Below are 288358 nucleotides of genomic sequence, written 5' to 3'. Positions count from 1 at the left end.
ACAAGTGAAACAAGATAACATATTGCTGCTTTCTAGTAGGTGATGGTACATGTTAAATAGGCTGACTTTCATAGAATCACAGAATAGTTTGGGTTGGAAGGGACCTTCAAAGGTCATCTAGTCCAACCTCCCTGCAATGAGCAGGGACATCTTCAACTAGATCAGGTTGCTCAGAGCCATGTCCAACCTGACCTTGAATGTTTCCAGGGATGAGGCATCTACCACCTCTCCGGGCAACACGTTCCAGTGTTTCACCAGCCTTGTGGTAAAAAATTTCTTCCTTCTATCTAGTCTAAATCTTCCCTCTTTTAGTTTAAAGCCGTTACCCCTTGTCCTATCGCAACAGGCCCTGCTAAAAAGTTTGTCCCCATCTTTCCTGTAGGCCCCTTTTAAGTACTGAAAGGCCATGATAAGGTCTTTGTGGAGCCTCCTCTTCTCCAGGCTGAACAACCCCAACTCTCTCAGCCTGTCCTTGCAGGAGAGGTGCTCCAGCCTTCTGATCATTTTTGTGGCCCTCCTCTGGACCCGCTCTACCAGGTCCGTGTCTTTTCTGTGCTGAGGGCTTCAGAGCTGGATGCAATACTCCAGGTGGGGTCTCACGAGAGCAGAGTAGAGGAGCAGAATCACCTCCCTCAACCTGCTGGCCACGCTGCCTTTCCATCTCACATGTAGATGCCTTCCTCAGTACAGGCAGGTGAAATGCCTTTATACTTACCTGGGATCTAACTGACCCACACAACAAAGCCAGCATCCAACACAGCACAAGTGATAATCCAGAGATTTTACAATCTCTCTCTTGGGAGATTGTAAAAAAAAGAATATTATGTCTTTCCTAATGTAGCTTAGCACACTTGAGTAAGCTTAGACTGCTCCCAAATTCTAAGCTATTACACTAACACTAGAATGATAAAATCGTGTGTGTGTGTGTACGTGTCTTTCTCCGTCATGCAGAAATAAATCATATTTGCCTGTAAGCAACATATCTTTTTTCTCTTTTTAAAGTTCACTGTCATTTACTGACTCAGGATGTACAGTGTCAGAGATTTTGTAACGTAGCATAATGCAATATTACCGTGTGTTAGAAGGAAGTCTCTAGGGTGTTAGACTAATTGACTTTATTAAGATCATCTATACTTTAAGAGTGTTCTCACATGGTCAGATCAATAGCACATGATTAGAGCATTATCATGCTTTTTACTACTCAGAAATCCTCACAGGGTGCCACTTCACACTTTCATAGAAGAGTATATTTCAATGTTTTTCATCCCTCAGACAAAAAAAAAAGTGAACAACAGAAACTTAACTGAACTAGCCTTATTTCTGAGAAATTTACAGAAGCCTCAGAGCTAATCTTAAGACCTAATTGTGCATATTTTTGATCCCATGCATCGTTTTTGTTGGTGGAAACCTGACCATTTATGTAAATAAATATTCACATATCTAAGCTGCAGGAATATGACTTGGCGGTCTATCTCATTCCATTCCCTTGATGAGGATAACAGTGCCCCCTGCACTGGCACAGGCTCAGGTTCACTGGTTCTTCCACAGTCCTCTTGTGGCAGTTCAGAAATTTTCAGCTTTCTCTTATCACTGACTTGAACTTAAGATGAACGCCTACCAGCAAGAGAAACGTGTATATGCCACAGAAACATCAGAGAGTCTTCCTGGAGTGATTTAAGTGATATAATGACAACATGTTGATCTATGCTGCTAAGGCAATGATCAAAAAAATAGAGCTGTCAGACACGGCACCCAGACTCCTTCATACAGCTGATGCAGACCTGAGGCTTTAAGAAACTGTGTGCATTTTTTGTGTGTGGTATCTTTGTGAAAATGTGGGAGACTTGAAAGTAGAATGTCAATTCATTGTGCCTATGTATCAATACTATCAAAACAAAGAATCAAAGCATCATAAATTATAAAGCTGATCTATAAGACTTGTTTTCAATTATTTCATAAAGTCTGGGCCCCTAGAAAATAAGTAACAACTATGGATCTTTTAAGCATGCAATAAATGGAAACAATTTCTTTCATAAAGTTCTCTGACTGTAATGTGGGTCCTGTAGCCTTATTACCAGAAAACGTTACTACAGAGGAATTGCTAAGGGAAGAGGAGCAGTTGTGAGCTTACAAATAATTTTTCTACATTACTCTTCATTAAATAAAATAAGGCAATATTATTTCCATTGGTAATCGACAGAGAAAAAACAGGGATAAGTTTTGTTTGGATTTTCGCTCTTGTTTCCTTGTTCTCCCACACAGAGCCCTGGCTGCTGCTTTCCAGAGATGAATGCAGTGCCTGGTACTAAGTATATACAGAGAAAACATGCAAGCTGGCAGGAAGAATGATGGCGTTACTCTTGCAGGAATAATCCTTAAATTGTATATTTGTATTCCGTTGAATGATTCCTTTGTCTTTTAAGCTATATTTTAGTACCTTCTTTCTCCACCAGTGTCTTATAGATGAGGTGGCAGAGTTAGCTCCCAGTAGGAACAGGAATCAGAAGGATGACATTCCAAGAAAAGGAGTAAAGCACAGATGGATGGAATCAAGTTTTTTTCCCCTTAATTTTTAATGTTCTGGTGATGCTGAGAGACATCGGGTTGGGCATAGGCAATATGGAGTCACTCTTCCCAGAGGCACGCAGCAGAACCACAACGGGTAACAGTCACAAGTTGCAACAGGAAATTTTGCCTAGCTGTAAAGAAATTACTTTTCCCATGAAGACAGTGAAGAACTGGAATGGGTTGCCCAAGTTGTGGAATCTCCAGCCCTGGTAGCAGTCAAAGCTCAGCTGTCCAAGATAAATTACTGCCCTACAATCTAAATTATTCCATGATACTATGAATTCAAAACTGTTTACAACGTGGCACCCAATGTTTTGATGTAGCAAGTAATCTGCCTCTTTCCTGCGTCCAGCTCTGGAGTCCCCAGCATAAGAAGGACATAGACCTGCTGGAGTGTGTCCAGAGGAGAGCCACAAGGATGATCCGAGGGCTGGAGCACCTCTCCTATGAGGAGAGGCTGAAAGAGTTGGGGCTGTTCAGCCTGGAGAAGAGAAGGCTCTGGGGAGATCTTATTGTGGCATTCCAGTACTTAAAGGGGGCCTACAGGAAATCTGGGGAAGGACTTTTTACTCGGGCATGTAGCGATAGGACGAAGGGGAATGGCTTTAAACTGGAAGAGGGCAGGTTTAACCTAAAACATTAGGAAGAAATTTTTCACTTTGATGGTGGTAAGGCACTGGAACAGGTTGTCCAGAGAGGTTGTTGAGGCCCCATCCCTGGAGGTGTTCAAGGCCAGGCTGGATGGAGCTTTGAGCAACCTGGTCTAGTGGGAGGTGTCCCTGCCTATGGCAGAGGGGTTGGAACTTGATGATCTTCAGGGTCCTTTCCAACCTAAACTATTCTATGATTCTATGATTCTTCTCCTTCCACTAAGATCATTCTGTGTCCCTATAACCATTAGATCCCAAACGCTTATTTGGCTAACTACACTTGATTTCCATGGAGGTTGCCCAGCCCCGGTTAGAACTGTCATCCAGCTCCTGCAGGTCAATAAGACTCCAGTACTTATTATTCCAGTGCAGTTACCTTTGTATAACCTTAATCGACTAAGGACAAGCTCTGAAAGTATTACAAAAATTAGAGATGCTGCTAATGGTCTGCAATTTTATAAGTAAAATTATAAAGTAAAATAGAAATATTATTGTAGCGTGGCAAGAGATGCATATGTAAAAAAGCATGCCTAGCAAAAGTCAAGATTAATTTCTCATATTATACCTATACATTTTTTATTCCTACTCTGCTTCTAGCAGACCTCAGAAAAAAATAAGACAATATTATTCCTAATGGTAAACCGGAGAAAAACATAGCAGTAAATTAATTAACACTTTGCACGATAACTTCTCTAAAAGCTATGGGGTGAAGTGTCCTGGCAGAACACAGCAAAAACAAATATTATTCTTGTTTTCATAGTTTATCTTTAGGTGCGTACTGGTAAGTCACCTTCTCAAACGATGCAATTGGGTCCCCTGAGCCTCCCCCACATAAATCTCAAGATATGCTGATAAATCTCTGGGGGTACTTAAAAGCTTTGCTCGCTAACAGCATAAGAAAAGAGGCCACCTGCAGCATATATGGACTTGGCAGGCCTTTCAGAAAAAGTTTTATTTGGGGAGAGGGACTATTTGCAAGGATTCAGCAACAAAACCACTTGCTTGTGTCTCCTCCACAGCCTGGAACTCCATTTTTGTCTAGCGTATCTAGTGAAGGGATGCAACGGATAAGCTGTTCTCTCATCTTTAAGCCATGTTTTTTCAGCTGAATCTTTAGATACCACTCTGCAACCATAGAAACAGGTTGACCAATTGGAATGCACACTGGATTTTTATCTCTCAAGTAATCACTTTTCCTTATCATGGAAATAACTTGAAGCCAGCAGCGTGTGAAGTTAGTTCAGATTCAAGTTGTCTTCCACTTGAAACAAACCGTTGATCAAGACTGCACAAATGCAACATATCTGTGTCTAGTGCCCAATGTAGAAAGGACATAGCAGTTGAAAATCCATCATGACACATTCTTCAACCTGACTTTTGAATCTGTTTGACTGCTGTTTTCCTCCCTCATTCAGGAAGGCGAAGGAGGTGCTATCATTTCATCACGGACAAAACATTATTTTAGCAAAGGCCTTTTGTATTGTTAAAAAAATAAAAAAAGAGGGAAATTGTCACAAAGGCTGAGTTAAATTCAAGACAAAGGAGCAGTAGCAGATCAAAACCCCTATGTAGTTTATATTAATATTATTTTCTGCATTTTGACTTTAACTACATTTAGATTTTCATCTTTCATTTTCAGAAGTACCTAGCAGCTAAGACAGAGGGAGAAGTTCATATTTCTCGAAAGTATTATTTTAGATTGCAGCAAACTCAAGGGGATTTGAGTAGTATGGTTTGCACTCAGTTCAAGCTTTTGTTCTTGGCTGAGAACTAATTACACATTTCTGGCAAAATTAAATGTTATATACTAAAGCACGATGTTGTAGCAAGGGGTGAATTCTGTAACAAGTTCCACAGCAGCAGAATTACAGAAAACACAAAATTTTGAGGATAAAAATGCAACAAGGGTTTCCTATACTGCTCTGTCAGTAAAACTGTTTTTTCCTTAGGGTATCTCTGAAACATTGCAGTTTCACCATTTGCTGAAGGCTACAGAATTATGTATGTCGTGGAGCCTATACGTCACAAACAGGTACTTATGTTATTTGTTCAAAGAACAGACTTGTTTTTAGTAGTATCTTCTCAGCTTTTAATTACAGCTATGTGTCTATAATAAAATTAAAATAATTTTTATTCAGAATTTATAAAATAGTAATTTCTTTCAAAAGGGTTAAGAAACCATGATTAAATGTCAACCTATTAAGAGAGTCACAAAAAATGGCTCCATTTCTCAAATGGCTACATTAATGAGAACTTTGCAATATAAAAAAAAGAGTTTAATATTGAAGTATTGCATGTACAGAAGTGAGCTGATAGAATTTATCTTTGTTAAGGGAGGGCAACTGTGAATTCATTCCCACACAGGAAATCTTTAACTGGTGACAGCTAATTGAGAAAGGCAGAACACAGTATGAAATTTATTCCCACTTTCTTCCTCTGTGGCGAAGCAAAGCCAATAGAGTGACATTATTTCTTCCTAAAGACATCTTCAGTAGCCTGCTTTGCTTTGATTCATTGCTATTCAATGCAGTTAATTTCTATTTATTCCAGTTTCACTGTAGCTTTAGGTAGACAGTAAATCAGCCTCACTCATTGTACGCAGTTAATTGCCTATCTATGAAACAGGCCTAGAAACTTGACAGATGATACTCACCAACAAAGTAGCGAGGGGAGTGGGAGGACTGGAATTAGGTAAGGCTGGGAATGGTAGTAACTAGGATGGGACAAACTTTTTCAGATCAACCAAAGATAGATAAATAAATAAATAAATAAATAAATAATTTCTCCCTTATTTAGCAAAGCAAGGGATATATTTGGTGTCTGAACAAAATATTTTGCATTCAGTTTGAGCCGTTCTTAGAAATATATGTCATCTCATACCACCATGCCAAAATATTTTATTACAATGTAAAAACTAGGTTTTGGAATATGCTTTTCCCATCCCAAGTCAAATAAGTTGGGGATAATGTATTTCAAAAATTCAGAGGCATTTTGGTACCTCTGCATGTTCAGCTTTTTGCCCCTAAATTATATGCAAAAACCATACCCAATTTTAATAACTTGTTTCCCCCAGCAGACATGGCTGATAATAGAAGCAAGCTGAATATACAGTGGCTCTAACCAAAGGATAGCCACTGATGCCGACAATTGTGAAGACTCTTTCTCCTTCTCAGTTTTAAATATACCAGTTTTGATTTGTTTTCTGCCACATTTGTGAATTAAAGTGGTTCATAGAGTGGTCTACCAATTGCCTAAGTTAGCAAAAAGAGAGATGGGCTGCAGTTGGCTGTAGCGCTGGAAACAGAGGTAGGAGTGGTAAGGAACCAGGAAGGCTTCCTTCCCTCCCTGAGCAGCAGTGAGCCTTTCCTGCTGCCGCCGTGCTGCAGCCCCTACCACTTCCCCACCTCAGCCCCACCAAGAGGGACTTGAGCTCTGCTACGCTTGCTGCTCATGAAGGAAATTAATGGTGTAGAGGAATTATGCAACTAAAATGAGATCCATAGTTTCCAGCTTTTGGAGGGCACAGAGACAGCTAAACTAGACTCCCATCTAACATTCAATTTATGCTTCATAGAATCATAGAATTGCTGAGGTTGGAAGGGACCTTTAAGATCATCAAGTCCAACCTTTAACCTACCCTGACAAAAACCACTTCTAAACTATGTCCCTAAGTACCACATCTACCCTTTTTTTAAACACCTCCAGGGATGGTGAATCCACCACCTCCCTGGGCAGCCTATTCCAATGTTTAATAACCCTTTCAGTGAAAAAGTGTTTCCTAATATCCAATCTAAACCTCCCCTGGCATAACTTGAACCCATTTCCTCTCGTCCTATCCCTTGTCACCAGGGAGAAGAGGTCAGCCCCCATCTCTCTACAACCTCCTCTCAGGTACTTCTGGAGGGTGATAAAGTCTCCCCCTCCTCTTCTCCAGGCTAAACAACCCCAGTTCCCTCAGTCGTTCCTCATATGATTTGTCCTCCAGACCCCTCACCAGCTTTGTAGCCCCTCTCTGGACACACTCCCACACCTCAATGTCCTTCTTGTAGTGAGGGGCCCAAAACTGAACGCAGTACTCGAGGTGGGGCCTCACCAGCGCCGAGTACAGGAGGATGATTACTTCCCTAGTCCTGCTAGCCACACTATTCCTGATACAGGCTAGGATGCTGTTGGCCTTCTTGGCCACCTGAGCACACTGCTGGCTCATATTCAGCTGGCTGTCCACCAACACCCCCAGGTCCTTCTCTGCCAGGCAGCTGTCGAGCCACTCTGCCCCAATCCTGTAGTACTGCATGGGGTTGCTGTGACCCAAATGCAGGACCCAGCACTTGGCCTTGTTGAACCTCATACCATTGGCCTCAGCCCATCAGTCCAGCCTGTCCAGATCCCTCTGCAGAGCCATCCTACCCTCAAGCAGACCAACACACCCGCCTAGCTTAGTGTCATCTGCGAACTTACTGAGGGTGCATTTGATCCCCTCATCCAGGTCATTCATAAAGATATTAAAGAGAACAGGCCCCAGCACCGAGCCCTGGGGGACACCACTTGTGACCGGACACTAACTGGATTTAACTCCATTTACCACCACTCTCTGGGCACGGCCATCCAGCCAGTTTTTTACCCAGCAAAGAATACACCTGTCCAGGCCATGAGCAGCCAGTTTCTCCAGGAGAATGCTGTGGGAAATGGTGTCAAAAGCTTTGCAAAAATCCAGGTAGATAACATCCACAACTTTTCCCTTATCCACTAAGCGGGTCACCTTATCATAGAAGGAGATCAGGTTTGTCAGGCATGACCTGCCTTTCACAAACCCATGCTGACTGGGCCTGATCACCCTGTTCTCCTGCATGTGCTGTGTAATGGCACTGAGGATGATCTGTTCCATGACCTTCCCAAGCACCTTGCTTCACCCTAAGGGTGATGCAGATCCCCATCCCCACTTTAAGAGGAGAGACCTAACCATCAAGCCTGTGGCATCCTTTAGGCTACAATGCTGTGCTGCAAACCAGAGACCAAGACAGAAGGCAATCAAGTGTGACATGCATGCAATGTACAACTCCCAACAGACCTGTCCATACAGCAGCTCGATGCAATTCTGGCTATCCAGGCTTACAGCGCTCTGCCCCTACTTCATACCCACCATGTGGCCTGGGTAGAGTCAAGATGTCTTGAGTCACAGACCACTGTGTTGATTTTCCTGGGAACAAAACCCTGTGCAATTAGTAATGGGGCATACTTTAGTTCAGAGAAAATGCTCCAAAGACTCCACCTTTATCTCTTTTTCCCTCTGCCAACACAGGCAATTATAACCAGCTCTGGACTCCCAGCTGCAGCCAAGTTGCCAGCACCGTTGTCCTTTCTGCAGAGCCTTGACCTCTCTCACATAAGCAGAGCTCCCAGCTGCAACTTTACACTCAGGCTTCCAGTTACAGCAACCCCTAGCAGGAGTGAGTCTAGCTTTCATCAGCATTATTCGCAGCTCATCAGTAGTGGGATCCCTTATTCCCTGGGTGAACCCAGCTCACAGGTGTGGCTGGCGCTGGGGACTATTTCAAAGGTAGGGATTCCTCCAGCCATACCATCACCTCCCTCAGCTTTCCAAAAAGTAGTGGCCTGAGAGCCTCAGTCCTACAAGACACCATGTGTTTTCCATTCCTGTCCAAGAAGTCCTTATAGGAGATGATTATGGGGTCCATCCTGCCCCCAGTTGCCTCTCTCCTGGATAATACAGCAATGGTACTCCCTTCAGGAGGCCAAAACATCTCAAAGACAGAGCTTCAACAGTGGAAGTAACACACATTAAGGGGATCTTGCAAAACAGCCAGAGAAGAACCATCTTGGCAGATTTATTTTTTAAATTCTCTTTCTGGCAGTGAACAAATCAAACCCTGCTCCACACCACAGAGGTGCAGGAGCTCCTGCAGTGTGCTCCCTCCAGCATCCTACAGGAGATGTGCTGGTGTTACCTAACACTGCTGTCACCTCGTGTAAATCTAAGCCTCTGTTTCAGACCAAGAAAACTAATGCTAAGTCTCTAAGAGAAATTAATCCATGTTTTTTGTTGGGTTTTTTTTTTTTTTCAGCAGAAAACACTTAGCTCTGACAACAACACAGCAGTACCTAAACCATGAAAGGTTACAGAATTCATTAGACTCATCGATTGCTGGAAACGGCAAGCACCAACACAGTGTTTTGATTGTTAACAGCACGTCAGTCAGCATACAGCTTCCACAGTCTCAAGTGCCAAAATCTGTGTGTACCTGAAGCTCACCTGCACTGGTCAGGCCTCCCCTGCTGTCAATTCAACACTGGTGCCACCTGGTTATAGACCAGAAAACCCCTGTTTAGAAAGGGGCTGCAGAACAGAGCTGTGAAATGTGAAGCTTCATGGAATCTCAAACACGAAGGCACGATGCTTATATGAAACAAGGTGAGACAGACGTCTTTTTAAACTTTTGCCTTTTGATCCTGTTTTATGACTATTTGAAGTTTGACTCAATTTTTCAATACAGAAATAAGATATCCCAGTTTGTAAGTTTAGTACACACCTCTGGCATATAAGCATCATTTTCTTTTCTCCTTGAGTAAAAAGAGGTAGCTTAAAAGACAAGTTTCGCACACCAGAAGGCTACAGAAAGATCGCTTTTTGTACTGAAGTTCCCTCTGACTAACCTGCACAGAAAGCAGAGATAAAACTCCTGCCTTACAGCCCCAGTCTTGCTGTCTTGGCATCACACTACAAGAACCTAGCTACGATTAATACATGGCGAGACATCACAAGATTACTTAGTTTCACATATAGCAAAAGAGCAGCTTTTGAAGATGTATGAAAAGCTACATCCCTTTTGAAAATCTGTCCTATTCATAAGTTCAGCCGAACAAAACATGTGCTCAGTTCTCTCATCTTTACCTCAGCAGATGTGCTACTCCTAGAAGGCAAGAGAGCTCTGCAGAAATAAAACAGGTGGTTGATACTGAAAGGGCAGAATACAACCGACATTTGCATGTGAACCAGTAAAGAGCAAAGAGTACAGCTGCATAAAGTTTCCATAGCAGAGAAGACTGGCTGGAGAAGGCTGGGAACAGACTTCACAACAGAACAAGGCTAGAGGAATGGGACTGTGTCCCAGAAAACATGGGTAAGTGAGCTACTAGACCACCTCCCCGCCCCCCCAAGACACATTTTTTTTTAAAAAAAATTCAAGCCAGGAATTCCAGAATACCTGCTGGAATTCCCCAGAGGAAATTTAATTTTACGTCTCACGAGGAATGTAACCCTCATTTCCAAATGGGGATCAGCCTGCCCTGTGTACTCAGTCTGTCTCAGTGCCCGAGGTGGCCCTGGGCTTTATTCAGTGACATTTGGAAAACAGGTGTAATAATGCCACATACACAGAAGTTTGTAAACTGTGTGTCATTTACACTAGAAATGAAACAACTCCCTTAGAGAATCACAAAGCTTATACCTGCTACACTTTTTACATTCATTCAGCAAGAACAAAGCAGTTTGAGTGAAGCAGATTGTTCCCTACCAAATGCAATGATTCTATATGGTGGCCAAAAGCATCTAAGCTAAATTTGGTGCACCACATACACGGCAATGAAACATGAAAAATTGTCCACATAAGAGTCCCAGAAAACTGAATTGCTTGAAGAGTACCTTTTCCTTAAGCTGAGAGCCAAACAGCTATGGGAAAGGGCTATAGACATATGTAAGTTAAAACTGTAAAAAACATACTACTATTCTTCTGATTAGAAATTGCATCAAAATCAGAAACTGGTAAGCAGGCAAGAAAACTGATGAATAAAGAGTCCCCTGAAATAGGAAGAAAGGAAATAAACAGCTCTAGGTGCAACCATGAGAACAGTCTTCTCCCAGACAGCAACTCTAAAGGCACCATTATCTTCAACCACATACTCACTAACACAGCTTAAGCACACACCTGCCAAGGACCTTGCAGTTGGCTGTGGCCGGTAACCAACACAGGACAAAATGGTAGCATTGATGGTGCTTGATCAGGGATGGGCTTTCCCACCAGAGCTAAGAGATAAAGATCCATGCTCCTGGAACTTCTTGTAAAGTAAAATAGTTCATGTCTGAAGAGACAGTGAAAGCTAAACATTCAGACTATGGCTAAATTGGATAGATAAAGGTACAGATTTTACCACGTCTCATACCGTCAGCAATGCCTTCATAATGCTGGTTTGACATTGCCCAGCAGGTGGGGCAGGTGACCAGCAGAAGAACCTGCATGTCAACGGCAAACTGCATTGCATCTAGTTTTCCTGAAGTGAATGAATGCACTGTGCCCGAGAAGTTCCCTGCTCCAGAGGAGCCTTCTGGGTCACCAGGAGTTCACCTGCTTCCAGGGAGATGGATCCCTGGCCTACCTCTGTGCTGTGGGACATGCCTGCTTCCTCACTGTGGGCAATAAGTTCTGAGGACAAGATCCTGCCTCCAGAGAAACCGGGGGTAGCTCTGCAATCATCTCATTCATGGGAAGGATTTTGTCCTGACGGTATGGCTGGAACACTGAACACAATGAGCACCAAACTTCCCAAAGCATGTGTCCCTTGAAGAGTGTACGCAAAGCAGTAGTACACCATAAAGCCTGTACGGACAGGGTACTGTCATGATGTAGATACTTCACAAGACAGTTCACAAAGGCAGACAAAAGAAGCCAAAATACAAACCAAATTAGTCAAGGGGCGTGGTTAAGCTGTTGTCTGCTGCTGATTGCAAAGAGAGGTTTAAATCAACTCCAATACCTAATTAAAGATTCATTTTTAAGGAAGGAAATCACAGCATCTCCAATAGCAACAACAGTATCTGTACCAAATACATTCCACAGTGGTTTTCTAAATATTACCTTAAATATCACATTAGGATGAACAGTACTTAAAAAAATAAAGTATTTCTGTTATAACATTCTACAGAACAGAACATTTTGTGGAAAACAAAATATCTTAATGTGGTATGTAACTCAGATGCATTAGTTTGAGAGTGCAGCTCTGTCCCCATTACATTACAGGAAGAATGTCAAGCCTATCCCCAGTTCAAATTTTTATACAATGCAATTATGTGTCGTTTCCACTAAGGTACAGCATTACCTACTTCAGAAATGAATCAAGGAAAACCTTGAATACACTGTGGCGAGCGGTACTGCAAATACCTTGTTTCCATCTCAGAGAAGTGGAAAGTATTATCCTGCTGTGAAATAGCAAAGTTGATGATCTTCTTTGTAAGATATTTACCAGAGTCTGAAATCTAACACCTGGCAGAAAAGTTCTTAAAAAGAAAGTTACATTGTAGGCATGGTACTGACTTCCATCCTCTTAATAAATCCAACTTCTTTGGGGACGGGCACTAGGAATATTAGCACTGCATAAAATTAACATTTTGGGTTTGTTTTTTGGTTGTGGGTTGTTTTTTTTTATAAAGGCAATCATCATGCATTTTTAAATAAAAATTCTGATTATTCCCCCTCCAAACCCTAGTTTATCGGAAAACATGAACCAGCTTTCACAACAGTACTAATCATCAGTGCAAAACTTCTTCTTTACATACACAGACCTGAATAGTGACAGTATCAGGAAGGTTACAATACAGTCACCTCCTCACAGTTTGCAACGTCCTTTTCTAACAATTGGAAACGATACTGTTCATACAGTCTCGTAGCACATGGACAACTTACTATCAATGAACATGATCTGATCTAAGCCCACATTTGGATAAGGCAGACAAGGCCTCCATGAGGAAAAACTGCTATTGTAACAGGACAGGCTGACATTGACAGAAGACCTACTAGTGGGTCCAATTAGTAGATCCAATTGCATTTGATAGCTACCTATTAATTATAATATAAACCATTATTTTTCCTACAGGTGCCAGAGACTGCTGCAAGACACTAATGCTAGAAGATCATCACTCTTTACTAATTCACTGACTGACAGACAGTACCTGGGGAGGTACAGATATTTAAGCTAAATCAGAATAGAGTGGAAGAGGGGCTACGCATCAGCCATTACTGTTCCAGCATCAGAAAGAGGCCTTCTTGCTATTCACCTTTTTATTTCGACACAGCTGAGTTTCCCAAATCTTCTTGTAGTTAACCTTCTTTACAAAGTATAAATACTATTCCATTTTTACACAAAAGAAAAACAGATGTTTGTATATACACACACACCCCTTGACAGCAAGTCCTTGAAAGAACACTGCGGCATGATACTACAGAGCTAATACACACAGAGCACTAATTTAGATGAAGGCCAGGAAGTGTCTGCTAAGAAAGGCAATCTATTAAGTTAAAGTTCTAGTCAGAACTTACGTGTTTTAACTGAGCCCATGACATATGAATGGAATAATCAGAATCATGTGACATGCTGAACTTATTAGTTATAGACTGGTTACAAACTGTATCCTGTAATTGCTGCTTTTAACTGATGCCATCCAATACAGAATGGTATCACTTGCGTACATCCTACTGGTATAAGGAAGCAGCCTTGTTGGATGACACGTTACCTACTCTTTTCAGACACTGAATATACTCAAGTAAAATTAAGACACAAGTAAGACCACACAAGGTTTTGGTAATTATTTTTATGTTGGTTTTATAGCTTTTTTGGTTTCTTTAGGAAATTCCTGCACAGCAAAAGGAATGAAGAATTCCAGAAGAGAGTTGACCTCCTTCAGTTCCAGACTGTATTCCACTGCTATTTTCTCTGCAGTCCATATTTGAGGATTAAGTTTATGATTATTAAGAAGCGTCAGAGCCTCCACAATGGAGATTTTGCCTTTGGGAACTTTCTTAACATCTAGATCTCCCAAGTGGCCTAGTTTTGTAAGTCTCTTTTCCTCCTGTTTACACGGAAGATGTTCACCACCTCCATCTTTTACCTAATTGTGGGAAGGAAAACAAAAAGAGCTTAACAGCAGTTCTGTTTACTATTCATACAGTAGCAGCCAAGCTGTCTTCCTGTTAGCTTTCCCCATTTTCACAGCATTAAAAAAAAAATAAAATTGCTTAGCCAGCCTTGCTTCCTGACAACACAAAAATTGTCAGTTGTTCCACAGGCACTCTACATATGTCAACCCCCCACCCAAATTCTGAAAAATTGCCATCCATTGAACTCTAAGTGTATGTCAGTACAACAAGTCAAACTACAAATTCTGGTAGCCAAATGTAAATGCAGATAAACTAATATTTGGTACCGATTCATGGCACGGGAGAAAATAAAAAGAAAAACAAAAATCGCACACTACATTTCCCTTCATTTTCAGATTCTAGTTGTGCAACTAGAAGATATGCCTTCTTCTTCTCTGTCTAGAAAACAAGCTTCACTGGACAAAAAGTAACTATTTTGCAGCATCATATGAAGCTTAATTCCCATGAGCACTGCAGTGCTCAGACATGTGAAGTCTCTTCTCCCAAGTCCCTTCATATTTTCAAGTAATTTCCAAACCAGCTCTGCTTTCCCCATATTGCCTTTTATTAAGATTTAACCAGTGAATGACACTGCAAAAGAGACACAATGAAAACCTTTCTTAAGTATAAGAAAAAATAGTTTTAAAGTTATGAGAGTCCACAGACACCGATTTGCCCACAGACACTCTGTATTAACTTATAAGCTGAGAAAACTGATGTGGATTCTACAACATCTATAACTCTGTGACTGCTTCTGAACTACAGAGAATGTTTGATGATCCTACCAGGTTTTATTTTCTTCCTTTTATTTTGTGCTAAAACTGTGGTCAGATAATGAACAATTTTTCAAGTCTTAATAAAATGAGCTGTCTCTGGGTATCTGCCACTTCAGAATTTGGTGCTTTTCCACTTACCAAAGACAGACATGCCAAATATACATATAGGTATGTATACACATGAATGCACAAAGCATTCAGAATAACATCAGGAAAGAAAGGAAGCTTTTGGATGAAGCTTTGCCCACAAGCCTCCATGCTAACACATTAATCCTGCTCTTCCTAACAACTGCAAGTAGACACACCACAAGAGCAAGTCTTAATGGCAGCTGCCTCAGAGTAGGCACAGAATCGAGCAGTAAGATGTGTTCTGCTTTTGGCTTTTCCTCAAATCAATCTTGACAGGATTACAAATTGAGGTGTTTAAAGATATCTAAATTGGACCTTCAGCACTTCAAGATTAGAGTCCTAACCTCCCTTATGAAAATTAAGGATAGAGAATACTTGGAAACTTTAGGGAGAGACCGCAGAAAACTGTTTGCATTTTGAGATATTTTTGATCTTGAATAGAAAGTACTATGAAAGTGGCAAATTACAGGAATTAGGAATTTTATTGCTAGATGATTACAAAACCTTTATTACTGAATGAAACAGATAGAATAAAATTATCCAATAATGCAAAAGTTAAAAAAGCACAAACCATAACGTAACAAGGTGGAAAAGAGAAGACTGAACCCCAGTCTGCATATTACTGGAAGGGGTACACCTTGCTTTCCAAGTCAAAGAAAATGACAAGTCATTGGCATTGAGGAAACTGATCACCAGACAATCCAGAAGGTTATGCAGAAAAACAACTACGGCACTTCCTCAGCTGCATAAAAAGTCTCTGCATAGGATGACATTAACACCAGTAGTTAAAGACTCCACTAAAATGTTAATGCCTTTGTCCTCTACCACATCCATGCTCCCATAGTAGTCCCAATTTCTTTTGTTCTAACAACTCTACAAGAGATCTCTGGCAAACTGCTGCACCTTTGCAAAAGGCTGGCCAACCGTCCTTCTGCCTTTGAGGAAGCAGCAGTGGGAATTTAGGTGAAAAACAAGATCAACATATGTTAAAAAGGAAGACTGTGTGTTTAAAAGGTTGTATAACCACAATCTGTCACACATTCAAGACCCAGGGTCAAACACAGTCAGTGCTACTGATATATAAGAGAGTAATGAAAATACCACTTTTTATCTATAAAAATGGTAGCTTTTAAGCACTAAAGAGAGCATTTTGCTTTATAAAGAACTTGTGCTGAGTTTGAAAACCACAAAGCTGATGCTGGTATGCCTCCTACAGAGAAGCATACTCACCTGCACAGGTGGATCTCTGGACTCAACATACACATCTTTTAACAGGGTGAGGAGCCTGTCGTCCTTTCTGTAAATTTCTTCTTGTATCTCAGGGTGGTCTAAATACAGTGGGGAGAAGAAGGGAAGAAAAAAAAATAAGGAAAGACAGATCTGAGTCAAACTGGTTTCCTTTTAGTTCATTCTGCCACTTTAATGGCTTCCCCAGAGGAACGGCACAACTCCCAACAAGCACAGTGCTTCTGGGGAAAGTTCCATTTCTCCCCCAGCTCCAGCGCTAACGCCGCTTCACACGGCGCCGCCACCGCCGCACCCGGTAACGCCAACGGTGGAAAGCACCCGCTTGCGGCCCGCTCCCTCCCTGCTCCCCAGCGGCCCGCGGAGCAAACCGGCTACTGCCGCCTCTGGGGGCGGGGACCGACTGCGACTCGGCCTCAGGAGCCCGTCAGCCCCTCGCTCGCCCTCAGGCGGCGCGGGCCCTGCCGTCCCTAGCAACAGCCCCTAGCAACGACCGCCGCCGCTGACTACGGCTCCCAGCATGCCCCGCGCGCCCAACCGCCCCGCGCTCAATGTCACCGGCCTCGCGCCGCCCCAGGGGACGCCACCGCCGCCCCGCGCCCCCCAGCACCTCGCCCACGCAGCCCCGCCACCAGCAACCCGCGCTCCCCCTCCCGTGGCTCGCCCCCCCCACAACTCCGGGCCCACAGCCACCGAGCCCTCTCCGGCGTCGCCCCGCGGCCTAGTGAGGCCAGGGCACTCACTGGCCAGCTCGTCCAGCCGAGAGGTGGGGTGCCGCGGCGCGGGGGTGGGCTTCTCCTTGCTGATCACGCGGCGGGCCCGGCTCTCCACGTTGAAAGTCTGGAACACGCGGGTCAACCGCCCGCCCATCGCCGCCGCCGCCGCCACTGCCTCCGCCACCACCCACGCCGCGCCGGCGCCGAGCGGCGGCGCATGCGCAGAGGACTGACTGCGGGCAAAGGGGCGGGGCCGGCTCCGGCGGCCGCAGCGGGAAAAAACAAACCACCAAAAAAAAAAAAAACCCGGAACTAACAAACAAACGAACGAAAACCGAGAATTGGGATGGGACCGGCGCCTGCCCTCCGCGGCGCAGGGCTGCGCCTCGGCCTGCAACCGCGCGGCGGAGGCCGGTAGCCAGAGTGAGGGGCGTCTCGGTGTGTGTGGTGTCTCACCTGCTTTATTTATAAATCTCGCCAAGTTTTTACATGGATGATGGTGACATGGCAGCGTTTAGGGATTCTATGCCTCTTAGCCTGTCACTGATGCGTATAGCATTTCCCTATAGGCACCTCACGGGTTTATTCAGTGGCAGAAAATCAATTTTATAAGCAGATAACATCTCGAAGGCATACTGGGCATGGAAATCTGGACAATTCCCCAGTATTGTGCATAATCTGGGGGGCTACACCATGTTATCGGGGTGCAGCCCCTCTCTTTTCAGCCCAACCGACTAACCTTCCTTCCAACTTGCACAAAAATTGCTAAACTGCGAGAAAGAGTTGTGAGAAAATACTGAGTCTTGAGCTATGCAAGATAAGAAAGGTAAAATCGTTGAGATGGAATTAGCAGTTTCAAGAAGAAAAATGTAAGCATGAAAAGAGATAAAATGCTCTGAGAGAAAGGAAGGCAGAAAGAGCAACGCTAAGGACTGTTAGCCTGTTGCAAGAAGCAGTAGAGCCTGGTGGTCCTCCACATGATTGCAGCCTCAACCAAGACTCATCTAGAGTGTCTTATCAAAGGATTAGTGGCTCATTAATTCCAGCTGATGTGCAAATTAGCCAATAAGTAATTGCTTTAAGTTTTTAAGCTCTGTATATGATGTTTGCAGACTCTTTTAATGCATGGTAATAGTTGCCTGAAGTGACTTGGAGCAGGAGTGTTAATGAAGGACAGAGATAAGAACCAACTTCTTGCTGTGTCCTTTTTTTTTCTGCCCTTGCATCTACCTAGCCGTGCCATCTGTCTAGCGTGGCCATGCAAAACTTGGGTTTTCAGAACTTGATCTTCTAGTAGCATTATTTAGTTATAACAATCATGATGTGATAGTAAGGCTACAGTGTGCTTCAATACGGCATAATGAATTACAGTGTTTTCCTTAGAGGGAAGTCAAAAGACAAGTGGGTGGATGAGGAAAGCCAAATAGACTTAAAAAGGCAATGCAGACAAGGTAGCATAAGCATGGTCCGTGCTGGATCTCAGCTCTCTTGGAGATTCCTGAAGGTGCAGTTTCTCCACATCTTCATTTTAAAGGCTCTCACTGTCTGTGGGAGAAGGATGGAAACATATCTTTAATTTATGTTATCTAGTAATAAACTTAACTGACCTTATCTTACTTTAGGCACTGTATGTGTAGCGATATTAAAAAGTGATAGTAGTGGTAATAGGAACATGAACGCTGTCAAAAGCTGCTGGACTCAGACTGGTGGCACATTTAATTAAATACTGGTGGCCAGTTACTTGCTAACTTAACCTATGTTCTTGAGTACAGGATTTGATATTTTTGTAAGTGGTTAGCCTATCTGGTGCAGCTGTAACGGTAAAACTCACATGGATCCCTTTGGTGGTTGTAGACCTTTGATGTGTACTTTAGCATTTCTCTGAGACATATTCTTATTAATCTGTCTGTGGATGCAAACCATTGTCCCAAATGTAAAAATAAATATTCTCCCTTCAAAAGCTAAGAACTTCCAGCTTCTGGGATAAAACTCAGCACAGGGCTTCTGCCTCTGTAAAGCCTGAATGTGACTTAACACTGCTGTAATATTTACTGACAGCAAAATAAATTCACTAGAAGTCAGTCAGTTAAAAATAAAGAGTGATGTCATGCTCTGCCTGTCACTTCTATCACTGAGGATGGCACAAGGCTGTTCTTTTTATGTATAAGGAAGCATCAGCAGTACAAGATTTTCATTCGGAAGAATCTTTTTTAGACTATAGCAAGCAGAAGAACTGAGATTAAAAAACTTTTTTTTTTTAATAGTTTGGTATTTTACCAATGTGCCCATGTTGATATTAAATACCAGTAAGCAAGAGCTTGAATTTTTTTTCCATAGAAAGTATCTGCAAGTGTGATTATTAAAAAACGTATGTGTCGTTCCTCAAAGCATAAAAACTGTATGTATCCAGCTTATACAGTGTTACAAATGGGATGCACTTTGCTTGAAACAAGCCTGAATTTTTCCAGGGAATTTAAAAATAACAAAAGAAATACATCAGTTCTCAAGTAGCTCTTTAAAAAAAAAACAGCCCATGAGAAGAACACTGACTGTCCAACTGAATTCATGCATACCAGCAGTCTGTTCTCAACAGCGGACAGCATCAAACACATCAGAGAAAAATACTGTAACTCGCACAATATATGTGTGCCATAGGCTGCCATAATAGATCTCCATTTAATCCTTTCAAATGTCTAAGAGGGAAATCTCTAAAACTACTGTGCACCTGGAAAATAAAAAATACATTTGTGACCATCCTTTGAATCATTTGTTTCTGTTTTTCATTCCAGTGTTGATTTTATGTTGTTAGTTCTTCATTTTTCATTCTCAGCTAGTTCTGTAGCTGAATGGAAAAACAAAAATCAATTTTGGTAGTTAACAAGCATCAAAAGTCTGATTGATCTATTGAAAATTCTCTCTAGAGAAGGGAGAATAGGAATGTCGGGTGTTAACTTGTTTTGCTGTGAGGTACTACTAAGGTTTCTCTGCTGTCTTTACTCTTCAGAAAAGCAGGAATTGGAGTATTGGTCCAGATGGGAAGGTAATCTCAGTGAAATAAGACTCTTTTTTAGTAATGGATGCCCAACTTGAGAATTTTTGAGAGGAGTCAGGTGAGGTTTTCTACATGATTTACAGTCTGGGAATGACCCAGAGACTGACAGCAGGGGAAAATTAGAAGTGCCCTTATACAGCAGCGGCATATAGGGTTTTGTTTGATTCTGTCCACATTTTGTAACACTGAAACTGTTTTCCACTTCTCATATTTTTGTGGCTGTTCATAATTTATGGCAGTCTAAAAGGATACTCTAGCAAATTAATGTATAATTAGGATTCAGGGAACTGAGTCCTCTGTCCTGATTACTGGTTTCCCAGTAAATACAATGAGAGCATTGATCCATTTGTTCCTTATCTCATCAGTGTTAGGCAGAACCAGAGAACATAGCATTAGCAAGAATTGATTATGAGCCAAGCAAAAATGACTGTCCTGCGACTTTGTAAAGACAAACTCAAGATGGACATTTAGATCACTGTTGCTTTTCAGTGATTTCTGGCTGTTCTGTTACTTAATTCAATTTGTTTCTGTGTTATTGGTTTCAACTGATCAGTCTTCTACTGGCTCCTGAAGTATCTACAAACACATGGAAGGCTTTTGCTTAATTCCAGGCTGTGATCAGAGTGTTGCTGAACACTTGCATCTTTTCAAGGCTAGGTGGCTGCAGTGCTTTATTTAAAGGAGTTTTTGTCGAGTCCTTACACAGATGAAGTTTACGGAGAATGCAGCAAGCTCACGTTTACAGGCTCATACACCAGCCCAGACAGGGCACTAACTGCTTGTCAGATAACATTAATTTCAAAGACATTACATTTAAATTCTCCTGATTGACTGTGGCTTGGTATACCTGATGTCATCTTCCATAATTTTCCTATCTGATTGTTATATCTCAATTAGCAGGTTACTTTGACTTGGAAATGCACAGTAGGAGCCAGCATATTTGAGATTGGGGCAGCCTGGTAGTGGAATGAATTCATTACAGCAATTACATGTGCATTTTTACTTCAGTTTTGCTCATAGGGTTCTGTTCCTTGTGCTTGGTGGCAATACTACTTGAGAGAACTGACACCCTCATTCTTTCCCTTAACCCTGGCTTCAGTTCATCCTTCTTGCCAGAGCAAGGTGTAGGAACTCTTCAGAGCAAACAACGTCAGAGAGCTGGTCTGATTTAATAAAGAAAAGAAGTCCTGTACTTTTTCTACTGACCATCATTTACTGATGGTTTAACTGGTCCCACAAAAGCTACCAGAAACACAGAGAGGAGAAACAAAAGGCAGATGATAGGAGGAGTATGAATACCTTGCACTGTTATCAATGCCAGGTTGGTTGGTTGGTTGGTTAGTTGGTTTGTGAGAGGTTGCACTTTGCACCCAGATTGTTTCACTCCAGCAGTCACAGAAACGACTGTACCGGCTCCAAGGAGGAGCGTGTGAACCAGCAGTCAGAAGAAACTGAGTGGAATGGAGAGGTGGCTCATCTTGGGCTGGCTTTGCTGACGCACTGGAATCACCCAAGACAAACACCATCCCTTTGGGCCTGAAAAAATGTGAATATTTATTCACTTGAAAAGTAAGAATTATGTGAGCTATATTAGAGGGTCTGTATTTTGATGATAAATTGTCACAGACAGCATTGTACATATAAATTGATGTAACTTTAGACCTTTTTACCTGTTCATTGGTGTCCTTGTTATTCAACTTGCTGAACGAGCCCAGATAATCCCCTATTCTCCAGTAAGGTTTTCCAAACCCAGCAGACACCTCCCATGAAGAATTGCTCTCAAAGAGAACAGTTATTTTCTTTAGATGCTTTGATATAATAAAATTTACTCTGCTTAGTTTGGGTTTTTTTGCTTGAGGCATCACATCCACATGGTGAGTTGATTTGGCTTTATAGTATATCAAATAATACTGTCTTCTTTTTGCATTTGTGTCTGCCGTAAATCAGTAACTACAAAAAAATCAGTGAATACTGACTATGGTTTTAAAAGTGTTGATTGAATTTGAAGGATTAATTTATTCTTACAAATACAAATAAAGATATCCAAAGACCAAAGTATTTCTTTGTAAACAGCAGGTTTAGAACAACTTCCACCAGTTCCATGGAATTTATCATCTGGGGAGGTGACCAAAGCATGTACTGATGGGACTGAGGTAAATTATGTGACTGAATGACCAGAAAGACTGATCTAAGGGACCGAGATGACTGAAGTACATTGGGTGACCCACCGATCCAAGATGACTAAGACGTCTTCTTTACAGTGTAGAAAAAAAGAGATGCATGCGGAAATCCTGCTTTCTACGGTGTTTGTTATTTGATGATCTGAATTTTTTCTTACATGCTGCCTGGCAAATAAAAGTGCACATTCTGACACCTGAAAAACATGAAATCTGGGATTTCTGAATCGCAGCACCACCTGAGTGTAGATTGGAGATATGTATTCTTAGTCTGATTTGTATGAAGCAGACTGACAAAGCTTTTTAAATTATCTCTCTCTCATATTTTTTATAAAAAAAAAAAAAGACTGATTAGGAGGTCTGATGTGGGCACAATGTGTATAAAAGGCACGAGGAGGGAAAGAGGAACTTTTATTTTTAACCTATGATTATTCCAGAAAACTGGACAAACTATAGACCAAAGCAGGCTGTGAAGTAACTTAGTTGTTCAACTCAGGTCTGATCAGATCTGGGCTGATTTTGCCCTGAGAAGGACTACACTTCCTTACCTAATCAGTAAAGGTTTCTCTAAAGAAGCTGCTTTAAAGTGACAAGAGTTCAGTTTCACTGTGTTTGGGAATTTTATTTAGCATTATCTGTTATTTTGAAATTTGCCAATTTAAATCATGTCATGCTGAAATCTCTTTCATGTCTGACTGAATGCTTCCGTGAAAATAGGGAAGAAGGAATCCAGTCAATCCTTCTGTACTGGGAGCCTCAATTTAAGATAGTGACCCATGTCCACCTGCATATTGAAGCGTACTATTTTCTATTTCATTTATTCCAACACTGCCATCCACAATGCTAAAAGCAACACACAAAAATAGAATCCCTCGACCTATTGCTCCTAACAGGGATTTCTCAAACAAACTTTTGTCTATAGTCTAATTTCAAGTTAAAAATTGGTAGCCTATTTGGGTTCAGGGAGGGGTGGAGAATTCAGAAAGAAAAAGATGATAGCACATACAGCCTTACATCACAAAACCTTGCTCTTCTCCAGGCTAAACAGACCCAGGTCTCTCAGCCTTTCCTCATAAGAGAGGTGCTCCATTCCCTTGATCATCTTTGTAGCCCTCTGCTGGACTCTGTCCAGTAGTTCCTTTTCTTTCTTGCACTGGTGCACCCAGAACTGGACACAGTACTCCAGATGTGGCCTCACCAGGGCAGAGTAGAGGGGGAGGATGACCTTCCTTGACCTGATGGCCTTGCTCTCTTTAATGCATCCCAGGAAACCATTGGCCTTTTTGGCCACAAGGGCACACTGCTGTCTCATGGTCATCTTGTTGTCCACCAGGACTCCCAGGTCTCTTTCTACAGAGCTGCTTTCCAGCAGGTCAGCCCCTAACCTGTACTGGTGCATGGGGTTATTCCTTCCTAGGTGCAGGACCCTACACTTGCCCTTGTTGAATTTTATCAGGTTCCACTCCGTCCAGCTCTCCAGCCTGTCCAGGTCTCGCTGAATGGCAGCACAGCCTCCTGGTGTGTCAGCCAGTCACTGACACACTGGCTGTGTGTCAGACACAGTTTTGTGTCATCAGCAAACTTGCTGAGGGTACACTCTCTCCCCTCATCCAAGTTGTTGATGAATATGTTGAACAAGACTGGACCCAGTACTTGACCCCTGGAGAACACTGCCATTTTCTTTCATGGAATATAAACCTATATGTGCTGGTAAGATGCTATTCTACTATAATGTAACATTTTTCCCTCCCACAAGGATATATACATATATATATATGTTTTTAATTTGTGATTGTGCATAAATATGGGCATGATGCATTTTGTATGCAGAACTTTCTAACTTAGTTCTATTATATGTGAGTTGATGTATCATGGGACTGAATTTCCATGCTTCTATAAGTAATTGCAGAACCAGTGTTATTTATTCCATGTACACTTTAATTGCAGCCTTCTATAATTTGCAAACTGTGTATTTGCGAGCACAGTTTACATGAAAAATTGAAGTCTGTTTTATTTACCTACAGGAAGCCAAATTTTGTGGAGAATAGGAAAGCCAAAATAACATCAGTGAACACTTCTAAACCCATTTTGTATATATGAGTAAGATAAGTCTTAAGAAGCTGGAGAAGTTATAGTGCAGTGCAATAGCTCAGTGGCTTAATCACTGTTATGCTGGTTAAGTAGCATTTGAGTCCCTGCCCTATACCTCTATTTTTCTAGATCTACAGTAGCTGCAAATCTACCTGGCACACAAAAAGGATGTTTTGCAAATCTTCAAGGAATACTGTACTGAGATGACATCTGGCTGCTTCCACGAGCCATTTTTACCAATTTTGAGTCCTCCCCTTTTCAAGAAGCAAATGCATCTACACTAATGGTAGAAGAGTCTTCTATTAGGAGAAGCTCCAGACTGCAGAACAATGAAAATGTCACCATAGGGTTACAACCTACAACTTTTAAGTAAAAGCCTTGAAGTAAAGCAGAATGTGTAACATTGTATTACCAAAAGATAAACTACAAAGCATGATTTGAGAAATACGTCATATTAATTGAGCATTTAGTCCAAGAAACAAATGACAAACCATCATCTAATTTTTCTAAGATATACAGTCACCAATAGAGTTACAACAGTCAAGTCTTGCTGATTGAAACCCAAACTTTCCTTATATTTGTGATTACATTCATTTTTTCCCCCGTGTTTTAAATAGTAACTGTTTAGGGGCTGACCTTAAAAACATATCAAACATATAAAGTCCCATTGCCTTCAGTAACATTTATACATAACAGGACAAATAGGAATGAAAATAATAGGAAAGAACCCAAGGCTCTAGACAAAAATCTACATTTGAAATGGATCAAAAATTCTCAGTCTTGAGGTGTGATCCAGTGAGGGTCAGGAAGGAAATTTCTGAGTGAAGATTTTCATAACTATCTACTGTTATCTACTACATGGGTTTTGTTTGTTTGTTTGTTTGTTCTACATCTTAGTCTGAAATATCTTGTGGAAGCCATTATTGGAGACACAGGTTTAGACAACATGTATTCATATTGCTGATCAGGCGAAACCAGACTTATTCTCTACTTGTTTCATTTACCATAAAAGACGATGTTCTATTTGATGTAGGAATAAACCAGTATGGATTATTGCAACATATTGCAGAAAAGTGCCTTTTGTAACAGGGATAGTGTCCACTGCAAAGGCTTTGGTCTACGCCTAGTGCAGTAGGACCCATTAATGTATGTAAAGAATGTCCAGGGTTGAATTAGTTCACAGAGGAGGATATAGTTAAGACAAATAATGCTGTATTGTTTTATTTAATTTTGCATTACTCCTAAATAGTACACTCTATTTACCGTAATACAGAAAATTAATTACACCCCTAATACGGGTCTTCTGAGCCTTTTCATTTTCATTTGTAGGTATCAACATTTACCTGAGAGCTTACATATACAAATTGTGTTGGTAGAGAATGCATTAGAGAAACAAGAAAAGGTTTCAATGATACCAACAAGTGACTACCAGTATTAGAGTTCAACTGGAAATTATTACTGAAGTTTGAGAGCCCTTTTGTGTGTCTCTTCTTTCCATGGCACCAAAAATCTGGGGGCAGCATGTGGGACACAGATGAATTTTGGACAATCACATTTACTAATTATATATAGAGATACAGTATCTAAATATGTAAGTGTCAGGTTGCTCTGGGGGCTACTAAAATAGACCATTAAAGAGGTCCCAAAATATTTAAAGAAGTACTACTTCTGTGTACTCAAATTTCATTTTATATTGTGTAATAAGGGCATGATTAAGCTTCACAGCTCCAGTGTAATAACTCAGACTTATTGAGACTCCTTGAAGGCAGAGTTCTTTCTTTATGTAAGATGTCTTCAGGATCAAGGTGAAGCTACCACACTTTCCCAGATACATAATATAATGCAAAAATGGTATTCTCAAGCATCAGTGCAGGAACTCTATAGGGATTAACACACTTTTTGGCTAGAAAATTAATGCTGCAAATAGTCAAGATTTCTTCAGTTGATAAACAGTTTGTCAGCAGGATGACTCATGTTTTTCTAAAATGGATTAAGGAATTTAATTCTCCACAGAAGGCTATAAAGATGAGTGATAACAAACGGTAAATTTCACATGCACAGCACTGGTAAAACCTTTTTCCAGTAAGTTACTGACAAAAAGTTACTGGGCACTTTTCTGTGGGACCAGGCCTCAGCATCTAAGAGCTGCCTTGAGGTGAGGTTCTATGCTGTGCCTACAAGTAGCAGGACTCTCAGCCTGTGGATGATGGAGACTCTAAATAACGCCATACACTGAGTTACTTCAGAGGAAATGTCTGTTGATGGCCTGTCTGAACTACGGCAGCCAAGATTCCCTTGCCAGAAGTACTGCCAGACTCTCTTCAACAGTTTGTGACATGGGCCAGCTTCGCCCTGGCATGAAATCTCTCATAAGACTGTTGAAATGATCCCTGCAGGGCATCTCTCTTTGCTGCACGAGGAATTTCACCTCTCGCCCCACCAAGAACTGAGTTTTTTAGATTTCTGCAAGCTGCTCCTGCACTCTTTTACCCTCTATTCAGACATTGGAAGGAGCATGAGAAGTTACTTGTTCTTTAATAACTTAATCCATTTGGAAAATGTGAGTGATCATGTAATGGTTAATTGCTACGATGATGTACTGTTTTCTTCTTTTTCTTACAGCCCTGTGGATGTACCATATGCCATCTTTGGGCACAGGGCAGAGAAGCAGAGCTACAGCCTGTTCACAGGGTAGACAGAAGAACATCAATCTCAGAATCTTTTCTCTCCCTCTTCCAGTGCTGAAACGAGGTGTACCAGTGCTCTCCGCTAGCTGACTGCAGCATACTTTGCATGGATATTCTCATAAAATGAACTTTTTACAGTTTGGTTTGTTGCAGATACCAGTAAGGAAGCAAGATATATTTTTCTCTTTTTAATGAATGGATGATGTTGACAATTGCCTTTTTTTTTTTCCTATTGTTTCACATGTGTTTCGGGCTCTTCCATCATTTGCTAATAGAGGTTAGAAAATAGAGTGGAAAGTAACACTGCAATTTTTAAAACGCTAGTTACACCTTTTGCTAAAATTAAATCTTATTTTTCAGATGTGTTTTTTCTTCCTAAGGCATAAATGAATAAGGTGCTTTTTTTGTAGTGCAGTGTATAAACTGGAAATACAGAGTAAAAGACTAAAGTGTAGTAAGTAAATGTATAACTAAAAGCTACTATGAAGAATATGAAAAACTATGAAAGTGTGTTCCTTGTTTCCTAATAATAAACTCTGAAAGGTTTAAATGTTAATACTTTTTACAACTTAGCATTTTATAATGAATTACTTGTGTTTGCCAGAGAGCATAATACTTATCTTTTCTTTATTGCTCCTGTAGACTGGGAATTGAATGGCAACAATATTTGTTTTAATGCTACAGTTCTAGCCAGTGTTTCTGATTTTGCAGGTTGTTTCCACTGGGAGAATCAGATGATGGCTTCAGTGACTTTTCTGGAGGAATTTTGCTCATTTCTGGAGGAATTTTGCTCATTTGAATCCTGTTCCTTGCAAGCAATATACATAAATACCCTTTTATTTTTTTTTTTTTTTTCTGAACACAGCAGGAAACAGGAGATAGTTTCCATGCTCAGAGTTTCAGGCCCCCAACAGACAACATTCACACACACACACTATCGTATGCTTTTGTTGCTTTTATGGACGGGAGGGCCTGTTGTCATCTATAGCCCCTGCTGTCACAAGCCAAATGTTTCATTTAATAACTTCCATAAACTGTCTCCCTCCCTGCTGTTTTTTGTCTCTTCCTCTCAGCTGCACAGAGCTACTCCCCAGACAACTCCCAACCCGCCTGGCTTCAGACCAGGTTGTTCAACTTCCACTCCAGGCTTGTCATTCTGGTGAATGATTTGGGCAATGGCTTCTATGGTTTCAAGTGAAAAAAAAAAAAAAAAAAGGTATTTGACTGAAGCTGGAGTGGAAATAGGTTATCACTCCTACTAACCTTAAATAGGATTTAGACTTTTTTATAAATCAAAGATAACATCTCTTGAAAGTTAGATGCAGTCTGCCTTTTAGCGCCACTTGTGCTGTTATGACTTGCTGTCTATCTGAGCAGACAATGGGCAAAAGGTGCCTGGTTCCCAGACTGGAATCCATCGTCCTGACATTACTTTCAAGCATCTTTTTGTGTGCTTAACAGGAGCAATTTAAGGCTGCAGTCTAATAGGGCATTGTCTCTAAAGGAGAATCCTTCTTCTGCTAGTAGCCACCTCTCAACTCCCTTGCAAGAAGGGCTCCTCTGAGTGCATGGTAAGCCAGCTCAACTCACTGCCTGTGCAGAAAAACATTCACTTTTTTTTTTTTTTTTAGTAAGAGTTTTCTACCTGAAAACACAAATCAACTTATAAATTGGTTATCTATACTACCAAATAAAATAGGTCAAGGAGTATTCTTTGGCCCTCAGGTCAGGTAGCACACAAAGTCCACATCAATACGTATAAATCTTTATTACCCATTTCTGTCCATAGTGTCACATACTGTCCCACAGCTGATAGTTACTGCAGTCACGTTCAGATGATGTTAGTACCTGTGTAAGCACTCCTCTGTTTCAATCTGGTCAGGTTATCCTAAAAACTGCTGAAGATATAACAGCATAGCTATATGCTGTAATACTATCTTTGCCATTTATCAGTACTCAGCAAAACAAAGTGTGCTGATAAAGTAGCTTTTATTTTTTTTTTTGCCTCGAGTATAATTGCAATTTCAGTACCATTTTTTTTGTAACAGCTATGCTAAATTATTATAATTGTGGGGTTTTTTGCAATCCTGACCAAGATATTTATGTCAGCAAAAGATTTTAAATTTAAATCAGGACTCAGACTTGTCTGCATCCTAGTCAAGTCATATTTTCAATTCATTTTTAATAACATAAAGGCACGAACCTTAAAAAGTGGAATCACAAGAGTAGAACCTATATTTTCCACTTGGGGTTACTCAAAAGCCATACTGCCTTTCTACTTCTTTGACACTTAGGTGACTCTGCTAGTATAGTCCTTGCAATTTGTTCAATTTCATAGAAGCCTAGAGGTATGAGGGTACTTTTATGCACTTTTTACATGGTGACAAATACAGGCACAGCTGTGAAATTCCAAGAACCATCTATAACAAAGGATTTAGGGGCCTAAATGGGACTTAGGGGAAATGTAGGTAAGTCCAGAATCGTGACCCTGAAAGCCACCACTCAACTGCTACTTAATATTTAATTCTATTCTTTTTCACATACCCCTCCTTTAAGAGGGTGAGTAAGTAGCATAGCACATATGTCATCCTCAATTACAATCATAATCCAGATAGTGGCTGAGGGGTTTCAAGACTTTAGTATCTAAGGTAGAGATGTTATGTCTCCTATTTGATCAATGAAGAGAGGAGGACTTCAAAGTGATGTAATAAGGATCTTCCTCTTACTGACTATATGAAATGTCTACATTAAACAGACTGAACAATTTCTTATATCTTAGCTTTGGGGACTAAGACTGCCTTCCTCTAGTGTGCATGATGCATCAGAAATTCCAGATTCCTCTTTTTTATGTTTAGGTGACTGTTCTTCATCATGCCGTTGTCATTCATCATTTATTTGCCAACCTACTGGGGTTTCCATGTCCTCTGATCCCTCTAGAATAAGCCATGTTTAGGTCTTTCAGATGTGTGCTCAGAGGGCAGATCCAGAACCTGAATCCTAAAAAATTTATTTATTCACTTTTCGGAAGAGAAAGTCCTGAACTGGGGATCTTAAGTACAGGAAGTGTGCTAACTCCAAAATGGGAAGTATTTTCTATAAGTTCTTGTAGTCAGTATTCTCTATTGGAAAACTCTAGGTTGATTTTCTGCAACCTAGATGGGTAGCGGAAGGACTGTGTCTCCAAAGCTTTGTCCACTCTTCTTGACTACGTTCGACTAGCTGACACAAGATACTGCTTCTCCATTTGCCAGTATTTGTTGACTTAAAGAGAATTCATTAGGAGTGTTCTGATTTTGAGGTTTAAGTGCCATGTGTATAGGTGTCTTTGTCCAAAATGAGCTCAACAGACTTTATCTGAACTCCAGATAGATGTCAGATGTCACTCTGTGAATCCATCAAATATTTCATTAAAGGCTTGGTTTGTTGTTGTTGTGGGTTTGGTTTTTTGTTTTGTTTTGGGGTTTTTGTTGTTTTGTTTTTTGTTGTTTTTTTTTGTTGTTATAGCATCTCTGATTTTTTGTAGTGATGAAAAGATGCATATTGTGTTCAGGACTACTGTGCCTCTTAAAAATCCTTGAATTATGGACTGAACTGTATATAGTGGAAATTCAGCTCCAAATACATACCTATTCCCACACATACCTTATGGAGTAACATTTAGTATACTTAAATCTTATCTCAAGTCTTATGCCATATGGAGTAAGCAGTCTATCTAGTATTTGGTGCATAGAGCACTGTTTCTTGCCTTTCATCATGATCCAAATGGCAGAAGATATTATGGACCACCATGCATTTAACCTAACCAGTCCAACAAATTGTCGAGGAAGCTAACATGGACCCTTCGGAGAACTGTGCCTGAATTTCTCATTTGTGGGGCAACTATGCAGAGATATGCTAGAGTGGCTTTTGCAGTATTCAGATACTTCCATGGATGTATTTAAAAGCCATCTAGATAAGGTGCTCAGGGACATGGTTTAGAAGTGGGCCCGGTAGTTAGATAACGGTTGGACTTGATGATCTTAAAGGTCTTTTCCAGCCATAACGATTCTATGATTCTACGGCTAGGTGATGACGAGAATGAAAATAGACAAAACGTATGTACCGACAAACTTGCACAAAAGTATATGTATTACAGCCAGTATGCTCCTTATTCCTACTGGCATTTACACAACAACATGCAAAATAAGCTAATTCACATACATGTGGTACTTGGATTCAACTTCTATCACCAGTTTCCTGATTCAAGATTACATCCTATTAGAAGAGCAGATTTCTGTTAGGAAACTAACTACTCCAGATTTCTACTGTTCCTTAACTAAAGAGTTAAATATTGGAAACACAACCTGTGAGGGTTCAGGCATGCTGTGTGAAGTGAATCTTTGGCCTGACCTAGTACAGCCATGATTCTGCCACCAGTATGATTACGAAAGCTCTTCCCCCATTGATTTAACAGCACCAGTCATGCACACAGAAATAGTCGGCTCTACAAGACTAAGGGTTCCAAACTCCAAACTCCAGTTCTCACCCGCTCAAACAGGTCCATGTCCTTCTTATGTTGGGGGCCCCAGAGCTGGATGCAATATTCCAGGTGTGGTCATGAGTAGAGGGGCAGAATCACCTCCTTCAACCTGCTGGCCACACTTCTTTTGATGGAGCCCAGGATATGGTTGGCCTTCTGGGGTGCGAGCGCATGTTGCCGGGTCATGTTGAGTTTCCCATCAGCCAACACCCCCAAGTCCTTCTCCTCAGGACTGCTCTCAATCCATTCTTCACCCAGCCTGTATTTGTGCATGGGATTGCACCAGGAAATCTTGGTGTACATAGTGATTTTGTTCTCAATGAACATTCTGGACTGTGGCAAAATTTCTGCTGAATTAGGTATTCAGCTTCAGGTCATTTGGATGCCATTTTAGGCTCCAGAGCTTGATTGCAGTAAGGTCCTTTGTGTAGCTGCTGCTTTTTTCCTCATGAAAGGGAGCCAGTAGCAAGGGGCTCAGACAAAACTTTATGTTACTCATCATTCAGGCTTTTGAAGGCAGCACAGTGAGGTCAGCTCTGCCAGCTTTAATCATGGAAGGGATGAGGACCCTCTAATAGAAAGTCCTTTGGTTCTGCAGACAGACTAAGCTCAGCGAGTTACTTATATGAGCTCTTTTCTTCCTCAGTTTCTAACACCTGCATCCTCCCTCTTGTTGTTAACAGGGAGAGGATTGGTTGTCTAATTGTCCCAGAATTAAAAGTACGGCAAACGTTCAGTCATTCTTTGAGATCTTCACTATCTCCATGCTAATTTCCATTGTAGGAATGTAAGAAAAAGCTGAAGGAACAGTAATCTGAAGAGGCTTTGGTTCCCAAGGTACACTGGTTTTGAAAACAAAGGCATGTAAAAAGGTCTACACTGAGGCCTACGCTTTGGTTAGCAAAGTGGCAGTGCCAAGGCTTGCACCATGCTCAGTAAAGCACTATATATACAAGCTTATCTGTCACAATGGAAAAAGCATTGCACGAGTGCATGGTCTCTCTCCATCTTCCTGACCATTTTCCCCAAGGCTCTACCCCTGCTCTTTCTTTGCCAGCCATTCTGTGATCCCTTCCCACTGGTCATGGAACTTCTCGTACATCAGAGCCTCCAGCCCCTCTTGCAGCAGCCACATGCTAAATGGAGCAACTATGTTTTCAGAGTGCTGGCAGTAAAATATGTTTGGTTGGTGTTAGAAATACACCTCCTACTTCACAGAAATAAAAGCTGTGGATTGTCACATCTAACGTGCCAGACTATTTTGATTTCAACAGTTCAGAAGTGGAGAATGATTTTGTTTAAAGCAGACTCAGGCTGAGCCATGCTTAACTGTTCTTTGGGAGCAGGGGAGATCTAGAAAAGGGAGATGAATAAAAAAATTGTTAACTTTCAGGGGCCAGCAATGTACCTGCCAACAGCACTATACAGGTTGCTTAGAGAACTGTTTTATTTCTTGTCTAATCTCAACTTCCTTTTTTCCTTTCTGTAATGTTAAGTGCTGCATCCAGACCTGTATTCAGAACAACATGCATGGCAGAGGAAGAATTGCAAGGTTCAAAACAGGACCTTACGCACCCTGCTACCCATTGGGAAGCTTCCTTCCTCCTGTAGGGAATGTCACCTCATCTGACTAAACCTGTTCCAAATGAAAGAACCAGGTCAAAGCAGTAACCTAGACAACTCCAATGTTATAGCTAACACTACTATTTATATATCGACTTCTGAGAAGGGAATAGTTACTCCCTTACCTGTTTTAATTTTCTTTTGCCCACTGGGCTTCTTCTAAGCTGTCATGCAATTGGTGTTTGTCAGCTCCACCAATAAGCAGAAAACCTCAGGCACTTAAGGGTTTTTTTCTAGCTCCAGTTGCAAGGTTAGAGAATAGGATTGCAGATATTATATTTTCTTCCCTTTTTTTAAATGTTGGCCCATTATTCTGTTTGTTTGCTTTAGATGCTTGTGGTACTGCCATGTGATCTGGAAAATGCTCAGCTGAGCACACGGCTCAGAACTTAGTGTGGTGTTTGACATTTTTACGGTTTTAATCAAAATAGTGGTGCTTGGTATACTTTCAAATGTAACCAGGATTTGGCTGTGCTTATCCAGCTAATTTTCAGAATGTTGAGATAACACGCACCCGTACAGCAGGCTTACATTCAGCTTTGCAAATCAAGAAGAGCACTCTAAGAGGAAATGATGGGTTAAGTACGGATGAGTTGTCAGGTGACTCTGAGAACAGAAGGTTTAGAGAATCATTGATTGCACACAGAGATTGCTATAACTTGTGGTTATGTGGGAAACTCACCATAAGTCACCATAAGATTCAGAATCTTGCAAATCCATGCTGGGATCTGAACTGAAGAAGTTTTCAGTGTGGATAGCTGAGTGATACACAATCCTGAGACAGTAGTCACTGGTTACCACTTCAGATGTTATCAAAAAACACTTCCTAGCATGGCTGGAACCACTGGGCACCATAGTGTTCTTAGAGGTTCCGGTGACAGGAAATTTGAATATACTTTTCCTTTACGGTGTCAGAAGGAGTAAAATAAAATTCTGTATCTATGTTTGAAAACAGTCTCAGTTTTAAGTTCAACCCAGCTGTACCCCGAGGCTGAAACATGGCCATGTTTTGGCAGCAGGGAAGACTGCCATATGTTGCAGTGATAAAGAAATTACACTGATGCCAATCTCTGAAGTCAGACTTACAAAAAATATTTAAGGGAGTATATTTGTAGCAATATAAGCTTTAATATATATAGAATAAAAGAACCTGACAAGTCTATATTTAAGGATAATTTTTCTGTCTCTTTAACAGTCATGCACTTTGTAAATGCCACAAGCCACAATTCCCTATTGTTCTTGAGAGAAGTTGTATATAATACATAAATCCATTGCATTTCCCTGTTACACAGAATTGCCTGCTGTCTAGCTCCCAGCTTCCAATAGCCATAGGACAATTTCATTCTTTGAATAAGTTCTTACTTATTGACTGGCTTTTAGTGAGCACATACTGGAAATCAATAAGAAGATTCTTTTTTTAGCAGTCATTCAGTCAGGCCTCTCAATGACAGCACGGATGTGGAGACCCTGAATGTGGCTGGCAGCAATGTGACATACCCTTTCTTTTTTTAAGGTCAGTGTAGGCCGTTGGTTTGTAGCTGTCATGGGTGACTTCCAATGCTTTTAAATTCATCAATTAGTTTGGTTTAGTGTATGCCAAAGATCTTTGAACAAAAAAGACTTTGTATCTTGAGATGCATAAAATAAAATCTATTGTAGGATCTATTCATGCAATGTGGCAGCCCCAAACCACATCTACTGCCACTTAATGCAGAACAAAATATCCAATACAAAATACTGATCTCAATCATAAACCTTCTGTTTTCTATTGTAAACACTGAACCTGCTCTTCCTCATTGCTGAAGGAGGACTGCTACTGATCCATAAAGCTAACTATTTGAGCAGTTTTAAATTCACTCCATTTACCAGTATACTGAGACACATTTGTGAGATTGCTAGTAAGTTGCTGAGGACAATGGATTCCACCAGCATCTTCTTGTTTTCACCATTTATGCCCTTGAGCTTTTGAAAGAAATTGTCCAGAGATGCAATAAATTTGTTTTGAAGCAGAAGTTTTACTGCTGACTAGGTCCATAGTTTCCAGGTAAACTTTTTCTTGCCCAGCAGTGATGGTGGTCTTCAAGCTTCAATTTTTTGACAGTGTACCAGCTAAGTTCTTCTGTATCTCTTGTGCCAACAGGTGCCAACTGGCTTTGCAGTGAGGACACTAATTCATTTGCGTTCTTTGTAAATACAAGCCTTGCCATTTCCAATTCTTCTCTAAAATTCTCACAGTATTTTGCAGCTGAGAAAAAACACTGTCTGTTTCTTCCTGTAATTTTTTCAGAGTGAGAGAGAGATCTCCTAAGAAGATATTAACTCCTTTTTATGGCCCTCCATCGCATCAGATGCAGAACATTTCCTTGGGTTATTCTGAAGCTGACAGTTCCAGGACTGTTTAGTTCCAGGACAATTTCCACCATTTCCATCAAGATATTTAATGCTTTTCCTAATCCACATATATGCTCCTTGGTCAACCTCAACAGCTCAGCTTTACTAGCAAACGGCAGAGTCTTATTTTGTCATACTTTTTCAGACATAAAAGAAAGTTCAGTGGTCAGCAATTCTTTTAACAGAGGCAAAAGACAATGTTACAGATAATACAAATACATTAGCTGCTGAACAACTGGTAGATAGGAGGCCACCTATAAAATATGCATAAGATGTCAACATCTGTTGCTGCTTCAGACTGTTCTCACTAACCGAATCTGGTGTTTTATTGAACAGAACATTCATTTCTCCTGCAAATGTATTTGGATAATAGCATTCTGTTGATCAACAGCCTTCTTATGATCCGGTTTTGCATAGATACATCTTTTGTATTTACAGTACTAACCAAATGGCTAGGTGTGCCATGAAGTTTTTATTTGGTGTTTTCCAAAACTGAAAATACATATTCTTTCTCAGCCAGAGGAACCTTGGTTTCTAGCAGATCTGTCTGTGTTTCTTTCAGTTCTTTTTCCTTGATGTGCAGATCTGCTTTTGTTGTTCAGCTTCACTTTTATTAATTGTGAATGGTTTAGTGATTGTTTTCACTCCTCCTGTGATGCTGATTATATCAATCTGCAACTTGTTCTTCCTGAACTGTCAGCTTTCCTTTAAGGGCTTCATGAATTTTCAATCAAAATATAGACTCCATTTTACTCTCCTGCAGCAGCAAGGTCTCCTTTTAGATGCTCAGTCTCTTCAGTATCTTCCTTAATAATAGCTCCTTTTGGCAGCTGCTGGTTAACTTCAGGCTTCATTATGTTCTTTGCTCTGTGAGCATACTTCAGCATACTCAGTGTTTCCTCAAGATTTATAGATGTGTGAGAAACTGTGATAGGTATTGATGTTCTTGGTTGTTCTCCAAGAGAGTCTTGAAGGATTCTTGTAAGTTAAGGTTCTCTGTGTCTCCTTCCACATGAGCAGTAATAACTCTCCAGTCAGAACAGACTACTTTGTATGTGCAGCTTCACAAGCTCTTTTATCAACTGCCCCAAATCAAAGTGTTTCCACTTCCTGCAAGAGCAACCAAGTTTATCTTCCCAGTTTTAACAAGCTTCTGTCCATCTGTTCTGGTTTCTTTCATATGGATGGTAATTGAAAACACAGACTAGGATCAACTGGAATATACGTTTGTGTAAGTAGCTGCAGTCATTCTTTTTGCTGCACCACTTTCCAAGATTTGGTCTGCTTCATTTTTGTCATGTAAAGGTATTTCTTCCAAGCCTTTCACATTTAACACCTGTCTTGTTTATGGGATCATCAAACATTTGCAATCTTTCTCCAGCATTGGGAATAGGATTCAGAAGGTCAAAAAGCTCTCCATTATAGGTTTCCAGAAGAGAGACTTTTGTAAAAAGATTCAGTATCAATCACTGTGATTTTTTCTAATATTTGATACAACGTATTATACCTGGTAGCAAATCCTCTTCCCAAGTATGTTCTTCACTTGGGCTCCCCTTAAATTTTGAAGGTCTTTCCAGTACCAGTTTGGCCATAAATGATTACTGTACGGTTTTACCCCTAATAACATAATCCAAAATGTGACGCACAACACTCCTGTATGTATCAGTTGTCTGTCTCCAGTGCAGACCGGAACTTCTTTTCTTGCTTGATCACAGTCTATAAAAGCGTAGGCACTTGCTTTACATCCTGAGGCATGAAAAGGCCTCCACCACACCATCACCTGGATGTTCTTGCCCTTTGCGTTCTTCATGTAGCCGCTTCCCTGGAAGCTCAAGGAAGCCATGCTGGGCCTCAGGGCCAATCTGCCAGGGAAAGAGGCAAAGCACTGACTGTCCTCTCAATGCTTTTGCAGCCCCTCGAGCTCCAGCCAACTGCCCACTGCTCACATGCTGCTCACCTCAGCCACCAGCACTGCGCCTCCTACAACTCCGCACTCCGATTCCTGCCAAGTTTCTACTTACAGTGGCTCACAAGTGCGTAAGTACAGGGAGACTCTGCTCATCACTTACCTTTTCATATCTACGCTGTGCAGTGCAGCAAGGTTTAAGCTAACACGATTAAGCTAACACTGATCAAAATAGCCCTGGAATAAAAGGCACTGTAGCAACAATGGTTTTGTGTTGGACATGAGTTAACGGGCGCTGATATGAAGCAGTGGCCCTGTCTTTGTGACTCGTTTTTGAAACAGAAATGGGCCTCTGCCTAGTATTGCACTGCATCGGTACCAACCTGCTTGAAACTTGACTTGGAGAAGCTTTGCATGACTACACAAAAGGCACCATATACCACATCTGGTGCTGTGCACTCTCTGAAGTGCTGTGCACTCTGACTTTCCAGTTTTTATGGTCTGCTCTGCAGATGCGAAATTGTGATATTTCTAGATGCCTTTCCTGGACGCCTTAAAGCAGAGCAACTCATCTGTCAGTAGGCTTAACTAAAGACCCACACTCTGAAAAGTGTTTTAGGGGATCGTCATCTGAAAAAGGCTTGAACTCCTCTGACGTGACATGTATGTAAAATTTAATATGGATGTATATTGGAGATGGAGGCAGAGATTTTTGGGATCTACTGTTGTTGTATTAACTGTACAGATCAGAAAACAGGAACTGACTCCTAAGAAAGTCCAGTGGCAAGATGTGGACTCTGCTCAAAACTAGAGCTGCTCCAAGCAACTCTTAAAATAGTATTTCTTCCTATGTATTAAAGCACTGTCTGGTCTTGCTAAATTACGTAAGTGGCTCACTAATCATTAGATTTCTTTTTTACTTCTGAACGTTCTTCACAATCATGGGATCAGTTAGAGGGTGGGGGAAGAAAAGCTCCCACCACCTCACAGTTCCACGAGGGGAGGCTGAAAGGAAAGCACCGGTACCAAGCCTCATTGCAAAGCTGAGTACTGTGTTCCCGCAAAGACAGCATCTGGAAAAAGATAGGACTACAGCATGCCTGTGTGTAGCAGCTTTATCTCGGAGAGGTGTCCCTCCTCACTCTAAGGTTCTTAAAAAGCCACATCAAAATCCTTAATAGGATAATATCGGACTGATGCTTTAATATCCTAGATCTAGCGCTCAGGCCCTGACCCTGCAGTGGGCCTGCCCTTCTGGAGATCTCTCCCTTTCCAGCCGTATTTCTTGTCCTAAAAGACTCCTTCCCAACTCCCTCCGGCTGACAACCCTCCCGACCCCGCAGTCCCTGTGCTGATCCCGCCTCTCAGGTGGTCTGCCCACAAACTTAGCGCTACTTCAAGGGCTTGGCCAGGCCTTCTCCCTCCAGCCCTCCCGCAGGGCCGCGGCGGGCGGGAAGCCCGTGGGACCCCGCGGGCAGCCGCCGCCGCCTCCCGGGGAGCAGGGTGGACGCTGCCGCCCCTGCAACGCCTCGGGGAGCGCCCCGAGAACCGGCGACAGGACCCCGCAGCGCAACGCGGACCAGGCCCGGCCCCTCCTCCGGCAGGTGCGGCCCTGCCGCGCCGGGCCGGGCCGCCGCTGCGCACTGGGCGGGGCGGGGAGGGGAAGGGAAGCTCCTCCTGCTTCAGGCACCGGAGCCGCACAGCCGGGACGGCGGGGTTTGCGACGCGGGAGCTTCGTCCCCCGCTGCCGTGGGAGCGGGGCGGAAAGGCGGCGCCGCTGACACCACCACCACCTGCCCCGAGGTGAGCGAGCGGCTGGGCCTGAGGCGGCGCTCGCCGCCGCCGTTACCTAACCGGGACCGGGCGGCGGGGCGAGGGCGGAGGGGTGGTCGGCGGCGGCCGCCCCCGCCCTCACCCAGCCGCCTCAGCACCGCTCGTTGCCGGGGAGACGGTTCAAACGGCGGCTCCGACCGTTGGGGCGTCCCTGGGTAACGGCTGGCGCCCTCCTCAACGGTCCCACCGGCCCTCGGCTCGGTGTAACTCCGGCGTAGGAGGCGGCGGGGGCGGGGGGGGAAGGACGAACCGGGGCCCGGGGGAGGTGACTGCGGGGCGCGGCGGGTTCCGCTGCCTCCGGGGTTGTGTGGGGACGTGCTCCAGGTACTGGGTTTGTGGCGGCGTCTTAAAACATGGCTCTGCCGCCTCGAAGCGGGCGCCGAAATGCAGCTCCTGACTTAGTAGGGGCGGTTTTCTCCCTGTTACCCTGACTCGAAGCTACTCGTTTGAGTGACAGAAGCAAGCTTTTGCTCCTCTCCGCTGCTTAAACATGCCGGAGCTTCCAGAGGGAAAGGAGCTAGGCACCTTGATTGCTGGAAAATTAGATTTGCAGCCCTAGGAATTTAAGAGGTGCCGCTCAGGTGGTTGCATACCTAGCTCAGTTGGTTGTCTGCACTAGATTTGCTATTTGGTCAATCTGGGGCAATTCTGCCCAAAACCCCCACAGGTTCCTGCGATGCTGCAGGTTGCTGACGACTCCTCGCTGCCAGTCTGCCTTGGATATTGATGGAGGGGGAATTCGGGCTGCAGAGCGAAGGCGGCTTGTTTGTACGGTCCCTGGCAGAGTCCGACTGACAGTTGATATACATAACTGTCACACGCAAACATTGGGAAACAGTGTACTTGGCACCGTATGCTATAATAAAATGTGAAAGAAACGGAGCTTGCAGTTTAAAACTTAGCATGGTGAGATAAACTGCAGGGGTTGATCTTAGCAAATAGTGGGAATACATTATTTTTCTTTAAGCTTGTTATAAATTTGTCTTGTGTTGTAGGGGTAGGAGGGTATCTTACAAATGTTTCGGAAGCAAGGTGGGGTTAGTCTTGCTTGTTAATGGCAGCATTCGTTCAGTCATGGAAAGATCAGGAGTAGACCCAGAGGCCACAGTCCTGTTAACTGTAGTGCTTAGGGCAAAGAATTATTGCAGCCTTGCCAATTCCTGTTGATTCTGGGATCTGCCTGCATGAAGCAGTTGGCAGGGGTAAGGCCTCTGTGGGGGGGTTCAGCAATTGTTTAGAGTTTTTATCAAAAACCCAAGTTTACTATTTAACCAGAATCTACAGAAATTCAGTGATGTGCTAAACAAATAATATAGTTACCACAGATGCTTAAAAATCTACCAATGTGTAGCTACTCAGTGAGTTCTCTTTGTTCTGTTCAAGTTTACAAATGATTAGAGAGAAATTTCTACTTAACTTTTAAAGCATTCCAGAAAAAGTCCTTTCATCTTTTGTCTGCCTTTTAGATTGTGAATAATTTGACAGTATCTGTAAAGTACTTTGCAGTTATAATGTATGAAGTACTAAGCTGGGTATGGGTACTCTGAGAAACTGTTCGGGAATAATAAGCTCTTGCTTTAGTAGGACACTAAAAATAATTCAGTCATACCAATTAATGACTCTTAAAGCATAAGAACTTTTCTTGGGTGCTTGCAGTGTTTATAAAATATATCATTACGATTGTGATTTATTGAGCATATGAGTGACAAAAGTCCCCATTTCTTCCTGTATAAGCATGTGTGGAGAAAATGAGCATTTGGGCAGCTGTTGAGTTGGCAGATGTGGGGAAAATAGTACTTCCAATATTTAAAGGGGGGAAGAAGTTGCATCAGGGTGTCTTCAAAAACGATCCAGTTCAGATTTGCAGGTGTATCATGCATTGAAGTCCAAGTGAGAGCAAGTGCTTTTAGGGAAAGGAATTTTAATATGGAAAATGAGGTGTTGTTTAATTAACACTTTATAGATCAGTGTGTTACATGAACCACAGAATATAAGATTAATCATTGTCTTTACTGTTAGAAAACCATGTGATATTCTAAAAGTAAAGATGACTATGCAGAAATTAAATTTCTGGAGATATTTTTTTGAAAGCAAGTTTGGAAGTGACTGAACTTCAAATTGGCCCTGAACAGTTAGTGTAGAATCTTGCCTTGGACAACAAACTCAAGATTTCCTCGGATCTTCTAGTTGAGCTGTAATCTTACTTGAGTCTATCTTCTCAGTAAAAAGGACATGAACAGCTGTGGTTGAGATGGCAACTCCAGTTAAAAAGTCTGTCTATTGCTAAATGCATAAGTGAATTTGGCTCAGGGTTTGAATTTGAACACGCAAAGAAATTTGAGTATCATCAGGGAAGGTGATTTTGTTTTGGTTTTTTTCCTCTCTGATCATTCCCTTTGTATTAAGTGGAGCAATAAATTTGCAGTTTACAGTAAGGAGAAGTACGGTTGAAACACCGGTGGCAGATGGAAATTTAGGTTTGTGTGGGCCTGTTCTTCAGTGGGTACTTGCAAAGTAAAATGAGGGGGTTTGACCACAGAAAACACAGTGTTCATTTAAAAAAAAATTATGGTTTTTGTTATCTCCGTTTTTGATTCAGAATGTGTTGCTTCTGCCTGAAAAATCAGAGATTGATGTAATGTAGCTTCTGACGCTGATGATCAGCTTCTACAACACAGCAAAAAGGAATGTATTCAATATGAAATTCATGGTGCTGCTGTGGCGTTTTTGATCGACTTTGCTGAATAGAATATGATTGACTTAATGGCCAAGAATGACAGTAATTTAATGCCACGCTAGTATGGGGAAGTGGTGATTATAAATTGGACTAGAAATGGGAATTGGATGAAGTGAAAAATGAAATTAATTTAAACACTTGGGCGAGAATGTTTGACAGTGTTATCAGCAGAAACTGGGCAAACATAAATGTCATCCACTGTAATTATGCTCACCTACAGTAACCACATAGTTGTATCATTTTAATTCTTTTTTGTGTAAGAAATTATCCTTCATATTTCTCATCCATCTAGGACTTCCATATGGCACTTGTCAGTGTGCTGTGTGCTCTGAGGCTTCCATTACGCCAGAACTGATTGGGAAAGAAAAATAAAAAAAACTCTCATGTTTGAATTTTTGTACCTCACTTCTTTGGACATTGTTAGAGAATCAGTGCCAAAAGGCTGAAAATTACAGAGGTTTTCCTAACATATTTTTAGAAGACTGTTAAAAATCTGTTTCTTTATTTCCCACAAAAATTACAAGCTGGTTGTGGTGGTGTATCCCCCGTATTTCTTGAATTATCTGAGAACTATACTTAATAGCCAAAGATCCTTGAAAAAGCAATTTCTAAATCTTCACCTCTTTGTGTTCTGACTTTGGCCTTTTGACAACTTATGAGATCAAATGAGGTCTGATGTTACTTTTGTCACTCCATACCTTTACCCATTTGAAAGGGTATGTGATTGTAGCTGGGATGCTTTTATATTACAGGCTTTTACTAACTTAATTTTAGAGGGATTTTTGAAGTTTTACTATCAAATTCTGATCTCTGAAGAAGAGTAAAGAATGGATACTTTTCACAGTTTTCGTTTTTTTTTTTTTTTTTTTTTTTTTTTAAACACTTATTTTTTTGTATGTTGGCTGATGGGTGGGATTTGCATCTGATTCAATTGCAGGCTTTAAACAGTTAGAGTCTTGAATTTGAGAAGAGACATGCTTAGCAGATAATTTGTTGAGAAGTTCCTGCTGAGTCCGTGAAGAAATTCCAGGGACAAGAGACAACCTGGGAGGTAGTTTCAAGACAAGAAAATGAAGCAATGATGGTAGAGCATGGCAGTTTAAAATGGGAGACCAGGAGAGCTTTGAAACTCCTGGTTCTGGGTGTTACCACATAGACCGTTTACACTAAATCTGCCTGGCCTTTATAAGAAGGGAAATATCTAATGTAGGCCAGTAAGGAGCTGCAGCATGTTCCAGGCAGGTGCTGGTCTGTGACCTATGCCACAGTCTTTGTGATTTCCAGCATGTATGGAGGAACTTTGCGCTATTGACTGCCAAGTTACCTGGCCAAGAGTGGAACTGGAAAAACGTTTTGTCAAGATTTTATCAGATTTGTATTTTAGTTGCCCTTTTATCTATGGAAAAACTGGACATAGCTAAGCTTTGACACTGACTTACCAGACTTCCTGTGGACCAGCAATGTTTGGCTTCCTTTCTTTGGAAGAAATTTTGCACACATGGGGTGGCTGTACTAGAATACCTTTTGTGCTCCATGCTGTCAGTGGACAGCTAAGTCCCTCAAAGGGCAGATACTGTGTGGGAACCAGGGTAGTATTGATGGGTCTTTATACACCTACATACATTGCTAACTTCAAAATATGTCTCCCAGTTAGCTTGATAAATGAAAGGTGTCACTTCAAAAAAAAGTCCCAGTAGTGAATGCCATGCCAATTCCATTCACATTCATGCCAATGTGAAGCTGTTGACTTTCATATCAGCAGTCAGAGATTTCTCTGTGATAAGAAAGCAACAAAATAGGTAAATGTTTATACGTAAAATAAATCAGAGGCTTCAGAACATCAATAATACTTGAAAATGTATGATTTTCCTCTAAGGGAGGTGACTACTCGGAACAATTATGTAAATTGAGAATGTGTTCTGCCAAAATTTCTGTAGCAATATGTTGCAGTAATTTAGAAGAACTTTAATTGTAGAGAATGAGCTTTGTAGGGGGATAAATAGCGTAAATATTTTGATTCATCAGTACTTAAAGGTTATGGTTGTTCTGAAGAGTGTCTTTTTCTGCAACCATCTGTCTTTATTTTTCCTGACAGGAATGATATGTATAGTGGTTGGTTTTGACAGTATAGACGATGTGATGTTGCAGCCTAATTTACTGTGTTGTTTTTCCTGAATGCTGTGATTACTTAGGATGTATCTTAAAAATGTGCGTGTGTATTTTTTCCCCTGGTAGTCTAAACAGTAACATCTTCAAATTTTCTAATCCCTTGTGTCTCCTGAATAGACTTTTGTTCCACTCTTCAGTAAGAATATGCTTGAAAAAAATTCTTGGCATCACTAATTTGGGTAACAGGGGGCTTTTGTTTTGAAGTCATCATATCTAAGAGTGGCTGATGTCCATTTCTGCAGTGTTGATAAGACTTGATTTCTGTCCTGTTTTTTCTTTTTTTTTTTTTTTTTAATGATTGCTTAGGTGAAAATAACATTGCTTAGATTAATAACAAATCTTGAAGTGGACATCAGCAAGCTCATGGCCTTATTATGTCTGAAACATTTTCCATCATGTTTCATTTCAGGTTAAATAAAATAAAAGGGCTACTGCCTTTTGTTAGCTAAACTGGGACTCTACCTGGCTTATCAAGACAGAACAGATGAAAACCTGTGGTTGAAGAAATGTCATCAGGATATGTAGAATGCATTCTTTCTGGGTTATTTTTGAAATTCTTTAAAATTGGTATTAACATTTTTTCTAATAGCTAAATTTATAAGTAGGGAGTAGCTTTGAATAATATTTTTTCCTGATCTCATAGATTTTAAAATGATGTCTTTAAAGCAATGATAGACCATGAAAAGGTTCTCCCTTTGAGGGGATACATCTTTCACGTGTTTTCTCTTTTTTGTATTATACTTAGTTTTGGAAATCCCATTTCAGTCAGTGACCTTTATTGTAGTTGCAGGAAAAAAAAAAGAACTGAGGTGATGTTTTCAGAACATAACTGGGACTTTGACTGCAGTGAACTGTGGAATCAAAATAGACATCTCAAGAGGTAAAGGCTGAACTGAAGTGTGGAACTTCTTTAGTGGGGATAACTATCTGTTTTGTGGATTTGGTATATTCCTTAGCTGAACTTCCTTTCTTTTTCTTTTTTTTTTTTTCTTTTCATTTTCTCCTTTAGTAGAAAACCCAGGCAAACAAACAGGAAGGGAACAGAACTCCTTTCTGGCAGGGTCTTAGTGCATCAGAACTGCAGAATGTGCTGTACTCCTGCTGCGCTGAGCTTCACATCCTCGGTGAGGTTACATTAAAATACACTCCGCATCTCTTGTGGTCTGTGGTGACTTGTGCATACAAATGCAACTGCTGTATTTGTTTGTTGGGGAAGTGGTTAGGAAATTGAATGATGCAATATGACCATGAAATCTCATGCATTTATTTTTCATGTATGTATGTGCTCCATCCTCCAAATAGAATCACAGAAGGGCAAAAACATAGGAGCTGCTGTAATGTAAATAAGAGGACTGGATGTGCTTTGCTTGCTTGCTTAGGGAGGATAACTATGAATGGAGGTGGAACAGAAAGGAATTCAGCTTTACAGAAAGCAAGTCAAACTCCAAAATGTTTCTGTAGCCGGGGCTGGTCTTCTAATACATGAAAGTCTCTTGTACCAGTGTGCCTGGACCCTCACTCAGTTTGAAGCATGCCATTTGATTTTTTTTTTTTTTTTTAATTTTATTAGGGTTGTTCAGTTTCTTTAAGACCTTTTAATCAAGTGCATCATGTTAAACACTTTATGGAGTCAGGTTTCATGCTTTAGATCTTTGGATGCAAGTGACAGAAGAGACTTACTGAAGATGAGAACAAATCATGCACAAAACTAGTGTAGGTTATAGTTCTTGTAGCTGTTCACATTTCCACAGGATTCTAAATCTGGCATAGTGCAACTCTAAAGTACCTGAAAGGGAGGAAAGCTGCTGGACAAGCTATTTAAATTCACTGTCTTTACTAATTAGAAGTAACTCTTGCGCTACAGACTTGCATTGATTTTTTTTTTTCTTTTTTTTTATTTTAATTTTTTTTTTTTTATTGGTGGTGCTGCTGGATAAGTGAAGAGAATTAAGGCTCTAGCAGCTGAGTCTTGTCAATTGTAATTTGTGGCAGTTTAAGACATAAATGCGTCCAGCTTTCCACCTGCCTCTGCTCAAGTAGCAGAGTTGGTGGAGTAAAGCATGTGCCTGCATTTTGGCTCCTTGTAGGCACTGTCATGGGGTGTCAGCATGGGTTTGCACCATAATGTCAATGGGATGGTGGCAACATAAGTGTTGCCTGTACTCTGGGGCAATAATTTGTGGCAGAGCATGGGGCATACAGGGGAAAGGGAGTGGAAGTGTCTTCTATGGCATAGATTGCTTCAGTGAATTATGTTTCTGCATTTTGTCCTGTCACTGGTCTGTGTTCTGTGAATATTAAAAATTGTTGTTGGAAAGCCATGGAATGAGTTTTTATCAGCTGCATCTTTAGTTTTTGAGTTATTTATTCCTTCATCCAGTTAGTGAGAGAGATTACTGTGTGATTACCGTGTAATTGTCAAGTAGCCCAGAGCAAACCAGACCGAGTCCTGAACACCTAAAAGGAGGAGAAAAAAAAAAAGTGGTAGTAGAGCTATGGTGATATAAAGATGTAAGAGAGGTGAAGAGTGGGATTTTGTTGTTTGTTTGTTTGGGTTTTTTTGTTGTTTTGTTTTTTTTATGAGCCAGTTGATATAGTTTGTGGGAGGGAGGAAAAAAAGGACAAGGCTTCCGAACAAAAGTGATTTTTTTTGCTTAGACCTGAAGAAGGCACAGAAGTCTAAACACTTGTTTGTTTCTTTTCTAATTCTATTTCCAATGCTAATTAAAGTTCAGAGATTAAAAATTATTTAAGATCCTTTTTTTAGGTGTTCTTCCTTGAAACAGAGGCTTTTCTCTGAATAAGCAAAAGCTATGTCTCAGACTAAGGAGGGTGGGGAAAAGTTGAAGAAAATCTTGAGCTGTAAATTCAGAACCTTTTGTTTGAAGGAAAAAAAAAAAAACCAACCCAAACCCAATCCTCTATCTGTTCTCAGTTAAGATTATTTTCCATCTGTTTATCTGTGCAATACACACATTGGAAAACTGTTAGAAGAAACAGACCTTATCAAAACATCCAATCTAATGGGTTTACAATCCCTTATGCACCTTTTCTAGATAGATGGATGACAACGGAGTAGAAGATGTGGATCAGTCTCTCCTTGCCTTTTGATACATGATGTTCTGCAGCAATACTGGCCTGGGGTACTCATGATCCCTCCACCCTCCTGCTGCAGCTTGTTGCTCTTGTGTTTTGCTGGCATCACTATTTGCGGAGGTATACTGTGGACTGGATCACCAGCGTGCCTCTTAAAGCTTTAAGGCAAACAAAACAAAACCCTCTAAAAATTAAAATCAATCCCACAGAAGTGTCTGTGCACTCTTAAGCCAGGTCAGGCAAGAGAAGGAAGTACAGAAGCTAGTGTTGCTGCTGAACTTGTATCCATTCTGTCTTGAAAGAAGGGCAACCAGTTGCTTTGCCCTGTAAGGAATATATGCAGACTAGAGAAAGACATGTTGACTGTGCTTAATATTCTTTCATATAGTAGGGGGTAAAAGGTGTTAAATTAGTGTTTTTATTTACCAGATTCTTTCACTGAATTGGAGTAAGCAAATGTTTTTACTGCAGCTTGCCATAAATAAACAGAAGGGTGTTTGGAAATCCTGACCAGCTTTTGTGTAGGAGAGAGCAATCATAACAAACTGGTTCTGTGAGAAACTGAAAACAAATAAAACATGAGCTGTTATTTGTGGTTTACAAAAGCAGAAGAGATTGTGCACAAAAGCAGCAAGTTATTTTCAAATACTGAAAACCATTGTTTGCAAACCTGGGACAAATTTCAGTAATGTTTCATGTTCTTCTGTTTTCAGTCTTTAGATGAGCTGAGCAAGTCAAACTGAGGAAGCTAAAGGCAATGATTTTAACCAACTCGGGCCTTAGAGAAGGGTGAAAATTTTCTCCAACTACTGCATTCAGTACTGCTAGAAGTCTTTTGAATCTCCCCGAGGTATTTTCAAGAACTTTTCCTACCTGTTTCCGAGTGTTACAATCTTGCAGTCACTTACAATGTTGCAGTTAGCTAAAGCAAAGAATCCTTTCCACTAACAAAACTTTTCATATAAGGAAAACTCTTCCTTTAGCACTTAAATGAATGAGATTATTTCCTAATACGTTGAAATAATTTTCCTTATTGTTTTGTGTTCTTGGCATTTTTCAGTCTACCATTACTGTACAAAGTGATAGGTAGGCAATACTCAGATGAGCAGAGTATTTGCGGTTGTGCAGCTGAAGGATGGATGGGTTTGTGATTTTTTTTTTTTTTTTTTTTTCTAAGTAGGAGATGTTAAATGACAGCAAATCCCCAAATCAATATTCCATTTTTACTTTATACTGATACTTAGTTTTTGTGACTGAGTGATATCCGAGTATCTTAACAGCTGATAACTCACATGGACTGTTTTCATGCAATCATATCTGTGCCCCAAAGAAAGTCTCTAGCCTTAAAAGATATGGGTAGACTCGAACTAGAAATGAAGCTGATGAAGTGGAAATAAGTCATGCCTGAAGTTGCATCTTTTTCTTAGGTTTCTGCTCCATGTAGGGAATAATTATCTTAAGCGATCTTCACAGAGAATCTCTTGGTTGTATGGTTCCACTGGAACCAAGTAGGCTGTAAAATTTGAACTGTAGACCAAATGCTTTTGTGACTGTGATGGTAGGAAAAAGAAATTTAATCTGTTTTACAGGAAAGATGAAACCTTCCATATAAACATATCATTAGGACATACAAGTTGACTATGCTGTGTAGAAATGCCCACTTAACTATGAACAAAGTAGCAAAACCTATAGGAGCAGTAAGGTTAGTACAGTGTTTGGCATGGGTAATGCTGAGAAAATACTCGGATGTCTCTGCAAGCCTGTGCATTGGGCTGTGTTGAGTGTGGGTGAGGTGATGATACTTTAGGAATTGCAGATTGGTGACTTCCACCCAGATTCAAAAATTTTATTGTCTGCCTGTGAAAAATGGACTTCAAAGACCACACTTACATAATGATAAATTGGGAAAATACTCTGGCCTGAGCAGTATTGCTGTGTCAGATTTCAAGTCATCTCTGGGAAGGATTGTATTGCCAGTAGTGCTTACTGAAGGAATTTCATAAATGCTTATGATCAAATAGCTTTAAGTTTTTGTTAATCTGTAGTTTGTGTTCTTTCTCTCCTGGAAGCAGGGGGGAAGAGCCTTTGCTTGGTTATCTCAGAATCTGTATAAATACAGAGGTAAAAGCTTGCATTTGTTTTTCAAGTATAGCAAAGTTGCATGAGAGCATGCTGCAAGGCTAGTCATAGCAGTGATGCAACAGCTTCTGTCTGCTCGCTGTCGAGCAACATTGTCGGATCTAAGAGTTAAAGGGCTGCAAGGTAGAAAGGGATCTTTCAAACCTATTTTTGCATTATTTATGTATTTATTAGAGAACAGGTGTCTCCTGATTGGGTAGGGGTGACTGTAGTGTTGTCAGGTAAATGAATGAACCTGGCCGAAGCTCGAAGTGAACCCTTTGTTTGGTTATAGTGACTCAGGTCATCTGGATGCAGTCCTGCACTTCTTAGCTGCCTTCATTATGTTACTGTCCAAAGATGGAAAATAAGCAGTGAGTCTGTGCTTAGTGCTGGATCATGTACAATACAACTATTCAGTTCATTGGCAAGATGAGGAGCAGTCTGTCCCCTGCAAATCCTCTGATTCAAATCCAGGGTTTTGTGTGTGCCATTTGGTAAAGTGAGAAATCAAACACCATTTAATTATCCTCTTAGTCCTTGGATCTATCTACAGTATCCTTGGGCTTAATTATTGTAGGGGATGGGTGGGCGCTTCAGGCCTTTTTTAAGCCAGTCATCACCTCTTGGGCCAGTGTGTCCCTGTTCCCAGCTCAAGACATTGATGAATAGCTTCCATTTGTCATCCCATTCAATGGCTCTTAATTTTAGCATTGCCAGCCTCAAGCATTCAAACACTGAAAGTCAGTTCCCAGACATCAGTAATTAAATAAATTCAGACACTTTTCATTAGAAGTTGTAAGTCTGGTGTTAGATTATGTTTTCGAGCTTCTCTTAGTAATCATCAAACCTATAAACTTTATTCTTTGTTTGAAATGAAAGCTTCAGGTGCAGTTTGATTCCAGGAGATACATTTGGTGACAGGGAAGGAAGCCACCATGACTGCTTTGTCTTTTCCTTACCTTGAATTGTGTTTATTTTCTGACCACTGCTTACCTTTGATTGCAACAAAACTTTTCTCTAGTGCTAGAGACTGAGTTAGCATTTTCCTTCTTAATTAAATCTCTGTGAAATTTTGATCTAGAAAGTCAATTGCTTTTAGTGGTGATGCTGTCCCATTGATTCTTCTAAAGCTGTACTAGCACTGATATGTTTAAATTTTATTATTTGCTGTGGACCAAATGTAGAGGCAATATAGCTTCCATGTGAGTTAGAGGCTGAGAAACTAAACTAATGAAAAAGTAATTGAAATAAAAGAAAATCTTAAAGTGGTGTGATCCAGTATAGAAGTCAGAATAATATAGTAAAATACACTAATTCAGACTGTTCCCAAGCAAGTTAAGTTTATTAAAGCTTATGAAGTTTCTAGCATATTAAAAAAGCAATGTAAAATAGTATTGCTTTGTTGGGCATATGGAGTTTAATCTGGTCATTATTCCTTTATGAAGTGGGTTGTCCCTTGTGTCAGTAAACATTGCTTTTGCTCATTTAAAAGTTCGCAGCAGCTGGAATCAAATGATTTACACTCAAACAAGAATCATTATTAAAACGGTAATCTCTGATCATGCTGATACCAGCAATATTTAATGAGTTTTAAATAATTAAAAATGCTAATGTGAGCTGTTGTAGATAAAGTGCACAGTTAAGGCAATTAACAGCATAAGATCTAGTCAAATGAGGATTTTGATGTAAATTCTTTTCCACTACCAAAAAAAAAAAACAAATCCAACCAACACCTAAATGAAAAAAATCTGTGTAAGGCAAGTCTGCAAACCCTATGCTATGAATTGCTAAAAAGTTTGCGTGTCTTTCAAACTTCAGAGCTTTGACATCTCCAAGGATTTCAATAACATTTTTAGGGATGAAGGAACTGTTTTGTCCTTAAATGTGTCCACAGAGAAAAGATTTGGGGGAAGAAATCTCTTCAGGGCTCTCTTGTAGAGTTTTGGTGTCACCATACCCAGGAAAATCTTCACTGTTTTTTTGGATATGATAATAACAGTAATGGGCCACTGTTGTTGTAATTCATGGTTTCTTTTGTTTTTTAATTATTTCTCTGCCTGGCAGTGTGGTTTTGATAGAGGTGTCCACCATGGGCTCTAGGAATTACGTCTTGAAGCATGCCCACAGGAAGGTGCAACTGCTGGCTAAATTGTCTTTACGTTCAACACTGCTGATTTGGTGTTGAGTGATGTGCATCTTTCCCGTTTTGCCCAGCTGTGGCTTGCTTGTTGCCTCACTGCTTTTTCCAGATCTTCCTATCCAAACCCAAAGGCCTGTTCCATGCTGAAATCCTAGGTATAGAATCATAGAATCATAGAATGGTTTAGGTTGGAAAGGACCCTGAAGATCATCGAGTTCCAACCCCCCTGCCATAGGCAGGGACACCTCCCACTAGACCAGGTTGCCCAAGGCCATGTCCAGCCTGGCCTTGAACACCTCCAGGGATGGGGCCTCAACAACCTCTCTGGACAACCTGTTCCAGTGCCTTATCACCCTTAAAGTGAAAAACTTCTTCCTAATGTTCAATCTGAACCTACCCTCTTCCAGTTTAAAGCCATTCCCCCTTGTCCTATCGCTACATGCCCTAGGAAAAAGTCCTTCCCCAGCTCTCCTTGTAGGCCCCCTTTAGGTACTGGAAGGCCGCAATAAGATTTCCCTGGAGCCTTCTCTTCTCCAGGCTGAACAGCCCCAACTCTTTCAGCCTCTCCTCATAGGAGAGGTGCTCCAGCCCTCGGATCATCTTTGTGGCCCTCCCCTGGACCCGCTGCAAGAGGTCCATGTCCTTCTTATGTTGGGGACTCCAGAGCTGGACGCAGGAAAGAGGCAGATTACTCACGAGAGTGGATTAGAGGGGCAGAATCACCTCCTTTGACCTGCTGGCCACACTTCTTCTGATGCAGCCCAGGCTATGGTTGGCCTTCTGGGCTGTGATCGCACACTGCCGGCTCATGTTGAGCTTCTCATCAATCAGCACCCCCAGGTCCTTTTCCTCAGGGCTGCTCTCCAGCCATTCCCCACCGAGCCTGTATTTGTGCTTGGGATTGCCCCAACTCAGATGTAAGACCTTGCACTTGGTCTTGTTGAACTGCATGAGGTTGGCTTGGGCCCATCTCTCCAGCCTGTCCAGGTCCCGCTGGATGGCATCCCTCCCCTCCAGCATGTCTACCTCACCAAACGGCTTGGTATCATCAGCAAACTTGCTGAGGGTGCACTCGACCCCACTGTCCATGTCGCCGACAAAGATGTTGAACAGTACAGGTCCCAGTACCAACCCCTGAGGAACGCCACTCATCGCTGCTCTCCACTTGGACATCGAGACATTGACTGCAACTCTTTGAGTGCGACCATCCAGCCAGTTCTTTATCCACCGAGTTGTCCATTTGTCAAATCCACATCTCTTCAATTTAGAGACCAGGATATCGTGTGGGACAGTATCAAACGCTTTGCCCAAATCCAAGCAGATGACATCAGTTGGTCTTCCCTTGTCCACTGCCACTGTAACCCCTTCGTAGAAGGCCACCAAATTTGTCAGGCATGACTTGCCTTTGGTGAAGCCATGCTGGCTGTCACCAATCACCTCCTTGTTTTCTATGTACCTCAGCAGAGTTTCCAGGAGGATCTGCTCTATGATCTTGCCAGGCACGGAGGTGAGACTGACTGGCCTGTAGTTCCCTGGGTCTTCCTTGTTTCCCTTTTTGAGAATAGGGGTTATTTTTCCCCCTTTCCAGTTGGCAGGAACCTCGCCAAACTTCTCAAATATGATGGCTGGTGGCTTAGCGACCACATCTGCTAGCTCCCTCAGGACCCGCGGATGTATCGCATCGGGTCCCATGGACTTGTACGCCTTCAGATTCCTCAGGTGGTCTCGCACTTGATCTTCACCTACATTGGGTGGTTCTCCATTTTCCTAATCCTCGTCTTTGCATTCTGCATCATGGGCAGTGCAGCTGCAGTCCTTGCCAGTGAAGACTAAGGCAAAAATGACATTGAGTACCTCAGCTCTGTCTCTGTCCCAGGTAACCAGTTCTTGCATTTACTTCCGGAGAGGGCCCTCATTTTGCTTAGTCTTTCTTTTCTCGCTGACATACTTAAAGAAGGATTTTTTGTTTGTCTTAATGTCGCTGGACGGATTTAGTTCTGTCTGGGCTCTAGCTTGTCTAACCTGATCCCTGGCTGCTCAAACTATTCCTCTGTATACCTCCCAGGCTACCCGCCCCTGTTTCTACTCCCTATAGGCCTCCTTTTTCCTTTCGGTCATGTCCAGGAGCTCCTTGTTCATCCATGCAGGCCTCCTGGCTTTTCTGCCTGCCTTCTTCTTTGTAGAGATGCATTGCTCCTGAGCTTGGAGGAGGTGGTCCTTGAATATTAACCAACTTTCTTGGGCCCCTCTTCCCTCCAGCGCTTCATCCCATGACACCGCACCAAGCAGATTCTTCAAGAGGCCAAAGTCAGCTCTCCCAAAGTCCAGGGTGGCCAGCCTGCTGCACACCTTCCTCACTGCCTCGAGGATCTCGAACTTGATCATTTCATGGTTACTACAGCCAAGGCTACCCTTGAGTTTGACCCTGTCTACCAGCCCCTCCTTGTTGGCAAGAAGAAGATCCAGCATAGCTCCTCTCCTCGTTGGCTCCTCAACCACTTGGAGAAGGAAGTTGTCATCAATGCAATCCAAGAACCTCCTGGATTGCCTATGCCTGGCTGTATTACTCTTCCAACAGATGGGATGGTTGAAGTCACCCATGAGAACCAGGGTCTGTGAACGTGATGCCACCCCTATCTCTCTATAAAGGGCTTCATCCACCCGGTCTTCTTGGTTGGGTGGCCTGTAGCAGACCCCCACTGTAATGTCCCCTGCTCTTGATTTCCCTTTAGTCCTGACCCATAGGCTCTCAGTTGGCTCTTTATCCACCCTTAAGCTGAGATCCATGTGTTCCAGCTGTTCCTTGACATATAAGGCAACACCGCCTCCTCCTTTCTCTTGCCTGTCTCTCCTGAAGAGCCTGTAGCCTTCCATGGCAACACTCCAGTCACAGGAGTCATCCCACCATATTTCTATGATGCCAATGAGATCGTAGCCTTGGAGGCGTGCACACATCTCTAGCTCCTCCTGTTTGTTCCCCATGCTCCGTATCAGGGAGAAGTTTAATAAGTTACCTCCTACTGTGTAAGGAACTCCACTCCTTTTATTGAAAGATCATTAAAATATGAGCAGTTGATTATTTCAACATGTAATTTCTTCTTTCTTCACTAGTGGGAATGCTTTACGCTTCCGTACCCTTGGAAAACTGCTTGTCAATAGCTAGGCATTTCATAATTTGCCTAGCTGCATCTGTAGGATTGATCTAGCATTCATATTTCACTATTTTTTTTTCAAATATGCAGCAGCATTTCTACTAGCAAGCTATGAAACATTACAATAAAAAGATTCATAGAAACATAGGCTGTTAAACTATGAATTTAGTCTAATTCTTATTGAAGACCTTGACCAAATTATTGATGAATTTGAAAACAGCAACATTTGACATGAAATAAATAGCAGGATATGATATATTTTGTGGAAGTTAAAGGATACTCAGATTTTTTAATTCAGAATACTCAGTATTTGTTGTGGCTTTTGCAGACATCATACTTAGCAGAATTCTCTTTTGAGAAGGCTTTTTCCTGTGGCTTAATTCTGAAATATTCTGCTTTGTTCCTTTTACTTTTGACCCTTGGCAGCATTGTACTTTAAAGCAAAAATCTTTGTGATTGTTGGGCATTTATGCAAGGTGCTTTTATGGGTTTGGAGTTCCTTTAAGTGATGAACATCTATCAGAGAACTTCTTGAAAATATCCTGAATGAAACATAAGGTACATAATATAATTTCTTTTTCTTCTTGTCTGGAGTCATTCAGGGCTCAATTTACTTACCTAAACATGGATGTCTAGTGCCATTTGAGATACTAATCCAGGAGAGGCTGGATGACCTCTGTGTCCTATGTTATATCTCTCATCTCCCCAGGGAGATGTCTTCGTTATGGCAGGGGATCTTAAATGACAGTAAATGTCTGTATGTTATCAGTGAGATTTGTCTTAATTGAGCTTAATTGCTAAAAATAAAAAATAGTCTGTGCATGCATTGCTTACAAAGTATTATTTTTGTTTACCAAGGGAAATAATCATCAAACTTCATATGAATGGCAATTGCACCAGAATTGCTACTGAATTTTCCTGTCCTTAAAAAAAAAATAATCTTGCTTATCATAAAATACTTTTTTTTAGTGTTACAGTACATTTGCTTTGGATTGGTATTAATTCTAGCCAGGAGATCAAAGGATTCTTAGGTTGTTGTAATAAATGGAAAGACTGCAACTCATAAATGTGCTGTACCAGGACACTTGAAGAGTGTTTTGCCCCTCCTGTTTCTTTTTAAGAGATAAAATCTATTCAAGATGATTGGAATGTGGAATAAATAGGACATATGGGGCTAATACGCTCTTGCATGCATACAGTATGTTTATAATCTCTGCTGTACCATAGAGAATCACACAAAGCACAGTCTCATCTAGGTTGGAAGGGACCTCTTGAGATCATTTAGTCCGATCCCCCTATTCAAGCAGGGTCAGCTAGAGCAGGTTGTCCAGGACTGTGTCCAGAGGTGTTCTGAATATCTCCAAGAACAGAGAGCCCACAACCTCTCTGGGCAATCTGTTCTGGTGTTCAACCATCCTTAGAGTAAAAAGTGTTTTCTTGTGTTCCGGTGGAATTTCATGTGTGTTAATTTGTGCCCGTTCAGTTACAGAAGAAGTGATGTTTTAAGTTGAATTATGAGTAGCTATTTGCAGCATTTAGTGATTATTTTTTTTAAATGTGTAATTATTGCCCTTATAATTTTAAAAAATATATGTTATTTCAGAAACAAGTGCTCTTAGAGCTTTTAAATGATTTTTTTTTTTTTTTTTTTTTTTATATTGTCACATCTACAGGTGTTGTGTTGGCAAAAGCTGAGCTCTGGTTGCGTACAAGGAATTATGCTTGGCAGTGTTTAGCTTTCCCAAATGTAGTGGTCTTCTAGTGCCTGGCATGCAATTCACAAACTTCAGTTAGGCATTTAGGACTGCCTCCACAAATCATCTTAGGTTTAGTTCTAGGAGTGGTGTATTCACAAACCCTAGAGACTTGTTGAGGTTCACAGTTTAATGTCTGGGTAGTGATTGATGCTATAGAACAAGGATTCTCAACAAGCCACAAGCTGTTTGCATGTATATGAAAAGAAGAACAGGATGTCAGTTTAGCTGATGCAAAAAATCAGAGGTGTACGTGTTTAAAATTCCTCATTCTTTTGGAAGTAAGCACTCAGCTGTAGTCTTACAAAGCCTTTTATAGGTGCCTACATTAACAGCGCCCTTATGAATTTATGCAGCAAGTTGTTTCACAGAAGAAGTGTTTTACTTCTTTCTTTTGATATTAGCTTGTCTTGATTTTTATTAAAATAATCTGAGAACTGTTGATGCAGCACTCGCCCAATAGTGGATCTGAGTTCAGTTGTCCTTGCTGTGATGGGCATTCAAAACTGTTCCTCTCATTTATGAAGAGTAAAACAACTGTCAGACTAGAGGCAGAACTAGATACGCATCGATTCTCGATTCTCTCCTGCTTTTGTGGTTTACTCTCACACTAAGAATGCTCACTTTGGGTCAGAAGGAGAGTGAGTGAGAATAGGTATCTGTAATCCAGTGGTGAAGGTGATGTCTGGCGTATAAGGAGACCTGGTTCTGTGCTGGGAGCTGGGACCAGAATGTTGAATTTGTATTTTGAAAACAGGGCTGTAATACAAGTTTAATGTACAGGCTGGTGCACAAGCATTAAGGAAATGGGAGATTTGAGTGTACTTTTTTTTGTTTGGTCAGCTCAAAAGCAGAGCAGATCCAAAATATAATTGTTCTGGCTTCTCCAGTTGGAGTATTTCTGCACTCGCTGAATACTTTGCACATTTCTGTTACTGAGAGGAGGTTATTGCTGAGAAGTGAGAGCAGATGATGCAGTTTCTAGTCTGTCTTTTGACTACTAAACGTATCAACAGCTAATGCTAGTCAGATCTGACTTGTGAATTTATACAAGTTTTTTTTAAAAAAAAAAAATCCATTGAACCATCCAGTCTGTCTTGAAATCTATATGTACCCAAAGGATTTTAAGTATTAATTCTGTGATTGTCTCTGAAAAAGAGTAGAGCACATTGAAATTTGATGTTTTCAAACAAGAACTCAAATGTGTCTCTAGTAACCTAATTGATAGAGCTTAATTAGAGTGATCTTTTACTTTAGTACAAGGTATTATCTTAATGTGAGTTTCTTAAAGCATGTTGTCAGACATGACTCACGCTATAAAATGCATCATGTGCATTCTCAAAATTAGTTTTTTTAGACTGTATTTCCTGTCACCTCCCCTCCCTACCTGTTATGTCCTTTCTGTTCTGAGAGGAATTTTTATTTGCTGGATTGAGACTGGGTATTAACGACAGTGGTCAGTATCAGAACGTTTTCTAGGTAGCTGGTCTGGAACACCGAAATAAAGTCTGTGTTAGAAATGGAATGTATGTTGAGCAGAGGACAAGAGAAAACAAGCAATCTTTTGTTTCAATAAAATATACTAGTATGAAGTCTGGATGTCTTGTGCAAAGCCTAAATAAAAGCTGTGGATGAATCCCTGGAGGAAAAGAATGCACTACCTCTACCATCAACTGGGACAGGGCATTCAACTGTTTTCCTACATAAGAGGTGAGGTGTCCTGATGCTTTCTTTTGTGTTCCCAGCAGATCTGGGAACCACAGCTTCCTCTGGCAGGAGGTGAGAAATGTACTATTCCCAACCATCTTAACGCTTCAGAAGCTCACACCATAGCAGGTTGTATTCACAGGGAGTAAGGAGAAGGCCACAGTTAGTTCCCCTAATAAGTTAGTCCCTTGGTACCACTTGAGTTAGAGAGCAATTTTCATTCTGTTGGTACGGTAAGAGTTTTCTGTCTTGGTTAAATCTGTTTTGCTTCCTTTTTCCAGTTACAACTTTGTACAGACCTGTGTATATAGTGAAGCTCCTGCAGATTTTTGGCTGTGGGGTGCAAAATATCGCTCTGACTTCTTCCATGCTACTTTCCCCATCCCAGATCAGGCTTATCTGTGTTCTTTTCTAGCTTAACTAGTTAAGGTTATAGAGGTAGCAGTGCCAGTGCAAACATGTTACAGGCAGTGAATGAAAGAAATAGCAGTCTACAGTAATGAAATAGTGTACATTCTATTTTTTTCTAAACAATAAATGCTTTTTTACTCTGCAGAAGGCAGTGTAAAACAGGGTGAAGGGCTGGAAGACACTATCCGTCATGGCAATAGGAAGTAAGGGATTGTAGTACGGAAGCCAGTGTCCTTCCAGAATGACATACGCTTAATGCTGTGTTAATCTGTAACCATGGTGCTTACAGTGCTTCTGAATGAAACTTTTGGGTGGTTTAATGAAAGCTTGGAATAAAAAGAATATAGTTCAGATATGCTGAGAGCCTTAAAGAAAGGGCGCCGAAAGAAGTTACAGCTTCAGATGTAGCAGTGCAAGTTCTAAAGTTCAGATTTTGCTTGCCCCAGATCACAATTTTGTGAGACAGTGACAGCTATGCAGCAGCACTACCGAAGATGACATATATACCTCTTTTATCTTGTCTTCCTTCTGATAAGACCTTAAAGCTTTCTTCTTAAAGACAAGCATAGAATTACAACATACAGGAACATCTTTAGAGTTGCTGCTGCATGTTTAACTGTGACAGTGCCAATATGTTTATGTATGTATAACTCCTACTGGAATAGTCCTCTACAAAATCTCACAGCTGCGTCTTTCTCCTAGAAAGAAACTAAGTCAGATGTTGGTTTGTCCTGGATGTCCTGTCAGATATGTCTTTCTGAAATATATTGTATTTCAAAAATATAGCAGTAGTAAGTAGTAGAAATTGGTATAATCTCTTACAAGGTAGAGGAGAAAAACTTTTGGAGGGAAACTCTTTCTGCCACTTGCTGTTGGAGGCTCACTAAATAACTTTCCGTCACAGAAGAGACAGTATGTGATTAGTGTGTGTGGCAGATGGAAGGTGGCAGAAGCAATCAACCCAACTCTTCCATGTTGATAATCCTGGAAGGAGAACTTCCACCTGGAAGATGGGTCTGGCAGGAAAGGAGAAGTGCAGCAAGGAGCTGTGAACTTGCGGTGCAGGGGACAAGGCTGAAAGAGACCACTGTGAGGAGTAGGGAGCAGATGCCTGTCAGGATCTATGTGAATGAAAGAGGATATTCCCCAAAAGTGGAGATGAATGTGCAGACTTTACTGCTTATGGCTTTCTTGATTGCAGTGTGTCACAAAACTTGGAGATGTGCAGCTCTCTCCATTCTCTCCCCCTACTTCTCACCCACAATGGCCAGAAATACATTTGTCTGCAACTGTCATTTATTCTGGACATCTAATTAGTTTGGATTTTCTCTTTCAAACCAGATTTCTTTAATGTTTTAATAAAATCTGGCTTTTCAGTATAGAAATGTTTTAATCACTGAGTTCATTGTAAGGAAAAGGTCTAAATTAGGTGGATCTACTTCAAAGCTCTAGCTAACTTCAGGTCCTGTCAACCCTACTTAAACTTCTAAGTCAATTAGAAGTGAATAGTATGAAAAGCTACATGTGAAAATTCCTTTTACGCTTAAAGTAGCTTGCAGCTCAACAGTAATACAGGCATCACTGTAATACAAGACTTTATGCTGGAATGCCGTTAACCAGGCTTATAGAAGTTTTGATATAATTTAAGTGTAGAAAAAGGGCCCTAGGGAAGTGTGTATGTGTCTTCCTAATATTGTTATCCCTTATTGACTTTATTTTTAACACAAACGTAAATCATGAGGATTTCAAATTTCACTTGCTTTTTTTTTTTTTTTAAATCAAACATTCATTTGTTAGGAAGTGTTGGAATTAGAAATACCTATACCTTTTCTTGTAGTAAGATGATCATAGGTAACTTCAATTTGGGCATTGGAGCACTTAGCTGCTTTCCTTTTCTAGCATTCTTAGCTTCATGGGACTGTAACTTTTCAGCACTTTTAAAATAGTAAACTAAAGGCAAAAAATCTGGAAGATCTGTACTGACAGCATGGAACAGCAGCTTAATTGGAACCATTAGCACTGAGCTCTGATGCTTGAGTAAACTGTCAGATATTATTCATTATAGTCCAGCACAGTCAGTAGAGAAAGTGAAGGCAAGTGTTCTGCAGATACTTCTCTGCAAAAAAGATGCAAAATTTGGTGACCTTGATTTCTATTCTAAAATCTAAATGGAATGGGCTTCAACAAACTTTGATTCTGTTGGTTGCTTTCTTCCAAATCTGTTGTTTTTGTGTCACATGCAGGTTTTAGTCCAGGGTTTTCCATGCCCTTGGCTCTTTGTCTGTCTTCTCTGTCTTCCCAGTCTTCATTCCTGAAATGAGCATTCAGCCTTCTTGCCCAGCAATTGGAATTATTCCCAGCTGACTTCTGGCTTCTCTTCCTGTGATCATGCTGTAGAAAAATCCATCCTTTCTCCTTATTTCATCTGATTTTAGTATTGTGCATTATTCTGCTGTTTGCCCTCCCCCTTTGCAAAAGAGGAAACGAAGAAACAGTTGCAGCCATCTCACCTGGTCTTCATCACCAGCTTGGTCCTTATTGTCTTCTGTTTCCTCTTCCATCTTCTTTCCCTCTCTTCATCGTCCTTTTGGCCTCATCCAAATCTATTTCATCATCAAGATGAATGACTCCCTGCCCAATTTGTTTAAAGCTGCTAGAAATCTTTTGATGTCCTCTTCTCTCTGCAGAAAGGTATTTGTAAATATCTTTGTTTTCTTCCAGAATACTGAAGACTGGTTAGTTGGTGAGCCAGTTATGTTGCAACAGGCTAGAAGGCAACTCCTGTTTCTCCAGAGCAGAATCCTCTACTTCAGTATTTGATTTAAATGGCAGATTATTTTTTTCTGCCCCCCCCCCCCCCCCAAGAAAAAAGTAAAGAATCCAGAAGCTCTGTTATAAAAGAGGATTCTGAATGCCCTCTTCTTTCCTTGATTTGACTGGAATTTTTAATTTTGTACAAAGCATATTTTAAATTAGCAGTGTATACATTAACAAATGATCTCCAATTACACATTCACAATTTTTATGGGTTTCTTTAATGTTCATTAATAGCTGATTCACATCTCTTCCACCCCGCCCCCCATTTCCATGTATTTATGAAAGACAAACGTAATAAATAGATAAAAACGCTTTTATAAAACTACCTAAGGTGTTTCCTATGTTAGGAGTTTGCTAGAACTTAGAATGTTCTTGCACAACACTTATGTTTGGTGCAGGGATTTAAAAGCCTTGTTTGTGCTAGTAACACCGCATGGCCCATTCCAGGCTAGAGCTTGAAACTCAAACATACTTATCAGTAGACCATTACAACAGTCTCCGTCTGGGTCTTAACATGAGCCATCTAGTGCTCTCCCAAAACATTTCCAGGCATGGTTTGGGAGTTAGTCGGTGACTTTTCTCATCAGTTGTTTGGATGCAGCCACCTTATTTTGGAGGCCACAAGAGGCCAGATGTGGCCTAGCTGGCTGTATGGGCAATGGAACCAGCATTGGCACCGTTACATTTGCTAATATTGATGAAACGCTCCCTCCCTTCTGAGGATGCACATAAGGGAAATTATCTACTAATGGACTAGTGTCAAGGGTTTCCTTTGGCCTGTTAATGTATATGAAAAATTTCGTGCTAATTTAATGATACAAGGTAAAATTGATACTGATTTTTGTGATCAGTTCCTGTATGACATGAATAAATGGTAAAAATAGAAACATGGACGCCTGTTAATAATCTGTTGCAATACTCTGATGTTCAGAGAACAGTCAGTTGGTTGTACTGTTATGTACAGGCTTTTTTTTTCTTTTCCCCTTGATTCCTGGTGTTGAAAGCACCCACAAAACACACAGAAAGTACTTTATGCTATTGTAATTATGCTGTGGGGGCAAAAAAGACTCCTTGAAATAGTCTGGTCATTGTCCTGGAGGTATAGATTGTCTTGAAGTATAGTTCTGCCACCCTGTGGCTAATGAAGGTCATTCTTAGAAGGGGCGTTTATTTAGCTACTGGTACTCGCAGCCTTTTTATTTTAAGCTTCATAAATGCTTTTTTGTGGAGGAAGTTTTTAGAATTATAGAATGGTTTAGGTTGGAAGGGACCTTAAAGATCACCTAGTTCCAAACCCCCTACCATGAGCAAGGACACCTTCCACTAGACCAGGTTGCTCAAAGTCCTATCCAACCTGGCCTTGAACACTGCCCCTTGTGGATGGGGCATCTGCAACTTCTCTGGGCAACCTGTTCCAGTGCCTCACCACCCTCATAGTGGAAAAATTTCTCCCAATATCTAATCTAAATCTACCCTCTTTTAGTTTGAAGCCATTACCCATAATCTTATCACTACAGTCCCTGATAAACAGTCCCTCTCCACCTTTTCTGTAGGCCTCCTTTAGGTACTGGAAAGCTGCTATAAGGTCTCCCAGGAGCCTTCTCTTCTCCAGGCTGAACAACCTCTCGCGTCCTGTCTTCCTAGGAGACGTGCTCCAGCCCTCTGATCATCTTTGTGGCCCTCCCCTGGACCCACTCCAACAGGTCCATGTCTTTCTTATGTTGGGGTCCCCAGAGCTGGACGCAGTACTCCAGGTGTGGTCTCACAAGAACAGAGTAGAGGGGCAAAATCACCTCCCTTGACCTGCTGGCCATGCTTCTTTTGATGCAGCCCAGGATATGGTTGGCCTTCTGGGGTGCGAGCGCATGTTGCTGGGTCATGTTGAGCTTCTCATCCACCAACTGCCCCAAGTCTTTCTCCTCAGGGCTGCTCTGAATCCATTCTCTGCCCAGGCTGTATTTGTGCTTGGGATTGCCCTGACCCACATGCAGGACCTTGCACTTTGCCTTGTTGAACTTCATAATATTTGCACAGGCCTACCTCTCCAGCCTGCCCAGGTCCCTCTGGATGGCATCCCTTCCACCCAGTGTGTTGACCACACCACTCAGCTTGGTGTTGTCAACAAACTTGCTGAGGGTGCACTCAATCCCAACATCCATGTTGCCGACAAAGATGTTAAACAGCACTGGTCCCATTACCAACTCCTGAAGAACACCACTTGTTACTGTTTGCCACTTGGAGGTGGAGCCATTGACCGCAGGTTTAAAGAACAGGGTGTTTTTGTTGGTTTTTTATCAATGAAAATGCACATGAAATTCCAAATGAAAGCTCAGTTACAAACTACTTAAGTCATCCTGTCTTGTCTTTTCTTGGAGCTCTGCAGGAAAAATCTTGAAAGCATACTTTGGCAAAGTAACTGAAGAGTTAGGTTCATGCCAGCAGCATTATGCCTTAAAACTAAAATGCCAGAGAGCTTTCACCCTGTTCCTTTATAATGACTGTAGACTCAATGTATGGTTCAGATTCTTCACTTTGAGAGTGCTTTGAATATTTGTTGCCCAAATTTCAGAACGATGACAAAATAAGTTGTAATATTGTTCTCCCAACCATTTCTTAACAATGACACATGGATCATGTGTAAGAAATGGCCTTCTCCTTTTGCCAGGTGGGTAATTAGTATCATAGCTTAAATGATAGCAACAGTGAATGGCTCTGAAAAGCTAAGCTGATAATGCACAGCGGTATGTTATTATAGTTGTAGAAAACTGATCTTTTTTTTCAAATGAAAAATGTTAAACAGTACACATGCATCCTGGAAACAAATGTGTTCTTGAAAGTCATCAAACTCTAAATGCATGGTTTCCACAAAAACTTCAGTCTTTTTCCTTTCATGGGTAGTATGCTATGCTGAGTTGTGTGATTGCATTCTACAGATAAAACCATATACAACAACCTCTTAAGTGGTAGTGTAGCTCAAATATGCTTTAAGTTACACAGGTGACCATAAACCTTTTTTTTAACTGGATGCCTCTTCAGGAAAAAATGTTCTGAATACTGATATATTTAGACATATGGAAGATATAAAGCCATAGAGAGGATATAAAGACATAAAAACGTGGTTCTGCTCATACATCCTTTACCCCTGTGGTTTCATTTTATATATCTGTGATTTAAGGTCTTAGTGATTTGTGAAGTCAGATGGTGATTTGGTAGTGATAGACAGTAAACTTCATGATTCTAATTGACTGTAGTTGATGGCCTGAAGATAACAATGACCTTTCCAATCTCACAAAAAATAGTTTGTAACTAATCAGAAGAGTGTAACAGGTAACAGTTTGATTTTTCTTACTGTTTTGCTTTATTATTGTTTTTGCTGAATGTTTTCTTGCATTGTTTTGACTGTCTCCTATTTTTCCAAACAAGTCCAGGTTTTCAATTTTTTACTCCCTTGGTATTATAATTTTCATTAAATCTAAGGTTGTTTTTTTTTTTTTTTTTTTTTTTTGTACTAGGCTTTCTCTTGAAAGTCATTATTCAGACACTAAATTAGATGAGAAACTTGTTTTTGAGCTCAGTTATGTTTTCACTGACAAGGTTGGGCAGTGGCAGTGTTTTCATCACAGTTGTGATGTTCTTGAACATTTTTGTATGGAATGAGAAAAACCTTTCAATTCTCAAAGATCTTCATGAAAAAGGGAAAAAGTAGTGTTTCCCAGGCAAGTGGGAGAAGTGTGTTAATATACTCGGAAGAGCAAGTTTGCAGTCAAAATTTTTTTTCCAGCTGTTTCCAAGTGTTTCGACAAATTAATTTGGCAGAGCTCTGATAAAAATAGAAGATAATGCTTTATTTTCTGTGAATAGTGAGCTCATATAGTCTTATTTCTGAAGAGACTCTTATTCTGAGAGAAGGTGAAGTACAGCTTGAAAGGATGATTTATTCTGACTTACTAAAACCAGAGTACTTTAAAGACAAAACCAGAAACTCCTACGAATAAGGATCTAAACTAGGACAGAAAATTGCCATGGGTAAATCTTAATGGTCTTATTCTGCGTCCATGGCAGCTTTCTTCAAGATGTGCTATGAAGTAATTGTGGAAGTAAATGGATGTAGTGAACTGATGGTTTTGAAATATTGCTGCTTTTTTTTTTTCTAATAAAGATCAAATTTAAACCAGATATTTGAAGTAGTAAAAGGGAAAATAGCATTTCACAGAGTCCAAATGCTTTATCTTCATGGCATATTTAGTAGGTTCAAAATTTTGCTTCTCTACAGGAAAGAGTAATATGATGCTTATGATCCCTTTGGTTCATTTTACACCTGGTGTATGTTATTTCTTTTAACTTAGAGTGAAGAAGTGTGGTTTTAAGTTAAATTGTTTTTCAATACTTAAAATACACATTTTGAAAAGGAGTGACTTGAGGGGAAAAAAGATAATTAATTGAATATAACTACTTGAAAATGCAAAATCTCTTTTGAATTCTTTATATATAGAGTATTTCTAGTCTTAACTAATTTTCGTGTATGTGAATTTCCACATGTGATGGAAATGTGAACACACATAATGTGTGTGTTTTCGTGTATGTGATTCACCATTTTCTAACATAACTTCAGAGTCAGAATTAAGAATATTAATAAATATATCTAAATGAAATGTTGCTAACTGGAAAGATACATTATCTCAGAAATTATACTCAGAAAAAAATCAAATCTAGTGGGAAGTTTTACAAATCAATGGGTTTTAATGGTTGCTGATAAGTGAGACAACATCTGTTTAGGAAAATAACTAACGGCTGCATGCATGAAATGACATTAAAAACATTACTTAAATCCTCAGATTTTGGCTAGCTGATTTGAATCAGTGTCCAAAAATGATTGTTTAAAATAGAATTTTGATAAGCAGTATTGTTCTAGATAATGTGGAAATAGACAATGAGTGGCTTTCCCAATTCAAAGTAAAAAATTAAAGGAGAAATTAGGGGGCTTTTCACACACTAGAGGATTTTACAGGCAGAGTAATTCTTAAATAATGCAGTGCCTTCTGTGGAGTTTAGCGGTAAACAAAATATCAGCAACCTTATTTTTTGATTAATTGGGTGGAAGCCTTCTTAAGTGGTAGTGGTGTAAAGGACTCCCTAGTTCCCAAACTTTCTTTTTGCATCCTGTATTAGGAGATGAATAACATAGATCTTCCCAGAAAGGCAAGCTAGTCTTTCTGTCACTCTGTGAGTGGGTCTGAAGCAGGAGGGGCTGTTGTGGGGACCGAAGCAGTAGCTGCGTCATTCCACTTGAAGACATCCCCAAGAGATCTCAGCAGCCTGTTCTCCTACCTCACTCCAAATGCTGTTTGTCAAAGGAGCAGGGATGTTGCATCTGGTTGCAGTGAAGATTTATGTATAATAGCTTTGTGGATCTTAGTGAGCTGTTAGAAAGATACTTGCTCAAATTTTATGTTGCCGCCTTTCACAGTTATACTCTTTTCTTTGCGGGACGGGGGGAAGGCATCAGTTTCTGTGTAATTTTCTGACCTGTCTTTTAAAGGAGTTCTGATACTGTCTGTGAGGATCTCTTCTGTCTACAAAAGTATCTTTCAGTATCTCTTGAATATTGTATTAAGCTGAACTCTGTGAAGTGGTAGCCGCCTGTGCTTCCTTTTGATTTTTCTCAAATTACAATTTGTCAATCTTGCCAAATTTCTGGGAAGGGCTCCCACAGCAGCACAGTGTTACCTAGAACTGTGGAGGCAGCTGAGAGGGCAGCAGATGGATGGAAAGAGCAGCCCAGCCCAGGTGGAAGAGGATCCTCCTCTGTAAACTGCTAAAGCCAATGACCAATGATTAAGTAATGTGTACATCTCCATGGAAAGGAGCTTTCTGACTTTTAGATAGGTAATAGACCCTTTGCTTTCCCCTAAACCCAGTCTGGGGCTTAGGGGATGGGAGAGGAATGAGCATCTTGTGGGAAGGGGGATAATTCAGTAACTGCTGCCTAATTACCTTAGTAAAGAAGAGAGAGCTCGTTTCTTGTCAAACACTGTTTTATTTTTGTAATAAGAACACATGCAAAAATCAGGATTTTCAAATCACCTCATTTCTGACTTATTAACAAAATAATGCTTATGTTACATTCTGTGAGTGAGTTCACATTGAGGTTGATTGTAACTCAGTTCTTATTTACATAAAGCAAATATGAAAATTATTGATTAAACTGCCAAATTGATATTTATTTTATATAAGCTTGGATTACGTAGAAAAGTTGCATGTTTTCAGGCATTATTAATAGGCTGTAGTTTCCATTATGAATATATATTTTTACTAGTTTGCAAGACAAAGTAAGCATGATTAGAAGGGAAAAAATGTTTCTTAGGCATCAAATCTAAAATTCAGAGCCTGCTTATGCACAGAATTATTTCTGTGATGGTCTGGGCTATGGCTAAAGTCCCTCTGTAAAACTGGATATGTGAAATGGAAAACAAACCTATTACTTGGGGAGGGACATAGTGAATTTTGTGGTATTCAAGTTATTTTCAGTCGTAACCTATGCTAAATGTGAGTTTTGTTTTTATTTCCAACCTCCCCCCCCCCCCCCCCCCATCTAATCCATATTCTGTTGGCATGTATTTTCAAGAACTAAACAAAAATACTTTCTTTCTTGCAATTATTTTCTGAATAATGCAATGAATTCTCAGAATTCTCAGAATTATGAGAAAAGGTGTAACTGAAGTTCTGTCGGTGCCTCAGATGCATTCTGTGTAAACCTTGAATGTGGTATTGGTTCCTCAAGATTAAACTAACTTAAATGAATGGGAGCTTTTTCTGAAAAATGACACGTGCATGCTGCCAGTAAATACTTCTTGGCAATAAACTGCTTTGTCTAGTATTTCTAAAACAATATTACCAACTAAATTAAAGGAAGAAATACTGGTTGCTTAAATCCTATTTTTTTAATAATCTTTGAACAAATAATTTTTGAACTACAGTGCGAATTTAGATTAGCGAAGACGTATAGCCTGACAATATGTGATGGATGCAGCAGAGTGGCCCACTGCTCCAAGATTTCCTGAGAGAGTAAAAAAAACCCTACTTTTTATTCTGCTGCATCATAAGACTAAGACAAAAAAAAAAAATGTATAGAAAGACTGATATTTTGTGAGGCTGCCACAAAACAGGCACTGTTTTGATATATTAGTTGGACGTAATCATTTGCATGGACAGTGTGATTTCTTTCGAATTGTGTCTATTTGAAATCCCTAGATATACTGTGTTTTTGTGGAAAACTACTGGTCTCCCCCATTACCCACCAAATTATTATTCTATTCTTTCAGCGCTAACTGAATCATTACTAGGTTTTTTTGTTTGTACTTTTCTAGGATGTGAACAAACAAATGAAGCAATAAGAAAATAAGTGTTAGTTGTAAAATTTAATGAGGTCAGTGGTTAATTGTCTTCATCATAAACTTGTAAGAAGAAATAGTATGCAAAAATGTTTTATGCCAAATTTAGCATGTATCTCAAACCTAAGAGCTAGTGAATGTTTTCTGTTTGGCCTGTATTTTTCCTGTTACTCTCCAGCATAATGGAGTATTTCACTAGAACAGAAGGACTTAGGTGGAATTAAAGTTTTCCCATTTAAACCAAAAGTTTTATCCTTAAATTTATAAATTAATCTTTTAAACCAATTTAATTACTTAAAGTAGTTAAACAGAAAGACAATAATATGTCTTAACCATTCTAATGCAAAGACTTCCCTTATGTACCAATGAAAGTTAGTTTACATAAAGAAGGTGGATCCAGCTATGTGAAACAGAAAGAAGCTCTTGATACAGAAGATTTCGGAACTGTTCTGGCACAGCACATCCCAGCAACATGTGGAAGTGCCTTTTTTTTTTTTTTTTTTTTTTTAAGAATAAATACATACATCAATTTCCAAGTATTGTAAAATTTGAGATGTGTTAAGTAACTCTATATTGCTAAGCAAAATCAGTCTAGTATTGATTAAATCATTTGTACGTTGTTACAGTATTCTTGTATATGTGATGTAGATATAAAAATAAAAAGTGAGGCATGCTACACTGGCACTTGGGAGAAGAAAGGATATAGTATAGCAAAGTATAGCAAAATTTAGGAAAGAGCAATTTGTCAGGGCAAAACAGTGAACTCATTATGGGGATGCTTGGATATTTTGTTAATTCTTTGAAGCATATGCCTGAATTATTTTGGAAGGAACACTTTTCTCTCCAGGTCTTGGCCCTTCTCCTGTTGGCTTTCACTGCTGCTTGTTTTTTTTTTTTGTGGGCCAGAGAGTCTGGACCCCTTAAAAAGGTCAGAGACAGTTTGAATTTCTTGCTTACCAAGCAAGGTAGGCTGGTGTAGGATTTCCAAGCTGCAGCCAGCGATACCAGGACTGTTGGACATTTCTTGACTTAAAAAAAATTGGCAGATTGGAAACGATGAGGGGAAAAAAAATTATTAAAGTTTCCTACTCATGTTTATAAAAATGTGAATTGGGCTTTGCTTGTTTCAGGGGAGTTTATTATTGCAAGAATACTTCTTTCTACTGTGCTGTAATGAGTAGGCAGGAGGGTGGCCTCCTGAAATTCAGGGTGATTTGATCGAGAAGCTTAACAGTTTATTGACCTGTATTTCCGGTAGTGCTCTCTCTGGATCATGAGAGGGACAGAAAAAGAGAAAGTCCTTAGTAGCCTGTGTGCACTCAAGGGCCAGATTAGGCCCATGTTTTGTGGTGCCTCTGGATCTGATTCCGGAGTGGCATGAAAACAAGTCCAGCAATGTGGAAAAAACAAAGCAGTGTATTCTAGACATCTTTTGCAAACCTTGATGAAAACACCCTTGAAAATGCTGTCAAGCTGTTTGATTTTTCCTATGCTGAAACTTGAGTTCCTAGAAGAAGAATGGCTTTTTTCTTAGAATCATAGAATGCTTTAGATTGGAAGGGACCTTAAGGATCATTTAGTTCCAACCCCCTTGCCATGGACAGGGACACCTCCCACTAGACCAGGTTGCTCAAAGCCCCATCCAGCCTGGCCTTGAATACTTACAGGGATGGGGCATCCCCATCTTCCCTGGGCAACCTGTTCCAGTGCCTCACCACCCTCATAGTAAAAAATTTCTTCCTAATATCTATTCTAAATCTACCCGCTTTTAGTTTGAAGCCATTACTCCTCATCTTATCGCTACACTACCTGATAAAGAGTCCCCCACAGTGTCAAGTGCTTTGCATGAGTCCAGGTAGATGATTTCAGTTGCCAAGTTTTCACCTTCATTCTACAGAAAGTGTTAAGTTCTGATTCCCCGAGACTGAAAAAAGTAACTTTGTTCAGATGTGACATCAAGGTGGATTACTTTAGACTTGGATGGTGGCGAGAAAACTAATAATCTATGTTCTTGATTTTTTTTTTTTTTTTGCAGGTGTTCTGTATACATATATTTATATATATATACACACTATATTTTATATGTTACATATATATTTCATCAGAGTGTCTAATAAGTATATCTGCATAGACTTGATTATTGTAAAAGTTCTCATTTGTTTTTAGCTGAATGCTCAGGCACCTCCTTAAGCACTATTCCTGTTTTCTGTTTGTAATACATTGGTTTATGATACAAGGAATTCTGTGTGTCTGAGGTGCTGGCTGCTGTCTCTCCAAACAGCAGAGTTCAAACCTTTTATTTGGATGTCCATATTCACAACTGTGGTGGAGTAAGGATTTTTTTCTCTAGAATTCTTTATGCCAGTATGTGTAATGCTGGGATTTATGCGGATGTTGTAGTGGTGTATTAGTTATGGATATTAGTTCTGTAGTAGCAGTTCTGGCATAGGATTTAGGCCATTTAGGGACCTAGTTAAAACTTTTGTGTATACCAGTCAAGTTAACTGTTGAGTCTCTCCTTTTGGTACTAATGAATGCAAAGTTTGAACTTAGAAGCCTGTTCCAACCGCTGAAATGTTGCATAGCTCACTTATGGATGTATACAATAGCAGGTACATTGATCGGGAAATGTGTTTGCTTCGTTAGTTGCCAGCATCTGGCCCACTAACTTAGTATGCTGTGTTTTTCTATGTCTTGAAGGATAAAATGAGCTGTCTTAATATAACTACAAACCGAGTTGATGGTGAGAGTGAAATGTTCTGCAATCATCATTGGCAAGCACTGCATAGCCATTTGCTGAGCATCCAGCTGAATCATCGGCATAAGTTCTCAATGACCTCAGCCACTTGCTCAGCATTATAACCTTTTTGGAAAAGGGAGAAAAATATGAAAACATTTCAATTCTTCAAATTTTGCTGAATTGTAATACTTCATTGTCACTGAGTTGCATTAAGCCATCCACATATGGTTTAAATAAGCAGCCAAAGTAGTGTACAAACACACAATTGTATCTGAACTCAGTGGCTGTTACTCAGTCTGTGGTTTGGGGTAAGGACTTGCGATCTACAAGAAATTCTCAAGCGTGTTCCTTCTATTGTAACAATTCTAAAATCCAGCTAAACAAAGTTATCAGCCTCCAAAATTCAGAACTCTTGTATGGTTCTACTTGGTCCTTCCATTGCTGTGGTGCAGATGATAGCAGCTGCAGAAAGGTAGGTGTCACTGTGCCTGTTTGGCAAGTAGGAACTGTAATTTTGTCTGTAGTGTGGAGAATTGTAATTCAGGAGAATAAGAAAAGGATTAATTGGCCTTTCTCACAGGTTGCTTGCATGTTTGTTATCTGGGGAATGACTAAGGGGTTAATTCTGCCTTCACATATCCATTGCAATCTCCCTGAAATTATCTTAGTGGCTTTCAAAGTAAAGCTACCAGTTGGTGTAAGATTAAGGGACAAAATTAAGAACAAATAAATATAAACAAAGAACTGGATTATTTGCACTTCTGTTTGTTTAATTATTAACACTGCAAAAGGGTGTTTGTGGTGTTTCAGTATGGATCTCAGAAGCCTCTGATAGCACCTGGAATGGGACATCATTTTAATTGGATAGCAGAAAAAACGCTGCTTTTATTAAAGATGACTGTTTTTACTAGGCCACACTGGCAACCAGCAGAGATGGAAAAGTTCTGTCACCTTACTCAGTTACTGGGAGATCAGTGCGAGATCTGCAATGTTTTGATAGCTTTTGGGGAATAATTATCTGTTACATCCTTTATCCTTTTTGTTACAAAAGCAACTTTCAGTAGTCATTAAGTAGTTTAGGTTAATTTATATGGTCACTTTAATATTTTGCCTTTTAAAAAAGCTATACAGTTTATAAATCTGATCATACTGCTTGTACATACTATACTGTTTGTATTTGCCAGAATATTTGTTTATATCCAGGTTGACAGTGGTACTCCGTCATAGCACTGATTAATTGTCAATCAAGAATGTTGCTCTGGGTGAAGTAGCAGCTGCCTTTTGGAGTAGAAAGTAAACCTCTCCCCTATCCCCCACCAGGTTGTGTCTTCAGGAAAAATTAATATAGTCAAAGCATGAGTTTAGGTGTATGGCAAACCTCTTAGAACCTGGACAAGCTTGTGAGATTACACTGTGAAAGATGTAAGTTTTTTACAGCTCTATGTTATTCAAGGAAGTAAGGAAACACCAATAGGTGCTGCTGGCCTACTCTTCAAATTGGGGATTTTTAGGAAGGTATTTCCCTCATCACTGTTCTACCCTGTTGAAATAATGTGTTCCTGAGTTAGCAGAGAGAAGACATGCCTCAAGGGCAGTAAATGCAGGAAGTTCAGATGACAGGATGTGAATTTCTAGAAAAGACTAGGGGAAAGGCCCCTTTCAGGCTATACTCAATCTAGCCAATAAAAGTTCATGTGTGCTTAATCTATATGGTATGTCTTTCTGCAGTAGAAGAATTGAAGAAAGTTGCTTTTGAATTACACATCCTGAAAGTATTGATCTTTAAGGCTAAGGCTGTGTGTGCTTTGAATTTTAATGTTCCTCTCCTTTCTCTCTTTCCAGCTGGAATGCATGCTGCTTTCTCTACAGGACTATAAGCTTTGATATTCAGAAGAGCAAAACTGAAAGATGCCATCTGAGAGGTGCCTGAGGTATAGTACTTGGTAGCACGTATGAAGTCATTCCTGTTTAGGATGATGTTTACCAAAGCATCAGTCAACAGATGGTAGAAAAGACAAATTAATATTTTTGTTCATTATTTATTAATATTATTTAATAAACATCCATGTTATAATCTGAAAAATGTTGCTTTCTTGTTGCCACTTATCATAGAATCATAGAATTGTTTAGCTTGGAAAAGACCTTTAAGATCATCGAGTACAACTGTTAAACTAGCACTGCCAAGCCCACCACTGAACCGTGCCCCTAAGCACCACATTTACCCGTCTTAAATACTTGCAGGGATGTTGACTTAACTGCTTCCCTGGGCAGCATGTGCTAATGCTTGATAGCACTTTCTGTGAAGAAATTTTTCCTAATATCCAATCTTAACCTCCCCTGGTACAACCTGAGGCCATTTCCTCTTGTCCTGTTGCTTGTTACTTGTGAGAAGAGATCAACCCCCACCTCACTACAACCTCCTTTTAGGTAGTTCTAGAGAGCTCCCCCGAGCCTCCTTTTCTCCAGGCTAAACAACCCCAGTTCCCTCAGCCACTCCCTATAAGACTTCTTCTCTAGACCCTTCTCCAGCTTTGTTGCCTTTCTCTGGATACTCTCCAACACCTTGATGTCTTTCTTGCAGTGAGGGGCCCAAAACTGAACTCAGTATTTGAGGTGGGGCTTCACCAGTGCCGAGTACAGTGGGACAATCACTTTCCTAGTCCTGCTGGCCACAATATTTCTGATACAAGCCAGGATGCTATTAGCTTTCTTGGCCATCTGGGCACACTGCTGGCTCATAGTCAGCTGGCTGTTGACCAACATGCCCGGGTACTTTCCTGCCATGCAGCTTTCCAGCCACTCTTCCCCAAGCCTGTAGTGTTGCATGGGGTTGTTGTGACTCAAGTGCAGGACTGCTGGTAAATGATGAAAAATGGCTTGGAGAGCACTTCCGCCAGCTCCCTCAGTACCATGAGGATGCTAGTGAAGAGAAGCATGCCTGGGATTGATTTGGGTTCCACAGTCTTTTCATATGTTCCCTTTTTTATGCCTTTGTCTATACTTGAAACTTCTGATTGTGGAAGCAACTGGCATTTTACAGGCATGCCTCTGAATTGGTGGCTTGTGACCATGTTTGGTGTGTGTAGTGTTCCACTATTCAGGACATATATTACCCAGTTCTCTGAAATGGCTTCAAAGCAGTCTCTCCAAATGCAAGAGCATTCTCTCTCTCTCTTCCTGCCTTCCAGAATCTCCCATTCTGTCTCTTTCCCTTGTGTAGTCTTAATGCTCTATATATACTTGCCAGTCTAGCCTTTCTCATTTGTATTACCCATTGTCTCATCAGAGAATTAGATATTTATAATTTAATTAGCTTCTGGGAGCACTTTGAGGCAGAACACTCAGAATTTATTAACCTAGCTGCTTTCTGCAGAACCTTACACTAGTCTGGTAGTAGTTGTTCTGTTTTACAGAGTAGTTAACACTCATGGGCTGATCTGATAGCTCAGAGATCTACCTGATATTCCTGGGGCATCATATCATTCCAGTTCTGTTCCCCTTTCCCTGCCATGCTTCTGCAACAGAAGAGAATCAGCAATTCCTTGCATTTTATAGTTGTTGAGTATATTAACTGACAGTATCACTACAAAGCGGCCACATTATGTTTAATGAATCAGTGCTTTTTCATTCATCAATTCCAGTTAAATTGCCTTGCATGTGTATAGATTCTTCATATATTGTTAATGCAAGGGTTACAGGCAATTGATTTTTCACTTTGGTCATTGAATTGAAAAAAGGATTATGCCTGAGCTCAATTTAAAACCACAGGTGCCTTATTTTATGTATATATATATATATAAAAATAAAAATGAAAAAAAATTCCCCACAAAAATTACCCTTGTGTCTTGTCCCTCCAATCTGTTTTCTGTTGAGTGTAAGAGTCCTTTTCCTGTGGAAAATCACCTCTGGATGATTGTGAGGAAAAGCAAGAGGAATGAAGGGCTTGGTTCACAACATTGGGAGGGAGGCTAATAAAAACAGAAATCAGAACAGTCGAGGCTTTTAAATTTGAGTATATAACCAGGTTTCATAATACTTTGTTATACTGAGGATTTTTTGTGTTATCGATACCATATAAAGATTTTTGCCTGACAGGGTTCATGATTTATTTTTTTTTTTTTTTCTTTCCAAGAATTATCAATCTTGTCTTAGAAAAAGTTCTTTTATATTTCTGACAAAATCTGCTTGTTTCCTACATTTTTTGGACAAAATCTTTCCCCTTTCCCCTCTCAGTGTTCAGGAAATGCTGACAGGTCAGAGGCTTTGTCAGTCCAGCTCCCATAACGATGCTGTCCTGGCAGCCTTGAACCAACAAAGAAGTGATGGCATACTTTGTGATATCACCCTTATTGCTGAAGAGCAGAAATTCCATGCACATAAAGCAGTCCTGGCAGCGTGCAGTGACTACTTCCGAGTAAGTCCAAAGATTTTTTTTATTTTCTTATAATAATATTAAAAGTTATGGGGGGGTGGGGGATGGTTATAGATATACTGAACAAGCTTTAAATTTCAGCCTATAGAAAATTCATGATTATTGCACATTCAGTAGAGTATGCAACACTAAATATCCACATACATGTCATAGGAAAGAAATGTTAAGAATGCAATTAATTTTTTATCATTATTTATGATTAGTTTTCACCTCCTCCCCAATAGAGATAGGCAGTACACCTCTTTTTATGACTTTTATGCCCCAGTAAAGTCAGAAAGTGGAAGATTTTTCTTGTAGAACCCAGACATTTGAGACAGTTGTGATTAGAGCACGGAAGGATGGGGAGAAGGAATTTAAATATTAATAAATGCAATTTAAGTCATCTTGAGAGGTTTTTTTTATAGGGTTATAAATGGTTACTCTCAAAGGGGAGGCCGTAGTAATTTTTAAAGTATAATAAAACTTATTTTCAGAAACAAGTGTTTCTGAAATGTAAAGATTAAAATATTCTCTGGGAAATCTAATTCAAATACTCAGTATGGAAAATTGAACTCAGGTGCTAAAATTGGAGTAACTGAAAAATTGAGTTTTCTAACAGGAAGAGCATTCTTATATGAAGCAATTCTACTAACCTTCATTATAATTTACCTGTTCAAAATGTTGGATTGTTTGTAGGTCTCTAGTTGACTGGTATTTTTAAGTGTGAGTCATCCTGTTGTTATTCAGAGACTAAAGCTGAAATTAATATAAAGGTCAGTTTTCTCTAACAAAGGAAGTTAATTTAATATTTTACCTATGCCATAATTGTAGTGCTACAAACTTCTTTATGCTGACCTTTTTGTTTTGTTACAGTAGTAATACAGTGAATGACAACTGTTCTTAATTACCTGAGTAGAATTTTTATCTTCCTGTCAACTGTCTCTCTCTCTTTTGATTGGCATTGAGACTTAATTTATTCTATGTATTTAAGAAATATTATTAACCTTGACGTTACTTGCACTGTGATGATGTTGAGCCAATTGATGGCTCTTTTTTTGAGCTTGTCTGCATGCCTATGTGTTCTGCTACTGCAGACTTTGTACTGCCATAGCTGCTAATGTTGCTTTGTCACGGTGCCCTGGCCTGCTGTAACACAGATTGCTTGCCACTTTTTTCCTTTTACCCCAGTGCATAGAGAGGGATCTCTAGCTCTAGCAAGTGCTATATATACTTGTTGATGATAGATATACTGCAGGGCTGCCGTTCTTGTTTGATTGAAATATTTTAATAAGGGTGCCATATCATTCCTCTGCACCTGTGACATACGTTCCTTCCAGCTCATTGTACCCTGTATAGAAACATCATTGAGTGGGCAGCTGTACCCAGTGTTCAAGCAGTGTGGTAGGAACAGCTTCTACCTTGGTCACTTATTGACTGACCTTGAGATTTGGGGCACTGTGACTCACCCTGTTATTTCCAATTGAGTTGCTTGGTATTTGCTGGACAGTTATTGCAAATTAAAATCTTAATGCCCAACGGAAAAGAAAAAAGCAGTTTTACAATAGCTCAAATTGCTAATTGCCATGTAAATATTTTCTATTAAAAACCACTGAGACGATCTATGCAGCATTTAGTAACTTTATCTACCTCAAAATTTTTATAATTTGGTAGGACATGTACTTCAGACTTTAAGTATCTGCTATAAATGTGGAACTCGTGCTTTCTGAAATCAGCCAAACAGTTTCTATTATTAATGGACAAACATGCTATAAAATTATGAAATGAGATTTATGTTTTGTAGGAAGATGGCAAAAAAATTACTATACACTATGTTCCCAATTCTAAAAATTTAGAAAAAGAAAGAGTTGATTAAAAAGTAATAATGTTTTGTATTTAAACTGGGATTATTAATGTTTTTATATCTAGGGGGATTTTGCCTAATTTGAGCTACCCAAGTATGTATTTTCTAAGACTTAGGAGAATGACATCAAGCTTCATCCAGAGTCGGTGAAGAGAAATGGGCATTTCCAGAGGATGATAAAGGAGGATAGAAGATTTATTTAGAATGAAATGAATGGCCATCTGGAAGTGCCAGATCTCTTTCCACTGGTCATAAAGATGAGACTCATGTGCTTCAAACTTAACTGTTAATATTACATAAGATGATTTCTACCCTTAGTTTTTCCTGGATTTTCTTGAAGGAATTCTTGGACAAACCTTGCAGGTCTTCTAACCCTGAAGTCATCTATGAAGAAGTCATTGCTATGGGAAACTTACCTTTCACTAGTTTTTGTGACATGTAAGCGCAGGACTGCAGTGAACTGGATTCTGGGAACATCAGATGTTGGAGTTGCCTTGAATAAAACTGAGGTGACAACACTATACATCAGTGTGACACAAAGAACTCGCCTACCGTAGCTTCTGGTTTCTATGGCTCATAGGTTTGATTAATATACCAGCCTACCTTCAGCTCTATCTAGAGAGGCTGTCATCCAATTCTTACGATCTCACAGATTACTCCAGAAATTTGTTCGATTCTACACAGGGCTCTTTCAGAATGAATCAGCATGATTTTTTTTTGCTTTGTTTTCTCTGTTTTGTTACTCTTGTAAAATGGCTTGTACAAGCGTCTGCGTATTTGCTTTCTACAGAGCCCTTTTACAGTTTTCTACATATTCTGTGTCTGCTTTGATTTAGATGGAGCTAGTTGTGAAATTGTGGTGTTTCCATGATGAGAATAACAAGTCAGCTGAGCAGCATAGTTTTTTCAAATTGCTACTTATTTCTTTTACTGCAAAGAAAAGTTTATTATCACTTTAGAAGGATAACTAAATGTGTGTCATGTTACAGACTGAGCGAATTGGAGCTGTTGTATGTGGAAGAGTGGAGAAGGTCAAACAGAGTTTGCCTTATCAATTTTTCTTTGAGGCTGTAGTCTGGAGTAAAATCTTCATTTGTTTTTCTAAGACAAGCCAGAGATCTGAGCTTCAGCAAATCAATAAGGGCCAGCCTTCTAGGGTAACAGCCTGCCATCCCTTCTTCCAGTTGGTATAGTTAGTCTTGTAGTTCCAGCTGTGCTGAAAGATTGGAATTGAAATGCTAAGTGTAGCACCTGATTTGGGAATTTGTTAAATTTGTACACCAAAATGTTGTGGGTTTTTTTCTTTAAGAAAAAAATCCCTTAGGAAACAGCTTAGAAAGACTGCATTAAAAATACAGACTTAAATTGCAAGATTAGGCACTTGAAAATTAGGGTTTTCAATTTGTTTTCTGTTCAGTGTCTCCTGAAGGACCTCTTCTTTCAAAATGAGCTAGGGAATACAGTAGTCTGCTCCATTCCCTAAAAGACTCATAGAAAAAATAGTAAACCTATGTATTTTTATTAATTCTTTTTAAAGCAACAGCATTTTCAGCAAACTTTTCCACATGACATGCTGTAATTTGCTGTTTGTCTCAGTCTATTGCAGTGAGACAAGGCGGTTGAGTTAGTGAGTATGTGTGCATTGTGATAGCTCTAGCAAGCTAAGTGATTTCCAATTATAAGATTCTTTTTCTTCTCTTTTTTTTTTTTTTTTCCCCTCTGGGAGCAAAATGAAATGTTACTGCATGACTTCATTAGTAGGCATTTACAGTGTTGGCAGGTGATTATATAACCTCAAGATTTTCTTGTACAGAATGCATTGGTGTTCCAGTCTGAACAGCTCCTTTCTTCCTTATTTTTCATTTGAGTGGGTTCATAGTCACAGGACTTTGATCTTCCTCAAAAAGATGCAGATTTTCCAAGTAACGTGGATGAACAAAATTATATCAATTAACTAGAATAGATTTTAAAATGTCAATAATATTCTAATCTTTTCAACAATGAGCATGTTTAATTCTTAGAAGAATCTTTTCTGAAATGAACTAGTAGATACTAGTTTTGCATGCATACTTTGTACTTATAACTGTCACAGTTGATTCTTAAGCGGTTTATTTTCAGGGTTTTTCTGTCCTGTCTTTCCTCCCTGTCAACAGATAATTTCGTTGTGTGTACACAACATTGCTGATTGCTCGTATTTTGCAATATATTGCATTATTTCTTGATAAGGTTAGAGAATTAATTTTTATAAACAAATCCCTGAGGTATGAAAGACTGTATGATGCAAATAGCTTTTGAGGTCTTGTTACATGAATCATAAAGAGGAAAAGGCTCTCCCTAACACATCTTAGGGATAGATTTAAGGACCCAGTTTAGAGAAATCAGGATTACCTGCTGCTTTTGCAGTATAATGTGACTTTGTTTTTCACTGTTTTACCATTGATGTGCATGTACCAAACAAACAGTATTTTCCTTGCTATTGTACCCTGGAAATGACGCTACTTAAATATTATCTGGAAAGACAATTTCTAAAAATGTTAGCTCTTTGGACCAAATCGACTATATTCTTCTAGTAACATCTAATCATAACTGAGACTTTTGTGCCAAAAGACAATCTTGCCCTCACTTTTAGCTTCCTGTGTAGGCTGAGAAATACCTCCTCTTCTTAAATGTCTAAACTTTTCCTGGGATCATTTTAATATCACATAGGTTGCTTATACACCATCTGTTGAGAAATGAGAACTCAATGCTGCTTGCTTCTCATAGGCAATTTTTTTTCCCCAAAATAAGAGGAGGCCTGGAAAAAATAAGAGGATTTTTTGAAAAATTGTCCTCCTAGCATAATATAAAGGTTTAAATACAAATTAGAGTTTTGTTACTAATAATTTAGTAATCCAGTTACAGTTGAATATCAAGAAAATAGCACATTCTTTCACTACATAAAAATGTTTGATGTAGGCATTGTCAGTAGCTTTACCATGTTTAATCAAATTGTTGGAAGTAATGCAGCATGGGCAGTTATGAGGTTGCTAGTTGTATAAAAGCATTTTTAATATTTATCTGAACAAACTTTTTCTTCTGAAATATACACAAAAATGGCTTGCAAATATTCTCAGAATCACAGAATTATCAGAGTTGGAAGGGACCTCTAGAGATCATCTAGTCCAACTCTCCTGCCAAAGCAGGATTGCCCAGAGCACATTACTCAGGACTGCATCCAGGCGGGTCTTGAAAATCTCCAGGGAAGGGGACTCCACAACCTCCCTGGGCAGCCTGTGCCAGTGCTCTGTCACCCTCACCGTAAAGAACTGTTTCCGTGTATTTGAACGGAACTTCCTGTGTTCTAACTTGTGCCCATTGCCCCTCGTCCTGTCACTTGGAACCAATGAAAAGAGCCTGGCTCCATCCTTCTTCAACCCACCCTTTAGATACTTGTATGCCATAATAAGGTCTCCCCTCAGCCTTCTCTTCTCCAGGCTAAAGAGTCCCAGCTCTCTCAGCCTTTCCTCATAAGGGAGGTGCTCCAAGCCCTTAATCATCTTAGTTGCCCTTTGCTGGACTCGCTCCAGCAGTTCCCTGTCCCTCTTGAACTGGGGAGCCCAAAACTGGACACAGTATTCCAGTTGTGGCCTCACCAGTGCCGAGTAGAGGGGGAGAATGACCTCCCTCGACCTACTGGCCACACTCTTCCCTATGCAGCCCAGGATTCCATTGGCCTTTTTGGCGACAAGGGCACATTGCTGGGCCATGGATAATTTACTGTCTACAAGATAAATATTTTGATATTATTTCCAAGTGAACAAAATAAGGGAGTGTATCTGGGTTATTTTTACTTTTTACTTATTTTATCTTTGCAATTAATGTTTTGTTGTTCTGTGAGGCTCTGAAGCAATTTTCCTTTGCTGCAGTCAGAATTCCTATAGCTCAGCAATGTGGGTGCTATCAAAAACATTTACAAGAATTTTTTCTTTTCTGAATTCTGTTTTCCAATTCCTAGCAGTTGTTATGCTGTCAGAGTAAATGTATTTCTGTTGCAATTCTCATAGTATGTAAATGAACTAATTGCAATTCTTCCACTGCTGAATGGTAGGCAATATGGTGTCTTATTCTCTGAGTTATCTTCTTGTTTGTGTTTTTTTTTTCTTTTTTGAAGTCCCAATATGGTAAGTGAGTGCACCATGAGTAAGCATGGCAGAATCAACTCTGCAGTTAATGAGAGAGAGAGATCATAGGAGACTGTGGCTCGTTGTCTCTAATTAGATTAGTGTTATAACAACACATGCTCTTTGGTTACTATTCAACTGATGCATTTTCTCAGTTCAAAAGCAGGACAGAAAGGAGTCCTTGCAGCTGTGTTGCTGTAATTGCTGGTTTTCTTTGCCATCTTCTTTGCGTGCTCCAGGCTACCTCAGTTCAATTTTGCAGTGCTGCTGTAGCAAACGTTCTGAAGCTGCGCTGGGCTCAGCTGCAATTTCTGTGTTGCTATGGTCTGCCCATGGAAAACCAATGTCCTGGGGCAGGCCTGTGGTAGAGAAGTGTTTCACACCCGTTTTCTTCTATATAGTCTGGTGAAGTGTTATATTTTAGACCATTGTTGGATGCAGTAGACAGTATTGCAGTCTCCATCAGTCTCTTCCTACACAACCTCTGGAGAAATTAAAGCTACTATTCTGTGGGTGTAGTGAAGCTGAAAACACCTTCTGCACCAAACACCTGAATGAATTATTTGGGCAGCGTGTCACTTTTAGCTTCAGTGAGTAGGACCCAAATACCATTTCTATAATATGAGTAGTAGCCCAAGAAAGAGGCAAGACTGCTGAAGAGCAAAAAAACCAATCTATGTGTTGCGCTTGTACATATAGCTGGTGTTAGGATGTTTTAACAAATAACTGGTTTTCTTTTGGATGTTCCCTCAGGGTTTCTTGCATTCCCCTGTATTTGTGTAAGGAGCCCATCACAATGCACATACTTTGTGCCTTTTGTGATGCACATCATGCTTGTTGGAAGTTTTAGAGGAAATATCTTTCTCTAAACAAATTCCTCAATTGCTTCATTGTCAACAGCACCATTTTTTTACACACTGTTAACTTCATTTTAGTAGACCTTATTATGGCGTACAAGTACCTAAAGGGTGGGTTGAAGGAGGATGGAGCCAGGCCCTTTTCAATGGTTCCCAGTGACAGCACGAGGGGTAATGGGCACAAGGTAGTACACAGGAAGTTCCGTTCAAATACACGGAAAAACTTCTTTACGGTGAGGGTGACAGAGCACTGGCACAGGCTGCCCAGGGAGGTTGTGGAGTCCCCTTCTCTGGAGATTTTCAAGACCCGCCTGGATGCAGTCCTGAGTAATGTGCTCTGGGCAATCCTGCTTTGGCAGGGGAGTTGGACTAGATGATCTCTAGAGGTCCCTTCCAACTCTGAAAATTCTGTGATTCTGTGAAATGTCATATTGGCTAGTTGCATTCATATCACTGCTGGCCTTCATCTAGTAAAAGGCTGAATTTAGGCAGTGGAACCTCTACATTTGACTGTCCTGAACATCTTTATAAAATGCTGCTGGTTGCTTATCTTCAGCAGGAGTTAATCTGCCTAAGTCAACCTGTTTTCAAACTTAGACATCTAAAACCTTGCTAATTCTCAATCCATTCTTACTGGATGACCTAATGTGCGAGTAATGAATTAAACTGCCTTTCTGTCTACTACTTAATAGGTAATGCCTCAAAAGAGGTAGATGCCCTTAACAGCATTGGGTGAGAACGTAAGAAGTGGCCACAGTGTTGGATCATTGGCTAGTTTCTTTAGCAGTAGCTGTTTGTGATACCTGGAGAAAAAGAGTCTAAGTGTATGTGGTGTGTCCTTGAGAATTCCACAGCTCAGAGGCATTTCCTGAGCAGGCTGTGATTCCTGTCTATTCAGCAATCCTAAATAGGCCTCTCATCCAAGCTTTTATCCTCTTTCCCATTGAGCCTGTGTAAGATTTCTCATCCACTGTGTTCTCTAACAAGGTGGCCCACTGCCTGTAGTGTGAGAACTACTTTTTGTTTCTTCTGAATCTGATTTCCACCACTTTCATTTGATACCTTCTAGTTCTTCTATTGGAAAAGACAGCAAACCAGGTATTCCTAGGTATTCTTCTTATGGCACTCTATCATCTCTTTTCCAGGTTGGAAGTTTCTGACTTATTCAGATGCTATTCAAATGGAAGCTGTTCCGTATGCTTGATGATGCTTTTTGCCCTTCTCTGAAGCTTTTACAGCTCTAGTACATCTTTTGTGAGGTGAGGGTAAGAGGATTGCATGCAGCAGTAGGCAAATTGTAGATTTGTGCATGGGCATAGAATTGATTTCTGTTTTGTTCTCTCTTGCCTAACAATTTCTAAGTTTTGATTACTTTATTATTTTCTTTTACTATTGCTGAGCTCTGAGATGACTTTTCCATTGAACTCTCATATGCTATTTTTTATAGCTGCCATTTTAGAAACCAACTGTTCATCTCATACAGTCCTTTTACAGTTTATCACATTTTGCCTGTGTCCTTACTACCTTGAATAGCTTTGCCTCAACAGACTTTCTAGCTGCATTGCTCTTGCCCTTTTCCAGATCTTCTCTGGGTATGTTAAACAGCCCAGACTGAGGTGCTCCACTGGAGTCATCACTCCCTGTGAAAACTGGCCTGCTCTTTTCTTGTTCGCTGTTTTATGTATTCAGTCACTTACTTATCGAGGCAAAGATCTCTTCTCTTTTCTCTCTTGCCTAGTTTGCCTTCAAGGCCTTTGAAGGCCTTTGTCAAAATATTTTTGTGAATCCACTTTGTGGAAAAGTAATGGTTAGAGCCCAGCATAACATACTCCTCACCAGTAGGCTGCAGCTATTACTTTTATATGTATAAAAACAATTTTACATTTGTGTGTGTATGTGTGCAAAAATCAAATTACCAGTTACCATCTCCTTAGACACGTGGAGCATTCTAAGCTGCTGACGAAATAACCTGGTCTTCCAAGGTCATAGGGTACCAGCTATACAAATAGGCAACAAATGTACACAAAGCCCATTTGAAATTACTGAATATTAGGACACCTTATGAAATGTCCATCTGCATTTTCAGAAGCTCTCATAACTGGCACTTAAGGATCTACCTGGCTAGTGTTAGAATTCAACCAAGAAGGAGTAGGTATCAAGCCTATAGAATATATGGGAATAATTAAATTGATGTCAGCCTGGTCTGTTGGTTTGGAGGGGGGTTGCTGGAGATGAAGGAAGAATCAAAGGATAAATATGCACAGTCAAATGTGGACTACTAAAAATAAAATGAAGAAATGATTTTATAGAGGCATTTGTTCCAGAGAAGATAGCTGATGGAGGGCAGAGCTCAGCTGATGATGAAAACTACTGTGACAAATGACTGCAATATTAACACAAGCTTGGTTAGTCAAGTCATTCTTCTTTTATTTAGCAAATTGTTAGTGTTTAATTGCTTTTGTAGGTTTTATCAGTAAAAGGATGTGGAAAACCAAAGAAAAATGTTCAGTGAACTGGTTTTATTCTTTGGCCTTTGTATAAAATAATTTAATAAATATGTTGGTGGGAATTTAGGGTAGTTCTTTAGCAAAATTATGCTATAATCTTAATGGAAAGCAGGATTTATAATCGTAATGGAAAATAGGATTGTTTTAAAAGATATGAAGGGTATCTAGTTCAAACCCTCATAAAATGGGCCAGGTATGAAAGGTATCTAGTATAAACCTTCATAAAATGAACCATTTGAAATTTCAACATTAGGCTTCTTACATAACAAATATCCTTTTGTGGTTGTGCTGCAGAATAGAAGATAATTGTCGTAGTTTACTATTGGTTGAAACATTTCAATGTCAGTGTCTAATGACATTTACATCACATTATAAATGGCTTCTTAAGAAGCTAATTATAATAATAACAACTAAGATTATGTTACTCCAGTTCTGTTAGATTAAGCCTGCTGTACAACTATGTAGTTATAGCCAGTGAGGTGGGAAACTTGTCTTGATGGTACTGTATGAAGTATACATTTGAAAATAATCCCCCTTAAAGGTGTCAAAGTTTTGATCACGTTTTTTTCCTGCAAAAAGAAATCACAAGAAGCTTTGCCTCCTGAATGAAATATATTGTGGTAGTTGAAGTGCTAGTTCAAGAGCTAACTGACTTTTATTCCAGTTTTATTTTGGGCTTGCTTTTGGTATGACTTGCTAAAATTATCAAAGGACATGAACAATAGGCTTATGCTTTCACTGGGAAGAGTTAAACCAATTTAAGCCAAAATTTGAAAATATGACTCATACTTTTCTGTGCTTGACTGGAGATGCTGGAAAAAAAGTCCGGTTTCAATTATGCTGCTCCCTTTATATTGCAAAAGGCAGGCCTGCTTAAGAGTGATTGTTGTTCGGACAGACTGTATGTTACTGCAGATTTATGCAGTGCTTTGCATGGCACTCCCCTTACAATTCAGTTTTCTTGCTTCTGCCACAATGAAAACAATAATTTTGGTATTTGGAATCACCTGTGATAACTCAGGTATTTTGAAGTATTGGAACTACTAAGATTAATGTAGGTGCAGTAATTCACCTAATTTTTTTTTATTCCAGTATGGGATTACACATTAAAATTGTAGGATTATTTTGTTTCTACAGCACAACTTAGACTGCTTTTGAACATAAGTCCTTCTTGTGATGATGCACCAACTCATTAGGATTAGTACGCTACAATCTTGTCTTTTTTACTTGTTTCTTAAATTGTGCTTGTGCATCTAAGCAGAAATTTGGGGAAGATACATTACACTGTTAAACTCTGACTATCAAAACATGAATTAGGTTTGATGCAGGTTTAGCCAAGAATGTAACTTGTTAGCAGCAAATGCTTATATTGTTTTTTATTTTGACTGGGAGTGAAGACCTTGTGCCTTATTGCAACCAAGCAAATGACTTGACCCAGGGAACTACAGACCAGTTAGTCTCACCTCTGTCCCTGGGAAGGTAATGGAGCGACTCATTCTGGACGTCATCTCCAAACACGTTGAGGAACAGGAAGTTATTGGAAGTGGTCAACATGGATTTACCAAGGGTAAATCATGCTTGACCAATCTGATAGCTTTCTATGATGTTATAACTGGTTGGCTGGATGAGGGGAGAGTTGTGGATGTCATCTACCTTGACTTTAGCAAGGCTTTTGACACTGTCTCCCATGACATCCTCATTAGGAAGCTGAGGAAGTATGGGCTAGATGAGGTGACAGTGAGGTGGATTGAGAGTTGGCTGCGGGACAGAACTCGGAGGGTTGTGATCAGCGGCACAGAGTATAGTTGGAGGCCTGTAACCAGTGGTGTCCCCCAGGGGTCAATACTCGGTCCAATTTTATTTAATATATTCATTAATGACCTGGATGAGGGGACAGAGTGTATCCTCAGCAAGTTTGCTGATGATACCAAACTGGGTGGGGTGGCTGACACCCCAGAGGGCTGTACTGCCATCCAGCGTGACCTGGACAGGCTGGAGAGCTGGGCAGAGAAGAACCTAATGAGGTTCAACAAAAGCAAGTGCAAGGTCCTGCACCTGGGGAGGAAGAATGCTAGGCACCAGTACAGGTTAGGGGTGGACCTGCTGGGAAGTAGCTCGGAGGAGAAGGATCTGGGGGTTGTGGTAGACAGTAAATTATCCATGGCCCAGCAATGTGCCCTTGTTGCCAAAAAGGCCAATGGAATCCTGGGCTGCATAGGGAAGAGTGTGGCCAGTAGGTCGAGGGAGGTCATTCTCCCCCTCTACTCTGCACTGGTGAGGCCACAACTGGAATACTGTGTCCAGTTTTGGGCTCCCCAGTTCAAGAGGGACAGGGAACTGCTGGAGCGAGTCCAGCGAAGGGCAACGAAGATGATTAAGGGCTTGGAGCATCTCCCTTATGAGGAAAGGCTGAGAGAGCTGGGACTCTTTAGCCTGGAGAAGAGAAGGCTGAGGGGAGACCTTATTATGGCATACAAGTATCTAAAGGGTGGGTTGAAGGAGGATGGAGCCAGGCTCTTTTCAATGGTTCCCAGTGACAGCACGAGGGGTAATGGGCACAAGGTAGTACACAGGAAGTTCCGTTCAAATACACAGAAAAACTTCTTTACGGTGAGGGTGATGGAGCACTGGCACAGGCTGCCCAGGGAGGTTGTGGAGTCCCCTTCCCTGGAGATTTTCAAGACCCGCCTGGATGCAGTCCTGAGTAATGTACTCTGGGCAATCCTGCTTTGGCAGGGGGGTTGGACTAGATGATCTCTAGAGGTCCCTTCCAACTCTGAAAATTCTGTGATTCTGTGACTTTCTTCTTATGGAGTTACTCACAAAAAATTGTGCGCTATACAAACAGGAAAAAATAACACATCCTTAGGCCTTCTGAACAGCAGGGTAGCTCGTCACTACAATTTTCATTACTTATTTCTAAAGATACTAAGAAAGTGATATCTTTTTGTATTAACAGTGAAATGCACCGAGTCCATTGCATATATCATTGATTTGGTAAGCTCTTAGTGGCTGTGTAATCACGTATCTCTGTCTGACACTGTGATGTATTAAAAGAAACACCAAAGGTTCAGTGGAATTTGCTTTGCTAACAGTAATATGTGAGACTTCAGTACTGTGCATAAAATTGTATATTTTGCTGCTCAGTTTTCTTTTATTTCTTCTTCTTTCTTTAACTATATATTCCCTTGAACTGTGAATGATAGCTGACCTTTTCATTTTACAGGACTCATTTTAGTTGCATGGCAAATGCTTAAAAAAAACAATATTTAGGTAGGTTTCATCGAGCAGATGAATTACTGCAGGCTCAGATATCAGTGATTGATGTTATGTGACATTTTCTCTGGGAATTTATATAGAACCTTTTCAGAAGAATCATGTAATGAGCCTCTTAATCATATTTCATGCAGTTGGTATTGATGGATATGTTTTTCAGTGTGCAAGAGACTCCAGAGGACATGGCTGATGATTGATTTAGGATAGACAGGCTTCAATTTGGAGGAAAACAAAGCAAAATATAACATGCTAGTTATGAGAAGAACAAGCCACGTTTTTACATGCATTAAGGAAACATTCACGTATTAAATTGGTTATTTTTATAAGTATACATTACATATCTAGAACATAGTTGATATTTGATGTGAACATTGTCATCTGTCAAAGTACTATTTTCACTCCTCTTAATACATTCTGAATATATTTTTTTGTTGTGGTAGGTGAAGGCAGCAAAGAAGAAATTATATTGCTTATGTAATGAAGGATTAGAACAGGGAAGTTAAGAACACCTAAAGGTTAATTCAGGAGTAGTACAACAAAGGGGATTAAATAGATTATGTTTTATTTATGTAATATTACTGTAACTCGAACAGTGAGTTGCTATTTTTAGTACAAACTGCAAAGGAGAATGTTTTGGCCTGAAAGAGTTTATAGTCCAAATAGATAAGATAGTCTCGGGACTGGATAGTTACAAGTTTGAGTGACCTACATACAGATAGGTTTGGGTCCCAAATCAGAAAGAATGCATGACTGAACTGTTCCATTGATGCTAGTAAGATTTATCACAGGCTTAAAATTACATATGCAATAAAAAAAAATCTTGAGGTATCACATCATAACTGAGTTCACTGAGTAGTGTAGGAAATTGATCCAAGATCTCTGAAGTGTTTACTTTCTTCATAGCTTTTCTGATGCATGAGATAAGAAGTACGATCAATTTTCTGTAAAGAAAAATATGTGAAACAAGTCAATATAGAAGTAAGTGCATATACTGTGGGAGGTGAATTTGAATAAAACACTACTTAATGAAGATGCCTATCTATTTTAAAATAATTTTAAAAAAACCTCAAACAATGTCATTGTGGAATTGTGGAGGTGGAAATTTGAGATGACAGTTCTGCTCTTCTAAAACAGTAAAACAATGCTAGTGTTAGTTACTTTAAAAATGCAGTGCAAGAAGATAAATAGCTAAGGAAAACCTTGGCAAATCATTGATCACTTCTTTATCAATTAGTTTGCTAGATAGATGGAATAGATGTTGACTGACTTTCAAAATTGCCATAATGGGATTTTTTCAGCTGTAAGTATATATAAAGTTTTTTGTTTTCTTCAGACATATTTCTGAATTGGGTGGAAAAAAGTTACTTAAATAGTTAACATGACTACCAAACAAGTTGTTTGGTGCATTTTATTTTTTGCCTATACGGCTCAGCCTTAATAACAGGCTGGGTGGGATGGCATACTTAAGGTTTAGTTTATGTTACGAATAAGACTTTTTTTCCCCATAACATTTGACCGGAGTGCTTACAATATAGTTGATAATTAGTAGGAAAAGTAGGAGTGAGTTGTAACAGAGCTCTCTGTACTAACTTAGAGATGAGAAAGCTCATGTGCTTAACTCGCTGTTAGTTCATCTTGACTTCCTGGGTGTTCATCTTTTTGAGTGTGGTGCAATGAAAGGAACTACAAGAATGCTAGATCACTGTGTGCCAACTTTCCACTCTCCCTATCTGGTGGTGATTGTGAGGAAGCGCAGCAATGCGTATGCACTTTACAGTACAGAATGTGTCAGATTTCTGGACAGCCACACAAGATCAACAGCTGAAGGTAAAGGCAGGCTCTTGCACATGGGTTGCAAAAGCTTTCGACTGCCAGTTAGAGTCAAGGATGAAAGGTGACAGGGTAAGCTGAGTGGGAGATGGACCTAGTTGAGATAATGTCATTGTGTTGTGCAAAACAAGATTGGCCTTGCTGAAACCCTATGAACATCATGTGAATGCAGCTTTTAATGGAGGTGACTCTAAAGTATCCCAGGACTTCACTATTGTGCTTGCTATCTACTGCTAAGTCTGTGGTTGAACAAGAGTTTGTGTAGGTCAGAGCTATGTATTGGTAGGAAGATTCAAATGTTTGTTTTTATTGTAGTGGACTTGGAACTAGGGCTGCTGGTAGTTACCAAAACAATGTTTGAGAAAACAGAGGGAGGAAATTTGGAACTGTAGCTTTTTGGGTTCTGTAGGTTGCTGTAGTAAGTTCAGCTTACTTTCTGGTTTTTGAAAGCTTAGATTTCTTTTGAAAGTTGCATTTAGAGTTGAATTGAGGAAAAATGGATAATGATAAATGTCTTTTCACAATCTTGCTGAGGGAACTTTGAGATATTTTAGAGGTAATTGCTATGCACTGGAACCATGTACTTTACTCCTAGGAGACCCAGGGTATTTCTTAAAGGCAGTAGTTTAAATGGTTATTTGCTCATCTCCCATTTGGAACATAACAGAAAAGTTGGCTAGGGGCTAATGTCAAAGTAAGAGATGAGCATAAGAAGGTCAAGATAGGCAAACTGAAGGCATTTTGTGTGAATTCAGCCTCTTAATGATCTGTAACTTTTTTTTTTTTTTTTAAGACCCACTCACCTAAGGCTTTTAAACTAGAAATCACTTTATGTGAGTTCAGAGAAGTGAAAGAAAACTTACATATAGTAATTTGTTACAGGAAACAAACAGGTGCAAACATTTCTCAGTTTATTATTGCTGTCATGGTTTGTAGCTTTCATTCTAGAAATACTCATCTTCAGAAGTTCTTCTGTTCTCCTAAAATGAATACATTAAAAGGACACAAGTCACTTTTATCTCTTCAACTTTCATTCTTCAGTTCACTCAACCCTTTACTCTTAGGATTAAAGTTTTCACCTATTTTAGGCATCTAGGCTAAGGTAAGTGTTTAGGCTTCCTCTACAGTTAGAGTAGAAAAGATATTTCATCCTACTAAGTTATGTAGATTGGTGTCTAAACATGTCTATCTATTGATTAGCCAGAAAACATTTACTTACTTTTGCTATACAGCTACTTAACTTCAGATACTGTTATTACAGGCCCTGATGACAATTTCCTCTCCTTTTCTCTCGAGTTTCCAGGTATTTTACCAATTTCCCTTCTATCCAGTACTTACCCAATGTATCGCATTGTTGTTCATTTAATGACTTTTTAATATCCTTTACACAGCTTTTAAATGTTAAACAGGTTTTATGCAGATTTAAAGTAGAATCCAGTGGTTACCTTAGTGTTCAAAATGTGTATTTTTTTTTTAACTCCCAGCAGAAAGCCTATAAAAGCTCAATAATAAAAATTCCAGTTTGTTTCCCCAGGTTATAGCAGTAAGTTACTTATAATTTTTGTTACTGTATTTGTTTTTTAACAGCATAATCATTTGTTCTTTTTATATTCATTTACCTATCTACTGAGACTGCTTATGTTTTGATTCTGTTTCTTGCCTTTAAAAGGCCACTAAGTTCTGTCGAATTCACTGAAAGAGTGTACTTGTGTAAAATATCATACGAATTGGTTAAGTGGTTTTGTGATGATTTACTGCTTGCTATGCCTGACATGGCTGTAAGATTCATGTGTACAAATGAGGACAAGCTCATTACTCTTGTGGATATGGCACATGTAAGTAAGAAAATGAGTCAAAGGCAATCTTTTATCTTACCATTGCAACAGTGAGCAATTTTTATTTTGGAGATTTTGAATATCATCTTGTGTTTCTGTGACCTTGGTATCTGTTTATAAAATTGTATGTTGTTAAGGAGCCTGTACACATTGCTGCATTGCTGCTTGAATGATAAAATCAATGTATCTAGACTTTTTTTGTCTCCTTTATACTTATTTTAACAGTAATATATTATTCCGATTTGGTGGTATTTTGCACCCATTTTGCATTTGAAAGCTCTGCAGCAGCAAAAACTGAGCATAGAAAGCTGGACCCAATGACTGTGCTAAACATCTTTTACTCAGGCTATTTTACCCGGTTACATCAGATCTGATCACATCTGAGCCTAGTCACCCTGTTGTTGTGTGTCATTCAGTTTTGAGCTCTTGTTGTCTTTTGTGTTTTATGTTTGCAGAAGAAACCATTTCATAAAGGTGCTTTTGGCTGCTGAGGGCAAAGCAGTGAAATGGCATGCAAGTGTGCTGTTTATTAAACGCCCACCAACTTGCCATGTTACTTTAAAGTCAAATTTTCAAGAATCTAACAGTAGTTTTATGGTTTGATTCTTTTTATCCAGGGATTGAGTACTTTGTTTTCTTTTTCCTTTGGGAATAGATCTCTAGCTTTGTTTCTGTTTCAGACCAAGACTAGAAGAAGAATGGAGGATTGATTCCTCCCTTCCTTCTCTTTTTACAGCTAATAAAGTGTCTGCCTGCCCCACAAAAATAAGGCCATCCTAATTTTTAGCTTCTTAAACAAGTGTGAACTCAGATAGAATTCCACAAATGGAGTACATCCATTTGTGACAGGATGTTGAAACTTGAGTTTTGGAGCAGGTGCCACAAAATGGCAAGTGGATTGTGTTTATTTTTCTTTTGGGAATTGGTTTGCTTAATTAAAATCCTGACTAAAGCATCAGAATTTAAACAATCACTTCATTTCCCACAATGTTGGCTCATTGACTGATTGGATGGCAGAACAAGACCTGGATATTTAAAGGAAATGGAAGAAAAGATAAGCCCTCTCACCAGTGGGTTTTATTGTAAAAGGGATCTTTGTTTAACATATCGGCAGCTTGTACTGCCCACTCTCTTGAAGGTCTCGGAGGAGAAATGAGACATTTTCAAAGAAGATTTTATTTTGTCCAAGCAGAAGTACTTTATTTTAAAGTAAGATATACTAGCATTTTGAATGAAAATAATAACTAACTAATAATTAACATTTAATAACTAATAATTAACGTCTCATGCTTAGCCAAATTTAGTAACATTTCTGGTAAGTTTGACTTTGAATTGTGCACTTGTCCAAATATTTTATATTTTGTTCTTGTCTGTTGCTTGTACATCCACCCGAGATGTTTATCTTAATGCCTTGTTTTTAATGTACCCAAGGGAAAAATAAAGTAGGCTACTAGCCTTGTATTAAAAGCATGACTGATGGATCTATTTAAGCTCACAAAACCTCAGAGCATTTTCAGAGATGCATCTAAATTGGAGTTTGACAGCCCAACCGTAACTCATTCTCCAGGTATTGGTGAAGTCTCAAGCCAGAATTTAATGATCCATATGTTTCTACAGTTAAAACTACAATATTCAAGTACAACAGTGCAAATTAAAGAGTAAGTTTGAGCCCAATTCCTGCCCATGATTGAACAGATTTTTTTCATGCTGGATTAAACCTTTAAATTATCAGGCTGAGAAGGAAATTTGCCTGCTGGTGAAGGCAGTGTGGATCACTGAGCAGTACTAGGTTCATCTGTGTGGGAGACTACTTTCCTGGAGGCTAATCTAGTTCAGCTGAATGTGAACTGTCTGAGGACCATTGCAGATCTTATCATTTGATCAAATTCTTTGGCCTTGCCTCCTGAAAAATAAATGTAGTTCATACTCAAAAATTTCCACAGAATACTCGGAAAATAGTATGAGAGAAAAATAACTCCATATAGCAGGTGGCACACAAAGCCATAGTCCTATGGCTTACTGGCAGCTACAGTTCTGATTGCCCATTGCACTATTAGACTATGCCTCTACTAGTAAATAAGATGTATAAGGGCTTGTTTTCTGGCCCTGAAAGTGACTGGCACAGCATGGCTCACATCCATATGGCTAAACCTTCTCCCCTCTGCAAAAAGGTTGGCTTTATCCATGCTATTTGGAACAGCCATAGCTTGAGTTATCCCTGGGCATCGCCTTGGAGAGTGCTCTTTGGCAGGAGGTCAAAGCTCTGCTAGAGGCTGTGTTTGTTAAACGCTGTGGATGATCATGGACAGTGACTGAGTTAGCGGCCTGATCCTCCTGAGTTTACAAAGTTAGGCGTAGTAATAAACCCTGTGTAAGGACCATGTTGGAATCTCTGTGGTACGATAGAATAGTCTTCTAAAGGTAAAGTTAGTAATTCTACAAAGAAAAACTCCACTGGTTCTTCATAGAAGTGATTCATGGTCGACAGATGAGATTCAGTTAAGCGTTTCTTTGTATGTGTAAGCTTAACCTGTTGTGCGGGCCATCAGCCTTTGATCAGAATAGAAACTTGATTAGTAACCACAGTGTCTTCTGATGTTCCTGTGTACACATAGGTGGCGTACAGATAGTTGCAGTAGCACAGTCAGATGATGTAGACCATGCAGGATCTTGTATCGCTGAGCATTTCCAGCCTTTCTGCTGGCACTCTGGGACGGAACTGAGTATACAGAAGGTGTGCAAATCTACCTATATGTAGACAGGTATTGCTTTGATACTTTACTGTCTTTACTTAGGAGTTGGTGTGTGAAAGGAATATTATCCAAAAAGTTTATTTAGTAGTGAGTTTCTGAGAAGAGAAGGTTTTCTCTTCCAGACACAAACTGCAGGTCCGCTTTTGCAAGGAACAGGTGGCTGATGGGTACCTTGCAGCTCCTGGCAAGCCCTGAAGGCTCACAGTAGCTATTAGAGCTCATTTGATACATCTGAATGACAATGAAATGTCCAACTCTGATTACATTTTTAATGGACTTAAAAAAAATGTCTGAACTTGTCAGAATTGTTGTTTTTTTTTCTATCTAGGTATGTATTTCATGGCTGTGTCTTACTACATTTGTTTGATAAACCTTTTAGACTATTTGATGCTTCTTTTCTGTTGTCAGTTAGAAAGAAGCCATGATATCACTTTATTGAAATAGAAATTGAAAAAATACAAGGAGTGATCATGTGATAAATATCACTTATATGGGATTATTTCCAGGCAACATTTTTATGTCAAATTATGGTGTTTTAATGATTTAAGTACTAACATTTCAGAAGAAATTACTTATTTGCAGGAAATGTTCAGTTCTTGAAAGAAGCCACCTGGGTCTGGGTGAATGTTATGTGCTAAACTGTTAGAGGGGTTAGGGCTTATTTTTTCAATTAAAATCAGCAGTGTTTGGTGGACAGGTTGCACGTATGAAATCCAGTGTGCTTGTTGACTGCGTCGGCTTCTGCAGGTATCAGCCAGAGTAGAGGCAGAAGTAGCAGAGGATACTTCATAAGAAGTACTTTTTGCTGGAGTTCTCCAAGGTGAAATTTGGTAGCCTCCATAGAGGCATTAAGTTTGGCACAAAACCAACTGGGAATAAGTTTAGAGTCTCTTCAGCAATGACAGATTGTAGAACTGTTCAGTTTATTTGTTTGCAGTTTACTGCCTAAAGACTGTGAGTGGTATATTTTGTTAAAAAATGTGTGGGAGGGTTACAAAGAATGGTGAATGAGAATGGTAAGAGGAGGGAAAGAGTGGTAAGTAGGGGTACTCAGTGGGAGTGCAGGCTGAGAGGGAAGAGCAAGGGGCAAAGACAAGAGTCTGAGTTTAACAGAGATGGGAAGAAAGAGATTCCTACAAGGATCCAGAGACTGAGTAGGGTTGCTTCAGTCCAGGGAGGCAATGAGGACTGGTGATCTCATTGGATATGGAAGGTAAGACTGGATGAAAGGGACAGTTGCTCTCCTCAATGTTATTTTCAGGGAAGTTCCATAGCGCCTTGCCAATCTTCAGTTTAGCGTTTATGATCTGAGAAACTGAGGCAATAACAAGTAGGAGGAGACTGTAAGTTTAGGTGACTGCATCTCCATGCTTCCTCCTCATTCATTAACTTGAGTATTAAATTGTTTGCATTCTGGTCTGAGATGCTAATTTGGAAAGGATTGCTTATAAAACATGGTGTTTTAAGTGCCTCTTCTCATGCAAATAATTTTGTATGGCTTATTGTTCCTTCATATATATAATGATACTATATGTGAGTATTATTACTAGGGGTGCTTGTGTAGACTTTTTTTTTTTTCCCCTGGAATCCAGCTTTTTATCTTTTTTATTGAATGATAACTCATTGTGTGACTGTTTCCATTGATTTCACCTGAATTACTTAGTTAAGAAGTGTACACACATGGACCAAAGAGATTTGTTTCAGTTTTTCCAGGATAAGTTTTTGCATTTATTGACAAAAGGACTCAGTTGCAAGATTGATTGCTATGGAGTTGTACTGAAAACTTGGTATAGATCTCATTCTAACTTGCAAGTCTGTTGCTATTTAGAATTCTTATCCAAGGAAAAACAAAGGTTGGTGAAGGTGAAAAAAATTAGTCCTCTTCTTCCTGGACCTTCACTGGGTGTTGTTTTTAACGGTTAATAACATTTCTTTACTTTCCGTAGGCAATGTTCAGTCTCTGCATGGTTGAAAGCGAAGCTCATGAGGTGAATTTGCATGGTGTCACAAGCCTTGGTTTAAAACAAGCCCTGGACTTTGCATATACTGGACAGGTATTGTACAGCTCTTCAAATTAAGAGACACAAATGAAAGTAAACTGCAACAAAAACTGAAGATGAACTTTACAGAGGTACTAGAAATTATTTTTCTTGTGCACTGCCAAGTACAGGATTTAACAGATCTGACTGGTTTCATATATTGGTTGGGGGTTTTTGTTTGTTTGTTTTCTTTAGAGGGATTTTCTGATAAAAACACTGTTTGTGTGCATTGTTGCCAGGTAGTGAACCGTGTAGAACTTGTATGCCCCTTTTGTGGTGGCCTGGCTGTTCATAAAAACTTAATGTGAGTTGATTCTGCATGCTAAATTTAAAGAAAGGGAAAATACCCTAGGTGTTTTCCTATTAATAAATATTTATATACTCTGCTGTGTTTGACAAATTATGTAACTGAGGGGAAAAGTAGTCTCTTACTCTCTGGACAGATGCAGTCCAAGCATCTTTGTAAATGCTTATAGGTACTATACATCTTTATTGTAGCACTTTTTATGACAGCAGGTTATGTATCATGTTATATTACTTCAGCAAATGCAGAATGATGCTCCTCTTCCCTCTGGCCACTGCCCCCAAAAGAGCGTATATGATCTGTCATATCTCTGCACTGAACACCTGGACAGTGCTGCTGTATGACTTCATCTCAGTTCAGAGTTCATGGATAGCGAGCTCAGAACTCCCAGCTATTTTTGCTTTGACTCTAAAATTCTAGATAACCAAACTATTTCTGGAAATACTGCTACAACAATTGGATCCATTGATGTATATTTTTTATTAGTAAATTTTGAAAAAGAAAGATGAAATCCATGTTACATTATTCAGGAAGAGTTGTTGAGTTGTACAAATCTAAGGTACCTGCTTCAATACCGTGAATATATGGCCTTAAGATTTTTTCAAAGGGAATTAAATAGAAATAAGGAAAAAAAAATTTTTTTTACCTGTTCTAAAGGAGCTTTTTTTGTCACCAGCCCACACAACGGTTATACTTTAGCATTGGCCTTAGAGATTAGCACTTGACATTTCTGTGTTTCTGCTGTTCAAAGATTTCTCTGATATAAATAAAGGACAGATGCCATGCTATATTACCGAATCGACTGAAGATCACAGTACATAAGTTGTCATTGATATGCTTTTTGTTCTTTCAGTTGAAAGTTTTGATAGATAAAATTGAATGTCTCCTGTGCTGTTGGAAACCTATATCTTAGTAATTTGAAACTATAGGTCAATTATTCTGAAGAGAGAACTGTTGTTGCTAAATGGAAGTATCTTTTGAGAAGATGGGTTGTAATTAATTTCTATCTGACCCATCCTGTCTGCTGTAAATAGAGATATACTCCCCTCCATTTCAGTGAAATTCAAAGTCTAATAAACCTGTGTAAATTATGTTGAGAATCTTGAAAGGATGGATTTGGCTTTTATGTAAGACAACAGTCCACCCCACACTGCTTCCAGGATAGTGTCCTCAGTTCCCTAGTAAAAAATATGTGCCTTCTATTGTTGTTCCTTTAGAGACTTTTGAGTCTTTCGTTTTCTGGTATGATCTACTTTGAATAAATGAGTGGGCTTCTTGAGTTAAATACAGATGTGCGTGTATCTATAGTTGCTCATATATGTAAGTAATTATAAGACAAAGTTTGCTCTGTCGTGTCTATCAGGTACACCATGTGCTACTTTGAAGCACAGAGAAATGGCAAGGATTCTGTAGGAGTTCTCTTATAAAGATGCCTTTGAAGTATTTAGTGATATTCAAGTCTGAGAATTAGCAGTGTCAAATTTTCCATTTTGTCCTTGAAATTCTCTTCTGGCACTGGGTTATAAGTATTGAGCATTGCTTATGTACTGACTCAGGCTGACAGAATCTATTTGAACGTTTCAAGGTAATGAGTGGGAGTAATCCACAAAGGCTATTAATAAATAACTGGATTATTGCATGCTTACATCAGAGAGAGTTCTGAAAACAGAGTCGTCTTTAGTTTGGGTCTGCAAATTCTTTCTGATTTTAAAAAGGAAACATACAAATTATTTCTTAGTAACCCAAAACTCACTCATGCCAATAACAACCTCCTATTGTTCTGAAAATGTAGGTATCAAGACATGATCTGATGTGCCTCTTAAAAGTGAAAGCCATGAACTCTTTTTTTTTTAACGCTTGGCAAAAATATTAGTGCAAAAAATTGCTGTTTCTTTAGGTAACGCTGTGGAACTGACAGCAATTTAGGGAAAGTGCTAAGGTATCCATGTCTAAACAGATAAATAATTAGTTTCAGGTTCTTCTCTTTATTTCTTTAATACTTTGCCAAATTTGTGTTCATTTTGAAGTGTAGTAGGACAAAAGTTACTTTCTGTGTAAAATAATGTATTGGAGACATCTGGTGGAAATATTTAATATTGCATCATGGCAATATTTGATGCCTGCAGTTTTTGAAAGTTATAAAAATTAAGAAATTTAATTTTTAGCATGATATTGCAATCTGAAATGAACCTCTGTCATTCTTGCCTGTTTTTTTTCTCTTTCTAATTTGAGATATGCCTGTGGACTTAAAATACAAACTTCATCTTCCTGTCTAGTTAGGCATACAGTGCCTTATCTTAATTACTGCTGGAAATATTTTGCTTTTAAGGGAAAATTGATTGTTCAACAGAAGTTTTTGCAAAACTCAAATATAAATAATATAATTCCAAATGAATTAATCCATTACTATGGTCCCTAATTGTCACAAAGAAAGAAATGTTGGTATAGAAATAAATAAAAACTAACAAAAAGAGTAACAGCAGAATTTGTTTTTTTTTTTCCTATTCATTTAGGTTCTCAGTAATCCTCCAATAATGAAATCTTTGGCAAAAAATGTCTTAAATATGTTCCCTCTTGGCCGTAGGCATTTTACCATGTAATGCCCATATGCAGAATTCAGAGGCAGAACTCTTCCTGTTGTAGTTTACTCTTTTTCTGTTGTAGTTGACATATCCTTTCTTCGTAACAGGGCTTTAAGGTCATTCTCTTATTTACTTCACTGCTGGCAGCAATAAGGCCAGGCCAGAGTCTCAGTGACCAGATTACTCACTCTTCATCCTTATAGGGGCATTCTGCAAGTACAAGATGTGCATTGAAGGGAAATGGAAGTACAATCAATACAGGAACTATATATTATAGTTTATTAATATAGAGAAATAGTTCTTGGTGCAGAGTTTGGAGCTTACAATTCCTTCTGTCAAAGTAAGACTCTTAACCATTGGGTTAGAGAGTCATGGGCACTCTTGCCTGGCCTTTTTGACTATTTTTTTTTGTTTTTAACTCCTCTTTTACCAAGAGGCATAATCTTACTTGGAGGAATGAGATAACCCATAAATAGGCCAGTGTAGTTGGGTGGCAAGTCACTTGTTATTACAAGAAAACGTGCTTTTGATCAAAAGAAAACCTTTGAGCATCTGAAATTTTCAGTGCTGAAAACAGGCTCTTACAAATTGTAAGTGCTGCGGGACTGAGTAAGTGATTTGAACTGAAATTTTGATGCTCCTCATTTTAGATGAGGCTCTTGCATTCCTCCTCAACATTTCTGTTAAACTGATGTACACATGTAAAATCTAAGTGATACCATCATTTGAATCACCTCAGAGGCACTGCGGTATAGTTTCAAGAAAGAAGAATTGTGCAAGAAGATTGGATTTAATTTGCAGTAGATGATTGTGGTCCTAATTCAAGAAAAATACAAATACACAGTTGGAGTCCTATGTATACTGAAATGCTTTGCTGACTTGGATATTTCTTCTTTGTAATTATCTTCAATCATATGTCTTTAGTCTATAGTAATAGAAATATTTTGCATTTAGATAGAATTTTATTTGAGGACCTCAAAACACATTACAAAAGTAAGTGAAGACTGTCCTTACTTTGTTGCATCATAGACAGGAACTTATTTTTGGAGAAAATAACTTCCCAAAGACAACACAGCAAACCAGCAGCTTTATTAGGCCTTAATACCGAGTTCTCCTGTCCTGTTTTCCTAACTGGCTGGTCTCTCTCTTTTCTAAACCATTATATTTTGTTTCTGTATTAATAGACATTAAGTTGTCTTCTTAAAGGTACAAAATTAATCTGAATTACCAAGGCTGAAAAGAAAGAACAGTGAGGCAGCCCTTGTATGAGAGATGTTTTATGTTTAGCTCTTTCTTCAAAGGTGAATTCTGGGGTAATTTGTCCTGTGGTATCTTCTTAGCCCAAGATTAACACAGCCTTACACCCTGCCTATAGAATGTTGAAATGTTTCCTTTTCCTGAAAGCCACATATGAAGTTGCATTTATAATGATTTGAAAATAGACTTTAAACTTTTTCTGTTTCTTAGCATATTTAACAGATTTTCTTTTAGCACAAAATGCTAACATAGCAGCAGTCTTTAATAAAGGTAATATCAGTATATTATTCCAGATACACATCTAGAACTTCATAGTATTTTCAGATATATTGTTATTTCATGTGCTTGGGTTGCTCTCAATATTATTATTGTAATGCATTAGCAATGTGAGTCCGCCTTTGTTTACTAACTTTACCTTGTATTCAGTTAGTTTAAAAACTGTCATCCTGTAATGGTTACTATCACTTTACCAAACAGGTTTCATGAACTGGTAGGAGTACCATCTGGTGATTTTTCAAATTCATACACACAGACCTGTGGTTAGGTAAAGTATTAGCTCACAGCTCCTTTGTGAAATTGTTCTTTCACCTTAGTTATCTTCTCAGATAGTGTAGAAATAAATATTTTTAAGTACAACTGTTTCTCCTAATAATTGCTTTGACTCTTTTATAGAATCTTGACTTTCATTTCTCATCAAATCACCCCTTGTTTGATGCTGACAGTTTTTTCTAGTGATCAGCCAGTATTTTGTCTGCCATTTTCAGACAAGACCAGGGGGAGGAAGCTATCAATATCTTAACACCTCTTGTCCTGTTAATCCTTTCTAGCTCACTTGTGGATGAGGTGTATTGGAAAGCTGTATTGTGATGGTTGATTTTTTGGGTATGTGACCCCTCGTGTCCTGTGTGTAGCATTTCCACTGGTTCTCTTTTAGTCAAAATAAATCAGAGTTTGGTTAAACTGCCTGGTGTCCCTAGCAAAAGTGACTTAAATTATCCTCGTTCTCTTCTACCTGGGACAACATGCCAAGGTCATGGAGAACTGATTACAGCAGGACTATGTCTTACTGTAAATACTCAACATCATATTTCAATGCAATTTCAAAGCAAAAAATATGAATTTGATACTTAGTTTTGGACGTTTCCTTTTTTACTTCTATCAGGAGGATAATCTTGTTTCTGTGCCTAGCACTAGGTTACAGCTACTAGCTGTTAGGTTCAGAGTTCAGCTACAGGTTGCCCAGAAGGCTTAGAATAATACAGAGCTTAATTAACTCAGTTTATACAGTTTATTGCAGAGGAAGTTAAAAGTTTAATGTTATTTGCTCTTGATAGGTATCAAGCTATGGACAAGACAGCTTTTCTAGAGCTGAAATTCATCAAAGTAATGAAACATCTTCCCAAAAAATCGTGAATTTGCTTGTAGTCTTACTTATAATTATGGTATTTACTTGTAATAATGGTACTTATGTCATTAATGGTATGAAGCTGCGTCAGGGGAAGTTCAGGCTGGTCATTAGGAAAAGATTCTTCACTGAGTGGGTGCTTGGTCACTGGAACAGGCTGTCCAGGGAAGTGGTCACAACACCAAGCCTCTCACAGTTCAAGGAGCATCTGGACAACGCTCTTAGTCCGTATGGTTCAGTTTTACGTAGTCCTGCGAGGAAAAGGGTGTTGGACACGATGATCCTTATGGAAGCCTTCCACCACAAGATATTCTATGATTTATATACTGTGCATTTACCACAGACTTTCATTTCGTTTTCTGGAAAAATATTATGACACATATCAGAGAAATGCTGGTCATGATTCCTCCCGGCGTTGGCTAATGAGACATCGGGATTTTGTAACAAGTGCTATCATCATTTTGTGCCAGGGCTTTGGGCAGTTGCCTGCAGGGGACTAGAACATTCTTCCCCTGCTCACACTTCTTTGAAGCAGCACTTCTCAACATGCAAGGAGCTCAGGATTCAACTCAAGCACGAATAAACAGGGAGACAGGCAGAACTGCTAACTGGTTGCGAGTGAAATGCAGTCTAAATTGCTCTAAAAGAAAAGTTAGGGTTTTTTGATTGCTCTGAAGCACACAGAATGGTCTCCAGAGGGGAAAAACAAGTGGTACTTTTGTTAGATGCCTGTCTTGTTTGAAATGCTGATCACTGCAAGTGAAGTCAAGAAGGAATTTTCTTTTGCATCAGACTGGCAGGAATCTTAGTTTTTGGGTTTTTTTTTCTTGTTTTCTGTGTTAAATTTCATACGGTTTAATTTCTAGAATTTTCTGACACAATGTTACATATTTCCTTACTGTTATAGCATAATGCTGGTTTATTTTTAATGTGAATCAATCTTCCACCTCACTTATTCCATGGCCCCGCAAACAGCTGTATGGAAATAAGAAGGAGCTACAAGGGTATAAATGAGTAGCTGGAATGAAGGTGATAGAAGTGCATCCTCCATCTCTCCATCTTTGTCTAGGCACACAGTTTAGCCTCCTTAGGCCTAAAGTAGCTTTAGTTTAGTGTCTTTTAAAGTGTCTGGATGAAATATAATAGCCTGCAATATACAGGGAATAGATTAAATGATCTAATTGTTCTTTCCAGATATAAACCTCATGAGACTCCATAGAGGTGATAGTTAATCTGAACCTTACCTTCTCCCTCAGGCTGTAAGGTTCTTTGTTGGGAAGGACAGTTTAAGGAGTTTCCTCCTTGCTCTCTTTTGTCTGTTACTGCCCTCTTTGCTACGACCATACAATTTTTTTTTTGTTGGCCTATACTGTTTTTTTTGGTTGTGGGGGGGCAGGAGGCATTAGAAGAGTAGGAGGATGTTCTCAGTCTGGGTGGTATAGAGGTGAGGCATAAATAGCTGTCCTTGAGAAAGGATGATGGTTCAATATACTGCTCCTAGCCCAAGAATTCATAGATACTAGTTGCTCTGTGTTGCCAAGAAGTCTCCCAAAGAAAACTGATTGAAGAGAGAGGCAAGATGTGTAATCCCAGTTAATCTTTTCTATGCTTACCCAGAGTCCTAAAATGTACTGGGTTGGAGGGGATGCAGGGTGAGCTGGGAAAGGAAGAGGGAAATCTTGGGGGAAAGGGGAGTGAATTTCAGTTATGAAACTGGTGCCCAGAGGGTAGATGTACATGGTGCTGTTCAGGGCCATGTGTATCCATGACCATGGGGCTGGTTATAGAATTTGCCTTTCTGCCTCAGAATATTGCTTCAGAAGCTCAGGTTTAATTTATGAAAGTTTCTAATTCTTGTATTTGCAGAGTAGATTTCCTCAATATATCAACGAAGCACAAATGGATGCATTTACGTATAAATTTAAATGGTATGTCTAAGAAATGTGGATCTAAGAAATTGTGTAATCTGCCTTTCTAGATCTTGTGAACTCAGCATTCTGTTGCAAAGAAATACCAAATTTCTATTCCTTGGTTTACAGATCTGACCACAAAAGGGAGTCAAATGGATTTAGTACGTGCTTTCTGAAGGGTTTATGGGATGATGGAGGGTAGAACGGCTGCCTTGAATAACAGGATTCCTGTTTGAAAACACAGTCATTGTGGGGGAGAAGAAAAATAGCTTGACAAAGGAGATCAGTTTTGCAAACAGGCAGTATGTCAGACCTGGTGGCTTGGGAAAGGAATTTATTCAGGCTATCTGCAAGATCTGCCCTTTGTATACAGGGAGAAGCTGGTTAAGCTGATTTTCTTGGGTAGCATCACAAGCCAGGGAAAAGTTGAGAGCATAATGAAATTAACCCTCAGAAATAAGGGTTGAATAGAGAATTGATTGTAAGATGTAGTCAGGTGCAGCACCTGGACTGCCTCTAATTATCTTAACATACAAATAGCACAGAAATGAGTCTTAAGATGGCATGTGTCATACAAAGGCACTTCTTTCACTGGTGAAGATTGCAAAGTTTGTCTGAAGTCGATGTTTCCAAATTACTCCAAGTTTCTGCCCTGATAATTATACCTCATAACCCTTGGCTTGAGGATGGAGTAGGAAAAATTATTAAGCTTCTCTCTTTATTTTTCACACTAATTATTTGTGGTGAATTTTGAAGGTGTGAATTCATAGTAGATCTTAGTTTCCTTCTCCTTAATTTTCAATAAGCGTCACTCTGAAGACCTTGGACCTATTGTTTTGAGGGTTAGAGAAGAGTCAGTCACTCTGTGTACTTGTGGTATGCATATAGTGGTATTTATGTGCGTTTACTATTAAGATTCAGCTAGATGCCCTGTATAGCATAAAACCAGCTATGGTGGTGATTAACAAAAATTAAGTAATTGTATTAATGTGTAGAAGCTAAGAGGTGTGGAATAATTGTGAATTACCCCACTTTCAGTAGAAGGAAGGCTTGCAATATTTTCATCCTTCTTTACATATTTTTCTTTTTTTCTTGTGGGTTTCCCCAGCATGCAGTTTGCTGATGGTGAACATTTAGCATAGATGAATTAGTATTTTTGCCTATATCCAAAAGGGTATTGAATAAAAATTCAGATAGTTCCATTTAAGGCAAAGTCTTGGGAAGAGGCAAAATAGACTTTCCTCAGTTGTCTTGGGAAACACAAAGATGAATATGTTGTCTCAGCAGAATAAATCTTGCATGGTAAGGAAAGCTGTAAGAAATGGAAAAGCCTGTAAGAAATGGAAAAGCATGTAAGAAATACATCTGCCACCTTCAAATGAACTTTTGTTGCTGACTTTGTGTAAATCATCTCTAGACAGTAACCAGTCACCCTCCTGCCTCTTGTCCTACTTCTCGTCTCATAATGCTACTAGTATTATTTGTAAATGGATTGCTGTAGCTTTAAAATACATTAATATTATCACAGTTAAATATAGTTTGTCTATGCCTACAAGGTAGTAATCTGCTTAGGGTTCTGCTTCTCTTCATATTGTCTCTGTAACATTACTAAGCTGGTGGCTGGCACTTAGTAAGTAATATGACATCAGATGACAACTTCCTCAGTGTAAATGATGTCTGAATAACCAACACTGCAAGGTCTAAACCAGCTTGTTTTGATTCAGCCTGACCTTGAGTTCTCACTTGAAAATATTTGACAGTGCTGCTCTTCTTTAAAAAAAAAAAAAAAAAAAAAAAAAAAAAAAAAAACAACACCAAAACCCCCCAAAAAATGTTGGAGATATTTTTGTAACTGAAATCCTTTCTAACTTTCCATTGAACAACCTCTCATCATGCATAGCAACCTCATTAGCACCAGCCAAAAACCTGGATTGTGCTGGGCCTGATTCTCATTTGCATTAAGATCCTTACTTGTCTGTCTGGCTAGATAAAGAACTTTTATACTGTATGTAAGTTACATATATGTTCACTTAAAACCTAGTATGAATATATATAGTGATTTGCACAAGCTTTAAGCATTTCATGCACTGACAGAACTCAATGTAAATAAGTTCTTGAGAAAGGCATTGGTTCTTGTTTATATCTCCTACTCCTAATATAGCTATTACATTGGAGATAATTTGTGGTTTTGCTTGAAGAAATGCATATGTGGTTTTTTTTTTATTTCCCTCAAAAACAGTTTAACTCCAAAAGAGGCAGAAGAGTGTCTTTCCTTTTGTTTGCCATCCTCCTTATTCCACTGTATTTGAGACATATAAATGATGCTGTGAGATAAAACTAAATTGTGTGGGCAGAAGAAAAAGGATCTGAAAAATCTTTGCTTCTCTGTGGAGCAGTGAGAGACTGACCTCATGTGGTGTGAAGCCAAAGTTGCCAGGGGAAATACAACAAGGATAAAACTGAATAAACTGAGTATCTTTGAAAAATTAATTTTTGTCATGCATGTCTGATTTCTGTTGGATGCTGCACCACTTATATTTAAATATAGTATTAGTTTGGATAGTTTGTAATGTGGTTGCTGAAAAGAAGTTAACCAGTGTCTGTATTCCCAAAGACTTTTTTGTGTCCTGAAAGGGATGCTCTAACAAGCTGACCCCAAGACACCAGGCTGGGAGCTGAGGCCCAATTATCCTGGCTGCTGCCTGTGCGTGATTTTAATTGAAATGAGTAGGAGTTTCATGTGAGCAAGTGACAGGATAATCAGTCTTGGTTTCTAAGCCCTTTCTGGCACTTCCCCAGCAGCATGCTCACTCTGTGCCTTCACAGCCTGGCTCTGTAAAATGAAGGCAGTGGTTTTGAAAATTATGAAGTGGTACAATGCAGAATAGGAAGGGTGTTCCTAGCCTGTATATTTTTTACAAGCATGAATAATATTAATACTGGAGACTTCTGAGTCAATTCTGTTGGCCTGATTCATCAGCATATATGGAAGTGTCCAGGTATATGGATAAGAAAAGGAGGTTCTGTTATTTTGAAAAGTCTCCTTTTTAAATAAATAACATGTATTTAGTTTTAAAGAATTTAGGGGTAATGTGGCTTACGGACTCTCACAGGAAAATCTGCTTAAAAATCCTTTGGGCAGTTCAGGTGAACTTTAAAAACTCTGTCCCCATCCTGCAAAGACTTCTCTGTGTGCTTAATTGTACTCTTTCTGTTCTTTATGTTGACTTAAATGTCTGAAATAACAAAGACCTGTAGTATTTTCTACAAGTAGTCTGAGTTCTGCATGACGAGCCTTCCATTTTCTTCTTTACAGATCCTCTTGGAACCAGGGGTGATACAGGACGTCCTAGCAGCTGGGAGTCATTTGCAGCTGCTGGAGCTTCTCAGTTTATGTTCTCACTATCTCATTCAGGTGAGGCTTCTTTGCCTGATTATCAGCCATTTCTTTTGGGTAAACTTTTGTTTCAAGCCTAATTTCAGTAGGAGAATGTTAGTACAATACCTGGTGTAACCTAAATAGCAATAAACTGGATTTCAGGAGACCTGAATTTTGAGTGTAATTTGGGTATCACTTTGTGGTCAGTGCTTTCTCCTTCCATCCATTTTGTCCGTTTCAGTCCTGCAAACAAGGATGGTCCGCTTGGGAGTTTGATTCCCTCCTTTACCAGAGAATTTGCTTTCTTCTGCCTCAGTTTACCGAATGTTGAATATTTCCCTATTGCAACCATGAGTATTGTGAAGCATTCAGAGGCATAAATGTTCACAACAGAATATCGATGCATATTCCAGGGCACTACTATCTCTCACTGAAGGGGTAAGGCTTATTACAATGACACCTTATTCTCAACTGGCCTCATGTCCATAATGCTGATAATGTTATCAACATTAGGGCTGTCATTATGAAGCAAAAAACACTGAATCCAGTAAAATATTTTTTGTGCTTGGCTTGTATAGGAGGTGGCTCATGATGGTAGCAAGAACATAGCTTTGTGTATCTGTGAAAAGCCTTATAAAAAAAAAAAATGGCAATAGCAATTCTACAGGACTGTTTCCTTTTCATTGTAATTTTTCAGCATTGTTTCTGAAATATGGTGCGTTGGCTGTATCTGTGCAACAGTTGGGCATGGAAATGCACGTCAGCACAATCCTCTCCATATGTGCTCGCCTTCCAACAGCATAACTGCCTTTGAACAGTCTAAGTGTGTTTGGCAGCACACTGAGCTACTGAGTACCATTGGCTTGCAGGATCTCATGTTACGAGCTTCAGGACATACTTGAAGGCTCTGTGTCTTATGGGGAAAGAATCTGTTCTTTGAATGTTAACCTTAGGGAAGCCTTCAAAATGTATGTTCAGACAATAAGGTGGTATTAATTTGTGCATTATAGATTGATTAGAAGGTTAAAGGAGCTGGTAGGGTACTGCAATTTGTATTGGTTTGTTTTCAGGAATGCAAGGAAGGATTTAATTTTTCTGAGAAAACAGACATGGAATGTAATGTGAAAGATGATTGGTTTGAGAAATAAGAAATGTGAGATGCCAAATAAGCCACAAAACCATTTGGCCTACCAGTTGTCAGGCAGGCATGGGGAAGGAGTTACTGTAATGAGAAAGAAGATACAGGTCTAACATTGATAGTCATACAGTGTATTTAATGGCCTCTTAACAAATCAGTCATTGTGAGCATGTCTCTGCTGCTTACATGCTCTGTCTTTATCAGAAATGGAACCAAAGAGACCATTGCAGCAAAGAAGCTAGGGGAGATATTAAAGAGCAGGGAAGAAGCTGAGTATTGCAGTGCTGGTAAGGTAGGGACACGAGAGGACTGTAGGAAAGGAGCAGGTACGTGCCCAGTGTAAGTCCTTGTGCTAACTTCTACTCAAGACAGGTCATAGAAGCCTTTGGTATTTGTAGCTTATCCCTTGGCACCATCTTAATACTTTTAATCCTGAGGTCACTGCAGTGGCAAGACAACTGTAGAATTAGCAGTGCTTTGGATATCATCCTTAATGTACAAGCCATAGTCAATTATTTAGGAACAGACTGCTTAATGAATAAAAAAAAAAAAAATCAACCCCCAAAACCACACTGCCCTCCAAAAAAAAAAAACCCACAGTGAGCAAATGTTGCTGCCAATTTTGCCAATTTATTCTGTAATTAACAGACCAGTAAAAAGTCTCTGGAGGTGACAGTCAATATGCAGTATACTCAAATGATGTGAAAGATGTCTGTTGTACTGAGTACTGTGCCAAGCTAGGGTAACTAGAGCTACAGTGGTGTAAAAATGAAGAGAAAGTGGGACCCAGTGTCCAGATTTACAATGATGGAGGTAGGCAATAAGGAGAAGAATATGTGTTGGGAGACAGAAAGCAGTGGTAGTTCTGTAAGTGTTTTTGAATCAGGGTTTCATTGTAAGGTTTTGAATCTACATGGACATCTGTGGAACGGCTGTAGCTTACATCATGTTGGGCTCTAGACTGCATTTTACCCTTTTAAAAGTATTTTTTAGCATGTTCACCCTATCAAGACATATCTGCAGACAGATCTGCAGTCTGAATAGATCATGGTAAGAATTTATCTGTCTTGGTTTTCTGCAGTTACAGTCCGTGCAAGTAATCAACCTTGAGTAGTTGTGTAAGCCTTTTCAGCAGAAGTCAACAAAGTACTGTGCATAAAGACTGTGATATCTTTCAGAGTCCAAATTAATTATATCAAATATCTGTTTATATTCTATGTAGTATTGGGTGATTTTAAAAATATCTATTACTTTATTTTAGTACTATCTAAAAATAAAATCAAAGTAGTTAAAGAAGGCTTCCTTAATGCCACTTATCCTTGCTGCAGTTGGTAACTGGAGTGTCTTATCACCCCACATGCTATGATACAGATGGTGGGAAGAGAATATGCTTGCCCTTTCTCTTCTTTCTGATGAGTCTGAGTGCTACTTTACTATTCTTACTTTACTATACTAGTGAATTTCTTTCTTTCTGTTTTGAGTTGTTCAGGTTTAGCTTAGTTTATCATATATTCAGGAAATATAATATGTGGGATCTAGCTGTCATTTATTATTGTTGTGTAATGACCACAGAGTTTTAATTTGTTTGGGTTGTCTTTAATTGTTTGGATTGGACCAGGCTTTTCCTGTATAAGAGTGCTGCTCTTATTGTTAGAGTTTGTTTCAGCTCTTATCTTTCTCTAGATGTTCCAGCTTGTCAGTTTTTTGGAGCTTGAAACAGTTTCATCTCTTCTTGATACTTTTATCTGGGGCTCATAATTATTCTATTGATTTCAATAAGGATTTTTTTTGCTACAAATGCAATTGGCATGGCCCATACACATATCTGTTCCAAGGCATATTTGTAGTCTTTGACGTTCCAAAGACGACTGTACTGATCTAATTAACTGAAGATGATTGTCGAAGTGTCTAATTGTCAAAGACAATTTGCAGTGCACCGGGGGCAGATTCATTTCCAGCCAACACTGACTTATATATGCACTGATCTTTAAGGAATTTTTTCTCAGTTGTGTCAGAATAAACAAGATGTTATTCTGACTGTAAGACTCGTCCTCTTTCTTATAGACCAACCAGCTAAGAGCACTTTAATTTGTTGATAAATCTCAAAAAGATTTCTGTAACTATTTGTTTGAATGTGATTATCGCATTTTTATAAAGAGTTTTTGGTCAAAGGAAAAACAGAAAAAAGGAGAGGAACATTCTCCTCCCCCCTCCAATTAGGTAATATCCATCTCTAAGACTTTTATGATAGCATGACGCAATGCAGGATTCTGACAACACTGCTAGTTTACTAAATGTGTTTTGTCATCTATAAACTAACTTCATATTATCAAATGATCTGTAGCATCTAATGTTGATTCTATTGGAAAACGCATTCTCATTTTGAATTGATAATTTACTAATTTTTATTTTAAAAGAATTGATCATATTTTCTCTACTTGCAAACAAGAGAAATACCCAAGCATTCCTTACTCTAGGTCTTAATTCCAGGTTTGTGTTGTGCCGGCTTCTCCTCCCACCTCAGCAGTGTCATATCTTGAATTATGATTACTCCTCAGCCTTTGCTGTTTGGGGGTTTTGTTTTCAGCTTCATTTGTAGAGGGGAACTTTTTTGAAGCATGCTGATATATTTTATTTGAGATACATACATATTCATGATTGTCTTCGATCATGTTGTCTGCATAATTCTCAGGTACTTTAAACGTTGAAACAAGGCTTGAAATCTCACACATCCATCTCAACCTAAACAAACAGTAAGTCAACATGATTGTTCTTAGCTGTATTGCTGCTATGTAGGTGTGGGAACACTAAGCTGAAGATTTGAGCTTTGTGTATCTTGAATTGCACTAAGATCTGTGATCACGCACACAGCATTTGCTTGTAGAGTGCACATCCAGTTCTCTAAGATTCTTGTTTCCCGAGTTCCCCTTCCAGCTCAGATTGATTGTCAGTTTTGGCTGAGGCTTTTTAAAGGAGGCTAACGCAGAGAGCTGCAAGCAACAGGGAGACTTTGAAATGAAACAGATTATCTGAATGTCTTGTTTCCCTTTTGAAAGTTTTAGCCTATAGAGTTCCAGTGGACCACAACTGTCCTACTATGACATTGGAGAAGGCAAGAGAAAGCTAATTGAAGGTGTTGAATGTGAGGGAGGTATGAGAATGGACTTCTTAAATGGAGCTGTAGAGAACATGGTATTAGGGAGTGTGTTTGTGATGACCTGTTTTGCACTTTAAAGCTTGTAGATGTTTTTCTGAAGGGTACATGATGACTTTATTCTTATGAAAGAGAATAAATATGTTAAAAGATTTATTCAGAGTGTAGAAATGTTTGTTTCATAAATAGGTCTGAGTTATATAACTGATTGTAGATGTAAGAAGTTTTGTCTTTTTCCTCAGCTGTTTGTGTATTCAGTACCAAAAAGAGCCACAAACTGCAAATTATTTCAACAATCAAAGAGTCTAAGTAAAGAGGGAATGCTATTGAGAATACAAGTTTTTAATGGGATTTCCTACTACTGATCAACATCAACTCAATATTGTGTGGGTATAGCTTTAGTAATAATCAGTTTTTAAACCAGAGGATGATTTCCACTGGCATTCAGAGACCTGGGACATAAAATTCTCCATATTTGAAATCTTAAAGCTAAGTGATTTTTCTGTGTTTTCTAAAGGTCCAGTATTATTGTTTTCAGTGGAGTTCTGTACACCTCCTGAGTTACGTTCAAGGTAATAGGGTGATAGGTGCGAGTGAGGGGTCTAGAAGTTGCAGAACTGTCCAAAGCAATCCACTCATTTCTGAGAGGCAGGACACGGCGTGATTGTTAACACTTACCCCTTTGACTTTCTGCTGCCAGATCCAGCACATTTTGTGAAGAACAAATTAAATTTACATGCTGGACAGAGCCTGGGATATCATTTATGTTATGTTTATTGGCTGAACAGTTGCATATTTTCAATACAGCCTTATTTGAAGTGGTGTTAGCTGACTGTCCTCAATGCTGGAAATAATTTCCTATTCTCACAGTAGCTAGGAGCAGCAGGTGTAGGAGATGAGCAGTGATCCTGACTGCCATTAAAGTTCCCCTGACTGTTAAAAATTTTTCTTGGGATCATAAGTGTTGTGTCAAGGGAAGTTAAAATTTGATGCCAATTTTCCCATTACTTTTAACTGCTTTAAGTTCCCTGCTAAATGGTAAATGTACTAGATTACCTTTTAGAACCTTTTTTACAGTGCAGTGAACTCTGCCACAGGTATATCTGTATACTTGCTACTGATGTCGGTTGTTGCATCTTTAAAGACGGCTAATTTAAGATGAGAATAACTTTTTAGGTGAGTGATTAAAATAAGCCTGAAAAAACACAACACTGTACAGCAGCAGTCAGTTAGAGTTTACTCAGAGCTGCCTCTGTACTGTGTGCTCTTGATTCTTGTATACTATACAAAAGCAGACAGTGAGCAGGATCAGGCCTGAAATGCAAAAATTAGATTAATCAACTCACAAATGATAAAACAAGACCTCCTGGAATAACTCTTGGTAATAATTGAAGCAGGCAAATTGTTTTGGGTAGGGGCATTTGATTTTTTTTAACCTTCTACTGTACTGGTCAGTGTAGGCTTATAAAACAAAAACAATTCTTGATGACCTGGATCTTTTTTTGTACTAACTTTAAAGTATTTGAGTGTGTTTATAGATTGAAATATGTTACTGTTTTTAAAAGGAAGAAGCTACAAATGAATCTGCCTGGGGAATTAAAAGGATTGTGCATACATGGTGGGGCCAGACCTTTAAAGCTATTTATTTTTCTTAAGCCCAACTTCTCCATTTGGAAAGGTGCCAACAACAGAAGCCCAACTTTCACTAAGATGCACTTCTTCAGAGATGAATTAATTCTTACACCAGAGATTGAGAGCATCACCTTTGTATTGCTAGAAGCCCCAGCTCAGTTGGGATTTTAGCTCCTGGGTTTTTCATATAGAGCAAATTAAACTGCTGGAAAAAAATCTAAAGGTCATCTAGCAACCAAGGCTTGCCTTTTTTAAACTAATACCAAGTTTTTAATCTCAGTACATGCATGCACACTCTCCGCCCCCCCGCTCCCCCAGAATTAGAGTGGTGTTTTGTAAAGCCACCACTATCAAACTTGAGTCTACTAACTTTAGCCAGTGGTGGAAAGAGTGACCTTCCCATACCAATAATACAAAGTAGACAGAAATAATGTCATCTTGCATTTTGCTGGTTTTCAGTGTTATGTAATCAGTTGTTGCTGTGCTAGCCTGCTATTTTTTGAAGGAGCATGTTTTGTTAGCTGTTGAGTCATTGAGCTATTGACAGTCATTAGGAAAGTTCTCGTACAAAGCTCAAAAATAACTGTGGGAATTTATCTCCTCTCTCCCTTTAACATGCAGATACATTACAGAGATAGATATTTATACATATGAAACGTGAATGCACTACTGAGGATTCCAACTTAGAATGGGACTGAGGAAAAAAAACGATGGTGGTTTTCTCCATTTTTCAGTTAGTAGCAGTGAGGAAAGTAAAAACAGTATACCCAGTCACTTTGAATCCCATTCTTACTGTAATCCCCTCGCTGCTATTTAGCTGCGATGTGATAGTGGATATTCTGCTCCTGGGGTGATAACTGTTAAAGAAAGTGGTGCAACTATGGTCAGGAACCTGCTGGCTTTGTGTCTGTGTGTGTTCTGCTTTCCCCAACGAAGTTGTCATTGGCAAAGCTGAATTGGAACTGCTGATGGATGTACGAAAAATAAATATGCTGGAGTGTCTAGGTTTACTATTGCTGGCAAAATTAAAGGTCCCCAGCTGTGTAGCTAGTTGCATGGATACACATTGCCGGTCTTCTGCGTCAGAATAGCAGGAGAGGTCACAAGCTGGGAAGCGGCAGATACTGCTATGTCTTCCTTCTCTTTGCAGTTCCTGTCAGGAAGGGAGAGCAGCTTTGTGTATTTTAAATAGGAACAAAAAAGCTGTATTGCTTTGCTGTTTCCCTCCTTGCCTTTCTCATGATGTCTTTCGAGCCGGTGTGGCCTCCTTACCTGACCTTTTTATCCCTCAGCCCCTGGAAGATTCCTGCTTCTGGAATCTTTCTAGTATTTTTATAAAGCTGTAATCAGAGGCTGATGAACCCTGGAGTGCTTAGTGTACAATATTCTTCTTTGGTTTTATTGCTGTCTGATCAATACTGATGTTTTATGTCCCCACATCCCTCTTCCTTTGCAATGTCTTTAGCTTTTAATTCTCCTTACCAGTCGAGGCGGTTTAGATGCGTGAACCCCCAAAATGGCATTAGTTGGAATTGGGCGGTGCAGCTACCCTTATCCGCTGGTGGCCTCGGCGACGTGCCCAGTTAGAGGTCCGGCAGGAAAATTTGTTTGATTGCGAGAGATGACACCCGAAGGGGCGAATGGCTGAGCTGGAGCTGAAATAAGGCGGTTGGGGCCCTTCCTCCCCAGGCGTGGGCAGCAGGTGGCAGTGTGAGTCCGTAACAGTTTGAGCAGATAAATTCTGGGGAAAATCAGAAAAAATGAAAAGAAAAATTATTTATTTTTACTCCATATTAGTCCTCTGACCTAATCAGTAAAAAAGTCATTATTCACACAACACTGGGCAATATGCATTGTAATTTTTAACAAATAATAGGAAACTGTTAATGTTTTCACAGGAAATACAGTTCTGTCTTGTGCAGCAATGGTCATTTATCACTGCACTTTGTGAAATCACTCATTTGTTCTAATTTGAATGTAAATGACTCTAAGGTTTTACAAATAAGGTGACAGACTCACATAAATGTAATTGCAGGGTTCATCTCTCTCTTTTTATATATCACTCATTAAGTTATGAATTAAATACATCGTATTAAACCAGGGGCATGTCCAATGATGATATTGTAATGGCAAATTACTCTATGCTATTAGAGGTGTATTTTTTATTCATGGACATTAATTTGTCATTAAGCGGCATTAGTTTAGCACTTTTATGTGGAAGACGTGACCTGAAAGAGGAGACTTACAGCTCTAATGTGAAAGAACAGGAATACAAGCACCAGATATACAGAGCTTTTTTTTACCTCCTGTAAAGAAGCAGAGGGACATTTTATTTAAATTTGCTTTGATCTAAAGCAATTTGAGTTGTGTTAAGCCATTTTATCAGAGGTATTTCTGAAACATGAAAATGCTTTGGTTATAAAGTATTTACCAGTATGGGAAAAGCCAGAATGCTGAGTACAAAATGGTGACTATAAATCATTTGTAACCTATGAACCTGAAGAGAACATTGGGCCTGAAGTGAGTTACAATCTGATTTTTATCTCAGAAGTATCACTGTGGTAGAGAGTTAATTGCCCATCTTTTCTTTCCTCTGTACTAGCTTAGCCTAAATAGAGCTGACTTTTTTTCCTTCTTAATTATGAAGTAAGTATCTTTTGCCTCCTCTATATTTTGTATTTTTAAACACTCTGCTATTATTTTCACAGGGATGAATTTCAAGTTTGAAATGTTAAGCAGGAGCAGAATCTTTTGTCAGAAAATGAACAAGAAAATGTAATATTTGGTGGAATTTGAAGCAACTTGGCGCATGAAGTATTAAACTGAGGAAAATAGTGAATGACTTGGTTTGCTCTGTCTTTAAAAGATATTGAAGAGACCTTGTAAATTTTATTTTCATTTTATAGTCAGTTTAATAGAAGACACTGTCCTTTCAAAACCTTGTTTACTTAATGGTGGAGATGGACTGAAGTCACAAGGATACAAGTTGCTACATCCCCCAGTTTGGCAGTATTTGCATTTCAGACTTTTCTTTAGACCATCTCTTGTCAAAGGCAAAAAGTCTGAACTTCATACAGATCTGTGTAGTTGATTCCCTGCTCCCTATGTTTTTCTGATGACTTAATCATTACAGTTGGATCCATCTATATCTGACCTGCTCACAGCACACTCAACTAGTGCTAGTTAAGAAGAAAGATTTGTAGTGGAAATGACTTAAACCCAAAGTATACATAAGTAGTTTCAGAAGTGGAAGTACCCTGAATTATCATCCAGTTTTAACTTCTGTTAAATACTATTTCAGTACTTAATAGAGAAACATTTTTGCTGAACCGTTTCAGTTTGTAGGGGAACACAAAGAGAAACAAGTTCTATGTGAGGCTGTTGATGTTTCTCAGATCTCTTTCCAGTAGATCTCTTAGCAGCAGTAAATGAAACAGCTTTTTAGCACATTCCACCACTTACAGTGTTTTGTTTGCACAATGGCATCAGAGTAGGATTTGCCAGAGAACCAGTATATTGCTTCAGAATTGTGATGTAGGCTAATTCTATTTAAAACAAAACCTTAGTTTCTGTCCAGCGTATTGAATAGGCCTTGAACCGAGAATGAATATAAATGCGTACATGCTGTCTTACTGAATCTTCAGCCAATATGTAATCAGAGCTTTGAAAGTTATAAATTGTCCTCATTCATCTCACTAATTCTAAAAATTAAAGATACAAACCTAAAGATTAGTGATATCAACAACTTTATTAACCATCAGTAATGTCCCGCAAGTGTATTATTCCAAGCTGAAGAATGTTTGTAACTTTATTCACTTGTTTTCCTGTGTAATCTATTCTAAACATCTGTTTATTAATTTGGAGGAAGTTGCTGCTAAATTTCCCATCTGTTTCAACACAGTCTTACAGAATTTGTGATTGCTACCACAGAGTGTGTCTAGCTGCATAGGTGGCATTGGATCTTGAATGACTTAAACCAGGACTTTTATTTGCGGTTCAGCGGGAATTGAGTTGGTAACACATCGAATTGTCTCTACAATAATTTTAATAGGAGCTGTTGTGTTCTCTGAATCAGAGGGGTAGTAATATATTGGCTGGACTTGCCTCAAACACTTTGACCTTTGTTGTGAAAATTTCCAAAGCCATTCAAAGGAGGTTTCTTCTAAATTAAATTTCAGTGTTTTCTTCTTGCTTACCAAAAGCCACATCTGTTCTAATTATATATGCAAAAGGCCTTGAATTTCCATAGCATCTAAGGACACCTGTTTATCATGGGGAAGGTATTGTAGTAACCTCAGGTAGATTCAGCCCTTAAAACACATTGGGATTGGAATTCCCACTCATTTGCAATGACGTGTTGTGGCCATGGAGCAAGCTAGGGGAACAGGCCCAATGTCATATGCCAGGCCCAAAATCAGTGCTATACGTGCTTGCATTTTGTTTTTGCCTTCCTCACAATATTTTTACTCGTATTTGCGGCATTACCACCTTCATGGGGAACTGAAGTAAGCAGGCAGTATATGTATACAATGGCTATGTCAAGGACCCCCAGAGACTGATATTGAATGTTTATTATGACTAAATACTTAAAATTATTTGACTAACTAGATACTGTTGTGAGTCTTAACTTGCATAGGTATTATATACCATTGGTTAAAAAGTCCTAATCAACTTCTGGACTCAAGTAGCACCATTCAGCCCTGGACCAAAAGTTGAAGAGATTAATGGAACTTCTTGAAAAGGATTTTGAGGATACTGGCAAGTGTCTGTAGTTGTGAACACTTAGAAGTCAGGCCTCCAATGACCTATCCTGCTTTTAAAGGTGATGTCTTCAAGGTGAAATCTTCAAGCCAGTGAAAATTTTGTCATTTGGTTATGTGTCTTGCATATATGATGCATCGATTAAATAGGCTTTTCTTCTATATTTCTCTGGGGGAAAAAATCCCCAACCCTTGGTGGTAAAGCATGGAATCCTGACCATTAGGTGTTTGAGATTCAGCAGGAGGAGGGAGGAATTATTTCTTTTTTCTTGCTAAGAACTGCTAGAAACTAAATGAACAAAACTTATCATCATCTTTGAAGGCATATACCTTCCTCATGCTTAGCACCTTCAGCAGTGTGAACATTCACATGTGTTAGTTTTGAGAGGACTTGTGACTTGTTTGGCACCACTGAAAGTCAGATGTATGAACTGTCAAACTGGATGTTGAGTCAAGGTCTACTTTTTACATTTGGGCTTTGCCCTTTCTGGGTTTTCTGTTTTGGAGAGTCATATTTATAATATTGTCTGACCAAGAGAATGATAAGTGAATCCCTAGTCAATAATTCTTAAAATATAAGCAACTCCCCCATCCCTGTCCCCCAATCCTAACACTTACTGATATTTTTTTTTTTTTTTTAAATTCAGTGGTGCTTCCAGAATTTTTTTCTTTCTTTTACTTTTCTTCCCATATGTGGACAACAACTATCCCTTTTTATCCTGTTTACCTCCTGAAATCAGTTCTGATTATTATGTAGTAAACTTACTAATCAGCACAGATAGTCATGGGAAAGAGAGATATTTTTTTCACTGCATAAATTCAGGGACAGAGTGTTGTAGTGGGTTTTATTTTACTGAGACATAATGCTTATACAAAACATGTTACAGACATTTTGCTGATGTATTGAGCTGCATAAATAACTTTAAATTGTGTTAAAGTTGGTGATGAGGAAGAAAAGAATTATCTGGAGCACTGGAGTGGGTTCCAAGCATTTGAGGTTCTGTTTTTTGTATCTTTGGCATCCTGGGAAATCTTTTTAATTATTCTTCTGCTCCTCCTTTATTTCTCTGTAAAATGAGAATTTGCCTTGGTTTAGTGCTGTGAGCAAAAGATTTCTTACTGGTTTCTGTGGTGAGGTCAGATATTGGAGGAGCATAGAGATACCTGAAAAATAACGATTTTCCAAATAAAATATATTTTGCAACACCTTTCATGTTGCCTTCTTATGATTCACATACTTATAATCAGGTTCTTTTAACTGCTGAGTACACTTATTTCTTCCTGCAGCTGCAACAAGTCTCTTGCTCTTCAGAGGGATATGAAACCATATACCCTCAGAGGTCAAATTGCATAAATATTTCCTCCTTTACCTGTACAGACAATTGGCAAAAACCTTGTTTTATTGCAGTCTTTTTTTTTTTTAATGCAGATTTGCAAAATGTTTGTAATCACATAAAGGCAATATAAACAGTCTTTTACTTCCTAGCCCAGTGGCCAAGGTAACTTTGATCCTACATCCATGAGCTGGAAACTATTTTCTGAAAACTTGGTCAGAACTTTTTTGCTTTCATATATTCTCTCTATTTTATAAATATATTGGCTCAAGACCAAATCTAACTAAGAAAAACTAAATTGGGCGCCTTAAATCTTGCAAGGTTGGTTTTCCAGCCTATAGTATTTTCATATCCTTGAAGTACTTTGGAACAGGGACCACCAATATTTGAGCAGTAGCCTTAAAAATGCAATGTTGAAGCAGTAAAAGTGTTTGTTTCTTTTATTAGACAGTACTCAGTGTGCATTTTATGACATGAGCCTTTTTTTTATTGTTGTTTTTTTTGTTGCCGCAGCACTGTTCTGAGAACTGATGTTGCTATTTATGACTGCTTCTTGGTGCCTCGTGATGGCCTGCAAGTGTTGTTCCAAACAGAGCCTGGTATATTTTCTGTAACAGCTATGTTACTGGTTCTCATATATGTTTGGTTTTTTTATTTTTTTTAATGTGATCACTTTGCCAGGAAAGCCAGGCAATACTCATATTCTTTCATTCTCATAATTTGTTACCCCACTGCTTTTGCAGAGTCTTCTGCAAGCTCTGTGGGCAAAACTTGCCATTCTGTAGTTCAATTAAACTGTTAACAGTAATGCAGCAAGAATCGGTTCCTTAAGGACTTTGCTGGAAAAAGTTACGCTGCTTTATAACTTAGCATTAATAACTTAATTTTGAGATTGTCATTGAACAAATCTTTGATCCATCTAAGATGGATCCTACTAAATGTGTGTAATATATGAAATTCATGAAATATTTTAATACCCAACTTTCTCTAATACTCCTTGTGTTAAATTTGTCCCATTTTATTCTGCCAACATTTCTTATAAACTTGTGAAAGTGAGCTCTTTTGAGGTTTCCAAAAAATATCTTCCCCTATTGATGCCTTATTAATTTCATACAAGTCAAATGTTAGTAGCTGGCTGAGGTGATGTGATTCTTATGATGCATTAGGAACTACTGATTTCAAATTGGTGACTGGTTCTACTTTGTCTGTCAAAATTATGCTCTGCACTGGCTTCAGTCTTTCTGTAGGTAAAGTATCAAATATTGCCTTAAAATTTGTGTTGATTTGGGTTGTTCAGCAAATATTTCTAAGATTTGAATTTGTCTGTTAATGAACCCATCATTTTAGATTAGCAATTAACCCATCGTTTTAGACAGTTTGTTTCATTCTCTGGTGAGATTAGATGTCCAGCTCACTACAGTTACCCTTTTCCAATTCTCCATTTTTAGACGTGTTTATTAGCTTTGTAATCATTAAGCATTTGGTGACAGGCTGTTGCCTGGGATTCTGAAGCAGAGACAGGTTTTTAAGAAAAGTGGTCCCTTGCTGGGTTTATTACAGAGCACACATCTACATCATTGAAATGTTCCAGAAATAAAATGTCATAAAAAGATTCTGAAACAGAGTTGGTTTGAATCATATTATATATTCCTCGCACATGAACACCTCCTCTGTTCTTATTTAGACCTAGAGTGTTAACATTAGTATATTGCTAGTTTTGCATATGCTCCCTGTTTGTTCTTTAGTGCGGTATCGTGAGCATTGATTTCCTTTTTTAGTTAGTGACTATTCTGCTATTATCCATCTTCATCATTATTCATTTACGTTTATGAAGAGCAGTTGGAGGAACTATCACCCAGCCTCCTTGCGAAGCCACATCTTCTCTGGATTGTGATTCTAACGCTCCTGCTAGATTCCAGTACTCTTTGCCCCTTGTTATCTCTGGGTTTCTTGTCTGGATCTGCTCTCCTGTTCTGTGGTCTGAATTTTTTTTTTCATGCTTCTGCATAAAAGATATCAAAGATAATGTCTTTCTCTGACCTGCCAGGGCTCTGAAGTTGATCCTAAGTAGCACGATAGAAACAGACTTTCAGCCTTCAGGTTTTGTCATTGTGATTTGGCCCACAGTGAACAACGATGCAGACAGGATCTTGCTTAGTTGTGAAAGAGATTATGGACAGTGCAGCTAAAATGGGATGAGATTTTAGCTGCAAAGTTCAAAGAAGTGATTACTGAGCATAACCAAATTATTTTTCTAGAGGCTGATGAAGGGGGTCGACAGAAGTTTTTCACAATGATGGGAACTCCTACGAGCTATTTCCATTCTGAATATTTATAATGTGGAAGAGCAATGGACATTTCCTGTCAGCCTCGTTCTTTGTAATACACTTTTTGAGGTGTTTTTCAAGAGATTTTAATGGAGATGGGGATTAAGAATAAAAATCACACTTTAATGTACTGTGTATTAGAAACATATTTTCTACATCTATTTTCACTATGTTTGAAAGTTTTGATACTTTATATTGATTTAAAACTTACTTTGTTTTTCAGAATACTAAGGAGATTTCCTTGCCTACTTTTGAAACAAATCTTAAGAAAATTATTGAAATAATTTTTCCCCCAATAAGTAACTGTTATGTAACAGGACAATTACAAGATCTGTTATTCAACTATAGAAAGAAATTAAATAAGCAATTGGAAAATAATTTCTGAGCATTCTCAGTAGGATCTACTGCATTTCAGTGGATCATACTCAATTCCCATTTGTAACATGTCATATTATTTCTGTCCTGCCTGGCAGACAGAGGGCTGTTACTGTGTCTCACTTGAGGACTAAGTTTACAGGGTGTTTTCATGTATTAAATCATAGGATGGCTTTGAGCTACTAATGTGATACCATCAAAAAAAAAGGCAGTTTGAGTCTAGGATATTTCATGCAAGGTAATTTATAAAGCTAAGAAAATACTAATGCTAATACAAGGTACTGCTGAAAAATCGTGAGTACTGTGAAGAATTTGTGCATGCAGAAGAATAAATGAAGTCAAACTGGGAGAGGTGTAGAAAAGGGCAACTAAGATCATCAGGAAGGCCTGTATTACGTGAGGAGATTAAGAGAGCTTGGCTTGTTTAGCCTAGCAAAATGAGGGCTGAGGAGGAATATGATTGCTTTCTGTAAATATATCAAGGGAATAAATAGTGGGGGAGGGGGCAGCTGGGAGAGAGGCAGAGTGCTGTTAAAACTAAAAGATAATGTTGGCACAGGAACAAATGCATATAAACTGTCGGAGTAAATTAAGCTGGAAATTAGGAGATGGAGTCTCAAAATCAGCTGAGGCTTCTTGTAATAGTAGTTGGGAGCAAGAGCAGAGAGAGTTTTAAGATGGATCTTTTTTATTTTATGACGAAGATGATTTTATGAGGTTGTCCAGTATAGTAGGGGAATAGGCTTCCACTCCTGTATTGTCATGGCATTAAACTGTTACTAGAGAATCATAGAATGGTTAGAGTTGGAAGGGACCTTAAAGATCATCTAGTTCCAAGCCCCCTGCCATGGGCAGGGACACCTTCCACTGGACCAGGTTGCTCAAAGCCCCATCCAACCTGGCCCTGAACACTTCCAGGGGTGGGGGAGTCTGCAAAAGAATTGGAAGCAGTATTATTGCACAGTCCTATTTTTCTTTATTATTCTTGTTGATGGTAATTATTCTTTTAACTGCTACTGCTATGAACTTTGGGTTTCTAAAGGACAAAACTGGCTCTTTCTGGATTTGACAATATTAGTTACAAAAAAAAACTTAACATTTACCATAAAAGATTGCTGATGGTTGATGGATTAGCCAAGTAGTTTTCAGCTTTCCTCAAGCACTGTAGTAACTCTGAAGAGTTAGCAAAAATATAAAGTAATGAAATGTCTGTAAAGACCATGTACCAATATTCTGTGATTTCTGCTGGAGTAAAGAATGCAGGATTATATCATTCCTTGTAACAGATTTGAAGAAAATACAGGCTCCCATAATTGGCAAAAACTGTAAACATTGATAAATTTGGTGAAATCCTCCCTTTGGGATTCTACTGTATGAAATGCTATAAAAGGGCCAGGTGAAGGGTTAGACCTCCATATTCCGTTTCATCCCTGTATTTTTATTTGTTAAATAACACTGACTGCTGCAGTTATTTTGCCAGGAATACCTGGCAAGATGTGAAACCAGGTGAGATGTGAAGCTTTTCTCCTGGGGAGTTTCTGTGCCAGGTACAGTTAAAAAAGCATTAAAAATTAAAAAAAAAAAAAAAAAAAAATCCCACAGCAGCAGCTGCTTAGCAGGGGAAAGCAGCTATTGAAAACTCTGCAGGAAGTTATCTGTGGATGTTCCAGTGGTACCATGAAACTTTAACTGTGTAGTCTTAATGTTTCATTATTATATTTCTTTCCATGATACACATAATCATGTATTCAATGTATAAAAGTTATGTACAATAATCAAGATCACTTAAAATATTTAATTGGATTACCACTTGAAAATATTTGTACTGTTTAGTAACTTTGATTAATTTATCTGAGATTCTAGAAAACGTTTACTTTTTTGGTTTTACTTTTGAGTATCTGCATATGGCACGTTTCACTTTCTTTTTTGAAGACCACACATATGTCTCAATCACATGAGCAATCTGAGAATGTTATGTCTTTCCACTGTGCTTGTGAAGGTCACAGGCCTCCTCCATGCCTTCGAAGAGGGTACTCACTAGCACCAGCGTGCAGGATTGAAACTGAAAACTAAACAGATATGAGGAAACACTAAGTGAGAAGGGAAATTACTTCTCATAGGGAAGAGGGAAAATAATGGGCCTAAATTTTTTTATATTGTTGCTCTTGTACTTAGCTTTGGACCTACTTTGAAATAACAGCAAGGATGCAAAATAACTTTTTGTGCTTAAAAGAGAAAACAAAAGCAAGAATTACAGAAAGTGTTGAGAAAGCAGTGGTCTACCATAAAAATTAATTTTATAAAATGAGTCATTTAAAAAGTCATCCTTTACTGTGCCTATAAAAACATCTTCAGTCTGCACTGATCTTAAGAAATGTAAACACAGTTTTATACACTGCAAAATTCTGACCCAGCTGTTCCACTATGACCAGGCTTCAGCAAAATATCTTTCATGGTTCAACTGGATGGCTTTGGTGTTTAGTGGAGGAGAACTTCAAATAAGATCTAAAATACAGTCTTTGAAGGATTTCTGCTTATGCTTATTATGAAATAGGTATGTCTGTTGCTGTGCCGTTGAGTATGGGCATGATCTTAGGTAAATGTGTGAGGTTTTGCAGAACTAGAACCTTTGATAAGAGCTAGAACCAACAGAACTAGATTTCTTTTAAAACTGTGTTGTTCCCTTTTGTTGTCAGATAAGTGTATTTTTGTCGCTACAATTTTTCATTCCGTTACTATTCCTTATCTATTTAGAGTCTGTCTTGGCTATGATTTATGTCAGGGTTCTCTTCTGAATGGTGCAGCTGGTTCACACTGTTTAACATAGCAGAGAACGTGGAGGACTTGGGGTCAAGGCCCTGTTGTGCTAGGTGCTGCTTAAGGATTTTGAATAAACATGTCCCTGTCCCAGAGACCCCCACTTCCTCTTTTTTTTTTTTTTTTTTTTTCCTCCACTTTAAAGAGATTGAACCCCTTTTAGGAAAAGGGGAAATAGTGTCACCGTGCAACTCTTCCCTGTTACAGCAGCAGGGCTAGTCATTTAATACCTTGATTTATAACAGTGTTGTAATCCAAATAGGAAGCAGGTGGAGTTACAACTGGGTACGATACTTCGGATATTAATGGCTTGGCTTGGCAGTGGAATTCTAAAGCTGTATATACTTTTTCTGTCTTAATTATGCATTCATTAAAAGCTTTTATACCCAACAGAATAAAGTAAATATTGTTTGATCTCTGTAGTGTGCTCCCAGACTGTAGATTTGCACAGCAGGGTCTTGATAATCTGAATAAATTGTATTTCCCCAAGGAGTTTATCTTTCAAATAAGGTCATAAAGAAATGCATTCTTTCCCCTTAGTTCTCCTTGTGCTTTTTCTGCTATTTATAACACGGCGCAGAGGAATAGAGGTATATTGTAGTCTGCTGTGTACTTGGTTATGATTAACTCTAATTTATCAATCTGTTACATCCTTTTCTGTGGCTTGTGCAAGGCAATTATTCTTTAAAGTACAAACGAATAAAGATGAATTTGGAAGTAATTTAAATACAAAGTTTATATCTATTTTTCCTGTTTGACAATTTATCATATCTCTATATTAAAATACTCCTCTATTAAAATGTGGACAATGTCACATAATTTATTTCCACTATTTAATATTGTTGTCTTTCAGATTATGTTTGTTCGGAAAACTGATTTTCTTTTACGAGGGATTTAAAAGTCAGCTCATTGTTAAATTGGTTTGGCATCTAAAGGTTGATACCACTGAATCAGAAGACCAGTAGTGTAGAACAATGGATTCTCTTACTTCAGAGAAAAGGGAAGCGAGGGGATGTATAGTAAACAGAATGCACAGGATCAAAGATAGTTCCTCATTGTAGAAGTAGACACTGATAAATAATTTGGCCAATTTATTAAATTGGTTTACTGTGAAGATTTAGAACTATTTCAACTGTTATTTGTAAGATCTGTATATATAATCTTGTACATATTTTCTTAGTCTGCATGTGTTTCAGCAGTGTAACTTACATCATATTAGAAGAGATAGGATCGCTACCTTTCCCTAATTCTCTTCAGCTCTTAGTGACAGTTTTGCTTGTGTTCATATTTCATCCTTCAGTTCAAAAAAGATAAGTGGCATACATTTAAAAGTTTATAAAAACAAGATTAAAAGTTTCAATAATTTACATAAGCCTTTTTTTTATTGCATGTTTTTAAAGAATGTATGCTGTGATAGAGTACCAGAAGAAAGCTGCACACAGCTTTTAAATTTTGTAGCTGCTCTTTTAATACAATATAATGAAATTTGTAGAAAACAGACTGCCAGAACTTGTTCATGACCACATCTAAATTTCGTATTTAGTAACCTATTGCATTTTTTAAAGAGTTTTTAATTCAATTAAGGGTTCTATTTGAAAATCTATTCAAATCAGGCTGAGCTGACAGTGATTGCTTTGATACTCCCTGTTGGATTTTTTTTTTTTTTTTTTTTTTTTTAAAGCTAGAAGGTAAGGTGCCTTTTTTTTTTTTTTGCAACTAACTTACTGTGGTTTAGTCTGTTTCTGAAAGTCTTACTGCCTATGAAGAGTTAGATTGTCTGATCTGTGGTATGCATCTTGCAATCTCAGTGTGACATTTTTGCCTTTTAGTATCATCACAGAGACAGTAATGTACAGTACCGTATAATTTTGATTTGAATATTGGTATGACAGTTTGATAATTTTCATATGTAAAAGCTAATGGACTACTTGCTTCTTTGGCTGCGAAATACAAACCTGGAGATCAAGTCTGTCCTCACAAAACCAGATGCAAATATTTCTGATTACAGGTCAAGACCAGTTTTCACAAAATATACTTGCAATATTCATCAAGCAGTAAAACATAAGTCCAGCAGGTCACTAACATGTTATGTTAAGCGAAGCATCAAAAATTCTCTGACGCTTACCAATGAAAATAAGTAAACAAATAACCGCCCAAATAAATAAATGGACAAATAAATAAATAAGCATCTGAAATAAGTAAACACATAAAGTAAATAATATTGTAAATAAACAGCTTCTGAGAGTTTCTTTATCCATCCATAAGTATATTTGGCCTCTTCAACTGTATGACAGCTTCCATGGAAAACATCAATTGCTGTTGACTTGAGGGGATAGGGGAGTTTGGGGGACCATCAAAAATAGCCAAACCAAAAATGAAGGCTTACCAATATGTTTCAGATTTCACTGAAAAGGTGATGATTTTTCAGGAGAAAAGTGCATTTGTGTGTCGTATTACTGTTTCTCTCTAATGAGGAAAGATTTTATTATGTTATCTCTGGTATTGTCCTCTTCTGAAGTCCACCAATAGCCATCCGTCCTTCTCCATTGACACTTAGTGGGGTTTGATCAGGCCTGTATTTTAGTTGGGCTGTTGAACTTCAGATCACAATGATTGATTATTTACTCGTTTATTTTTATTCTCCCCAGATACAGCTGTTGACTACAAAAGAGCTCAATAAGTATACACCGAGCTTTTCTAAATTTCTTTCTGGATGTTTGACATTCATTCAATCAGGGAGTTCTTCAAAAAGATAGTCTTCCAAACCAGGGACGATAAAGCATGGTTGTCGCTTGTCAAATGCTGTGATGTTTACTTTGATTATACTCCTATGCGTTGTTGCCACCATGGCATGGCCACCACAGAAGTAAGTGGTGGTGTGAGGTACCATCTGTGATCTGCAGATATTAAAACACTGAGCAAGCACACAGAGCGGATACTTCTCATGTAAAATTCATTCCTTTCTCTTTCCTTCTGCAACTGGGGAGGATTTCTCCTTACCTCTTCTATGTTAGTGTGAAGAGGAACTGACACTAGAATATCTGTGGCTTTTGGGATGATGGCTGTTAGTGCTTGTTCTGACAACGTAAAGAACTTTTCTTTGTTCTTCCAAGAAAACAACGTGGAACTCCGATGCAGCAGTTTAAGTAGATAATGAATAGGATTTATCTTTAATGTACAAGCCTGCCAGGGAAGGCGCGCCGTTCAGACTGGGAGAGTATGTAACGAGCAGGAGCCTCCACAGGAATTTGATTCATTTTCCTCCAGTACTGACTCCTCTAAGCAGGTGAAAAAAATTCTTTCTCCACTCTCCATTGCATATGCATAAACAGTTCCACAGTCATTGGGACAGCCACCCAATTCACACGTTCAAGATGTAGTCCATAAAACATTCCAAAAAAACCCCTCTTCGCACTTTCCCATCTTCCCTGTTGCTCTGCTCTATCTGCCAGCCGTGCAGCTCATTTGACATTTACAAGATTTCTTGTCAGTTTCATTTGGTGCTGCCATTCCATCCAGCAGAGCAGTGAAAGTGAAATTGACTTAATTTAGTCTGTTTCTCTTTCCTGCTCTAGTCCCTATGTTAACTAACCAGCAAAGTGAAACTGACAAGACTTCTTGTCATTTTCACACATGGAGCTGGTCAAGGAGAAGGCGGCTGATAGGGAGCAATGCAGTAAATTGGAAGATGAAAACCAGGATTGTGGAGGGGAGAGGGAGAAAGGTGTGAGTATACAGCAAGAGCAGAGAAAACAGGTAAACACGCTTATTTCCCAGGCGTCCTAGGTGCTTTTCTCTAATACAGGTAAATTCTTGGCCTCTCCCCTGAAGAGCGCATGGTCTAGAATAGCAGTAGTTAGCTGTCCAGACGCTAATTTGCAAGGGATGCCAAGATGAAAACATTAGCCCGTGAATACAGGTTATCTGTTACCAGGATGGAAAAAACTTCCCGCCTTGAGTTACTGTAGCTTTTGTCTTCACAGATTTTTCTGCTGCTGGAAGGAGGGGGAGAAAGAATAGGAGGCCAACATCCGCTATAGGTCGATGTCAGCGGTTGGAAAAAAAAAAAGGGTCTATTTGTTCATTGAAGATAAATTTATACATAATAAAATGTAGCTCAGCATCTTGTATTTTGTGAGGTTTCAGGGAACTAAAAGTCATACTACATAGGTGCTCTAGCTCAATCAAAACAGTAAATAATGAACAAACAATTGCTTTGTAACAAACCGTGGTAGTTAACAAATATATTTTTTAATCCACTTGTTAATGCCTGCAAGCTCTTGTCATGCAGTGTAAATCATGCTGGTTTATTATTTTATGCACTAATCCATGTTTCTTGCAGATGCATATATAACCTTAGCAGTTGCAATATAAATTAGTACTATCATATATATTTGCATATGCACTGGTAACATTTGCACATACATTTTGAATGAGGCTATGTTAATTAATTTCAAGCTATATTGCCTTCCTTCTCCACAGCTCCAAAAGAACAACCTTTTTTTCATTATCTGAGACCTGTGGGGGGTTTTGTTCTCTGTTTTGGTTTTTTTTGGTTTTTTTTTTTTTTTTCTTCTGAGATGTATTTTGTTTGCTTCACCCATTTAGGAATTAAATAGTTTTAATTACTTGGACCTGTATAAGCTTGCGGACCTCTTCAACCTCACTTTGTTGGAGAATGCAGTGGTTGACTTCTTAGTAAAACATCTCTCTGAGCTGTTGAAGAGTCATCCTGAAGAAGTTCTGGCACTCCCATACTGTCTCCTTCGAGAGGTTTTTAAAAGTGATAGACTCACTTCACTCAGTGAAGAACAAATCTGGCAGGTAAGGAGATTGGTGAACAAGCAGAATGTGTGATACTCTATAAACCATAGCAGTAATCTGTTGTTTTGAAACCCTGGAGCAATCTCGAGGGAAAATAAGCACTTGAGCAAAAACTGTGAATAACAACTGAGGGAAATTTTTAAGTGAAATTCAAAAAATGTGGTGTTGTGTTAATGCAATTAGTTTGTTTTAAAGAGAAATTTGTCTTATTGCTTAACTTGTGTTACTCAGATGTGGCGAGAGATTTCCTTCCAGATCCAACTTGTTGGTGGAAGAGATGCCCAATACACGCAACTCGATTAACATTGCCTCTGGTGAGCCTAGTGCTGTGAGTCTGGTGGCAAACCTGCTTCTCTGGTCTCTCCCATTCACTTCGGACAAACTTAGCTGTGTAACTTCAGTAGTCATTTGGATTGTTTAGGCCACCACAGCTGCCTTTGCCTGAAGCAAATCAGCAAATCCTCATACAGACTGCTCTGCTCAGGAGCGGAGGTGTTAGTGGAAGGTTTGTTGCAAAAAGCTGGAGATGGTGATCATTTCTTTTAAAAAAAAAAGCTGGCTCTAGAAAAGGACCAGGTTGCTAGCCATAGAATATTAACAAGATAAAAGCATTATATTGTGACCTTTAGCGTGGAGGGGGGTGGAGTGGAAAACCTAATACGAAGAAAACATGTAGTCTGTAAAGAGAAGCACAAAAACTGAAACAAAATCTATCCTTGGAAATATTCCCATCATATGTATGTAAAAACTGCAATTCATGATATAGTAAAAGAAAATCTCTATAACACTGGTTACAGAAACACTTCTTTCTGTTTCCTTTTTGCTGTCATGTTTTATAGAATTAAAGTATTTCAGGGTATTTCAAGGCAGAATGTAACTTCCTAAAAAGAAAGCACAGATTTCTTTTCAAGCAAGTGGGTTATCTTGGTCCAACAGAGAAGACTGAGAGTCAGAAGACTGATTTATCTTTCAGTCTCTGTTATTTATCTACTTGTCTTTTTAATAATTCTAAGCAAATCATTTCATCTATATGCTATCATTTTCTCACAGTGTAAAATGCGTGTTCCTCTGTGGGGCACTTCATGTTCTCTAGATGAATAACATCATGTGGTAACAAAATATTTACTCGTTAAAAATAAAGGTCTAGTTAAGCTCTTCAAACCACAAAGAGTACGCAGATGTAACTTAACCCTTTAGTGTGATAACTGGCATATTTGTTTCTGAAACTTTGAGACTTTAGATTATGGAGTACTTTACAAAGAGGATATTTTCTGCAAGTATTAATATAAAGTTAGACTCTTGCCTGTCCTAGTCTCTGGAAAATGTCTGTACAACAGAACCTGCAGCACACTATCCATGATGGTGGGTTTGGTTTGGCTTTTTTTGGGGCATGATAATCTGGAGTACTAGCCCATATTCCCTTTATCAGGAAAGGTTTTGATGTACAAGTTCATATATGGGGCATGGCTGATTGGCCAACTGTGTTTTATCATAATTTCACTGCAGGGCTAGTGAAATCTCCTAGCTACGTGGTTGGGTATACTTCTGCTAGAAAAGTTGCTACAGAAAGCCACATAAGTATTATTACAGTAATGAACAAGCATATAGAGAGTGATGTGCCCTATGCAACCTGCTGAAACAAAGTTTGGGAAGTGGGAGTTTTTAAATCTTGTGTCATTGTCCTGTCCTGCAGGAAGAACTCAGAAATAATTTTCTTAATTGTGTGCACTCCAGTCAATGAACATTTTGTGAGGCAAATATGACAAAGCGTCTGTTTCTGTTGCAGGGTCATACTGGGGAGAGATACTTATAGGTAATACGCTGCTTTTTGAGTGACAACAAACTCCACACTGTCCATTTAAGTGTTATCATAATTGCCTCTCTAAAGGTTACTAATGCTGTTCCGAAGAATTTTTTTTAAACTAGTTTTCTGCTGCAGGCAAAACGTGCGTGTGTCTTTTTAATTCAGTCTGTACAACCAAGAATAAATACATATCTATAAATATTCCAGGTCCCTAGAATGAATTAAAAGACACATATATATTTACTAATTTAGGCATTCAGAAGGCAATAAGAAACTGGGGTTTTGCTTTATCTTAGTAAATAAGTAATTCCCTCATAGTCAACCCAATAGAAGAAAATCAAATCAGACCAGCTATATTGCCTCAAGTGTAGTTAAGTTCATCATTTTTGCTAAGGTTATAGTGGTAATGCAATATACCATGGAAGAATCTAATATTCAGCCCAGGGTGAAGATTGGGTATGCCAGAGGATTAGTGTCAGGGTGCTTTATAGAAGTGAAACTTGATGGACAGGCTGGAGACAGATCTACAGAATCTCATTAAATTGCTGAATTGTTCATTACTGAGCACTCTCACTGTAATAAAGTGCTCATTGACTTTGACAAATCCCCATCCCATGTCTTAAGGAAGAACAGCAAAGCAAGAGGTGTTGGGGAAGCTGGAGGAAATTGGCACAAAGTGGGGCAGATAATAGAAAAGCTGATGGGGGATGCGACCGTTTGATTTGTCTGTCTTACCTGCGACTAGTGTGGCCTCCTGCGCACACACATGCATGCGTGTTATGGTGATACAAATTCAGCGTGTCCCCAAGGCACCGTTACTAGTAGGGCTCCCATGAAGCCCTAAACACAAATTAAAGCTTCCCTCAGAGAACCTCTAGGAAGGGTGCTACTGTCTGCAGAAGACAGTTATTTTCACTAGTTTAAATTCCCAGTATCCAGTGAGCGATTCGCTCCTAATGCACGTAAAGATTAAGGCAGTTATTTTAATGCATCCAAATATGTACACAGAGTGACGTGTAAAAGTGATTTAAACTGAAGTGACTGCAGCTTATATTTGGCACATTTTGGATTTTTGTTAGAGTATCAAGTCACAGTTGCCCAATTTTAGTGAATATGGTGAAATATAACCTTGAGCTAACCAAGTTTAACAATATTATGAATGTCAGTATACCAGGATGTGGTTTAATGTAGAGTACTACTGTAATGCCTCTTTATTTCTTTCAAAAAGAAAAGCGTGACTTCCAAACTGCGTAAAGTGGACCAACTAAGTAGATCGTTCCTATTTCTACCTCTTAAAATCTTATGAAATGCTTTGGCCTAATGTAGGTGTCTTATTTTTAGTGTAGACAATAGACAAGGAATACAGTGATGTATAAACAAATAAACAACAAAAAGAAAGCCCACCAGAAAACCTCTGTAGGCTGTGAGATTGGAGCAGTTTACTTGCCTTCATCATTAGGGGTTTTTTTACCTAGGCTAAGCCATTAACAATGATTATTAGGTGGCAGGATTTGTTTTCGTATTGATTTTTTTTTTTTTTACTTTTTACTAGCATGTGAGATTATGAAATACTATTCTGTATATATGAAATTTATGATTTGTTGGCTGCATTGAAATGGGAGTAAACTTAAAGCAGCGACATGGAAGAAAGGATTAAATGAAAAAATGAAGAAAACCAAAGAAGAATCTTGAAGTTGGAGGAAAAAAAAATTGGTACTTTTCCTCTTCATCATGAGCTGTGCAGCACGCCTTTTTTTCATAGGAAAACAGTCATGATGAGGACATAAATGTCTAGTTTATCATGAAGTGAAAAGTGAACCTTTTCATAATTGGCCATTACTAGAAAGGCTCATTGGCTCTACTTTAAGGAAGCAGATGAATTCTTTCCCTTGATAATTGAAAAGGTAACCAACCCTGTACGGCAGAACGTGTTCTCAGAGAAATCTAGCAGTAGAGGGCTTCTTGTTGGAACCTTAGCAAGTAGAAAGCAAGCCAAAGATTTAAGCCTATGTTGTAGTATAGTTATGCCTTATCATGTTCATTATTAAAAACTGCAGTGTCATGAGGCTTAAATGTTAATATTTCAAGGATCATACTAATACCTAAAGGTTGAAATATCTACTGGATCATTCTGTCTCCCAGCAGTACATCGGTCAAATGAGACTGTAGTAAATACTGCACTTGATCCAAGGTGAACTCTCGAATCACATTTGACAAAAAATCTTAACATGAGATCAATATAGATTAGTTTCTTCCTTCTCTGCTACTGGTTAGGTAGGTTGTTAAAGGATGATTTTTTTTTTTTTTTTTTAAATGGCTAACATTAAAAATAGATCCATTTTAGTATTTGCCAATACTTCTTCTGAAGTTAAGGTTAGGAGTTTTTTCTTGGTGTGTTTTTGGTTTTTTGTTTGTTTGGGTTTTTTTTCCACTTTGCCATGCAACTTGGTTTCTTGGTAATCAACTGATAAGCAAGCAATCTAGGAAAAATTGGTAGATAAAACTGCATGAGTAGTTTATTCAGCTAGAAAGCATGCAACTATGTTGTGTCTTCTCCAGGACTAGGCTCCCAAGACATTCCCGCCCTATTAACTTCCTTGTGTGCACCTTGTGAATTCGTGTTCCTGAAGCAGATGTTCCACGTATGAATATATAGCACAAGTATTCCTTTTGTTATTGTGGATATGATGTGCAAAATCAGTCTTGGGCCTCTGCATTAGAGAATTGTCTTTGCTTGAATAAATGGAAAAATAAAAGACAGGAAGACTGCAGTGTTACAGGTCAATATGAGCGTTAATCCAATTTTCTTGTAACAGTCCTGTTTATCCTTTTCTAAGGGAGAGTAAAGTGCCCCATTTTCAACTGCCTTTTCTTGTGCTTGAGCTCCATTTTGAATCTCCTGGTGGCATTTTTGGAGGGCCAGAAGTATTCTCCGGCAGAGAGACAGTGCTGTTGGAAATTTTGTGATGTACGCATTATAGCAGACTGTTACGATGGAACGGTTCTCCACTGAAGACAGGCCCACAGACATCTTCCATACATCTCCAGTGATGCCCACATTTTCCTATGCAGAACAGCAGTTTCTAAAGTGGGTTGTCGTGTTCCAGTACAAGCTTGCCATCTTTTCAGTGCAGTACTTGATATTTTTTTTTCCGTCAATCTTTTGATTCTACAGAGCAATTTTTAACATGGAGAGAGCAAAATTCATGTTTCTCAGGGGTATATATATGTTTTGATGAAATGTGGACTAAGTGTCTTGCTAAACGTGAACTTAAGTTTTAGCGCAAAACAAGTAACGACATAAAATATTAAGTGAAGGAAACCATCTCAGTAATCAACATTGTGTTTGAACAGTATATTAGCCTTTCACTGTTCAAGAAATAAGCTTAAGTGCTCTCTTGGGCAATAAGTGAAATCATGTCTGGTGGTCTAATGCTCGTCCCTAGTGAGTATTTAGCCTAAGTAGAAAACCACCACACTAAAATGTGGCTGTCAGCCTCTTATCAAGAAAGGCATAGGAGGGAAAAAAAGGAGTTTAAAACGTACCAAGGCCAAGGTGAATTGGTGAGGCTATATGAGAAAATTAGCATATTGCCCATGCCTGTTTTGCTGTGGTTTCACCCTCTTTTCAGTAGCCTTTCTATGAGTAGTCTATGTAAAAGTTCCAAAGAGCCACCCTTGAATCCCAGTATCCACTGTGCTGGATTTGTGATGGTTGCACGGTGTGTCATGACTAGCTGTAAGCAAGAATATATAGTTATCCTCAAGTAAAAATAGAGTGAAAACATAACCTATGGTGGGTTGTCTGTTTCCTTTTCCTAAGGCTAAGCCTCATAATCACAAGTATCTCACCTGAACTGACTGCGTGCAATGGTAATATTCCTTACAGTCTCTCAACAGTTTGTGTGGGTTTCATTTTTATAAAACTAGGCATGTGCAGCATTTTTGGTGGGATATCCATGATATATAGGCCAAGTTGGCGGTTGTGGCCCAGGACCTGCAAGGAGGTCAGTATCCACTGGAGCTGCAGACTAGACAGGGTTAATGCAGGCCAAAGTGGATGGAGGCAGCTGAATCTCACACTCTGCTGATGTGCTTGGGTCACGCATTTTTTTCCTGATATAATTTCTGCATTATTTGTAATAGTAGCAGCATTTTGACTTATTGTGTAAATGAATGCTGCCCCCATTGGCACTGTCCCCTTACTTTATGAAACACCTTCCCCCTTTGTCTGCCTTAGCTTAAATCTGATGGGCTCTTAATCTTGTCCTTTACTGTAAAGTTCTGTGAACTTTATATGTGCTTTTGTTCTGAACTTTTGAAAGTTTCTACCTGTTATTTCTTGAATGTTAGCTAATCTTGTTACTGTTACTTATCAAGTGTAGCGGTATAGAAAGGGATTTGCTATATTAAAACTAGGTTTATGTTAAGAGCAACTGTGTGTTCTTCTGATTTTCTTTTTGATACATGTCAGTTCCAATCAGAAAAATGATTATTTTGCTGCTTTTGCTGTGAGCAATAGAGAATTACTGGAGGGCATTACTTTTGCCTCAGTGTCCTACAGTAATATTGCCTCACCTTATTTATCCCAGATTAACTTCAGAACTGCACAGAGCATCACCAGTATTTAGGAAGGCTGCTGTGCCCACAGCTCTTGAATTTAGGTCACCTCTTCAGGTAAGCAATGGATGTGTGCTTTGATTTAGAAAGCCAAAAAAGGACACCAAGGTGTGCACACGGCAAGACTGCTTCTGTGATACTGCATTCTGCATTTGAATTAGTCTGTTGTGGTGGGGTTTCTGTTGACTGTTATGCTTTTTGTGACACTGATCTGTTGGAGATTAGCTGAAATATAATTGTATTAATACACAGGTATATGGTTACATAAAAGAAAGCTGCTGAGGCTGTTGTGAAAGCAGGCGTGGTTGGAAGTATACATGACACTCATTTTTAAGTTAAAGAAAAGAACAACATAAAGTCTAAAACCCACAGATACCATGGATGATCAAGTGAGGCAATCTGTTGTTACATACAGTAACAGTAACAGTAATTAATATCTTCCATTCAGATTTACAAATGTTAGTAATCTCTACTCTTTCAAAATCCCAGTAAAGCTGTTTATTGCTTTCTGATGGATTTAATCTTGTGTCCTGGTTTGAGGTAAAACAGAACCAATTTTCTGTTCAGTAATTTTACTTTACAGCTAAGCTTCTTCTAATGAACTGAACTCTCTGAAATTAACAGCGTATTGTCCAGACGCTGTTAACTCCCAGAGTGTGAAGATCCCAGAGATAAGACCTGATTGTTTCTAATTTGTGCCAAGGGATGTTATGCAGAGAGGCTCTTGCTTATACTTATTGCTATAACAGTCAAGGGCAGCTTAATTTGTTATTTGCCCCATTGGAGGGTCAGAAGTGGAAAAGCATAGAGAGGTCGCACCTGCGGGGAGGAGCGGAATGAACAGATGACCCAAAACTGACCAACAGGGTATTCCATCCCATCTGCCTCATGCTCAGTATAAAAGCTGAAGGATCAAAGGGTCAGCCTTCTTTCTTCAATGGCCGACGTCTGAGGAGGGCTGTATCTGTTCATCCACCTTTGATCACAATCTGTGCATTCCTGAATCCAGACCCAGAGTCCAGCTCCTGTCCATTGCTGTGTCTAGTCTGGGACTTCCCCACTGCCTGACGGTCGTCATCCTGGGAGCTAGATGCAGTTTTGTATATATTGTGTATATATACAGAATTGTTTTCTTTTTGTTATTTTATTAATATTTTCATTAAATTTTCATTTCTTTCTCTCTCTCCCTCCTTTCCTTGGGAGAGTCGCGGGAGAGCATCTGTTGTCTGTTTCAGTGGCCAATCTGGCCCAAACCATGACAGCTTGTTAAAAATGATAGAAAATGAGAAGCTCTTTTGAGAATTCCCAGGTCTGTATTTCAACAAGTTTTTCTTTGGGACCTGGTAGAAGCAGTACCTCTATTTGTAACTATGGAGCCAAAGATGATGGAGAAAGAAAACTGAATTTCATGTTGTCTAAAACCATACAAATTGTCATCTATATGTTAAGATAGCTAAAATCCAGTTTTGGGGTTAAGTGTTTCTGCTTACACCTAAACTAAGTGGGTAAAATTAGATGAAGTAAATTTGCACCCATATGTCTAGACTTGCTATTAAGTGGGTGCAGTTGAGCATGGCTGCTGAGATCTGACCAGCTGTTGTTGTGTACTATCACTCATAGAATCATAGAATAGTTTGTCTTGGAAGGTCATCTAATCCATCCTCCCCTGCAATGAGTGGGGACATCTCTGACCAGATCATAGAATCATAGAATTGCTGAGGTTGGAAGGGACTTTTAAGATCATCAAGTCCAACCTTTAACCTACCCTGATAAAAATAACTTCTAAACCATGTCCCTAAGTACCACATCTACCCTTTTTTTAAACACCTCCAGGGATGGTGAATCCACCACCTCCCTGGGCAGCCTATTCCAATATTTAATAACCCTTTCAGTGAAAAAGTGTTTCCTAATATCCAATCTAAACCTCCCCTGGCATAACTTGAACCCATTTCCTCTCGTCCTATCGCTTGTCACCAGGGAGAAGAGGTCGGCCCCCACCTCCCTACAACCTCCTTTCAGGTACTTGTAGAAGGTGATAAGGTCTCCCCTCAGCCTCCTCTTCTCCAGGCTAAACAACCCCAGTTCCCTCAGTCGTTCCTCATAAGATTTGTCCTCCAGACCCCTCACGAACTTTGTAGCCCTTCTCTGGACACACTCCCACACCTCAATGTCCTTCTTGTAGTGAGGGACCCAAAACCGAACGCGGTACTCAAGGTGGGTCCTCACCAGCGCCGAGTACAGGGGGATGATCACTTCCCTAGTCCTGCTGGCCACACTATTCCTGATACAGGCCAGGATGCTGTTGGCCTTCTTGGCCACCTGGGCACACTGCTGGCTCATATTCAGCTGGCTGTCCACCAACACCCCCAGGTCCTTCTCTGCCAGGCAGCTTTCGAGCCACTCCACCCCAATCCTGTAGTGCTGCATGGGGTTGTTGTGACCCAAATGCAGGACCCAGCACTTGGCCTTGTTGAATCTCATACCATTGGTCTCGGCCCATTGGTCCAGTTGAGCTAAGAGCCCTGTCCAACCTGACCTTGAATGCCCTTCTTATCATGGTTTGTGTCCCTTGCCGAGTTCAGCTTGTGCCGTGGCCCTCCTGACCCCATCCCTACACAACCAGGCAGTGTCCCTATACTCTTCCCAGGATACCTGTCCCTGCTTCCACTGTCTGTGCATCTCTTTCTTGCCCTTTAGTTTGACCGGTAGGTCTCGACTCAGCCATGCTGGTCTCTTGCCCTCCTTTCCTGCCTCAGGACCAGGACACTAGTGGCTCCAGGAGTGTGAGGAAACAAGGAGATGAAAAAGCAGTGGCACTCCTGCACGTCCTTGATTACTCCAACAGGGAGACCCTTGGCAGCTTCCAGATGTGTGAGTGAACTGCAGAGCTGGGAGTTCCGTTGTCTCATGACAAAGGGGACCTTATACTCCTTTGATCACCTTGGACTCCCTTGGAGAAATGGAAGAAATTATGACGAATACATTTGTCAAAAAGATCTTAAGAAGCTTCACTGTGAAGTGGCTTCCAAGCTAGAGGTCTATGTGGGATAGTAATGACAGATGGAAAGATCACAGTCTCTGAAGTGAGAATCTGTGCTGAAAAGCTTTCAAACTACTCCTTTAGGGTGGATCTTATTTTAACGTTTGTGTGAAACTGTATAGGTCTGAATTTTATGAGGTTCACCTTTTAGCAGTTGCAGTTGTTTCAGTTTGCTTTAGATGTGATTTAGTTGGTTTAAATAATAAATTTATGTTTGGTTTAATTTTGTAGTAAGGAAGCTCTGACGTTCCCCATTCATGACATATGCTTGTGATCTTAAATGCATTTACAAATGTGGCTCTAAGTGTTTAAGTCACTTTTTAAAAGAAACAGCATTCTTAGGACAATTAGTTTATTTTGAAAAATTAACTCATGACTTAAAAATAATATGAGTCCTGTGTTAATCTGAAGCCCATCATGTGGGGATTAAATCAAAGTCAATAAAGCTGACATCATTAAGATGTGATTTCATGAAAAGGGAAATTACTCTGTTCTCAAAAAAGCTGAGTGAGCTTCTGCTAGTGTACTTGCTGGTTCTTTTTGTATTTAAAAAAAGAGATGGGGAAAAAATATCCCTTTGTGAAAAATCAGTGAAAAGAAATACCAACTCCTAAAATAAATCTGTAACTTTGTTGTTGTCATGCTGTCCTCTGAGGGACATTCTTCCCAGAATTTGAGAAAGCAGAAGTAAATTGTCTGCTGACAGGAAAAGGCCTAAATGTTCCCACAGTTAATATCAGTGGGCTCGTCCACGTTAAAATGGGGTTCCAGCAGCACTTCAGAGTTGAAGAATCAGGCTGACCAATGCATAACATGGACTTCAGTGGCTAATGTTCGGTAAGTGCGGGGATGAAATGGCTGGGAGAAAGTAGGGGACACTCAGACAGCTTTTGGTTGTACCACCCGGATGGGTAAGCGGACACTGTCCTTGTCAAAGGGCTTAGTGGGTTCATTAAAATAGTAAAGAAGAACAAAACAGAAATAATATTCCTGTAGTGAAGGTGCTGGTGATATCACTGGATAAAAAAACCCGACAAAACCACCTGGTGATTTCACTTGGAAAAATTGACCTTGGTGATTTTGTAGTAACATGGCATGTTGAAAGCATACATATATATATATATAAACCGACTAAGGAGAGTATGTACTTGGATGTTCATTTTTGTGTGTGACCTAAGATATTAATGACATACAAGTTCTGTATAGCTGTTGTCAAGATTATTATAGAAAATGATACATTTTTATGTGATTTGTTGGATTTGCCTATTAAATCCATAGAAAATTATACCCTAACAATAGGGAATAAAGGAATAGGAATCTTTCTGCATTCAAGAACCATTTAGACTAATTTTCACAGAGCTGAATTGCATTTTTATAGAATTTTGTCTTTTTTTTGCCTATTTCATTCTCTAACAATTTTTACCAATGAAAGCTTGTAGATTCCTGTCTCCATAGAGAGCCACTATACTTCTAAAACATATTTCAAGGGAAAAAATAACAAGAGAGAAATAGGAATAAAAACAATGTGTATCGGATGGTGAAAGATTGTAATTTCCTCTTATAATTATGTACCAGCAACTTATTTTAATGCTAAATGTGGCTACGTACAGTTTCAGTGCATTTGATGTCAGCCTGAATGTTTCCTTTAAAAATAAAAATGAGGAATTCCAGACTTTGAAATGATGGCTGCTGAGTGGGGGGAGACCCGCTTCTTCCACCTCCCATGCGCTCTGTCCTCACCCTGTTTGAGAAAAGAGAAATGCAGTCATAAACTTTGATCTCCTTAAACTGAAACCAAATTACAGTTAAGAGTCCTAGTTAGACAGCTGTGTTTGTGATGAGATAAGCTGCTGTTCATTGCAACTTCAGAAAAACTTATCAGAGATGAATCACCTAGCAATGTTGGTTTTACCATCATGACAGATGATGAAGGGTCCAAACTTGAGCATTTCGTGATGCGTTAGAGCATAGATGGCAAGAAGTTGTTACCAGAGAGCTTCTTGCCGTTCAATCGAGTTAGTAAAGAGAGGCAGATCTATTAGGATCCACAGGTTTTAGGAGCCTATGAAGGTACATTTTAGTAATGTTCATGATGGGGGGAGCTTGCTTGTCATTTCTATCTTTATGGCTGGACCTGTTTGAAAGGAAAAAGTGAAGTGCTGTCTCTGGATGCCATATTTTGGGTTTGGTTTTATTGCTTTGCTTTGTTCTGGATAGATTGTCACCACCCCCTCACTCCCCCCAACCCCCGATGATCTTGTTAAAACAAAATTTACTCTGATTGCAGGAGTAAGTAAAGCCTTTCCAGTGTGATCAATCCCAGCTCATTTATTTTATTTGTGTACACTTCCAGGTGTGATAAGTCATTGCAGCACACAGGAAAAGACTGGTTGTCAGGAGTGGGGGAGCTGTAAAGTCTGTTGGAATAAGGACCACACACTGGCTCATACAGGCTTTAAACACACAACTGTGCATATGGAGTGTCATTGCTAGGGTTTGCACTGGGCCTTGCTTATGCCTTCCATCATAGCAGAAGAATGAGTTAGGTACAAGGAGCACATTTGTAGATCTTCCTTTGTAGAGAAGCTCCAAAGGACTGTAAAGGAAACTACTCCGTGCTTTGAGTACTTGATCACACAGGAACGCCCTTCTCTTGCAGCACACTACAGGATAGTTTTGTCTTTGCTGCTACCAGAAGGTTAAGAAAGAGTGCAGCATTTTGGTGCCTGTATGAAGATGTGCTTTTCAGCTGCAAAAATATCTCAAATACTTTTTTCAGATGATATTTAGAGATCATTTCTGTCTTTTGTTTTAGATACCTGCATCTCACCAGCTTTCATCCAGTAGCGTGGAGCACAGAAGACTCCACAGAACTTTGGTAGTGGGGTGAAGAGACTCAGTTGTGGACAGGTGGAGGGGACAGAAGATTTTGATTGTGTCAGCTGTACCATTGCTGTCTTCCATCATATCACTTAATTTTTCTCTCTTATAGTTCCCATGTTAGGAAAGTGGTTGAAATGTACACTTCTTTCAAAGAAGCTTGAGCTTTACTGATTATAAATTGCTTTGAGATACTTGGAAGGAAAGTGCTATATAATTTTGAAGTTCAGATTCCCCAGAAGGTGTAAAATGGCAAACTTCCATGAGCTGTGATAATTTACAACAGCTGAGAGTTTACCTTCTGTCCCTACCTTACTTCACTTTGAGCTTGAGTAGATGAAAGTTTAGTTTTTCCATTATAGCAACTCTTTGCTTTAATAGAATATGATTCATTACCATATATAATGTTATATATTAATGTAGTCCAGCTAACCTTCTGTAAAGTTGACTTTTGATCATAGTTATTTTATTAGAAGTTTAAAAAGCTGAAATACGTTTATTGAGGTTAGTCAATGACTTCTAGGTAGGCTTCTGTCTAGTCTTGTTTCTAGCGAATATAAGAAATGGTAAGATAAATGCATTGGATAAAGTGGGTAAAAGAAGTTAATACAATTTTGAAAATTGTACATTCTATTCCTAATTGTTATTGTAAAATTGACATTTTTTCCTATGTGTTTCGCAGGAAACACATGCATAAAAAAAATTGGAATTAACACTGCCTCTCACAACCTTTTTTATAAAATAATGGCCTTTCTGGGAAGGCCAGTATCACTGTGTAGCACCAGGGAGGAAGGAAACTTGTGGTAAACCACTGGACTGAGAATGCAGGGGATGTATATGGTTGGTGGGGAGTTTGTCTTTGGGCTAAAGAATTCCTTCCTTCTCTCAAAGATGTTGTGCAGAATCATGTATGGTTTTTTTTTGATATGTAGATACAGCTGTTACTAATGGAGCTGTTTAATTTTGACTAAGAAATCTGCCAAAGTCATGTAGGTTATGTGTCCTTCCTTGTACCTGTTGAAGACTGTGCAGGACAATATTTTGGTCTAGCAGCCCTGTGAGGAAATCAGGCTACTGGTGATCGATGCCTTACAGCTTAAATGTTTTAAGACGATAGATCTTATCAGCACTTGAGAAAAATGGAGAAATATTTTTAATACATTGTGATTCACTTTAACACCATTAATTTTGATAAATGTTTGCTATTAATACAGCTGCATTATGTACCGCTACCTTAATCACAGTATCATATCATGAAATGCATCATTCGTGCTTCTAGACAGACTTTGGCTGACAGCTCTGCTTGCTGCATGTTATTCAGTGCTGAAAGATCAAAATCAAATTTCTGCCTGTTGCAAAGTGGCTCACAGACCGCAGGCTGCTGGTCTGAAAGCTGCAGGTTGTCCTCTTGACATCACATAGATCCCAACCAAGAGGTGTAGCATTTCTTATTTAGCAGACCAAAAGCTTCCTAAAGTAGTACTCTGGTCAAATCTACCGCCGCTTTTGCAGACTGATAAGAGATCGGGAGAACGTACGCTAACAAGTGCTTTCGCTCTCCTGATCTGTATTTCTTGAAGCCATAAATTGTTTATGTTTGGCTTCCCTCTCTACCGCCTGAGCCTACTGTCCCATCCCTCAGTCCTCCAAGCCCTGTCTATCTGTGAAGCTCTGGGTCTGTGACTGGGTGGCAGTGATTATGGTTGGATCTGGAAGGATGCACGTTTTGTTTTTCTTGCCAGCTGTGCTCTCAGACTGCTGTTTGGGAATGCACTTCAGGGACCCCCTTGTACACAAAGCCAATGCCACTGCTGAAGCACTAGTGTGGGGATGGCTGGGTAAGAAATGGGGACAAATGGCAGGATGTCAGCATTTGAATACGTGGTGTGATCCTTGTGGTGGGAAAATGTGAATGTGAAACTTTGCTATTTGTGTAGAGAGAAGCATGTTTGCTTCTGAGCCTTCCCTCTGCTCCATCCAACAAACAAAGCATGTGCTGGCGGCTTCCCAAACTGTTACTTCCCTTCTTCATTGTTGTGTTAGGAATGTTTTGGTGTCATTCCCAAGAGTTCCCTAAATCCATATGCATATTGTAAAGAGTGTCTTTATATTTGGAAAAGGTTGGGCATTTTAATAATTGAAACAGGAGGAAAGGTGGAACTCCACTGACAAGCGAGTGGAAGGACTGGGGAGAAATACTTGACAAGTCACTGGCAGACTAGGAAACTTTTGTCATGCTTCTTTTATCTAGGACTTGGAGCTAATAGATATTCCTTAATTGGGCTGGGTTGAAGCCTTTGTGCTATCTGAGGGTAGTAAGAGTTTTCTCACTATACAAAGAAAAAGCACCAGAGAGCCTGGTCCTGTCAACCTACTTACACCAACAGTAGACTTCAATGAATTAAAGTGAAAGAGGAACAAGTGAAAATGGCACCTTCTGGGTCAGAAAGGATGTGCAAGCCTGCTCACAGCTTCTTCAGCTGAGGGCACTTGTGTTTTTCACTTAGATGAATGTTCTGCTTACAGCCCCAAACTTTTAAGGAATTAAAATTTCCATTCTCTAGCGTGAGGAAAAGGTGCAGGAAACAAAATTTCTTAAAAGCCTTTGGTGTTTGGATCAGTCTTCTCTATCCGCTCCCCCTTCAGGCAAACATTAATCTTTGCTTCTAAGTTGCTTTTTTGTTTCGGTATGCTGACCTGAACGTTTGTATGCATTTTGTGATGCTTGACAGTCTAGAGAACATCTGATGATGACCAAGATCACAGAACAAAAGATTTACCACTTGTCACTTGAAATACTTGCTTCCTTCAGAGGTACAAAGAGCTTCTTTTGATTTACTGCACCTTCCTTACAGAGCAGTTGTGAGGATGGGAAGCCACGGGACTGGAGCTGGCTGAGGCTGGGAAGGAAAGTGAACTGTCGCTGAGGAGGTGCAGGAAACATCAATCTTCCATTCTTTGCAAATTTGCCTAAGCAGCCCCCAATTTTTCTTCTGGTTGTTTTTTTGTTTGGTTGTTTTTTTTTTTTTCTTTCCATTTGTGAGGCACTCAATTCTGTGCCGATGAGTAAGGTGAGAAACACCTAGTGGGATCAATTCATTTCCCATCTTTTAGAATGTGGGAATGAACAACCCAACCCACCAGAAAACTAAATATTAATGCTGTCAGCGGCATGATAATTGGTCTCTGCTTTCATCTCTAAACAATCTCTTGCTTAGATTCCATTATTCATTCTAAGAGGAAAAGGGTTATTAATGCAGTGTTCTTTTAATTTTTTTCTTTTGTGTGTGTGAGAGAACAGGAGAGCAATAATGCAATAAATATATTGGCTGAGAGAAAACATTTGCAAGAGATCCTTGCCCGTTTTTTTTAATCTTCTCTTATCATGAAGAATGTGAGCCATGATAAATTGTTCTGCTAATCAAACAGCACTGAAAGGTTAGGTCATTGGAAGTCTTTAGTCATTTTGTGCTTTTCAAGAGTGAATTTGTTAAAATTATGCTGAATACCCACTTAAAGCCTGGGCTGAAAACCCTACCTGTGTTTTATAACTCTGCACTGTCAGAACTCATAATAAGTCAAACATTCTTTCAGAGGTACTCATAAGGGAGAAAAAACCCTGTAAATTTAAGAGTAATTTCAGATTGTAAATGAAAAAGAGAGGCACGACTGTTCATTTGCACCAATCATGCCTTCCTTTCATCTGCTCTGATTAGGCCTGGTGCGGTTTCATCAAACTACTCCATCACTGAGCTGTCACTCCAGTCGTCTGTTGATTGAAAACAATCAGGGCTCTGATGGCACAATTATTCTGACCCTTTAACTAGAGGCTGCTGTGATAATGAAAGGTTGATTATGATAGTTTGTGCCTCTTTCAGTTTGCCAAGAAGGTTAATTTGGGCATCAGACGGATGTTTAATGGGCGCTTGCTGGCTACACTGAGGTAAATGAGAACGTGCAGTCTTCGATATTGCACGGATATAGTTTGGCTGTCAATCATTGTCATTTTGAGTTTGTGCCTCACACTCTGGAAATCACATTTTATTTTTTCCTTGGGATTTAATTTATTCTGTGCCCTGAGGAAGTTCTTTCACTCTGTGACCTTCACAGTAGCTTTCTCTGTCTTTTTTCCCTTCCCTCAAATGGAGCCCAAAGGCATAATACATCTAGAGGAACATTTTTCTTTCATTTTTTACGTTTTAAAAAAAAAAAAAAGAAAAGAAATTTTAAAATCCCTGTTTATCAACTCACCCCTAACAGAGCAAATATTTTAATTCTGATTGTAAAATCAGGGTGAGCAAATGAAAGCATGCCCGCTTGCTAACACAGCGCCACACAAGGGGCTGCTTACATAGACACACATTTGTAAAACTGACAAACAGGTAATTTTAAAATGTCTCTGTGTAAAGAGGGTGGGGGAATGGCACAGTTTTATTTTCACAGGCTACATGCGTATGCTTCAGCCTGGTGCCTTGTAAATATGGTCTCAGTCACTGTACTACAACTTTTTGAGTTGGAAAGTCTCTCTTCAAGGTTCAGGGGCAAAAGACATTTCATTGCTGATTCAGAGATTATTAATATTTACTGTGTTCAGATTGAGAGAATCCTATGCATAATTTTGTAGTTGTTTGGCTCAAGGTGCAAAAGAAATGCAAATACCTCATAATTTTGATTGTTCTACATGCAGCTCATTACAGTCTTATTTTTATGCACATTTTTAATTCAAAATAAAAAGAAAAATATTTCTATCTTTAAGGCTCTCCGGGATCTAGATTTGAGCCACTCATTTTCCACGCTGCCCACAACTGTAACTACCTGATTGATACAATTGCAAAGAGAGTCTGGAGGCTGTGCTACATGGTTATGTACTAACTTCTAAAAGTATTCACATGGAACTTTAAAGCTTTAAAAAACTGCATTTGGTGGTTTGGGTTTTTTCCAGAAACAATTCTTCTCCCAAATGTTTTTATTCTTAAATGGGTGATACAGCCCAATGTAGCTCACCTTACTTAAATAAAATGCTTAAATAAAATACTTAAATAAAAACCCTCCAGATTTTGTCCTGTGAAGTCTCTGGAGAGAGAGAAAGACTGAGACCCTTTAGAGATCCAAATTCAGGACCTTTGGAAGTCCCTGTTCATTTTTTAAAAGTGGAAGTTTCTCCATAGCTTTCAATTGACTTTGTTTCAGAGCTTTAGTAAATGTCCTGGTTTATCCATGGATTCTGCTCCTGGACTTGAGATTTGAAGAGCCAAGGTGGTGCTGATGACAACCAGCTGAGACAGAGAGTGGTTCTGAGGCAAGAGATTGCAATCTGGAATGCCCGAGGCTTGCTGAGTTAGGTAAACTCCAAGGAGAGGCCAAATCATGGGCAAGTTTATAGCCAAAATATGTATTTCTGGTGTACTCAAACCCTGAACTAGTAAACTCCAAGTTTTGCTTTTTGAAGTTCTTTCAGTGCCTTAAAGTGATTGCTATAGTAACTGTGCTGTTTGCATGACTCTTTTTGGCTTATCAGTCAGTAGGAGCAGATCTATAGCACTGTCCAATGTGCTAATGATATAAAGATATTAATTTGATTTTTTTCTGGCCTAACATTTTTGCTTATGTGAAGCAACAGAAGGACTGCTCAAGTGAGATTTGTGTTAAAAGAAGAGATTTGTGGTTCTTTCTCTTTTCCTGGTATATATCATCATCAGATTGTCACGCAGAAATCTGATAATTTACGTTGAATATATCTGATATCAGTCCAGGAAAATACTTCCTTACACTTTCCTATATTTAAAATTGTCCTTTCTCCTAAAATAAGAATGTTCACTATGTTACTGTATTTTTTTCATTTGTTTTAATGAGACAGTGTGAATTCATTGTTTCAAAACCTTATAAAATTTATTGTTTCCTTTTATTTGTTTTTGCTAAAAAAAAACCCAAACACAACCCTCCAAAAACCTCATTTTTTCCACCACTGTCACTTTTTGTCTTCATCTCCATTACTGGAGACCTTAGATGGTATAAACTAGCATAATTCCTTTGCAGTCTGTGTGACTACAACATGAATACATCTACTAAAGATCAGACCAAGATGACTTTAATGGAGTTCCCGTGCCCCCTGCCTCTCACAGAGCCCAGGCTCAGAGGAGCGTTGTCTCTCTTGGAGCGCTGTGGACGTGAACTTTTCCTGACACTGACTTGGTGACTTAAAGTAGTTTCCAAGTGAACCTGGGTCTAATGAGTACGTCGGGCTTTTGCACTCGTAAAGTAGCTTGGCTTTTCTGGTTGGAAAAGTTGCTGTGATGTCAAGTGAAGGTCTGGCACATCTCCAGCAGAGTGAGGAAGGGGAACGCTGAGCGGGCAAGGCACAGGCTCACCAGGCTCTCTTGCTTCCTGGGATAACTGGCAGCCCGAAAGACCAGGTAACTACTTATTGCAGGGTTATCTTCAACAGGGATGGTACTCTTTAATTCAGCTTTAACCGCCACTGTCCCTGTGCCCTCTCTGGCTGTGGTACGTGTGTAGTACATAGACCATTAACAGCAGGGAGGGATGGACCACGCTTTGAGGCTGTGTGAGTTGGGACTGTCGAAGCACCATGCTGGAAGCAGAAGCAGCCATTGGAAATGCAATGAAATCTCAATCCAACATACAGGTGTGTTTAGATGTATGTTCCAACTGTATCACAGTGTATTTTTCCATCTGTTTTCTGCTGTTTTGAGAATGCACGCCGTTGCTAAATGAAATAATGTAAACTTAGAGAAGAAAAACCCTTTGGGCATTAGAATAAGAGAATTAATCTGGTTTGAAAATCTTGTCCTTCTGAGGGTCTACTTTTGTCATTTACTTAGTTTAGAAGATGAATATGGCAAAATATATTATTTATTAAAGTTGATATAGGCACTAGGCTGTAGCTTCCTTTTCTCACATGCTCATACATTAAAATTAATAGGAAAGAAGCTTCTAGCAGTTTAAACAGAATTTGCCTGTATGGCGCTAGGAGTAGGAGTCTTTCCTTATTTTTGTAAATTATTTAGCAGCGATACAAATATTTTAAAACTCAAAATTGTGGATGGTCTCTTTGTTTTTGCTTGCTTACTTGTTTGCGTTTTAAACACAGTTGTAATTTCAAGTGCTATTGGTATCTCCTTAGAGAAGTCTGAGTGTCTTTCTTGCAGTGTCATAAAGTGTATAATGGCTTTGAGTTTATTTTGCCGATATTGATTATAGTTGCTAATCACTACTGCCAGAGAGAGTAAAAAATAGGCACTATAATTGGTGTATAGACAGGGTGAATTTTGGAGTTAATGTGTAGGCCCCAGGTTTCTAAGTCTGGATTAAACAAAAATTGAGGAAAGGTAGTGGAACTTGCGTTGATAAACATACAGATGTTTGCTGATATGCTACATGGAAGCTTGCGCTTCTGCTATGTGTTCATGAGAGTTATATTTGCCTCCTTTACACTGAAGGAAATTTAGAAGTGTACAGTCCATCAGTGACTATTTCTATTACAAGCAAACAACTTGTTTGGGAACTTAATTCTCTTTCTTTTGAACTTCTCTAGCCTTCCAGTAGCTGCCAAACCATCCAGTAACTAGAATATCTGATCACCCACACAGATAACTCTATTTTCTTCCATACCTCCAAAGTGTGAGACACCATGTTCTGCTAGAGAGCACTATAATAATGTGTACTGCGAAACAAATGTAGGAGTCTAAGGCTTGGTTTCCGAGTGTCCCGAAAACCATATGACCTGATCCATAGCCTTGTGTCACAATTTAGGAGTTGGTCCTGTACTCTGTGAATATACATATAAAATACCTACATTTGTAGCTTAAATTCCTAGCAGTTATTTTTAAGGAGTGTGCCAAAATGGATTTATGGCATTTAAAATTGAGTAACAGTCATTGTTATCAATAGCAAGACAAGGAGCTAAAAATATTATAGCTTTTAGCTCTCATGGCCGATTTTTCTGCCTTGGAGTGCCACAGATTAGGTGTGGGTCACACAGAATACCGTAGTCATGAGTTGATTTGGACAAGAGCTTCTAAACACACTGTGATTCCCAGACCTCTGTTGCCTTCCTACGACCCAGTAGAGCTTCTCTGCTGATTATCAAATGCCTACATACCATGCAGGTGACATAGTGATGTGCAGGGTTCTTAGCCCTGCTTTCTAAATTAATACTAATATTAACATTAACCTCAAGCGTGGAGTCTGGTAAGACCCAGTAGCAACCTACACAAAAGACAGCCTGGGATTCACTTTACCCTCCCCATTACTGTTGCTTGTCGGAAAGGTAGAAGTAGTGTAGACCAAAGATACCCTTAGGTGCAGCATGTAGAGGACCTCAAGGAGGTTGCAATAAATTTAATTTGGAAAGATTCAAAAGTTTTCATAAATAAAGATGCAGGACAGATGAGTAGGGATGAAATAGTGTAGGAAAGGATGGAGAAGGTTTTGGTTGAAGACCGGGAATAGATTGTACATCTCCTGTGAATGCCAACAGAATCTTTGTATCACTTTGCACCATCGCTGTAGTGGTTTAGAGATTTTATGTGATTTTAGAGAAAGTTTAAGCATTAGTGGTTTCAGTGAAACATTTTTTACAACTCCAGGAACGTTCTCAGTGCAGACCAAACTCAGTATGAACCATGTTGCTTTTGCCCAACTTCATGCAGCAGAGAAAATGTATTGTAATGGAGATGTCCATCCCTTCTGCTGCAGATTGTCACACATCCCATATGCAGAAATGAATGCAGATACTGTGTCTTTGAAAGGTATGAATATATGTAGAGTTGCTGGTGTGTTTATATAGTATTTATTGGGAGGCAGGAGGGAGGACAATAAAGGAAAGAGGAATGGTGATGTTCTAAGATATTAACAGGCATTAACATTAAACTTAAAAGCCTTGTGGTTACCAAGACCTCGTTTACATTAGTGCATGTCTTTTAAGAGTCTGTAATGTCTGTCATTATAGCATAGGTGGTACCTCCGCGATACCATTTTAGATGTGAGTGAAGGCATGAACTATAAGCAAAAGAAACCAATCTGGTGGATGCAAGTGATGACAGCTAAAACCTGAGTTTTGCTAAATTCTTCTTTTTTTAATATAACGACCCACACATCATTCAATTGGTACGAATTCAGTTGGTGTCTTCATCGTGATGAAGATAGCCTGAATTCCACTTCAATTTCAAGTGTCTAGTCAATGATGAGTGCTAAGTGCCTCTGAAGACTTTGAGAAATGATTTCACATGGCCTAAGACATGAAGTAGGGAGTTGCCTAAAACCACTCAGTAGGAGACACCCGACACTTGGATTTGGTGTATTTAGAACATATGAATAAAATGCTCAATGGTTTCAAGTCCATAAACACTTCCAAATGTATTTAATTAATGCCTTTTTTTTACTAACAAGTCTAAATACATATAGCTAATGCACAGTTTGAAACTCAATACAGCATTTAACTGATTGAACTACTGTTGCAATTTTTGGTGCCCTTCATTGATTCTTTGTTTCACAGGGGTTGAATAGCACAGTGGAGCAAAGCATTTCAAATGAACCTTAATAAGGTGGTTTTGGTTTGTCATCTTCTCACTCTGTCAGAATACAGAAACAGCAATAAATGTGATATACCATGAGTATATGAAAGCCTGGAGTAAGACAGTAGCCTTTCTTTCCAGCTGCTTCATGTGATGTTCCCATGAGCAATACAGGGCAGTAAGTTTTAGGTGAAACTGTTGTTATCACATGACTAGTTAGAAATTTGTGCTCCAGGAGCTGGTTGTCAGGATGAAACAAAGTATCAAGCAGAGGAGTCTGTCTTTATGCAGAACTAGTCAATGTCTTTGTTAGCGGCTTGGATGAAAGAGCAACATGGGGTTTATGTTTTCAGGCAACCAGAAGGTGGAATGGTCTTCAAATACTTTTGAAAATATAGTTAGGATTGAGAATGATGTGGATAGTAGATATGCTTTCTGTCATTACTGAACTGACACTTTGTGGAAGTTCTGCAGAAAAAAAAAGAGGTGGAAAGAGTACTTAAGCTTAAACATGAATCAGCAATATCACAGTGCATTGGCAATCTTGTGTAGTGATGGACAAATAAGCATGGCATAGATGGTTATGATCAAAGTGATCCTTCCAATCTGTTTGCTATTACTACAGCCTTAAGAGGAAGACTTTCCAGTTTTCAGCAGCAAACATTAAGAAAGAGGGGCATTTCCTTTCAGTAAAAGAGAACTGTGAGCCAAGCAACAGAAACGTAGAAATTGTGACCCAAGGTGGATTGAGAGACTTTTTCATTCAGAGAAGAGGAAACTGCAACACATAATGAAATGCATTAGAGGCGGAGAAGAAAAGGAGGGTAGCCGGCTGCTTTTCATGCGGTATGGGTGGATTAATTTCAAGGGCCGGTCTGGGGGTTTCTGAGCTCTGGGGTATAAACCCAAAGGTGGCAAATGAGGCAGTGAGCTGAGGGGTTTAGGCTCCTGTGTAGGTAAAAGGAAAATCTGTCCAAGAGAATAGCTGAGCATGGGGATGGTTTTTCTGAGGAGTTTCAGATTTCTTCATCACTTGATGTTTTCAATAATAACATACACAACAGTTCTTAAAATGATTTAGGCCCTTTTTTAGAGCTGTTTGGTTTCAATATGCTTTACGTAATTTAAAGGTTATGTTTAGTTTTGGCTATTGATACCAGCTGCAATTGCTGAGCAGTTTCAGAGTCTTCCTTGCCACTTCCTGTAAGTCCCGCACCAGCAGAACCTCTTCTCTGTGTCTCTCTTCTCTAGCATGATTTCTGGTCCTTTACACCTCTCTCCACTTTATGAGTAAAATTAACGAAGAAGGAAAAAGATATTGAAGGATTCAGTATGTATTTTGTTGTATTCCTTCAATATTTTGTCACAAATAGAATGGGAGATGGAGGGGAGAAAGGGCTTTTCTAATCATCTAACCATAATCTTACTTTTCTTTCTAGTGTACCCATGGTCTCCAGTGATCACGTAGTCCCTACGTTTATATTATTGCTCCAGCAGCTTGATTCTGGGATATTGTGGTCTCCTGCAGTATCACTAACATTTTGCACAGCAAGGGTATTGCGTAGCGGTATTGCAATCTGATAATGCTGTGGAAATTCCTTAGGGGGACTGGTGCAATACAAAGCTTCTATGTATATTAGGGGTGGAGTTTTAGTTGGTATCTTTTATGTTGACTCACATGCATTCATAACTACTTTTTATACTGATGGATATCAGTGCTGAGGCAAGTATATAGCTATTCTTGGAATGCGAGCACAGTTTTCAAAAGACCAAATTTTGACGGAATTGTACACAAATAATTGGTGTCTTGTTTTTCCCTTCCTTCCCCCTACTTTTAGCTGGCTGTGAGGTGGTTGGAACACAACTGCCGCTACCAGTACATGGATGAACTTCTCCAGTATGTCCGCTTTGGCCTTATGGATGTGGATACGCTGCATACCGTAGCTCTTTCTCATCCTCTTGTCCAAGCTAGTGAAACTGCGACAGCACTTATTAATGAGGCCTTGGCGTACCACCAGAGCGTCTATGCACAGCCAGTTTGGCAAACCAGAAGGACAAAACCTCGCTTCCAGTCAGACACTCTTTACATTATTGGTGGGAAAAAACGTGAAATCTGTAAAGTGAAGGAATTGCGATACTTCAATCCGGTAGATCAAGAGAACGTTCATATCGCGGGGATTGCAAACTGGAGCGAGCTAGCGCCTATGCCTGTAGGGAGAAGCCACCACTGTGTTGCTGTCATGGGAGACTTTCTTTTTGTAGCTGGTGGAGAGGCAGAGCACTCCACAGGGCGCTCTTGTGCGGTGAGAACTGCCTGTCGATACGACCCCCGCACTAACTCTTGGGCTGAGATAGCTCCGATGAAGAACTGTCGGGAACACTTTGTGCTGGGAGCAGTGGACGAGTACCTCTATGCAGTAGGGGGCAGGAACGAATTGCGTCAAGTGTTACCTACAGTGGAACGGTATTGCCCCAAGAAGAACAAGTGGACCTTTGTACAGTCCTTTGATCGATCGCTCTCATGCCATGCAGGATATGTGGTGGATGGTCTTCTTTGGATATCAGGTAGAAAACGTTTCACACAGTTTGAGGTACTAACAACATACAAAAATACTGTCTCAAATGAAACTAATACATCTTCTTCGGTTTATATGTCAGGATAACTTTTGTCTTAGGGGATGGGTATTTCAAAGAATTTACGCCTGGAAGCATACAATCAAGCCTGATTAGAAATATAGGAACATAATATACCTTATACAATATTTTTTGTCTCCTAAATATGTTTCTGTGTTTCCAAGCTGCGTATATCTCATGTGCTACCTCCAGTTGCCATTCATAAATCACAGTGAATCAAAATGATAATGCATTTTTGGACAAATTTCAGATGGAAAATTCTGTGTGCTTCTTAAAAACAAAAAACAAGACTCAGTTTCTGTAGTATGATCTGCTACCACTGATAATGAAATGGAGAATTAAGTGCTTGTTGGCTTGTGTAGATCCAGGGCTTGAAGGCAGGTGTATGAACGGCTCTCACTTGCTCTTCAGGATATTGTAATAGGCCAAGATGACCTTCATTAGAAATCGCTCTGACTGTCCATAACAAGTGCACAGGACTGCCTGGACGTAATTGTACCTTTATGGTGTAGATAGTATAGGCCTTGTAACCATAAACTAACATATCATTTGCAACTCAGTGTGATGTAATTTTTATTTTACATGTGCACATTAATGGGAGTTGAGGACATTGTGTCATCAGTCTTTGTAGTGATTTTTCTGATATTAGGTACTTTGGAATAAGGTTGATGCTGTCCACGGAAGATTTGACTGAAAAATATCCACCTTTTAGTAAGAAGTATGTCACAGAAGGTTATAAAGTTGTGATATTTATCACGGAAGTTAATGAGTAAATGGGGACAGCCCTTGAGGAAAATGTTCAGTGATTGCCATCTTCACTGTAGATACCCTCTGGGGATTTTTGGTCTGAGATCCCTCTGGTGAAAAGATGGTATATGAATGAAAGATTAAGTTAGCTACTCAGGCCTTTGCTGTGCTTCTCAAAGTATGTAATTTAGGTTAGCAGAGCTCCTCGCAGTGTATCATTCTGCCCATGTGGATTAAGTGTCTTCTGGGAATGGATTCCCAAGCACTGGCGGGGGAGGTAGCAGGTATCTGTTTTTATACATATACACTAAAATCATGAATAACAACATTAAAACTAAAAGCATGACAGAACACAGAAAATCACCAAGATCCCTGGCAGGTGCCTTGTGTCGCTTTCTTCAGCAATTGGCATCGAAGGAGTCTTCTAAAGTTTGTGCTGTGTGGTAATCCTGATGTGTGCACTCGGTGGGCTTTGAGACTCAGGTACGGTACAGAAACAGGATTTCTGCTGTAGGGTACCAGCTGGCCACGTTCAGAGCATTACCCTGTTTATTCACTACCTTTCATATTTCATCAGTGGAAAGAGATGTGTGCCTGTGATGGGCAATTCAAATACATGGATGCTACTACTGCTGTGTCTTGATTTCTCCCCCTCCTTGTGGTCTGCATTTGTCAGTCTCTATTTATGAAAAACGGGGCTTTTTAGGAAATTGTGTTAAACATATTCACATAAAATGATTGAATGAGCACTAGAAACATCCATCAGAGTGCAGTCCTTGCTCCAGTACATGAAAAAAAATATATTTTTTTCTTAATTTGGGTTTTTTTTGCATTAAAAAAAACCAAACAACAACAACAAAAAAACAACCAAACAAACCCAAGGAAGTATTTGATAGGGATTTTTAAGTCAAATGTGGGACTGGTTGAAGATTACTTTTAATCTTTGCAGATATGCTAGGAAAGGAAAAATTATTCTGAGGATTAATTAATGTGCTTAGTTACGTAAGTGAAATGCCTGCCTGCCTGTGTGTTTAAATACTATCTGCATTTATTTAAAGAAGCAGTGTGATATTCTGTTCAAGGATATGCCTCTAATACAGCTGTTGAATCGGGGAAAAGGTAAGTGGAAGCCTATTAGGTGAACTCTAAAACTGGGCAAACCAACAACAAATATTTTATCAGTATTGTTCCACGTATATTTGAAAATGCTACCAAAATAACTTCTGTTGTAAAGTCACAGTAAGAAGCAATATTTTGGCAGTGGAACAAAGTAGACAGGACTTTTCAGTTTTATTTTGTATAGCTTTTGAGAAAATGCTTAGCAGTTTTGAGTTGCTAGATTCGGCAGGTTATTATGAATTACGAGAGCGTTCTGTGTGATACTTCAGTAGGGTATTGATCTGAATTATGTACTCATAGATTGAAAACTGAGTTCTGTGTATTGAATAGAGTTATTTTATAAATAAAAGTAGATGGACCTGTAATAACTGTAGCTAGCTTTCTATTATTAATTAATTGCTTAGGGCTAGAACGTAGCTTGCTGTATGTGTGTATTCGGGGGCAGGGGAATAGTACGGAGAGGTGTTTTATTGTTCAAAAAATATCAGTAGTCACTGGTCAAAAAATCCACTGTTCATAATCAAATGTAAAGTGTTAGCACAAGAGTAATCAGTAATGCAGAAAGGAACCTAATTTTGAAGTATGTGGCCTAAAATTAAGTAATTAAAAAATGAGTCTGAGTTAGGGATGTTTCTGAGCTGTATCCCTGCTGCTGTTTCTGGGAAATACAGGTCTTAAAGTCAGGCTGCTACTACCAGCTGGCAAGGTAAACATGAAAATGTGCCCAGGTTTTTAGTAAGTGAATAAATTAAATAGTGAAAATATAAGTCTCTAGCTCTAGTATTTGAGGAGAGTCATCAAAACATGACCTGCGCACAGACCGTTTACTTACTCTTCTGTAGTCAAAGCATCAGTGCCTCTGCTACAGCCCCTTGCCTCCTAAAGGCTTTGCTAGTCAAAAGCTGACTAGTCTTAAGGGGTTTCTATTATTATTATTATTGGGATTCATTGTCAGCTTTACTTTGCTGCTCCTTTGGGACAAATACAAGAAGGAATGAAAAATAATAGAGTGTAAAACAATGGCAAAGGTAGCAGGGAAGGGGAGTGTGTTAAACAAGAGGCTGTAAGCACATGCTGGCAGTAGGAGATGTGTGACCGGTGTTTCAGGTGACGGAGGGACTCCTAAGCTGCCACCACCCCTTTGGGTTTTTTTTAACTTGCCAGAAGGCCCAGAGAGAGCCCTCCACACTCTGGAACTAGTTGGACCCTCTGGTCAGCACAAGAGGGTTCAGCTCTCAAGTTTTCTGAGCACCATATCTTGTGGAACATATTTTTATATTTGTGTTATTATTTTTTTCTCGTATCTCTTTTTATTTTTTCACAGCTCGCATTTTATTTTGTTTTCTTATTTTAAAAACTAGATGAGAATTCATTAAAATAAATTCTCTGTATTGACAGTACAGCATCGGGCAGATGGTTTTGAAATTTTATAGAAAGATGAATCTTACAGGTCCCAGTTAACATCTGACACCGTGACCTGTTTCACAAACGAATTGCATGCCACATGCTTGAAAAGTGAAGTATTTGAGTGAAAGAGAAACAAAATGCACCAAACCCTTTAGAGTTCAACATTACCAACAATCATTCCGTATAAAAGCCGGGAAATATTTTCCCTAAGAGTGAGAACTTGAACTATGCTCGTTTCCCTACATCCTCTGTGGAGTGCACATGCAAATCTGGAGACCTACTTTTCTATATACGTTCACCTCCCTCCTCCCCTATAGGTGTAGTGTCCCTGGGGACAGAGAGGGGCAGGGGACCTCTGCCAGGCAGTTCAGCTCTGGACCATTCCTGCACCTGCAGCTGGGGATAACGAGGCTTCCCCTCGCCTCAAGCGCTCAAGAGATTAGCACATGAAAAGTCTTCTCTAAAGCAAAGTATTATGCTGTTGTTTCGCAGAGGTCCGAGTTGCCTGACCTGAAGTGTGTCAGCTAAAATCACATCTTGACATGCACATGGAAACTCAACTTGAGGGGGGGAACGGACGATGATAAACAAGCCAACCCCGTGCAGTTGCTTTTTCTTCAAAATTCAAGTTTCTTTTTTTTTATTATTATCATTTTTTCCCTAATGGTGGAGGTTTTGACCAAGGAAATTATGGAGATCACGTATCTTGGAGAATTATTCTGAGTTTGCAAGTGGTTTGAGGGGAAAAGTATCACCTTACTATGAGTTTGCTGTTTGTTGTGAGAAGAAGATTTTTTTCTCAGTAAATGCCTATAAAATTGTTTTATGAAAAATAGATCTGGAATAAATAGGAATCTACAGTGTCTAACTAAATCAAGTTTTGCAGGGCAGCTGGCACAGAAATTACCAGGAGGAGCTTAGCAAGTACATAAAAATTGCCTCAGTGACCCAGTCTTAGACTGTATATGGAACAGTGTTTCTCTATTATTATTTTTATTATATTTGAATAAAAGATAATGGATCACACACCTTTCAAGCATGGACATTATAGGTTTGATGCTGCTGGTACTTCTTAAGATTGAATGTAAACATCAGGTTTTAGTGATTTTTAAAGAAACAACCCACAAACAAACCAGGGCTTGTGCCCCTCTTGTTTGCAGCTGGATTGCATCCACAGTGGAACAGTCTTAATTAGAGCTGCTGAAGGTGTCTTCCAGGGAACTCGTTAGGGTGGGAGAATATGCTCCAGCTCAGCTGTCCTCAGTGCACCTGGGCTGGCTGAAGCAAAAGGCAGCGGGCTTGCATGTTGAGGAAGGATTATCCTGTGTTTAACACACAGGCACGCAAGAGAGGAGAGATTTCTATTTTAAAATAGCAGAGCACCTTGGGGCGCGTGTCATGAGTTTCTATATATTCCCTGGATTTGCTGGAAGGAATACACGTGGGAGCTCTTTGCCAACATGTAGTTTTACACGTCTCCCAGCAAACTCGGATTCGTGCGTGCAGCCTAGCGCTTGGGGACTTCAGAGAGAGTTGTGAGATTTTCTGGGGGATTTGGATTGGATTAGATTTCTGAAGTCACGTGGGGATCTTACTAGGACATGCTATAAATATGGATTATAAATTTTCTATTGGGAAAATGGTGTTGAATCTACTGTCTCCCACCCTTCTCTTTTTGGAGGTGTCTTTATTGAAGGTGCTTTTTGGTGCAGTTTGTGGACTGTTTTGGGGATTGTAACAAACCAAAATATTTTCTGTGTGTAGGGAAGGGCTGGATAAAGCAGGTCTTGGACTCCTCCAGGACCTCTCCATGTAGAGGGACAGTGTTGCATGATTTGAGAACTTCTGGGTCTTGAAGGGCTTGAAAAACAGGGTTTACAGCCTGCAGGGGAGTGAGCAACAGTGATTGTGGCAGTGTAAAAACATTGTAGGTCCATGGGTTGGGTGTTGGGCTTCCCGCGACTGTGTTCTCACAGCTGTAAGAGCAAGAAAGACACAGGCTTGTCCTGAGAGTGCTGCTTGCCTCCTGGAAACTCTAGTCCTCAAAGCAAGCTGCTCATGTCAAAGCAGTACAATCATTGCACTCAGTTTATAAAACCCAGTGAGTGCTGACCAAACTGTAAATTTTCTGTCATTTACCCAGCTAGATGTTTTTTTTCTCTTTCCTTAACTGATAGGTTACTACCACATTAGCTGCTATTGCTTGCCATCAAATTTAATAGCATGCTTTGTATTTTTAAATACTTCTTTTCAAGTGTAGATACAATGCCTCCCTGCCTTTCCCCTCCTTTCCTCATAGAAAGCACTGCAGAGAAGTTTCAGTAATCTCAGAATTACCCCTTCTTTTTCTGAGAAAGTATGTATTATTTTTAGTACCACTTAAACTTTTTTTTTTCCTATTCCTATTTTTTAAGAGACATATTGCTCTTCTTTTGCCCTTTCCCAGCTGCCTGGAGTATTTTTAAAAAAAATAGTTCAAGAGGACATTGTAGAGTTGTTAAATTTGAATTTTGGCAGAAAATTTTAAACTTTTGCTATAGCACTTCAAAGTTAGGAGGAACTTGAGTTTGAAAATTGATGCAGATATAAGATGGCATATTTAATGACAGATGTATCTATAGAAACCTGTTAAGATGCAGATTATCCCCCTGGGGAGGGGAGATCAAAACTGCCAATCTATAAAATATACTTGTTAGGGGAAGGCATGGAATCTATCTCTGCGAGCACTTTGATTGCAGGGGACAGTGTAGCAGCATGTGGCATCATAACCTAAGAGCAGACAAATCAGCCTGATGACTTTCAAAGCCAAGAATTCTGCTGGAGGCAAGGGTACTCCAGTCTAGAAGAAATTAAAACATATAGAGACTGTTATTAATTCCAGATCTATTTTTGTGTAGTCAAATCTGTATGCAAATCCTTAGCATCTCATTTTGGCAGATTAATCTAAAAGTGAAGAGCGGTATGTGAAGGGAATGTAATGATAAAACACCACAGATGAGCAATATTGCAGGGGAAAGAATGTAAGCTGTGTACTTGATACAAGGGGCTCTTTGTGAAGAGAGGCAAATAATTTTGCTTATTTGATTATTTCGTTATTTTACAAGGAAGCAACCCCCTTCTTTCTCTTCTTCCTCCAGATCTTCCCCCCCCCAAATTAAGGTGTCCTTTCTGAAGGGAAATATAAGATCCAGCATTATGTTTCCAATGCATCTCCTGTAGTTTAACATTCTGGACGTAATCATCCAAATAACTATGGTTTTTATTTTTCAAAATACTAATCTGACTTCTCATTTTTAAACATTACGCCAGGAGTGAAAATAACTATGTAAAAGAAAATCAAATTACAAAACAGATATTAGAAAAGATTGCTTTGTGCATGTGGCTGACGGCCACTGACACTGTGAAGGCTGCACAACAGTGTAGAGACAAATAACAGATTGTGAGATTAGATATGGGAACAGTCATTGCTTTCCAATGCGTGTTCTTGCGTGTGTACTTCACAGGTGCTGCGATGGGCAGTGTGTGGCATAATGTGATGGAAACAGTTTGGAAAGACTACATCTCATCTCGGCTGTCTTGTAGCCTGTAAGCATCTCTGAGCTGGGAGCTTGTGCTACTGTCTGTGTGTAGGGGCCATGGTATAGGCTGGTGCTTGCGGAGATGCGCCCAAATAACAGTGTTATTCCTCCCCACTACTGTGGTCAAAGACAAGATTCTAGAATAGATTTGTCTGTAGTTTCTGCTATCCGTTGATCAGCTTCTTGGCCTCACTCAAGTTATTATCAAGTTATTAAGCTCAACATGAGCCAGCAATGGGCGATCGCAGCCTAGAAGGCCAACCATATCCTGGGCTGCATCAGAAGTGTGGCCAGCAGGTCAAAGGAGGTGATTCTGCCCCTCTACTCCACTCTTGGGAGACCCCACCTGGAGTACTGCATCCAGCTCTGGAGTCCTCAAAAAAAGAGAATCACAGAATCACAGAATGGTAGGAGTTGGAAGGGACCTCTGGATATCATCTAGTCCAACCCCGCTGCCAGAGCAGGTTCACCTACAGCTTCAACAAACATAGTGATAGATGAAATTCCTTCCTCTCATTGCTGTGGATTTTGTCCGTCATTGGCACATGCTCTTAAAACTGTAATTAAAAAGTTTTGTCTGTCAATATGAGTTTCACTGGTGCGTGGCCACCGGCAAGCCCCAGTTATGTCCAGACCTTCTGGTAGGCTGAAAGGTGAGGTGCAGCTTGCAGGTGTTATTTTTGGTCCCATCTTCCCATGGACCCCAGGGTGATGACAGAGGAGGGGGGACCGGGCCCTGTGGCAGTGCTGCAGTGACACCATGTCCCCAGGAGGCTTAAGCACACTTGAGAACATGTTTATGAAGGTAAAATTACAGACTTGAGACTGAAGAATTTTTCTACCAGTTTACTTAGTGAGATTTGCTCGTTAAAGTCAATAGAGAATGGGAGGATGAGGCATTAAATGATTTTCCTGTGTTGAGGTAAATAGTTGGTTTGTGGCATCTGCTTGGGTCAGACTCTATTCCGGGCTTTTCTGAAGTGCTTTATACCTTGCTTTCCAAACATTATTGAAAGGTACGTATGCTAAACGGTAGCATTGTTCCTAGTCACTATGGAGTAACCTCCCAGCATCAGTCTACAACTGAACCAGGAGATGTTCTCTCTGTAATACAGACTAAATACAGAATTTCCTTCAAATATATAGGTGAGTGCAGTTACACCAGGTTGCAGTGTGCTTTCCAGCTGGCAGTGGTGTCCCCTGTCACGCTCCTGGTTAGGCAGAGCTCCTCTCCAACCTCTTCCTTCTCTCTGATGCAAGCCCACCTCCCGCTGCTCTAAACCCTGTCACACACTGCCCGCTCCATGGAACAGGGATGGTTTTATCTTCCCGCCTTGAGGACGGATGAATGCACAGTCATTTATACACAGATCAATTTTTATCTCGTTTTTAGCCCATGGAATTAGCTTTACAAAGGAAGGTAGAAGCGTGTGGGAGTGTTTGTTGTTGCTGTTTTGTTTCTAGATGTTTGACAAATGTGCTACTTACTACCTTGTAACCAGATTAAAAAGCGCAGTGGAATGGAAGCGTAAGTGGTGATATGCAATGTAATTATGTCAGCAAATGAACGCTGGAATTGGTTATTTTGCTGTACCTGATCTTGGTCCTGGTTTTGCTTATATGAAAAATTGTAACCTGTATAAATTCTTTCATAGGAGGAGTAACAAATACTGCACAGTATCAAAACAGGCTCATGGTCTATGATCCTAAGCAGGTGGGTATCTGTGTTGTATGTGTTTTTCTCATGTGTTTTGCTTCAAACAGATCTCTTAGCAAATACATACGATGATTTTGTAAGGCTAAAAATGCTGACCATTGGAATTAGTAGTGCTTTAAACTTACTTTGTGCTGACGGGTGAGTTTAACAGAGTAATGGAGACCCTGACTTCTTATTATGTTTTTTAAGCCTGTAAGCGTTAGAAACATCTTAGATTAAACACAAACGTGCTTTAAATCCCCTGTATTTATCAGTGTTTATTTTGCTTGTTCATTTTTTTGTAATCCAGCAGCCCTGGGCAACATATACTCAAAGTCAGTATCACAAAACTGCTCCTTGTCATTGGCATTTCTGCTTTGAATTGCATATATGGGCTTTTTGTTTTCTACATACTTTCAGAACTATACTGCCTGGCCATGACTTATTCTCCTGACTGCAAGGGTGCCTATCATTTCATTACCCGAGCACCTAAAATATCTTTTAGGGATTATTTCATACATTATGTATGTGTTTTGATTAGGTTAGCATGGCTCAGTAACCATTTCAGAGGGTTAGGGCATGGTTATGCCCTCTTACTTGTATTAGGAATTAAAAGTCCTAAGCTTGCAATCAGAGTTGCATAGCCTGATTTACACCCACGTGGAAGAATATTGACTTTTCTGATTGTAGGATAGGGGCTTTGATTGCTGTATTTGGAACCAAATTGGGCCAGGAGATACTTCTGTGTGGTTCCCACTGACTTTTTAAAGCATAGATCATACGGGTCCTGAAGCAGAAAACAACCAAAGACACACCCGCCTCTTTCTTTTTGAGGTGCAGCGTTATGCGTTGATTGTACAAATGCTGATTCTGTCCTAAATCCGAGTAGTAATTACAGGCAGCAACCTTATTTTGCTTATGAGGGGGGCGCTCTCATTTAGATACCATGTTTCTACGGTGTATCTTTCGCTGTGATTCTTTACTTGCTGAGGTGGAAGTTGCACCCCAAAACACCAGCGGCAGGGCTACTTCAGCGTGCCGTGCTGACGGCGAGAAGCCTGGCCTGGCGTGCAAGGAGTTACAGAGGCAGTGTGCGCTCGCGTTCTTCAAATGAGGTCCGTTTCGTGTTTGTACACACAGGCTCTTTTTAAAAATTCTGCTGGCATATTGTTTACGGTGGGTACTGGAAACCATCACATCTGCTTGCATCTCGCACGGAATCTCAATAACTCTATCATTCAGCACCAGCGCTTGCTTCTGCGCGAGGCCTTTGTGGCGAGTCGATAATGCCTGCCATCTGCCACAGAGCACACAGCTACCTGCCAACAAGCCGGCTGGGGTGACCTCTGCTTCCCCACCACTGATTAGTATTCACACGCCGGCTTATTAGAAATGACCCCACCAGGCCCCTCTGTTTCTTTGCCTTTGCAGCGCTTTGCGGCTCACCTGGCAGGCACTGCAGTGGAGGAAGCTAAAGATATAATCAGGGGATGCGGGCAGGCTTTGCGAAGCAGATGGTGTCTATAGTCTGGTGTTAAGAGACTGGACTACTAATGCAAACATTAATGCCTAATATTCGACTATTAGCCGTTGAAATGTATAGCTATATATTGTGGAGGTTAAAAGGCAGTAGTAGTAGAGGCTCTTGAGTTACCGCGAGCGGTAGCACACGTAACGCAAAGAATTTCCTCACGGATTTTAACTTCCTCCACTTAAATAAATTAATCTCATCCCTTGCCAGGTTGTTTGATTAGGTAAGCATAGCACGAGCAATTGTCTTCTGAGGTTTAAAATACTGTGCTTTAATCCCTCTTCCTCTGTGTCCTCTTGCCCCTCCCCTGAACAGGTAAAATTCTTGAATATTGTTAACCAGGAAGAAAAGTATGCAAAAGGATGTTACTTTGTAAGTGCCCACAAATAAAGGGTCAGCGTTAAACCAAATACATGAATCATTTGAGAAGATCCTTTAAGAAATTATTTTTCCCTGTTGCTTCATTCCCCAGGGATAACATCAAATAAGCTTCTGAATAACGAAAGGTAGAAGAATCTCTCCTCTCTCATAACAGAGCTAGTTGGAACAGATAATTTTAGCTCTGTATACAAAGGCGACGTCTAATTGTCTTGCTTAAGGAGGATTTGCTACTGAATTCTAAAGAAGCAAAAAAGCTTTGAAACCTGATGAGCTAAACAGAAAAAATACAGAGTGAGAAATACTATTAAATTAATGAATTTAAACGTGAGAACTGTAAATCAGGTGTTGAAAGTCCACTATGTCTAGTCAGTGTTGTAACCAACATGCATGTATGAACAACGCAAGTATTTACACTTGTGATTTCTGGCCAAGGGTAAGGAGAACACCACTAGCATGCTACTGTTATTGTACTACTAATAGAGTACATCTCTGAGCGGTGCTGAGACAAGTTCTCTTTTCCTTTCTAGAATAAGTGGTTAAGCCGTAGCCCGATGTTGCAGAGGAGAGTGTATCATTCCATGGCTGCTGTCCAAAGGAAACTTTATGTGTTAGGTGGGAATGATCTGGACTACAACAATGATCGGATCCTGGTTCGGCACATAGACTCCTACAGCATCGATGCTGACCAATGGACGCGTTGCAGCTTCAACATGTTGACAGGCGAGTATTGTACACTGAAAGAGAAAACACCCTACTATTAAAATAAAACATCAATTATTTTCCCTTTAGGTGCCTTTAGTATTTGGAATTCCACAACTTCGCCTCAATTGCCTTTGATTTAGAGGCCACCGTTGGCCAACAAGACACTTTTGATTACTGTTCTGACATTCAGTGTTCTAAAAAACTTTTGTCTTAGGAAATTGTAGGATAAATTTTTAAGAAGGTGCACATAAATGTAATTTAATTAAGCAATCAAAAATTCTTTGTCGTAGTATAATCAGTACTTATTTTTGATTCTCCAAAAACTGCCTGCACTGATAGATTTAGCTCCCTGTTTGAGCCTTCAACAGGCAGATCCATCTCTACCACGATACCGTTTTGTAGCGTTTCCTGCTGGCACTACAGAGCATTGAACTCCATTAACCATCACTTATTTCTAAGCAATATCTTCTTAATAAATTATCCAAAAGGAGGTGTCTGTTGGAATTCTGTCAAGTCGGGGATGACTTGAGTATCTTGGTTCGTGATGGATCTGTAAAGTTCCTCTTGATCATCATTAGCAGGAACTGTTACAGTAGCAACTTGCAAAGCACTGCAACTCACTGTCTCTGCCACCCAGTCCGCCAAATTTCACTGCCACTTGACACAGTTCCCAGATGTACTACCTCCTCGAATCCCTGGGAGAGACACGCATGTGACGCATCCTCAGAGTAGCACCCCCAGCAACTTTGCAGAAGAGGATGCATTTCCAGGACAGCATTAATGTTGGGGCCATTCTCTTGTGCCACAGACATGGAGGTCACTTAGTAACAGGACTGGCTGCCAAAACGTTTCAGCGCAGTCTGCTACAGGAGTCCTAGAACTAAGCCTACCTCGCTTTTCATCCTCTTCCATTTGGCATTGCGTTGATTTCTAAGATCTACCACTGAAAAGGATACAAAGAATGTAGGAGCTTAACTAGAAGCTCAAGATAGCTAGAAACACCAAGGCAGAGAAGTGAATGTCTGACAAATAAGACAGTCACCCTATGTAATTTTCCTCCTGGCAGGTTTAAAAGCTGCTTTTGTGACAGCTTTGTTCTTTTGAGATATTGCATTAAGGTTCTTAACCTCTGGGATCTGGAGAAGGGCTGCTTGGTTTCTGAGGCAGGTCATCAGAGTACTTCATGGACACTCAGGAGACAGGCATGGATTAAAAAGGAGATACATATGGTCAAACACAACTAGCTTTTCGTATCCCTTTTTCTCTCCATTTAATTACTTTATTATCTGGAGGAATTGACATTCTTTGAGAAGGACACCATCTGATTTGCAACTGCAAAAGCACTGGCACTGCAGGTACTGCAGGTCAGTTCTGGAGCTGACCCCATACCAGTAAATGTTGTGAGACAGTAGCCTCTCCTCAGATATGACCTGGTGAATTGTTTCCACAACTTGCCCCTTGAGAAACCATCTAAGCCTTTCTTTGTGTCGTCTCCGCAACTGACGGTAAATGTGCCTGTTGCACTGTGTAGTGAAGATTTTTTTTTTTTTTTTTTTTTTTTTAAGGCTGTATTTATCCTTCAAGACTTCCAAACTTGTTCAGGAGGCTGTTGCTATGGGAATGAGCTTGCACAGCAGCTTCTGCAGTATTTGCCATACTTGTACCTGGTGGAGCCGGGGGGTTAACAGGTGTGGGCAGAACATGAGGGGCGTTCGGCTGTCTTGGCCTATGTGTCGATCTGGATGTGCGTGTGTGATAGTAGCTGAGAGGCAGGCGGGGGAGCTTGCCTGTCACCTATGAAGTACACATGTACAAAAACCTGCGCCATTGAGGAGACAGCAGATGGTCCCCTGCACAGCCTCAGTTTATTGCTCGTCTGGGTTATCTCTCCGGACAGCACCGTATGGGGTTCCCATGGAGAGCAAAGAACAGCCCTCACACTTCAACTCTACTGCTGCATGTTGTGAATTCTGAAACAGTCAAGTTACTGCTGAGTGCATTTGCATCGTATTACAGAACTCCAACGTTTGGTGTTAAAAGGGTTAATTAAAGACTGAAAGTGGTTTCTATTTCCTTTTTTGCTTTAGGTCAAAATGAGTCTGGAGTCGCCGTCCACAATGGTAGAATATATTTAGTTGGCGGCTATTCGATTTGGACAAATGAGCCTTTGGCATGTATCCAGGTGAGTGATTTAGGTTTCTTTTAAAGTCTCTTCCAATAATTTTGCAAGGATACGTTTCGCACAGAGGTTATTCAAAAAGGAAAATGCATGTGAAGTGGAGAGATTAAGGATGTTTCTTATGCAGCCACTGAACCTGCATAAACACAGAGAATACTGTGAATATTAAAAATATTTCCAGATGAGCCATTAGATCCAATTATTCTCAGATACTCTAATAAAACAGGGTTGAGGAGTCTCTCCTTTGGCAAGGTTTGAGTAAAATAGGGAGTATATATTCTCAGGTTATACAATCAAGTTTAAATGTAAAAGGTTTGTAGAAATGGATGATGGGGCACGGGCTAACAATTTTTCAGCCAGTCTTGTTATTTTTTTTTTTTTTCTCTCCAATTTGTCTTTCTGAAGAGCAGCCAGAGTTAATGAGTTGTTCTTTGACAAAGTTCAGTCAGCCTGCAACCTGCCCTAGCGCTTACTGCTTCAAAGCTTGAATGGAAGTTTTTTGATCCCTGCTGTAGGCAATAGGTTGTCCAACAAACTCTTCTGCTCTCTCATCTTGTATAAGAGCAGCTTGCCGGCAGATCCGTGGCTTTCACATACTCCCATACAGAAACTAGGAATTCTTATCTTACTGCATCTCCGAGTGAAGCAAATCTGCATCACAGCCACCGCTTTGTGACCAGCTGGGCAGTTACAGACAGAAACTCTTGTTTACATCTCGGTTTCTGCACTTTTGCTGATAAACAACATTTTCATTTGCTTCCAACTAAGGATTTTAGGATTTAACCTCCAAGCTGTCCCATAAAACTGTAAGTTAGACTTAGCACAAGAAGGGAATGTATTGGATGTTGAGCTGCTGACCTTATAATAAATAGTTATTAGCATGAGTTTGTAAAGAATAGATCATGCAAGATAAGAAGTTAAAACCATGTTCTGGTCATAGTATAATTTTGTTTTACTGAATTGTTGGGTACCATAACTAATAATTGTTATTGGATGAGTTCATTCAAACTGGCTTCACTAGCTGACGTAGTGCTTCAGATGGAGTAAGAGCACAATATCAAGGCAGTGGCTGTACTCCACCAGTATGCTTATTTATAATCAGAAGGTACTTTGCAGTATTGCACCTGGGTTTAAGTACCGCTTAGTGACAAGTGAAAATGACCCTGGGATCTTGCTTTCTTAAATGGACATTTGTCCACATCCCCAAACTGGTCGTGAACTGGCAGCGTCCCTGTGACAGTCCCTGCGTTAACGGGAAAAGAAGTATGACGAGCGCTTTGGCAGAGCTGTGTGTGCTGCCCCTTCTCAGTTGTTGGCAGCGTGCCTGGCTTTAACCGGTAAAACTGCCCCTTTAATCTTCAGATCAGCAAATTTGAGGTTGCCCTCTCCTTCGGAAGAAAAAAAAATTCTACTTTTTCCATATATCTTCGTTTTCTTTAACTCATTCATTTATTTGGCCTTTCCAACTTCGATGGAGCTCCCTTGCTCCCTGTATACCACCAAGCTGACAGATGATTCACGCTCTGTGGCAACGGCAGCGTTTCTGTGCAGAGTACCCTATTTGCGTGGTTGCACGTTCTGCTGCCAGGAAGCAGGAGCCAATGTCCCTGTCTGCTACTGAGTGCCTGAGCTGGGCTAAGATTTGGGTGACGAGGACAACAATAGATCACCAGATCTGTAAATACGGTCTGAAAATGATGAGAAACTTCCGTTCTGTTGGGATTAATAGTACATCTATATGGTGTGTGCCAGCAAATTTGTTTCAGCTTTCTTCTGTGATCCCTGAAATATTTTGTCTGCTTTGGCCTGCAGGTGCTGGATGTTAGCAAGGAAGGGAAGGAAGAAGTATTCTATGGGCCTACGCTCCCCTTTGCTTCCAACGGAATAGCAGCATGCTTTCTTCCAGCTCCTTATTTCACGTGCCCCAACCTTCAGACTCTGCAAGTGCCTCATCACAGGATCGGCACAATGTGAGACAAGGAACGTCCACTTCATAAAATCAGAAGCAGAGGGGAGGAAAAAAATCAACCCCTGTGTATAGAAGGGTTTCTCTGGATCAGTGAAAAGATCAATCCACACGGGCTGCTGCTTTAATGTCACACATTTGTCTTAAAGTCGGATCACAACCTACTGTGCAGGAAGGAAGCTACAAAAACTGTCCGCAGTTTCTCTCGTCTGCCTCAGATGTAGAAGCATATACATGAGAGCGTTTGGCATTTCTGCTGGTGACTACTTGCTGCCTGTCTCTACTTCATTCCTTATGCAACTTCGTAAGGCATTGTGAATGCTCTCAGCTCCTCCTGGGCTGCTCTTCTTTGGAGTCTGCACGTTCAGTTGTTCACCAATGGCACTTGCAAAGCTGATAGAAAGCTGTGTTTATGTTGACAAAGATGATATAATACTGTGGTAATTATGCAACTTACTCAATACCTGTGGCAAAAAGAATAACAAATGTGTTGACTTCCAATTTCGAACTCCATCGTTTACAGGTTCTCATTTAATACTGCTTCATTTGAAATTTAAATACTGCAAAGCAGATTAAAACAAAAATAAAAAAAAAAAACAACCAAACAAACAAGCCCTATAGTATATGAGGAACAGCTAAAAATTGTCTCAGCTGAAAGACAAAGACACCAAAGCCTCGTGGTTAAACCCAAGTCTGAACTGAACGTGTTTGTCTGAGAATCTAAAGATCATTTGGGATGTCATTTACCAAGGTCTACTATGAAATAAATGTTACCTTCTGTCATATGATCAATTCCTCCTGACAGCTGCAGTCTTTTAATGGTGGAGAACAGCCTCTTTACTGCATAATTAAAATGTGCCATTTACTTAATATTTTTAATATCCAGTTTGCAAGGGGTCACCACATTTACAATTATCAACGAACAGTCTCATTTTGTCCAACATATGGTCCCACAAATCACTGGTCTCCAGAGGCTAAACAGGTGTAGAACAATGTCAATATTTATTTATTTATTCTTTCAGTTTATCTAGTGTGCCTCCATTCCATACTCCAGGCATATGCCAGTTCACAATGAATACTCTAACCTGTTATATTTTGGCTTTGCTTGGCTACTGCAGCCCCTGTCTCTTATTTCTGTCTTTTATTTACATATCTAACAACAACTTCAATGTTTGTAAATATTAACCAAGCATGTAATTAAATCTTTCTCTATTTATGATTTATGGGTACTCTGCACTTCTCTGCTTTACCTACTGATCTGTTCCCTGCCCCCGTGCTATCTGAGCAGACCTATGAAATTCCTACTGGCGCTCATGCAAATGCCCCGTGCAGAATATGCGGCAGCAATCGCCTGCGCGCGCTGGACAGGAACAGGCTTGACTTCGTCCAGTGAGCAGTGTTTCCAAATCAAATGCATCTTTTCCCTTTTAAGGGTCTGGTTAGTGATACGGGGAGGTTCACAGAGGTGAACTTTATCATCGTCTCCAGCTGGGCAGCACACCCACGGAGCATCACCTGTCCCTTTCCGGTAATTTTCAGGTTAGAAAGTTTTGTGGTTTTTTGTGTTTGGTTTTTTTTTGGTTTTTTTTTTTTTTTCTGTTGTTTTTCTGAGCTTTCTCACTCTTGTTGCACAGAGCAGAGCTGCAGCTGCAGCATCTTTACCTGCCACACTGCCTTGAGTGCTATCGATGTCTCCCCATGCACACAAAATCCATGCAGTACTTTCCTCTAACTGCCCGGGAGCTGTATAGGCATCACAATTTTTTGTTTAATTTCTTTTATCTCCTGGAAATCAGGGTGCAAGGGCCACCTCTCCTAACAGATCATTTACACTTTAAAAAACCAAATCTGACTGTTGCCCTGCGTGGGGTGCAGGGCCCAGGCATGGCACCTATTCAAAGTTCTACTTGTGTGTGACTTGCAGGGACACAAACATTTACGTGTCGCGTTTTCAAGAGCGGGGTGGCTAAATAATCAAAACGTGTGTGTGGAGAGATCCTTGGGGCTTTGAGCCTCATCCCGGATGTACCACACCAGGTGAGTCGTCAGCCTTCGCTCCGGGTGCGGAACTGACATGTAATTCCTATTTTGCGGGTGGTGGGAGAATTAATTTCTCAGCCTTTGTGAAACCCAGTGGTGCGCTTCCAGACAACAGCGCCAAGCATGTTTTGTATGTTTTAACTTAGTTTTGAGGCTTTTATTGTTAGGCCTCATAGCTTACCACAGCTGTGGCTATGAAATCATTTCTGAACTTGAAATTTGAATTTTGCTGATAAACAACAAAATTCGGGATTAGGATAGATCTGGCCGGCTATGAAGGGGCGGCAGCAAGCTGCGCCTGAGGCCCGGGTTTCGGAAGCGGAGGGGGGAAGTTTCCTTCTGCGAAGCAGTTTGTGCCTCTTGGCTCAAGGGCTGAAAGGCGGGAGCGTCTGGCAAGAAAGTTATTTATCATGTTTGTTCTGCCCTTTCGAGGCTTTTACTGTTCCGGTTGTTGCCACCAATTGTCTGTACTGGTGAATAGCAGTTTTAAACAGCTGCGCAATTGCATGAGCTTAGTTAAGGGTACCGCAGCCACAGAGCCTCAGGACGACACATATGCTCCTATTAGTGTCAGGATTCTGCTCTGGCTCTTAATCATCAGGCTCCACTGATTACAGAGAAGTCTTTCACGGCAACCGCTTAGCCCCCAAATTTTTGTGCCGCACTTTCCTATCTGGGTCTTTCTGCCTTTGTTGCAGGACCTACGGGACAGATGGGGGTGCTCTGCTGCACCTGAAGTCAGAAAATGTCACGTGGCCCGTGCCAGGTGAGCAAAAAGATGGTTATTTATTGCCAAGTAAGAAAAAGAGACTGGTGGCAACGCAAGAGCAGGCAGAGAGCACACTGGTGCCAGCAGTGGCCCTGCTCTGGCCGAGGGCTCTCTGCTGGGGAGGAGCAGGGGCCGGGAGAGCACGGCTGCCTTCGCCCGCCGGCTGCGGTGGTGCGGGAGTCCTGCCCGCAAGCGCTGCCCAGTGAGACAGAGCTGCTGCATCAGCGTGTCCACGCATCAGCTCTGCCACTTTCCCATTTAATGTCTGAAACTGCCCCCCCGGTTGCAGGCTCCTGTGCGCAAGCTCCAGATCCACCTCTGGCGTTCCTACATTTTGCACCGGTTTTGGCAAACGCAAACCTCTGAACCCCCCCCTTGTCCCTGCCCAGCCTAACGGTTTCGGTACGTACCTCTGACACGCAGTTTAGTTCGTTCTTTCCACAGAGCCTCAAAGCTGCCCCTAATGAGAATATTTCCACGATCGACGGTTCCGTTACCAGAGTCACATCCGCACAGCGTGAGAGCAGCTGCTGGCACAAGTCACGGGGGTTCCCAGCTGGGAGCGTGCAAGGCAGTGGCGCAGGCGGCAACCGGTAAGAGCTCACCAGTGCTTCGGGAAAGAGGTATCCTTACAAGCGAATAATGCAGCAGCAGTTACTGTAGAGTTTGGAAGCCGGTGCGGTTCTGCGCCCTGAATTCCCTAGGTTTACAGATTAAAGCTATTTAGATTTGCAGCTAGGTTTTTGGGCCACAAGGTCTCGAGAGCCGCACTGAAGAGCCTTTACACTTTTACGCCTGCCCTGTGATCTCATTTTTGGGCCGTTCCCATAAAGATCGATATTTCATCCTTTATATCGAGTACTTCACCTTTGAGTCCTAAGATGTGTTATCAGCTCTTCTTAGCTATAAATAACCACAACGGCAATCACCTGCTCTGTGCTTTTTATCAATAAAAGATGCAATTTCCAGAAGCAGCAGCACCAACAGCCTCTTCTGCCCCTTTGGTCTCTACTGAGCCTTTCACCCCCAAGTGCTGACCAAAGAAATACTTATATGTTACGAGCCAGCGTGCAGCAATTTTGCTTCTGTACACGAGTGTTTTTGTAATCCTCGCATTTCTAGTAGATTTTCTTCTTAACTTAGCAGCTTTCAGGACTCTCAAGATAATTCAAACTTTTGTAACTCTTTTTTTCCCCTCTAAGTTTTGCCTTCCCCGGTTACCCTCCCCCAAACCTGTACAGACATTTAGTACCTCAGTTGCAGAATCGTGGAGAAATAGATAATTGAATATTCACACATGCAGAAACAACGCAGGCAGAATGTGGAACAATGTGGAAACAAGCGCGAAAAGAGGCGGCATCTGTTTATTGAAAATTAGAATGTAGAATAAATTAAGAGGGCAAGGTTAAAACACTTCATCTGCAGGCAGAGTTTGCAGGGGAGGAAGACTTTGTAGGAAGTTTAGCACGTAGACTATAGAAAGGGCTTATACGGTTTTATTTTCGCAAAACAGGCTTTTTTTTCTTTTTTCCCCAAGGACACAAAAAGTGTCCACATAAAGAATGGTTTTCCAATAGAGATGATTAAATATAGCCGTTTCACAGTAATGCCAGAATTAAAATGCTTAAAATGTTCCCTCTTACTGGGGGTAGATCAGGCTACGCTGCAGTGCTTCAAGTACTGAAGCACAGAGTAAGTATTTTTAGCAATACCCTCAATTCACGCAAGTGAAGGCTGTGCTGAAAGTTTTCCACCAGCGCCCATACAGGTCATGTCGGCTCTTTCTAAAATTTAGCAAACTTGCAGTTTTAATGCCTGGTTGGGTGACATCCTACAGGGAGGAGAGTAGATCCGAGAGAGCGTTTGATGGACTGAAAAATGCAGTGAATTTGGTTGTGATGTGGCATCACTCTGCTGGCGTTTCCCAAGGCCTGCAAAGACCCATCTATGGGTACAGGATCTGAGTTTAAGGTTTTTTTGTTGTTGCTCTATACGTACCTTCACACTTGGTACATTAAGTCTACTGAAAGGTTTACTGTTTTAAAGCTGCTCAAGTAGGCAAAAGCCATATCCTAGTCATTCATCATAAAACAAGCTTAATTATGCTAGGACATATTGACACCGCATCAGATTTTTAATCTTCAACATAATTTTATAACCATTGCTAACAGATGGGCTGATTACACTGAATTTGAGTCTTAAGTAATAGTTAAAAATTATAAAATATGATTAAACTGAAAATACCCATGCATACCTAATTTTCAAAAGTTACTGAAAGAAGGAAAAACAGAGCGCTATAAACCCTGTTTTTCTGTTTCCTGAGGGAAATGCATTGCCTTTAGGCGGACAGTTATTAAAGTTCCTTAAATGACTCTCTAAGTAGTGCATGCTATTGGCAGCTCCTCTTCTGCGCAATTACAACAGATATGCAGAACCTTATTCTTTCCATAGGTCTGCTGTTCTATTCCAGCATAAAAGGCATCAATTCTTCTATTTCAGAAGTTCTTTTATTGAAACAAGTGCCTTCCCCCCTTCACTTTTTTTTTTTTTTTGTCATTGAAAATGAAAGCAAGGAGTAATTTAAATTACCATGTTCCTGCTGTCTAATAACAATAACAAATGGGAAATTCTTATAAAATAGAGGGACAGCTTTGTGGGACTAATGGAAGTTGCATGCGAATTTTGAACAGAAAAAGTGTCTCTTTTTTCAGTTATCATTCTAAGGTTGCTAAAGGAAAGATAAGGCAGACTCCCTTCTCCCCGCTATTGTTGGTGATGCACTGGACAGCTGGTTTATATCACAAGGATGATAATGGGTCAGAGGTGATCAGTATCCAGAATTCTGGAAGAGGGAAAATATAAAACTGAAATCTTTTCTATTCAGCTCTCAAAGTCTATATATTTCGAAAAGAAAAAGGCATACTGGTCCTCTTGTGTCCCGGAACAGTCCTCTGACAGCACAGAAAATGCTGGCAAGGCTCACGCCTGCTCTGCTTTACACAGGTCTCCTGTCACCACTATTAGTGTTTCTAAAGGAAAGGAGATATTGGGCATGGACTGTGCAACAGGCTTAGGGGAAGAAAAAGCTTACTGAGATTTAGTATGTTGTTAAAACTCCACTGACGTATGGTGATCCTGTAGCTAGAGTAATTAACTGATGTTCAAAAGGCTTAATACCACAAACTTCTCATATGTTTTCATATATGTTGAAGTGTCTCTGATTTCATTAGGAATTTTAGCTACAGCCTTATTTTCAGGATCTTTTCACCCTCAGTTATGGGGGTACAGTAGATGTCCATCCTTGCGAGCAATGTTATTTTTAGACAACATACTGCATGACAGACCCTTCCCAGCCCAGAAGTATACCGCTGCCCTACTGTGACAACAACGCGGGCCTGAGGAGGATACAAATACATCAACAACATCTGTAAATAATGTTTTTGGGATTTGAGGCTGAAAACCCCCAAGCCTATTAAAAAATATGGATTTATAAATGGACAGGTACGGTGGTCTTGTATTCATATGAAGCCTGCAAGTTAGTGATCACCACGTAGGTTTTCATCAGGCAAATGCACACTTGTCTAATACGGTGCGGTTGGTCAAGTGCTAACTGAAGAGTTCTTGCTGGAAGTCAATTTTCACTGTCCAACAGCTTTGAAAGTCCTGGAAATTGGGGTTAGGTCACACTCAGGCCTTCGATCTAAATGGGACCAAGCAAATGGTCAAAGTCTTCCCCTGCAGAAGTCTGCATCCACACACGACACAGACAGCGTGATCTCAACCACCTTATTTTCCATAAGATGGTAGAAACAGCCATTATCTTCTACAACAGCTTGAATGACTGCTGTAAAATTGTAACGCAGAGGCTCGGTGGAGGAAAGGAATGTGTATGACATCTTAAGACATCATGCAGGATGAGTTGCTTGCAAGAGTCGCCTACCCTTAACAAATCCACAATCCTTTGCTCATTTGCGGCAAGCCCCCACTTGAAGGTCTGACACGGCCCCGGAACCACGGACCCCACTGGCAAACCGATTCACACAGCTGCTGCTCTCAGGGATTGGTGACATCCAAATGGCAGTTTCTGTTGCCTTCTCTGCAGCCAATGACAGAACTCCTATTAATTACCAGTCTTATTAGATACAAAGGAAGGCGTAGTATACACCTCTAGGAAAGTGATCTTGGGACATACCTTTCTTCATCTGCTGGAAATCATCACAGACTTGAGGCATGATTCTTCTCCTGTGATCAGTGATCTTGTCGGAGGCTCATGGAAGCCCTGCGTAAGAGCTTTGCTGTGATACTCACCCGGGATAAAGTGGAAAAGAGGCATCTGACCTATATTATTTAGTGGAGAGCAGATCATCCTGCAAATGGCTCAGCAGAGAAAGAAATCTGCCCAGCATTGGTGGAAGCTTTTGGTAATCCATTGCGTTGGAGAAACAGAGACTCCAAAAACCCGTAAGGCCGGGCAAGGCAGTGCCACATCTTCACTCTGTGGTCTGCAGGGAATTTCTGTCCTGATGCTCTCTGGGGAGAAAACAGGTGTCATGTTGCCTGTCCCAACAGCCACAATGCAGAGGTGGTGATCTCTCAGTGAGCCTCTCAGGTTGGTATATGACTTGCTGGTAATACCAGAAGCATCTACTGGTTCTGGTTCAAAGTTAAAACGCTTGACAAACCACCTATACACGCACTGGCAGGAAAATTACGGCAAAGCAAGAGGTGTAAGTTTAACATCATGGAATTGCTCAAAATTCTCGTTGGCTGCTGTCCAGAGTCACTGCACACCTAAGTATCTGCTGGCTAACCCCTAAGATAATGCTGCCAGCTGCCCAGGAGCCAAGCTTTATGTTACCAGGCTATTGATCCTTGGCAGAACTAACATCGAATTTGCTTCTGTTTCACACTTTTCCTACTCTGCATACAGCATCCCTCAGCACTGTGTCCCCCCCCCCCCCCCCTTCCCCCCCAATTTCAGCCTTATACAACCGACCATGGGGATGAATCTTTGGTGGAGGGAGAAGAGGAAAGCAAGCTTGGCAGGGGATGAGTTCCTTTCCTCTGACAGAGGTTAAGGATACCACTGGCCAGTAGGTGGAAGTCCTAGTTTCAGATCTCCTCTTCACCCGGCTTACAGCAAGGCTCTATCCTATTGTTTGTCCCACAGGGTGAAGAGGCAGACTTTGCATCTATATGCAGATGAACCGCTCCTGTCAGTGGTAGCAACCTGTGTAAAAGCTTTCAGGGATCTCCTGCTCATTACCTTAAGCCATTCTCCGTGCATTGTGTAAAGAAACCAGACATTTGTACTGTTTTTAAACCAAACTGTTCACGTGTAAAAAAAAAAAAATAAAAATACAGAAAGGTTTAGTTTAAATAATGTTCAGTGTCCTAAGTAGCCTTTATACAGACAGCATCTAAGATGACATAATACATAACTACTTTTAGTTCATGGGGGGTTTCACTGTTTACTTTTTCTATATTGTACTTCAAAAATGAGCACTTTCTTCTTTCCTCCTAACTGGTTTTGGGCTGTTGTTTTGGTGTATACTTGGTAAGTCAGTCTAGACTAGCACTCTGCAAGCCTTCATCTCATTAATATTATCAGAACTGTCAGTCACATCTGCAAATGTCCATACCAAATAATTAGACCAAACCAGACTGCCCATTTGGCAGCGGTTGATGAATATGATGCAAAATGCTTTATTTCTGTTCGCATTAACTTTTTGACAGAGAAGAATGATAATTTCCAAACTGTTTAAATTAGTTTCTCATGCACCCCGAGCTGCTGCGCATTTACATAAAGGTCTGCTGCTTTTTCAGAAACTTCCAACCACGAGATAGTATTAAATATGTCTTTAACAACCTACTAAACACATCATTAAATGTGTTGTTATAATATCTGCTCTACCCTTTAAAAGTCAAAGGTTTTACTTTCAGGAAGTAATACTACAGTCAGACACCTGTTCTGTAATCTACTGCCTGGTAGGACTCAAATTTCTAAGACATCTCTATTAATGTCTCTTGGCGAGGTTTTTATTTTTATTTCTTTTTTAAAAAAGCTTTTTAGAAGTACAATCTTCCTGAGATTAATAAAACTCCTCCCAGGTACAGAAGCTTACAAGAAGCTACAATGCAAGTTCAATGAGTTACTTTCGTAATGACAAGAACCTCCATGTTCTGCACTATTAAGTAGCCTAAAGAGGCTTTTAGTTACTGCATTATCTGAAGTAACGATAGCCGATTTAGGCAAAAAGATTATCTAGTTCGACTTGATAAGATTACTGTAATGAAAGAGAAGCGGCTCTGAACAAGATTTTAGGGATTTTTGTGGCGCTATTACACACAAAAATAATCTTTCCTTCCCATTAATATCGTATAGTTAAAATCTGAATAATTTTAAAAAGTAAGCAGCCTGTACGTCAGCGTTGCCATTAAGGGCAAACTTACCACTCCCAAAGTCCAATAAGTAGTTGCAGAAATACAGGCGATGGAGGGAAGTGAAAAATGTGAATACCATAGCCATTAATGAAAGTTTCCTGAGAATTTTAGAAAAAAAAAAACAAAAAAAACAAACCATAGAAAAAGTTGCAGAGCTAGGCCTGTCCTGGAAAGACCCAAAAGATAAACCATAACACAGCAAAATATTTGAAAGATCCAACTTTCCAGGCAAACAGGAATAATTCCAAGCCTATGATCAAATGGAATAAATTCCACAAATGAGTACTTTCTTAAGAAGCCTGCCCTCTCTCCTTTTTTCTCACACCATTTACACCTAGTCTAAGTTAAACAGATAATTAACAGTGTCATGGCTAATAAAAAGATCGTGGGATCACTGGAAATTATGGGTTAATTTTAAGAACGTAGTATTGAAAAGGAAGACAACAGGAAATCTGAACCTACCTTTGCTTATATTACCCACAAAGACAACAGAAGAGATTTTACACTGGAATCTGAAAGACTTTAATGTTTTAATACAGGTGGAAGGTTAAGACAGCTATATACATTTTGTGCAACATATACGCAAGCTTAACAAACAACATGTTAAACAATAGCTCTGTCATACTGGTGCAACTCCGGGTGAACGCCCTGCATTCCACAAGTTCAGGTACTAGAGAGCAGAGTTTTTTCCTCATTCTACTAAAATAATAAATTAGAAATTACAAAGTTATGATTTTCTTAAGAACATACCGAATAAGCTTTTCAAAAATACAGTGTTAAGAGGGTCAGGTCTCACTCAGTGTGAATCGAGTTGTGAAATTACTTTGATTCTTTGAAATCCTACCTTGTATGTTGCGATACAGGCTCTGCTCGTATAGACATTTTAACATAAATTCGCTGTATGTTTCAATTGCCATTCAACAGTATACTGAGAGTTACTCTTCAGATGCATGACAATATTCAAATACCACAGAAATTATTAAAATTAATACATAACTTGGGGGGAAAAAAAAAACCCACAAAATTGAGAAATGTATTGCCATTGTAAAGATAAAGAACTTGGCGTGTGTCTCGTAGAGTGTAGTTTTAAGTATTGGCGGTGTCAGAACATTCAAGAGGAAAGGATTAATCACCAGCACACTGCTAACCTGTCTCATTTTCCAGTTTTTGTATCTCATTTTGTCCAGCCTCTGTGAGGTAAGATAAGAGTCTTTTATAGGCTTCTCTGTGGAAAAACCAAAAGAATGTAACATGTTACTTAAACAATCTTACACATCCTAGGAGCAAAAGTGCATAATTCCACATTGTGTACATACTGGGATATTAAAACACAGTAACTTCCCTTCCCCGTCGATTCAACTGCTTTGTTTGCTGTGAATTTTTAGCATGGCCGGATTGGAAGAAGAATTAGGATTGCATTATTTATGGCTGGAAGTGTAGTGAAGATGCTTAGAAGTCTACTTGCTTCGTAAACTGCTGTGAAATAGAAATTTTTTATTTCAAAACATGGAGTTTCCAAGGCTTAGATGAGATTGACATTCAGACTTCATCATGTTTGCTGCCTTATTGCTGCATAAGAAATCTCTCTGTGACTCATGCTGCAGCACAGTGATGCAGCCACTGGCACTAGGGTGCAGACTGGCACTGACACAGATTTACACCATCCTCCTCAACAAAGGGCAATGAGATTTAAAATAAACCTCAAATTCAGAAGGGGAATGTCAATCAAGTGGATTTTCCAGAAGCGTGCATACGTGTTGACGAGACTTTTCGCCTTAAGTTCATTCTAATACTCTCCAAACTAGACAATATAATTATTGTTAAAGTACTGCATCTGACATTTAGGTCTATTCTAATTATCTATCATGAAATACTAACTTGAGCAAACAAAACTGCAGCTTTCATACTAGTTCATTGCAATAGCAGCAGTGGACATCACCTCTATAAGCATCTAATGCAACTCCTGAACTTTGTTTCCTTTATATATATGGGTTTGCACTTTAATGTCTACAGTAATTGCATGGAATATGTTAATATAATGTTATTTAGTGGTCAGGACTGAAGACAGAAAATCAGTTATTAGTGTTCTTAGGATAAAATGTTCCTGGATCAACTTAGACTGCTGCATAATGGAGCACATTCTAAATACAAATTATTAATACAAAACATCAACAACACATAATATATACGTTAAGTGATGAGGCTAAAAGAAATTTAGCTCTTCAGTAATTTCCAAGTTCCAGGAAGTTCAACCAACCTGCTTTTTTTTTCCCATATTTTGCAGGTAAAGGGATGAATTTTACCTTATTAACAGTATAAAAATTATGGAAATTGGCTATAAAATATATTATCAAAAGATCAAAAACAGGTAGTATGAAAATCTTGCATATAATGGTACTTCAGTCTGACCTTGGGTGAACTCCCTTAAATAAAAGCAAATGTATTTGTTGGTAGAGGATAACAAAAAGTGAATAATATAATTACAAATCACTTAAACATTTTTCATTAAATGGAAAATTAATACCCTTTGACTACCCTTTACTGTCTCATGAGTTACATTCCTACACGCTCAAGTCTTTTGGTGTTTTGTGGTTGTTTTTTTTGTTTGGTTGGTGGTTTTTTTTTTTTGTTGTTTTGTTTTTTTATAGCCTGGGCCCTGCTGACATGCACTTCAAAACTCCTCCAGCCTGAGGTGTGACTGGGGTCCTCCCCTTTGAGTAGTCCCAGTACGTGCGTTAATGCGAACACCGAGGCCAGTTCCTTGCCCAGGAGGAACGAGGTGTGAAGGGCCAGCCTTCCAGTGAGCAGAACTAACAGGAGGAGCCCGTTTGGTTTGGGTGCCACGCTGGGCAGAGCTTCCCAGAGTAACAGCATTTATAGAGGTGCCCAAAGTTCACTGCTGCATCTGCACCCAGAGGCACCACCGTCTGTGCCATTTCCTCCTAACGCTAGATGGAGTCACGACTCAAATATTTCTGTCCTAAGTTCTTGGGGGGCAAACGGAGGAAGCCTGAGTCTGCTGTACCTATCGGAGAGGAGACAGCGGTTCTGTATGTCCACAACTCTCATAAATATATGTTTATATTATGACAGAACTCTTGAAATTAAGCTATGGGTATTTCTTTTCCAAGCATCTGAGGTCATACCTGATTATACCGTAATTTTACATATGGCCCATAAGGTCCTCCAAAACAGGGACTGACAGGAACATTCTTTGGGGCAGGAACTCTTCTTTATTCTGTTTTGCAACATACCGTGCAGTAAGCAGAGGCAGCACAGCTTTGCGTAAATTCTACTGGGGTCTGTAGACCCTCGTGTGTCAAAACATCTCTGAAAATTTTTAGCAAATATAGATGACTTAAAACCACGGAAAGCCTGAGCAAAGGGAGATTTCTGACTGAACACACTTAAAAATCACTCATTTTTAATTATCTGTGCTGCTAACATTGCTTTCCTTCAAGAGAATAAACCTCTACTGCTCATTGTCAAAAACCAATATTAAATAAAAATCAAACCTCTGTGCAGCATTTCTTCCAAGACCTTGTTTGTACTCTGAATCCTTCAGCGACTGTGTGATTGTGGGAATCAGGCTGGTAACTAACGTCTGATCCAAGACTGCCACTGTTTCCAGTATGCTGAAAACCCGGTGATCATACACAGCAGTATAGTCCTGGATAAACCGCCTGAGGGGGACACAGAGGCATTTAATGCAAGGTCAAAACTAGATGCAGAGAACATGCCAAGAACAACTGAAGAGTCTAATCAGAACAAGCAATCTGGCTGCATGGCAATTTTCATATTGTTACACTGAAATACTCTACATGGAATACTTTCTTTCAACGAAGCCATGCTTTTGAAGGCTAATGCTAAAAATCCAACGCGTTTCTGTTCGAGCAAATTGTCAGAGTCTGCTGCTGTTTCACCAGGGCTGACTTGTTCCAGAGCACTTGACTTCGTAATGTGTCTGAATGCAAAACTAAACCACGAGTTTATTATTTAATATAAAATAACAATTTTTTAAAAAGTTAGCAAGACAAGAGATCTAGATTCAAGACTGCAGAAATAATGTTGGCATTTCTTATAAAGCTCTACTGGATCTTAAGCAGGCCAGACCACTGGATGGAAGTGCACCCATTTGTCTTCCTGAGGGTTTGCGGTCTTTAAAGATCACAGATTACATTCGAATCAGAAGTAACACACTAGGGATGACACATCCCATGAAAGTGATGTATCGTGTACAGACTGGCATGCCCACAAACATCTATTCTTATTTCAGCGAGTCTCTCTGGAGCTTTCATCTAGCCACAACCCAGTACAGCACCAGTGCTTAGGTTTGCAAAATGTCTTCGGGTCTCAGCTCATGCAGCACTTCTGCTGCATCCATGTGAGAAACAGGACTAAGTATAATTTACACTATAATAATCTGTTGTTTGTTTGTCACAAAATCAAATAAATCACAAAAAAAGCGCTAAGCTTGTTATATATGAGGATTTGATCTCTATTATATGCACTTCAAATTAGGCACGCGCATCCTGCACAGCACCTAACAGTGACCATCACCGTTCATGAGGAGTTTTTCCCATTACAGCAGCAACATACCTCTCTATTACATACCTTTAAAACAGTACCTAATCCATGAGAAAGCAGGTATGTTTCTCTCTTCTACTTTTTTTGCTCTGACTTTTTGGCCAAGCTATGTTTAAAAATCAGTGCCAAAAGTACCGTTATTTAAATACGGTAAACAAGTGACAATGCAGTATGTTAAGGATAATTAGTTATTTTCCAAAAAACATGTTCGCTGTCAATTGGCTTGCAGTAACTTCACTGCCAATTGGCATATTTTCTGGTTACCTAAATACAGAAGTCAGCTGGGTGGCGCGTTCTCCTCCTGACCCTGCTTGGCAGCCTTCTACCATGTACTGCAGAATGTCTGCAGATAGTTTTTTAACTGTAAAAGAAAAATCACAAGATTCACACAGAGCTCTTGAACTGACCATCTGGAGAATGTCTTTCATGAAGACTACAATTTTTAAATGAGGTAAAAAAAATGGTTTTATCTTACTTTGATGCAAGGGAAATGACTGTGAGAGCAGTTAGTCAGATTGGCTATAAAGAACAGAATGAATCACAGATTTATGCAAAAGTCTTATTTTCACCACCATTATCCTTTAAACATACAGATTTTTAAGTACACTGTGATCTCTTAAAGCAAAGAGACGCACACTTAGTGGAAATAAAGATTTTATTTAAATTTAAGTTCAGTTTGTGTTCTTTAATCATTCCTATTTGAATTAAAGAAAAGCAGTCATGGCATTGTATCCTGCACAAAGCTATATAGATCTAATCCTTAATTTCAATGGTGGGTATTGTTCTGAAATCTACCTCTTTTTAGGGGGTGGGGGTGGAACAACACAAAACTCCAGTTTTCTTCCCCTTAATTGTTTCCAAATAAATATTCAAGTTGCAAGATACAGTATTTGAACCATGCTATTTTTTTTTTTTTGAGAAGGTATTTGAAGCTTCTCCTGTATTCACGGAGTACATCTCATTCACGGAGTTTTTTCCAGAGTTGGAAGGGACCTCTAGAGATCATCTAGTCCAACTCCCCTGCTAAAGCAGGATTGCCAGCTCTTCCTTTATAAAAGTGGAACTGGGCTAGAAGGACTTTTCTACGAGCATGTGGTGGAGCCCCATCTAGGCAGCGAGAGCGCTGGTGGCTACAGCAGCCCAAGACATTCAGCTCATTCCACTCCACAGCACATTGCAAAGTGGGTACTTTCAGCTTCAGGCTGCTATGACTATGATGGCAAAAGGGGGAAGAAAGGTGTGTGATGATTCAGCTAATTTCCTAAGCATATCTTGTCCTTGAAACTGTTATAGACCAGAATCAAAAAGGACTTTTATCAGCCAAAATTCCCGGGAGAAGTCAGAAGTGAATCCCCATTTTGCTTAATGCCTCTGCTGGCAGCAAGAAGTGGAAATTTTGAGCTTATGCACACATGCGCATTCATTATACAACTGTGGGGTGAACAGAGTGCTTCATTTTTTAAGAAGCTAAAAATAAAGAAGTTCTCACTACCAAACAAAGCATGCTGAAAGAAGACGCAAAGATGCCTTCAGAGAGCAACATGCTACTTTTAATCCATTTATAATGGCTCTATGGGGCGAACAGACGCTAGTCCTATTTAGTCTCAAACCTTTAGTACAAGAAATATCCCACAGTTACCAAGTCTGGGAGGAATGAGATGGGAAGGATGGGGAAAAAGGCAATGCTTTTCAGATTCCTGAGAAATTGATCGTTAGTTCATTAGAGAGCGAAACAAGGTAGGACTTTTCTGCCTCTTCGATAAAGAAATTTAATTTCAGTTATTGAAAAAGAAAGCTTGTCCAGTTTATCCGGCCAAAGTATCTCATTAACCTCATGTGAGAGTCTTAAATATTGGGATGAAAGATACTCAGCAGTACAAAAACCTCACAGGTGTGCAGAGATGTATTTCAAGTAAACAAGCAGCTCACCTTGTAGCTCATTAACCAACACCATGCATTTCAACACAGCCGGGAGAACTAAGTCAATGTCACATAGTTCAGTGCTCTGAGTTCTCTGAAGTACTTCAAGAATGAAAGCGAGGACTGAGGCCAAGCGAGGAGGTGGAGCGTTACCTTTGAACTGCATGTAGTTTTCACTGGGAAGACAAAAAGCAAACCAAAACAGAGTCTACAATTTGGGTTTTTTCCATTCCATGCAAGCACCATACACCTTAAAATAACTTTGTGATATTTCAGCAGGAGGCCTATTACATAGATTTCTATCTTTATCTAGGCTCAACTAATGGCTTCTATTTGTCTTAGTCTCAGAAAAGACTCCCAATCTATCAGAGGACAGTGATGCCTTCTGACTCTGCTGTTGAGAGGGAAGTGAGAAATAACAGCTATCATAATTATAGTTAAAAAGCCAAGTGTGACTAGCTAAAATACAAAGACAGCTTCATAAAATAACTAAATAAAAGGAGGAGTCCAGATTCTAAGACTCTAAAACAACATCCAAAATACAACTGTTGTTCAATTTCTTTATTTAGCTTTATGTGCTTTTGTCAACTCACAATCCAACTTGTGGTAACAGCTCTGCTGTTATACTGGTACTGTTATTTTATTTTTGTCAACAGTGTGTTGTAACAGGACAGCCAAAGTCTGCTTTTGCTCTGTCAGAATTAACACAATCATCTCCAGCATACAATTACAATACAAAGATAAAAGGTGACCTGTCAATCTGCAACAAGAGCAAATTTTGGCATCACGCACATTGAGTGTTCTGATTCAAATGGCTTGATTTGCTGTTTTTCCACAAAAGGATACAAGAATCAGAACTAGTGTTGGTTTGACATTACGAATTACTTTACTGAAATCTGAAGACAATAAATTTAAATGGAAGCATTCAGGAGAGAAGAGCGCAGATAAAAGGAACACAGCCTTTATTTGTCAATCAGTTAGCAAAAGCACTCCCAGAACCTTCAAAATAACTTCTTAGATACTTAATATTAGGTACCATCAGCTACCCAAACAAGGCACACATGTTTACTGAGCGATGCATAATTAAAAACCACTATCCTTGTTAAAAACTTACCAAGGTGTGCTCCTACAACTTTGAAATGAAACCTGACTTTCAGAGATCTGAGTATTTCATTACACAGCTTCAAAGCACTGGTATAACTTGGGACATGAAAGCTGTAACACTTCTGTATTTCTTGTATTATGTGGCCTTACCCACTTTAATATTAGCAAGCCTGAAGTCTTCTATCCCACTTATTTACTATGAAAATTTCATACTAATTTTTTTGGGGGGGTGCTCTTCCACTAAAACGGTTCTCTGACCTGGATAATACACCCCTGATCATGTGGTTTAGTTTCCTCTGCGCAGCAGAAAGATACTCACCAGCTTTCATAGGGCAAAATGGGTACTGAACTCTGTACGTATTCACGTACAGACCTAGTGACTGCCTCCCGACCACCCAACAGTTTGCAAATCAGACTGCTGCTCAGTTCTGAGATATGCTTCCCGGATCGCTAAGGAACGTTTCATCTCTTACAAATCACCAAGTGCCCTTACACTTTCAGAACTTTCTTTCCACTGTCGATCTTAAAATTCGCATATGCGTGCACACATTCACAAATAACTTTATTAAGATGACAAAGTTTGAGTATTCACGAGTTAAAAACATGTCAGAATTAATATTGTGGAATCTGAATTCACTCCCTTAAACACAGGCTTGAGTTACAGGATTGCCTATCACGTTTACCTTAGACCAACACTAAAATTCTCTTAATCAACACGTATACACACTTTTTAACACAGAAAAATACAGTTGGATATAAGCAATCACCTTATATTTGAGGGGGTTTCATTCCTCTCGCTACGTAGATAAAAAGTACACATCGTTCCCTATTCTGCAGTATATAAAACAAGGCTTTGGCCTTTCAGCAGCAGAGACTCAGCATTTATAGCTGCTGCTGACATTATGCCAGTAGTGACAGCACGGTGAACAAGTACCGTCTTCTTGTCTCTACGTCTTCCTCTTCCCACACCCCAAATTTTCCATTCCCCCTGGGTAGCTGGCACACCCATGTATACCCTGACACTGAGAGTAATGAGGCCTCCCACGTACAGGTAACTGTGACAACTATAAGCACTACAACTCTGTGGCCCTAAACACAGCCTGAGACACAAATGTATGATGTCGTATATACTGGAGTGCAATTTTTCTAGAAAAATACTTTCCATGTGGCCTCCTGTGATATTTTTTCTCATAGTCTAGGACCTCCATCCTCAACGAGTCTCTCGCTAGTCTCCAGATCTTCCCAGTTTTACTCCCCTGCTCTATAAACGTCGTCCTTCCTTTGCTCCCTGCCCAGCAACTCACAGGCTCTTCCCACAGCCAAACTATCAGTTACTGAGAAGAAAACAGTGGCATTCCCTTTCTCATTGGCTGTTTTTAAAACCTGAATAAGTGATGTGTTTTTTTACTTCGCTGGTCCTTACTTTACAACATGCAGAGTGGTCTTCCGTAGACGCAACATCTGGGGGGCTGTAATGGAGCTGCATAAAGCAGTCAGCATAGGATGCTGTCCGGCTCCAAGCGCAGTCGGAGAAGAAGGGAGAAATCGTCCAAAATACTGTTGAATAATGCTCCCAAGCAGTTGATTTAAATAGGCGCTCTGTGCTTGGGACTGACAACATATAAAGGACAGGCCCTGTAGAAGAAAATTGTAAAAAATGAGAAATTGAATAAATTTTTAACAATACTTTTGAATAAATCTTAAACAACCATAGGCTAAATACTTGCTACACGCTGTGTAAACTGCTGCACACAGAGTAACTACTGCATTGACAAATAAGCATCAGTAATTTGCTGCCGGTACGATGGTCTACAAATGAAGACAGAACCAGAGCAAGGCTTGCAAAGGAGAGAACAATCTTTTACTAGACTACTTAATATATTGGAAGATAAGCTTTGGGACACGAAAGCTCCCCTTCAAATTTGCCATAAAACCTTGGCATTTCACACCCAAGAAGTATTTCTGTGCCCAAGAGCTCCTCGTTTCTTTTTCAACTCTGTACGTGGTCTAACAAAGCATATTATTCAGGTAAGATTTATGAAGGGAAAGAGAGAATACCGCATCTGTTTGTAAATCACCGTGTGACATTTTTGTACGAACGACATATAGCAGAAAAATGAGCACTTAGAATCGTGGTCTGACAAGAAGAATTTTGCTCATAGTGTGAACAAATTGGGGTAAATTACGCACCATTTGTAAGGGATTTAGAGGTTTTTTTAAAATCTGTTTAAGATAAGGCTAAAACTGCCATGATTTATCCAATATAAGCTATATTGATCCAGAGAAAAATCTATAATGGAAGTAGTTGCCCAGAAAGTGCCTATCTGAACACTACCCATAGATATACAACATATACACAGTACATCTCTGAAAAAAGAGGATTCTTACTGCTACAAGTTGCTGTGAGAGCAAGTTAAGAGTTTCCTTCCCCTTCCTTTGAATACTGAAAGGAAGACGAACAAATCCTGAAGGAAAAAAACAAACAAACAAACAAACAAACAAAAAAAAAAACAAAAAAAAACCCTCCAGTGATCTCCTATCACAAGGGTCACAGTCAGCGGCACAAACAGAAGCCTCTTGAGAATTCACAGTTTTCACAATAGTTTTGTCCAACAAGAATAATGGTATAAAAGAATTTCAAGCACAGAGTTCCCTAGACAGCAACTTCAACAGTACTTCAGACTTCCACTAGCATTGCAATCCAGACTCCGGTTTTGGCAGGAGGATCATCTGCCTGAATACTGATGGTTACTAAGGTAAGCTAATATACAAATGAATAGCTCAAGACAAGCTGCTTTTGTTCCTCAGCTACTGAAAAAGAGTATTTCTGTTGCTTTTCGCATCGGGGTCCCTTCCCAAAAAGATTTTCATCTATACCTGTCTGTGTGAACATGACAGAACAATTCTTTCCAAAAAAAAAAAAAAAAGCAGGCTGAGATATAGCTAAGGGTCTTCTTGGCACTTTCTTGAAATGGGGAGCTCCCACTTTTGGTTCCATGGTAAACAAAGACCGGAAACATGACATTTCAGTAAATGAGGTGCTTCAGGACCTGCCTAAAGAGACTTGCTCTAGGTGGCCCTCTTGAACACAGACATGTTCAGTTTGGGTTTAACTTCACATACTTCTAGAGCTCCTTGGTAATTTTGCTAAGTCCCAGTGATAAAAACCACACTTCCTGAACTGGGGCTTTGTTCTGGTTCTCTCCTCCTTTTGTGTACATGAAGCAAAACTTTGTAGGAAAAAGCAGCTGCTGCTGCTGCATGAGAATTCTTAAAAACACTGCTTGGCAAGTGGCAGTCTCAGAGAGGCTCTTACAGATGAGAGATTATTTAGCATGTAAGCTTGAGCGTTTGGTGTTTTCAATAAAATGTTGCAGCAGGCATAAAGAAGAGTTGTCTGTGCTTTCTGTACTACAATTCTTACAAAAAGACAGAAAATATTCCATTTTCTGTCTGAGGAGCTGGCACTCACTCAAAAAATATACTGTGAGAAAGTATATTAATCTCTCCGATAAAAGGGACACAAAGAACATCACAACCTTACAGAGGACACCTGTAGGAATGCATGAAGAACATAACACCTGTGTGAAGAACTAACAATGATAATTACTAAAACAAGAGTGCTCTTCAAATTGAGGATCAACAAATGCTACATAGGATCAAGAAAAGAAGGAAGAAATCACTTACTATTAAATAGTAAAAGTTACTATTTTTAAGAAATTATCCTAAAGATACTTAATAGGTGCAATAAAAAGGAAAAATATTTGAATTTAGATATCTGAAGGAACAATAATTTTTGCAGGTCTTCTAAGTTCTATTTGAAGATGGATCAACAAACCTAGCCTGATCCTTCAGAAAAGCATTTTCATTTTTTGAGTTGAAGTAAACTGATTCTAGTTTTCTGGGATGTCGGATGGGGAGAGATGTAATCTGAAAAGGGTGGAAAGTATTAAATAACACAACATCTTGTTCAAGAGCATTACTGAAAGAAAAGTCTTCTTGACTAGAGAGGGAAAAAAAGGACCTAAGTTAACTAGTGATTTTTTTTCTTTAGTTATCTGATGAGGCTAGAAAGAGCTCTTGAAACCCTGTAAGAACTGTTAACTTAAGAAGCATTTAAAAAACACAGAAAACGCCTTTTTTCTGTAACCTAATGTTTTCTTTAGAAAGGATTCTAGGTTCCTTCTTGGTGGTTCAGGCAGAGATGCTGCCTCTCAAAAAAGGTGAATTTTTTAAAACTACGTAGTAAGACCAAAATTGTCTCTTCACTAAGGAGGATGCTGATACTTTTTCCTAATGAAAGTTACAACATTACCACCAAAGGCTTTTAAGATACAAATTCTTTTTCCAGTGAGACAACAGTGAGAAAAATTATCTTCCATTTTGTTGGGAACCAGAAAAGCAACCCCAAACAAAAAACCCTTCTCTTCTACATGGTAGAAAAAGCCACGATAAAGTCTTCTCACGTGAAGGGCACATCGACACCATCAAAGCTCTTCAAGGAAGAACCATCAGACCTTTGACCCTGACACTTTTACTGTTCCCTAAAGGTTTCCAGAGAGGAACTTGGATTCCTCTTTTAGACATGAAGGCCCATTGACTTTAGCTCAACACTGTGCTCTTTATTTCGGACTCCGCCTTTTTCTTACAGAGTGCAGAAAGCAACAGACCTGCACAAGGTCTGACAAAACCATATCCCAAGTGGCACAAGGGATAAATTACCAACACTGCACAGTAGCTGCAAATCTCTGAGTACAAGGGCAAAATATCCAAGGCAGCGCTGGCCAAGGATGTGATTACAAGGAAGTCACATAGAACTTTCTTCTTTTAAATCCTACCAGTAATTAACAAAGATGAAGGAAGCTACTGTTATATGAGAGAGAAAAGAAACACGTGCTACTGGACTTCAATTCTGGACCAGAGATCTGAAATCAATCACATCAGACCCCTACGACAATCCCTACAAAGCAGATGGGCTTTAAAGGGTTGATAGAGCTGCTGTTTTTTCTTAACTATGTTCTTTAGCCATCTTCTGAGGTTAAAAAACCACAAAAAAACAAAGACACTTTAAGGGGAGCAGAGGGGCATGACAACATCTGCTCCTCATTTTAGCAGAAAGGCAGCTGATTCCTGTGCGTGTTCACTGCAGGAACCTTTTGTGGCCAGTGCTGCCTCTTTCTTCTGATTTATCCATGTATCTGTAAATCACCTGTGGAGAGCGGAGAAGCGATTAGTATGGATTACTGGAACTATTCACTGCAGAAATGCCAAGGTACCTAATGATGACTTATAATATCAGTCCTGCTGTTGGAATAAATTTGCTGTTCACCAATTAATGTTGTACAATTCCTATTAAACACATACTATAATTCACAAAACGTATTAATAAGCTTGCTCAAATATCGGACCACAGATGTGGCTCACAGGAGGGCTTTTAAGGTCTGATCTCTGACAAATGCTGAACCTGCACAGGCCCATTAAAATCACTGGAAAATGTATGTGCCAAGCACTACTTAGAATTAAGCTATTTCACCACTCTCCTCTATTTAGATAGAAATCAACCAACTTCTGTGTTTGGACAGGATTAACGCTGATAAATCTAGCATGGTACCTTACCTTTCCCATCATTATGCATTATGCTTACTCCATGCACCTACACTGTATTCTGCAAGATATATTTAAACTACTGGTTCTTCTCCAAGTTCTGTACACCACTTCATTTTTTTTTTTTTCCCCCCACGTTTGGTAAATGTGTGCCAAATTTCCTTCAAATCATGCTCCAAGAAATCTATCCAAGAGCAATCTCAACTGGTCTCAAATTTCCCATGGTAGGCTTCAGCAATCCAATACCACACAGATCAACTCAACTTCCTTTTACAGTGGCAAAATACGTAATGTTACATTTTACATGCCTCGCTATCTCATAATTAAGAACAGTCCCATAAAATTAGAAAACAGCTGTTCATTCATGTTCCTTATTCTTTACTTTCTGATGTCCTTCACTCAGACAACTCTGAAGACAATTCTGATATTATATCCCAGCAAAATCTTTCCTAGGTCATCAAATGTTATCATCTACCTGGACTTGTACAAAGCACTTCATACTGTCCCACCTGACATCCTTGTCTCTAAATTGGAGAGACATGGATTTGATGGATGGACCACTCGGTGGATAAAGAATTGGCTGGATGATCACACTCAAAGAGTTGCAGTCAACAGCTTGATGTCCATATGAATACCAGTGATAAGTGGTGTTCCTCAGGAGTCAGGATTGGGACCAGCACTGCTTAGCATCTTCGTAGGCAACATGGACAGTGGGATTGAGTGCACCCTCAGCAAGTTTCCCAATGACATCAAGCTGTCTAACATTAGGTGAATTAAGGCTCCTGCACTAAAATACTGCTGCTCCACCTCCAGGAATGGTCATCAGACATAGGGCAGCCATCCAAGGAGTCTGATCACACAACTCACCAACACCTTAAGTTAGTCAAGGTGGGGTTATATCCAGAGGATGCTGTTTCCCTGTCTTTCCTCGCACCATGTTTACATGCTTTCCCTCCCATATGTACTGTTTTATCACTTTTCTGATATGCCCATTTGGGGTTTGGGGGATTTGTTTGCTTTGTGGGGCTAGTTACTAGCTGAACCAGCTCAAATTGCAGTCATCCCATATTCACAGAATCATTAAAAGCAAATTAAATGGGAAATGCACATGGGGGTGAAAGGGAATGAATTTAGCCTGAAGCCAACTTGGCTTAAGCCAACTGTGAAAAAATAACCTGAGAAGTCAGAGAGTGCCTAGAATCCATTTGATCTCAAAGGAGATCAGAAGCAGTCCTAAGAGAACATTTTTTTAAACTGATATCAAAATACTTTCATTTTGAGTTGATCCTAAATCAGAACTTTTCCACTTTCCCAAATAAAGGGGCAGGAAGTCTTTTGGAATGAATGAAGCAGTTTGAAGCACCTAATGTTGGAACTTTGCAAATATAAACAATTAATAAGATGTAGAAGTTCCACATTGAAATGGGAAAAATAAGTCTTGCCTTCTTTGTTTTCTCTCCCCAAAAGTGTTTACTAAATTAAAGAACTACTGGTTTTCTACAAGCAGCGTTTGTCTAAAATAAACTATTTGGTCAATAGATCATCTAGCGTAGCGGAAAGCACGTGGACTACACAGCAGACTGCTGAAGAGTACGACAGCGAGGTCAGGAAGTCAGAGACTGACAAAGCAAACAGGAAACAAGGGTCCACAACGCTCGGACTTCAAAACCAACTTGAGTGGCTTCATCTTAAAACTACATCCGTACGTGCAGACTAGAGAAACAGTGCTCTCTGACTAAAATACTAAATTAGCAAGCAGACAGTCACACTCTGTGGTAATATCAGTGCCCAGATGGTCCTACATGTATATATCTTCTGAGAATACCTACAGAGCAGCAAAGCAAGTCGTATTCTGCGCATCATTATATAATCATGTTCACTTCCATATGACATGCCATCGATCACAATGCAACTTTTGAAAGCGCTAAGTCTGAGGGATGTTTACAATGTCACCACTGCATTGTTTCACAATACAATCCTGTAAAGTAATCAGTTAAGACTGCAATCAAAATGAAGATTAAAAGCGAAGGGAAAATAGTAAGCAAAAAAGACCCAAGGATTTACTAGGAAAAACGTGTCAACTCATTTATTTAAAAAATACATTCTTTTCTCACTGGCAGGAATTAGTCTCTTTCTACAGCATCAGCAAGCCTTACAGAGTTACAAGAGTGTTAAGTAAGCCAAGAGAAGAATAGGAGGAATAATGGGCAAGAAGGCTTTAGTCATGTAAGTGTAAGCAGCAGGAACTTAATTCAGAAAAACACATTCTCAAACTATTAAGATAAAACAGAGCCATGATATGCAGAGGATTGTCTTTTGTTCCTAAGAGCAACGAAAAAAGAGCAGCTCATCTTTAATTATCTACAGTTAACCAAGTCAAGGATGATTGTAAACATTTGTTTGCTCTGTCATCTCAACGTGTCTTGCTACATATTATGATGGTTTCAGAAATCCCTCACATCAGAGACCAGTGTAAACACCAGGTTGGCTAAAAGCTTTCTATATACAGCAATTAGACTGGGAGCTCTGGAGCGTACCACAGCATAGCTGGATGCAATGAGAGGAAAGCCAATGGGGCGGCATTTTCCCTTCCACTTCTACAAGAAGAAAAAACTCCTCTTGCTGCTTCTTTAAATTCAGCCAACGCCTGTTTTGATTAGGCAAAAAGAAAACATCCTCTGCAATATGAATCTTTTCCTGAAGATACGTTTGTCTGCTGATAACAGAGTTCAGATAGTTACCTGAAGATAGAGAGGTAGGCTTTCCTGAATGGCAGACAGCAAAGCCACAGGCAGCTCTTTGTCCTGCTGGAGCACAGAGTGTGGCAGCAGTAAGCAATCCACGATGCGGAACAAGAGTTGCTGTGCTTTGGAAGTAGCCAGTATTGGTGCCCAGAACTTTACTAGACATCCTGTTGAAAAAAATAAATAAATAATAATTAAAAAAAAAAATCAAGAAAACCCAAAGCAACTTACAGTAACAAAAAAAATTTAAGAAAGCCTAAAGAGGCAATTATGTCAAATTAGTCAGTCCAAGAGTAGCAACAGCAACTGAAATGTTTCACTCCCATGTACTCATTTCACGATATCCCCTCAGAAAAAACCCAGTCAAGACAACTCAAAGTCCATTTGCAGTTCAGCAAAATGAAATTGCTAAATTGATTCAATACGTTACAATTACAAGTTTTTAGGCAAGTGAACCTGTTTTAAGAAGAGTACAGTTACGCTACAGAAAGGACAGTCCCTCACATCTCTGCAGAAAAATTAACTAAACTTGATGCGTAACACTATTGCAATCGGCACATATGCACTTAAACATTTACCGGACTGTGTGCATTCATCAAATTTCACCGAGAGATGCTGCCTTTGCCTTCCCTTCACATCTGTTTAATACCACTGAGCTCACATCAGTAACTGCTAACACAGTGATTCAATATTAGGAAAACATTAAGTATCTTTCCAATGGTATTTAATGCATCTAATTTGGCAGATTAAAAAGAATGAGGGGCAGCCAAGTCCATTAAACCAGCATGGTATCTCCAGATCTTTGTGGGCGCTCAGACCCCAAAATGAGAGCCTTGGAGAACATCATTCTTGTTTTCAACACATTAACATATCATTTGTGGAGCTTTGAGCCACTTTTAAGATCTTGCTTTTTGAGTTGCAAAAAAAAAAAAAAAAAAAAAAAAGTAAAAAGAAAAGGTGTTGATGTGTAAATACTCTGACTTTGAGAAACATCTTTATTGCAGGTGAGATGTAATTTTTCTCGAGAAAAATTACTATACTCTATACTCATGAGTGTTAATACTCAAAATACAGATTAAATGAAAGAAGATTCCTACGTAGTAGTTCCCACAGACATTCTCAAGTTTATATTTAATTACAAGCAAGAAAGTTTTCTGGGTTGAAAATACAGGAATATCCCAGGAAAACATGTATAAGACTTTGAAAATAATGAGAGATCAAAAGTAGGTTGTTACAAGATATTATTAATCTATAAAAGTCATCCATTACCATCTCTAAAAACAACGCAAAACAACATTAATCTTGCGGAGTGAAAGAAAACACAATGATCAATCATACAGAAAGAGAACGATCACTACAATACTTCTAATAATGTTGTCTAAGCTTCCTGCTTTGAAAGAAACATGCTCATTCCTGCTGAAAGTACTCCTCTTATTATCACTGCTGTGATGTATGGATCAGTAGAAGACACAATCTGACCACAGACAGGAGGTGTTTAGATTTGTTAAGTCTCTTGCTTTGTCCTTATAATTTAACAAGCCCAGTGAATGTGAAGAAGTGATTGAAATACACTTAAATATTTTTTTTCTTTTAAACCTTTTTTATGTTTTCTTAACTAAAAAGAAAGGACAATTTCTTCCACACAATAGCATGACTGAAGATTAATCATTTCCTACTGCAAAGAACAGAAAGGAAAATACCAATCTAAAATTACTTTACAAGGCTCCAATCCAACATCTGGATATCTAAAAAAAATATTAATTTGACATGTCTTGTATACCAAAATCTGCAGATCTTGCAATAGAAAAGTAAAGCATTTTACAAAGCTCAAATTCCATTACATTTGATGCACCTTCTGCATCTTGTTCATGCTTTTCACTGCACTCCTTATAATCATGATGTACACTGCATGTACATGCAAATCATTACCTCTGTCTTTAAGGTACATAAAGTTTACCCTATTTTTGAAGGCAAGTGGATCATTCAAAATAAACAGCACTCTTATTTTTCCATCCTATCAGTGATTCCACAGTTTAATGAACAAATACTAGAATTTGAGCTTTAATAAAGCACAGAGTATATGCAAGAGAAGCAGTTCTAAAAGGAAGCAAATTACCTTCCTAAGCCAACCCGTCCACTATCAGAACTCCAGTAAATATGATGTAGCCTGTCATAACACTGCTTCACTGCCTTGTCATTGTTTCTGGTTTTGTTCAAATAAAACGTGTGGTTTTCAGCAGTAAAAGACATGAAAACATCTTACTTTGGAAAATACTCATCGGCAGGGGTAATTAAAAAAAAAAAAAGCCACAAGGAGGTTAGACATCAGGATAAAAAACAACAAAAAAAAGGTCAGTGGAAGAAAATTAAATATCTAACTGTAACATCTTGGTGACTTTGCTGTCATAAACCATTAAGATAGACAGTATAGAGAAAGAGAAGTATTAAAAGTCACATTTTACTGATTACTTAGAACTATTTCCTAAAAGAGAAGAGGTTGCAAAATAATTACCTATGATCCAATATGTAAGCTGCAGACCTTCTGGAGGTCCTTTTACCTTCAGATAAGGTTTTACATACTTTAGTACATCACCTAAATACTCCAGAGTCTTTACTACCATGGCAGATTTCTCAGGGAGTGTCTGAAGGCCACTGTAAGTTCTACCAACAGCCTGAGAAAACAAAAACATTGAAATAAATTTAAATAAACTTAATAAGTCTCTTACCAGGTTTGCATGAGTAATTTCTTTTCGTACACCAAACAAAATCTGATACATAATTCCTTTTCCCTAAAATCATCCTATGAAGCTAACGCAGTACCTTAATGAATTGTACAAGAGCGTTTTTAGGGTCTTGCTTGAAATCTGACTCTTCAACGTGAGCCTTTGAAAGAATGTTTTCTACTTCCGAGAGTTTAAAAATCAGTCTTGTCATTTCAGTCAGCTGCTCCATGTAGGCTTTCCCTGTTTGTTACAAGAAAGCACAGCAGTAAATACAGTATACAGTTATGCTTTTGAATTTCCTTTAGTCCCAAAATCATGAAACATGATTTAAAAATATCTAAAATACAAGCATTCTGCAACCGACTGTATCTCTCTAGACAAAGAATGCGTGTCTAAACTAGTTATGCTTCTAATAGCGATATATGAGAATAAAGAATGGGTAACTAAGTCTTTCATTTTACTGACAGCTTTCTTCAAAACCTACAAAATGTGTATGAAAAAACAGTCGCTAGAAGATGCGTTCTACAAATAATTAGAACTGCAGTGTTTTATAGAAGAAGTGATGAAGTACTGCTCTAAGAAAGCAAAATATCCAATATAGAAAAGGGAAGAATGACTTGCAACTGGATTTTTTTTTTTCCTTCTTTTCTTTTAGGGCATTCACAGCATGATTTCTGACTATTTACTTCAGATTTTCACTTTTTTCAGAGCAGTTTCTCCATGGGGGAAAAATAGCTTGTCTCCTTGGGAGCAAGTTTTTGTTCTTTGCTTCCAAGGAAACAAGCTCTTTTATCTTTGTTTGTGATAAATTTGTCATATGCAGAGCAGGCAAACTATCAATAAATAGCACAAGCAGCGTAAAGAAACACATTTTGTAATTAGGTAAAAGTAAAGGAATACAAACAAAAATACATTTTGTAATTAGCTGAAAATGTTTGCCAGTTTTGCAATATAGAATCGTTACTGCAAACATTAGGGAAATGTGAACACTTACCAACTGTTCGCTCAGCATCTGTCTTGGCCAGCATACCAGTCGGTTGATCTATGAACATTTGCAAAATGCATCGAAACCAAGAACGTACTGTCAAAGCTTCATAGGATGTATATCCCATACTAGAAAAAGCTTCACACAGTGCACTGCATAGGTAGAAGAGGAAGAAAAAGCTAGAGAGATCTAATAAAAGCATGCAAAAAGGTGGCAGAGTGTTTCATTTGGCTGTAGACATTTAAAAACCGTTCACAGAAACAATTAGAAATAAAGTAACAGAAAGGCCAACTGGCATTCCTTTCGTGTACTTCACAGACTTTGCTCGCAATATCCTGATGCCTGAACACAGAGAACATGATGAATTTGGTAATGCCACACACGGTAATATAAAAGCATATATACACATACACATATGTTTTCTCTACATAAAACAAAACAGAGAGATAAATTCACACAGTGGGAAATGCCTTATTCAAACAATGGATAATTTGAAAGTATTATCTAAACTGATAACGTACAGTGCTGGCAATAGTTTATCTGAATCAACCTGGAACTTCACATTGACACTGCTTAAGCTACCCCAGCCTTTCATGTAGAGCCAGCTCAGGCGCCCCACATTACTCTGAAGTAGCTACATAAAAGATGGAGAAGAGAAGGTCTGCTTTAACAAATAAAGACACGTCATGTTAAAAACAGATCAAAAAGGGAAACATAAAAAGGCAGCTTGGAGATGAGAAAGGAAACCGCTATACTTGATGTACACTTACAGACGCATTTAGGTACGTATACACACAGAAGTATACAGCAAGTTTGCTGTGTGGGGGAATGTATATATACTTTCAATCAAACGCTCGCTACTATTCCACCAGCCAGGTGTCAGTCGGAAGTCAATGGCATCACCAACACCCAATGGACAATCCCTCTACTCCACTGCTCAATATTCCCAAAGTTTTACCTGCCTTACCACCGCGAGTAGCTGCTGGACTCACTTTTCCCCAAGCACATCAGCCCCGCGCCACTAATTCCGCAGAAACGCCCTGCTCACGGGCAGCGGGTCTGTTACGCACCCTGTTTGCAATTCCTATCGGGTGAGCTCCGGGCGTGCTTCAGGGCAGTGAAATTTCTTGAAAATAGTTACACCTTTTTACATAAGAGATTTCCTCCCTGGTCAGTCCTAGGTGCTTTGACTTTAATGAAAAACGCTTGTACTCTTTTCTTGATGTATGTACATATAAATCTACTTATTTTCTGCTGAATTTTTACTCATGCTTGCAACAGAAAGTCAACACAGGTCCAGATGGAAACCAAACTGGATTCTGTTTCCCACTGAACAACATTGATAAAGGTTTTTTTTCTGTTTCATTTAGTTAAAACCAATGACAACTGTATATTTTGTCTGAACATCCTTTCTGAAGTACTATAGACAAAATAAATAAGGAGACCAAAGGCAAGCAAATAAAACATTAAAAAATAATTAAATTCCAGTGCTGAAAGAGAGGAAAAAAAAAAAGGATGCCTATGGACTTAATGCTCTTTGTAGTAATGTATAAACAAGAAAAAAAGTCCAGCCTTATGTAATCTTGATGTACACAGCTAGTCTACTTGGCCCCAATAGCTCACAAAAACATTTTCTGCTGAAGTGTCACTTTTGTTTCTCTTGCTTGCTGGTAGGTAGGCCACTTAAGCAGCTTCCTAAAAACTGAGAGGAATACGCTCCTAATCCTTAGAAACGGAAAAAAACAATAATTACCTGCTAGAAATATGGCAAGCGGTCCTTTTAAACCAGTCATCTTACACACATGCTCAAAGTTAGTTTAAACAGTTTATAATACTATCACGCACTACACAACATGGATCTGGAGAGGAACTTTTAGGCATTATTGCAAAAGAAATGCCAAAGCTTGTGTGCATGTTCCCAAGGGCACAGCTTGTCCATCAGAACCTTTATTATCAATACTGAAACAGCTGATATGCAGAATAAGCTTCAATCTTAAAGAGACCAGGCAGAGCTTGCAGGGTATATAACAGCATCAGTGATTAAATAATCTTTTTACTTTTTAACTGAGAATGTTTGATGTGAAAATTATCACAACACAGTAACCATGAAGTCTTAAGATCCCAGCACTTCGATCCTTCGATAACTTTTGCTCTACAACTGCCTAAGGTAAATAAGTACATGAATCATGCTAAAAAAATTGCTCTTATTAGCATATAATAAAATTACAGTGTTTAGAGTACAATATCTCTATCCAATTCTACCAGAAAAATCTTATCATAGGTACTCATTGTCCTTTCACAAGGAAATCTGAGCACCTTACAGCTCTGTTGATGATATAGGGACATACCTTCGCCCAGTCTCACCTTGTTGGCCTTGAGGCAACTGATAGGGGAAACAGACAATACTCCTCGAGGCTGGCAACTGCAACCCCGACAGCTTAGGGGCAAAAATATTTGCCTCTGTGAGTGTTTTCTGTCCCATGCTTCCAGCAGGGGGGAAGATTCAGAAAAGCAAAGGGCGACAGAGAGTGAGAACATATGAGAGAGAACCACAAAGAGTGAAAACATAGATGCACACGTAAGCAAAAGACAAATACCCATCATCACTCAACTATGCAGTCATGCTTTTTCCTGCTGGTTCTCTCAATAGGGACCCATGAAGCTGACCTTTTCAGTTTAGTCCATGGTACAACCTGAAAAAAGGGGGGCAAGGTCCTCTCGTTCCTTTCTAAGGCGCTACTTGGAAATCAAGTGCAAGACCCACTTAACTTGGGTTTTCCAAATTCTTGCACAAGTGCTCTAATCTCTCAACTAACGTACACCAAGTAACTATCATCAATGCTAACTGCATTTTTAGATGAAATTACGGCAGCAAGTATGGGGAACTCAGTATTAGGCAGGTGCGCGTGTTCTGCACTTGCTAATGCAATCGTGCTCCCAAACACTTTGGAGCGGGAATACTTCAGCCGTGGTTCCAAATACAGTAAACGTTACCTCAGCCAGCGTAGCAATGTATCTGTGGATACGTATAGAACAGTATGCCAGATGCTTAATGAATATTGCTAATAAATACTTAAGTAAGTGCTTTCAGTCATTTAAGTGTTTACTGGGGGAATCGGTAATTAGCCTTAAGCACTTAAATTATACCAAAATTCCAGTTTAGGCATCAAAATGTTTTTTTTCTTGATCTCACCTGAAGAGCAACAAAATTCAAATTAGAAATGGGCATTTATGCGCTTAACTCCCACTTCATTCAGTGTGCGCTAGGTATCTGCCACTTTGCATGAAACTCCCCCTATAAAGATCATATACAAGAAATATGGCAAATCAGAGGACCGATCATTCCTCTCCTGAATTCCAAACATAAGGAACTAAATTCAATCTCTTTTAACATCACCCTGCAAGAAGGCCATAGCCTCATCTTTGCTGATCACACTGAAATAGTCTTTACCATATCCTGATTTACAGCTATGCTCCTTAGTACAATATGTATCCTAAAAATGTGCAACTTTTTTCACTTTCAAATACAGTCCAACATAGAAACACTCCCTCCTTCTCTCTCATCTCTCACCTCCCCTGCTTCCAAAGCTTGATTCAGAAGCAGGGTGAGGGGGAAAAAAACCCACACCACAGCAACCACCACAATCCATCTATCTATCTTCAGTTCACAGAGGCCTACTTAATTTCTCAGGTAGATAAAATTATGACTTAGAGTCCTGAGCAGTCTGCTCTAGCTGACCCTGCTTGAGCAGAAGCATTGGACAAGTTAGACTACATGACCTCAAGAGTCCCTTCCAACCTAAACAATTCTGTGATTCTGTGAAAATCCAACATTAGCATGTAAAACATAGTAATGTGATAAATTTTCTAAACGTATTATTTCATTTAAAGCATCCATTTAGCAGGTCTCAGAAACCTGAGCTACATGAACATTAACATACACTCAGAGAGTGTTCCAAGCTTGTCAAAAAGAAAGTTTTAATGCATGCATTTCCTTATGATCATTTTCCTTATACTTCCAATACTGCCCAACCCATCCTCCTCAGCTTCCTGGAGAAGTTCTTCAGTTTGAAGAAGTGAAAATACTGAATACTACATAAACTTCAAGTGCAGCTAGGGCAGGAGGCTACTGCCTTGCCAAACCGTAACAACTTTGCCCAAGTGTAACAACAATAGAAGGGGGTGCATAACTATATGCCTGAGCCATAACCTATTTTCAATTTGCATTTCGCTTTGATGCAGTATTGCTCTTCACGGAAGTACTTCTCTGAAGATTCTGTCTAGGTCCCCATTTTCCACAATCTGTTAGTAACAACACTGTTTCCATTGGGGAAAAAAATAAGTGGTTTGCGATATAAAAAGACAAATAACTTTTTCAAAATACTTACCTGTCTTCCTGACAAATTTTTAGTATCTTAAGCTATTGACACATAAAAACAAACAACCAACCCAAATTAACACCCGCGATCCATTATGAAATGTCCCACATGATTTCAAGAAACCTAAAACCAGCAGATGCAAAGAACCTGGACCATCTCAACGAAGCATTACTGTTTGAAGAAACAGTTTCCACAAGTTTAATGAAGGGATGACAAGATACTGGAAGAACAAGTAGCTGCAATTTTTCACCTGTTCTGAATTAGGTGACTTAGATATCTTGACACCAGCTGAGGCCACACCATGTCATCCCATCCAAACAGCTGCATCATTGATAGAACGGGCTGTGGCTGGAGATCTGATAGGGCTTTGCTGGGTATATCCAAAGCTAAGAGAGTAAAACCTGATTTTAAAGAGAAAAGAAAAATCATAGCACCGTGTCAATGGTTTCTCAGTACATCGCTGTTCCAATAAAAAGCACTGAAAATTAACTATGATTAATAATGTGCAGTCTGGGAGTACCAGAAATCGCAATTAAAACTAGGCAACTATTCTAACAGAGAGCAGTTGTACGCATCCTTAAAGTGCAGTCTCTGTCCCAAGGAGTTTGTAAGTCCAAATGACACGCTGAATGCAAAGGAGGAAAAATGGATCCAAACATACTCAATTTTAAATATATTCACAAAAACACAGATTATAAACCCTGAAGGCACAGCTTTACTACTTATGTAATAAAAAGATATGTCTTAAAAACTTGCTTTTCTGTCTTTTTGGCCTTCCTTTCTTGCTTCCATCCACCACTTCTTCCCTTGTACACATAAGTATGACTGTGCTTTACGGGGCTGAGTTTTATTTATTTGCTTAGTTGTTTCTACACACTTCTTGCAATGAAGAACTGCATTTGGCAATAATTCACTCAGTAAAAGCTGGTATCTTTCTATTTTTAGATTAGACTTTCATGTATCAGAAGCTACTGTGCAAATAAAGCACTACAGACAAGCTTATTCTTGAAAACAGGATCTTCATATAGCAGCTGCAGATCTAGAAACTGGGACAGTACTTTGTGCAGAGTTTTTCTTAATGAAGCATAACCTTTTGCTGTTTCTGTTAGGTCTACTGTGGAATCTATATCTAACACTACCAGCAGAAAAAATATAGCACATTCTTTATGCTGCAAATGACAAATGCATTTAAACTGCGGAAGAACATGTAATCCGAAATGCTGAACAGTTACTAGGTTATAGGAAATGCGAAGCATCAAATTAGTCAGGAAAACTGACTTTGGAGGGTAATGAAATAAAGGGGCTTGCTAGTTTCCAAATTCTCCAATTAAAGTTAAATATAAATGTAATATTAATTTATTAAAACAATGATTTATAAAACGGCGTGCATTGAGAAGCTGACTTTGAGTTAGACGGAAAAGGCTAATTTTCAGAAACAATAATGAAGCTCTTAATTATGTGGCGTAGGGAGAGAATACCTTAAGCTATGAAGGACTTCACGTTTCCTTTTGTGCCTTGGAATAAAAAAGGAGGTCTTACAGAGTCCCCGCTCTGCCTTAGGTGAGGAAGCAATTTGTGCCAGCCTTCTTCCAGATTATCACATTGTTTCTGCAGCATCAGCCATAACATGGGTGGGGGAGAAATGGGAGATGGAAGCGGTAACACGAGTCCCAGGCTATTTGCTTGGCAGGGGGAGCAGGAGAGCTGCGAGAGCTGCTCTCTCCTCTGGGCTGCAACCTCTGAGGCAAGAAGCTCATACAGCGTGGGAAGGGTTTGCCTTCCTCTGTAGTACTGCCCAACGCATCTCTACAAAGCAGGTCACAACTGCACTCCCCTGCTTCTAAGCAGAGTTTATAATAGGTTCTTCTTCTCGCTATTTCACTGTGTTAATATAAAATAAAAAGATATGACGCTGTAGGAAATGAATGAAAGTTTTGACATTAACAACCTCTTCCTTTGATTTGTATTGCTGTTTCCCATACATGCTTCAGCAGTGTGAGACCACTACCACTGCACGCTGCCTCCTTCATTAGTGTTACCTACTAACTACTGCAGAGCTGCTTCAAATGAAGGGTCTTTTAACTTTTCTATTACCAACTCAGTCCTTCTCAGCTTGTAAATTTACCTAATTCATATTGTGATGGGAAAAAGATATTTTATATTTCACTTCTCTAAATTTTAGTTGAATGGGTACAAGCTTTCATTGTAACTACAGAATACAATGCTAGCTACTGATGTTAAAGATCAAACTGGGATTTCTTTCTATTCGCTGCCAGGCTGACTTGCTGCACATGGAGTTCACATACATATGGAACGTTGTACTTCAAGATTAAAAGCCTTCAGTGTAAAGCAAGATAAATAATTAAAATTAATTATGAAATAGTTATATGACCATGACGGTTGAGCAAAAAACCAATAGTCATGTAATCAACCTTTTAAAACACGCATTCAAATGTGAAGTATTTTAAAAAATTTAGTTTGCATCGCAACCATAATGAAAAGAATAGTTCAACATAAAATTATAATGAACTTCTACAGAGATGTACATTCTAGATATAGTGAAAGAAGTTACACTCATTTATATTATATAACATTTGCAAAGTTGATTATAATTTGTGACTAGTAGGGAAAAAGAAGTCAGGTTTGCATAGCTTCAAACCCCTTTGGAGTTCTCAATCTGTTTGTATTCTATCAAGTAATTCAACACTACGATATTTCTTCTTGTCAAAATATTTAGCGTAGAATCTTATTTTTTGCATTTACACATATTTAAATTGCTACATGGAAGCAGAAATATCCCAAAATACAAAAATCCTTGAAAGTTTGTGACCCAGAAAACGACCCCAAATCCAGTAGTCGCAGGGAGGTTCGATGCTAACCTGCAGCTGTATCAGCAAGCTGTGGGGAAGGTGGCAACTGTGACATTCTCTGGCTCTTCAAATAGGGAAAGAAGTTTCTCCAGAGAGCACTGGCGACAGCAAGGTGGTGCTCTTTAGCCACTAATGGAAGCTGCGCGTCTGGGGCCGCCTTCCCTAGTTGAAGTCCCTGACTTACACGTTTGTGCACACTCCTAGGGAGAAACAAAAACAATGTTTACATTCAATAAATGAAAAATTCAGGTATTTTAAAAATGCTTTTACAACTACTTTAAACCGTAGTGCCTGATAACTGAAGAATCGTTCTGTGCAATTAAGACCTTTACGCAAAGACATTATGCGTACCAGTTATTTGATGGATGAATGATGGCATATTAAGCACCATAAAGTTAATGTTAATTACTAATGTCAACCATTAATTATATGCTTTTTAATATGTCAGATCAAAATGAGAAATAGGCAGCTTTAAAATGAATATCTGCATTTTGCAACTGCCAGCATGACAAGCGAGTCTGCTTACAATCCAAAGCCAGATGCCTTTTTTTTTTTTTTTTTTTTAAATTTTTGTCAATAGGGTTTTTAGGATAGGGTTGTGTACAGCGAATAATGGCAAATGATTTTGATCAACTGTAAAGCTTCCTTCTGAAACCTATTTCTCATTTGTAAAAGCTCACTAGGTATGAGCTTTGATAAGAGAAAAGATTCATTTTATCCTGATGCGCTGCAGACAATTAGGTTTGACAGCAATGCCCACAGCTTTGTTAGTACAGTAAGGACAAAAGTTACCACTACACATAACTCCCATCTCTTCCTGAGACAATGTGGCATGAATTCAATAACGCACTCAATTTTCTTTGATTCTTCTAGTACCATTCCTGCTACTTAATCTAATTTGGAAGTTGTGACTTTCTAGAGGTTTAATAGAGATATGTCTGCAGGGAATCAATGTTCTCAGAGAAATGGGGAGGGGAGGAAGCATTAATAAATTTGTCTGGTAGAGCAGGATAGGAGGCATTACTGCACTGGGCTGATCAACTAAATAACATGCTTATTAAAAACAATCTGTAGGAACGCACTATCATTCCTGTTCCTATTTATCTTCTGGTCAACTCAATTGAGATTGTGCATTAAAGCACAGGCAGCATTATTACATTTGCTTTATTAAATTCTATAAACAGCACTGTAAAGTCAGAGTCAAGATATTTATACCATAATAGCAAACAGCGGAGGCATCGAGACTTGCCTTAACACTAACATTTGTAGACCATAATATTTTTTTTTCTTAATTGCCATTCTCACAATAGCAAGTGTTTCACAAGACTCTTCCCCCCTAGATCTTTATTCTGTGCTCACCCTAATTTGAAATAAACCAAAACAAAAATAGAAAAAAAAGTCCATGCCCTAGTTCCCTTCTGGGAATGTGGGAAAATTATGAAAGAATTACACAACTCACAGCACTCATTAGGACATCTGAAATGGAATAATTTTAAATAAAGAGTAGGCTGGCTGCAAGGCCTTCCCGTACTGGGTTGATATTAGAAGCGCATCTCATTATGCCGAATTAGTATCCAAAAATTCTGCCTAACACATAATTTAAAACATAAAACATACCGGCTGTCAAAGGTAAGGATACCTTATGCCTGCCTGAAGGCATCCATTAGTTTCAATAGGACAGAGAGAGAGAGAGAGAACCGAGTACCAGCTACTTTTCGAATGGCTACATTTAACAGACAGACACGGAAGGGTACGTAATATTAGGAGGAATTAAGTATTTCTTTGAGAGCCAGTGCGAGTCCAAACACGGGAACAGAAGCCAGGAATTCTAAACCCAATATTTATTCCCTCTGTGGCTTCACATAAATCATACAGCCTTTGTTAGCCTCAGTTTCCCAGCCATGATATTTGGATAGTAAGAGAGCTTACCCTTTAAGGATGCTGTGAAAACAACCAATGCTTAGAAACTGAGGATTATATTCGGTATGTCAGTTGGTATTCCTATTTACAAGGCATTTTCTCCAAGTCAACATGAATTGAAATAGAAGCGAGATTAGCATAAAAAGTCAAGCAATACTTCTTTGGGAGTATCCCTTAGTAAAAAAAGGACAAGGAAAAGGGTGCAGAAATAGTGAGCTCTAGAGGATAAACAATGAAAAAGTAAAAAGCAGGGCTAAGGAAGCAAGTTAAAAATATATTTTTGCCCATTACGAGAAAAAAAAAAAAAAAAAAAGTGTAACAGTAAAAACTTTAAGGGCTTTTTTGGTTTATTTTGTTAAGAAAGGAAAGCACTATGCCTCATAGTGCAGAGAATAAAACTTACAGGACCAAATTCTGCCCTCCTTACACCCAGACCACACTGTAAAATTGCACAAAGACCTTTTTCTCTCCTCTAAACTGCCTCTCCAAAGAAGGGTGCTTTGCATCTCCTTTAGCCATCTATGCAAAGTAGAAGGGTGTACAGACTTCCAAAGTAAGGCAATATATCTCTGTGTCAGTGGAAGGGCAACACGTACAAATCAGTATTTATGTTTATTCATAGTAACCTACACAAATGCTTGCAATAAGGTAAACGCTTAGAATTGATGGGGCATCAATATGTGCTGCAGCAAAAGTAGCCAGCTATTTCTACCAACAAGCAAATTTTTTTAATTCCACAAAAATATGGATAAATACAATTTTACTTTTTATTCAGGCTTCCCCATTTTTCTAACGCTAGACAAGCATACCATCAAACATCACTCCATTCCTGAAACTATATACATGTAGTTTTCCATTGTGTCACGAGCTCTGGAACCACCAGTTGCCTCATTACAATGGTAATGGTTTAGTGTTAAATCGTGGATTTCCTATTTCTGTAAAAAGAAGTGTGCTTTTTCATTTTACCATCAGATCAAATAAACCCTGGGTTTATAGAAGAAGGGATGGTTTGTGCTACCTGAATGAGGACTGTGCTGGATGTATACCTATAACAGCAGCATATGGGATTATTTTCTACATCCTACACCTGGGTAAGGAATTGCAGCCATTTATCTGGATGCAGATATTGCAATCGTGAACCACCCTTTTGCAAACATAAACCATGCCTTTGCAAGCCTGCATTACGAAAACGGAGTGAAACTTTAGGTTGAGCTGGAAAAGTAAAACACATAAAATGCAGGAGCCCGCCTATATAATGAAAACTCAAGTCACTGCTAGTCCATACTCTGCACTGACTGCATATTGGCATCCAGACTTAATACAATGAAATTTAATTTGATTTACAACTGTTCAGAACTCCCGAACGTAAGAGAAGACCTCTCTCCTCCTACCAGCATTGCCAGGGACACATACTACCACTCTTGGGGGCTTCCAGACTGTAAATATAGACAGTGGTTTCTTCACAAATGGTGCTCCCAGTTCCTCTGCTCCCAGACCACGCCAGGCCAGCCACAGCATCCATGGAACTCGGCTGTCCAGTACAGCCGAGATTAAGCTCAGGAAAGTCTTTTTAAAGGAAATGAATGACCTTTCCATGTTGAAACAAATAAATGAAAAAACAACACCTGCGGGACCAACACCCTTGGATAAATCTAGGGAGATTGGGTAGGGATATATGAGCATTTCTAAAATGATAAATGGCTTTGATGCTTAGAATTTCAACCACTAACATCAGTTCTTTCAAGGAAAACTCAGGCAAAGTAAAATGAAACAAAGCATCATCACCCTCAGATTCAAAGACAAGTAATAGGGGATTTGTGCTCTCTGCAGATCAATGGAACTTGAATAATACCTGAATTGGAGATTTCCCTTCCAAACTTTCTCTGTTTGCATCACTGTGAGATTTTGATATTTTGGCAACAAATGTGTTGAGCCTTGGTCCTATTTTAACGCTGCCATAGAGGTGCTAACAGCAACAGAAGTGACTGGGGAAGTTGAGGCTTCTTCAGCTATGGGGTAGCTATGAAGATTTCAGCATAAAGAACTGAAGAGATATGGAGATTAGCTGATGCAGGGATGGAAAAAAGTGAGAGTTTTTATTTCAGTGAAGAAGACAGAAGAGTTTTACGTTCGCTCAACAAAACCCAGACACAAAGGTGATGTCAGCTACTGGGAAACACGCACAACAACAAAGTTATCATCTTAAGGTCTCCCAAAAATCAAAAGCCACATTAATACAATTAAAAGCGTATATGTGTCTGCTGAAAAGATTACAATAAATTACACAATAAAGACAGCATTAAAATAAAATCCAAAATATAAGTGCCAATGTTGACACTACTCCATTTCATGTGGAAAGGTGTTTCTGCTTCCCATCCCCTTTTACTTGCCAATACAAAGAATTTATATAGCACTATTGTATGGCAAGAAACATTGTGCTTTCCTATAGAAATCTATCCAGTCATATTTTCATTTCTCATAAAAACCTTACTGCAGTGAGATTCAAAATTTGTGCTACTGCTACAGCTGCAAAACTCTGAAATCTCTGCAAGACAGCAGTCCACTCAGCTTCAGTGACAAAACAATATTTACCAAGCAGCATTTCAGAATTTAGTCCAAAATTCTCATCCAATTTCACTTTCTTCAAATACCATAAAACATCAATACTTCTTTAATATCTCTACTTATTCCTTCCTTTCATTCCACCAGAATTGTTGCTTCTTACAGTGACCAGAACTGTTAGCGAGGTTTCAGCACAAGCCACAGACATTTCCAGTAATTAGTCCTATCCAAGATTAAGCTGAAAGAGATGCTTGCATGCCCTCCGCGTGCCTTTGAAAATAATCCAGTATGCATATTCAACTAGTTGACTGTTATGCCAGTTAGGTACATGATAGTTATAGAAGATTGCAACTATAGCACTGATTTCATTGATCCATACAGATACCAACTCCCATGTTGACAACCTCACCGTTCAAGTTCTGCTTATTAATTTGTTCATAAGCAGTTACTTATTTTTACATCTGTGATTCAAATATGCCGTTTACACTAAATACATATACGTCTCTGAAATCATAACCTGTTATACTACCATAAGCTATAATACAAAGTGTGAATGAGAACACATTTTTAGAGTGAGTTAATTACTTTTATACAGAATTTTTCGAAGCATTCAAAAAAGAAAAGCTAGTTTAATTATGGACTCTAATACCGGCATTCACAAAGACAAGGACAACATGGTTGCATCTGGGTTCACGTCTGCTTTTACGCAGTATCACAGAGCTGTGTCAAGGTACAAGTAACAAACTGTCTGGTCCTACCTCTTTTATACATGCAGATTCATGAAAATGAAACGGATCTGGGCTCACAGAAGTGGCACACTAGCGGCACAGTGGTTCCACAACGGCCCGGCTCCTCCAAGAAAAAAGCGTCCCAACCTAACCACGCTTAGAGATTGGTGGAAAGTCATAGATGTGGGTTTCAGGCATCTCATGGTGAAGGCTTTCGAATTCCTGATCACTGGTGAAGGACGTGACCATTTGACCTAACGTGTAAAAAGGTGAACCTTCTTTCTCTTGGCCACAGCGTTGAATGCAAGGAGGCCGGGCTGCAGAGCTCTGCACTGAACTCTTGGTTATCAGTGTGTTTCGTAGGTGCACTGACAGCATGCTTACAAGGATTTTAAGTGCTTTTTTTAAAAAAAATAAAATAAAAAAAAAAAATTTATGGCCTTAATGTGCCTAAGCTGGTTGCTAAACAGCTAAGGACTGTGAAAACAGCCTTAGTGTCTCTGGGTACACAAGCTCAGATACTTTGGGAACTTCAGTGGTTAAAACGGAGTCACCTGCAGACTTTCAGACACTTCCACATTCAGGCTGTTTCTGTGAAACGTGAAAAGGAAGGTGACTAAATTCTACCCAAGTGTGAGTCAAACATCTAAGTCCTCTTTTAAATCTGTTTCTAAGCTCTTTGGGACACAATTTCTTTTTTATATCCCGTTATATAGCACCCAGTATATTGAGACAGTAGCAACCAGACAGAAGAAGTAAACCCACCTCAAATCAAAATTTCTCAACTTAAGTAGTTTCCATATCTGCAATGTACATACAAAGTATCTATAAAGTTTCTTCATATTTCAGCAACAGCCTTTTAATCTTTGATTAAAAAAAAAAAAAAAACAAACAAACCACCCCAAAAGAGCACAGAATTTTAACCCACCTTCATGGAATGAAAAAAATTGATTTTAGAAAGATAAGCAACATGAGAAACTTAAGGCCAAAAATAAATTTTCCCATCCACTAAAAGAAACATTTGAAAAATGCCACAGTTTCAAATGAAAGTGTCAGCCCTGTATAAGCCAGAATGATAACATCACCACCACCACCGAGCTCACTGTACAAACAGAGAAATCATGATACAATATTATCAAACACTAACATGCCTCCATCAGCTTAGTATTTATTAAATCTTGTTTCAGTATTCTTCCTTCAGTTCTATCTGCTTCAATAATCCACAATAAGCTGCATGTTTAAATGTTTACTGCAAAAAGGATGTCAGAATAATACGCCTCATTACATATGTATGCTATGACCACTGGTTGGTGTGATGATGTAGGGAAGGCTAACAAGGGAAGAGAGATACTTTTCACAACTGTAACATACAGGAATTTTTTATCCAGTTCTTTAATTCATCCATTTGCACTTAAGTTTCTTATAGCACAGACTTGCACAAAATCATATATTGTCAGTGTTACAAGATGCCTTCATCACGCACAACAATGTGAAGCATATGCAAAGAGACATCTTAAATGTTGGAAGAGATCCAAATGGATAAAAGGATGCAATGGTTAAAAAGCAGGGCACAAACAGATCTCAGGCTCCTGAATCATAATTCCTAAACCGCTCACTTTGACAGATCACCTTCTTTTGACCGGGAAGTCCCTTAGGTGCCTGCAGTTCAGCTACACAAAGGCCTTGACCTGAGCATCTAAACCAGTCTCCATCTGCTGGAGCCTAGAAATCTGATCATGACTAACCCACACCAAAACCAGTAGGCTGCACAAGGTGCAGCAGTGGATACCTTAATTTATATATTTTTTTATATATATATATTATATATATATAACAACCACAGTGTCAGGGTGGAGGGCACCTGGGCCCAGTTTTGATAGACTGGTTTGGGGATTGGGCTCTGATCTTGGACAGAGTTTTACATTAAATCTGTCACTGGATAAAAATGCAAAATCCCAGAACAAGGAATGGGACCCATGACTTACTTTCCTCTCAGTGTTACATCCTAACCACTAGGTAACAGATATTTAACCATTCAGACTCTCTGTTGTCTGTAATTTATAACACAAAAACCCCCAAACAAACACATTTAAGTACACATCTTCAGCAGTGGGACTCTACAAAGGTTCCTAGCACACAGATTTCTGTTCTTCATGATGTTGATTTTAATCAGACATCTCTGGACCCATCAGACACACACTGGATTCAACCCTTCACTTCCTATTTTCTATAGGCTAGGAGTAGGCAAAGTCCCACGCGGGAGGGAAGAGCACTTTGTTTTATAAGATACACATGCTATACGTGCCAAACAAGTTGCTGCTCAGCTGGATCTGTTACTGTAAGCTATCAGACCATTGTATCTTGGAATACCCCTACACCACTTGAGAGCAGGAGTCTTCTAAGTTCTGGTATCCTCCTGGCTCGTCTGAACAGAGCTGTCAGGCAGGCAGACACCCTAGGGCTCAGGAGTAAAAAGGTCAAGAGAGGCCTAAATCACCATAACACTCTAGGACTGAGGTGCTTCAGACCATAATTTAGAGGACTTGTTTATATATATCTCCACACGTGCATATATAGAGATAAATAAAAACACCAGGGCATCTAGCTTAGGCTGTAAGAGACACACACAGACATTAGGGCAGCATTTCCATTAGGACAGCTTACCTGTAAAACCTAACCATTGCTAAAAGACACTCCACCTTCCTCCACCCAAAAATCCTAAGCATACTGTTTTCTGGGTTTTTTTTTGTTGTTGTTGTTTTGTTTTGTTTTTTTCTCCACACATTCATCAGGAAAACATTGCCCCTAAACATCCTAAAACATATTTTGCATTATATTCCCTTAATTGGAAAAAATGCCTATTAACAAAATAAAAAAGGCTACAGAACCTTTCAATTTACCACACATCAATTGCTGCCTGAGAAGAGGCAGATCACATACTCTTTCCTATTGAAGATACAGTAGGTTTAAATGGAGCCATTTCAATTCTTTCATTGATGGTATAAATCTTCAAATCTCAGTGGAAGGGCCCGGTATATTCCTATTGTTAGTGACAGAACATTGACAGAACAGACTCAACAGTTAAGAAGCTTCTAATGTGACAATTTATATAAGCAGAGTAATTAAAGTATATTAGAAATCCAGATAATCTCTCCCCATCAAACTGGTGAAGGGCAGCCCATGGGCATTCAAATCACACATTGCAAGTCAGCTCAGGGTCACCTTCCCAAGTTAAATAATATCAACAGAAAATACCTTAAACTAAATGATCCTTACTCATTACTAAACATATTCAGGAAATTATATAAAGCTCTTTGAAGATGCAAATATTGTAAGAACAGTTAAGCACTTTAAACAACTACTTTTTTCCTTTTAGTCATTTGAAGACTAAAGCCAAGTTTCATTTCTCAGACATTACTTGGGATATTCACTAAAACATATGAAAGAGTGGGGAAAATGTGAGAACATTTTAAATATTATAATCCAAGTACAGCAGCAGCAATATTTTCTTACATTACTGGATTGCTTTTGTACATACGATGCAAGTTGTTAGTAATGAAATAATTATACTATCAACTTCTAGGGAATCTAGCTCTTATTTTTTAATATTCTCACAAGCAATTATATTTTATTTTTTTTACTATTTCTGTTTGTGGGTTTTTGTTTGTTTTATGTATTTTCTACAAGCAAGTCTATCAACTGCACAATTAAAAGCATTTGATTACAGTACATTTTGACATAAAATGTAAATCAAACCCAACACTCTTTATAAAAAGCTTTCCAAGTTTAAGGTTATATTAAAAAACAAACAAACAAAAACCCTCAAAACGTAACCATTGCAACTGACCTCATAATAAGCAAAAACGGAAAACAATACCTTATTCAAATTTTAAGTCAATGTTTTAATGTTCCTCATGTTTTTCTTTTTTTTTTTTTAAAAAAAAAAAAAAAACAAACACCTGCTGTAATACACAGCTTGGCAGCTACTCCATTAGAGAAATATGATTCAAGGAATGTGGCTCCTCTTTGCCTGAAACTAATACAGAGGAATTTGGTAGGTCTATGTTCTCCACTAAATTCTTTTATGTAAATGTAACACTACAAACAGCACGTAGCACAAAAAAAAAGTGAACAGAAATTCTCAGGTTTTAAGACAGTTGTCCTTTCCACAGCAATATAGAAACAATAATAACAATAATACATTATGCTAGGATATATAAGCAGCAAAGTTACCTCTCATTGCTTGATCCATTCTCCCAATCAAAGAATCACTAAAATTGGTAAAAGCGGCCATGACCTAATCCATTTTAGAGTTTTCAAAACAAGCATTCAAAGTAAGAGATGTTAGTTTGTCAAGCTGCAGCACCTCTGAACATGGCCATCCCTTCAAACGTTAAAATGTATTCAACTCTTTGTGAGTTCATCTTCCGGACCTTTAGAAGGAAGTAGCACATAGGAGTGACAAAGACAACTCAATATCCAGGTGTAATTCACATATACTCCTCTACTTTTTTTCTACCGGAACGCAAAAGTTGCACAAAGGCCAGAGCAGTACTAGCCTGAACATTCCCACCCGTTACCAGAGAGCAGCATAAGTTCCCAGGATTCCACCAACAGACTTGGCAGAGACAAGAGCATAAAAAAGTCTACTTTAAAACTCACGGGGTTGCAGGAAGAAATGTGCAGATCCTTCAAATAGGAAAGTGAACAGACAGCAACTGCTGAAAAGTTTAACTCAGAAGAAAACCAGACGTGAGGTGACCTCCAAGCACAGCCAGCTCTCCATCCTCTATTATACCACTTCTTTCATCACATTGTTCCTGCAGCGACCTTTCCCCCATGCACTATATGGCAGAAGAGAGACCTGGAACATGTTAAGATCAGCCTGTCCTGTCTTTCTGACTTTCCCAGACAACTGTGGATGCAGTGAGACTTGCAATGAATCAGGCCAAAGAGATGCCATGATCGTGAGATGGAAGTGAAAGCTGTCATTTAAACACTTGCAAGACTTTTCCACCGGTTGCTTGATAAAGGTCTTAAATATACGGAGAAATGGGCCAGCAGTCTACCTGAAACACTTCTTATTAAATTACGAGAAACTGCAAGTATTTGGAAAAAGAACTAGCATAAAGTAAGATCACGGACAAAGAAAAAGGAAATAAAGCTCAAAATTCCTCTTTACTGTCTCGATTCCCTTCACTTTAAAGAGAGGCAAAGCAAATGTCACCAATATTGTGATTCTACAATGTGCAATACTGAAAAAGGGGCAATAAGTTCCCATGATTTGCTATACATTTAACTCTCCATTTTAGAGGAAAGCTGTTCATTAACAGGTCTGCATTCATCACAGATACAAAATGTCAACGCATCTTATAGTGCTTCTTCCATCTACTGATACTGAGGTAATACTGTTTCTTTATTTTTAGACGTAGAACGCTAGGAAATATTTTTCTTAATTACTCTAAAATATTACTGTGGATTTCTTTTAGAATGCAAATGTTTTCCTAAAGCATTCACTGTTTTGTAAGCAATCAAACAGCCTAACAGTCCCTTAGTTAACCACTAATTCATTCATCAATAAATTGTTTTACCCATTTTGAATAGTTAGGCTTAATGAATATATGCCCAGGTGAAGAAAGGTCCAAGGCAACATGTGCAGAACCACACTAATAATAATTTTTTTAAAAATAATAATTATCTGCACACCAAAGAGCCCACTTTCTAATATCAGAGAGTCTCATCTTCACTGGGATGGAAAGCGTTAATGCTGTGAATAAAAGGTTTTCAACTGCAGTTGAATCATGTGAAGATTATCAATATAGCAGCAATGTACAAAGGGGCTTCAGCAAGGTTACCGAGTTTAATATAATCCTTTCTATAGCTAAGCACAGTAATAGAGAACCCTGTGTTCACTGTGGCAGCATGTTGTGTGTGCTCAGTAATACTTCTAAAATATACAGGAGGAACAAGAAATCCCCAACATCTTTACTATGCTCAAAGACAAAGTAAAGATATTAACAAGAACAGACACACAACCCTAAAACACAAAGGTACAGAAAAGCCAAACATTCAGTGCTGCAGAATATTACTTAGCACTTTCTCCTTAACCCTTCTCAGAGGGTTTAACTACATCACTGAAAAGACAAGTTGCTATGGCCATAATTTAAATGCAAGCAACAAAGCTCTAGCCTGCTTTGGCTAGGTCTGCCGGGAGGGAATATTACATCCGCTTCAGCCACTCCAGCCAATTTGTGCCAGAGAGCGGTTGTCTTTTTCTAAACACATTTAACTAAGATGAGGTTGCAAGAGCAGCAAAGACAACATAACCTGCGTTAATTCAGTGCCACTAGTTCACATTTCAGCTTGTGGAACAGTCTCGGGAAAAACAGACTGCTAATTTAAGCCCAACTGCAATTTTCCTTCATTACCTTCACTGGTATTCAGCCAAGTTAGCTTCTCCCCTGTACTATGCGGGGATATGCTAAGATCACAATTTTCTTCGTGTCTTTAATGCAAAATATAAACTGGAACACACAAACACACAAAGTGACCCTCTGATAGCCCAAAATCTCAAGTCCCAGGAAAGTCAGTCCAGGTACCTACTTCAGCAGCAGGGCTCAGCCATTCACAAATCTCAGCCAAGCACTCTTTGCTAGAGTCTGCACTGTTCAAGGCACAGGGAGTCATCTTGTTGCTTTGAACAGGTAAGTCAGTGCTCAGTTCTTTCAAGAAACAACACAGAAAAAGCAAACGCTTAGAAAGCATTTAGTTCACCTAAGCAGCCTTTCAGCATAGGTCATATTCAGAATTTTTTAATCCTCTGAAAGAACAAATAGAGAAAAACAAAGGAAAAAAAATGGACAGGGTGCATTTGAAATTTATACTATTCTAAAACTGCCGTTTTCCCCTTTTTTAGTTCACATACATACAAAAAACCTCACCTAAGCCAAACTTAGTTATTTCTAAATCATTGTCATTTCACAGAACTTAAAATAGCTCAATTTCAATTCTTAAAATCCTTATTTTGAATAGCAATCTTTGTAACAGACTGACATTACAATTAATTTTGATCAAAGAATGACAAAATTTCCCAATAAATTCCTGTACCACATGCAAAACTTCGGAAGAGTAAATGTGTCTCAGCCTCTATGGCATTGTTTTGCAAGAGTCCTCTCAGAGCTGCTAGCGAGATCTGAGCCACATAACTTGACCCATAAAAGCTAAGTCTCACCCACTGTAGGATTAAAAGTATGTTCATCACACGATTGAAATATGTTCTTTACCAGAGGTAGACATTCAGTCATGGAGGCAGGGGCTGCAGGCATGTCACCTCACATGATAAGAGTTTAAAAGAAAAACACAGAACACACTTATCCACTATTGATGGGTGGGGGGGGGGTAGAGTGTCTTGCACAAGTCGTTAGGAGCTTTTGATCAGCCCTGACTGAGACACACTTCACTCTTTGTTTTTTGAGGGTTTTGTTCACTTGTTTGTTTTAAACAGAGATCATTTTTTATAGAAAAGATTTCTAAGAAAAATACTGAGAAATTGTAATTACATTTCCATAACTTTAAACTATATATAGGGACATCATTTCTTCTTTTTTTTTTTTTTTAAATATGAGACTAAATTTGGGTTTTGAAGTATTTTATATTTGAGAGAACATGAAGTCTAGATCACTTCAGATGATATTTATTCACGTTCATAGCTTATTAGGAACATAAATGCTAGTATCTGTCATATAGGGAACAGACAGTATTAGCTGTTAGGTATTTAGCTGGAAACAACAAATCACTGCTGGTACACAACATCGTTTTTAACAACCTTCCATGACAGCTCTTCCTTTTTGCCATCAAAGCAGGATGGAATTACAACCGGAGACTCAAGGGTCATAGCAAATAAGCCGACTTAGCACCATTTTCTCCCTGTTAAAGACTACCTTTCTTCAAAATATTCAAAAGAAAGATCCACTCAACCCCATCAGGGCCTTTTGAGTGAGCACTTTGTTTGCAAAGTTCTAAAAAGATGCCACACATCGAACAATATCCTGGTGGCAATGCTCTGCCTAATACAGCACAGGATACCATCAGCCTTCTTTGTGGCAAGGGCATGTTGCTGGCTCAAATTCCCTGATACGGAAATGTTTCACATCATTATAAAATGAATCATGCCTGAGTATAATTTATAGTGAGAATCAGAATGACAGTTTATCTGAGAAACTGAAAGTAGAAATGCTGAAGTGAAAAAACGAGTGCTTCTGTTTTCAGTCCCGTTACTAATACATAGACAAACTGCAGATTGCAAATGGGTATGTTCCAGAGAACGCTTCTGTTAGAGCAAAACTTCTAAAATTTGTTATCTTCTAGAAAGTGTGTGTTAAATAGGATTTCTGGTTTATTGCATTTTGTTTGTAGGTTGTTGTGGGTGTTGTTTTGGCAGGGGAGTGGTGGTGTTTGTTTTGTGCTTTTTTTATTAAGAGCTAGTCACAGAAAAATCTAAATTGGAACGGGCCTCTTGATTTCATCTGGTCCAACACCTGTTCAAAGCAATGCCAGCCTTTAATAAGAGAAGAAGGAAATTTTACAACCTTCGAAACTTGTTCCAGTGTTTGACTATCCTGTGGAAATTTTATCCTTATATCTAATAAAAACTTCATCACAATCTGAGCCCATTGCTTCCTACCACTATACACCTCTGCGAAGGGTCTGATTCCGCCTTATCTATAATCCCCCCAATTAGATTGTCCTACAAAACAGTAAAATACCTTCCCCCGCCACCTCCCATCCAAGCCTACTTTGCCTAAGGATGAGCAAACTCAGTTTTCTCTGCATCCCCTCACAGGGCATGTGCACCAGACCCCTAATCATATTGGTGGTCCTCTGCTGGACTTAAATCAGTATTGCAATGTTTTTCTTGTACTGGGAACCCCATATGCTGCTTACTTATACAACATAATTTACTTGAAACACATTCTTCCAGAGCACCAGGAGGGCAACGAAGTGTAGCTACCTATAGTTTAACAACGACCCAGGCTCTGATGCAACAAATTTTCCAAATTTTTACAAGCTAAGCCTTTTTTCACCAATTCCGTACTGTCTTTTATTCACAAAAAAATTCCACGAGAAATTATAACTATGCAGTATGACTGGAATGCCAATCAACTGGTTCTGAAAGGCCTGTACTGAAACCCATTCTCATGTACAATCACTTCCACAATCCTGCCTTCAGCTCTTCCATGGGACTCTGAGATAAGGATAACACCAGTTGACAACAAATTATAATAACGAGACAGGTTCATATCTTCTGTAAGCTATTTTTTACACTTTTTAAGAAGTAATTTTTCACACAGTAAAGATATCTAAAAAAAATTTAAAGCTTAACAGGTTGACCTTAAAAAGATGATTCCTTACAATTCAGAGCCCAGTAGTTTAACAGACTCCCAGTGCTGATGGACTCCCCACACTGGGGAACAGACACCCACATACTGTACTGAAGTGGATCTCTGTTTAAACTCACAGTTTTATTCAGGCAGATCAAAAGCATACAGATCACTCTGGAAAGGCTTACAATTTGAGAGATGTGATGTAAATTTATGGCCAGGTAAAGATCATTAAAATTCTTCTTAGACATGCTATGAAAAAAAAAATAAAAATCAAAGTTTGGCAAATTGCTTGAAACAAATTCACTGAGGGCAACTACACCACATCTCTCAAATATTTTTCCCTTATCTAGCACAGCTTTAGCCATGCAGTTTCTCTCATTCAGCATGTTCTCACGCAGACTCAAGTACCAAAAAGACAGAGACACACTTGTAAAATAGCCATCCTGGCTGAAGAAATTCAAATGTTGAGTTGGTGTCATCCCAGTTGAAATTTCCTGATCTAATCAGGAGGTGTGAAATGGACTCTGAGGATAACTACACAGAGTCCTAAGGGGAGTTAAAGGAACAGTATCAAAATATAAACCCCAAATACTGAAAACAAACAAAGTTACTACCCAGTTATTTCTTCAGACATTCTGAATATAACTTCCAGTAACACACCTGTGTTACCATTACACATGTAACACGTATAACACACCGTTATTATTATGCCATTCTTATTTTTCAGGTAGGAACCCTGAGAAAATACTTCAAATTTTCTGTGTTCCTCTTAATTTAAAACAAGACCGTAACAGAGAGAGGAACTGTAGTTCAAATAAAGTTTTTCTTTCTTAAAATGAAACTCTTTTTCTCCAGCTCCTCTAGTTGCATTTGCAGAAAATCAAAAACTATATGCATATGGATACTCTCTAGCAACCTGCTGGAAGTCATATACTATAAGCGGTGTAGGAAGATCATTCTCTCCAAGAGAGAAAACCGATTTTGGAAGGCAGGAAAATTTGTACTCAAGATAATAAAGTTACTTGTTTCCAAATTCCAAACCAAAGTATTTCATTTCCTTCCTGAAAAATCGATTTTGTTCTTTATGGAGTATCTGCTGTGTTAAAGGATGCTGTTCACCTAATACATCTTTTTAGTGAAGGAGATGACTTTGGGTACAAAACATCCCCTGCTAACATTGTTCCCAACATTTGGTAATACAGACAGTAGAGCTCATTTTCTGTCATCCAGGAAGAACGGTAGGCTTGCTAAACTTTTATCATCATCCCCTCTGAAAGAAAGTAAAAACCACTGTTAGACCCTATAGTTTATTAGATCAAAGCTACCATCAACAATGTCAATTCTGCCTGGTCATGTTAACAGGAAAGCATTTTACGAGTTCTACCACTGGGCATCCATTTAACTTCCAGCACCACCTATGCTGTAAAACCATGCACATAATGTATTTGGTGACCTGCGTGTGTGGGAAGCATTATCCAGGCGAAACTTCTCACAGTCTGACAAAATGCTTTGATTTGCACTGTTCAGATGATTGAACAAAGAGACCTTAAGCAACCACCAACAATAGCTTTTATCTCCAAATGTGCTAAAAGTGTAATATGACATGAGAGCAACCTATTGCTTTAAGACCAGATTTGATAAAATACAAGCGATTGGATAAATACTACATTTTAAATTTGTACACATCTTGTCCATTAGGCTTAAGTATTAGTAAAGTTCGCATTTATCTTAAACACCATTTTTAGCAATTTCCCCACACAACACTCATAATGCCTCCATGGTATCCACGGTAACCTCAACCTCTTTGCTTACATATGGCTTAAAATACACATTCATTCCAATTAGGTGAAGTAAACAGAAAACAGCCATTCATAATTCCTCAAGTTACTGCCCACTTTTCTTTAGATGGTATTCAACAGTCTTCAAAACAGATCCTAGTTTAAATCTGCCACATGCAGTCGCTGACAGATAGGTGTGTCACCAAACTCTCTTCCCTGCATCACAGCAGAACTGATTTAATTATTCCCAAGAATATGCACAGCATACAAATAGAAGTATATCTAATAAATTCCTACATAGTTCCAGCAATGCAGATTCAATAACTTTGTGTTTCTTTTCAGTGCAAAGGTATTGCTACTACTCTGCAAAGCTTCCTAGGGTTTAATCTATTATTTCTTTATGCTATAAACCACGTTTGATTTAAAATAGTCTGACACACACTGCAATGTCTTCCAAAAAAGACTCACCTCAGACAGGAAACACACTCAATAAAATATTATTATATTTAATATACCATTGTATTTCAGATCAACAAGTGATGTTTAAAAACTTGCAGCATGTATTTTTTTAAACCATTCTGCTTCTACTGCTTCTATGAGCCTGTTCGGTACTTTTTTTGAAATCCTTAAGATGCACTCCACCTGCCTAGTTGTTGGGTTGGGGTTTTTTGGAGAAAGTAGCTGATAAAGGAATTTTCTAATGTTTTTACGTATAAACCACTACAGTGAAAACCCAGCATGAGCCTTGGGACACCGACCAGCTCCTACTACTCTGCCTATGTTCAGCATGTCATGTCCTTGCTACACCGCATCACCTACCACAGATAGATGACACAATGTTAATAATGTCAGAAGTAACTGTTTAAAGTTTTCTGTGCAGCTGCTGAAAGAATTCAGAGACCTTGCAAGACAGAGTTAAATGTTTAAGCTATTTTTCCTATTTTGCTCTTCAAAACCTTAAACTACAGAATCCCTTGAGTGAAAAGTCAGAGAAAGGCTGCCATCCCTTCTAGGGTTAAAAGATGCTTTTGTAAGATTTTAGGTCAGATTAACCTTTTGCTCACAATAGGGCTGGTTATTGGTTTTATTTTTTACTGTCTTTAACACAGGTAAAAAAATCAATATGAAGCGAGACAAAGGGCTCTGGAGGCCCTGGCTACACCAGCTTTTGGTTTGGCTCATGCACAATCCTACAACACGCTGAGGCTGGGAAGGATTAGCCTGCTTGTGTTGAGTAAACCGATGATACTCAATAAACAGTTTCTGTTGTAAACCCCTTAGGACGTGCAAAGCCACACTAGTTGGCATTAGACCAGATAAGCTGCCGAACCAGCTGTAATCTCATTTAGACCTGAGCTGATCCTCCTGTCCTTTCATTCCACAGGATCAAAGCAAACCACTGAGGAGGCAGCTGTATTATAGCAGCAGTGCTTGCTGGATGCGGCAAACATTTCATAAATTCCTCTCCTTGAAGCAAGCCTGCACATAATCTACCCAGAGCCAGTTCAATCAATGGATTTCTGAATTCATTAGTCTTATTATTACAGGATAACTGTTTTCTCCACATAGTGTGGTAGTTGTTGCAAGCCAACTTTGCAAAACAGCTCTTATTGCTGACCATTTCTTTCTGGTAATGTGCCTTTGCATTTTTGCTGTGCCACATGAAAATGATTTAAACCACTTCAGTGCAGTATTTTTTTTAAAGACTGGAAATAAAACCAATTTGCGAATATTCAAGTAGGAAGCACTGAAATATAGTAAATTCTTCCAAGCATAATTACTGGCTACCTGCTCGCATGCTTCCATGCATCAGTAATAATGACCAATGTTTTCTGAGCTCAATGACAGCAAATGATAATAGCCAAAGTAGAGATTATATCATTGTAGTAGCACAAATACAGACTAAAATGACAGATGTGAAAGAAGTCACTTTAAGAAAAAGATTTCTATTTGCCTTTTACTCTTTGTATTCCCTGGAATTACAAAGAAGAAACATTTTCATTGTTAAAGAAATGAATAGCACAACTTAAAAAACAAAACAAAACAAAAAAACCAAAACAGAAAACCACAAAAGCAACAGGTCTTTTTAAACTAAGCAAAAATTAAATCCAAGACACTGGATCAAATAAGACTTGAGGGTGCAACATTTCATTTCTGCATACCATTTGGAGTTTCCACTGTGCAATTATAGCTAAAAAATTTTATAATGTAACCTTAAGAGCTTTAGAAGAACAGAAAGGGTAATTCAAAAAATGTGTCAACTGCTCCATTTCCCACCAGTGAAGCCTGCAATATAACACATATTCAGAGATAAAGAAAGTAAAATTAGATTTTTAAATTACACTGGAATAGGGAAATGTTACTAAAAAATCATTTGCTAATTGTATTAATTGTTAACATAAAGAACAATTTTTCTGGTACAGGTGCATTGAAAAAAAAAAAAAAAAAAGGATGTATGAAGAATTATGCAGTACAGCAGTGATTTTTGGGTTACGTACAAGTAACGTTAGTGATTCTTAGATCACTCCTTGAGGAATAAGCGGTAGCCACAGAACTAAGTTTGACCAGAAAAACAGGGGAGGCCAGTTAACCCTTACAATTAAGGCAAAAATAGCAGTGTTTGTGACTTACTGTCATTTGCAGCCAGTACAAATACACAATACATTCATGCACACAAACTGAAAAGAGGGAGGATCCCTCCACAGGACTGCTCCGAGTTTACAGAGCACAAGAGAAAGACCTGTATCATCTCTGCATGCACATCCTGATCTACGCTACACAGATCTATTGGACCTCTGTATCTGGCCGTTAATGTTTTTAATAAGGGTACGAAAAAAAACGTGCCTGTAATAAAAAGCTTCAATGAAATATAATAAAATCAGATGTTTAACACATGCAAATGATTTTGAACAGATTACAGAGATGAGATGTTTAGTATGAAACTTTTTTAACCACCAAAGCACATATGCGCTAGAGCGTGTCATAGGCAGCTGGCAAAGATGAACAAAAGGTATTTGCACCTATCATCTACAGATGTGTAAAAAAACCCATCACACATTTCTTCCTCAATCACTTAGAAACCATCTGATGTGTTAGTTAATGATTCCCCTCTCTCCACTTCATTCTTCAGACATAAAGGGGTCCCATTTAACATAATCACTTAATAACAGCAAAGTGATGGGTATCAGAACCCTAATTCTTCTAATATTTGCAAAATCCAGCTCTTTGTAATAATAATAACACCATGATAGCAAACTGTAAAACTGTGTAATTATACTTTAATTGTATTGTGAGGCATGCATTAATCACAAAGTTTAAGTACCAAGGATGGAATTATAATAATTCTGTAAAACAAATTTAAGCTAGCTAAGTAGGTCAGAACCACTAGCATGCAACAGGAGACCTCTGGGAATTTATCAGTTAATGGCTATTTATGTGCAAATGAGTGCCCTCCAACCCTCCCAAATCCTGTGTAGCTGAAGGGTATTTCTGTTAACCAGGAGCATGCTTAACTGCTGAGGCATAAATTAAACCATTTATTGGAATGATTTTAATTCTTCTCTCCCCCCACCCACTCTTAGAACTCCCTCCACCCTCACTAGCAGCACAATTTACAGTATTAATTTACATGGAGATAGGACTGCTGAAGAGTTTTCAGAAATTACCCTGTTTCAAGGAAGGGGGGGGGGGGGGGGGGGGGGGGAAGTGCAAGAGAAGAAAAATAAAAGTGAGAGAAAAACTTTCAGTTAAGAGACAGTAGCAATGCTACACTTAATCTTCAAATCTTCCAGAGGGCAGGTTGAGTTATTAGAAAATCCAGAGGTTTAGTATCACAGTAGTTCAGTGGAAACCCTTTCATAATGAACTCTAATGAAATAAAAGTCTGTTTTATGTCCTCATGTTCTAAACTTGGAGAAGACAATGAAGCTCAAGGAGGACTGCATCAACTGTATTTTCTGTCGTAATGCTCAGACTGTACACATATCAAAGGTTTTCTTTCGAGACAGAAAACAACAAAAATTTCTTGGCTGCAGGAAAAAACACCTTCAATTTTCTAGTTTGACTCGGAAAAAACTAGTCATTTTTGATGTCTTAGGAAAATAGATACCTTTACAAAATACTCAGAATCAAGATGTATTGAATTTTCACTGTGATGTAAAATGGGGATGATTTACAGACAATATAAATGATTTCTGAACGCTTATAATCATAGCAGTAATTCAGTGTAGCAAGGTAATGCAAGCATAACCTCAGGGTTCACTTTTAGGCTTGTATTTTTGTATGTTTGGGGTTTCTTTTTTCTAAGCACACGCACACATTTTCTTGCAAAGCCTAGGGTCCCAGAATAATAAAACGGTAAAAGTTTGATTATCCTAACATCAATTAACTGTAGCTCCCTGTTACCCTAAACAGGGTCATGTCTCCCCAATGTCTAATAATTACATTGTAAAATCCCTTGATTGCCTGAATATATTCACTCTCCCTATGACATCTGGATAATCATGGCTGTGCTATAGTTAATTATTATTTAAGACATGATCAGAGTGCTTTACTTTCTGATGTCATCTTTCCACCTAAAACAAAACTCCAGGTAAATGTAACACACTGAATATGTACACACACAGCATTTCCTCCCCAAATTAAGCCCTTGTAGAATAGCCTTGAATATACAGGTGTGGTGTGAAATCAGAGGAATTCCCTGGGAGCAAATCTTTAGCAGCTTTAAAATATTTTAGGCAGATACCTGGAACACTTAGTGAAGTATTTTGAAATGCACATCGCTGATAGCCTATCAATGTATTCCTGTCCAGGAAAACAGACAGGGAAAAGAATCCCAATGGAAATATTTGCTTTTGTTCTCCCAGCTGAATTTTGGTAAGGAAAACAAGACCACAAGAAGCAGTAAAAGAAAACCCCATTGTCCTGGCAAGCACATATGTACTTGCCTGTTCCTCCCTTCTCCTGCCCCTCAATAAAAGATGACACACATCCCCGGCTGCAGCGAACGCTCCCGCTGCGTGCATAATGGCTGCCGTGGCTGCCTGTGCTGTCCCTGCATTACCATACAGAGAACCAGAAGGTTTCTGTTTCTTGACTTGGACTCACCAGCGCACACGTTAAACCACTCTCTGATAACAGCCAGAAATTAATAAATGAACAGAACTATTTGACACAAAAAAGTTCACACATGGATTTTCAGAAAGAATTCGCACAGCTGTGTGATCAGAGCCTGCCACGAGCCCACGGTTCCACCTCCCCATTCCCCCCAGTGAGGGGCTGCAGCCTTGATTATGTCTGTACCTTCCAGCCATTGGCAGGGTCTCAGCATTGCCCTAAGGCTTTAATTAACCCCGATTAGAGATAAACAGGGCCTTCTGGTTGTGAAAAAGAGGAGAGAATAGACAGTACCTTCATCTTACCAGAGAACCAAGTAAACCACAAACCGTTTTCACCTTTCTCTTCTTGCTCCTCCCAATAACAACGTCAGGAAGGGACCCCCACAAGAACACAAGATGATGCACGATACACATGTTGCAGAATATGCTCTACACTTTCCATTTTGTTTTTAGGGAGGATAGAGTGGCATACTCTTTCAGGCTCATTTCACATTAGGCATATTTTCATTGTCCCTGGTTTAGTACCACTGGAAAGAAAGCTGGAGCATTTAAGCATTGGCAATTAATGGCACTTGGACTTGCTCCAAGCCAAATAAAACATGACAACGCACATGTACACACCTTGTATCAATTAGCTTTCTTTAGAAAACGTCTAAAAAAACCCCAAACATTTTCAAAGTAGTTTTCTAGACAGATTTCAAGACTTGAACACAAAACCACCAAAAACTCAGCACTTTCTTCAGCAGAGCCATTGTGCTGCACACACAGTATGAGCCACCCTCACACTCCCACCCCAGAAATTCCAAGAACCAGTAGGATACAGAACCGCTAAACAGGTTCAACTCCCCTCCCCCCCCAACAGAAATGGCAAATTAAAAAGAGTGCAGATACTACAAATCAAAATGAATGACAGATTTCCAAAGTTAAATTTTATGGGAGATTACTGTTTCAGGTAGGGTTTCTTCACCTTCTGATTTCACTGAGTTTTTATTCTGTAAGGAAAAGCACAGAATATGGTTTAGGACGCACCCTTACTAGTCAATCACCAGCCACATCGACCGCTCTTTAATATCCAATCACAGAAACATCAGTGAAGGGCTGGGTACCATCTCAAGAGTCATTTAGGGAGTTCATCTCAGCAGTCTGGTAAGCTTACAAAGACTACCCTCTAGCAAATGTTTGTCTAATGCATTGTTTAAAAAGTAAAAAAAATGAAATTCGATTCCACAACTCTCTCTTGCAGTATGCCAGTGTTGGCATTTGCAGCCTACTATAAATAACCACACTAAACTCTTGCCCCAAATTAAGCCTATTCCTTCTTCACTGGCATGAAGAACAACAGACAATCCGCCTTATTTGCAACGTCCTTTTACATACTGGGTAATTTCTAGCATGTCTCCTCTCAACCTTTCCTAGCTAAAATCAGTTGTGTCAAACTTCTACAAAACTTCCTGCTCTCATAATTCCCTTCTGCAACTCTCTCCAATTTTCAGTTTACTCGTATATGTTTTGTAAACTGACGTGTCCAGAACTGCATACAGAACTACAGCTAAAGACAGAAGTAGCAGCTCCTCTCACCTGCTGAAGTTTCATTAACGCACCCGACAATAATATTTAAATTTATTTTTCTTAAGCAGAGTCACATTAAGTCCTGCTTCCTAATATCATACAGGCTGTGTGCATGAGAGAACGTCCCTGTCAAAAGTTAGCCAGTCGACAGATTTCAATCAAATTTCAAATTTTCTTACAGCCACTATGGTCTTACAAATTCTTGTAAATAAATATCCAGGTAAATAGAGGTGAAAATGTAAGTACACCCTGATCCCTCCACACACATACACCTTTTTAAGACACTAGGGAATCCATTTGAACTACCGTTCACAACCAATTTTGGTTTTCCTCCCCACACCAGGCAGAAGCTGTGCTAGTGCAGGGACAAAATGCTGGATCTTGCAGCCATCTGTGCTGAGAGGGCAGCAAGTCTACAAGCAAGGGCAGGACAGACAGATGGGGTAAAAGCTATAGTAGCTACTTCACATTAGCCAACCCCAGATGAGGAGATCCCCTTTGTTTCTCTCACCTCACAGTGCACACTGCCTCCCTGTACTTTGACAGTACGGCTGCGACACCAAGTATCCCATATGTTGCATTAGCATTTCTCCTTCCTAATTTCAGTATTTGGCCTTCACCATTTCCTTTTGCTGATGATCTTTTATTCCAAAATACTGAAGTATTTTTAAATTCTGGTTCTGCTTTCCATTCGAACACAGAGAAATACCCTATAACTTTTGTCCATATATAAACTCAGATAAGTGATGTAACTCATTTTCAGCTACTACAACTAGTTGTGCTAAACAGTTCCTCACTTTCAGTGATCTGAAGCGACACCATTAAGAATTGATAATACTAAGGTAATACAAGTAACACTGAAGCCTCACACTAATTACAATCTTTATGAAAACTTTCTCTCTCATTCCCATAGACTCACACCATTTTACAGTAAAACTCTTTGTAGTTGCAAGGCTGCTGTTTTCTTTGCTCTTCCTTTTTTGTTGCAATACCCAGAAACAAGTAAACTGGAAGTTGTTTTATGTCCCAGAAGAAATTTCATCATGAGCAAAAGCATCCTAGGGGAAGAATCAAATGGTACATACCGAGAAAACAGAAAAAACAGTAAACGGAAACCCCAGAATGTAGTTAGATTCATCCCTTCTCTTCATTTAGTCACTGGTTTCATAAGAGCACCAAATTGCTTTTGCTGATGAGGTAGTCCCACAAGTTAGTAGTAAGAGAAGCTGACGTTGTAGTTTACAGCTGTCAGTAACAGCATCTGAAACGAATTCTGAAAGAATGAAGCAAGTGGCTATTTATCATCATTGTAGCTATTACTCAGTTTCCAAAGCATCAGCGATGGAGGTGGGGGAAACAAAACCCGAAAGCTTGTTCTACTGAACCACTGACCTAAATTTTTCAGAACTGCAAACTACTACAATCTGTGTTGTGTTCAGAACCTGGCAGGTACTTTGCTTGCTTTTCATTTTCCTCCATCAAGACAAGTATATTCATGTGTTCAGTTAGCATAAGGATTCTCCTTTGAGTTCGTTCAGATTTTTTTTCTCCTCTTTAAAGGTCAACTTTCGTTAAAACACACAGGCACAAATTAATTCTCCTCTCCAGAGATCACATCCTTTCACAGGGGCTAGCAATGGAGAGAAGAGCACAAAGGGAAATACTGTGCATGAAGCAGACACACAGGTTTAGTTCAGTGCATGTAGATGACTCGTCTAACCATTCTTGAAGACGACAGTGGCTTGCTCTTGTCCCAAAACATATGCTTGCTGTTTTACCAACCAGGTTTGCGACTCTCTGCTAAGAGAAGAGACCAGAAACATACGGGAATGGACGGGCAGAGGCAGAGAGCGCACTTCAGTGTGCTAGAGAGCCTGAGAACGTCTTCCTGAGCCAGCTGTCCATCTGCTCTCTCCATCCTCCCGTGCAGAGTGTCAGTAGGAGGCAGCATTGACTCTGACAGCAGCAGCTCTGCACGGCAAAGTAGATGGGAGCTAGCTTCATTCTTCTGTCATTATATAAGCAAGATGACACTGTTCTCTAATCCAGCCAAAGCTGATAAGTACCATCAACCTGTCACTTCCTACATTTCAAATTCTAACACTGCAGCATCAAAGAGTTTTTACATTTCGATTTCTTTTGCTGGCAGCGGTCGGTAGCCTCTCATTCTCCCACGGTGTTCTAATGCAGCATTTGCACACCGGGGTTACTCCCAGCCTGAATAGCAGGTCATCCCCTACTCACTGAGCTCATCTGCGGCCCATGTGCTAGGCAATTTAGATCCAATCAGCCCTTATTTAGCTCAAGAGTAATGAGCAGCATAGTGACACAGACTTAAGCCTGACCCTCAGGACACTGCTCATCAAGCAGTAAAACTGTGACAAAATCATTCATCTTCCACCCGCTGGCAAGAAATAATACTCGCACTCACTGTATTACTTTTTCAAGATATAGCAAAAAAAAAGTCCTGAATTTTCATGATGTGAGACATTAATTTGCAGAAAGCTGAATTCCCTTAAACCCCCCTGTTGCTATGAGCTCACCAGGGGGAAATAGGCCTTAGGAGACTGAAATGGAATAAAGAAAATTGCTTCAGCTTTCTTTTCATTTTAAATAAGCCTTAAATCTGACAAGAGATATCCTAAAGAGAGAAGAAATATATATCTTGTAAGGTAACGAAGAAACAATCAAAATTAAGAGATTAGACGGCTACTTGCATATAATGGTTTTATTGGCAAAAGTATTTCTTTGTTTAACGTCCACAACAAAAAAAAATATTCCATATGAAAAGCCATTCTCACACCTCGTGTGAAGAATAAAAGAAGGAAAACTGAGAGGAAAGTTAATTTGGGGAAAATAGTTTCAGAAGTGAAACACTTCCATTAGAAAACAAATCTGCGCTTTATGTCCTTCAGGGAGCACATATTTCTCTAAACAACTGCAGGGTCCCAAGCAGCAGGTTCTCAGTACACCTGGATATGATTTTACTCTCTTTTTTTGGTGGATTTACTCCTTCACAACAGTAAGTCTTGTACTGCTGTCAGGTAGGCCACAGAAAGCTTATGTGGATTAATTTTTAGTAGATAAAATGAATACAATGGATGAAACACAGAAAAGCGTTTCAATCTGTAGCACAGGGGACAGAGCTGTGTATCTTCATGATTGATGTCTGAGTACTAGATTTGAGTTTCTTTAGCTTCAGGTGTCTATCAAGACTGACTTTCTTTGGGCATCAACAATCAGAAGGTCCTTTGACAGCTTTTCTTGTTTCAGTTTGTTCTTAAAGTGATTCTAGAATAGAATAGAATTTTTCAGTTGGAAGGGACCTAGTCCAACTTCCTGACCAATTCAAGGCTGACCAAAAGCTAAAGCATGTTAAGGGCATTGTCCAAATGCCTTTTAAACACTGACAGGCTTGGGGCATCCGATCACCTCTCTAAGAAGCCTGTTCCAGTGTTTGACCACCTTCTCAGTAAAGAAATGCTTCCCAATGTCCAGTCTAAACCTCCTACAGTGCAGCTTTGAACCATTCCCATGTGTCCTTTCACTGGATACCAGGGAGAAGGGCTCAGTATCTCCCTCTCTACTTTCCCTTCTCAGGAAGCTGTAGAGAGCAATGAGGTCACCTCAGTCTCTTTTTCTCCAAATTAGACAAGCCCAAAGTCCTTAGCCACTCCTCACAGGACATGCCTTACAGCCCTTTCACCAACTTTGTTGCCCTCCTTTTAAGGCAGATACTCTCTATTACATTTTAAACACCAATATGAAATTGATTTTAATCAATTATTCAGCTCTCATGTGGCTGCCAACTGATTTGAGAAAACAGACAGTGAGAAGTGGAAATATTCTTGCAAACCTGAACCAATGCTAGACATACACAGAAACTTTCTATAAGCAAAGTATTAGATACACAGCTCCAGTGCACACTATCTCATTTAGTTCTTTTGGATAGTAATACTCTCAAAGCAGAGGATACACAATCAAAACACGTCAGTTTTAGCTAGTCATCTTTGAAGATCAGAATACAAGGGACAAAGGTATAAACCCCATTATTTTATGCCAAAAAAAAAAAAAAATCCTGAAAAAAAAAATCTCAAATCTCACATAAAGTAGGAGGAAGAGAAAAGAAATTCAGTTTTCATTGCCAGAGCCACACTTTAAGGCAATAACTATAGCTAAGAACACATCCAGTATTCCCACAGAACACGGCAACAGACTACTTTAAAGACTTGGACGTAGCAAACCTCTCAAAATGCTGTTACGTTCTAAAGCAGTGCTTGCTTCCCACGCTCTAAAGCATTTAGAGACTAGATTTTCTTTACACTCATTCAAATACCAGTTTTATTAATGGAATAACAACTTAAAAAACCCAAAACACAACAAACCAACTAAAAATACTTTAAGCCATAGATCAAGTTAGCACAGCGAGGCATGCTTGCTCCCCAATTGTAAGATCTATGTTGTGAAGTCAAAAAGGAAGGACTTGTTTCCTTTTTCCACACTAGCAACTTTTAATGACTTTCTAATGGTCATTCATTAAGTCTGGGAGATCTTAGTGCCAATCTGACTCCTGGCTCAGTGGTTTAGTCACAGAGTTGCCCTCTGTGCTTATCAGGACATGACAGCCAGTAGCTCTAAATATACTCACGGGATGGGATGGGTAAGAGAAGACTCATGCTCTTCCAAACTCTTCTGGATACAGTCTTCAGAAGTTCAACATCAGAAAACACATTTTACAAAGACTAACACTAGAACCCCTGAGGGGGGAAGAAAGAAGGAGGGAGGGGGGAGGACCTTTCTATTCTCCTCCTGAGCTTATCTGCTGACTTACACGGCAACAGAAAGGGGGAGAGAGGTTTCTGTTGGTCTCAGAAAGCTTCCCACAGGCTGTTTTGATGGCAAGTATAACTCAAAAAAAAAAATTACAAATGACTATACATTTCCATAGCAAAGATATACTGGATAATCCATTCCTATCGTGATTTCTCTCACAACCTCAAGGCTAGACACACTCTAACAGATAGAAATATCCAGTTCTGCTGTTATCCATGGCCCAATTATTAATGTAACTTTTAATTAGAGACAGGTTTACCTGATTAGTATTCCTGTAGAGCTTATGAAATTTACACACTGAAATTTTCAATAACTTTTCATGTCCTTCAACACTGGCAGAACAGTACAAACAGGCATATATATGCAAGAATTGTTTTCAAAATAAAATTGCCATTTATTATGTTATTAGGTTTGTGGTACTTTTCATTTCTCCTATGGGAATCAGTAGCATGTCTCCCAGAAACTAAGCAAAGATGTTTGGAGTACAGCCGTGATTTTACACCTGGGCATGTAAGGGCATTTTCTAATCCTGTAACTCAGTGCTAATACGCTACAAAACCCAAATGCCAGGATGATGATAATGAGAGAAAGCTCATGTCAGAGCAATACCTGATTACAATAAAAGGCATTTTAACATGTTTCAAGCACTTCTTTTAAGAATAACATATTGCAATGCCGGGACCTACTGTTTCCAGGCACTCAGCAGATTTCTCCGAGTCTGTGTCAATTTTTACAGCAAGTTCTGTCAAATCCATTAAATGCCTGTGTTTTTATTAACTTAGGGTTTCTTTTTGTGTCACAAGGCACTCAGATGACGGGTAGTGCTAGAGATTTGGAATAAATGAAAACATATACGGGCAAGCATCCTGCATTTACCTTTAAGAAGAAAGAAGCATCTTGCATTACCGTTAAGAAGAAAACAAATCAGGATGCTAAAACACTGCTTAAAAACAGAACCAAAAAATAAAGCAAAAACTTATGTCTGAGATAGAAGCTGAATGCTCCCAAGTAAACATAGGAAGGAAGCACTTTGCATTTTTATTTTAGGGAGTTTCTTTATTGTTTACTGTTTATTTTACATATGTTTTTAAAAAGAAGACTGTATTAAAATACAATCTTACACTTCATCCTGAATCTCACTATGAAGATCAAATACTTGGAAGTGCCAGCAAGTAGCATCTTGTTTCCAATTATCCACTCACTACATATCAAAAAATGAGTTCTCCTGCCAAGTCATAGTTCTATTTAAATATATTGACACCAAAATAACCATAATGATGATGATAAAAAAAAAATAGTGGTTTAAAAAAAGCTTATTTAAAACAGTCTAAGCGTAGGTAAATACAACAATCAAAAGCTACCAGTACTTTTCTAGCAGACAAGAAAAATACAAGAAAAACCTGGAAAGGGTTATTTTAAAACACAGTAGTGTAAAAATGGTGAAGGTGGGGGTCTCTTTTCAGATGCCTTTTAAGAAAAAAGAAAGGAAGAAAACAAGCGCACTTTCAAAACCTTGTATGCCAAGTTTTAGCCCAGAGCAAGTTTTCGCTGCTATGCTGCAAACCCTTGAAAATAAAGGTTTATAATGGAAATGCTGACAGACTCTTAACCATAGCAGCATGAATAGATATAATTAAGGAAGAGCTTTTGGCTACCCCTCACTCCGCAAATGAAAGATTGCCATTTTTACAGTATCCTCAAATAAAAGCAACTGGGAAACCTGGAATACGATTCTAGCAATCCAACAAGATAAGTTAAAGGGGACTGCTAAAACTATTTGACATTTTAAGCTTTAAATATCGAGGCATTTAGTTAACGTAACCAAGTCAGTATTTTCATAATGCTACTTAATCAGCAATAAAGAATGCTCCTGTGAGCCATCATCTGGGGTTAGCAGAAAGTGGCACATGAAGTTATTATTTCCTAACAGCCTAGAGGGAGCTGCTTTTCTCTTTAATCAGTGATCTCACTTCCTTCCTACCTGTAAATTCCCTGTCACACAGTTATAAAATTATTAGAGTGCAGTGTACAGAAAAATTACATTTATGAAAGGCCTACTATCTTATGTCTGGATTTTAAAAACAGGAGACAGAATGGCATTGAACCATTTCATCCTTTTCTGAGTTTGCAGACAAACCAGGCCTAATCAGTCCGGTTAAGCCAGTAATAGTTTAACATATGGTTGGCACAGCATCATCCAAATCTTCTCAACGAAGAAACTGGTTTTAGTGTCGTTTTACTTATATGGACAGAGAGGACTCTTTTTCAGCGAGTCTGTCAGAGTGGGAGACAGAACCAGTAACATTTTCCTGTTCCATACAATCTGAAGATCAAAGCATTTTATAAACATTAAGGAATTAAGCTTCTCAGTAGATGGGATAAATAGACAGGTACAGTAACCACACTTATAAATACAGGAGGTGAAATAAAGACCTGTTCAAAACGTGGCTCTAGATCTCTCTCATACCAATCAGTATTTCAGCATCTTGGTAACTCAACTATTTCAGCAGACCTGCTTTTTGTAAGAAAAGGTTCAAATACTGTCCTGCACCTTGTCTGGAATGACCTGAGAAGTCTGTAATGAACTTGCATGCCCTCCTCTCTGTGTTACAATGAGATCACATAACCCCCAGTCCTGGAAAGCTTCGAAATAATGCCAAGTTATGAAATAGGCAAGTTTTTCACCAGTCTCAAATTTCTCTGTATTTTATCTTTAAAAACAACACAACAAATGCTGCGTATTAGCTAATGGAGAAAATGTCAAAGTATTTTTGAAGTCTCCAATTTATTCCAGCAAATACATTCAGTTGAACCGAAATAATAAATAATAAATCAACTAAACTTAGTTTTGTGCTTCATCTTTTTTCAAAAGACTGCCTGAGAAACAGTTGTCTTTGGATGTATAAGCTATTGACAGTTGCAGTCAAACTACTAGACAATAACAAAGAACCTAGTTAAAGAGAGATCTTGCATACGGGCCTCACTATTCCTCTTATGCACTCTTCCACAGCTATTTCCACATATTTCAGTCTTGCACATTTGAAGTAATGGCAGATCAATAGCTGCCTCTTAATATCTTATAAAAAAAGGCAGTTTGGGCTTCAAACTGGAGGACTACCTCTGAAAGGCATCAGTAGACATAAATATGCTTATTGAAGGGCACTGTGGCTGTTGAAAACTGAACTAGTACATCAAAGTAAAACCATTTGAAAGTGGTAAAATATGAGTTCCTTCTTTCCTGTCGAATCCCAGACAAGTATTTAAATCCCTATAACTGTTTGATTGCAGCCTTGGTGAAAGAGAAAAAAATAGAGTGAAGAGTCTGAAAAATAGAACAGATTCACTGAAGAAAAAAGAAAGAAAAAAAAAAAAAACAAACACCAAAACCTCCTAACTTAAGTAATTTAGTACAGATAATAATTTTGCAATTTCCTGTGCCAAAAGATGGTATTGTCTGAAAGAGTAGCAGCTGGATGACTTTCTACAGAGCCACTAATTCATAACAAAATATCAGGGATGTCAAACCTAATGTCTTGAAACAGTAAGGAAACATTTCTAAGATTCTAAATGCAGTGGGATATTGGTGGATTTTGAAATTTAACGTGTCATTCACAGTCCTCCAGAGATTTCTCTCTCCTTTTACTCTATTTCAGTATGAAATTAATATGTACTACAGTTTAACACAAAAACACAAAACCAACATGCCCGTCTACATCCACAAGTTAACTAAATAACTTACCGAAGTCTGGCTAGAACAACCTGAAGAAAATTTAGGACCATACTCAGTTCAGCTCCTCGACAAGCAGGCAGCAGCATAGTAAAGCCATCATTTAGCAACTTTTCCTCAGAAAGGCTCAAGTAGCAGCTGGTCTCAAACACTTCTTGGACACCATCAATGTAGGTTGAAAGTAGAGTCCAGAGATTTTGTTTCTGTGTGTAGTCATTTTTGGTTACTAAAAACTCTTTTGCTTTCTCACGAAAAGCATTTGAGAGTTTCTCAGCTAGGACACTAATGTCCATGTTCTTCTCAACATAAATCAAAAGGAAAGCAAAATGACCTCTCCAAATGAGAGCTCTCTGAGAAACGGTGATGGAGGATGGAGTCAGGAAATCCAAAAGATCCAATACTCGACTCACTATATCTTCTGTCTCTGCAACAATTGCTAGCATGAGGAACAGACTAAAAAAGTTCTGCAGACCCGCTTCTGTCAGCTCCTGCATTCTTCTCCGATGGAACTTGGAATAAATTCTACATTAAAAAAAACACAAACAAACAAAAAAAAAAAAGGGGTGAAAGAGAAAGGTTCCTAAAGTATGCAATTTTTCATCTGCTTGATATACTAAAATTGTATTTTCATGCTTTTAGTTTACAGTTATCCTCTTCCAATAACCCTTACATTTTAAATATCTTCTTTTCCCTCCCCTCTTCTACTCTTTTGGTTATGGAACAAACACACTATTTCATTTTTCATTCCCAATGCAAGGTACACGTTAAGAGTTTTCAACCACAGGTACAGCCTAACCCTTCTCCCTTATCCAGCCTCTAGTACAAAGTTGAGCACAATGTTATGAGCAGACTCCCTCCACTTTGTCTGTGATGGGTGTCCGCCACACCACGCCTTCACACCAATCAAACTTAGCCCACGGGAGCTCCTAGGAAAGGAAGTAATTTGTTGTTAAGTGGCATCTGTCAATTCCTGTACAACTTCTTTCCTAAAACAGTTGTTTTCAGGTGGCATAAATAAAATTCCAAGAAATGACCAGGGACCCTCCTTCCTTTAACTACTGATTCCTGTTCTTATGTTATACTCCCAAAGCTGCTGTGATCAAAGGCTCACCTACGTAACCATCACTGCAGTAAAAGGGAGAGGAAGATTTCTGATGGAAAGCTCCTTTTCTCCATAGTGCTTTGCCAAAGTCTGTACCGATCTGTATTGCACACCTACTGTATGGACTGTGAACTGCAAGTTTGAGAGAAAACGGGGAAACACAGGCATTTGGGAGAGAAACCTCTCTCCAGCTGGAAGATGTTAAGAAACTTTAAGCTGTATATGACAGTGCTCAAGTTATACATAGCAGTGCTTTTCACCAACAGCTACTTTGCAACTTTAAAGTGGTTGACAAAAAGCAGAAAGCTTTTACATAGGTGTCTTTTCTGTGACCTTTGCTCAGATCTGGGCTTTTAAATAAATGTCACCATTCCTACGAGAGAGGAGAAAGAAGAAAATGGCTTGCTTAACTTTTTGATTTGTGTGTTTAAAACCTTGGGTATATCCTTCACCTTTAATTTTAAGTAAGTTCCACATACAGTAGTTAAACATCCATAAATGCTGTTTTCTTATTCTGTCACCTGGAAAAATAGTTGGAAATGGTGCCGAGGTTATCCAATCTAGCCACCAAAAATTACAGCAAATCCAATTAATGTTGTTTAGTAGTAAATTACTACTGACAGGCATTTACGTTCTTCATGCATCAATTAACGCTTGGTTAGCTGCTGAAAACAGAGTTCATCCCAAAATCATAGCTGTAGGCTGTTAAATTTTGCTACTTGTGTAATTGATTTATTCAAGGTAGAAACGATGAATACTGGTTGAGCAGACTGACACTGTGTGTTGTGTGTTATTATTCCCCCTCTTAAATTAGGGAAAGTAACAAGCTATAATAGCACAAAAATGTAAGTATAATTTGTTTTCAGTAAAAACAGCAGGCTAATTAAAATTACTAACTAAAGCAAGACACTGATTCAGCATCCAACAACATATTTGTTTCTATGTAGTTGTAATTTCTAAACTTGAACTTTACTGCCTGCAACAACTCATGAAGTGTACGTAGACATCAGATATATTTTCCCTTTCTGCTAGCAAAGATATCCCTTCTTTCTTGGAAGGAGCATACCATGTAGCTTTGTAAGGTGTGCATACACATGTTCATTTTTAATAAATTTTTACTTGCATACAAAAGTATTTTCTTAGTACTTAATAAAAATGTAATAATTGTATTAAACTTTAATAATTATATTTTAATAATTTTAGTAATACTTAATATTTTTAAAAATCAAAACAAAAAACCCAAACCAAAATTAATTCTAAGTCTTTTATATCCAACGAAAAAGTTTTTAAAAAGTTAGCACCTTTAATGATCAGTACAATCTAATTACTATAATAAAAGCTTTAAGGATTCAGTTATTATATAACATCAGCATTTTGATTTAGACTATATATATTTTATGGGGTTTTTATATCATGACTGACTGTACCTCTTAACTAGTATGTCTAAAAATTAAATGAAAAATTAAAACCCTCACAAAAAAGTATATGTTGTGAGGAATTTTGGAAACCACGAAAAAAAATGGAAATATAAATGAAATTGCAGGCCTAACAATAGCCAGTCTGCATATTCTTGGACAACACATGGCTTACATACAGCTCAAACAGAATTTCTGTGCTTTAATTACATTGTCTGTCTGGCAGTAGGGTTGTACCACTGCATAGGTTGCCAGTGGACCAAATTCCTGGCCTGTGGGACAAAGTAAATCATCACAGGCTATGGATGCCAAGGTGATTCTTGGACCCAGCTCTTGGACCCTGTCACAGCCTCAGCTGGCAACAGAAACTTCAGGGAACAACTGTTGTCTTCAAATTATGAATCACCCTGGATCCCTCGTCCCCTTTGCTTTCTCATGAGCACAGTACCACCCCCCTGCCCCTTTCTTCGGTACGTGGCTGAAAGGCCATGCAGTCTGACTGACTAGACATCTTACAACACGAGACAAACCAAATAGCAGCCATACCGTCCTTTAATTTGTTTCCAAGGATGCACACCACTGTTCTCCGCCTCTTCTTTCATCACCTGTGCCAAAATGCTGAGAAAAATCAAGTAACTGTTGCTGGACTTGTACAGGGCGGGGATCTGCTGTTCACAACAGCAACTTTTCACCAACTCAAGCATCGACAGAGAAGTTTTACTAACATTTGCCAGACCCTTCACACCAAGCCAAGGAATGGTAAAGCAACCGTTCTAAGAGAAAAGACGATAAGTAACAATAAATGTTAATATCCCAAAGGCAATAAGATTCAATCTTTCACACAAACAGAAGGACATGTTCCTACCACAACTCAAAAAATAAAAATGCATTGTAACTGTGTGCAAAATGTTTTTACAAGATCTTAAAATCAGTAGTCCTGATGAAAAATAAGAGTAAAAATATATTATGATTCATTCTATTGTGACATTACGTAACGGACCATAACATATATTTAAACATGATTTCTTAAATAAATGTAGCAAATTTACGGATACTGCCATTGACTAGTCAGTTTTACAAAAGTGTAGCAATCAAGCTTGGCTAGAGGAGAATCAGAATTAATTGCTAAAAATTGAGGACTGTCCCCATACAACTCTACATTTTTGTATATTAATCTACTTACCAGGTTCTTGCTGTAATAATCCCAGAGTACGGTGACAATAGAAAGGTTCAAGTCCCAGGAACTACACAAAGTCAAACAGCACTGAAGATGCATTCGTAAGTGTTCCTCTAACACACCAGTCTTAAAAAGGGAATAAAAAGTTTACTGTAGGATGGGAGCATCACCTTGTCTATACATAAACCCAATATTAGCAGACTATTAAGAATAATTTCCTAATATAAAAATTATTTTTAATTACATAATGTTGAGTTAATGCATCTGCTAATACAAGCAATGAACTAGAAGATAAAAAGCTGACAACTGCATCCTGAAATCCAGCCAATATAATAGTTCATCGATCCATTTCAAGTGTCCAGAGTTGTAGACACATTAAGATAACAGCCAACTCAATATTGTGAGCCTAACTTGAAACATGACTGCATGGTACAGAACCTCACAAAACCGTAAATAGTGCATCAGCTATACCGAATGCTCAAATCAGATGAACGCTTAAGCCTTTCTGTCATGTAGGTCTAAAGGAAAGCTAATTCACCACTGATGCAAAGGGAAGGTGCAACTATCTGAGAGGTCATGTTTCTCTTTATAGTATTCCAAATGGGAGAATCTTTTCTTTCTGAATCATGTTCTTTCTCAAACCTCTGCAACACGGCCATACTGCTAACATCCAGACAATTCCAAATCATGGGTAAATAAGGGTCTGAACACTGGGGGGAAAAAAAAACAAACAAAACCCTCCCCACGCCACATAACATTTTTTTGTATTCACCAGTTCCAAATTTTGCACACAAAAGGAAGAAGGCTTATAAGAAAGAAAATACAGAATTCCAAACAATTTGAACACAGTGAAACATTCAGGTTGTAATTGTGGGATACTAAGAGTGGGACTCATCTCATCCAGCTTTAGATGTCAGCAAAACTGGACTTGCATCAGAGCTAGGATTGTTAGGAGCTCCATGCTCAGACTGAAATCACATGTTCAATCCAGCCTATTTTAGACGTCTACTTTAGGATGACAAGTTTAGGATGATAAGCCTTGGAAGGGCTTTATTGTGTCCACTGACTATAAAACTGGTTTAGTGGACAAGCTTGTATGTAGTTGTCTTAAGGGAAGATTTTTACATGTGTAAGTCTAACACATCTCTGGGATAGCAGCAAACTTATTCTGTGACAAAAGAAACCCCTGACCTACTTCTAGCTTTCAAATAAATCTAAACGCTATACAGGCCTGGAATTTCTAACAGCATAAAATAAGCTAAAGAGGAATAAAAAGGGTAAGAAAAATAAAAAAGCTACCGGACAAGTTTTATGACTCAAAATCGTAGCCCCAGGAAGGGAAACAAAGGAAACCACGCCTCAGATAAATATTGGGAAGTCATCCCCTTCAGTTCCAATTGCAGTACAATTCCAAATATGCAGGACATAATTCCTGAATTATGTCCCAAGCTCACCCAGCCCAGAAAACACTTAAATAAAAAAAAATAAAAGAAAATCACTGATGCCAGGTGATGCAAAAAGATAGCATTAGGTTGTGTTAGATTTTGTTGTGGTGTTGTTTTTTTTTTTGTTTTGTTTTGTTTTTTTCCTGGTTTGCTTGTTGTTGTTTTGAAGTAGTCTTTCATTAAGTACCTGTCACTGGAAGAGCAGGACTTTTGCTCTCACCTACAATGCTACTTCTTATGGCTTACTATGTCTTAGAGCTGCCTTTCCCCTCCCCCCCCCCATTTTCAATGCTACACAAAGGACTTATAAGTAATTAACTTATCTCTATCTGGCTATACATTAGTGTGGAAAACATTATTTGCTACACTTTATCAGAACGCTGTAAACAAAACACCAATGAGCTACAATAACTTCTAATCATGTCAGCCTTCTCTTCTCATGAACAATTAATGGAGAGCATATGGCTTCTAAAGTGGTATATTTCTAAAACTACTTGAAAATTGAAAAGGCATTGTCCATTGTCATAGAAAATTATATATTCAAGACATTGTGTATAACAACATATGAAAAACAAATAGAAAAGAAACTCTTCAAAAGAGACTCATTAAAAGATGTACAGCATAATAGTTCAAATGTAATAAAAATGCCTACAAATGAAAGGTGATTCTTAAGTACTGTTTTTATATATGACATAACTGTAACTATTAAATCAGTACCCTTCCCAAATAACAATATTATTAAAAAAAGGGACAGAACTGCAGCCATTTTCAACAGCTGCTATTTTTTATGAATAAAAGCAAAAGTCTTGATATAAAACAAGAAACTGCAGATGAACATATCTATTTCTCTAGAGAGATCTACCCAGTTACGAAAGGTGTAAAAAAATCCCAAACCAAAACACACACCCTTTAGAAAGAGAATGCTTAGTCCTAAAAGCTGTAATTTGTGCACAGGATTATGTTTAGGATCTAATTCAACAAACAATGACTGCTTCAGTTAAATTAATTCAACAATAAACATGGTACTGCAAGCAGCTTCAATTTCAACCATTATTTATCTGTCCAACAGTAGTTTTCAAACAGTTTCCAAAGCCAAGATAGTACTGAAGGCTTTATCTCAAATTTAATATGAAAGTGTTCTCCAGACTTCAAATATCCCTGGGATTATTGGATTCTCTCATTGTGCTTTTGCTTAAAATGGTCTCTTGCACTGCTGGAAATACTATCAGAACTCTTGAGGTAGTCAGCTTCTAATTTATCGCAGAAGGGAGGAACACCAGATACTATCAAAATGATAGTACTATCTAAACACAACATTTTTCTCTTATGACCTCCTACTGTAGTAACAAAATTGGTTTCCTAGAACTCCAACAAATACTTCTGCATCTCCTTTAGAGTAGAATTAAACAAAAAACATAGTGAAGGCAGAACAAAATTGAGGCAGAAATGAAACGACATGAAGCATGTTTTCCAAAATGAGAAGGCTAATAAGACAGACTATTAGTTCTTACAAACAAAAAAGCTTTTGATTCTCAGTTACAATAAAACTTTGTAAACACAAATTCATCTTATACTGACAATCTATAAATTTAGTCAGTTTGATGTTGCCAAGTATACAAATATAGCTACGTTAATATTCCTAGTACAACAATTTTCATTTTGTAGTACAAATAGAATTGTAAACCAGCTCTACTTTTGTCATTAGCCCAGTAAGAGAAATCCAAATTACAACAGAAGTAGGGAATACCTCGTGTTTCCCCATAAATATCCTTTTTTGTGATACAGATGGGAGATCTTTCACATGAGCAATTGTCTTCAACTCTATCCATCAAGAATTATAAAAAAAGAGAGCAGTTTCTGGCTAGGAAACTCACCAGTCTGTCAAATGATTGAAGCTGAAAGGATATATCCAAGGAAGCAGCACTCTGCACTTGCCCAGGTGTCCATTATTTCTCCTATCTTTATTTACAGCTCACAGTTATTTTTGCTTCTGTCCTGGTTTGAGGTAAAACGGAACCAATTTTGTTCAGTAAGCGAAGTTCTGTTTTACCTCAAACCAGGACAGCTTCCCATCTCCATTGGTCCTCAAACCTGAACAGCACCTTCACATCTTTTCGTTGCTCAGAAGTAGGCTGACTACAACCTTATAAAGGAGTTTCTACCTGGAGACAGGGCACTGTAGCACCCCTCTGCCACCTTCACCGAACATGGGACACCTTCCTCAGGAAGTCTTTATCACCCCCAAAATCAGGCATATGCTGGATGAAGGTGGCTCAGGCTGTGTTCTGCCCACATGGGGGCTGCCCTTTCTGTGCTGGGGATTACTAAACTCAACAGTTTTACTGAAACTACCAAAATGCTGCAGGTTTAACACTGATTAGTCATTTTTGCATTCCAACACTTAGCTGTGCTAAGGATGTTAAAGCTAACTCCAGCTTCTGCTGATTCATCAAAGGTGATCGTTCTTTTCTCTACTTTCATGATGTTCCCTTACCCTCAAAAATCCATGTCTGCGACAGAGCCTATTACATCATCTTTTCACAACATAGAAAGTGAAGCTCACATAAAGAGAAATTAACAGTTACTGGTAGGAGAGAGATCACCAATTTACATTACAAATGTATGATCTGCACCTTTTTCAGATGCTTTTGAACACACAAAAGTATACATACTTGATTTCATCTCCATTTGCCCCCTAATCCTTTGTATATCCCCATTCTCCTTCTGAACACGTACAGTCTACAAGCTTTGGAAGTTAGGGAACAACAAGCACAAGTGGATTATGCGGTTGATGGACATACCATGTACTAAACATCATTAGTTTTTAACCTCCCATATACTTAAAAATGAAGTTTCTAACCACCAAATCCTGCCCTGTCTTACAAATAAGTGATTCGGCACTATCATTTTTCTAATGTACTTTGCATGGCTATTATTGTGCACCTCTAGTATGGTAACAGAGGGTATATGCCAAAAAGGATGGCTCATGTAGGATTTACTAACAAACTCAAGCCATGTGTTCGTGGGCAGTATCATCAATACTGTCCTGTTCATTCAAAGAGCACTATTCACCCTTTTGCTTTTTCCTGCTTCTCCATGTTCCATTTCATTATTGACTTCTTGCTATCTCGTTGTGCTTCTCATTCCTATGTTTTTCGGTTGCAAAAAAAATTACTCAGCAGATACAAAAGGATAGGGTAAAAGGTAAGAGTGGCCACATGAAGCTGACAGATCAACAGAGGAGAGGGACATATCTACTGGTAAACAAAATCGCCTTCCTACACACTGTCAAGGAGGGCTAGGAAATGGGATGCATTTTTTACTAAAAGTACCTACATGCACTTGTGCATGCATATATAGGGACTAATCCTCTTCAAGGATCACTTCCTACAAGCAGCTCATTACATAATGCAAGAAAAAAAATAATGAACAAATGAAAAACAAAGAAAACAAACTAAATGGCACTTTAGACAGTTACTAATAGTTGCAAACATATCCTTGGCAAATGAGGGTTTGTTTTTATTCCAACAGTGGTTGCCTTTGGAAATTAAAACAGAAATTTGCCTCATATTACTGTGTCATGATTGACTCCTTCAAACCTTCTGAACTTGGCCACCAAGATGCCTTTCTAAATTGTCTACAATTCAATACTTGTTTAACAGAAGTGTCAAAAAGCTGTATATTTTACATATGTTTAACTTCAGAGTAATCTATTCAAAATAATAAACATTCACACAAAAAGAGGAGTATCTTGAAGAAAGATGTAACTACATGTCTGCTTTTACTGTTTCTCAGGTTGCTGACATACAGAAGATGCAACACGGGAAGGTGGTTAATAAGCTGTTCACAGCTTTTATGCCTCCTATCTCATCTAAATGTCTCCAGTTTCTCTCACAGAATGGTAAGCATCCAATAAGTGACGTCATCATTGTAGTTTTAATGTATATGCACAGTGTGTATATTGAGTTATATACTGTGAAATCATTCAAAAAGTTAACTTTTTAAGCTGAAAGAATACATAAGCAAGTTTTAGTTTATGCACAGCATGATTTTTCAACTTTTTAATACCCCATTTCACCTATCCTAACAACTACAAAATATATTTTTGTAAAAACTGTAGTTATAACAAGTATTGTTCTGTGCTCCAGCTTCAACCACAGCTGTTGCTACTGCATGAGCAAGGCAGCAATAAAAGAACCAATTCCTCTTCTGCTTTCAACAACAGAACTTTGCAGTTTTTTTTATTTCATCTGAGACCAAATAAAAAAATAAACATGCTTATTCTCATCTTAAGCATACACAAATTAAAGAGATTATTTTTACAGGTGTTGCTGATACAGCATTTGCAATTTGTATCATGACACTTCAGAACAAATTTAGAGTTGCAACGTAACATATTAAAAAACCGTGATGAACAGCATATTTAAAAGCATTTTAAAAGGAGGTCAATTCTGACCTCTGGGCCATGAAGCATTGCATTAACAGTTCTGCAGAAAGAAAAATGATAAGGTATGAAATGAGTGCTCAGAAACTAGAACCTTATCAGTAAGAGTTTGATTCAAGCCTGTAAGACAAATTGCTCAGCAAGGCAAGTCACCTTCCTGCTGTGATGAGGATAGAGCTGAATTTTCAATGCAACTGACTATCTCCCTCATCATGTCTCCTCAACTTGATGTCCTTACATTCAATATCTGGTTTACATTTTCTAAGCATCCGGTTCTTATTCTGAATACATCTTGTCTGAGTAGCCATATGCCTACCCTTCCAAGATAATTATCTTTTTCCTTTATTTGACAATTTAGCATCAGGCACAACTACTTTAAAGCAAGTGTAATTGCCAACAAGGAGGGAACTGTATACTGCAATAGTTCAGCAACGTCAAGGATGTTCATTTACCTGTGATAAAACCACTAGAATTCCAAAAATACACTTGTTAGTTGGACTTTGTTTCATGCACTGTCTTTTCCTGAAAGAATTCCTGACACTTCGCTTGTTCATTATTTTTTCCTTTACGCACTTACTTGAGCATCAGTGGATTTTTTAAGGAGTTCTTCCACAAATTTCCAATTGGATTCCTTCTGTTTCTGAAACATAATGATTAACAGCATGAAATAGCATTTGTATTCCTCACAGGAATCATTATGCAATAACACGAAAATAAGCAGGCAAGAGATTTCCAGAAATATTTCATTTAATGACAGCATATTGTAGTTACCACTGAAAACAGCTTTTTTGTTTTATGAATGTAATTGGTATCTGTCCTAAAAATTAGGCCTCAAAAACAAATACAAAGCTGAAAATAAAGAGTACGCAATTTAAACTGGTTTAAGTGACTCATTTGCAATCCCGACCATCACTTTCAGTAAAGAAACAAAACATTCAGGCATTTTTGATTAATATAAGCACTAAGTACATCTTATAATTTCTTTCTTTAACATTCTGTAAAAAGGAAGATATAAGGGGTTAAGGGGTAAGAAGGAAGAAAAGGTACAATCTCACCTTCTCTTGTTTTTTAAATTCAATGAAAAAAAAAAAAAAACAACAAAGCATTTCTAACTCATTTTTCCCAGGCCAAACATTAAGGATTGTTTTAGCCAATTTGGTAAGGATTTAGCCAGATAGTAATGGCCTATACAGACAGAAGAAAATATAGGGTAGGTCAAACATGGCCCGCAATTCATATTCTTCAGCTTTGGAAGACAGGTGACTATCCATTTGAATCAACTAGACCATGCTAATGAAGTAAAAGAGTTGCACGGCAAAGTATATTAAAAAGGAAGAAAAAAAAACATATATATTTAGGCAAAGTGGGAAAGAAAAGGGTAGAAGGTTTTGCAACTAAGGCTATTTCCCAGGAAAAAAAAATAAAAGGCAACCAAGCCAACAAACTTACAATTCTAGGACATCCAAAAACCATCTTCTACACTCAGTTACGTATATAGCTTGTGTAGATAACTAGACGCATGAACATCGTACTTTCATCATTGTCCTGCCTTACTCATTCCCTCCACTGTCACAACTGTTAAGTCTTGTAAATTATTCTGCAGTTATCTGTTCTTTAAATGTCTATATAGAGCTTATAATAAAGAGCATCTTATGCTTTGGTAATTGAAATATAACTACTTTCCAGCAGCAACACCAGGCATGCCCCATCCTCCTCTGCTACTGGCAACACTACTTGATGCTGTGACCTGGTAACAATTCCACACAGAACTCCAGGGAGTACTGAGAGAATTTTAAGGATGAACTCTTTAAAAAGATGCACTAATACTTATGTAACACAATTTGACTACTTGGTCAAATTTACATTTTTGCACGACAAGAAAAAGAGAATTCTGAAAGACTGCCGATGGTAGCAAGTCGCAGTCTGTAGATCGTTAATGGAACAAATACGAATGAAAGGACAGATCTGCAGAAAGTTACACTAAAGCTGTGATTTCACGATTAGGAACTTGAGCAGTATCAATTAAAGAGTTCCCACTGCTTCCTCCTCATCCTGCCAGCTGCTCTTGCTGCCCTCACAGCTGTAGCGTGCCACTGCTCAGCTGTTCCAGTCCTTCTGTTTTTGAGACACAGATCAGTGAACAGACCCGGAGTTTTAGGAGAGAAAGAAAGAATGAAAAAAGGAGGGCCTGACCTAGGTCATAAAATAGGGACACAAATAAATGTGCCAGAACAGCAGAGGGTGTATCATTCCTAGGGCAGTAAACAGGACTTCTTAAGCTGTTATTGATGCCAAAGCATTTGTATCATGAAACCAGAGCTAGCATCCTGTCAGAAGGAGAGACCACTGCATCAACAAGTAGCCAAGGAGTAAAGGCAACACTTCAATAATGAGTAAAACACAGGAAGTGCACAATCAGCATTCCCAGAGAGTTCTGGCAAGTATTTAGGTCAGATTTTTATTTTGGCTGCTGTACTTTAGAGCTTGATGTTATGTGAATACCTATACACTGGTATGGTCCTACTGCAGACTCCAAGTAAAGGTAATCAACTGCTCAAAAGCCAGTTTTGTCAGAGATAAGTAGGTATTAAGAGAGTCATGCTGAATGGCTACGAGACCTCTGAATGTCTGGATCAGCCTGCTCAGAACATGCTTTTAGCACTCTCATAGTCCAAGGACACATGCTTTATACAAAAGGTGTTTATTGCCAAAGTTCCAGCTTAGCTGCAGTATGCAGATCACCTTACAAGATCCTGGAGTAATCTAGGGCAAACTCCGAACACCAACTGGAATTGATTACAAGAGTGCACTCAGGTTCAGCACAAACTCAGGAGAGAATGACATCAACCACCTGCTGCGCTTTTTTTAGCTTCAATTGTCTCCATCTTTTAACAGACTTGTTTCATTCAAATCCCACTAAATTTACATCCTAACAGTATTCCCTGCTACACTCGCAATATGGCATGGCAACTGTTTACAATCCATCCTTGTCAGATCATATGTAGAATCGACATCTCTTACTCAAAACCTGCTGGTTTACAACATCCTCCCTCCACCCCCAGAGTCCTAAAATCATCAGAACCTGGAGACCTTACAGTGCATAAAAGTGCTGCTAAAACCAAAAACTTGAGCTAAGACCCTCTGGGTTCTCAGGGAGAAACTTTTGCAAGGACTAACAGCTGATGACCTGGAAGAGCCATACTAGGCATACTTCTGAAAGTCCATGTTTGCATATCTGGCCATGTAGTCATTTCAGATTATTCTATCAAAGGAAAAAATTCTTAGCCCCAGGTAATTCTGCCTGTATTTCCCTAGCCCACAGTATATTGAAATTGACCCCTGCAATGTTCAGAAGTAGGAAATTTTCTCATCAGGTCCCATTTGGTTTTTAAATGTACAAATCCTGCTTTTCAGAAGACTGAAGTGGGACCTGAATGTAGGGTTATGGAAAGAGACGTGTACTGTACCTCCCTCATAAGAGAGTCTCTAGGAAACCTGGCCAGAATTTTCTGGTTTAAAAAAAATGGTTTCATGTGTATGAAATATATATTCAATATCTCTGATTCATTGCATATTTGAAATTACGTTATATGAGCTAAAGGGGAAAAAATAAAAAGAAGCAAGTCTGAAACCTATTTAGAATTTTAAAAGCTTTCATAATAACCTCAAGGCCATGCAGACCACATTAAAAAATTGAAAATCTTCCACAGATGACACAGGCTTAGAGGCAATTTTTGCTACAGAGCACATGAATAACCATCATTATGACACATCACCCTCCCACCTCTGATCACAGTTAATTAAAAGAAAGCATGTGTCATGAAGCTATCGCATCAGATGTTTAACCAACAAAACAGGACTACATTGAGCCCTGATGTAATTGCACTGACTTCAAAAATTTGTATTACGGACTATTTTATCCTATAACATTCAACGAATGGGTCTGTAATTCGGGAGGGGGAGGATGGAGGGTGAAGGGGCAGACCTAAAGAAATGGTTAACATCAACTGTCTAGACAGATTATATTTTTGTGGTGTGTGAAAAGGCACTGTTGTTACTGATAGATTTTTTTGTAAGCACCCATGGCACTTAAGAGAACAGGGATCGCTGGACAAACGACAAACTGACAGCCACACTCAGAGAAGTGTGAAGCATGGCTAACAGTCTGAACATAAAGACTACTGAAAACATCAAGAGGAGCATGCACAGGATGGTCTTATGATTTACAAATTGAGACTTGGTAGTTCTCTTCTCCCAGGTGGGCTCTAAGGAAACAATATTATTTAATCTTGGACAAGTCACTTCCTGTCACTGTCTCAGATTCCTACTTCAACATAAGAACAACAGGAATCCTTTTTTCCATCCTATGTCTGTTTGGCTTATTTAAATAATATAGTGCCTGGGGCTAAAAATAGTCTACCACAAGGCTAAATACATAGTGTGTATCAGTATGAGAGAGAAAAAAAAAATCCAATGATCAAAGTAAACAGTATCACTGCATTTTGATTAGGGCATAAAATATAAGAAACCTGGGATAAATGTATGCTTCATACTAGTTTCCATATTCGACCTGGGAATAACCTTTCTCTCCAGCTAAGTCCCTCTAAAAAGCAGGGAGTGTAGTAATTCTATCTTCCCGGTGTCCCTCTGAAATACAATGTGGACTGTGGTCCTCCCCCACTACAGTAGTAATGGGGCGAAAGCAAGGGAAGCTTGAGACAACCTTCAGCGTAACAACCAGATATGGTCTGCAATTTCACACTGTACATATGTGTAAGAAGTTGCTTCATTTTGCCATGGTGTTATTAGAACAGACTGAACCACGTGAGCAGCCTGCCATGGGATCCTAAAGGATCTGTCAACCCGCAAGGAGCATAAGCATCCCACATTCATCAAGTCCTCTAGTCACCAGAAATGGCTGTGAGTTTTTCAACTAAGTACTCAAGCACTGAGTTCTCACACCTTCCTTATCTTTTTTTTTTTTCCTTCACAAATCAGGGGATTTGCAAGATAAAAATCAATGAAAGTAATTCTTACTTTTATTAGAAAGACTCATTTTAGTTAGGATTAAAAGCATTCACAGAAGTTCAACACTTCAACTTTTTTATGCCTTCTCTGTTTATATACTAATGCTTTTAAAAATCTAAAGATAAAGTGGGAGGAATGGATTTTAAGTTATCAAAACAAACTGATCAACTGATGTGATAAGACTCTCCCTCTTTACAGATCTGCAGTTCATAAACATATTTCAAGGTTTTAACCTTTCATCCTAAGTCAGGACAGGAAGTCTTCGAAAAGATTTTAGCAGAAAAAGGGTATGACCCTTCCAGTTTTAATACACACTATTAAATGACAAATAATAAAAGACACTTCACAAGAAAGGGCAATTAAGTCCAGTTTGGAAGAAGCCATATATAGCCGATGCTTGGCAACCTAAGGAATATAAGCAATCCAGCTGAAGTGTAAAAAAATAATAATAAAAAAAAACAAACAAGACAACCAAAAAACCCCCAGCCCCAAACAAACACAACTACAAGGCAAAAGATAAAAGAACAGAAGGGCAGCTGACAGAAGATGGCATGATCTGATTTTCCCTAATGCCAAAAACACTATCAGACAAAAAAAACCAACAAACCACAAAAAACTATATTTCTGGGTCTTTACCCATCTCTTTGGCTTCTAGTCAGCTCCTTCTATAGTCAATACTTCTCAAAATGGATGAATTGTCTCAGTAAGTGCCTATTTCCTTCCCAATTAATGATTAGAAACTTAAAACCAGGCGCATGAATCTCAGAGTAAGAGACTGAAAGAAGGGTCAGGGTTTACACGTCCCCAGAACTGCAGAAAACTGCAGTGAGGTTCATGAAGGGATTTGATGCATCACTACCAATGACCCTACATACAACTTACAGCCATAGGAATGGCACGTGCATGTCTCATCTAGGCCCCTTACAGAATGCATGGTAATGTCAAGTCCCTCACAATGAGATTCACAAACAAGAACCCAATTAATCAGGGACTAGCCTGCTCTAGCCAATAGAAAAAGCTAAGGCCGTCTTCTAAAAGCAAATATCTTGCAACTCAGTGCCAGAACTTTCTAAACTGAAGCTTGAATTCAGTTATTAGACAGTGTCTATTGGTACCACACCAACGCAGAAAATTAAGCTGTATACACAAATACACACCTCATCATGCCATTGCTGTGATGTAAAGGGAATGCAATTAGACAGACTGGAATTTATCCAGAGCAGAGCTACCACTTTTTTGAAAAAAGTGGCATTAACAATTACACAGTCAATCACAGTCAATGTTTGAGGTTTATACTTTATAGGGTACAATCTAATGTGTTCCCTTCCTGAAAAAAAAAAAAAAAAAAAAGCCCAGTGAAGGATTTATGCTGCAGGCAGTCTTAAAACATATGCTACATCATTAAGTATATGTGCTACTAACTAGTTGGGATATTTCAAGTTTCCTTAATACATTGATCTACTGAATATCTGGTATGTAACATGAATACATGAGGGGCTCCTGGAATGTTTACTGACTTCTACAGAGCACACCTTAACACTACCAACCTTAAAGGACCTTTTTTTAAGGAGTGTGAAAATTCTCCTATTACAACATGAATTATTTTCTGTCAACAAAAATAACCAAGCAAAGTTAGAGATCTAAGAGAATTATAACAACTTTTAGATATTTAGAAAAAAAACACACCCACCTTTTCATCTAGATTTCCGTTACGGTCAAACTGGTAGAGTGGTGCGAGATGAGTAACAATCCACCAGCTAAAACTCAATGGGTCTTTACACTGAATTGCTTCAAAACCAGTCATCCTTTCAGAACTACTTGGCCTTTCAAAGATATTCTTCATAGTTTTGTTCACCAAGCTCCAGAAACACTGTAGAAAATGCAAAAGTAAATTTGAACTGTGTTGAATAACAAAGCACGTATTAACAATTTTCTCTACAATACTGTCCTATTGATTAATTTGCTTTTACAAAGAACAAGAAAGATGACAGTCATTTAAAGAAAATAAAAAACAGTGTTCAGTATTATCAGAGAAAGCCTGGAGCTGCTTTAGAATGTCACCTCTCAAATGCCAGTAGAAAGCAATGTGAAAAGACAAGCTTTGGTCACAAGGAAGAACACGGTGTGATATTTCACAGGCAAAATTACAAACTGATGGAATGACGATGTGCAGATGGGATGGTGCACCAACACTCACATGAGACAGATAAGAGTTTTTTAATGAAGACCTTTCAAACAGATTTTTGAAAAACTTTTAGTGCCAGACTAGCCTAACCAAGAGGAAGATAGTAGTAGATGATAGAGAATGAGTCTGAAAGAGAGCAAACTGAGGTTCAAAGTCCCTAGTTTGTTCCAAGTCTGTTCCAGCACAAACTGATGAATTATCTTTGGCTCATATTCCTGTCTATACCACAGTATTACTTCTTCTTACAGTCTGTGCCTACCTTCCCTAATTACACAGAAACTCTCTGGGACTTCTTTGCACCTGTATTTCACCCACCTCAGCTGGGCCCTGATCCTAACTTATTCTTTAGAGTCCTAGTGCAAACACTAAACACTAACAAAGTTTCACTTGTGTTGTCCACCTTCACATCTGTTATCATTAACAAGAAAATAGCTATCAGTACAAACATTTTGCTACAGAGTACTTCATTCTATACTAAGTGAACAGTACTTATTGCGCAGGTGGCAGCTTTGGTTTTTATACAGATTATTTCAGAAGACTTTCAAAGGATTTTGATGCTTCTTAATATTCTTTCAGAGAAACAACTCAATTCTAACCAGCAGTCAAGAAAGAAAAATCAAAACACTAGAAAACATTACCAAAGGAAAAGAACAAAATAGAAAACATCATTATGCACTGTATAAAATCATACGGCCACCTAACCAATACTCGAATACTGCACGCAATCCTGGTACTCTGCCATTCGAAATAGGATGTAGTAGTATAGAAAAGGTTCAAAGAAGGGTGACAAAGATGACCACAGGTCAAGAATGACACCTGTAAAAAGAACGACAGAATACAGTAAGACTCTTCAGTCTAGAAAAGGCAGAAGGTAGGAGATATCAGAAAAAAATCTGAAGAAACATATGAAGTCATATTGGTATAAGGAAGGAAAACAGGTAGTAATAGGCTCTTCCAATCAAAGTATAAGGGGGCATCAAAAGAAGTCAGCAACTACAAGATTCAAAAACAGAAACCAGGTTGTTCTTGTACAAGTAGTTAAGGTATTGACCTGGTTTGAGGTAAAACAGAACCAATTTTGTTCAGTAACTTCGCTTCTTAGCTGGGCCTCTTCTAACTACTGAAATTAACTGCATATTATGCAGACAGTGTTCACTCTCTCAGAGTGATAAGACCAATGTTTATAGCTGATGCCCAGGCATGGTGTGCAGAGAGGCTCCTGCTTATACTTATTGCTATAACAGCCAAGGCCAACCAACTTTGGTATTTGCCCCGTTGGAGGGTCAGAAGTGGAAAAGCATAGTGGGGTCTCACCTGCGGGGAGGAGTGGACAGGACAGGTGACCCAAAACTGACCAACAGGGTATTCCATCCCATCTGCCTCATGCTCAGTATAAAAGCTGAGGGATCAAAGGGTCACGGGCTCTTCCTTCAATGGCCGACGTCTGAAGAAGACTCTGTTCGTCTGCCTGTGATCCCAATCCAGAATCCAGATCCGGAATCCAGTTCCCGTCCATCACTGAGTCCAGTCTGGGACTGCCCCAGTGCCAGCCGGTGACATGATTGTCATCTCCATGTCACCTCGGGAGCTTGATATGGTTTTGCATATATTTTTCATTATTTCTTTTTATTTTATTATTAATATTTCATTAAAGTAGTTTAGTTCTTTCTAAACTCATAAGTCTCTTTTTCCTTCTCTGCCTCTCTCTTTGAAGAGGGGTAGAGGGGAGCATCTGTCAGTCCTATCTGGGGCCCCTCAGGTCCCCAGTAGTGGATTTGGCCTAAACCACAACAGGTATGGGTATCAAAGACAGAAACATGGGCTAGATGGATCATTGGTCTGACTGTACCTGTGTTTCTAATACCTGGAGATGAATCATTGCATGACATAACACATAAATTGCAAATAATAATAAAAAGTTTAAAAAAATGGGTGAAGACAGTTTCTTTTCTTTTGTTCTACCACACAACTTTTGCAGTCTGTTCCTTTGCTTTGCTTTCCTTAGCACAGGGAGCACTCCTTATCCTAGGTCATAACCAAAGAGTACACTGCAAACCTAGAGTCAGGACTTCATGCAAATTCAAGACAGCAGCCTAAAGCATCACAGTTAGCATGCAGTCCTCCTAAAGCAAATATGAAGTTCAATTCTATCATAATATATGTGAACTAGTGTGTTCACGGCAATCTGGGAACACTTGGCGACTGTATTGCATATGACACATGCATGTATATGTAACAGTATTCCTCCATTACCTCTGTGTGAGACCCTTTATTTCTGTGGTCCAGCAGCTGAATAAGTAGAATCCATAATTCTTTAATGCAGATACAGGAATAATGGTGACTAGTAAGAGCCTCAGAAGGTCTCACCTGAAAGAGAGTATGCAGTACAATTATTCAGTGAAGTGTTATTTTTGAAACTACATTTTATGTACCAATATTTCCTCTGGTGTTGGTTGTTCGGTTTTGTGGTTTTTTTTTTTTTCAGTTAAATAATATAGCTACAATTACACATTGGGAAGTGTGTTATTCCATTAACATCCAAAATGTGTATCTCATACAACAAAGACTGTTTCCTAATTCTACATAAGTTATAGGTTGTACTATTTCTTAGTTTCTTCTGAGCCACTTTAAAACATTATTTAATCAAATGAAAATGGGATTCTGAGGCCTCAATGAAAAGGAATTGCAATAAATACTGATTCATTGTCTGACAGTAGGGAAAAGAGAAAATGATTGATTAGATTGTCTTGATGTTCTTGGGAAGATAAGAAAAAGATTTCAAATGATTTAATAGCTATTATTGTTGTTATTTTTAACTGAAAAATCCTTAATGACTAGGCATAATGCTAGTAGAATATGTTTTTGTTGGCATGAGGATGTTAATGTTCCCACAGCATTTCACAAAATCTGCTTTTCGGTAAATTTACTGCAAGGCATTCTTTTAATATGCAGAAAACAGCATATTTCAAGTCATGTACGTTATTTGATTACTATTCCATATTTAACAAAATTCATTCAGACTGATGCATTTCAAATGCAAAGTAGTCTTCCTGTGATTCATCTTTCAGTTTTACTTTCCCTGAATTGTGAAATAAAATAAGCAAAACAGCAAAAGGAAGTGCTAAATACATAAAAATTCTATGTACACTTTAATGTTTTTAAGACCTACCAGCGCTGTATTTGAAATAATCATAGCATAGACAAAACTGTACTTACTCTGTCTTAGGACCTATGAATCCACTGAACAGTATTCAAAGGTGGTAAAAACGGTGAGAAAAAGCTATGTTTAAATAGCGTAATTCAGCACATTTTACCTTCAGCAAGGACCCGATGGCAGAAATGCAGAAAGGAAAGAGGCAAGACAAAGCAGCTCATACTCAGTTTATCCCTAAACAATGAATAGTCCAAGTTTTAATGATCAACTTACTCTTCTCTAAGGCATATAGAGGGAAATGGGCACCTAGAGAGACTAATTCATCTAACTCACTGCAGAACTGTTTTTATCCTTCCCTGACAAAAAAAAAAAAAAAGAACCTAAGGTGAATAGTTTAGTCAGTTAACTCCTAGACATCTAAATCTGATGAGATGAATGCTGAATTTTTATATCCTCATGCACAACTATTCTCAAATCGCATTGGTACTTAGAATCATTTCTGAATTTGGAAACCTAACGGTATAAAATAAAAATTAAATCAAAATACACAATGCCAGCAACGACAGTAGCTGTGTGAAAGAGACGTTACTGAACAGTGAATGACTAAAAACCACACTCACATTTAGAAGAACAAGTACACCACCAATAGTTTCAAAGCTATATAATATTCTATAAGGACAGAGACTTTTCATTTATCATCTACCGTTAGAGCAATACATTTGCAACTGTTTTCATACAGCTTCAAATCAGGTTTAAATACTGAACATTTAATTATAAATATGAATTTATAAGTGTGACACATAATTTATTTTGTCTCTCTATAAAGAACCCTGCTTACCCTATGAAATTGCCAAGGTGGACCCTGACAATCAATTTAAGAACATCATGAGGTCAAGATTAAAATATTTAAAATAATTCTATTATTTACATTCCACATGTTTAGAGTTTTTCATGTGGCTATGCCACCTCACGCTTCTAGTTGACGATCTGTTATGGGAATCTCTCAACAACCTGAATTAATCTTATGTAAATATTATATTGAGGATAAACATCAGTGTGACCACTAAAGTCCATTGAAAAAATTAATTATTTAACTACTAAAGTCCCAAAACTGAAGTGTCTCAAAAATACTCTGGTTATGACTCACCAAAGAGCAAAACAGATCCCTCAAAAAGAGGCAGTCTACTTATTACAGATGCAGTATAATACTGGAGGACTTTATGGAAGTATTAGGAACACAAACTATCTCACAAGTGAGAGTTTCAAGCCTTTTACATGGAGTACCAGTCGTTGCAGCAACTAGGTTTCTTCATCTACTACTTGCATCTACTATTGTGCTCTTCTACAAGATAGCAAGATCTCTTCTGCAGAAGATATGCAGTATCTATCCAGGAAAGAGCTTGGCTAGTAGTATGAAAGCAAGACACCATACAGATATTTGTTAGGCTAAGGATAACTAAGACATTGTTTTCTTCAGAGATGGTCTGGATTTCCTTTTGTAACATCCTGACTTCAGTGTCTCGGTAAGAAGAGTTATAACCTCAAACTGCGGTACTGTTGGGGCAATTGAGTTCTGGTGCCAGAGACGTGCTGCTGAAAAATAGAAAGAAGATATCCAAGGATATATATTTCCTTGCCAAATGTACCGCAGAGCACAATGGGCTCAGTATGTGATCCAAGTCAAGCGGCTTGATACCAGAGCTGCCCAAGAAACAGATCTGAAAATATGAGTGTGGAGTACATCCCTCCTTCCAAGGATACCCAGAAATGTTAAAAGCTGTGCGTCTGAATATTCTCAGCCAAAAGCTTAATGATATGTTTTAGTGATGAGCTGACAATGTAATCTATTATAGGTACATAAAAATATAGGACAATGTAATCTATTATAGGTATCCATTGTGTTTTCAACAATTTTGAGGGACATTATTTCCATTACTGGATCATGGCAATGAATGCATACTAGAGGAGGCACCAGCTGAAGATCCTCCTCAAGTCCAAGCTCCACTTAAGAAATTAATCTCAAATAGAACTAGTTCAAACTGTGCTGCCCAAGCCTAGGAAGAGCTGAAGAGAAAGCAGTGGCAAAGCAATCGTCTCTCTTTGTAATGTGGCTCTACGGAAGTAGGATGAATCTGTCATTTTAACATCTGACATTTCAAACCCTACCATCAAGCACAATGGTCACCAGATACTATTTGAATCTTCCTTTTAAAAAAATTACTGTCATTTATTTGCCTTTTGATGGGGGAGGAGGTTGCAGTATTATCTGATAATTTAATAGATCAAAACTGATTTTAAAAGGTAACAGAGTTCTCTACAGAAAGGTAGCTTAAAAGAAGAGTTATCAAATGCTACCACAGCCATTTCCTCCCCCCTGCCCCAAACAGTAATATGAAAGAAGGGGGACTCAATTTTTCTTGTCTTTGTATGAGGAAAACATAGATTATACAATGGTCACTGCTACTTATTCTCAGAGTTCAGTCCTGCACTCATGGATCATACATACCCATCTAAAGAAGGTTTCACAATGAAACAGTCAAAGATTACGCAGCTCTTTTACCAGCTGCTATATGGAGCTATTAAGACTCTCTAGCTTTGGAGTGCTCAAAACATGTGAGAAAAACACTGCAGCTATAGAAGGAAAGAAAAAGAAAAAAAGAAAGAGGACAAGTTCTCCCTTGACAAATGTAAAAGCGCTGTAATAGAAAGATGCGGTTGCGGCAATAGGAGCAGTGCAACAATAAACTGTAATACGACATTCTGTAAGTGTCCAGTTAGCTTACTGCCAGGATTACAGTTATTCTCTTTTTGTTCCTGTTGAGAGAGTTTGAAAAGATTTCTTTTTTGCATCTATATCTCTAAACCTTTTAGACTGTGCCATGTTTGGCATTAAACCTGGAACACTGAACTTACAAAATGTGGCACTCACTTCTGCTCTGTACACAGCGCATTTCAATATTACTCTCATTCAACTGCCAGATGGTCATGAATAAATATAACACAATTTGAGCTCCTAACAAATAACACTCTTTAAAACATGGAGATATAAAGCTATACATAACATTTAAAACTTAGCAGTAAGAAGTCATCTATGCATTGGTGCAATATCTAATTCCTACGGTTCCCAATACAAGCATCTAACTGCCCATGTCCTACATAAAGAAAAAAAGTTACCTTTATATACTTGTTGATGGACAAGCTTATTAAATCTGATATGAGACTTCCACAGTGTGTTTCAAATAAACTGATACTGGTTAAATTCTCTCCGGTTAGATTTATGAAATGGTTAGCATATACAACTTGTCCTAAAACACAAAAGAAAATTAGACCTATTTAGTCCTGGGCTTGGCTGTAGGAATACAAGACAGACAAGATTTTTTTTTTTTTTCTATAAATATTTTAGAATTGGTTTGTTGAGCTTTATGTGATTTTAATTTAGAAACGCATTTGGGAAAGTTCATCCATTCTAAGTTCAAGCTAGTCCCTTCATTATTACACTGAAGTCTGGTATTATTCTGGTTGACAGTAAAATAGTTTGGCACTTTACAGCCTTTTATTGGCACAGTTTTTCCAGTGGAATAAAGATTTATTTATCTGAAAGTTCCTCTTTGTCACATGTCAGTGCGCATGTTCTGAAATCATGACATGTTTTGCAGATACGTAACTTGATGACAAACAATTCTGGAGAGGTCTAACACTTCCCTTTGGATGTGTTGATGTAAAAAGCTGGCATGATCATATTCCAGCTTGAGCATTTGTAGACATTAACACAGATAAAATGGTAAAGTTAAGAGGCTGTAAGATCTTATCCTACGAGCTTTCCAACAGTACAACTCCCTTGACATCAGTAGAACAGAAGATATGTATAATGAGCCTGGATTTTGTTCTTGGAAATGCAGGGTGAAGCCCTGAACCCACTATCCAGCCATTGGTCTCAGCAGTGTGAAGTTTCCATTCAGCATACTTTACAGAACAAGATGAGGATCTAAGAAATTCTGCAAGGCACATAAGAATACAAGTCAAGATAATACATGCAGAGATACTACTGTCTTGACTAGTAAGTGGTGGTGTTAAAAAGCACGAGCTTTCTCTTACAAAAATGGACTACTGTATTATTACTCAGAACTTTATCTAGAAATTAAATATAGAATTCTGGACAGTAAATTGACTCCAAAAAGTTTTCTCATCCTTTCTCCAAAAGGCCCCCAAAAAGGAAAATAGGTTATCCCATAATGGATCATAAAACCCCCTTAGAATTATAGAACAAACAGCCAAGCCACACATTATCCAGTAACAGACACATGCAGAAACAGTGAAGATGCATTAATCCAAGCAAGGCTGTGTTGTGACAGCACTCGGAGCAGGCGAAAGCTAATCCAAGAGTTCAGATTCAGTATTCATTACCTGGGCTAAACATACAATGCATTCTTTCTAGACCTCAATGTTACTCTAACTGTTGCAACTCCTCTATGGAACTTATATTGATAATTTATACAACTGGGGGGTGGTGGTGCAGAAGGTGTGGTTGTAGTGACACAATGGTTATAGAAGAAAATACATTTTTGTGATTTATTCTGCTAGCATGGACATGAAAAATAGACAAAGCAAATAAAGTTCTCTTCTGTATTTTAACAATTCTTCAGCAAACTGAACTACTTTGAAGTTGCGTTCTTCAATTGCATTCTATGACCTTTTTTATCTAGCTTCTATGAACAGCTTACTCTTATCAATCTACTTCTTGCCCTTTTAAAGCCTTTAAAAAAAAAAAAAAAAAAGTATTGCCTTGCCCTTTTCTTGCTGTACTTTTACAAGCTCCTCTGACTGAGGCTTCTTCCTTTGCCCAGTATTTTCTTAGTGTCCCATATGGTTAACAATGCAAATCCTCTGTTCTGAGATTCTTTGTTCTGCTCCATCCTTGGACACTTTTCCTACATTGTTTTCATAATACTGCTGTTCGCTATTATGCATTCTGGATCTCTGCAAATGCATTTTTATTTGCGATGTTAAAAAGTGTATTGTCATTAAATATTTAGTACATTGTAAGCATCAGTTGAGAATAAGCTTCGTAATCCTGGTCAAGTTTTGAGAGAGCAAATTCCTAATACTATTTCACCGTATTTGAGTTTACCCAATTAAATATAGCTACGCTCAAAAACTAGCAGAAGTAGTAAATTATTCTGGACAAATTAAGATGAGAAATCTAAGTAAGTCATGTGTATAAAAATAAGATCAAGAAAAAAACTTGCATACTTACTCATCATTTTTTCACCTAGTACATGAAGAACTTCCAATACTAGCCAATTAATATCCAAGTGGAGGTGTAGTAAATGCCATGATGGGGGAAAGACCTGTGATTAGAAATACACACATTTATTTATTTATAACATTTCTCTAGCAAATTCTGAATACTGTACTAAGACACGTGAAGATGGGCATACATTTTATCTGCAATGAACATTATGCATAACTATGATCAAATACACTGTAATATACAAACATGCCATTCAGTTAAAGAAAAAAAAAAAAAGAAAAACAAAAAATCTTCATGACAATTAATTCTGTCTGTAGAGGATGTTAGTGAAATCTTTAATCTGATTTAAACTACAATTTAAACGCAATGTCTTGATTCAAGCTTGACAGATTATAACACCCTTAGTTATCCTTTCCTTGCCAGAATAGTATTAGATAGGACACAAAGTAAAGCGTGCTCTTAAAGTAATCCCAAAATTTCAATATTGTCTTCCTTAAAGTTTACTTGAAATTACTTTTTCTTTCATCAGCTCAACAGTGGCCCTGCTGACAAGCTAAACAAAAAATCAGAATGCTGCTTCTCGGGGGATCATCCCTTTCCAGATACTAGTTTTTACAGCCTAAAACTGAAATTCCTTTTTTCTTTCTAAAATATTTGAAAGCATTAGTTATTATATTTATGCACAAATCAATGGTGTATACTTCGCTAGTGTTTAATGTTGCAGTGCCTACTTCCATGTCTGCACTTTTCTTCTTTATATGCATGATCATCTCCTATTATGAGTCAGATTTCAGAATGTATTTTTTTAAAAGTGTCCCTCCTACTGGGAAGCTGAGAAATTTTAACCATTAGTAAGGACAAACAGAGAGGAATTTTTAAACATGCTATGCTAATTCAAGACTACTTATCTACCTGTAACTGGTATTATCACTTGTATAGTGCAGGAAGAATTCTAAAAGCTATAAAACATACAAGTAAATAAAAAAATAAAACCAACAGAAAATCCAGAGCTCATTAGTTGTATTTTTCAATTATGGGATGGCACTTAGTTAATAAAGGGATAAAAACCCAAAATATAAAGTGTAAATTCAATTTCAGCCTGAAGAAAGATTAATTCTTATTCAGCCAAAAGTTATCAAGTTGAGTATGTACTCTTACACACACACAAAAAAAATAAAATTATAAAAGACATCAACCTTTGCCTGATGTTGAATAGTAAATGCTGCCAGGACACTACTAGGGAGTTCACAAAGGTGACCAATGTGCATGGTCAAAGCATGAAGCTCTTCCACCAATGCTGATGGTAACTGCGCTTCTAGTTCTTCATACGGATGAAGCATTCCATCATTTTCCACTTTAGGAGGTTCCAGATACCTGAACATACATACACACAATAAGAAAACAGGTAAGAAGCGGCTACACAAAGCTTAGCACGTAAGCTAGTAAATTGTGTGCATCTCTCACCTGAAGATGAAAACCTTCACATAATGCAAAAACTCAATACATTGATGCCTGATGCTCTCTGCTTCAGAGTGCAAGTTTGCAGCTTGACCTGAGGTAAAAGAGATGAATAGCTTAAAGCAGATGTGCCCACACCATGACTCATGTAACATATACATTCTCCATAGTAATTAAACCAGACCACTGGAAAGCCACTCTCTTTTTGGAGGACAACTTGGGAGGTGGCTGGTGGCAAACACCCACATCTTAATGTTATCTTGCCAGAGGGATCCATTCGTTACGTTACCATCTCAGGCGCATATCCAAATACAGATGGAAAAGAAGGTATCCAGTCCCTCAACAAATGCAGCAGAGGCAAGCAGTCAGTGCGAGAAGAAATCATTCAGCCCTACTCCCTGTCTGCTTCCAAGACATCTTCAAAGACGACATGTGAAAATTTCTCAGCATCTTTTTATCTTGGGGGACTTAAGCAGGTGGACTTATTTGGAAACATGCTTTGTAACTTCTCTTCCTAGGAAGCATCACATTGTTGCACAGTGTCTTAAGATGTGTAATGTTAAGAGCCCTCCATTCACAGTCCTGTAGCCTGCCTTTCACTTGCAGCTCTGTATCCTTTCAGCCGCTTATTGTGGTTATGTGTCTCTTTTCCTTTGCTCTCTGAGCTGCTGGTGTTACCCTCCCTACCTTGCACCTGCCAGCATAAACACCATCATTACAGCAGAGATTCATTGGAAGCTATTGCCAGTGGTGTGAGAATCATTTCTTATTTATTCCTACACTTTGCCTTGTAGCTTTCAGCTTATATTACAGAACAATGAAGCGGCGCATAACAAAGCAGATAAAGTCATTTAAATACCCAATAAATACTGCCCAATAATACATATACACAAATGCTTAGCAACCAGTCAGCCTGCAACACTTGTATCTGATTAAGCATGTGCTGATCATTAAGAGCATCATAAATGGGAACAGTAAATGAGGAGTTTGAGCAGGCCTCAATGAAAGTGTATCACGATAGAGGAGACGTGTGGCAAAAACTCTTTGTCACCTACTGCACTGGACTGCATGTCCAGGGAAAGGCAGACACCTTTGCTCCTCTCCTCAGCTGGCCACTGGGGTGTCTTCCCTTTCCTTTCCTTGCTCTCTCTGTCCCCTTTGTTTCCTCATCCCCTCCAGGTAACCTTGAAGTTCATGTATGCCACTTGTTATGGACTCCATAAATAAAGTTTTGTGCATATAAGCCTATTTCAGTATCTTTTAAGCAACAACACTCACTGAGTGAAGCAAATCAACTGGTACAAGTACCATAATATTCCAGTGTACAGCCTACCCCCAGCACTTAAGAAGCCATAGGATCTGCCATGGTAATGAACCATAGGTTTAGAGGCTCAAATCACTCTATTCTAAGGGAATTATTTATAGATATTACTGCTGCTTTGTAGCAATTACAAATATGTTGTTATAAGTTCTCAGAAGTTCTGTTCAAGCAAAGTTTTATATTATAGTATTTCACTACAAGATCTTTTGCGTACTGTCATAAATCATTGATCTGTGAAATAAGTGGAACAAAACAGGAACAGTAGTGTTATGCACAGACCAGGAATTTACAAAAAAAAAAAGGCAAAACAGTAAGAAAAGAGTGTAAGAGTATAAGAAAAGATTTTACACAGTTCTCAGTACAAAGTCTCCAAAGCTCATTAAGATTGGTAGGAAATTAAATGAAATGGATGATATCGGTATCTGTATAAACATATACACACAACAAAGATTTACTGAGCTAAAACTCTAAGCTGAGGTTTTAAACAGCGGCAATAACACGTTTATCTAAGACATCAATAATACCTAACATCACGCTGCCTGATTATTTTAAATATTTTAATCCTCATGACACTACTACTAGCCTGCTTGTGTCAAGGGGGAACTAAGTCACAGATGTATCAGTGACTTGCTCTAAGTCACAAAGAAAGGCTGGTGCAAAGCATAAAATTCAAGTTTATTTTTCTAGTTTACTTGACAAGACGAAGAACAGGATACAGAGGAGACAACCAAGCAGATGCTTAAATTTAAGGGAAAAAAGAATTACAGAACAGTTTATTGGTGTCCAGCTACCATATAAAAGTTCATATGTAATTTAAAATAAGGCTATTTCCACTTATGTATTAAACGTCCGCAAAATTAGACTTTTAAGATACAATCAACAAAAGCATATGAACAAAGCTTGAAGATAAATTCATACCAACAATTTAAATGTCAGAGTACGACAATATCAAACCAAAATAATAATCATGTGTAAAAATATTCACTTGTACTTTTACAACACTGACAATTTATCTGCAATGAGAAGATACTACAGTCAGTTTATTTCTGAGTAATTACTGAAATTCCCAACTTGCTAAGTAATTCAGCCTTCAAACTTACAATAAGCCCAAGGCTGCAATAATCCTTCAGAAACATAGTGCTTCTCATGCTTTAGTATTTAATTGAAACAAAGCATTTTGTAGTGATCTCATTTTATTGATCCTGCAGCAAAGATAAATTAAGTTTGTAAATAACTCTTAAGTGAATATAACTAGCTTCTTTAGATGTGAGCCAAGAGAACATTGAAAAAAGTCCCAACCACTACCCTTGTAACTAAAATAGTTATTGGGAGTTTTGATGCAACTTTCCATTTTCAATTAAACAAGTTAACAGTTTTGCCCAATTCTACCTTAGGAGTGACTTCTTAGCTCAAGTCAAATTAATGTGGAATTCCCCACTAAGGTCAGAATTGCCCTGTGTACCTAATACACAGGCAGATCTGGTTCCAAACTGACAACATTTCCACTATCTATTTTCACACTACGTTACATCAGTTGGTTGCCTATATTTGTACCTTTACTGCAGGTTTATGCGCATTATACACTGTTCTGTAGCACATTCCATGAACTCTTGGTCAAGAGTTAAAGCACAAGTGTGATCTGTGATAATATACCTCCATAATGAAAAGGTAGAGAGCTATCTCAATGTCAAATTAAATGTGTTAAACTTACCAAAATCAGATGAACTCATTTGAACTAGGTTTTCCAGTCTGTATATCTGTTGCCTAATTAAAGGAATACAAAGGTTTATGGTATTTATATAGGTAAAAGTTGTTTAACTACATTTTAGTAAGGTCTAAACAGAACAGAGAGAGGGGAGAAGTGTTCCTTGCTTTGTATTTCTGAAAAAGCTTACAGAAATGTAACTTAGGAAAAAGTAGTAGCAGAAGGCAACAGACGCACCCAAGCGTGAAGGGATGACAATGGATAGAATTTTTGCTTGTTTTTAAAACATTAAACACACTAACGACAAATACAAAATTAGCTATCAGGGGAAGCAAAACCGCAATCACTAACACAAAAATTCCAAAAGCCATTCCCTCTAACTGATCTTTCCATAAGTGTAACTCAACTTCATATCTGACCACAGAATAAACCTGAAAGTTAGTCCTTGTGGCATACACTTAGTATATAGGGAATTAATTCACAAGTGCCACAAGTGAATTATTATGAATTAATGAAGTTAGCCCTCATGGCATACACTTAGCATACAGGGAATTAATTCACAACCGCCACAAGTGATTTAATTCCCACTTCCTGCTTAGGGTGGTCTGCTGTTTAACTTAAGCACAAAAGATTAACAGCAACAAATATAGTATAGTAAAAGGAGAAAGTGTCCTAGAAAAGTTAGAACTCAGTCCATTTTTAGAGGGGAGAAGCAGCATTATTAAAGAAGCTGCTAACTGCCACTGCAAATGAAAATTAAAAGAAGCTGTAACATAGGTAAGTACTCAGCTATATTCTGCAACAACTGTTATTTTCAAGTGGTCTCAAGCATAGTCTCCACAGAGATAACGTGGTACTAAACTGAATACATGAAAAGCGCAACTGTGTAAGACAGACTTTTGAAAGAAAATGCTGCATAAATTGAGGAAGGAGCTCTCTGCCTCATTTCTTATACAGTCAAAACAGCAACTACTGAAAGATTCAAAACAGGATACTTGGATGCAACCCAGATCAAATGTTCTTATGAAAAAAAAATTAAAAAATTGAAAACTAGGAGGTGCCTACAAGGATCCAAAACCCAGGTTGTAACCTGCATATTAAAGGGCAGGCACACATTAAAATTATCTCCCTTAGCTCTTCCTTCCTTAGATAAAATCCTGTCAGCTACCCAATATTACCTTCAGCCATTTAGGTGGGTTGTGGTTTTTTTTTTTTGTTTGGTTTGTTTTGAAATCAAAGCTGAATTTCTGCATTAACTTTTCAAGTATTTCAACCACGTAGAAAGGAAGGAAGTCTAAAGCAGGAGGACTTTATGAAAGAGGGCTGTTGAGGCTGAAGGTTAGAGAGAGAGTGTGTCAGAAAGGAGCCACATAGGAAAAGAAAGACCCTCCACTGAATTGACAAAAGACAGAATACAGTGGGCTGATAAAACAAAAGCACAAACTGGGCATGAGAAGCATAACAATGATATAAGTTAAATAAGTCATTTTAATTTCAATTTGCATTTGTACCTCAAAGATTGATCCTTGTGGTTGTTAATCATTAAATCGTTTGATTTGCAAATAAATATTCTGACAGTTAAGCTGATACTTCTGTTTATTAATGAAATATATATTGTCTTACTATACCCACCTAAATGGTTACATAGCTCTTACTTTGACTCACACATCTTCAATTGCATTTAAAAAAAAAAATCACAGGTAAGAATTCTTTTTAATGTGCAATTAATGTTTTTAACTTGCAGTTCTGCTGTATAATATTATTAAAGACAATATTTAGAAATATTAAATAGCAATCTAATATTTACAGACACATTAAAAAATATTAGGTTTCTGTAAGCATGCATTTAAACATAGATGATACCTGTACTTTATAAATTGAACTACTTGTCCTCAAGAACCATTATAACTTGTACTTAACACATATGATTTCTACAATGGAAGAAGTTCTCCTACTTTGAGTTGTCAAGTGGTCTATAAATGAAAGCGTTCCATTTTATGACTGAACAAATGAACTGAAAGAGAGAATATCTTTGCAGAAGAACTCGTCACACCAAAAGACAGCTTAGCAACAAAACTCTCATAGCCAAGAGTTAGCTGAAATCTATTATTCCTACAAGTTTGGTAGGTTTTAAAACATGCATAGCTTGAATAACTGAAAACCCACAATATAATAGATTATACCTTATGTTCATCTCTATTACAATTACAGAGCCCTTTATATTACAGAAAAAAAAACTTGTTTAATTCAACAGATCAACTATATCACTGTCTCATTGCCCAGTGATTTCATGTTAATAAACAGTTAATAAACAGATCAGACTAAATACAGAAAGGGATACAGTGTTTCTTTTAACTAAGTTATCCTGATCTCCTTCTATATCATATATATCTTTTTTTTTTTTTTTTTTTTTTAAAAATCTCAGTGAAGTCAAAGCTTGCATCAAACAAGCAAAGATAAATAATACTGGGTTTATTATAAGTCTGGTCATCTATGCCATCGTGTTTCGATAAGCCAGACCCTGTTAATGATGTTTCACTTCATGCTGTTGGTGATACCCTAAAGGGATGGAAGAATCCACTACAATCAAAGGAATATACCACATATATTTGTGGAATCACACAAAAGCTCCTCTCCCATCCACTCTCTGTATGGGCTGTACGTCCTGAGGATTATCAGTAGCAAAGAGGATTATCGGTGATCTGTGTATTTGCATTGACCAGATTAAACATCTACATTGAATTAGTCAAACACTGAGTAACTGTATCTGAAGAGATTGCTGAAGCTATTCTAATCCAAACAATTGAAGGAAGTGCTGCATTCAGCATTTACAGTGTTTGATTTTTAACCTCCACTTTTCTTTATGCACAAAAAAAGGACTTAAAATCTTCAAAAGACAACTTTAATTATATCGGTAGCACAATCTCATTCAAGGAAATCTTATATAGTTTATTCACATATTCTGAAGCTAGAGCCTTCTAAATTAATCACAACACCGTTGTAATTACTATACTTACCAATTTTTATCTGTTGATAGCTAAAATATGCACCACGCTGCTTAGAAACTTATTAGTAAGTCCCATAATATTAAAAATCTGTGACACAAAATTTACTTCTTCCCATAATTCCATCTGTGTCTTATCCATCACTTACTGGAGTGTTAGATAGACAGCACAATCTTTTTGGATGCACTGCATAGCCCACAGTCTATTTTATGATTTAACTACCAAAAACTTGAAAAGTTTGTTACATACTTAAGGTGGGTATAATTTAAGAAGTGGATTAATTATAGAATGCACTAACATCATCATACCTAAGTAATCCAAAGAGAAGTCCACAGGATTCAACTAATGCTGTTTCAGTAACCCACTGAAAGCCAAACATTTCCACCACATCATCTTCATAGTCATTGGGAGAAGGATCTAGTCTCAGCAAAACCCTGTAAAATAGAACAAACAATAGTCATGCATTCCCCAATAATAAACCTATAGAATACAGTGTCTACAGCTGGCTTATGTATCACCGATATTTTATCAATATGTCAGCAATATGTATACTACATGTATACAACATGTATAACAGGCTATCAAAAGACAGCCTGTTATACCTTTTACAGCAATATAATATACAGTACATAAAATATGACAACTCCTAGCTTCAAGAGCAGAAAAAGAGGATATAGTCATAGGGCACAGTATATTTTAGAAACAAACGAAAATTAACAAGCTACCACCTTGAAGCATCTTCATCCTTCAAAGAGGCTGAGAAAAAGCATACAGGCTGTCCCTAACAGAAGGGGCAGCTATGTTAGATAACATGCTCCACTCTAACTGTATGTTTGGAATCTGTCGCAATATACACTACATACCTACTAACTAATGCTAGAACATACACTTGTTCATTTATATACATATAATAATATTTATATAGAACACATTGATAAAAGCATATTAATAAAAACAGTTTTAGTTAGGTGAACTGATGAGGGTCACAAAATGCGACTTCATTATGATAACTTAAACTAACGCTAGGCCGCGACTACTCCTTGCTCTGGCTGAAGAAAGAAAAAAAAAAAAAAAAAAATCAGAATTACCATTTTACTCAAAGGGGAAAAAAAAAAATCAGACATCTGTATAGATTGTTTAAACATTACTAATTGTGCAAATATAAAAATATTTCACTAATGTGCTTTCAAAAAAAAAAAAAAAACACAGCAAGCTGTATAATAAGACATCAAAACAAATTATTTCAGAATTTTCCTACTGACTTCCATAAAATATTTCAGCGTAGATGAAGCTGAATTCAGTAAGATGCAAGAAATATTCCTATTTTCAAAAATTAAAAAAATGTACTGTTTTCATTATATTACACACCAAATTCATATTCTTCTTGAACTATGCACTATTACCAATTCAGTTCTTGGAGGCAAAAAGAGCATCTGCTGAATAACTGGCTCAGCCTCCCGCAACACCTGCAGTTCACTTGGTAACTACCTAAACTTTGGTCTGGTTTGAAGCCTTTAGCAATTAAATCCAGTTACTCCTGTTCTATATAATGAAGACAGAGGAGTCCCTCACATGTAGGCTTTTCCAAGAATTTACAATCCAAGTAGACAAAGATGAATAAATGACAGAAGAACAGTATTATCACGACTGTAGTGATCTGGGAAACCTGTCTACATACAAGCTCCTGAGTCAGTTTTCACATGAAATTGATTCTGTCATGAAATGCTTCTTTGTCAGTGTGGAATCTACTACTGATATGTTCATGCAGACAAAGGCTCTCTCAATCCTCTACTCGACAACAATTTGAATTAATGTGCTCTGATTCAACAACAACAACAACAAAAAAATAAGATTATGATCAATAAGGTAGGGAATGGGAGAGGTGCAGTGGAACACTCTAAGGCTTCATAGAAAAGGCTGTGGAAATGAAGGTTAAAAAAAACCCAAAGTGACAATGCAAAATATGAGGCTTCGCAGGAGAAATCCACAGTAACTAAGTTTTCAATTCAAAGGTATAAATAAAGTACTGGGACAGAAAGATGGACAGACAGAAAGACAGATTATGCTTTTATAGGAAAAAAAAGACAACCCATGAAGGATCGGTAAATGGCACAGAAGACTAAGCTGGATCACAGGCAGTAAGGAAGATATTAACTAAACCACAGTAGCATTCTAGAATCTCACGGAAAATACTTGTTTGTTATGCATGTGACTTCTGAACCTTAAATCCAGAATGCATGCAGAGGTAGAGCTTTGAGAAAGACAGCCTTAAAGCTACAGAGGACAGTCCCAGCAATCCAGGGAAGCTGGGCAGTGGAGGTTTGTTTCTATCACGTGGAAAAGAGAGAAAGAGCCAGCATCAAATAGAGCATATGACTGGAAAAAGCAGTGCTGCAGTCTACTCCGAAATTTAAGGGGTCTTGGATACTTAACAGGCCTGTATGACGTCCTTTACAATATCTTGAAGTCCACAAAGCTACGAACTGGACCAAGAAAACTGTCTGAAGCAGTGTATCAACACAATTGCCCTTCCTGCTTAGGTATACCACCAAGTTGATTTCAGGATCGTAACTGCTGAAGAACAAACTGATTTGGAAACCCTTTCAAGCGTTTGCAAGTGGAAAAGAAACAGTGGAAAGAACATTTTTGAAGTGTATTATATTTGTAACTTAAAAAGAAACCATACCTCTTAAGAGACCCACTGGCTAAGTAAGATTCTGCAGAGAAGCTTCTTCCTCCATTTTGGTTCTCAAAAGCACAGGAAAAACAAGGTGGCTTTGAGTTCTCATTCTCCACCTCCATTGCCATCTCCAAGCTTTCAGTGAGAAACGGGGGTGTGGACGAAGCCACGAAGTCATCGTCCATTGTTCACACCTGATCCAGAAAATAAAACGATAAATTAAGACACACTCATAGTGTTTCTTCAAATAATTTTCTCATTGTTACATGCATTACAGGGTCCCAATTGTCCATGACTTTAAGGCAATATTACAGCTCAAGTTCCTTCTATGAAGCAGTAAATACATCCCACGTGACAATTACAGAACCCTGAAATGCTAAAGTTTTAAAGTTCAGAAAATGATTCTGACATAGCTCAAGTTGGAAGTTTCTATTAAAAAAGTCTGACTTCCCAGGAATCTGAAAAAAGAGAAGCAAAAGAAGGAAGATCATGTTCGAAAGGAAGTTCGCTGTATACTTAACACTAGTGAATTAAGATTTTATACAACGTACTGAAAGACAAGAACTAGGCAACAGGTGCCACACTTCTATAATAATATACAAACAACATAATTAAAGTTATTAACTCTAAATTAAGTTTCAACTCTGGCAGTTTTTTATACTGTTCTTGCAGAAACCAGTTTACACCGTGGCTAGAGGTGTAAGAAGAAGTAAGAGAAGTTTCTGTCCTACTTTTCCCCATTCATTCACATTCCTGCGGTGCAGTCGGCTATGCAGCAGTAGCAGCGCAAACCTTCGGTGAAAGGATGATTCTAGTGCTTCAGTTTACAGCAGGGCCCTATGTAGAGGCGTGTTAGCACAGCTGGCAAAGCAGAAATAAGCAGCTAAAGGCCACGCCCTAGTTTAGTCGAGTTTCTAAGGAAAGTCTGGTCGATTTAGGGTTACAAAATCGCCCCACACGATAGAAAACACTGGGAAAAGCAAAAGTACAAGAAGTGCAGCTCTTCACGGTCGCAACCCCCGTCAGCTTAAGCACCGCCGCCGTGCCCTGCCAGCCGTGCTGGGGAACGGCTCCCCATGCGGCTGCCATCCCCGGGCGGGAGCTGCACACCGGCGGCAGAGCCGCCGCCGCCGCCGCCACCAGCACCCCGGCCGCCTTCCCGCGCGCCGGGGAGAGGCCATGAACACGACCCCCACCCCTAACGACTGCGGCCCAGCGCCGCTCTCCTCTCCCCAGAGGCGCTTCCCCGGCAGGCCGGGTCGGGTCGGGTCGGGTCGGGTCGGGTCGGGTCTAACTGGGGGGCGATGCGTAAGCGCCGTTAGACCGCGGCAGACCAGCACCGAGAGGGGACGGGACGATGAGTGTAGGCAGGGCGGCCCAGTACCTGCGCGCTGGCGGCGGCGGCGGCTCCACTCCCCTTCCGCGCCCGGACACTTTTCCGTACGTCCCGCGCGCCACCGCCGGCCCAGCACTGCGCAAGCGCCGCGGCGCCCATTGGCCGCCGGCCGCTCCTCCTTCCCTCACCGCCCGGCTCCCCTCCGCCCGGGAATGGGGGGGCCGCCTGCCCGCCCGCCCGTCCGCCTTCTCGCTCCCTTCCGCCCTCCCTGCGCCGCCTCAGGGCGAAGCGCCGAGCGCCGCCCGCCAGGCGGCTCCCCGCGGTGGGCGGGGGGGGCCGGCCTCGCCGCCGCGGGGCGGGTGCGGGCCCCGTCCCGTCAGTGCGCCTCCCCGCTGCCCGCCGCCTGTAGCGCGGGGCGGTCGCCGGCAGGCCCCACCGCACTACCCCTTCAGCATAAACCCCTTTTCACCTATACTGCGGCCGCGTTTCCCAGCCACTGTTCGTTCCCGGTGTGCTAATTACTCCTCCGCTTCTTGTAATTTAGGTGGGGTTTCCCGCCAGTCGCCCCCCTTCCTTCCCTCCCGCCAACCGCCTCAGCCCACAACACTCTCGCAGCTCCCCTCTGTGGGTCGCAGCCACCACAAGTTGTTCCTGGCCGCTTCTCACCTGAGCGCCACCATCTTGCCACCGCTAGTAAGTGCCCCAGATCAGACTGCTGCCCTAATCTTTCTGTCCTTCAGCTGTCCGCTCCCTTTCTGTGGTTCCCTCCTCCTCTAGCCTGTACCTGAACCTCATCTTCCTTCTCCTCAGCCACCTCGGTTCACTCATGCCCATGCTTCCTCACTGCCACGGGCAAGAGGTCCCTGGGCTTCCCTGGTGCCTTAGAGACCCTCATCCAACCTCCCCATGGCTGTCAGGTACTGCTCCCCTCTAGAGACATGAGCAATTCTTATCAAGCATGGGAAAGTGGCGTTTAGCACATTTAAAATTCAAGCTGGGTTTTGCTCTTTTCATCTACTGGAGCGCCTTCATTGGGTATGACAGTCACCGCTGAATAGGGGCCAGGGAGAAAGTCCTAAAACCTCTGGCTGGCATAACTTGGCTCAAAATGCATACTGTGCACCTAGCAGCTTCTGGGTCTTTTAAACAATTATTGTAGTATTTTGGATTGCCTTGGTTTGATTTCATTTGAAAACCCTCCTCCAGTTTTGCCTGGTTTTGGGGTGTAAATTAGCAGCAGTGCCTGAAACTTTTGTTTCTAACAAGAAAGTTGCTATAAGAAGTTTTGCTGTTGCTGCTAGAGCTTGCTATGAAAACTCTCCTGTGATTAAAAATGCTTCATTTGCTCCTGTGTCTGTAAGAAACTCTCATTTCCTTCTTTAAATTCCTGTCTAATTAAAAAAACAGCACATCATGGTTAAATAAAACTGTACCCAGGATAACCCTGATTTCCATATGCAGATTTATCTGCACTGACAGCCCCCTCTCCCTCTCTTAGTCTGTTTCCTCTCTCCCTCCCTTTCTCTCCCTTTCTCTTCCCTTCTCTTTCTCTTTCTCTCTTTTTGTCTCTCTTTATGTCTATTGCATTATGCTTGAATAATTTTCAGCTTTTTTTTTTTCCTCCCCTCTTGCATGCACATGCTAAAATAACTAGACAAAGATGCAAGGTGGTTGCTGCAGTCTCTGTCTCTAGGACAAAACCAAGAAAGCTCGTGATTGCAATGCCACCTTTCCTTTTTTTTTTTTTTTTCTTTTTTTTTTCCCCACCCATGCTCGGTGATTAAACTTCCCCAGGATGAGGAAGAAAAAGGAGCTGGAAATGAAATAGGATTGAGGAAAAAGCCCATTGCAGCAGCTGCAGCCAGTGGTGTCTGCTGCCAGATGTGCTAAGGTTCCTGGGGTCCTTGACACTAAAAGGCAGTATTAAAATATTTGGAGACAAAAGCTGCATCCTCAGTGATCATTTTCTTTATTTAACATGGCAGCAGGCATCGTGTGGGGGAAAATCAACATGCTGGATGTTGAATTGGACTTTTCTCCTTTCTAGGATGAAAGGATGTTATCTATCCCATGCCAAGAGGGAACTGAGGTAAGAGAGCTGATCCAGCTCCTGTTTTTTCATAGTGTATTTCCTAAGCATCTTTTCTGAAACAACCTATATATATATTTATATATTTCCATGTTTGTGTATTTGTGTATTCAGTTTGAAGTCAGTAAGTGGTAATGTTTTTGTTCTGTCTTTACATCAATCCAGAGAAAGTTAATTCACAATATATATTCAGAGCTTGCTTGTAAGGGTCATTTTGTGGGGTTTTGTTTTCAAATACGATTTTGTTTCTGGAGAGGACTTCAGCAGTGACATCATGGTCGACTGCTGATATTAAACCGATTTTCAAAGTCTTTAAAAAAAAAAAAGCCAGTAACTTTGCGATAAGAAATTGTGCTGGAGATACATATGCTCTATTTTTCGGTTGCACTCTAAATATTGGAAGTCTTATTAAAGCGATAGTGAGATTTTTTTAATTATTATTATTTCTAGCACAGAAGCGATGAATGCTGCATAATTAAGTACAGTATTTAATTTGGCTGTTGTGAAGCAAAAGAATAAGGTAATAATTTTTATTGTACTAATCAGACTCAAGATGTTCTCTGTGTTAATTGGGTTAAAAAAATTGCAGTACTTATTAGAAATTCTAATTTCACAATGCAGCACTGACAATAAGCTCAGCCAGTGAATTATTCACATCTTTAATTTGCTCTCTTAATGACAGTGTTCTGTAATCAGAGTGCAGAGACTGCTTCCTATGCATTATGTATGATGTTCAGGACTTAAATGCAGGACATTATGAAGCCTCTCAGTGGCTCAGTAATTAGTTTTCCACAAGACAGGGCTTAGATATTCACAGATAAAAGTCTACAGTTGAGATAATGTTAAGGTGGTGACTCATGCTAACAAAAGCGGGGAAGTTCAAATTTAATGCTGAAACTGCTCTCCATTCTCCCTCATTGTGCATAGGTGCAGGGGGAGGGGAAGAAAGTCTTCAAAACTAGCCCGCCATGGTGAGTACGATGCGGACAGCCCGAGGGGGCAAACTGGGGGCTCTTTTCACGCTGAAGTCGTGGTTTTGGCAACTTCAACTTATGGGAGAGTGGAGGTGGAGTTGCCTTCTGTGCTTCTTTTTTAAAGGTTGTGAAAAAGGCAATAATGTACACACCGTCAGAGAGCAATGACCAGTAGGAGGGATTAAATGTATTTTAAAGGATTTTGTCTGAAGCACAGGTGTTTGTAACTTCTGTCAAATTAGAATGTTTTGAATGGGAGCTACTTTGTTATGTGTAGAAACTTTGAGAACACCTGATGCTTGTTATATTGGTGTTGTACCTATTTCAGCTGTCATGGTCTTTACTGCACACATATTATAGAAAACATGTTATTTTTCTAACAGTTTAGTCTCACCATCCAAAACGTGAATCATAGTGCAGGTTTGTTCTTTTTTATGTGGATCATTTACATGGTGTTATGTCAGGTGATTTGCATGTAGGGAATGTGTACGGTTATGTAATTTTCCTACTTCTGTATGCTGCTTATTATAGAATAAAACCCAAGAATACTGAAATGAAGTTGGAAAATGTTACTTCTTACATACTTAATCGCTAGTCAGACTGGCAGCTGTACATTTGTCCTGAGATCTTACATCAGAAAAATCATAATTTTTTAATGGAAACTAAATATCTTACTCAAGAAGGTTATTTACTTATTTTGTGTTAACTCTCCAAAGACTATTCTGAAATAAACATATTCTTGTGCAGTGTTTACAGGACTGTGATTCTAATTATTAGAGATGGTCTACCAATATAAGTTTTAAGCTTAAATTTAAAAAAACCCGCTAAAGATCCCAACTTGATAGTCAAATACAAATATGGGGTTAAGAATTTTGAGTAGATCTAGATTTTTGCAGAAAAATATTTTAAAGATGATTCCTTTAAAAGATTTCCACCAAAGACTACGTCTGGAATTTAGTGTTATTAGCAACTATTGCTAGCGTTGTCTGGCCTTAAAGGCCATGGCACAAGTTACTAAGTTATTCTTTTTAGCAAACAAAGTGCTATGCACTATGACCAGATCAGACATTATGTTTATGTGTAGTCCAGTCCTGAAAGTAATTATCGTTCAACTGTTGAATAAAGAAGCTGCAGATTAGATCAATGTGGCTGGGTGATCCATAGCTAGAAGATAGTATCAGATTCTAGGTGATTGTCTACATGAAGAAATTGATTAGGTCTTTTGCAGAATATGACTTTCATTCCAAGTCAAGTGGTACTGTAATATGGTACCACTGTCACTACATAGCTACATTTCTTCAGTCACTTCAGCATAGAATCACACAGTTGAAAAGGCCTCCAAGAAGGCATCATGCCCACCCCGTCACTCTTCCTTCAAAGCCAGGATCAGTAAAATCTCTCTTTTTCCATGAACGCTTGCCTGTTTTCGTAAAGATTTGTTATGATTACTTACCCAAGTAATCTATTCCAGCATTTCACTAGTCTTCCCATTAGAAAGTTTTTACTAATTTCTGATCTTAAACTTAACTTGCTGAAAGTAAATTACTTGAACCTATTACTTTTTGCACAGCAGTTACAGGGAATTTATTTTCCTCTTTGCAGCAGACTTTTACGTATTCAAAATTCTTAGTCATGTTTTCAGTGTGTTCTTCTCTTAACCAATCCAAATGTCTTGTTTTCTTCCTTATAGAAAAAAAAAAGGTTATTTTTTTCTTGTACTTCAAATCATTAATCCTTCTTGCTTTCCTATGGCCTCTCCTTGTTTTTTCTTTCTTGAAATGCACTGCTCGAGACTAAGGCATGATATTCCAACCACCATGTAAGTTCTGTTATTTTCATTTAATGAAAGCTAGTTTGTCACTTCTGTTGTTTTCTTAAGAAAATCTCAACAGTATGACTGGCACATTATGGGTTCAATGACATTTGTTAATCCAAAACACAATCTAGTACAATATGAAAAAATGCAACATGTGTTGGAATAGGTTTTTAATTCAGAGGTTTATAGTTCTAGCAGGAGTCTTCATGGACATATTATCCAATAGCCTTAACTCTCATGGTAAGTGCCTGTGACTGACCTGATTAGTGATGCCCAGATATGAGCCATCATACTGAAAAGAATATCAGAAGTGTTCAGTCCTCGGAGGATTGTTTCAAGAAGCACTAATGGAGAGTCAAAATTTTAGCCTGTGCTCCTGTTGTAAAGCAGCTTGGATGGCCAGTAGTTGTTAAAATCTGGACTCCTCCACATAACCCTAGCCAGATTGGACAATCTGAGTTTGAGGCACTAAAACAGTCAGGTGAGAAAACTTTTTTGTGAAAGTGGCAAGGGTGTTAGCGACAACCAGAAAATAAGGCCTAGGGTTAACTGCATCAAAGGTGAACAGTATGTTTTAGTGGAGAGTGGAAAAAAAAAAAAAAAAAAAAAAAAAGCTTAGAAAGTTAGTCCATTCTAACTAGCCTAGCAGATTCATTCTGCATCTGAGCTATGTATTTGTGAAAGAGCAAATTGTTGTCTACCCAGTCTGTTAAAGTGGTGGTCAATTCATTTTTAGTTCTGAGGAAGGAAGGGCCCACTGTCACTCCTAGGTCAGAGGAAGACAATTCATGGTATCCCTGAGTGTCATGGCATGGGAGAACAATATTTCCCAAGCCAAAATGGAACAGTTGTGTGTCTGAAGAATTAATGATGACTTGCGATATTTCCAGGGGATCAGGGTTAATATAATCTGGTCATGAAGACATAGTGGCTAGCAAAGAAAATTTTAAGGACCTTTATGTGATTACGCAGGCATGTATTTCGTATATTTGGATTGTAATCTGTTTACAGTCCTCTTACTGACCTGTAACTCACCATATTCAGGAATATTGCAGTTTTTTTGGAGTGAACTGATTTGTATTTCTATACTATATTACTTCTATATCAAAAAGATAACAAAATAGGTTTAAATCAGTGCAATTGTTAGTGATATCTCTAATAAAAAGTTAAGAAAAGTCCATCCACAATATATTTCCAGGAGTAGTATTTCGTACTTTTATTTATATTGCTCCAGGCTAAAGTACCATTATAAATATTATGTTCTGAAGTGGTATGATGAGTTAAGTATTTCCAAATGTCTTCTCTTAATCTAGCCTAATAACGTAGTCTTTTCATATGCATAATTCCCATGTAAACCGGTGGGATACTACATTCTAGAAGGAATAATGGATACATATGCCAGAATATCTCCTCTTTGAATCATTATTTTAACTTGATTGACAAAGAATAGGGTAAACCAAAAGAAACAAATATTGAGAGTGGAAACAGAGTTATTGATAATATTTTTAATTCCAATTTTATCTGTTTCTCCACTCGATGATGTATGCCAATGGGATAACAGTAATCAGAATTTCTGATAGAAATCTCAAGTTCATTTACATTCATCAGTGCTTTCCAGGAGATATTTCACAAGTAGATCATATGCATTCTAGTCAGTAAAATTCCATATAATTGACTCAATATTAAGAATTCCAACCCATATATAGACCTATGTATATGTTATATGAAGTAAAAGAGTGATAAATATTCATACTATAAATTCAGTTTGGGCTTTTTGCGAAGTCAAACTAGAAATAGCGTAATGTACTGTATGAATTCACATACTCAATCTTCTATAAAATGTAAATTCATAAAACTTTGCAGTTCTTATCTACATCCATACTAGGCCAGAAAAAATCAGTAGTAAGAATACTTAATATTGTACAAAAGCATCTTGCTGCTTCAGCTGGCTTCTCTTCTGTCTCATCACCTATGCACACTTTCTGTACCTACTATCATGCTAGGAGCTACTTCGTATCCTCATTAAACTTAGGCTTTCATTGCTCACTTGCACTGGAAAGAACCAGTACTTTTGGGGTGGTGTGGTACACATATTTTAGATGTTGGAGGATGGGTTTCTGGCTATCAGCATTTTGATGTAGTGTGTTGGTAGTATCAAATGTGAAGGGATACATGGGGCAGTGGAAGGCACAACTCTGCAATCCAATATGAAGCTTAGCAGGACCCTCTAACTAAACCATATCACAAACCTTCTGGTGCGGAATTTTTAAGAAGAGGGTATCTGCTTTACTACCACTGCATGGATTTGTAGTTGACAGTATTTGAATGAAGGTGGTTAATTATGCACAAATACAGGCCGGGCGGAGAATGGATTGAGATCAGCCCTGCCAAGAGGGACTTGGGGATGTTGGTGGATGAGAAACTCAACATGAGCCAGCAATGTGCGCTCACAGCCCAAAAGGCCAACTGTATCCTGGGCTGCATCAAAAGAAGTGTGGCCAGCAGGGTAAGGGAGGTGATTGTGCCCCTCTACTGCACTCTCGTGAGTACCCCACCAGGAGTACTGCGACCAGCTCTGGGACCCCCAGCGTAAGAGGGACATGGACCTGTTGGAGCGGGTCCAGGGGAGGGACACAAAATCTCTTTGGACTGTATGAATTTTAATGCAGCTTTTCTCTCTTAGTAGGTCATTAAAGCACACCAGTGACATCTTGCTCTCATTTAAAGTCTCCAGGAGGCTCCTAGATACTCTAGGACTTGAAAAAATGTAGAAATACAAGTTGGTATGAACAAGTGTGGAGATTAACAGATGTTTCCAATGGTCAATGAAAATACGTTCTGTTGAACATCTGCCTAGTGAGTCTGTGGAAGGGGTCATTTACTATACTGCCCAAGAAACATCTTTTACACAAAACATCTTTTTATAAGTGTAGTGTATTTCTAGATTTGCAAGGGAAATTTTTAAAAATACTCATTCACAAAAGGAATTCTGCATTGAGGTCTTCGAATTTGAATTGAGTTCTTTAGTTGCCTTATTATTTATTTTAGGTCATGACTGCCCTGTTCATCTTTTGCTCACCTTTATTATGATTTCCCATTGCTCCATTTCTTAGAACTCAGTAACAGCATAATCATATAGACCTGAAGCTTTTCTTCATCCATTTAGATTTCATCAACCATGATACTTATTTCAGTGTGGGGGATGAAGTTGTCTGAACAGTGTGTCATAGAGCTACTTTTTAGCTAACTATACTAAAAACATATTTATAAAACTATTTCCTATTAGGTTTGTTGGTTTGGTTTGGTTTTTGTTTTTTTTTTTTTTTTTTTCTCCTTAGGGGAAAATGAATAGTGAAGAAAGGAAGATCTTTTTCTTTAAAGGGATTCCAAAACCTAATAGGAACCAGTAAAAACAAAGGCTTTTAAAAATGTATATAGAAATCAGTACAGGTTGTCTGAAGATGTGCTGTTAGCCAGTACATTAAGACAACTGTATACAGATACCACTTTTCATCAGTTGATCTCAAAGCCTTTGCCAAAGGAAAGGAATGTAACCTTCATTTTGTAGATGCCCTGGCTACCTAATTTGTAAAACATGAGTGTAAAATGATGTAATCTTTGTTTTGACAGCAACCACTTAAATAAATATGGCTGAAACAGACATTCTGGTTGAAGAGTTCATAATAGCAAACTTTAACATGTCTGTACAAAGGAACAATTCTGAAGTGTCTATCATGGAGTTTTGTTCCCAGTATCTGGTTACTAGCCTTCAAAGGGCTAGATCTGTATGATAACTGAAAATAATGCTACTGTTAGGATCCTATTTCTAGATGTCCGTGCTATGATGTGAATATGAGTTGTACTATCCTTTCTGCAGAGAAAGGTTTTATGAGATAAGATGGTGATGATGGTGCCTGATAACTAGATCTGAAAATCTCCAGAGGCAGATTTCTTCCTGGGAAGAGAGGAAAGGAAGTTTGTCTGTCTGGCACAAGAGTAATTTTCCACTTCATAAAGTGCTTTATATCTCATTCTGTCTACAGTATTTTTAGTGAACACACACACTCACACACAGAAGCCTTAAGGAATTATAATTTTTTTTAGAGATTTCTCAGGTTTCCTGATGAGAGTTTTGTACTGTAATTTTCCAGGTGTGCTTATATGACTTAAAAGTACATTAAACTTTCCTTGTTGTCAGTCTGACATGTGTGGAAAAACGGAAGTAGAGAGCAGTAAGAATAAATTGACAGCTGTCTCACATCAAGCTTAAAGTACAGAAATGAAAATACATTATCATGAAAACTGTATCAGAAAATGTGTTTCAAATTAACTAGTGGGCATAAGTAATGAATCATATCTAATTGCATGTTGTATATTCTAATAGGTTTAATAGTACTTACCAAAATAGGGAAACTGCTATTTTTGAAAAATGAAAGTTGTACAATGGTATTATATAACAGATTAGATGTAATAATTTCAAGTAGGTTGATAAAAGCTGTAAAATTGTGCTGTAATTATGTTTAGAGCTAACCACTTTTAGTGAACCTTATCCAGTAAAACAACACTCCAAAGATATTTTAATTTATCCCCTGCGCAGATTGATGTGGTTTTCAGTACATGGCCATCCTTTGTGGACTAAATTAGAAAAAGAACATCTCCCAGTTCAACACCTGAGTGCAAATACAAGCTGAATGTTCCAGGAGATTGTGGCAGCCCATCTTAGAGAAAGGACTGAGGCAATGGTCCTCTCTTATCACTATTCTATTTGGAAAAAATGCATTTTCAAAGGTGCATTGAATGAATGGTATTTGTGTTTCACCAAGGGGCAAACTGTAAGTAGCCCTTGCAACTCTGAGCGTATAGGGCTCACCCTTGCAATTTGACAGGAAAAACTCTTGCATAGTCCCTTGTCCTGGTGCATGAACAAATATGGTTCTCAGCAAAAAACAACAAACAAACCCTAAGACCCGATCATTTAAATTTGTGACAGAAGTTTATAGTTTTGTTACAGTGTGCTGGACAGCTCACTGGAGCAGACATTTGAAATTCAGATATTTGAGACTAGATTCTTCCAACACTAGTAGAAGTAAAGAGGTCTTTTCTTTGTTTGAACATAATGAGATAGTATTTTTGGTTGAAATGATGAAAATTATTTAGGCTTCACCTGAAGAAGGTATTAGACTATATAAGTTGATTTTTAGTTTTTTTTATTGGAAGGTATGATATCAAAAAGCGTGCAGAAACAACAACAAAAAAAAGCACTGGCAAGACACTGAGAGACTTGGAAAAGAGAATAAATGTCACTGCTCAACTGTCATTCAACTTTCCAGGTATTTACCAATAGAGAACACCTTGATACTGCTCAGTAAAGCAGATGGACTACAAAAATTTACCTGGTTAGTGGAATGGAATCAGTAGGAGAACTTACAGTAAAAATCTGGCAAAATATTTAAAAATAGATTTATTTTAGAGATTTTAAAAAATAAAAGTTCTTTTTTTTCCCCTGTCTTCAAGTTATGAATATGCAGTTTGAGATACTTAAAGTGACCAAGCTTTCTGAACCTTTATTTTCTGGAAATTGTTTCTGTTTCAAAAGTTTTAGAATTCACGTTTGTGATTGCTTTTTAATATTCTGATCTTGATTTTTAGTATTTAGCTAATTCATACTTTAGATATTGACAGGAAGGCAGGGAGCATTTTTAGATAAATGTTGCCAGTCATCTTTGCTAATTGAATCTCTTGTATATTAGCACAGTGATACAACCTTTTTGAAATCAATACCATATCTTAATACTTCTTAGAGCAAGCTATTATTAGCATTGAAATCAGCTAGATATACCAGATAATCATAGCTACACAAAAGCCACCTATCCATGACGAGTAAATAGTATGATAATTAACCCACAAGATTTTTCCTGACCCTAAACCGAGGGTCAATCAAGCTGATTATGTCATATTTGAAGTGCAAAGACACTGGCTAGGGTCTCAAAAATAATATCACTGAATTAGTATATTGTTTTGTCTGAGCTGATACATTGTACATCTTAACACACCAGTTAAATTGGACACAGCTTTGTGCTGACACAATGCTGCTGTCTACTTTTGCTTCAGGAGCTACCTTGAGCTGGACAAATTTGTGGGATATCTTCACAGTACTCTGCTGCAAGCACAAACTGCAGTCTCTCACCATATTAGTTTTGAGTAGCAGATTTTGGAAACTCAGGCTTCAAAATGTTAATGCTTCTCAAACTATTACTAGTTGAGAAGACAAAGTAGTCTTCTATTTCACTAGTGTTAACACTGTTCATGAACTTGCTCTTATCCAGCTCAAATATAAAGATTGTTAATAAAGTTAAGTAAAGTGTCATGCAAGGCTCATTATCATACAATAGCCTGACAGGAGATTTTTTCCATTTAAATTCTGCATCATTACATTGCAGTAGTAGCATAAGTGATATGATCCATCTCTTGTTAATCACAGTGTTCTCCAATTGCAGCTTTTAACGTATACACAGGACTGTGCAATGTCTTCCAGAGAGATCCAGTAAAATGTAGATAGCGAAAAGTCAAATTGTTAGGAATTTTCCTTTTTTTTTCTTTCTCTTTTTCACCACAAAAGTAACTTAGTGGGAAATAAATTGAAATATGTCTGACCTCTTTTCTAATAGTTTAGATTGTACTTCAGTGTGTCATCTTTCAAGGCTGTGGTAGTTAACATCTTGACAAAGCTTTGTTCATGAACACTTTTTGGTGCATCTGCTCATCTGTTCTTTCCTTTAGATAGCACAGAGGGGTCACTTATTTAAGGAGAAGTGTAGGACCACTGCCTTTCTGGACCCTCTATGAGTCACCAGCAGTGTAACCCTTTTTGAAAAATATTATGAAGACATCTTCAAGTTCAGGAGATTAACACAGTCTCGGCCTTGCAGCAACACAAAATGCTGACTGGGGAGAATATGTTAGGGAAAGAATTATGGTATGCTTGTTATGTTCTTCTTTTTCTTCACTTGGAATGCTGTCAGAGATGCTGTCACAGACAAGATATTGAACCAGTTGGATTTCTGATCTGATCCCATTCAAATGTTCTTAAAGCAACTGTCTCTTATACCTGACATCTGATCCAAAGGATAGGTAATTGAATTCCTAATACAAAGAAAACTGTGGCATAGTAGCAAAATGCACATTTCCTTTCACATTGTACATTTCTCTAGCTATTTGCAGCACTTTTTGGCAGAATGTTAGTAAGAGTAGAAGATGGATAAAATACTTCAATTCCATAGCATCTTTTGGACATTGTTTATGTGCATGATTCCTGATAATCAAGAGCAGTGAGAACTAGATGTCATGTCTTGGTGATTAAAATGAGACTTGTGAAAGTTTGCTGCCTAAATCCTAGAAAATAACTGAGGAAATCAATGCTCTCACAGCTGCCTAAATGTGCATGTGCCTAAATCTCAGCACATATGTGTTGCTATGGTCTTAACTTTCATGGACACACCTAAATTTAGGTTCCTGCATGTAGTTACCCAGTGTGATCACTACATCCTTGCCTCTCCTTAATATCTGTTAAAATCCAGAGATAAAAAAGGGTGGCACTGAAACGCTGCCTTTATCTTTGGAGGCGTCTGATGTGTTTTGGGAGAGGTCCTTGGTATACTCCCACTGCAGCTGGGCAGCACTAAGTTCTGCGTAAATCCCTAAGTGTGGTCACATCTTTGTTTTCCCTGTAGCTGGTTTTAACTTCCAGGTTATTCAGTAATCTGAGGGGGATGATTGGGGAATGGGAGCTGCTGGGTATTGGGCTTTTTGATACTGAGCCACTGTGCAGACAGGAATGTCAGATTTCATGGGGCAAGGAAGAATAAGAAGGGTGGCTGGTTGCATGCTAGAGAGATAGAAGGAGAGGAAGGAGCAGCGTACTGATCTGTTTGTATACTTTGAATTAGAGGGTTTTGGTTTTAGAAATAGTTCTGTAAGACTAAATGCATCCATATTTCCTATGGGCTTGTATTTGTGAATTGGTATTTTAATTGAGTAATACTCAGGCTGCAGTATAAACTCACTCTTTATTAGACAAGATAGAACCAATTTGAAAGAGAAACCCTGACTGAGAAGTAGATTCTGCACTGCTAAGTAAAAGTTGCATTCATTTTCTTTTAGCTAGCAGACACCCTATCCAGCTGCCTGCTTTCACAAAGTTTGTAGGAATGTTACATCTTTGAGACCTTTTCCCATGTATTGGACCTAGATGGAATTGGTTACTGGAAGTGATCAAGAGGAGCTGAGCAAGGCAACAGTACTCATTTTTCAGGAAACCATGTAAAAAGGAACAATAGTCTTTGATCCAAGGAGCTTTTTGTTCTCTCAGAGTCTACAAAAAAAGAGGCTAAGCTTAGTGTCTTAGTAAAGATATGGTGTTTCTTTCACTTAGACTCATTTAAATATACTCATTATTTCTTATTCATAGAGATCTCATCCATATCCTGAAGAATCAGGTCAGATGCCAGGCTTCCAGGAGTAACAGCTTCTGATGGAAAGCTATTACTGCTGCTTCTCTCTACTCTTACCCTAGAAAACTGCACCATACACCCTACATTCTTATTTCCTAACTCTCCTCTGCTCTTCATATCTCTATTATTTTATGATTTATAGTATCCACTGTTTTATGTTTTTCTCAAATGATTGTTTTACAATGGATTCACTTTCCTAGCTCCAAATAATCCATTCCTTTCCCTCAATACTTCATAATCAATGACAAAAAAAAAAATCAGAAATTATTGCCAGTTAGATATTTTGTGTGCTTCTTAAAAGCATCAGGTTTATTTCTTAATGCTTCAGAAATCTTTAAAATTTCCAGTTAAAACTATTTCATTTCACGTTATCTCTGTGCCATCAATTTTCTTAATCTAGGAAAAGA

General features: G+C 39.0%; 3 protein-coding genes across 3 annotated transcripts; 1 reads left to right on the top strand and 2 right to left on the bottom strand.

The window, feature by feature from the left end:
- Window positions 1-13427: 13427 nt before the first annotated feature.
- NDUFAF4 (NADH:ubiquinone oxidoreductase complex assembly factor 4) lies at window positions 13428-17198 on the bottom strand. The gene is made up of 3 exons (XM_082481339.1): window positions 17037-17198; window positions 16279-16376; window positions 13428-14115 (listed from the first exon to the last, which is right to left on the bottom strand). The coding sequence occupies exons 1-3, from the start codon at window positions 17161-17163 to the stop codon at window positions 13819-13821; spliced, it is 522 nt and encodes a 173-aa protein (XP_082337465.1). The 5' UTR covers window positions 17164-17198; the 3' UTR covers window positions 13428-13818.
- Window positions 17199-73431: 56233 nt separating this feature from the next.
- Window positions 73432-170078, top strand: KLHL32 (kelch like family member 32; the record flags this gene model as incomplete). The annotated part of the gene is made up of 10 exons (XM_082481022.1): window positions 73432-73454; window positions 75757-75937; window positions 96960-97067; window positions 107827-107925; window positions 130035-130250; window positions 153969-154695; window positions 163271-163329; window positions 165751-165952; window positions 168013-168107; window positions 169917-170078. The coding sequence occupies 10 exons, from the start codon at window positions 73432-73434 to the stop codon at window positions 170076-170078; spliced, it is 1872 nt and encodes a 623-aa protein (XP_082337148.1).
- A 10388-nt stretch (window positions 170079-180466) lies between these two features.
- On the bottom strand, window positions 180467-273411 carry MMS22L (MMS22 like, DNA repair protein; the record flags this gene model as incomplete). The annotated part of the gene is made up of 24 exons (XM_082481171.1): window positions 180467-180548; window positions 182839-183006; window positions 184175-184271; window positions 185840-186006; window positions 188358-188569; window positions 195280-195449; window positions 197795-197954; window positions 198103-198245; window positions 199000-199142; window positions 203620-203770; window positions 206249-206439; window positions 237869-238378; window positions 240920-241146; window positions 241557-241676; window positions 248017-248079; window positions 254158-254337; window positions 256906-257019; window positions 260981-261111; window positions 263061-263154; window positions 264254-264431; window positions 264522-264609; window positions 267548-267600; window positions 270855-270980; window positions 273233-273411. 24 exons carry the CDS (start codon window positions 273409-273411, stop codon window positions 180467-180469), a joined length of 3747 nt encoding a protein of 1248 aa, XP_082337297.1.
- Between the last annotated feature and the right edge of the window lie 14947 nt (window positions 273412-288358).

This window comes from Vanellus vanellus (assembly GCF_965231255.1).
Source record: "Vanellus vanellus genome assembly, chromosome: 3".
Classification (NCBI taxonomy): domain Eukaryota; kingdom Metazoa; phylum Chordata; class Aves; order Charadriiformes; family Charadriidae; genus Vanellus; species Vanellus vanellus.
This window is presented reverse-complemented; position numbering and strand designations above follow the sequence as displayed.

Excerpts from the sequence above, each read along its gene's own strand:
- NDUFAF4 (XM_082481339.1), bottom strand. The coding sequence starts at position 17,163 with ATGGGCGGGCGGTTGACCCGCGTGTTCCAGACTTTCAACGTGGAGAGC. Across the intron at positions 16,377-17,036 it reads TCGGCTGGACGAGCTGGCCA|ACCACCCTGAGATACAAGAA; the intron begins GTGAGTGCCCTG and ends CACTGTATTTAG. Across the intron at positions 14,116-16,278 it reads CCAGAGATCCACCTGTGCAG|GTAAAAGATGGAGGTGGTGA; the intron begins GTGAGTATGCTT and ends TCCCACAATTAG.